Source organism: Pleurodeles waltl, chromosome 1_2 (assembly GCF_031143425.1).
Source record: "Pleurodeles waltl isolate 20211129_DDA chromosome 1_2, aPleWal1.hap1.20221129, whole genome shotgun sequence".
NCBI classification, from domain to species: domain Eukaryota; kingdom Metazoa; phylum Chordata; class Amphibia; order Caudata; family Salamandridae; genus Pleurodeles; species Pleurodeles waltl.
The window spans coordinates 392646747-392935104 of record NC_090437.1 but is presented as its reverse complement, the minus strand read 5'-3'; the positions used below and the strand labels follow the sequence as shown (position 1 = coordinate 392935104).

Genomic DNA, 288358 nt, shown 5'->3' with positions numbered 1-288358 from the left:
TAACAGGAAAAAAAAACACATTAAGTAATATTGCAGAGCCTCCATTGCCCACTTGATGGCCACACCTTCTTTTTCCATCATATGGTAGTGGATTTCTTGGGGAAGCGGTTTCCTCCTGATGAAAACAATGGGCCTCAAACAATCATTCTCATCAGATTGAGATAGAATACCCCCAACACCTGTATCCGAGGCATTGGTCTGAAGTACAAACAGATGTTCAAAGTTGGGACAGATCAAAATGGGATCAGAGCACAAAGAGGACTGACTTCAGGCAATCAAAACTCTGCTGCTGTTCAGAGGTCCACTCAGCAATCTTATTGGGGTGGGATTTGAGCAATAAGTCAGTCAGGGGAGCAGCTTTTTCAGCAAAATGAGGGATAAACCTGCAGTAGTACTCTACCAAACCCAAGAAAGCTTAAATCCCCTTTTTATCCTTTGGTCTGGGTAGATCACGAATTACTTGAACCTTGTCCACCTGGGGGCCGATCTTTCCTTTCTGAATGTGATAACCCAAATACCGAACAGAAGTAGTGGCCAAAGTACATTTTTCGGGATTGACAGTGAGCCCTGCTTCACTGAGGGATGGAAGGTTGCATACAAATGAAGGAGGTGTTCTTCCCAGGTTGGGATGTATACCAAATTGTCAGCCAGGTATGCTGCTGCATATCCTTGATGAGGTTTGAGAATGATATCCATGAGTCTCTGAAAAGTGGCAGGTGCCCCATGTAGCCCGAAAGTCAGGACTTTAAACTGGTAAAGATCAATAGGGGTCGAGAATTATGTTTTTTCTTCGGCTGTTGTTTTTAGAGGTATTTGCCAATAACATTTCGTTAAGTCTAGGGCGGTGGGGTAAGAGGCTGACCCCAGGTTCTCAATCAATTTACTATTTAATTGTTGGAAGCTAGTACAAAACCTCATGGTCCAATTAGGTTTAGGCACCAATTCTACCAGAGAACCCCATGCACTATTGGAGGGTTCTATAATATCCTCCTTTGACATATTATTAATTTCTCTCTCTAGAGCCTCCCTGTGTGCTTCTGGGATTCTGTAGGGTCATAATCATACGACCTGGTTGTCTTCGGTAATGATATCATGACAGATAAGTGGAGTTCTCTCAGGTTTGGTGGAAAAGACATCAGTGTGCTGAAGCATGAGATTCACTATCTGCTCTTTCTGTGTGATATCTAGGGAATCCCCTATACAAACTTTCTTCTTCTCACGCATTGTGGCTTAAATTGGGAAAGCAATCTCTAGGGGTTAAGAATTAGTCACGAACATGGCAGAGGGGTCCTCCCCTCCTGTGTTATCGGTGTCCCACCTCTTAAGGAGATTGATATGGTAGATCGTTTCATTCTTGTGTTTAAGTGGTCTTACCACCTTATAGGTCAACAGGGTGATTTGAGAGATTATTTTATAGGGTCCTTTCCAGCGGGCCAAGAGTTTGTCTGATGAGGGAAGAAGTACCAAAGCTTTTTCTCCCACCTGTAATTCCCTCACTCCATTGGTTTTGTCTTGTACCATTTTCTGTTGGTCCTGTGATTTCTCTAGGTTATTCCATACCTCCTCCCAAAAATGATGTACTTACTATGTAACCCCTCATCATCATCCTCCTCCCAGTGCTCTGCAGATATCCAACAATGTACAGGGATAATTCAAAAGGACTGTACCCAGTGGGTGACTGGACATGAGTAAGGAAAATGTACAAGACCAAGCATAGTTGTCTGTCCCAGTCCCTCCCTGTTTTAGATACCAATTTCTTTGGAATGAACTTTGGGGTTTAGTTATATCTTTTCACCAGACCATCGGTCTGTGGATGGTAAACAGAGGTCCATATTTGGGTTTTTCCTAAGATAATGCAGATTTGTGTCATTAGTTTGGACATAAAAGGAGTTCCCTGGTTGGTGAGTAGTTCCTTGGGGTTATGGTTGACAAGAGGATGGCCCCAGGATGCCGTGTTGCGTAGTTGACAAGAACAAGGATGTACTGGCAACCCCCCCCATACAGAAGACACAAGTGGACCAACCAGATCCATACCTACATCGATAAAATGGATATATATAACCGGCACTGGTTGTAAAGGAGCTCTCTTGGTATGTTGGGGAATGGTGATCTGGTGTATTTTGCATGACGCACAGAACCTCCAGATGTCTGAAAATACTCCTGGCCAGTTAAAGCGAATTAGTAGTTACTCTTCGCTCGTCTCACAGCCATAGTGACCACCCCCGCTTGACTATGAGCCAGATGCAGGACTTTCTGTTTGAAGGGGTGGGGTAGCACCAACTAACTGACTACAATATCTCCTTTTTTTTACCTTTCTGTACTGTAGCCCTTTTGTGATACAAAAGTAGGGGCCTACCTGACCAGTGGGATCCCTAATAGCCTGTCCCCAAGCATGGCTGATGTTTGGATCTCCCTTCTGGGTGGCTCTAAAACTAAGCTCTGGGTCTCTTGTATCTTTTGAGGAGGAAGAAACTGGAGGAAATATTAGAATCATCGCCCACCAAATGTAACTTATTATGCAGCCGCTTCTCCCTGTGTTTGAGTTTCCTGTGGCTCTTACCACCTGTTATTTCTACCTCCCGTAAAGGGGTCTCCCCCAACCACTCAAAACCACCCTCCTGTACTTCAGTGGAGGTTAGTAGTAATGAAAAGTCTACATAGCCTGTCCCAATAATCATTTTCTCCACCATATGTGGTATCGCTCCCACTTTTAGTATTTCAGGTTGCCCTCGCCACTTGATGGTTACTTAAGCTACCGGATATGATTTGCTGTCCCGTGGACACAGGTAATGATTACCTTGCGCCCACTGTTTAGGTTTCACCTTTTTCTTACTTATTACAGAATGTCTACTTTCTGACTCTACAAATACTGGTGTCAACCCGCCATTCACTTCTGGTAGCCTACTGTATCTGCTTGGACTTCTTCCAGCCCAGAGAACTTACCATCTAAATGCCCAATTTCCATGGGCTCTGCCAGGGCCACTTTTTGGGAACCATTACCTGCAATGTGGTCCCATTCAGTGCAATGAAAACATTAGGGACCCTGAGCCACACCTTTCCCTGATGTTTCCTGGGTAGCTGGGGTTCAAGAAGAGGTAGGGGAAGAGGTTTGGGATTGGAGCTTCTCCAAGTGGTATTTGTAGGACAACCTGTTCAAGTTTGGAGACCTGTGAAAAGCGCATGCTAGATCTATGGCCATAGTGGCAGTCACATTGGGAATTTGCTTTATCCAGGCCCTCATCTGCCCCAGAAGAGCCTCCAGAAATTGTTTCAACAATATTTTATTTGTGACATTCTCAACGGTGGCCCCTTGTGGTTTGAGCTACCGGGTTCCCAAGTCCTGAATCTGGTAAGAGAGTGCCCAAGGGTTATCTTGTGGTTTCCATTTTTCCTTTCAAAATTTTGTTCAGTAATACTCAGCATCAAAACCTAGCCACTCAAAGATGGCTCTCTTCACCTCAGGATCAGGTACGGTCCCTGATGGATTAGCCCCTTGGTTAGCTGTCTGTAGCTCCCCCGACAGTAAGGGTGCAACATACCAACTCCACCGTTCTGGTGGCCAATTAGCCGGAGTGGCTACCCTTTCGAAGCTCGTAAGGAAGAAATCTGGATCTTCTCCCGCTGAACCTTTTGCGACACAGAACTGGGGTCATTAGGATGTACTCTGGAATTTGCTATAGTGTGAGCAAGGCATTGTATAGCGGTATTCTGTATCTGTTGATTGCTTGTTATCATGGTGACCTGAGTATTAAGGGCAGTATGCAACTCTACTCTCTCCTGCTGAGCTGCTTGTGTCTGTTGTTCTACCACTAATTGCAGGTATGGCTGTCAATTGTTTAATCATATCCTCCATAGTGATGGGCTGGGTAGCATCCATCTTCCGCTGTTGCTGTTTGGGAATCCCACTTCTGACACCACTGTAACAGGACAATAGACTGGACACCACTACAGAGAGGTTAGAGGTTGTAGGAGTTTGGATCGGAAATAAGGCTTCGTGGCTTTGTTTGGTGAGAAATCTTGACTGCTTTATTAGAGAATTGATAAGAAAAAAAAATAAAGGAAATTATATCCTCTAAATATCCTTCTTCTGTCTGTCATGTTCCTTTCTTTTTCGATGAATGGGTTTTTCCTATTCCCGTTATTTTGAAGGCGTCTTAATTCTTTCCTTCCTTTCTTCCTTTCTTAGGTCTGTGGTTGAGGGGTGTGACTACCAGAGACTCCACACAGGAGAGAAAACCAAGAAAAGAAAAAAAACTGGCTGTGAGTATTTTACTTAATTCTCAAATGTGTTCCTTCACCATAACACCCTATGTGAGATATACCTCTCCTGGCTTCTGTGCACTCCAGGCGGTGTGTAAGGAGAACCAAAGATATATAAATATAGTTGTCGGGGACAAACGAGTAGGGGAAAGAAAAAATAAAGGGGAAAAAGAAAGGAGGAAAAAATAATGACTCAAATATCTACTTGAGGAAGGTCCTCCCTTCCTCATTAGCATGCAGGTTGGGTGGTGGAGAGATACCACTGTGTCAGGATTTGATGCTCAAAAATACAGTGCAGATGAACAAGAAGACACTCCCCGTCTCTCCCCCTTTTCTTTTATATGTCCCGCCCTGATCCCCCGCCGCTGAGACCACGGCTCTCCACAGCCTTGGCGGGATCTTCTGTGTCTCTGGCATAGATCCAGCTCTCTGCCTCAAAAAACTCCTCTTCCCGCTCTCTGTCTGCCTCGACTCTCTAGTCCTCATCTACTTCACCTATTCCGTCTGGGCTGCCGTCCAGATTCTCTGGATTCTTCGTGTTGCCTCTTGTCAGGTTGACATCCTTACTCGTTCTCTCGTCTCCTTCTCCCCCAGCGTTTCTCCTCGCTCCTTGTTTCCCGCTGTCAAACTCCTTTCTCTTTTTCGGTCCCCTTTTTCTTGTGATTTGTGCTCCTCTTCTTAGTAAGGGCCCGGCCCCTCTTCCTCTGGTTGGCCCTGTGGAAAAACATCCGGGGTCATCTCCTACATTTCCATAACCGGTTTCGTTACTGTTTTTTATTTTAGGTCGGTCAATGGAAGACATGTGGAGGGTCTTCGCTTCTTAGCCTCAGGTAAAGAGTGGGATCAGGAAGGCATCTTGTGACAGGTGGAATGTGTTTTATTCAAAATACATTTGGTAACACTCCAGTAAAGTTGAATCACCACTCGCCGGGTCCTTTTGCTAGGTTCACTTCCAGGACTCCTGCTTTACGCCCTCCATGCAATGGTGTGATGTACCCCTGGGGATAAAAGGACATAGGGCCAGATGTAGGAAGCCTTTTGCGCCTCGCAAATGGCGAAAAACGCAGTTTGCGAGGCCCAAAAGGCCTTATGCGATGCAGAGTCACATTTTGCGAGTCGGTACCGACTCGCAAAATGTGATTCCGCCTCGCAAATAGGAAGGGGTGTTCCCTTCCTATTTGCGACCGCATCGCGATGTTGAGTTGCTTTGTGACCGCGAAAGCCGTCGCAAACCAACTCGCAGTTACCATCCACTTGAAGTGGATGGTAACTCATTCGCAAAAGGGAAGGGGTCCCCATGAGACCCCTTCCCCTTTGTGAATGCCACAAAAAAAGGATTTTTCAGAGCAGGCAGTGGTCCTATGGACCACTGCCTACTCTGAAAAAACCAAAACTAAATGGTTTCGGTATTTTTTCTTTTTGCAGCTCGTTTTCCTTTAAGGAAAACGGGCTGCAAAAAGAAAAAAAAACTGCTTTATTTAAAAGCAGTCAGAGACATGGTGGTCTGCTGTCTCCAGCAGGCCACCATCCCTGTGAGTGCCTAGACTCGCTATGGGGTCGCAAACTGCGACCCACCTCATTAATATTCATGAGGTGGGTCTTTGCAACCCTATAGCGAGTCGCAGAAGGTGTCTGAGACACCTTTCTGCATTTCATTTTGCGAGTTGCAAATTGCGAGTCGCTAGTACTCGCAATTTGCAACTCGCAAAATGAAACCTACCTACATCTGGCCCATAGTTCTTATTAATCAGGCTCCTATTACTCCACATAGGATCTAACACCACACTGTATTGTGACCATTTTGAGAGAAACCTTTTCTCTTAGTGGGAAAAAATACTCTTGCCCGTGCTTACCTTTGTGAAACTGTTTGTGGAGAAGGAAAACAACACTCAAGTGAAATTTTGTGCTGTCTCTGACAACAACCGTGACCTTTGTATAACCAAGCACTATCAAAACCCAATTATCATCTCCCATACTGCCGCCCACCACTGTGAGTGCCCCGAAACCCTTTGGGTTACTTGCCTGAGGCCACGGCTCTCAACCAGAGCTGTGGTGTTCACGTATGTATTGCCTCTCCCTGGGGAAATCGCATCGCCCTCCACTGCTGCCACAGCCGGCGTCTCCTCTTCACTCCGTCTGTTCTCCCACTTGTCGCCTCCCCTGCTCCCTCAGATGTTCTTTGCGTCTCTGGTTCCCGACTTTATGCCACTGTCTCGTCCTCATTCCACACTCCTTCCCTTAGCACACCGCCATTGCATCCTTCTCTGCCCCATTTCATATGATTGGCCACAACATCAGCAAACACTAGAAAGCTCATTGGATACTCGTAGGTACCCCCTGGGTCCTGGGGGCTTTGTGTTGCAGTCGGGTGTACAGAAGTTGCTTCACAGTCCCCTTGCACTGAGGAAAATTGTTAGGACTTCTTCTGGGCCATATCTATTCGTAAAACACGCCACACATCCATACTATCAAAAAAATCATTAAAGCAGAGAAAATTTATGTTTGATAAAGAAACAAAGAAATATCCTAATTCACTACATTTGTGGGGGACCTTAGGGCCACATGTAGGTAGCTTTTTGCACGTCGCAAACAGCAAATTTCCTTGTTTGCGACGTGCAAAAAGCACATCGCGATGCATGAACCCAGTTCTGCGATTCGGTAACCTGGTTACCGATTCGCAAAACGGGAGTGCGACTCACAATTAGGAAGGGGTGTTCCCTTCCTAATTGCAATGTACGATTGTTTGGTGACAGTGAACGCGGTCACAAACCAATCGCAGTTTGCACCCATTTCAAATGGGTGCTAACTCATTCGCAAAAGGGAAGGGGTCCCCATGGGACCCCTTCCCCGTTGCGAATGTCACTGTAAACATTTTTTCAGAGCAGGCAGTGGTCCTGTGGACCACTGCCTGCTCTGGAAAAATGAAACTAAAACGTTTAATTTTTTGTTTTTATAATGCATCTCGTTTTCCTTTAAGGAAAACGGGCTGCATTACAAAAAAAAAAACTGCTTTATTGAAAAGCAGTCACAGACATGGTGGTCTGCTGTCCGCACCAGGCCACCATCCCTGTGAGGGCCGCCATTCTCAAGGGGGTCGCACATTGCGACCCACCTCATGATTATTCATGAGGTGGGCATTTGCGACCCCTTGCGAATCGCAGATGGTGTCAGGGACACCGTCCTACATTGGGATTTGCGAGTCGCAAATTGCGAGTCGCTCTGACTCGCAATTTGCGGGTTGCAAATCCGAAATTTCGAACATGTGGCCAAAGTTCCCAAGTCCCAGACAGCTGACTGCATTTCCCACTCAAGTAGCAATAAAACGGAGACTATGGGGCTCATTACAACCCTGGCGGACGGTGTTAAAGCGGCGGTAAGACCGCCAACAGGCCGGCGGAAACTTTTTGGGAATTACGACCGTGGCGGAAACCGCCAACAAAGACAGCCACTTTAACACTCAGACCGCCACGGCAGTACAAACAAACAGCTCGGCGGTCACCGCCAACAGAGAGGCGGAGGACAATGTACCGCCCACACTATTATGACAGGCCAATCCGCCACCTTTTCCGGGGCGGATTCACTGCGGATAAAAATACGGCGGAAACAGGAATTTCGAAGGAAAAACGCTCACCTCTACACACTCCACGAGGAAGGAGGACACCATGGAGCCGGAACTCCATATTCTCCCTGCGATAGTCTTCCTGCTCCTGTACCAGGAGCACCAACGCCGGCGGCGAAGACCACAGTGAGTATTGCACCTACGACACAGGGGAGGGGGGAGGGAAAAAACAGGGACACACACACGCAACACCGCCACCCCCACCCTCACCCACTCCAACACACACACCAATGCATATCTATACATTACAGTTACACCCCCCAACCCCCCCCAAAAGAATGCAAAGACAAACAGAAATGAGTGTAACCATTGTAATATATCAAAATTCAGTAAGCAAAAATATACATATATACACTATTAACAAAATATACACAAAGATTAGTAGTTCAAGTATTGCATCATTTATAGTCCATGGACAACTGGGCCCAAAATGCATGGGTGAGGCCCACACACGATACCAGATCAAAACAGAGAGAACACTGCAGGGGCATCAGATAGAAATACAACAGGCACCTCACGACGCAAGATCCACGGGGGGCCTCCATGCCCATTGATGTATCCTGGGGAGTGCAAAGCCACAGTCTCTCAAGTCTCTACAGTGGGTGGGTTGCCCACTGTCATATCCTGGGGAGTGCAAAGCCTAAGTCTCTAAAGTCTGGTGCCCAGAGTGCTTCAGCCTGCCAAGGACAGACGTAGTGGATGCATGTCTCCACTGGTTCTGGAGGGGGACTGGTGCCCAGAGTGCATCACTCACCCCGTGACGGTCCCTGTTGCGTCAGTGCCCCTGCCGCTCATGGGCTAGCGGTGCTTGAGTTGGCGGTGCCCTGTTCAGCGGTGCTTGACTTGGCGGTCCTTGCCCTGTTCAGCGGTGCTTGACTTGGCGGTTCTTTCCCTGTTCAGCGGTGCTTGACTTGGTGGTCCTTGCCCTGTTCAGCGGTGCTTGCCCTGTTCAGCGGTGCTTGACTTGGCGGTCCTTGCACTGTTCAGCGGTGCTTGCCCTGTTCAGCGGTGCTTGACTTGGTGGTCCTTGCCCTGTTCAGCGGTGCATGCCCTGTTCAGCGGTGCTTGACTTGGCGGTCCTTGCCCTGTTCAGCGGTGCTAGCCCTGTTCAGCGGTGCTTGACTTGGCGGTCCTTGCCCTGTTCAGTGGTGCCTGACTTGGCGGTCCTTCACTGCCCAGCTGCGCTGGGGCTGGCGGTCCTTCATTGGTCAGCTGGGCTGTGGCTGGCGGGGCCCTCCTGGGCAGCTGGGCTGTGGCTGGCGGGGCCCTCCTGGGCAGCTGGGCTGTGGCTGGCGGTGGCTTCCTGGGCAGTGACGATGGGGCTGGCGGTGGCCTCCTGGGCAGCGACGATGGGGCTGGCGGTGGCCTCCTGGGCAGTGACGATGGGGCTGGCGGGGCCCTCCTGGTCTTCTCCGCCGTGCTGCTCCTCCCAGACTTGCCGGGTTTCTTCTGGCCCTTCCCCACCTTGGGAGGAGTCACAGCTGAGTCCATACTCCCACTGGGACCCCTGGGAGCGGCTTGGGTGGCTGGAGTCTTCCCCCTCTCCCTCCGGGCACTGGCCAACTTCTGGTGCTTCACAGAGGGGGGAGTGGCTGTGCTGTGGCTCCGTGACACACTGGCTTTCCTGGTGGCCGGTGCACTCCACATACCTGTGACAACAGGCACCACTGGTCCCGGAGATTTTGTGGCTGAGGTGCTAGTACAGGACCTATGAGTTGGTCGGGTGGGGTGGTGGGAAATAGGTTAAGGGTGGACAGGAAAAGTTGTTGGGATACACTGGGACGGGTAGCTGGAGGGGGTTTGGGAGTGGAGGAAGAGGTGGTGGTTGTAGGAGGTGTAAGTTTTGTGGCTTTGGGTGCAGGTGCATGCGCTGGAGGCTGTTGTGAGGTGGATGTATGTTGGGTGGGTGTGTGCCTGCGTTTGTGTATCTTCGGAGGGGGCGTCACAGACACACTGGGAGAGGACACGGGACGTGTGAATGGTAGTGGGGGTGGTGAGTGCACGTGAGCGGGGTGTGCTGGTGGGTATGCTGGTGCGGGACTTAGTGGCTGTAGAGGTAGTGCATGCAGATGTGAGTGTAGACGAGACTGGGAGGGAGGAGGGAGACGACCAGGAGGGGGACACAGTGGAGGCAGTGGATGTTGGTGTGTCTGTATGTGTGTGATGTTTGCGTGAGTGCCTGTGGGATGAGTGGTGCTTATGTTTGCCTGAGCTTCCCTTGTGTGGTGAGGTGTGTGCAGGCTGGTCTGATGGTGTGCTCGGGATAGGCAGAGGTACAGGGGATTGGGTCTGGGTGGAGGAAGTTGGAGGGGGGAGGCTAGACACAGGGACAATGGCTGCCATCAGTGCTGAGGCCAGAGTTTGAAAGGTTCGGTGAAGGGCAGCCCGACCAGAATGAATGCCCTCCAGGAATGCATTGGTTTGTTGCAACTCCCTTTCTACACCCTGGATGGCATTCAAAATGGTAGACTGCCCAACAGTGAGGGACCTGAGGAGGTCAATGGCCTCCTCACTGAGGGCAGAAGAGGTGACAAGGGCAGGGGCTGAGGTGCCTGGGGCGAAGGTGATGCCCACCCTCCTGGGTGAGCGGGCACGGGGCGAAGGCTGAGGGGCTGCTGGGAGGGCGGTGCTGGTATGGGGGGTGGCGGCTGTACCTGTAGAAGTGGGGGACACAGATGTTGCCGCCACCACAAGGGAGCTCCCATCGGAGGACGAGTCTGTGTCGCTGGTTTTCAGCTCCTGTCACCGCCGTAGTGCTCCTCTCGCCCTCCGTCCCACTTGTGTATTCAGAGTCCGTAGTGTGGCCCTCCATGGCCATGTGGGATGTAGCTGCCTCGTGCTCTGGTGCCACTGCTCCTCCGCCTGATGATGCTAATGCACACAAGAACAGGGAGACCGCAAAAAAGGGGGGGGGGGAACAGAAGAAAGACACAGAAGCCCCCTGCACTACATCGGGCTGTTGGGCTCTACAGTGTAATTCCTGGGAAATGACCTACAAGGCTATGGACGACATCTGCACACATAGATGACACTGGGGCATGAATAGTTGTACTTGGCACTCTACAGAGGTGGGGTGGGGGGCCACAGGGCCATGACTTACGAAGGGGCCTAGCCTACGGAACTCGCCCTGGCCTAGGGAAACCCACAGCCCTCCTCCCCCACCCAGACCCCTCCACTGCGGGCAAAGTCAGCTGAATGAGAGTGTACTCACCCCCTTGTGTCTGCTGTGATGCCCTCAAGCGCCCATCCAACTCCGGGTAGGCCACCGCCAGGATCCTGAACATCAGGGGGGTCATGGTTCGACGGGCACCCCTCCCACGTTGGGAGGTCATCCCCAGCTGAGCCTCTGCCGTCTTCTTGCTCCAGCGGCGAATGTCCTCCCATCTTTTCCGGCAGTGGGTGCTCCGTCTGTGGTGGACCCCCAGGGTCCGGACGTCCTTGGCCCATGGCACGCCAAATATCCTTCTTCTGGTGGGCGCTGACCTACATGAAATGTACAGGGGAAGAAGAGAAGTCAATACCAACTGCGCCGTCAACGTGAGTGGCCCCCATCCCTACCCTTGCCATGTGGCACATGCACCCACCATCTTTCATGCACGCAGAACTCTGCCCCCTTCCTTCTTACAACCAGCTCTCTCCACACAGGCATAGCCCATACAACATGCTCCCTGTGTACCTACCTGTTGGTCTGGAGGACCGTAGAGTAGCGTGTACTGGGGGAGGACCCCATCGACGAGCTTCTCCAACTCCTCCGCAGTGAAGGCAGGGGCCCTTTCCCCAGACGCACGAGCCATTGTCTCTTCCAGACCGAGGTCACAGCAGCACTTGCAGTGTAGGTCCTCTCCTGTCGAAGATCAGGTATCGAATGATTCAACAGATAGAAAATGGCGGTCATGTCCGCGGCGGTCACGTCCGTGGCGGTGCGTACCATCGCCGCCGGCGTACATCGTCATTGGCTCCTGGGACCCATAGGGTCCAATGTTAACCAATGCAGCATTGCGCCGCGGTCTTCGACTGCCTACCGCGACGGTGTACAACACCAGCGCAGTTACCTCACATCCCATTGTCCCACTTTAGAGGTCAGGCAGCCGCCATTTCAGGGGCCCACATGGCTTTATTTTTAACTGCGTTACACATACCTAGGCATTGGCTCAACACACATACAGGCCACATTTTGGGTATGAATGGTATTCTGTGTGGACTGTGGGTAGAGACCTCTGAGTTGTTTGACTGTGTGCTCGCTGTTGTCCTTCATAGGCACCGTCCGCTGGGACATGTGAGGAGATGGCGGAATCCTCCGGTGTACCGACCGCTGGTGGACCTGTCGACAATGGAGGAAAGAAATTTGATTATCACCTACAGGTTTGACCGTGCCACAATCCAGGAACTGTGTACCCAGTTGGAGCCAGACCTGATGTCAGCAATCCACCATCCCACAGGAATTCCCCCTCAAGTGCAGGTGCTATCAGTGCTCCATTTCCTTGCAAGTGGGTCTTTTCAAACAACTGTGGCCATGGCATCAGGGATGTCCCAGCCTATGTTTTCCAACATATTGTCCAGAGTGTTGTCTGCCCTGCTGAAACACATGCAGAGCTACATCGTTTTCCCTCAGGTGGAGGACTTGCCTACAGTGAAAGGTGACTTCTATGCCCTTGGACATATCCCCAACATCATAGGTGCCATTGAAGGGGCCCATGTGGCTTTGACCCCCCCCCCTCACCGGAGTGAACAGCTGTACAGGAACCGGAAGAGTTATCATTCGATGAATGTACAGATGGTATGTTTGGCAGACCAGTACATCTCCCATGTGAATGCCATGTTCCCTGGCTCAGTGCATGACGCCTACATCATGCGGAATAGCAGCATCCCTTATGTGATGGGTCAACTCCAGAGGCACCGTGTGTGGCTATTAGGTGACTCTGGTTACCCCAACCTGCCATGGCTACTGACCCCAGTGAGGAATCCCAGGACAAGGGCAGAGGAACGCTACAATGAGGCCCATGGGCGAACTAGGAGGATGATCGAGCGGACCTTTGGCCTCCTGAAGGCCAGGTTCAGGTGCCTCTATATGACAGGTGGATCCCTATTCTACTCACTAAAGAAGGTGTGCCAGATCATCGTGGCCTGCTGTATGCTTCACAACTTGGCTTTGCGACAACAGGTGCCTTTTCTGCAGGAGGATGGTCCAGATGGCGGTGTTGTGGCAGCTGTGGAGCCTGTGGACAGTGATGAGGAGGAATCAGAGGAAGAAGACGTGCAGAACAGGGACTCAGTCATCCAGCAATATTTCCAGTGAAACACAGGTGAGACTACATTCCTGCCTACTACATGTACTTTTACACTTCTACCTCTATCCTGTCTGTCGATTTCACCCAGTTTATGGTCACTGAGTTGTCACTTTCCCTTACGGTTTCACAGGTGTGGGTCCCAACGTGTATCATCTGATTAGATTCCTCAGGGACTGGAGCTGTGTGACATAGGTATGTTGACATTACTATTTCATGGACATTTTGTCACTGTAATTGCAAATACACTATTTCGAAATCACAGACAGACTCCAGATCTTTTGGTGCTTTAGGTGTGTTTATTTAAATACAAAATATTGGAGGGGGAAGTTAAATGGTGAGGGCTGATGGCGAAGGAGTGTCCAATGCAGAGTCCAGTCTATTAGTCTCACAGGTGCATAGGAAGTGGAGCTGGGGCAGTTTCAATATGGACAGGGTGACAAAGTGGGACAGTGGAATGACAATCAGGGTGGTCTCATTTCTTGGCGGGGTCTTGGCATCGTGCTCTGTCTTGTTCCTGGATCTCAGGGACCGTTTGCGGGGTGGTTCTCCCTCTGCAGGGGGTGGGGTGCTGGTGTGGTGGTCCTGTGGCGGTGCCTCCTGTCCACTAGCGCCGGAGGAAGTGGAGGGCAGTTCATCGTCCATGCTAGTGTCAGGGGCCCCTTGTAGTGCCACAGTGTCCCTCCTGGTGTTGAGTACTTCCTTCAGCACCTCTACGATGGTGCCCAGGGCGGAGCTGATGGTTCTGAGTTCCTCCCTGAACCCCAAATACTGTTCCTCCTGCATGCGCTGGGTCTCCTGAAACTTTGCCAGTACTGTTGCCATCGTCTCCTGGGAGTGGTGGTATGCTCCCATGATGGAGGAGAGGGCCTTGTGGAGAGTGGGTTCCCTTGGCCTGTCCGCCCCCTGTTGCACAGCAGCCCTCCCAGTACCCCTGTGTTCCTGGGCCTCTGTCCCCTGGACCGTGTGCCCACTGCCACTGCCCCCAGGTCCCTGTTGTTGTTGGGGTGGTGGGGTGGTCGGTTATCCTGGGTTCCCTGTAGTGGTGGACACAGCTGATTGACGTGTCCTGGGGACGGAGGTATGGGCCCGCTGGGTGGGTGCTGTGCTGGTGTTTCCAGAGGGGGGAAGGTCTGTGGTGGCCTGTGCCTGTGTGAGGGGAACCGACTGTCCCGAGGCCCACGATGGTCCGGGCTGGTCATCTAGATCCAGGTGGACAGAGGTGCTGTCATCACTGTGGGCCTCTTCTGTGGGTGGAGTGGAGATGTCTGGACCCTCCTGTCTGGTGACGTTGGGTAGTGGTCCTGCAGGGGTGTAAAGGCATGATTATTGCATCTGTGTGTGTCATGGTGTGCAATGGGTGGGTGACCGTGTACCCCAGTGCTGGCATTCCTGTGTGGGGGCTTGTGTGATGATGGTTTAGGGGGGTGTATGGGTATGTGCAGTGGCCATGCTTTAGTGATGGGTGTCCATGTGTTGGTGTTGTATGCAGGGCTTGGTTGTTGGGATGGGTGGTTTGTGATATTGGTACATTTGTGAGGAGTTGGAGTGATAGGGGTGGGGGCGAGGGTGGGTTATGTGATAGCATGCAGGTAGGGTGGGGGATATGGTAGTTAAAGGTTTGACTTAACAGAGTCCACTCCTCCACCGACTCCTGCAAGGCCCTCAGGATGTAGAATCGCCAAGACCTGCTCCTCCCATGTTAGTTGTGGGTGAGGAGGTGGGGGTCCGCCGCCAGTCCGCTGAACCCCCTGGTGGTGTCTTGAGACCACGGAACGCACCTTCCCCCGTAGGTCGTTGCACCTCTTCCTGATGTCCTCCCGATTTCTTGGGTGTTGTCCCACTGCTTTGACCCTGTCGACTATTCTTCGCCATAGCTCCATCTTCCTTGCAATTGAGGTGTGCTGCACCTGATCCAAATAGCAGTGGCTCTACCCGGACAATTTCCTCCACCATGACCCTGAGCTCCTCCTCCGCGAACCTGGGGTGTCTTTGCCGTGCCATGGGGTGGTGTAGGTGATGTGTGGGGTGGTGTGTGTGGTGATATGTAGTGGTGCGTTGTGTTTTGTGCGTGGAAGTTGTGTGGGTGATGGTGTTGTGTGCCTGTGGATGCTAGTTTGTGGATGGTGGTGTCTCTCTCTGGCCTTCTCTCTGTAATAGTGGTCATAGGGGTTTGTGGGTGATGTGGGTGGGTGTTTTATATTGTATTGGGTGTGTGGGAGTGGTGTGTGTATGTGTATCAGGTGTGTGTATTTCGAATTGTCCAATGTGGCTGTGTTTTGTAAGAGTGTGTATTTTGAGCGCAGCGGTGTGTACCGCCAATGGAATACCACAGTTGAAAGACCGACGCATGGATTCGTGTGTCATGATAGTGTGGGCGTATTTCTGTTGGCGTGACGGTGGAGTTTTTTTTTCCCCCAGTTTATCACTGACCTTTGGTGTGGCGGACTTGTGTGGGTGTCTGAATTTTGTCGGATTCCGAGATGTGGGTCATAATAGCTGTGGCGGAATTCCGTGGCCTCGGCGGTGTGTTGGCTATCTTCTGCACGGCGGTAAGCGGCTTTTACCGCCAATGTTGTAATGAGGGCCTATATCTGTCATTACGTATGCCAAAGGATTTGCTCCTTTAGCCCTAGAGTGTACAGTGAATGTTTTATTGAAGGAAACGTCTTCCACTGTCAGCAATGTGATTATTCTAGACTCTGGCGGCCCATTTGTGAACCGGCTAGTACTATCATACTTCTACCTCAGTGTGTGTTATGACACTCCTCTAAATAATTAATACAGGTTATCTCTGGTGTCCCGGGAGGGTGCAGTGAAGCGTGACAATACGCACTTGGTGGCCCATTTATGACCCGTTGTGTACATAGCGGATTAATGTTGCCTGAAACCTCATTCTATATCCTAAGTTTCTTGGGCAGTGCTTTTGTAAAGAAGATAACATTATGATGAGCAGTTTTATCTGATGTTCTTATGGCCTTTAAAGGAAGAAGGATAAAAAGCTTGATTTATGAATTGGACATCCTGTCTTTACAAATAATGTCCCCAGACCTATGGGGGCTCTGGCCATATTCACAACATTATGGGCCCCCTCTGATGGTCAATGTAAGATGTATATGAGGAACTTGCATTTTATTTGGCAAACCACCTTTTTTGCATATCTTTCTTTCTTTCTTTACATTCTATATTCTCATTTTTTCCTTTCGGTTTCCTCTATGAATGTACTATAGGGTGAATGTACCCTGAAGGCTACCTCAGTGTTAGAGTTGGGGCATAACATCCAATGCTAGTGGGTAAGCTGCATTACATATTTTTTCCTCTTTCTTTGGTGATGGTGGCACATTATGTTGGCACATTATGTAGTCCCCTGTTATAGATGCACTTTAAGGTAGTAGAGCGGGTTGGACTTGGGTGTCACTATTTTGACTATGACTCTAAGTTGGGTGTTCTAGTATTATAACCTTAGGTCACTGTAGGTTGTTATGAGTGGTCTTGCTGGTTTTGCTATAGATCTAAGATTTACGTACATTTCTTTCGCAGATGCTCCTGGTGGATCCTCTTACTACTATCTTTTTGAAGTTTCATAAGGACTACTCGACGGTTTTGTGTACTAGAATTTAACCTCACATTCACACATGAGCACTTATAAAAAGCAGAAGTATTATTCGCTTAGGAACTTCAAGAATGCCGCAAACACCTCTGTTGAGGGTTATAGGCAGAAACATGTCAGCCTTCTAGTAGACTCGAGTAGACAGGTCTTATTTTTCCTGTACTGTCCTTAGTTTTTAAACCCGGGACCGGGATGCATTATTAAACTTTTTTGTGTGCCCTAGAGTCAGTTTTAGTTTCACAGTTTTTTTCTGTTTTCTTTATACTCTGCTGCATTCACCACCCTATGCTCATTGTTGGATATTAACTATACCTCTTGAAAACATCCGCAAAGCTCCCCCATCATAGTAAAGGGGGCTGTAGCACACACTGTGACTAGATGTCACAGTGTGACGAGGTTCCTGATGATGAAACATGCCACCTATGGTGGGTGAAGGGATTAATCCTTTATAAGGACTACTTCTATAGCTAGACCCATCATATCTTAATTTCTTCGCTTTCTCTTTTTCTTCTTTTTTCTTAGACCCACTAGTTTTATAGTGTTTAGATGTTAAAAACAAATTAATATTGACCCTGCCATTTGTCATCATCACTTATGGTCTGAGATCTATGATTTGATGAATACACTATTAGACAAGATTAATACTCTCAAAAGAGTTTGTAATAAAATCTCAGACTTATTAGATATAAAAGAACCTTGTGTGACTATAAGCCATCTTTAACATCTGCTCAAGCACCAGTATCTGAGTAGTAGGTAGTAGTGCACTTCCAATGACAATTAACCAAAAGGTACAAATAAAAAAACATATCCTGCGTTGTTCATATTAATTCAACAGATGGTAGGGATACCTAGGCATCTGAGTCAGATTTTCTACAAGTGAGTGAAAACCAATTCCCCCTTTAGGTTCTATGCCCAGAAAACCTAATATTGAACAGCTTTGCCCTCTGGGTCTGTTTGAGCATCCTAGTTCTGATATGTGTGTGTCTCTGTTTCATATTTCCTCTTTAGAACCACATAGACATGTAAATATCATGTTTTCCCCTTCAGCTACCAAAGTGTTTTCTGGTTGGAGTGCCCAAGGAGAAACATAACCAATATGAGAATAAAGAGACATTACTTAACAAATAAACCTCTTAGTTGTGCAATGCTGCTAAATGTCACACAGTCATCACAACAGTTTGGTAGACGCCATCTGAGTTCAAAATACATGACATTCCATACAAACAAGTTTTAGGCGCAAAAGTACTTGCTCCAGGACTGAATACTTGAGCTTGCTTGAATTCAAGGCCATAAGACAAACAAAAAAAAGAGGCGTTCAAGATGACCCTCCTTTTGGAATTGAAGTGAAATAGCACCAAACGTTGATTCGGAGGCATCAGTCTCTACAATAAATTTAGAGGTTGGGTATGGGAGCCTGAAAATGGCATTTGAGTAAGCAATCTCTTTAGATTGAAAAAGGTTTAATTTGCTTCTGTGCTCCAGTGAAACCCCTGTTAAAGAATGTCTTTCTTCAAGGTGCTAGACATATGGCAGGTCATGAAATCAAAGTTCCTATTAAACCGTCTGTAAAAATTGGCCAGACGCAGAAAGCTCTGAGCCCCCTTGGTGGAAGTTGGAACTGGCAAAACCAGCATAGATTAGATCTTTAGTGGATACATAGATGGACGTTGCTCCTACAGGTGATATCCCAAATACGCAACTTCTCGCTTATGGAACTGACACTTTTCTAGTAAGCTAACTGATTTTTAGAAGGCAAAGAAGGACAGAGGTATCATGCTTCTGATGCTCTTACATTGAGGAAGAAAAAATCTGAATGTCTATGTAGACAACCACATACTGATTCAGATTGCCTGATAAGATGCTGTTGGTGCATATTTGGATGACTGCTGGAGTATTTGTGAGGCCAAAGGGCATGACGCAATAAGTGCCCCAACAAAGTTAGGAAGGTAATTTTCCATTCTGGATTTAAAGCAGGTGGCATGGTCCTTGGAAGCTAAGCTTGGCAAAATAAGTAGCCCTAGTCACCAATTCTAAGATGTCCTTAATTGGGGAAGAGGGTAACGATCCTTGATGGTGACCGCATTAAGCCCTTGGTAGTTGATACATGGTCTCAACTCTTCTTTGAACTTCTTTGGCATGAAAAACAAAGCAAGAGAGGATGTCCAGACAATCAGACCATTCTGAACATTTTCTTCCAGGTGTTGTTTCAGAACCTCCTGCTTTTCCTGAGACACATAATAAAGCAATGGAAAGTGAATCACTGCATTAGGCAAGCTAGGAATTAAGCAATCCAAGTTTTTGTCTGGAAAAAGAGTAGCTGCAGCAGATTTTTTGGAGAACATCTAGATAGTCTTGATATGGACTTGGGGACAACAGGCACCTGGACTATGGTGGAGGCGGACTCTATTCCTGCAGATTCCTTCTCATTAGGTAACCAGTAGCTGCCACCCAGAATACAGTTCTCTTTACAAAACTGAGAGAACAGAGAGAAGGCCCCAGTCCCTCAATTGATGTACAGGATATGACATTCCAGCCAAGAAATCTATCATATGCTGGTATAGTTAGCTGAATGTAAGAAATTAGGTTATTAGTTAAGGCGGGTGGTATGCAGCACACAAAAACTAATAAAGTAAAACCACAATACAAGAAAAATCCAAAATCATTTAGAAAGCTAGAGAAAATGTTAATAAATAAAATGGCACCAAAATGAATTGCCTCCAAACAGTCGAAACAGAGTGATTACTTTTTAAAACATTTAATAAGACTGGGTCAAGAGTTAAGACTGGGCCCGGAAAAGTTCCTGAGGTGTTAGAGTTCAGCAGGATATGTCGGAAGAAGTCTTAAACGCTGGGGAGTCACTAGATGAAGTCTCTGTAAAGCCATCAACAATGTTGGCTAAACGCTCAGAGCGAGGAAAGCTGGATTTCCAGTCGTCGAGCCCAAAGAAGATTTCACCTTCAGAATTAGATGTTTTGGAAGTCTAAAATCTCCAGCGGGACAAAGTTGCACACTGTAGCTGAAGAGGGCTCCATCAGGCCAGAAACCACCGCTGGGAGGTTCCTCTCAGCAGAATGTTCTAAGGCGGAGAACAACTTTGGGGGAGCTACCGCAGTCTCAGGCTGACTGGCAATGCACCTTGGAAGATTGGATGCCAGGTAGGTCCCGGTCTTCAGTCGGTTCAGTCAGTTCACCCTGAAGTTTTTAGTGGAACATTTTCTGAATCCTGGCTTTTGGAGAAGTACCACCAACACCACTACCATGGGTCCAAGACCTGGGGGGCACAACTTTGGGGGCTTAGGACTCAAACTAACAAAGACCAGCAGCAGGTGTCAAGGCCCTCAGGCGCTTGGTATGTCCCTTTAGCTCACACAGGAGGCAGTCATCTAGCCCTTAGAGTCACTACTGGTGGTCCTGGGTTCAGGAAGATGGTCCAGTTCTCCTTCAGGCAGCAAGGCATTCAAGCAGCGGGGCAATTATCTTGTGGCAAGGCAGTCCTTCTTAAGTCTTCCACAGGTCCAGGAGTGTACTGAAGAGTTGTTCTGAGGCTCCAAAATTTATACCTCGTGCCAACCTTTTGGGTGCGGGGGAACACCCTCTGGTACCCTTATATCTGGTACTGGAAATGTCTTCCCTTCACCTGTCCAGGCTCCAAGAAGTCTGGACTAGTGTTATGTCTCTTTCTGTGTGCTGGAGGCACGCCCTTTGAAGTATAAGTGGGGCAAGACATAGCCCTTGCCTCAGCCATCCTGCCTACACCCAGTCCCCTTTGTGTCACTGTGTAGGTGGAATACACAAACCCCAACAGCAGACCCATTCACAGTCATGTGGCCCAGGCCTGCAGAAGGCACAAATGGTTAGGCCAAGAAAATGCCAACTTTTTTAAAGTCAGTATACAAAGTGAGACCCTTACAGTGAATTTGTTAAAGAGTTATATAGGCTGTGTGATTATTCCATGCCTGCTCTTGCCAACAAGCATTAGTTATTGTTTAAATAATTATTTTTGTGTCCTCATGTCTATACCTGAAAACTTACACTACATACATTTAAATCAAGACATACTAGTAAACATTGCCCTGACCAACACCCATAAACATTCTAAGCAAGGATTGTTCTTTCTTGTGGAGATGAGGTCAGTCCATAATATGTATTTACATTAATATACAAAACGTAATGATACTAATAGCACTTTGACTAAACAATCAAACTAATGACATGAATGTCAAACATATACAATTACACATTCACATAGTGCTTTTGTATCCATGTCAACAAATATATTTGTCCAACATGCATATTCACATAGTACTTTTCTCAACAGGGATAAGTGTCCAACATAAATATTTTTTAATGCATGGAATACATTATTTTCCTTCTAGTGTGTGGTCGCAAGTATAACATGAGGCCCTTTGTGGTTCGGGCACAATGTTTTACCCTTATTCAGTTGTTTGTGAATTATGAATCTTCTATTTCTGACCTTTGGCTTTTATTGGCCTTGTAGTGGGCGTGTGTACCCTCAGAACATACTTTACTACGCCCATGCTTTCCGACCTTCTCTGTTTGCCTGATAGTTAATAAGTGAAGGTTTTCCTCATGACTTTACATATTCTCGTGCAGGACACATATACAGGTCTAGTTATGGGCCAAGGCTCAACTGGTGTCTTCCCCCTAGGTGACCTAGAGAGCTGTTGTCTGTGAAAAGGCAGGCTGGGTGCTCTACCTGGAGGGGTTGGCTTTTGTATGAAGAAGAAGGTCTGTTCCCCCTTCTTAAGGATGGTTCCTGTTATGGAGACTTTGCAATTAAATTTGTCTTTAGTGAGGTCGCTTATTGAGCTGTGCGTGGCTGCTGCTTTTCAGTATGCAAGCTCACAGTGCTTTGTTTTGAAGGCTTTATTTTGCAGCTTTTTCAGCCATGTATCTTCCTAGTAGCTTTTCTGTAATGCGACCAATTCTCTCAAGGAAGAAACAGACCTTCTTCATGCAAAAGCCACCACTTCAAGAAGAGCACCTCACCCGCCTTTTCACAGACAACTCACCACTAGGATCTCCTTCGGGGAGATACCAATTGAGTGTTGGCTCATAACTACACCTATATATGTGTCCTGCACAAGAATTGGGAAATGCTCTCTGAGGGCACGCACATCCACAAAAGGCCAATAATAGCCAAAGAACAGAATGTAAGAAGGTTCATACTTCTCAGACAACTGAATATGAGTGAAACATTGTGTCCCAACCACGTAGGGCCTAATGTTACACCTGTGACTACACAAAGCAGGACAATAATGTATGTTCTGTGTTAAAAAATATTTATGTTGGACAGTTGGCTCTGTTGAAAAAAGTACTAAGTGAATATGCATGTTGGACACATCTTTGTTGACATAGGTACAAAAGCACTATGTGAACGTGTAATTGTATATTTTGGACAGTCATGTAATTTGTTTTATTGTTTAATCAAAGTGCCAGAAGAAAATTTCTTGTATACAGTGTTTTTGGGTGTTGATCAGGTCAACGTTTACTAGTATGTCTTGATTTAAATGTATGTAGTGTAAGTTTGCAGGCATAGACTTGTGAGGACACATAAAAAGTATTGTTTAAACAATAACTAACGCTTGTTGATAAAAGCAGCAGGTACGGCATAATCATGCAGCCTATATAACTTTTTAACAAATCCATGGTATAAGGGGTTTCACTTTCAATACTGACTGTTTATGGATCCCGCCCCCTACCTCCTTAACAAGATCACCACCCTTAAGATAGAGCTTAATAAAAGTGGCATTTTCAGAACTGAGACTCTAAAGTCTGGCCTTACATTTGAAGAGGATTTTAAATTGCAATTCATTTGAGTGTAAACAACATATATCTATCTGCTCCTAATACAAAGTTAGCACTTATTAAATATAATTTTAACCCTAAAAAGGAAGGTTTAGGCTTGGTAAATGGTCTATTTTGCCAAGTCGAAATGTCAGTGCAGTGGCAGGCCTATACCATGTTTTAAAGGGATATTTGAGTGGGTGGCACAATGAGTGTTGCAGGCCCACTAATAACATTAATGTTATTAGCCCTGGATACAGGCAGTACCAGATAATATGGATTTACAAGTAAATTAAGTGTGCCAATCAGGTGTGGGCCAAATTTAGAGACGCCACAAGTACATTAGCAATGGGTAGCAGTGGTAAAGTACACAGGGTCCCAATGCAAAAAAAATAAAACATTCAGAAGGCAGGAGGGGTGAAGGCAAGAAGTTTCGGGGGGAATACCGCGCCAAATATGTCAGGTCTAATAATGAAGCAGTTAGGTCAAAGGCAACCATGTTGTTATGATTGTCTAAGGAGAGCATTACTGTACCTGTCATAGAAGTCACCGATCCTAATGACAAGGAATATCAATCCACTGCCTGGTCATGCTCTGGAGAGGCCTTCTTCCTGATTGATAATTGCAAATTTGAAGGCCACTTCCTAGCCATATACATTCCTAAAGCCATTGAATCCAACAAACCAGGCAGGGAGACAGTCCTTCCTGGAGCGAACTGAAGAAATAATTGTAAGACAAACAGGCATTTTCCGGATCCTGCAGAAGAATTTAAGGTCTCTGATTTTGGCACAAGAGACTTTCTCCCATATAAAATTTGGGACTTGGCTTTTCTCTCAAACCTGTAAGGCCAGGTGGGTTATTGCAATTCCAGTTGGCCGGAGTCTGAACAGTATAAACATAGGCCAATCTTGCCCCACAGAAAAGAGGTCCCATAGTGGATCCAGTTTGCATGGGTGCCTCCTGTGGTAAAGGTTTGAGGTTGGGGTTTGGGTCTGGCCCTCTGAAACTTCTAGGTCCTAACCAGCCCTTTCATCTCTCCAGTCTTATTGCCTCATCCTTGAGACCAGAGAAAGAGATGGCCAGTAGAGTTATACCTAGTTTGCTTTGAGTTCTTCCTTTATCCCTCACAAAAACAAGGACAACTGATTGCACGTCACCCAAGTGGTTTCAACTGACAACTCTCAAAAACAGGTACTGTGTGAACATCTAAATTTCCTTGGGATATGTCGCTTAATGCATCTTTTGCAGAGGTTTCTAGATTAGGTTTCTCCAACATCTTCTGGAATGTTTCCAAGAAGTTGGAGTAATTATTCAAGGTAGGGTCTCCAGTGGAAACTAGCAGAGTAGCCCAGGCTAAATTGGCACCTGATAAGGATCTAATCATGTAGACAGCCTTTGCTTTGTCAGAATAAAATTGACCATGACAAAAGGCAAAGTGAACCACTAGCCATCCAGGAATTCTTCAGTTCAGTGGGATCACCAAAAGGTTTAGACATTTGAAAGACTAATAAAGTCCACATTTCCAATCCTGGGCAGGACTGCTTGATGAAGAGCTGCATTCTCAATTCTTATTTGCTGCAGCTCCAGCATCCCTCACTGAAGAAGAGTTGCCAGGTCCACACCTGGCACCTCGTCAGAACTTGCAGTCAGCAGCTGTTGGTCTGGCAACCTGTTCAAAGCTGGATGCTGACTGAACTTTCAGAGCCAGAACAAGGACAATCCGAGGTGCGGGCAACTACTTCCTGAAACTACAATGTAATTAGACAAATGGAACTGTGCTAAACAGGTGCCCCCATGAAGTTGTCTCCGGAGGAAAAAGCTGTACGCATAAAAAACCTTCTTGCAGGATAGAGAATTTGAAAGGGCAAATGGAGAATTCCAGAGGGCGGGGATTTCCAGAAGAATCACCTCCAAGCACAAGAAAGAGCAATCAGCAGGTGGTGAGAGCAAAGAACTACCGAAGAAACAGAGCTGCTTTGCAACTCTCTCGAACAAAACTGGAGCCCTTATTCATGGAGAAACAGGATCTGGAAATGATGATACTCCCAGTGGGACAGTCCTCATGATGGATTGGGGAACCCAGCAGTAACTAATGACGAAAACAGCCACATACAAAAGGGAAGTAAAGGAAAAAAGAAAAACAAGAACTGGATTAAAAGAGGAGTCCTTTAAACCCCCCTTGCAAATTTTCAGTCAAGTTATTTTCCTTATCGAGATATGGCCCTGCGAAGACAGCCAGCAGCGCCTAGCAGTAGCAAGGATCTAGGAAATGGCACAGCACCCCCTGAATGCTGGAAAAAACACTTGCTCTCTACATAGAGCTGTTGTTTCATATTTAATTATTGAGGAGCATTATCTGGTTCATATCTAGTGTGCTGATGTGCTAAATTTGATATCTTGAAGTCTTGCTGGACAAAGATAAAAAATAATTGGGTGATGAAGTTTGACATTAGTTTTGTAATTCAACTGATATTCACTAATTTCAAGTGACGTCTGCTATGTCACCTCTATTTAAACAAAAATACCAGATCTTTAGTAAAGAGGTGACCACAGACCTCAAGGGAGGTCCATATCCGGGTATAACTGGGGAAGGCACCTCTTAACTGTACAGTGAATTTTCAAAACGTTAATCATAATGACAAACTACATGACCTTGGGTTTTAATTCTGAAATGTAAATTCATCTGTTTTACGTACATAATTGTTAAGTAAGTAGACACTCGCTTCTACTGCCGTTAAATATCTTAATTTTCGATTGATGCTGGTTTACAGTTTTCAGCAAAGCAGGTGTGGAGGTGAACTTAAGTACTTTATCTCATACTGGGAGTTCAGAGGGACAGAAGCTATGGGAGCCATCTACACCAATTTCATCCATTAATGGGTTTTGCTCTCCAGTGGACTCCTTGGTTGGTAAAGTAGCTCCTGTATGGCAGAGAGGAGATCACCACCATAAACCAGGTAAAAGAACCTGGCACAAATGCCTTCTTTTCCTGAATTTCATTCTTCCACTGGACCCCATAGGAAGAGGGAGTCTCTAGTGTAAGGCATGAAACCTGCCCCATCCTAGTGTGTTCTTTCCAGTGCATTGATTCCCAGATGGTTGATCAGGATTGCAAACACAATATACCCCAAGGACCAGGAACCGAGCATTCTGAGGAAAACTGAACAGAACTCTGGTTCAACACAGGAGTGGCAGAGCTAAAGTTTCTGTGTAGGGGAACACAAGAGAAAATAGAGACAATCTTCTAACAGAGGCAGGAACTGGGCAAGTTATAGCATTGATCTGGCCAATCAGCAAACAGGGAACCAAGGGAAGGTTGACAGGGGAGGTGTCCCCTTGGTGAAGGATGTGACAACTGAATTGAAAGCAGTCATTATCATCTGCAATGAACTCTGGTAATATCACCTCAGTTGTCTCCCAAAGTTAACCTTCTTTTATTAAAGAATTGTAGTACATTACACTGGAACTCAATCAATCTAAATTCCACTTTATCAAAACTCTATCAAAGTTTAGCACTCTTGATATGTATTTTCAGCTTTTCATACTTTTTTCATTGAATAATATTCACACTTTGATAATGGACAACTTTGTTCATTTTTTAGGACTGCTAAACAAGGATCAAATATTCCAACAAACATTTCAACCAGGGGGTGGTATGATGAAGAATGCTGTCTGAAGAAATCAGAACTGATATATTTAGCAAAGAAAGACAAAAGAGACAATTGTTTGGCATTGCATGATACTAGGAAAAAATAAAAAGAATTGACCGATGTAAGAAGTTACAATTGGAAGAAGCAAATTGAACAAACTAGAGCAGTATTATCCAAGTACTCACATAATATTCTGGCAGATTGTGTTTAACTGAGCTAGAGATATACCTAGTATTGCTAGATTTTACATAACTGAGGAAGGGTGGTTCTCTCATGTTTCCATTTTGTATATTCACCCCCTGGGACACTGTTCTGAGTGCTCTTCAACTAACAACTCTAAACAGTAGTGGAGCTCAGAGCAATAATGGTACCTGTAAATGTAAACCTCACTTCACTTTAAATGAAGTATTCAGGGCTATTTCTTCTCAGAAAAATTAGTGGTAAAGCCCCTAGCCCTGATAACGTACCTATAGATTTATATAGGTCTAATGTTGAGGTTTGGATACTTTTAATAATGATGTAGGTCAACTCTTCAGCACCCACTAAGTCACCTCGTCCAACATGAAAGGGTTCTGTGATTATTCCGATCTACTAAAGGATCTCAGAAACCATTCACCAAACTACTGTGCAATATATTTATGGTAAACTGCTACTAAGCCAGACCCCTCCGTTATCCGCCTCAAGCTACGCACATAATCAGCCTCCATCGTCGACAACACCTGCTTCCGGGACTATCATGACTGCCTTAGACTAACCGAGGGAGTCTCAGGGCCCAGCGACTTGGCGGCGCAGCACTGTTTACCTGGGGCGGTCCGCACTCAAAATGGCGGACGTGCGCAACTAGGGGTGGCCGCGATTGGAGAGAGGCCGGTGGCAGAGAGCACCCCATCGTCTAACCAGGTTGGCGGCTGCCCGGAGAGAGGCGGGTGACCGCCGGAGAGACGTGGCGGGGCGGAGGCAGCGGGAGGAACCACCGACCGGCATGGTCGCCGTGGGGGATTGGAGGTCAGACCGGGGCGTTTGGATGCCGGAGACGTGCCTGAAGGCCCGGAAGGCTGTGGGCAGCGGGGCCGCGGCCCAGCCAGCCGGTGAGCTGTGGATGACAGTGCAGTGCAGCGGACTGAGAGACAGCCTATGCGGCGAGGGGGAAAGGCGCCGCTCGCCTCGGCGCCAGGGAGCGCGGTGTCCTGGGCCTCCTCCCTGCCGATCGGAGTGACCAGATTGGAGGGGTCAGAGGTGAGGAGAGGGACCTGCAGCGAGTGGCGGAGGACCTGTGGCAGTTCTCAAATGTTCCTCATGATCCTTGCAATGGCCCTGCTGTCCTGAGGTGAAGACCAAGTTTTGCATATGAGCCGTGGCCTTGGAGGGCAGCTCAGGTGACCTTGTGACCCAGCATGGAGTGCTAGTGGGACTCTCTCTGCGCACTCCGATCAAGGTGTCTTAAACTACAGCTGGGTCTTGGAGGGCCGCAATGGGCCAGGACAAATCGACGCGACCACCCACGGAGCAGACGCGCATAGACCAATTTACCACCGGCTGTTGTGGGACCCGCACTGAAGACCGATTCCTGAGCAGCAGTTATGGTCCATCGACGGCTTCCAGTGACCTGCCAGCAATCCTTCAAGCTATTCAGGCATCTCAGATGGCTGTAGAGGCCAAGATCGGGGAAGTGAGAGTGGATGTAGCCCTGGTATGTCAGGATCTCCGCAACGCAACAGCCTGAATTACGGAAGCGGAATCAAGGATATCCACAGTAGAAAACGACCTGACTGCCCTGCTTTATCGGCCCGCATGTCAGAACTATGCTGGAGAGCCAAAGATGCTGAAAATAGGTCCAGGCGCAACAATCTTCGTATAGTGGCCCTTCCGGAGAACACTGCAAAACCATCCCTGGCCTCCTTCCTGGAGGAATGGTTCCGCTTCTGGATGCTGGAGGACCGCCTCACCCAGTGGTTCACGGTTAAACGGGCCCATAGGGCTCTGCAGTGCAGGCCTTCACTGGGCTCTCCACCCAGACCAGTGATACTCCGTCTCTTTAATTTTAAGGATAGGGATGCTGTGCTGCAGGAGGCGCACTCCAAAGGGGGCTCTACGCTATAGCACGGCAAAGGTCCTCCTTTTTCCAGACTATACAAGGGATGTACAATTGCAACGTCGCTCCTTTATTGAAGTAAAGGAGAAAATGAGATTGATGGTTATATCCTACTGCCTTCTATTCCCAGCGAAACTCAGAGTGGTACACAGAAACAGGACTCACTTCTTTGAGCAACCAGCTGCGGCGTGGACTTGGTTGACAGAAGAGGTACCGCTCAGCCCACCCGGTGAGAGACAACAACAAGCCCAAGACGGAATGGCGACGAACAACCAGCAGAATCGGCCATCGCCAAAGGACGCGCTCGAGGAGGCGTAGGGCATGCCGGGACTCTCGCTCAGGTTCCCCCATGGAAACCCCATCCGAGGAACTATCGGGACAACGGATGAATGCAAGTCAAAGGGGTAACGGGAGACCTGGGGCTGCAGGGATTGGCACATGCTCACTTGGAGACATTGGAGGACTCCAATCTATCCCAATCTATCCCAAAGCCCGGCGCTCTGACTCTGCAAGTAAGGAAGAGATAACGTGACGGGTGACACGCGCGCTGATAGAAACTTTACCACAGTGAGACTGCATGTTATTTAACGCTTTTTGATCCGCTAAGATGGAGGGGTCCACCACTGCTCAACCAATTGGTGTTTCCAACTCATTGTGTTTGGGAGTGAGATGGTATATAAGGGTGACAGATGCTTCTTGGGGTAAGTATGGGGGGGAGGGAGTTGGAGGGTGTGGGAGTTTAGACCTTGCATTAAGGTGTCTGTTATTGTTAATTGATGTAACTGCTTGTGTCCTTCCTCGCAGCTGCACAAGGGCGTGGGGTCCAAGAAGCTAATCAACAGAGTGCCTGCCGCTCACTGGGATGCTGGCCGGGTGGGATAGGAGGGGAGACCCCCGGGGCATCGGGACGGGGTTCAGAAACAATGTCACGGTAGACAGCATTATCCACATCAATGGGCCTGACACAGGTTATCTTGTGGAATGTTAATGGTCTCCTAGACAAAATTAAGTGCACCGCCGTGTTTACCTTCATACATTGACACCGGCCTGATGTCCTTGTGTTGCAGGAGACACACCTCCTGGGGGATCAGTGTCCTTTTCTAGCTCACAAGGGTTTTGACAGAGTATATCACGCAGGGTTCACACGTGGATCGCGGGAGATGGCGATACTGCTGCACTGCTCATTTCCCATTACAGTAATCCAGGTGTGGAGGGACTGACAAGGGTGTTATGTGGCCATTGCTAGGAAGGTCGAGGGCATCATGATCAACATAGTTAGTCTTTACGCCACGCCGACTATGGTGCGTGGGACTCTCAGTGACCTAACTAACTTACTCCTAGACCTTCCCCCGGGACTCACCATACTGCAGTATAATTTTAATGCAGTCCCAGACCCTGCAACAGATGCGACCAGCCAGTCCTCAGCCCACAGACAGGCCATGGCAGCGGGGCTCACTGGGTGGATGACTTCTGCAGGATTATGCGATGCGTGGAGAGTATGGCACCTGCGGCTTCAGCAATTTACGCATATCTCGGCGGCCCATGGCACGAAATATGATTGACCTTGTGCTTCTGCCGAGCATACATTGTAGCCACCTCGCCCATATTGCAATCTTAGCGCGTGGAATCTCCAACCATGCCCCCCTTCGATTCGTAGTGGGATCTCCCCAGTCATCAGTCCGTCCTATGTGGCGACTGAACGCATGGTTCCTGCAGGATGGACTCTATGTTAAGCAGTTGCAGCAGGCACTTCGAGAATACTTCATTCTTAACGAGGCGTCGGTGACGTCCCCTGGAGTCTTATGGGTTGCAAGCAAGGCGGTCTTGCGGGGACCGGCTAGGGGCCTTGTCCGTGCTTGGGAGCGTTCCGGGACACTTCATTTTCAGCAGTTGGAGGCAAGGGCCACATTCTTAGAAGCTAAACAGAGCGCGCAGCCTAGCAAAGGGGTAGCTAGGCAACTCCTACTGATCCGTGATGAAATCCGAGACCAATCTCTGGAAGCGACACAGCACCTCTGGTGAGCAACCAGTGCCAGGGTCTATGGCTGGGGGGGACAAAACAGGGAAGTTGCTATACTGGCTGACATCCCAACAGCAGGCTTCTAGGATTATTCCTGAAATTTATAACGACCAGGAGGTCTGCGTCTCCAGGCACCAAGATATAGCTAACACTTTTGCCCGGTATTATAGGGCGCTCTATCAGACTTTGGCAACGATTGTTCCTGACTGCCTGTCGGCTCTTGGAAGATGCCCCCTACCAAGGCTGCCCTAGATGGAGGTGCAGCAGCTTGACAAACCTCTCAGTGAAAAGGAAATCGGGGAGGCCATCTCTGCGCTGGGGACGGGTAAGACCCCGGGACCCGATGGTTTTCCCTCAGAATATTATAAGGTGTTACGGAATTACCTGGTACCACGCCTTTTGGCGTTATATGCGGAGGTGGATTGCCAGAGCTCCTTCCCAGAAGGGCTGGACATTGCCATTATTGTGGTGCTTCCTAAAACCCAGCCCCGACTCTACACCGATATCTCTGATTAATAGTGAAGTAAAAATTTATAACACGATCATCGCCACCTGTCTTAAAAGGTGCTGTCGCTGCTGATTCATCCTGACCAATGTGGTTTTATGGCCACTCGCGGCAAACAACACTGTATTTGTCGATTGCACGTGGCCTTGGCCGGATGCCGCCGGCTGCCCCGGGACCTCGCCCTCCTATTTATTGACTTTGAGAAGGTCTTGGACACGGTGGACTGGGGGTTTCTCTTTTTACTGCTTCAGAAGGCAGGCTTTGGGCAGAGGTTTTGCCGCCTGATCCGGGCTCTGTACACCAACCCCCACTGCGCACATGCAGGTCAATGGTTCCCTATCTTTGATCCTCACTATCCGTCGGGGCACGCGACAGGGCTGCCCTTTGTCCCCCCTTCTTTTTACTTTGGCTATTGAGCCGTTAGCACAACTGATCAGGACGGATCCACTATACTGCGGCTGGAGATGGGGGCATTCCGCTGAGGACAGGGTGGCTCTGTATGCAGATGACGTCCTGTTATATATGAAAGAACCCAGTGTGACGGGCCCGAGTCCTTCACCTTCTAAGATGTTATGAAGAAGCATCAAGGCTCAAAATGAACCCAGCCAAATCGGTGTTGGTGCCTTTGGCCAGTTCACGAGATTGCTTTGATTGGCAAACTGAGATACCCCTGTGCAGGCTCAGTTTTAAATATCTTGGTGTTTGGATAACCCTTCTTCCTGAACTCACATGAGCCAAGAACTTGTCGGAGGGGGGTGTATGACAGGGAATTGGGCATGGCAGATCCCTATTTATATTATCTGGCGACCCAGCTCCTGGTTGTACATGACTGGTTTATCCGGGGTGGGCAGACCTGGCCTACCAGGTGGAATTGGAGACGTTGGGTTTTCCTTGTATCCTCAATTTGCTTTATGGCGCGCCACTTCCCAGAGACATGGAGTCGGTAACTAAAGTGGTCTTCCTGGCGTGGCGCGCGGTGCTGCGGCATGCCCAATGAAACGCTCTTGTCATCCGACGGACCCCGCTGTGGCATGGGAGGTGGCGGAGTAAAGCGGCGGCGTTGGACGGGTTTGCTGAATGGGACCTGCTGGGTATATCACTAGTGGGTGATGTATGGAAAGGTGATGCAATTAAATCATTTCAGGAGCTACAGGCTGATTTTCAGCTGTCCCAGACTCGGTTTTTCAAGTACCTCCAGCTCTTGCATGCCCTGGGTATCCACTTGACCCCCACTGGCCCGATCCCAGAATTCAATCCACTTGGAGCCAAGTTGCTTATGGGCAACCTAGGGGGAAAGGTGTTTTCCAGCTTTATAAAATGTTAGTAAACAATGCCCCAGGCAGTTTGGAATCAAACAGAAATAAATGGGAGTCATGGGTGGGAGCGTTTGAAGAAACTGACTGGGCGGAGGTGCTGATGGCACCTAGGGTGCTGGCGGTGTTGGCGAGGCTTCGCGCTGTGCAATTTTACTACTTACACAGGGCATATCTGGTGGCTGACAGGCTGCACTAGGCGGGTCTTCGCCCCACGGCTCAGTGCCCTCGATGTGCAGGGGAACCAGCTGATTTTTTTCATATGGTGTGGTCCTGTCCGGTGCTGCAGGCTTATTGGGGTAAGATAACACGCAAATTGAATGCGGTGCTGGGGCAGGAGCAGCATACGTCTGCTAAACTAGTATTATTGGGTGTGATGGAGGAACTGAGGGGCACGTGAGCAAATCGTGCTTTTGTGGGTTCGGCTCTGTTGGTCGCTAAGAGAGACATTGCAGCTGCATGGAACTCATCTATGGGCCCGTCCCATCAAAAATTGAGACATGGGGTGGATTGGTACGCAAACCAAGAAAAACTGGTCTATGAATCAAGGGGCTGTCCCCGGAAGCATGGGAAGGTATGGGGAAGGTGGCTGGGAATGTTCCTGTAGACCACTGGAGGGTTGTGGCTCCTGTTGTTATGCTTAGAAATGGACTGGACGTCTGTCACATGGATTGGTTTAATGTCAAAGTACACTGATCTGGAGCTCACCGTACTCACCTGTGCAAGTTGTTCTGAGTTTTCATTCTCCACTTGTTTTCCCTTTCCCCTTTCTTTTTCAAAACAATAAAAATGTGTTTATTAAAAAAAAAAATGTTGGAACAATGATAGGTCTGACTCAACTTTCCAGCTTTTTGTAACAAAACAGACTTGATGGTTACCTAAAACAAAAATATGGCCCCAAATCTACTGAACTGTTCTTTATTTTAAGAATCTGAAAACTGAATAGAAAGCTGAGTCATGGTGAAGCTATCTTTTGTCACAAAGGTGGTGCCTGAAGAGGCAAGAAGGTAGTGGCATAGCCCCTATAAGTATGGTTTTTGATGCCAAAGCAATTAGTGGCACGATTTATGATGCTGAATTATGGGGGCATATAATTGGGAAAAGTAAGCTATCAAAGATTTTTTTTTTTTAATTACTTAGTTAATCTATAGCTGTCACTCTACACCTATATAAGAATTTTGGATGTTTCAGTTGTATATAAGGCCTGTAGTAAACCACTAGTTTATTGGATGAAATTAGAAACTCTCCTTGACCTAACTGAAGATCCAATTCCAAACTGAGGTGGCAGGGTATGCAAAGTAACGATGAACCGGAATGAAGCCTGAGTAATTATTAATGGCTGAGATTATTTCAAGTATTCCATCCATCACTTTTTTGTGTACTTCGGTAGGGCACCATTTAACACTTCCCAGTCTGATCAATTTGGCTTTGGCAACATGATATTTTGGATCACATTGCTACATTTATGTCCTCAATTGTGGCCGGTTAGGAGGTGAACTGCTCAACTTGAAACGTCTTCATTCCATCCAACACTTTTCTGTGTACTTCTGTGGGACATCATTTAACAGTTCCCAGCCTGATCCTTTTTGCTTTGGCAACATAGTATTTCATATCATATTGCTACATTCAAGTCCTCAATTGTGCCCGGTTAAGAGGTAAACTACACCACTTGGACTGTCTTCATTTCTTTGACTTTGCGCTCTGGTAAGGAGTTGCTGTATTCATTTTGTCTTTTCTCCCTAATAGCTCCATTTTGGAACTCTGAGGCTTAGGAAAGTTTTGGGAAACAAGTTTCTTCTTGCTACTCTTTGATCTGTTCCTCGTCCCTTTCCTATGCCATAAACAAAGCTTGTGGAAACTACATGACTGTATCTCTTCACTTGCTGCAAGGGAATGGTAGTTTTTGCATCTTCTTTGTACCATACAAATAGACCTCTCGTTCTGCACTTGGGGTGCATATGTGTCTAACAAACTATTGTTCTGTTGTACTTGCATTGAAAAATATTGGTTTTGGAGCTTGGTTATAGCTCCTTCAATGGGATAACTTCTCTTCAGGAAATCTACTAGAATCCACGCTTGGCCTGTGTTCTGGTGCTGTCTCATTGGATAATGTTACCTATTAGGTGAAGGACTTTCTTCTCTTATTGTCAGCATCTGGAACCCAGCGCATATCATTTACAGGCACTTCAGAGTTTTAGAGGAACACTTGGGTCTTTGTAAAGATAAAGAAAGCACATATTTGAGTCCTTATTTCCTATTGCTAGTGTGCTCCCATATACCTGACATGCCATACCTATCCTGTGATGGAAAAACCTTGGGGAACATTAGCTACATCTGCAACCTTTCAGAACCTCATTCCACTGCTTAGTATGCTCCAGCCATGGTTACCATGTTTTAGTCCTGCTATTGTCAGAACTGGAGGGAAAGGTTGAGGTAAGCACTCCCTTCGGTTCCTTTGTCACTTCAGAACTGGTAACACAATGACAGCTGGCCCAAATTTCAGGAGGATGGTTCTCTTTCCACACTTCAAGGTCAGATCCTGCGGTATCCGTGTCTGCTGCAGCTGCAACCTCATTTTCCTTCCTAGGCACGGTGCCTTTGTCTAGAAACTATAGGATTGCCAGTCCCCTTCATCTATTCCTGGCAAGCAGATCCTTCAACAGACCTCAGGCCCTCCAGGTCTGGCAGGCTGTCAAAGTGGTCATACAGTCTTCTAGGGTGTGGGCCAACAATCCACAAGGTTCACCCACAGGAGGCACAAACAGTGTGTCTTAAGGCCAACACCATTCTGCTGGAGGGGTCCCCATGTGGTGCATGTGTGCCCTGGCAACCACAGTCACCACCGGGGTTCACTCCTGTTGCCAACCCAGCAGGGTCACAGGGCTTAGGTGTCTTGGCCCCAGTTGCTGCTAAGCTTCCAGGGGTCTGTCAGCCCTCCTCTGGGTCCCGCTTGCCTATGGATCTCTCCTGATAGGAGCCAGTTCTGGGCTTGCTTCACAAAGGCCAGGCCCAAATCCTAGGCCTTAGAAACAGTACATATCCAAGGGGGTCATGCTTGTTAGAAAATGGGGTCTCTAGTTAACTGTGGTTTGCACCCTATCCAAGTAGGGACCTTTGTAGTGTTAGCGCGTCAGACCTTAATAAGTAAACTTACAAGGGGACGCAAATGGGTCGATTAACCTTTTGACTTGTTTAAGGTGTTCTCGCCATAGCTCCAATACATGAACAAATAATCAGTTCACAATAATCAACAATAATTAGTAATCAATAAAATCAGTAATCAATAGGGTCCGTAAATTTCACTCACCATGACCTTACAGTCATGAATAACCACACCTTGGTTAAGCTTAGTACTTTTATTTCCCTTATATTAACAATACTAAAGTCATGTAGATTAATCTCACAATCAAATGGAACACATATAAGAACAATATTGGTTGTTCAAAGCGGTGGAAGAAATGTAATCTAATCAAAGCTTGAATCACTACACATTCTAAGGTTACAGTGGAGATCAATAGCAGAATCAGCTGCAATAAAGATATGATACATAGAACTCAGCAAGATAATTAGTCAGTCATCGTCCCTGTTTTCCGTCAGTTAAATTTGAGTGCCCTCAACTAACATCAGATTAGCATCAGCATGTTGGGCTTCAAGCAAAGCAATTTAGAAAACAAATTTAGAAAACATCTAGCTATGGATCTATCAAACAGCGCAGTTGGTACCTAGAAAGAAAAGGCATAAAATGCATAACAGTCACATTGTCATATCTACCTATCCACGGTGTGGGTCAGCAAGCAGAATCAGTCTTTGTCCTCAGGTCATCAATCGATCAGCAAAACATCAGGCTCTCAGAGTATGAGCCCAATGACAGACTCTCGAATCTCTTCTAAAATCTCTTCTTCTCCCGATGTCACTCTAGATCTCTGGTCTCATTGTCTTCTCTCTATAATTCTCCCCTATCGCTTTGTTATATCAAAGTCACCTAAACTATCCCCTAATTCCCTATTGGTCAGTCAATCATACGTTTATACACTACCCAATAATATTTCTATACCAAATCTATTAATTCTAATATTTCGCTCCTCACACTAAGTTGATTGGTCCACTTTACAATGTCCTCATCATCCGGCCCGTCAGATAACAATTTTGTTGCATCTTCATCTCCAGTCAGTGTCTTCATTGTTCGCGTCCTGGGAAAGTACATCTCGCACACTTTACACACGATTTGTTACACTTCTAGAAACATCATCTCCTGTTAGTTGGTTCTCATGAAAAGCTTCAGTTAAGCACTTTTAACAAGACTATGGACATTTCACAGTTTAATTCACTTTGTCAGCATTTTTATTAACCACTAAGAAATACAGCTTTTGCATAAGGCCTGGCAAAGGTAGGCCAAGGCACTCGCTAAGTTAAGGCCTAAAATTAAGAAGCTAAAGCATACTTCATAATCCTAAATATGACATACTACTACATTAATCTAATACATTTTCAGTATTTCATAGATAGTAATCATTAATTAGTACATATCGTGAACACTGGTGGCCATTCTTCGAGGTGACGTTTTCAAAAGTGTGCATTATTTTTCTGTTATTTCATTTTCTACAAGATTCGTTATTCAAACTACATAAACGCTCATTAATAATTTCTAGTTAAGACACCAGCTTCAGCAATCCCTCCTCTGATGACTAAATGTGTCATCACACCAATTACCATCCACAAACTTTTACAATTCGATTTCTTAAAAATGTTGTCTTCTCTTTGAATTTTCCCTGTAAATTCTTTCCCTTTTCTTTTTTTCCCTCCTCTGATTATTTTTTGACCTTTTCAATTTAATCCTTTTACATAATTTGCATAATCCCCATATCCCTAATAGACAACCCACAACAATTAGAATTCCCTGTAATATTTTCAATAGTACCCCATTCCAAATGATGCTGAGCCAGTTTCCCACTGAAGCAAAGCCCTTGCCAACCTTTTCCCAAACACCTGGTTCTTTCAGATCCTTCAAATCACTACTTGCATTAGTCAGATTAGTAAGTAAGTCTTTTATCTCTTTACTGTTGTCAGGAATGTACGAGCAACAATGCCTAGAATTAATCATTTTATAGACTCCACCATCCTTCGCTAAAAGAATGTCTAAAGCAAGACGATTTTGAAGAGCCATAGCTCTGTCCGCAGCTAATTCAGTATGTATCAGGAGTATAGCCCCTGAAAAAATTGTCAGCATGTTATCCACAATAGTAGACAACTTTTGAATCTTGATTGAATTCAAGATGACGCCCACTGAGGGAATCACTGCACCAAATATATCTCCCACTATCGCATAAGAGGACTCCCTCCTTTGTCTCTTATGATGTAATTCAGTCACTTTCGGAAACTTTTTCAAATCCTCCATTTGGTAAATCTTTGGGAAAATTATCCACAAATGACATGTCCCATTCCATCCTCTTGGAAGACGGTAATAAGCATTTAGCACAAATATAATATATTCCTGGAATTGCAGGGTCCTGCCCATTCAACATAAATGTCCATTTACTCTGAAACAAAAACACATGCCTCCATTCACTCATACCGACAAATAGTGTCAGTGCACGATTTTGGCCTGTATATACAAAGCTTCCCTACGTGTAGTGCATCTAAAGCTAATTTCCCGTGCATTTTAAGTGCAGTATACGCATAATCATTTTTGTAAGTCCTTTTTCTAATTTCTCTTTTAAAGCCTTTCTCCTATCTAAGAAGCTCTTCTCCAAAGGTGTAAGCAAGCATGTTAGGTTGTTTTTATGTACATATGCTGTACCAAACATCAAGGTAGGTTCAAAGAATCCTCTAACTAATACTATGTCATTATGTCATTATGCTTAGCTACTCTACTCAAGTACCTAATGATAGGAACAAATGAAAACACAAGATCATGGTTAGAATAGAATACTGAATATACTCCTGGTTATAGAACCTTGTTATTAGCAGACTAAAACTTATTCCATATGTTTACTGTAAGCTACGATAGGTGACTCCATCCTCGACTGATAAAGGAATCTGCGTACACACAAGACAATTCATCGCTTGCATCGATCTCAACATACTCATTCAATAAGCGATAGAAAACATTATAAGAAAGTTCACCCTGCGCATTAGTATAATCATGCAAATACTTCTCATCTAACTTAAACCTCTCTAAAGCCGTTAGTGCAGTAGTCGTCTGTAAGGAAATGCCTCCTGGGCATGGTTGCCCCCTGACTTTTTGCCTTTGCTGATGCTATGTTTACAATTGAAAGTGTGCTGAGGCCTGCTAACCAGGCCCCAGCACCAGTGTTCTTTCCCTAACCTGTACTTTTGTATCCACAATTGGCAGACCCTGGCATCCAGATAAGTCCCTTGTAACTGGTACTTCTAGTACCAAGGGCCCTGATGCCAAGGAAGGTCTCTAAGGGCTGCAGCATGTCTTATGCCACCCTGGAGACCCCTCACTCAGCACAGACACACTGCTTGCCAGCTTGTGTGTGCTAGTGAGGACAAAACGAGTAAGTCGACATGGCACTCCCCTCAGGGTGCCATGCCAGCCTCTCACTGCCTATGCAGTATAGGTAAGACACCCCTCTAGCAGGCCTTACAGCCCTAAGGCAGGGTGCACTATACCATAGGTGAGGGTACCAGTGCATGAGCATGGTACCCCTACAGTGTCTAAACAAAACCTTAGACATTGTAAGTGCAGGGTAGCCATAAGAGTATATGGTCTGGGAGTCTGTCAAACACGAACTCCACAGCACCATAATGGCTACACTGAAAACTGGGAAGTTTGGTATCAAACTTCTCAGCACAATAAATGCACACTGATGCCAGTGTACATTTTATTGTAAAATACACCACAGAGGGCACCTTAGAGGTGCCCCCTGAAACTTAACCGACTATCTGTGTAGGCTGACTAGTTTTAGCAGCCTGCCACAAACCGAGACATGTTGCTGGCCCCATGGGGAGAGTGCCTTTGTCACTCTGAGGCCAGTAACAAAGCCTGCACTGGGTGGAGATGCTAACACCTCTCCCAGGCAGGAATTGTCACACCTGGCGGTGAGCCTCAAAGGCTCACCTCCTTTGTGCCAACCCAGCAGGACACTCCAGCTAGTGGAGTTGCCCGCCCCCTCCGGCCAGGCCCCACTTTTGGCGGCAAGGCCGGAGAAAATAATGAGAATAACAAGGAGGAGTCACTGGCCAGTCAGGACAGCCCCTAAGGTGTCCTGAGCTGAGGTGACTCTAACTTTTAGAAATCCTCCATCTTGCAGATGGAGGATTCCCCCAATAGGATTAGGGATGTGACCCCCTCCCCTTGGGAGGAGGCACAAAGAGGGTGTACCCACCCTCAGGGCTAGTGGCCATTGGCTACTAACCCCCCAGACCTAAACACGCCCTTAAATTTAGTATTTAAGGGCTACCCTGAACCCTAGAAAATTAGATTCCTGCAACAAGAAGAAGGACTGCCCAGCTGAAAACCCCTGCAGCGGAAGACCAGAAGACGACAACTGCCTTGGCTCCAGAAACTCACCGGCCTGTCTCCTGCCTTCCAAAGATCCTGCTCCAGCGACGCCTTCCGAAGGGACCAGCGACCTCGACATCCTCTGAGGACTGCCCCTGCTTCGAAAAGACAAGAAACTCCCGAGGACAGCGGACCTGCTCCAAGAAAAGCTGCAACTTTGTTTCCAGCAGCTTTAAAGAACCCTGCAAGCTCCCCGCAAGAAGCGTGAGACTTGCAACACTGCACCCGGCGACCCCGACTCGGCTGGTGGAGACCCGACACCTCAGGAGGGACCCCAGGACTACTCGGATACTGTGAGTACCAAAACCTGTCCCCCCTGAGCCCCCACAGCGCCGCCTGCAGAGGGAATCCCGAGGCTTCCCCTGACCGCGACTCTTTGAACCTAAAGTCCCGACGCCTGGGAGAGACCCTGCACCCGCAGCCCCCAGGACCTGAAGGACCGGACTTTCACTGGAGAAGTGACCCCCAGGAGTCCCTCCCCCTTGCCCAAGTGGAGGTTTCCCCGAGGAACCCCCCCCTTGCCTGCCTGCAGCGCTGAAGCGATCCCGAGATCTCTCATAGACTAACATTGCGAACCCGACGCTTGTTTCTACACTGCACCCGGCCGCCCCCGCGCCGCTGAGGGTGAAATTTCTGTGTGGACCTGTGTCCCCCCCGGTGCCCTACAAAACCCCCCTGGTCTGCCCTCCGAAGACGCGGGTACTTACCTGCAAGCAGACCGGAACCGGGGCACCCCCTTCTCTCCATTCTAGCCTATGTGTTTTGGGCACCACTTGGAACTCTGCACCTGACCGGCCCTGAGCTGCTGGTGTGGTGACTTTGGGGTTGCTCTGAACCCCCAACGGTGGGCTACCTTGGACCAAGAACTGAACCCTGTAAGAGTCCTACTTACCTGGTAAAACTAACCAAAAACTTACCTCCCCCAGGAACTGTGAAAATTGCACTGTGTCCACTTTTAAAACAGCTATTTGTCAATAACTTGAAAAGTACACATGCAATTTTGATGATTTGAAGTTCCTAAAGTACTTACCTGCAATACCTTTCGAATGAGCTATTACATGTAGAATTTGAACCTGTGGTTCTTAAAATAAACTAAGAAAAGATATTTTTCTATATAAAAACCTATTGGCTGGATTTGTCTCTGAGTGTGTGTACCTCATTTATTGTCTATGTGTATGTACAACAAATGCTTAACACTACTCCTTGGATAAGCCTACTGCTCGACCACACTACCACAAAATAGAGCATTAGTATTATCTATTTTTACCACTATTTTACCTCTAAGGGGAACCCTTGGACTCTGTGCATGCTATTCCTTACTTTGAAATAGCACATACAGAGCCAACTTCCTACATTGGTGGATCAGCGGTGGGGTACAAGACTTTGCATTTGCTGGACTACTCAGCCAATACCTGATCACACGACAAATTCCAAAATTGTCATTAGAAATTGATTTTTGCAATTTGAAAAGTTTTCTAAATTCTTAAAAGACCTGCTAGGGCCTTGTGTTAGATCCTGTTTAGCATTTCTTTTAGAGTTTAAAAGTTTGTTAAAAGTTTGAATTAGATTCTAGAATCAGTTTTAGTTTCTTAAAAAGTATTCCAACTTTTAGAAGCATAATGTCTAGCACAGATGTGAATGTGGTGGAACTCGACACCACACCTTACCTCCATCTACAGATGAGAGAGCTAAGGTCACTCTGTAAACTAAAGAAAATAACAATGGGCCCCAAACCTACCAAAATACAGCTCCAGGAGCTTTTGGCAGAGTTTGAAAAGGCCAACCCCTCTGAGGGTGGCAACTCAGAGGAAGAGGATAGTGACTTGGAGGACAATTCCCCCCTACCAGTCCTATCTAGGGAGAACAGGGTCCCTCAAACCCTGACTCCTAAAATAATAGTCAGAGATGCTGGTTCCCTCACAGGAGAGACCAACACCTCTGAAATCACTGAGGATAGCCCCAGTGAAGAGGACATCCAGTTAGCCAGGATGGCCAAAAGATTGGCTTTGGAAAGACAGATCCTAGCCATAGAGAGGGAAAGACAAGAGATGGGCCTAGGACCCATCAATGGTGGCAGCAACATAAATAGGGTCAGAGATTCTCCTGACATGTTGAAAATCCCCAAAGGGATTGTAACTAAATATGAAGATGGTGATGACATCACCAAATGGTTCACAGCTTTTGAGAGGGCTTGTGTAACCAGAAAAGTGAACAGATCTCACTGGGGTGCTCTCCTTTGGGAAATGTTCACAGGAAAGTGTAGGGATAGACTCCTCACACTCTCTGGACAAGATGCAGAATCTTATGACCTCATGAAGGGTACCCTGATTGAGGGCTTTGGATTCTCCACTGAGGAGTACAGGATTAGGTTCAGGGGGGCTCAAAAATCCTCGAGCCAGACCTGGGTTGACTTTGTTGACTACTCAGTGAAAACACTAGATGGTTGGATTCAAGGCAGTGGTGTAAGTAATTATGATGGGCTGTACAATTTATTTGTGAAAGAACACCTGTTAAGTAATTGTTTCAATGATAAACTGCATCAGCATCTGGTAGACCTAGGACCAATTTCTCCCCAAGAATTGGGAAAGAAGGCGGACCATTGGGTCAAGACAAGGGTGTCCAAGACTTCAACAGGGAGTGACCAAAAGAAAGGGGTCACAAAGACTCCCCAGCAGAAGGGTGATGAGACAACCAAAACTAAAAATAGTAAAGAGTCTTCTACAGGCCCCCAAAAACCTGCACAGGAGGGTGGGCCCAGAGCCTCTTCACAAAACAATGGGTACAAGGGTAAAAACTTTGATCCCAAAAAGGCCTGGTGTCATAGCTGTAAACAGCATGGACACCAAACTGGAGACAAGGCCTGTCCCAAGAAAGGTTCCACTCCAAACTCCCATCCAGGTAACACTGGTATGGCTAGTCTCCAAGTGGGATCAACAGTGTGCCCAGAGCAAATCAGGGTTCACACTGAAGCTACTCTAGTTTCTGAGGGTGGGGTGGATTTAGCCACACTAGCTGTCTGGCCGCCTAACATGCAAAAATACAGACAACAACTCTTAATTAATGGGACTAGAATAGAGGGCCTGAGGGATACAGGTGCCAGTGTCACCATGGTGACAGAGAAACTGGTTTCCCCTGGCCAATACCTGACTGGAAAAACTTACACAGTCACCAACGCTGACAATCAGAGAAAAGTACATCCCATGGCAATGGTTACTTTAGAATGGGGAGGGGTCAATGGCCTGAAACAGGTGGTGGTCTCCTCAAATATCCCAGTGGACTGTCTGCTTGGAAATGACCTGGAGTCCTCAGCATGGGCTGAGGTAGAGCTAAAAACCCATGCAGCAATGCTGGGTATCCCTGAACTGGTGTGTGTGAAAACAAGAGCACAGTGCAAGGCACAGGGTGAAAAAGTAGAGCTGGAGTCTGGAAAAATGGCCCAGCCTACCAAGAGAACAGGAAAGTCAGTTGGGAAACCAACTGCAACACAGCAAAAGAAAGGGAACCTCTCTTCTCAGGAAGAAGTTCTGCCCTCTGAGGGAACTGAGCCTTTGGAGCTTGAACCTTATCAGGTTGAGCTCTTAGGCCCAGGGGGACCCTCAAGGGAAGAGCTGTGTAAGGGACAAGAAACCTGTCCCTCTCTTGAAGGCCTTAGGCAGCAAGCTGCTGAAGAGTCCAAAGGCAAGAAAAATGGAACACATAGGGTCTATTGGGAAGATGGGCTCCTGTACACTGAGGCCAGAGACCCCAAACCTGGTGCCACTAGGAGAGTGGTAGTGCCTCAACTGTTCAGAGAGTTCATCCTAACATTGGCCCATGACATTCCCCTTGCTGGACATTTGGGACAAACCAAGACGTGGGAGAGGTTAGTCAACCACTTCTACTGGCCCAATATGTCCAACATGGTTAAGGAGTTTTGCCTCTCCTGCCCCACCTGTCAAGCCAGTGGTAAGACAGGTGGGCATCCCAAGGCCCCCCTCATTCCACTTCCAGTGGTGGGGGTGCCCTTTGAAAGAGTGGGTGTGGACATAGTTGGTCCACTGGAACCTCCCACAGCCTCAGGAAATATGTATATCCTGGTAGTAGTGGATCATGCTACCAGGTATCCTGAAGCTATTCCCCTTAGGTCGACTACTGCCCCTGCAGTAGCCAAGGCCCTCATTGGTATCTTTACCAGAGTGGGTTTCCCTAAGGAGGTGGTGTCTGACCGAGGTACCAACTTCATGTCAGCATACCTAAAGCACATGTGGAATGAGTGTGGAGTGACTTATAAATTCACTACACCATACCATCCACAAACTAATGGCTTGGTTGAGAGATTCAACAAGACATTAAAGGGCATGATCATGGGGCTCCCAGAAAAACTCAAAAGGAGATGGGATGTCCTCCTGCCATGTCTGCTTTTCGCTTACAGGGAGGTACCACAGAAGGGAGTAGGGTTCTCACCCTTTGAACTTCTGTTTGGTCATCCTGTAAGGGGACCACTTGCCCTTGTTAAAGAAGGCTGGGAGAGACCTCTCCATGAGCCTAAACAGGACATAGTGGACTATGTACTTGGCCTTCGCTCTAGAATGGCAGAGTACATGGAAAAGGCAACCAAAAACCTTGAGGCCAGCCAACAGCTCCAGAAGTTTTGGTATGACCAAAAGGCTGCACTGGTTGAGTTCCAACCAGGGCAGAAAGTCTGGGTTCTGGAGCCTGTGGCTCCCAGGGCACTCCAGGACAAATGGAGTGGCCCTTACCCAGTACTAGAAAGGAAGAGTCAGGTCACCTACTTGGTGGACCTGGGCACAAGCAGGAGCCCCAAGAGGGTGATCCATGTAAACCGCCTTAAGCTCTTCCACGACAGGGCTGATGTCAATCTGTTGATGGTAACAGATGAGGATCAGGAGGCAGAGAGTGAACCTCTCCCTGATCTTCTGTCATCAGACCCAAAAGATGGTACAGTAGATGGAGTGATCTACTCAGACACCCTCTCGGGCCAACAGCAAGCTGATTGTAGGAGAGTCCTACAACAGTTTCCTGAGCTTTTCTCCCTAACCCCTGGTCAGACACCCCTGTGTACCCATGATGTGGACACAGGAGACAGCATGCCTGTCAAAAACAAAATCTTCAGACAGTCTGACCATGTTAAGGAAAGCATCAAGGTGGAAGTCCACAAGATGCTGGAATTGGGAGTAATTGAGCGCTCTGACAGCCCCTGGGCCAGCCCAGTGGTCTTAGTCCCCAAACCTCACACCAAAGATGGAAAGAAAGAGATGAGGTTTTGTGTGGACTACAGAGGGCTCAATTCTGTCACCAAGACAGATGCCCATCCAATTCCAAGAGCTGATGAGCTCATTGATAAATTAGGTGCTGCCAAATTTCTAAGTACCTTTGACTTGACAGCAGGGTACTGGCAAATAAAAATGGCACCTGGAGCAAAAGAAAAGACAGCATTCTCCACACCTGATGGGCATTATCAGTTTACTGTTATGCCCTTTGGTTTAAAGAATGCCCCTGCCACCTTCCAAAGGTTGGTGAATCAAGTCCTTGCTGGCTTGGAGTCCTTTAGCACAGCTTATCTTGATGATATTGCTGTCTTTAGCTCCACCTGGCAGGATCACCTGGTCCACCTGAGGAAGGTTTTGAAGGCTCTGCAATCTGCAGGCCTCTCTATCAAGGCATCCAAATGCCAGATAGGGCAGGGAACTGTGGTTTACTTGGGCCACCTTGTAGGTGGAGGCCAAGTTCAGCCACTCCAACCCAAGATCCAGACCATTCTGGACTGGGTAGCTCCAAAAACCCAGACTCAAGTCAGGGCATTCCTTGGCTTGACTGGGTACTACAGGAGGTTTGTGAAGGGATATGGATCCATTGTGACAGCCCTCACTGAGCTCACCTCCAAGAAAATGCCCAAGAAAGTGAACTGGACTGTGGACTGCCAACAGGCCTTTGACACCCTGAAACAAGCAATGTGCTCAGCACCAGTTCTCAAAGCTCCAGATTATTCTAAGCAGTTCATTGTGCAGACTGATGCCTCTGAACATGGGATAGGGGCAGTTTTGTCCCAAACAAATGATGATGGCCTTGACCAGCCTGTTGCTTTCATTAGCAGGAGGTTACTCCCCAGGGAGCAGCGTTGGAGTGCCATTGAGAGGGAGGCCTTTGCTGTGGTTTGGTCCCTGAAGAAGCTGAGACCATACCTCTTTGGGACTCACTTCCTAGTTCAAACTGACCACAGACCTCTCAAATGGCTGATGCAAATGAAAGGTGAAAATCCTAAACTGTTGAGGTGGTCCATCTCCCTACAGGGAATGGACTTTATAGTGGAACACAGACCTGGGACTGCCCATGCCAATGCAGATGGCCTTTCCAGGTTCTTCCACTTAGAAAATGAAGACTCTCTTGGGAAAGGTTAGTCTCATCCTCTTTCGTTTGGGGGGGGGTTGTGTAAGGAAATGCCTCCTGGGCATGGTTGCCCCCTGACTTTTTGCCTTTGCTGATGCTATGTTTACAATTGAAAGTGTGCTGAGGCCTGCTAACCAGGCCCCAGCACCAGTGTTCTTTCCCTAACCTGTACTTTTGTATCCACAATTGGCAGACCCTGGCATCCAGATAAGTCCCTTGTAACTGGTACTTCTAGTACCAAGGGCCCTGATGCCAAGGAAGGTCTCTAAGGGCTGCAGCATGTCTTATGCCACCCTGGAGACCCCTCACTCAGCACAGACACACTGCTTGCCAGCTTGTGTGTGCTAGTGAGGACAAAACGAGTAAGTCGACATGGCACTCCCCTCAGGGTGCCATGCCAGCCTCTCACTGCCTATGCAGTATAGGTAAGACACCCCTCTAGCAGGCCTTACAGCCCTAAGGCAGGGTGCACTATACCATAGGTGAGGGTACCAGTGCATGAGCATGGTACCCCTACAGTGTCTAAACAAAACCTTAGACATTGTAAGTGCAGGGTAGCCATAAGAGTATATGGTCTGGGAGTCTGTCAAACACGAACTCCACAGCACCATAATGGCTACACTGAAAACTGGGAAGTTTGGTATCAAACTTCTCAGCACAATAAATGCACACTGATGCCAGTGTACATTTTATTGTAAAATACACCACAGAGGGCACCTTAGAGGTGCCCCCTGAAACTTAACCGACTATCTGTGTAGGCTGACTAGTTTTAGCAGCCTGCCACAAACCGAGACATGTTGCTGGCCCCATGGGGAGAGTGCCTTTGTCACTCTGAGGCCAGTAACAAAGCCTGCACTGGGTGGAGATGCTAACACCTCTCCCAGGCAGGAATTGTCACACCTGGCGGTGAGCCTCAAAGGCTCACCTCCTTTGTGCCAACCCAGCAGGACACTCCAGCTAGTGGAGTTGCCCGCCCCCTCCGGCCAGGCCCCACTTTTGGCGGCAAGGCCGGAGAAAATAATGAGAATAACAAGGAGGAGTCACTGGCCAGTCAGGACAGCCCCTAAGGTGTCCTGAGCTGAGGTGACTCTAACTTTTAGAAATCCTCCATCTTGCAGATGGAGGATTCCCCCAATAGGATTAGGGATGTGACCCCCTCCCCTTGGGAGGAGGCACAAAGAGGGTGTACCCACCCTCAGGGCTAGTGGCCATTGGCTACTAACCCCCCAGACCTAAACACGCCCTTAAATTTAGTATTTAAGGGCTACCCTGAACCCTAGAAAATTAGATTCCTGCAACAAGAAGAAGGACTGCCCAGCTGAAAACCCCTGCAGCGGAAGACCAGAAGACGACAACTGCCTTGGCTCCAGAAACTCACCGGCCTGTCTCCTGCCTTCCAAAGATCCTGCTCCAGCGACGCCTTCCGAAGGGACCAGCGACCTCGACATCCTCTGAGGACTGCCCCTGCTTCGAAAAGACAAGAAACTCCCGAGGACAGCGGACCTGCTCCAAGAAAAGCTGCAACTTTGTTTCCAGCAGCTTTAAAGAACCCTGCAAGCTCCCCGCAAGAAGCGTGAGACTTGCAACACTGCACCCGGCGACCCCGACTCGGCTGGTGGAGACCCGACACCTCAGGAGGGACCCCAGGACTACTCGGATACTGTGAGTACCAAAACCTGTCCCCCCTGAGCCCCCACAGCGCCGCCTGCAGAGGGAATCCCGAGGCTTCCCCTGACCGCGACTCTTTGAACCTAAAGTCCCGACGCCTGGGAGAGACCCTGCACCCGCAGCCCCCAGGACCTGAAGGACCGGACTTTCACTGGAGAAGTGACCCCCAGGAGTCCCTCCCCCTTGCCCAAGTGGAGGTTTCCCCGAGGAACCCCCCCCTTGCCTGCCTGCAGCGCTGAAGCGATCCCGAGATCTCTCATAGACTAACATTGCGAACCCGACGCTTGTTTCTACACTGCACCCGGCCGCCCCCGCGCCGCTGAGGGTGAAATTTCTGTGTGGACCTGTGTCCCCCCCGGTGCCCTACAAAACCCCCCTGGTCTGCCCTCCGAAGACGCGGGTACTTACCTGCAAGCAGACCGGAACCGGGGCACCCCCTTCTCTCCATTCTAGCCTATGTGTTTTGGGCACCACTTGGAACTCTGCACCTGACCGGCCCTGAGCTGCTGGTGTGGTGACTTTGGGGTTGCTCTGAACCCCCAACGGTGGGCTACCTTGGACCAAGAACTGAACCCTGTAAGAGTCCTACTTACCTGGTAAAACTAACCAAAAACTTACCTCCCCCAGGAACTGTGAAAATTGCACTAAGTGTCCACTTTTAAAACAGCTATTTGTCAATAACTTGAAAAGTACACATGCAATTTTGATGATTTGAAGTTCCTAAAGTACTTACCTGCAATACCTTTCGAATGAGCTATTACATGTAGAATTTGAACCTGTGGTTCTTAAAATAAACTAAGAAAAGATATTTTTCTATATAAAAACCTATTGGCTGGATTTGTCTCTGAGTGTGTGTACCTCATTTATTGTCTATGTGTATGTACAACAAATGCTTAACACTACTCCTTGGATAAGCCTACTGCTCGACCACACTACCACAAAATAGAGCATTAGTATTATCTATTTTTACCACTATTTTACCTCTAAGGGGAACCCTTGGACTCTGTGCATGCTATTCCTTACTTTGAAATAGCACATACAGAGCCAACTTCCTACATCGTCTCAAAAGCAGAAGTATGGTTGGCTCCTCTCGCATCAAGAACAGACATATCCACAATCAATAACATAAACAATATCTCACACGTAATTGCCAACCCAATGCTCATATATTTACAGCACCTAGCACCTCTAACTTGCTTATCTAAATCAGTCATGATCTGTAAAGAATCAGAAAGCAGAAGTAATCTTAGAAAAACCTGCAGCAAAGTCAAAACTCAAAAATAAACGACTCTTTCTTCAGCAGTTCAGTTTCGCTCTAGGAACTCTTCTTCCTTGTCAAACTCAGCAGCTTGTCAAAATCAGGCTTTAAAAGTCAAATCAGGTTATCAATGTATTTTCAGGTTACTTTCAACAGCCTCTTTCTCAAAAATGAATTCTCTCATATTGTTTCAATAGTTCAGTTCATCAATCTTCACGTCACCCCAAAATATTGACTTGGAACCTCCCTATCAAAACAAAAAGATATAAATTCTTGTTGCCATTCGTTTGTCGCTGCATACGCCCATTCAGGACCTGCGTATCTTTGACTTGCTATTCTCTTTCTTTTCAACCTTCAATCACCATTCAGTTCTCCTTCACTTAGTTCCTCTTTTCTCGTAGTATCTACTTCTTCCTCTATAGTTGGTTCGACAACCACCTCCTTCCTTTCCTCCACTTGCGATTTCAGCCACTTATCTCCTTTCAGTGAACCTTCTGTCAGTATTCTCTTCAAGATTGAACTCAAGCCCTTTTCTTTCTCTGTGGTGTTTTCTCTTGACGGACCTGCAACCAGTTCAGGAGGAGTCAGATCACTTTCACTTTGATCCACCTCAACTCCCTCTCCTTCTCGGTCTGGCAATTGCTCTCCTTGTCTCTCAGAATGGAGCACCCTGCCTTTCCCTGGCCTGGCCCCAAACACACGCAACGGGGTTGGAGACTGCTTTGTGTGAAACCAGGCACAGGTCTGTTCTGGTGCAGGTGTCAGTTCCTCTCACTGCTCTAGCTCAGGAAGACCCATCAGCCTGGTGATGGGCCATCAGGGTATACAGGACACACCTCAGCTCCCTTTGTGTGACTATCTAGAGTGAATGCACAAACAGCTGAACTGTCATCCTGACCCAGATGTGTATTCCACAGACAGACAGAGGCACAGAATGGTTAAGCAAGAAAATACCCAATTTGTAAAAGTGGCATTTTCAAACCTACAATTCAAAAACCAACTTCACCAAAAGATGTATTTTTAACTTGTGAGTTTAGAGGCCCCAAACTCCACATCTCTAGCTGCTCCCAATGGCAAATCACACTTAAAAGATATTTCAAGACAATTCCCATGTTACTCTATGAGAGAGATAGGCCTTGCAATATTGAAAACAGAATTTAGCAGTATTTCACTGTCAGGACATGTAAAACACACCAGTACATGTCCTACCTTTTAAATACACCACACCCTGTCCAAAGGACTGCCTTGGTCTTACCTTAGGGATGATTTACATTTAGTAAAAGGGAAGGTTTGGATCTGAAAATTAAGTGTGCTTGCCAGGTTGACATGACAGTTTAAAACTGCACATACAGACACTGCAGTGGCAGGTCTGCGACATGATTACAGGGCTATTCTTGTGGATGGAACAATCAGTGCTGCCGGCCCATTACTAGGATTTTATTTACAGGCCCTGGGCACACAGTTTGGTTTACTAGGGTCTTACTAGTAAATCAGATTTGCCAATCATGGAGAAACCAATCCCAATACAATTTACACCGGAAGCTCTTGCTCTTTAGCACATGTCAGCAGGGGTAGAGTGCCCAGAGTCCTAAAACCAGAAAAAAACTAAGTTCAGCACAAGATCAAAACCAAGAGGTCAGAAGCAAAAAGACAGGGAAAACCACTGTAAGAGCTGACAGGTCTAACAACACTGCACGGGCACGTTGTCAGTGAGTTCCCAACTGGCTCTCTTACCACTTCAGCTCACGTACTGTGGTGTTTTTACAGACAGCTTGTCAATGCCCTGCTCCAGACTGCTTTCTTCACCATCGGGGCACCATCAGTCACATCGTGTGTGCTTGGCCCCAGGGCCTAGACGGCAGGGCAGGTCCATCAGGCGGCCAGTACCTGAGCCTCCGATTCCCACCTAAGGTTCCTTCTGTGGCTGTGAGCCTCCCTCTTGTCAGCCCTTCCCTTCAGTATGGCCCAGGTGTTAAGTGCCATGTCATTTTCTTAGATATTTTCATGGCAACTAGGCTCCTTTATGCCATACTCGGGGAATACAGCCACATCCACACCAACTGGTGCCTGCCCTAAAGTGTGATGCATAGGGGACACCCAATAGTTTGCAGGGCCTTGTATGGTGTGGGGAGTTGTGCGTTTAAGGTGAGAAGTTTGGCAGCCAGGATTGACCTCTCCATTATGCTGCCACCATTTTAGCCGCCCGACCTTTCAACATATTACTGAGTAGCTTGTCTCCTGATATGATATAGGGGATCGTTAGGGAGACTATGGACAAGTGCCTCTTCACAGGCAGGACAGTGCTGGGTCACTCCTTATGGCATTTGGCCTCATTACAGAAAAGTCAACATCCATGCAACACCTACCTTTCCACTTCGATGAGGACTGTGGTGGAAATTCTGTATCAGACGGACTAGAGGGAAAGTCTAACATCCTTTCATTCTCATCATACATTATAAAACTCAACCCAGGCTTTGCCATGGCTGTGAAGGGAGACAGCTTTCAATACTGAGAAATGTGCGAGTGTAGAAAAATTACTGGGGCTATATTAAAGCCTTGTTGTAAAGTAGTAACCATGTACCATGGAGCCATCAGGAGTGATTCACTGAATACTACTGACTTCATCAATATGATATGTAAGAAAAACATCAGAAGACAGGATGGGGAATGTGGTATTGGAAAAAACTGAGACAACGGCACCAATCTCTGCCTTGTCACACTGCTTGGCATGGACAGTTGGAGAATGGAATCGAGGTAAATTACGTCTTCAGTAATTGGTCGGATACCTCTAGCATCTAACTTCAACAATAAAATAATGTATCTTTCTCTCTTTGTAGTCAACTCTCTGTTCAATGTAATATGCAGACTGCTCCAACTCTACAGGATATAAATGACCAATGTGATGTTGGTTCAGCTTCCTCCATATCAGTAGAATAACTGCATCTGACTTCATACACATGAACATTCTGGAATCATTAGTTCTGTCCTGATAACCTCAATACAACAGGAAAACAATTGAACATTAGTTAACGCTTTGTAAACTTGTATCCTGGCAATACGTAGATCTCTTACTAAACATCACTGGTGTCTTAGTGCCCAGAACATATACACACTAATGTGAATGATTCCTGATGAAAAATATTCTATTGTTACTTCACAAATGAAATCAAGATCAAAAGACGGAAAATGTTCCAATGGTTTCTGATGATAAGCTCTAACCAAACAGTTTAAGAGTTAAATTATCTAAGCAAGCTTAGTTCAAAGCCCATTTCCCAAACATCTTGTCTTCGAGAATACTTCTCTTTTCTTTGGTCATCTTCATCAACCCACCAAAGTAGTAAGTTCCACAAACATGAATCCATGAACAAGGGTCCTGGCTGCAACAACATAGCAACTGGAGTACCTAGCAAGAACGCTTTGAAACACGAAGCGTTATACCAAGTAATACAAGATCGCTGCAGCCATCTGTAAACAATGTGACAGTTAAGGAATTCTGGAACTTGTAGTTTAAGGGCAAAACACCATCCTACAACGTCCTTGAAATAATCATGTATCCTTAAGCCAGGTGGTGCCTGCACTCTGCACATACTGCCATTCTTTATTTGACTGCGATACCCCCAGTGCTGGCAGATTCTCAGCACCATACCCGCAAGTTTGCTGGAATACAAACCTCGAATTCTGCTTCCCAACAGTCCTTATTCCAGTGCAAACTGACATTGCCATACTAGAGACAGACATGCTCAAATATGGTCAGCTCTGTCACTGGTCTCTTTATCCCATCAATGTTCTACCAGCTTTTGGACCACACACCCATTTTGAAAAGCTGGTCCAGTTTACTCGGACTCTAGAGATAGTCTATCGGACACTGCCACTAGGTCAACAAATAAAGAAGTCGTAGTATCTGATAAGGTGGGAAGGGGATCTAGAACAGGAGACAGCTCACTGACGATGAAGTGCAAAACCCTGGACTGATATACTCAGAACATATAAAAGCAGATCGCAGAGGAAGTTCACATTAAAAACATAGGTTTCAATGGTACATAACCCAGTGTGTCTCCACTGCATCGTCACTGCCACATTGAATACATGTTATCAATGTAAGTAAACCATTGTGCCTTTGATTTACATCTAGCTGTCCTGTTCGGCAGTCTAGGTGTTCCAGAACAAAGTGCTTAGGGCCTTGGTCCTGAATACCTGGCAGTGTTCAATTCAGGTTTAAAATCTGACCTCTTGGACAGAATGATCTTCCAACACAGGGTCTCCCTTTCTCATATGTTGTGGGCGGCTAAGCCACTTATGGCACTCCTTGGGGATAAAAAAATAAAAGGAGCTCCTGTCTATAACACTTCAGCTTAATAAGTTATGACAGGTGTTAGCCCTTGACCTCTTACCAAATATAGCCTTGACCGGCTGTAAATTCACAACTTTGTGAATATCAGTAATACAATACTTCTCCAAGTAAGAAAACCTAAGTGTTTATCCTCCTAGACTGTGGGCTGTCCAATTGCTCTGATTTTGTCAGTTCAATCAACAACACATAGATTTGTTATGAACCACACATCTGTGTCACTTTACTTACACAATGCATTACATAACCTGGGGAATTTTGTCCTCAAAGTTGTCATGAAATGTAACATTGTTGAACACTACATCAGGCTCACAATGCACGTATTAAAGAGACGTGATCCCTTTTTCTCTTGGTTTTGATTGTACTCCTTACTTTGAACTTTATATCTTTTTTTAAGCTTTATTCAACTATAATTTGGAATGACTTTATATTTCTCCTTTGGTTTTTTTAAAACAAAAAGATTTTTGCAAAAGTGGTGGAAAATTGCGTTGTACTGTTACTGTGTAATCTGCTGGGTGTGTTTAGATATGTGTTTTATTGTGTAAACTGGTATAGTACTGAGCTGGGTGTGGTGTTGTATTGGAATGAGGTTGATGCTGTGAAGTTGTGTGGTGCATTATGAAATAGTCTGGGTTGTGTAGGCAGCACTTTGTGTTGTGTGGTTAGATGTATGTGAATGTTGCTACTTATTTAGGTATGATGTGTTAAGATATAAGTGTCACAGTGATGCCTGCTGGGTATATTGGTGTACCACATGATGTTGGCTGGTTATGTTTGTGCTGTGTGTTGGTGAGTTTGGATTTAGTGATCATGGGCAAAATTACAGTGTAGTGTGAGGATGGTGTGGAAGGAGCTGTGTGGATGTAGAAAGCCTTTAGTGTGGGGCACTGCAGGTCCTAGTAAGTTTTGTGTTTCCATAAGTGATGTATTGTTTCACGAGTTCCTGTTTGTTGAGGTGTGACATGGTGTTGATGATGGAGTGTTTGTGTATGGGGTGCTGTACAGTGTTAACTCTAGGATGATGTCACATAGAGTAGTGTCTTTTGATGGTATGCTGATGGTGGTGGTTTGTTTATTGTAGTCAGCATCATGTTCCTTTGCACTAACATGTGAAAACATAGACAAAGGATACAATAACGAGAAATCAATTCAGATGTTTTCCGAAAAGAAAAAAGGGGGGAATACATAACATTGGGTGCAAACTAAGTTAAAGGCGGAATTGCTAGGTGGACTAACATTCTTATGTTTAATGATGGAGGTAGTTTGATGTGTTGTTACATCATCTGGTGTGGAGGGGTGCTGTGTGGGATGTGGTGAGTAACTCTGGAGTACATTGTGGTGCAGTATATCTTTTAGTGTGATTTGAGTGATATTTTTGGTGGGGGTATTTGGAAGTGGAGTTGTACAGTATGGCGTTGGTGTTGCATTGCATGGCGAGTGTGTTGCATGGTCTGCTAGTAATGAGATGGTGCTAAGAGGGGTCTCTTTTAGTGGCTCGTTAAATGGTGAAGTGTTGTGTAAAGTGTTTGGATCGAACAACTGCATGTTGTGATCATTATCAGGAACTAAGGTGGTGCAGTATGTCTTGTTCTGTTGTGGTATGTGGTGAGATCTGATATATTCGGTGGAATGCTTGATTCTGATATTGCGGTACCATGCTGAGTGTCTTGTTGTATGGGGAGATGTATGTTGATGTGATGTCACAGGAATGTGGTTGTATGGTTTTAGTTAAGTATTTCACGTGTGGCTGATTGACCTGGTGTGGTAGTGCAAGACGTTGTGCAGGGTACTGTAGTGTGAAAGGTATTTATGGTATTAGATGTTGCAGGTTATAGCCAGGGCTACTGGAATTATAGGATTTTGTGGCAGTGGCAATTTCTGCACATTTAAGGATTTTCCCTAATTGCCATGTGTTACAGCTCATACTGCATAGTTTTGCAGAAACAAAACAGTAGGTTTCTAGTTGAAACAGATCTGAAGTTGAAAAGAAAAGAAAAAAACATCACAACACCTGTGGCCCAACCCAGTGGCAGACATGTAGCAAACTTTATATGGTCATCTTTCAGATGCTGATTGTTGTGTTTAAGTACTGAACAGCAATGTATGAGGTGAAACCTTTACTCAGTATAATATCTCCAATCATTTGATAACTGGGGAACCTTTACTTACACAGTACATATTTCTCCAATCATTTTGATAACTGAGGAAGAGGTTTTGTCTGCCGTATGATGAAAAACTATATGTATATTGTAATGTAATTCAAATTGGGTGAAAATCCAAGATGTTTTTAATTGTTCACTTAAATGCAGTTTATACCATAGATGCTGCTCTTAATGTGTTTGTTATTTGGAGAAGGATCTTGAAGTACAGAAAAATCGTAAAGATTTTGAAGGTTCAAGGTCTTAAATTTTAAATTACCATCTATTGCAGTATTTACATACAGAGGCTCATGGTATGGGCACAAGTCTTCTGCCCCTTCAGTTGTATCCATATACTAATTTTTGCTGTTTCTCAGATAAGCACCTACAATTTAACTCTGTATTGTATATGTACCTTTATGGAGACCTGGAGGATTTGTAAGACCATCTCTAACTCCAACAAAAACAAGAAAATACATGCCCTCCTGTGCCAAGTGTAACTTCGACAACATGCATTAATCAATAGCTTACTTCAGAACAACAAGAACCCTTCCCTACTATGTTTAGTGAGTCATCGGCTATGATGAGTAAAAGATCTCCTTGCATTTATAAGAAAAGCTGTAGTTCACACTGTTCAAAACGAATTGGTTGTACTTGAAAGTATTTATACATTTAGGTAATCCTGCAGAGGCACCATTTATTCTTCTTGATTCCCAGCTGCATATACTTCTTGACAGCTACAACCCACTTTGAAATATTCTTTTACACACATTGGCTGAGATTGCAAGTTGTCCATCAGTGAAAGAGAGACTTTCATGTAACTTTACTACAGTTGACACACTGTAAAAAAGAAGTAGAGGAACCCAGGACCATGTTCTAGTCTCCCTTGTTTAATTTTCCTCACATGTTTTTATTTCATGGTGAATCACTAAAGAAATTTCCTTGGAGCTCCTACCAGATAACTTATGAAGCTATGCAAAACAACTAACCGGTCCTGCTACTGCTCTCAAACAGCATTAACATGGTTTCAGAATACAATAATGAGTTTCAGCTTTTATAAGGTAAAAACATATTTACACATTTTGTGAGTGTTTTTGGCAAGCTCTTTTTTGCACTTTTTCCATGATAAGAAGTCACCTTTCTCCAGAAACATGACAATTGTGGGTTAGCAAAGGTCCCTGATGATCAGAAATTTGAAACGTTGGAAATTATGGGGATCCGAGATATTGATAACAGCTGCACCTGTCTCACCACGGGTTGGAAGTATTTTGGAATTTGGTAAAGTGGTACTGAGAGGATATATGTCTCTTGAACTATATTGTGAGGATTACATAACAGTCTGATACGTTCCTATGACAAAAAAACAAAACACAGTGGATCTCACAAAACGGGCATCTGATAAACATATGAAAAAGTTACATTATTTCTGGCCTCTTCATTTCACAAACAGACCAATTATACGTGTGGAATTAATTTACAAAAACGTTGCAGAAGACTCCCTTGTCCATAACCTGGAGTCTGTTGAACAAACTGTGGAAACAAATGCAGTTTTGGGGTGGCTGAAGTAAGGTATCTGACAGTATAAGATTGTGGGGTGAATTTGGGGGAGAAAACACATCATGACACTGGTCTGTTTTTCCACAGCCATTATCTCCTTTTTCTAACATAATTTTGCTCGAATGGAAGGCAGCACCAGGCTGCCCGTGAAGAGAAGACTTCAAAATACGTATCAGCTTCTGCCTTGGGCGCCCGCCTGGGACAGAATCCCCTGGAGAAACCCGAGAGCTCCTGGACAACTCGGCACCAGCACTGGTCGCCATGGCGTGGCCGCCTGTGCGTGCAACGTCCGGCCTGAGCAGCTTCCTGCTGACGTGGGGGGAGGAGACGCCCAGCGTGGGCAGCAGCGGATACATTGTGTACGCTTGACCGTTTTTACCAGCATTGTGCAATTGTGTGTGAAGGTGGTAATTTCATTAGTAGGTGTATATTGGCTGTCCTGTTCCAAAGTCACTTTTCTTTAATAAAAAAAAAAAAATCCATCTTGTTTTTGCAAAGATGAATTGAAAAACTCATCTCTGCACATTTCTCAACATTTCCACCAAACCTTTCATTGGACAGAGTTGATGCAATATGTGAATTCATAAGGCTTGAAAAAAAGTTCTCCAGCATGTCCTCCTGGCTTCCCCTCCTCTTCTTCTGCTGCTCTTTGTGTGCTTCATAGAGGCTTTCTTCTTCCCCATGCAGCAGCTGCACCAGGTCTGCCGCCGTTGTGCTGTGATAGAAAGGAGTCTTGCACCCCCTGGTGCTCTGGCTTTCTCTCTGGTGGAAGAGAAGGACTGCGAGGTTGTCTTCCTTGTCTCTCGCTCTGCCCGGCCTCTGGTTGCTCATTATTCAGAGCGAGGAGAGCGACGCGCACAGTGTGAGTGAGACGGATCTCTCTCAGGTCATCTGCTGCAGCAGGAGAGGGAAGCGAGAGGAAGATGGCGATCCAACTCCTCCTCCGCTGGTGAGCAGACCCTGCACGAGGAGCCTCCAGCGCTCAAAACTTCACCGGCGGCTCTTCTCGCCCCAAAACAACAACAAAGCGCCGGAGAGAAGCTGCGTGGAGTCGCTAAAAAAAACCCTACAGAGAAAGCGGTAGGAGAAGCAGCGCCCGCCTAAGAGAAGCGGCAGCAGTGGGCGTCCCGGGCAAGCTCTTGTAAGTTCCTTGCAATTAACCCCCATCTCCGATTGGTAATTGTGTATTTAAATAAATAAATGCAGCCCACGATCGCGGGGGAGAGTGAGCCCGGCAGGAGGAGGGCGTTTTGTTTCTAAACGGGAGATGGTTCATCTGGTTGAGGGGGGTTTTGGTTGCTGGTGTTTCATGAGGTGGTTGTGGGAGGAATTGGTTAACAGAGACTCATGAGCGAGGATAGCGAAAATTCCGCGAACAGCAGAGCTGCAGGCTGGTGTGTAGTGTACAGTGTAGGTTGTCTCCGTGTGGACTGGGATCTCGAAATACATTGAGGGACATAGATAGGAGAGAGAGTGAAAAACACTGCCCTGGGAAGAGCTCGGGCTAAGGGTGACCTCTTTTTTTCACGGCCGATTGCATTGCTTGGTTTGGATTTGTCTATTCTTCAGAGGTCCCCCCTCCTCCTCCTCCTTTCCAGAAGTTGTCCTGCAGGGGGAAGGGCTGGATTCTGGGTCGGATTCGCTCCTAAGAGCAGGGAGGAGGAGGGTGTCGCGTTGCTGCTGCTCCAGGCTCTCTGGTGGTGGTGTGTGCGTGTCTGATGAAGGGGCTGCCTGGAAGAGGAGGAGCAGGAGAAGAGAAGCCATTGCACACGCTGTGCTCTCGTTCAGAAGGTCAGACCAGACGCACACATACATAAAAAGCAAAAGAAGGAAGTGTGGTTGGAGGTGCCCCTATCTCCTCTCTTGTGTTCACTGACACTCTGCTCCAGCCAAGAGGGAGCAAAAGGCAGAGGAACTGGCCTCACCAGCTTCTGTCTCTCCGCCTTCTTTAGCTCTCTGCTGTTGCTGTCCTCCATTTGCAAGCTGCCTGTGTTGGTTGCAGCCCAGACTCTAAAAGCACAAAGCTCTTCCACTTAACTGTCTTCAATGTTTTTGTGTTTCTGTGGGAGACCTTGCTTGAATTTGTTTTCTCAACATCTTTTTAAACCTGCCCACGATGCTTGATTTCTGTGTGAGACAATATTTGCTCATCTGAATGGAACTTTCTGGGTTTTTTTTTGTCTGGATTTGGAAGGACCTTCTTGCTAGCTTTTGTTCCAGTGCCTTTTTTTCTCTGTTGCATGGGACTGCTTGCATACAAGAAGAGGAAGTGACTACCCAGTTAGTGGTGGTGTTTTTTTTCCTTTTGCAGTGCTGTGATCTGAGTCAGGTAAGCAATGTTATAACAGCTTCACCAGAAAATGGAGGAGAGCAGTCTTTTGTAGATTAAAAATGAGATAGGGTTAACAAGGAACAGTGTCTGGTGAACCTCATTATGGAACCTTTTCCTGACCAGAGTTGGTAATTTTTGATCAGTTTTGTATGCCAATTTATGTTCAGCCTTTTGATTGCGCCTCATTGTTCTTGATATTTGATCATTTTTTGTTTACACTGGCATTCTTTGTTGGGGCTAGTATTTGACATGGTCATTTGTTGCTTATTCTTTTTGACATAACTTTTCATGACATTTTTCCATGCACATTTGCCTTTTTGTTTGGAAGCTGCTTGAAGAACAGTTGCCCTGTTGAGTTATGTAATTTGACAAAGATGGCATGGTAATGTTTAAAGAGTAACTGACTTTTTTTTTTTTATATATCTGTGCATTGGTTTGATGCTGGGCCTTCCTCAGTTCATCCACTCTCCTTTAAAAGATGTGGACAGCTAATATCCCCAAAGTCATTGGAATTCATGCATTGATAAACTGTTCATTCTTGTATATGATGCGCTTAGGTTGTGTTCAGCTCGTCTTTGTTGCCATAATACACTGTCTGATGAAATTAGTGGCAACGTCTGAGAATCTTGTGCCAGTATCTTTCATCATTCCCAAGTGGCTTTCACAGTGTCTCTTGATATGGCTGAGACTAAGCTAGGAGGAAGGGAGGGCCATGTTATATGGAGTTAATGATTTGAATGTGAGTGGTTTGATAGCCTTACCATTGCTGCTAGTGGAATTTGATTAAAGTTGATTGGCATGGCGTGTTTTCCACCACACCCAGCATTTTATGAAAGTTGCACAGATTAGGTAGCTGTTGAAATGTTCTGAGAAGAGAAAAAAACAAAACAAAAAGAAGCTCTAACAGTTGTACAGGGATCCATTTTGCAAACCACATGCCTGCAGAACACTAACCTTGCAAACTTCTGGGATAAATAAAGGGTTTTCGAATTTTTAATTCATACTTTGTTGGGACTTTTTACATTTATGGCTAGTAATAATTCTGTAAGAGATTACTTGTTTACATTTATGAATGCTTAGCATGTGCGTGGCCTACTACTTTTATGTAATGTCTCATTGTCGCTTGTAACTTGTTAGTTGAAGTTTCTTCTCAGATGGCTGCTGCCTGCTCCTCCTCTTTTCATTTTTTCAAACTCTAGAAAGGATTCTATGCAGGATCCAAATATCGTTCGATTTCCAGGAAAACATTTACCATTACATTTCTTTTACTAAGTCAATTCTTGAAGCGCATTATTTATGATGTGATTTTCTTTATTTTTCTCCCTGTCTCACAACTCTGTCGTAAAACCGTTCCATTTAATAATCTTGACTTAGGTGAAACATTTGCATCCTTCAGGTATATTTGAATATGTTTCTTTCTCTAACTTCTGTCAGTTTGTGACATTTAGACCTATACATTTCTTTGTAGATGTTAGATTAGAACCTGTTCTGTTTTTTAGGCTTCCACTGAGCTCATTTAACAGAGGTCTGCATTCTGCTTATAGTATTCTTCAACACTTCCTCTTCTCAACCCCAACTCCTGGGTGATCAAAAACCATATGGGCATCCTAATCATTTTAACCTTTATGTTTTTTGTTTAATTTCTTGGCCGCTTAAAGCTATCTGATGTATATCTACTTTGACAGTACCACTTCTGTCTCTCTGCTGCTCTCAAGTTCTGTTGTGCTTGTGCATCCTGTCCTCCATTCACATTGGCACTTTTTTTTTTAATATTGGAGAACATGGACGTTTTGGGGCCTATATCATTTTTCTAGAACTAATTGTGTTGTGTCAGACTTTAGAATGTTTGCTATTTTTACCAACTGCATGCAGATCTAACATTTCTTGAATGACTCCTGTCCAGACATATTCGAAATCTACCACTGGTTTTTATATTGGCTTTTTCCCATTAGTGGGTTATTATTGACATCCATTCATATCCATTATGCTCTTGTGGTATCGTAGGCCCTCTTTTTGTTCTTCTCTCTCTCACTTTCATTACGCTTCATTCAGTTACTGGATGGTTTAAGACTATGTGCTGCCTCCGATACCTGGTAATCAGCTTTTGTTGTTTAAAAAAAAAAAGGTATCATGTTTAGTTCACTCAAGCAATAATCATGGTTGACTTGGCTGTCATTGTGGTTACCACTCAGTGGTGCCACGAGTTGAAAACGTGGCACTTTTAAAAGGTGATTAATATCTCCAACATATGCTTCTCTCAGTCATTGGTCAGTCCCTTTATCAAGACCATTAACCTGATCTTCACACATTTTATGATATGGTGAAACAATTTCCTTTTCAATAATTCATCTTTAGTGAATTTGGGTCAAGGCATGTGTTCGGATAGCTGATTTATTGTGTTATGTTCTGGCCTCCACTAAGTGTGGTTCAGATATGTCTGTCTTGACTAAAGTCAAATTATGTTTATTTGAGTTAGTTAAAACCATAACCTTTTCTACAACACAGCACAAAGATTGGACTGCTAAAATAATTTAAAAAACATGTCAAAAATAGATATAAAACCCCGATAAATACACTGTCCAGGGACATTTGAAGATCAATAGTTTAGCCTAAGGAGCGGGAGAAGTTATAGAAGAGTGCACAGACTAATCCTCCACATGGCTCCCCCTTCTCCACTCCCCCCCCACACCCCAGATTTAGCTCCTGGGGTTCCCATGCAAAAGCAGGGAAATTGGTGCAAGCCAAGCATAGACTGGTTAGGGGTTTCTCACATCACCTTATATTATCTTGTCCATGCTTCAAAGTTAAAGTGTAACAGTGTTTAGTGCACATTTCGCTAAAAAAGTGCAGAAACAGTAAAAGTTGTACTCTAGTACAAGTAGTGTCATCATGTCCAAGCATTCATATTCTCTTTATGACCTGTGGTGTAAAGATGGAAATATTGGTATGAACCACACCCAAGGAAGCATACGTTAAAAGCAATATTACAGACCCATATTGGCAATTCAAATGGTTTATTATACTGACTGCAAAACAGTAATCAACACTTCCACTACCAATAACCCTCTGTTTTATAATAAAATTTACAAAGGCTGCAATTGCTTTGGGGGTTTCCCCCTTCAAACAGAGAAGTAATGCATGTTGGCACGAATTCATGCCATGCTGGTTAAACATTTTCCACTACAAACCCTTGCTTTCAATAACAGCTTAGGACAAATTGGATACTATGTGAGTCAAGCTTTCTTCATTTTGGTTGCAAAGTCTGCACCTAGTAGTTAGAGGTTTCAGTAGTCATTTAGGTAGGCAGTCACTTGTTTGACATAGACCAAAACAAAGATGAAGCACTGCCTTGACTAAATCTCCAGTTGGGTTATGCTGGCAGGCACATGTCTGCTTTGTCACACTTGTAATCTGTACTGTCATGCTCTGGAGATAATAAAATGAGCCCTATGATTGCGTCTTATATAGGTGCTTTTCATCACTGAGATGGTTATCATCTATCAATAACTGTGGTATATCGTTGAGGAAATATACAGTTTGTCAGTAATGTGGCACTGGATATGGCAGACAGCTAAGAACACTTGTTCTTAAGGATCTTCAAGGGACATTCGGCAGAATTTCTTCTGGTGCCCAAAACCTCCACTTGTTTTTCTCCATAAGTACTATTGAATCAGGTTATTTATGAGTTCACAGGACACTATCTGCAAAAAAAGTTAGCTCAACATCAAATGTCTGTCTTATATTCCAAATTCTTTTTACTCATTATAAAATTAATATTGAGCAACACTGTGCGTATCAGTAAAGGAACTGTACTAGGAGGTTACACTCACAGATTCGTAGTGAGTGAGGTTTGTGGATGAATCCTGCCAAAATTCAGGGACATTATGCTTCACCACCTGTGGACATATTCAGTGGAACAATTTTTTTTCCTAATGAGGGTGAAATGCCCCAACTACAACCCATCGTAGGTTTGTGATTGACAGTACACTTGTTACTGTTTATGAAAGATACATTTTAGGTTCAAATTGTTGTGATGAAGTCGATGCATTTAAGAGAAGCTTAGATGGGTGGATACTTAACTGGACCTGACAAGAATACCGTTTGTTAAACAAACTCTTTTGATTACAGATGCTGATGAGATCACTAATGGTTAAAAAAAAAAACAGCTCTCACTAGCACACTTCTGCCATTTCCAAGCTCTGTAATAAAAGGTGTTACTATTACACAATTTTATGGTGTTCTGTTTACTGGCCTCAGAAGAATGGAAAGTTCTGTCTCATGTTTTGAGGATCAGCATGTTTCACCAGCAAGTGTCCAGCTTGCTGAGGTAGCATGCCTGCTCAGATAGATTAAAACGTGGATGCTCATGAACTTAAACTTCACAGGTTTAATTTTATACAAGCTTTCCATCATTCAAATCTGGATAAAAGAAAAGTTAGTCTTCCTTTCTTTTTTATTTTGGTGATTTATTGGACACCACATTACAGCGATTTTGTTACCCAGCTGGCTGAATGTGTGGGTGGTAGTTTAGACAAAAAGGCTACACCTGACAGAAAAAAGTACATTTGTAGGTTCAGGTACCAATGGATCAGCAGATACAGATCCACCAAGAAGGCACTACTCACATGAAGCCTGGGGATATTCCTGCATTCTGAAGTGCACTTGCTCTTGAATATTGAGCTTATGAGCAGGGAAATCCCATGGCTCTGGCACATTTAGACGGTTATATTGCAAGCATGGACATGTAGTTTTGATCTCCTATATGCCCTTTAGAATCTCAGTGCATATTTTGGAGGTATAATGGATGAACAAGGATGGCTGGGTGACCAGTTAGTCATGTATATTATGGAATGGCATTGATGGTATGCTACCAATTTATTATCTTTATTCATTTTTTATTCTATTTTAATATAGATATATACACACACATTTATTTACTGGTTATTGTAAATGTACTATACAGAGTAGCATAATGATTAGCATCTATGCTAGAGTCAGCATAGAGTTGGAAGCACCTAATAAGCATACGTCTTAAGTCATGTGATGAGTTTAGCTGCTCTGTTTTAGAGAACCTGCTAATGTTAAGTCATTTTTGTGACACTCCCACCTAACCGTGTAAGAGCAGCCCAAATCACATTGTGAACTGATTTGATCAAGCAGAGGAGCTTGAACAAGGCCCATTTAATAATCATGTTGATTTGAGAGGGCCAAAGAGAGCATTAATGCGAGTTTACGCAAATTTATTGAAGCTGTGAATTTTTTGCCCTTGAACCAGTTATAAATTGTTTTGTTGTCTTTAGAAAAATATAAGAGAACTTGTTCTTGACTCATTCAAGGACTGAATGTCCTTGTGCATTCATGCCTGAGTATGAGCCCTTCTGAGAAGTGAAGTTGGTGTGGGCTTTCGACAGAGGTGGATCTGTTTGATTGCTTATATCTTGTATTTCAGGTTGTAGCAACTAATTATCTTCAAGTGAGAGCATGTAAGCTTTGAACAAGGAGGGAGCAGACCTTTTGATACTCTAAATGAGATGTTTGTTATAGAAGCCAATCTTTCCAATCTTGATTTGCTATTTTATCCTGTTTTGAGAGACAAACCTCTTTGAACGTGACCTATATCATGCCCATATGAGTATTGGGTCTTCATAGGACAACACTGTTGATGACCACTCTTCAGCATGCTGATTTTTTTTTTTTTTTTTTTTTTCAGTAGCGTAATTGATTCTCTGTCAGTGTCAGTATTCGATTGTGCCAGTATGGTGACTGAAGCAGATAATCATAAGACCCTGGTGCTCTAAGCAGGTTTCAACATCATAGATCACAATAGTCTGATAAGGATCTTCTTATCAGAATTTGTTGAAATAACCACATCTAATTGGTCTCTATGGTATGAATCAATATTCTCTCATTTTTTCAGTTCATATAGAATTGCCAGATCACCTGCGATGTCCTTCCAGATTGTCAATATCACTTTTCATGTTTAGCATCTATATCCAGCCTTTAACTACGTTCATGTACTCATTTGGCTAATAACCAACAGTAGATAGCCAAATCCTTAGCAGCGGTGACCAGGATTTGAATAACCCGGCCTCCAATTTTACAGAATCCTCACTCTCCAGCAATGAGTGGATGACTAAACATTTCTCTTAGCTAAATACAACAAGGTGACTTTTTATAATTGTCGCTGGCACTGAAGACCTCTGGAGTACCATGGTATGGTGTGTGGTTACTTTGGTGAGGAATCGTGACTTTAAACTGTGCAATGCGCTAATATTGGAACACCAAACCTGGCATTTAGGGCTAAATCTAAAGTTTAAATATGGCTCATTGATCTGCTTCTGCAAACTTGTCTACAGCACCTTGAAGCGCTCAGTTACAAGTGCACTAAACAAGCACATATGTATACTGCTGCTCAGCCTTGGTCAAGTGTGGTTAGACCTCTGGAATTGATTGCGTTCTCCTGACTCAGCTGAAGGTTGATTAGAGACTAAAGAGTGTAATATTCTTCTGCAACATTTCTGGCTTGGTTTTTCTTTTTCATTTGAATTTTTTTCTAAAAGTTTTCCCTTTTTGAAAATATTTAATGTCACCAGTGTGAAAGACCCACTACTTGGCAGTACAATATGACATGTCTCAATCAAGGTTTTCCACCAATAGAACTGCCTGTGGTTTATGTGGGTGTAGGATACCCATTATTGAGTGGTTCGTGTCAGCCACTGTTACCTCTCGGAGGAGAAGGTTTGGTGTCCCACAGTCACGTGTGCAAATGATTTTTGTGTTCCATACCCTTCCAGTGTTTACTACCTTACACTTCTGTCTACAATTGTTTTTTTGTCCTTCATCTAAGACTTATAGTGCTTTGTTATTGCTCTTGCTTCTGTTCCTAGCCCCTTAGGTTCTCAACCTGCGCCATTTATTCAGTAAATATGTTGATGGTCCTGGCCCCCTGCAGGCTTTCTCTTTGTGGTGGACTGTTATTTGTACCTTGAGCGGATGTACTTTCATGCCATGAACCCGAAAATCTTTCTCCTCATGGTCAGATTTTCATCATAACTTTGATGAAATCAGGGAAGAGAAATATCAGAAAGCAGATAAATTGGAGTTTCTTTATTCCTCCTTATTTTCTGTAAAATGACCTTTCATGCTCTGAGAATGGATTGCAACCACTGGGCCCTATCCATCAAGGTCGAGTCTATTGCTGGGCATGCGTTAGTAACGTTGAGCTATTTATACAGTAATGTAATCACCAATGACTTTAATTTGAATCCGTATTCCTAAGATCATAAACCTCTGGAAGACTTCTATTTTTTTATCTTTGACTTTGCAGGAATTCTCTAAGCTCTCGAACTTTGTTTCTTGGGTCTTTAATTTCACAGTGACTTCCTACTTTTTCACAACGTTTTTATTGACTGAAGCTCTTCTGGTGCACCACGATTGTATGCTCCATTGTCAATCATAAATTCACAGTTGTTCGTGGCATTGTTCTTTCATTTTCAGGAGCATTTCCATTAACGCCTGGTGAATGAGACACCCAGTTCTCTTTATTCCTCTGGTATAAAATAATTGGTCTTAATTCCCACCGTCTGTTTGTGAGTTCCGCCGATTTCACTTGATGAGAGAAATTTCTAATATGTATGGGAAAGTGTTGTTTTGGCCTTATTAACACCAAATATCTTTTTGTCTGGTAGTCTCTTGTCCCCAAACTAGACTTTCAGGGCCATATTTTCTTGAAGATTTATTATGAGCTCAGCTTTTTCTTCACCAGTTACCCGTCCCATAAAGAATCTTGCACTCCTTCTTTTTTTTTTTTTTTTTTTTTTTCCCCTTTTCAGATTCGTGACATCTTTAATGCCTGGAAATTCCCTGCTTGCACTCCAAGTATCTGCATTTGGAATCACTAATGCAAGACGCCTGAATGGGATCTCTTGCAACCTAATGAGCCCCTACTCTTGTGCCTATTTTTTCTCAAGGAAATACTGTCAGACTGTCATCTGCCACCATGCCGCTCTTGGTCCCTCAGTTTGAATATTTGTGCCATCTTCTGCACTGGCTAACCCTTGCCATTGTCCGCTCTTGCCTCTGCAAGAATCTGTGTCTGTTCCACCCTCAGCAGTCTCCCAATCCGTGCATGTGAATGGAGTTAGCGAATGGTGTCTCACTGCCAAAATCCCTACTTGTGTGCACATTAACAGTTGACCGGAGGTACAAACCACAATAGTCTGAACTCCTCACCAATATAAAGGGTACACATTAGAGTCCTACCACTCAGCTATTCTCTCTTAACAGAGCCACCTTCCTGTTCTCCTTTGAATCTGGCCATAGGCCCCAGAGGAAACCCTTAAATTGATAAGTTAAACATTTCAGTATCTCTGAACTCATTTCAGTAGTGCTATCTTTGGCCTGTTGTCTTTCCAGGCACAAAAGAGGTTTCTTAATAAATCGCCCTAATGTAGTTTGGTCGGTGTTGTGAATGCCTTCAAGGATTTAACTGCTGCTTTTGACTTTGCTTACGGAGATCATGTTGCATTTGTCTTAAGTAACACTTTAAAATGCCCAAACACTCCCCTAAGAGTTTCTTGAAATTATTCTTTTTTTTTTGTCTTTCTTTTTTCAGGCATTTTTAGTCAGATCCGGGTCACCTTCATCTTGGCTGTTACAAAGCAATCAGTTTTGGGAAATCTCCATTTACTCTTGGCTCCTGCTCAAAAACATCCAATGTAGTTTAAGAGATCCTTTTATCAGAAGAGTCTCTACTGTAACAGCCATATATGAACATAGAGTATATGCAGACTGTCTATTCTTTTGTCTTTGCTGTTTAATTAGGAGTTTGCTAAAGCATGAAATAGATCACTTACCTTGCAGCCAGATTAGTGTGCTGGCTGTAGTAGTTGGCACAGACATGAATATCTCCTCTGCCCCTGTTTCTGAAGTTCTTTCTTTTATGTGTGTGAGAAGAGGTTTATCAGAGCTGTTTCAGTTGCAGGGTATCCTTCTGTCAACAAGTACAGTGTACTTTTACATCCAGGGAACTTACTGTAGGGCCAGTATGTTTGAATGTCTTGCCTAGTTTATTGAGTGCTTAGGTGGAGTCATCGAAGCCCTGAATCAAAGGTATTCAAGCCCCAGCTTTAGTTGGTTACTTGTGTTAGAGCTGGGGACATTTTCTTGGAAGATACATTTCCTGTTTCTGTTATGTTGAGCACCTTGGGGCTACTATCCATTTTATTGATAACACAATTCCAAATTCCAATATAATGATCCTCTTAAAACATGACAAGCTTATGAATTCACTGTTCCTATTTCTACCTCCCTCTCCCTAACTTTCTAATAAACAATGGCAATGAGTCATGACTGGAAGCCGGGGGCCTCAGCCTAATCAATTTTGATGATTTGAATCACAAAATATTACCCAAAATTACAGATGCAAGCATTCATTAAACAACTACACAAGTGGTGAGACCTTTAATGAAATTCACAAACATATAAAAAAAACTTTAATTTTGATGGGAAGGGTGGAGCTTTTCTAAATTATACTGATGCAACCCACCATCCATAGTTCACCTTTTGATGCACATACATTGTTCCCGTGAATCTTCTTGGTTGTATAACACAGGTTTGACAAACACATTTTTGGGACCTACAATGTGGAAATAATCATCATCAAAAGAAGTAGGGGTAGGGGAAGGAATTTGCAACATAATAATTGCAACAAATGTACATCTGCGTACTCTTCCTGTGTCGTGGACAGCGTGATGCAGTCACTCTAATATGTGGCTGAAGTGGTCATTCAAAACTAAACAGGTGAATACCAGATTCTTAGCTTATGCATTCGCACCATGGTGTATTTCTTTTTCCTGGAAGTCACATCACTATTGTTAAAAAACATATTTTGTATATTCCTAGGAAATGGAGTGGAACATTCACAAAGGCCAAATGCTGCTCTGAAAACCTCCTTTAACTTGTGAGTTATCATCATTTGGCAAAATTAATAATGCCGCCACAGAAGTCAAAGGTGTGACGTCCAAAGGTGGGATTTGTCAGAAGTATTTCCAGATGGCATACCACAACCTGTTTAAAGGAGTTGCCCACCATGATCTCTGAGTTGGCACATCGTGGTTTCAAAGGCTTAAAGCCTTCTTGTATTGATTACATATACAGGGAGTGCAGAATTATTAGGCAAGTTGTATTTTTGAGGATTAATTTTATTATTGAACAACAACCATGTTCTCAATGAACCCAAAAAACTCATTAATATCAAAGCTGAATATTTTTGGAAGTAGTTTTTAGTTTGTTTTTAGTTTTAGCTATGTTAGGGGGATATCTGTGTGTGCAGGTGACTATTACTGTGCATAATTATTAGGCAACTTAACAAAAAACAAATAAATACCCATTTCAATTATTTATTATTACCAGTGAAACCAATATAACATCTCAACATTCACAAATATACATTTCTGACATTCAAAAACAAAACAAAATCAAATCAGTGACCAATATAGCCACCTTTCTTTGCAAGGACACTCAAAAGCCTGCCATCCATGGATTCTGTCAGTGTTTTGATCTGTTCACCATCAACATTGCGTGCAGCAGCAACCACAGCCTCCCAGACACTGTTCAGAGAGGTGTACTGTTTTCCCTCCTTGTAAATCTCACATTTGATGATGGACCACAGGTTCTCAATGGGGTTCAGATCAGGTGAACAAGGAGGCCATGTCATTAGATTTCCTTCTTTTATACCCTTTCTTGCCAGCCACGCTGTGGAGTACTTGGACGCGTGTGATGGAGCATTGTCCTGCATGAAAATCATGTTTTTCTTGAAGGATGCAGACTTCTTCCTGTACCACTGCTTGAAGAAGGTGTCTACCAGGAACTGGCAGTAGGACTGGGAGTTGAGCTTGACTCCATCCTCAACCCGAAAAGGCCCCACAAGCTCATCTTTGATGATACCAGCCCAAACCAGTACTCCACCTCCACCTTGCTGGCGTCTGAGTCGGACTGGAGCTCTCTGCCCTTTACCAATCCAGCCACGGGCCCATCCATCTGGCCCATCAAGACTCACTCTCATTTCATCAGTCCATAAAACCTTAGAAAATCAGTCTTGAGATATTTCTTGGCCCAGTCTTGACGTTTCAGCTTGTGTGTCTTGTTCAGTGGTGGTCGTCTTTCAGCCTTTCTTACCTTGGCCATATCTCTGAGTATTGCACACCTTGTGCTTTTGGGCACTCCAGTGATGTTGCAGCTCTGAAATATGGCCAAACTGGTGGCAAGTGGCATCGTGGCAGCTGCACGCTTGACTTTTCTCAGTTCATGGGCAGTTATTTTGCGCCTTGGTTTTTCCACACGCTTCTTGCGACCCTGTTGACTATTTTGAATGAAACGCTTGATTGTTCGATGATCACGCTTCAGAAGCTTTGCAATTTTAAGAGTGCTGCATCCCTCTGCAAGATATCTCACTATTTTTTACTTTTCTGAGCCTGTCAAGTCCTTCTTTTGACCCATTTTGCCAAAGGAAAGGAAGTTGCCTAATAATTATGCACACCTGATATAGGGTGTTGATGTCATTAGACCACACCCCTTCTCATTACAGAGATGCACATCACCTAATATGCTTAATTGGTAGTAGGCTTTCGAGCCTATACAGCTTGGAGTAAGACAACATGCATAAAGAGGATGATGTGGTCAAAATACTCATTTGCCTAATAATTCTGCACTCCCTGTATGGTGCTGTCTTACTCCATTGTAGAACCATACATTGACCTTCCACATCTGCAAGAAAAACACCCACAAAATTGTTGAAGAATTATCCTAACACGACATGACTTTAGAAATGAAGATCATGGGTCAATTGAACCTATGAACAGTGTTCCCAACTGTGAGACTCAAATTGCAACAATTATAAGAATCTGATTAATTATTTGATGTGCCTTAATCCTTGGGACAAAGCTGCAGCAAAGAAAGTACAGAGAAATAAGCTTTTTCAGTGAGCTTTGTTTGAACGAGTGTGTTGGGGACTCATTGACTACATCAACATCTTCTTGGGTAAAACTGCCAATGTGTTCATCTCGAAACACAGTTTGAGGCAGATGTCACCATTTGCTTTGCCTTATAAAAGTGCCTTTTCAGTTATTTTGCCGACATTTGGCTTGGGGCGAGATCCATGTTCAGCTGCTCTGGCTGGGCGCAGTCTACCAATATAATACCTACAAACTATTACTGGATATTGTATGAGGGTGGAAAGTGGAGCTGTGTTTTTTGCTTTCTGTGCTGGTCATTAAATCAACCTATATTACTTGAACTGTAATCTAAATAAGTTTGCATTCTGCAGATGACTGAAATAGAATGAGGTTGAATTTGACCAAAATATGAATGAGAAGCTAGACCTGCATAAAAAACATTGATTGCCCTACTTCTTTCAAAAGATGTTGATTATTATTTCATGCTGCACGTAGTCGACTATAGCAGTGCAGTGACCTGGTGGTTCTCCATGTTTTTGTGGCCTTCTTGGAGAGTTGGCTTTTGGAAAAAGTGAGTTGATTATAAACAAACTAGGGGGATAGGCATCTTTTAAAGAATCAGCTGCTCGGCATGTGATATGCCTAGAGACTTAACTGACCATATGCTAGGCACGAAATGTGGGTAGTTTAAATTTAGTCTTTGAAGACAAGGGACACTGCTATAACGTCTCTTGATAGCACAGGCCCATGTAAGAGAAAGATAGGCACCAAGAGTAGAAATAATTTCTTTATATTCATGGATGGGAGAAAGAACTATTGAAAACGTTTTTCAGTTGTGCTGAGAATACTGTTTTTTTATTTTTTATTTACACTTGGTCAGGAAGATATTTCTCTTCATTCAAATGAGTGTTCTGTAATGGGCATCTCTTAAAAGTATAGTTTCATTTACACTTTTAACTGGATCAGCAGTGTAATAGTTAATGTCTGGCTAATGTTTGAAGGAGCACACTACTTAAATCTTAACAACTCTTCAAAGTGCCAGTTCTAACGATTATTTATTTTGTGGGCTGTAGTAAGATAATTACTACAAGCCTACTCAGAATTCTTACCCTGTACTCCCTTCTTTGGCTGCATGTTCAAATATGGCTTTTTCTTTTTTTTTTTTTTTAAATTATTCTTTTTATTTCTGTGTACTTCAAAATGGCTGAAATGTATCAACGTCAAGAAACATTTTCTTTTTTTTTCTTCACTGTTTTGGTGTATAACTCCAGCATTTGGCATTTCTACTCTATTTAAATATTGTCTTAGATTGACTACACGATTTCCAGAATATTTTTTGGGTCTGTTTCAACGTCTGTTTTTTTTGTTTTGGTTAGTGCTTCAGTGGAAGTGAGTAGGAGCTGCCCGGTGTTGCCCTATTTCAAACCAGAAGCAAAAAGATCAGATGATGTACAAAATGCTGAACAATGCAAACATTCACACCCAGTCACAGATCCGGGTTTAATCCATTGTTTTTCTTTTTTTTGTGTGCTCATTATGACATCCCAGTTTGCACCCAGCCATATGCAAATCGGTTTGACCCTTCTCTACATGGGAACAATGCAGCCCGAACTGCCAGGCCAGGCCAGGTCCTCCCTAGACCGAAACAAACAACCAGTGCACAGGCATGTTTGTATTGAATTTTGAATCTTACTACACAGATTTACGACTTTCTGCTTCAATTTTACTATTTAGTGACAATTCAACAGGACTCTGTGGTGCACCAACAGGTAGTAAGTTTTATTTCACAGAAAAAAAGCTGCTGATGCATATCTTGCCTTCAAATCCTGCTTTTATTTTTAAAGAATCATGACACTTTAAAACAAAACTACATTGGAGAACAGAAGTAAAGCTGCAATGTTAGATTATGTTGCTGTATTAAAGGAGTTATGCACATAAGAAAGCTCTTTCAAGAAAGCATTTGACAGCAGCGTTCATGTGACCGCATGCACAGCTGACATTGAACTTGTGGGAAGGTGCCATTTTAGTCTCAGTGACTGAGCACTGGTATGTGAGCGTGTCCGTTTATACCATCTCAGATATTGGCATATGCATAACCTTAGATTTTAAGGTATTTGTCCTCTTGAAAGAGCCTGCCTGAAAAGTTTGAATTAGTTAAATACTACTACTACTCTGTGTGTCTTTGTTCACTGGACACAATTTCTACTCTTCCAGGCAACTTCCTTGGCTAGTTGTTTCCCTGTACTCTTACCCAGTAGATGCTAAGGCTCCTCTTCAGAGCTTTAATACCTCTCAATGTAGTCGCTTGATCACCTCCTGCAAACGTTCTGGTTTTGATGGTATCATGGAATCTTGGTTTCTTAAGCAATTTTTTTTTACAGTTCCATGTGTCTGCCATCACAGTCCTGCTGGACAATTCGGCACATCTATCCAACATGTAATTACCAGTTAATAACCTGCCATTGCGGCCCAGAACGTGGAAAAATGCATGAGAGTCCTTCTGCAAGTTAAATGGTTTTGAGTTCTCACTGTCTGCCTCTACGGGAGAGTGTATAAAACGCCACAAATCGTACCTTCACAACCAAAACTCATCTTACCTCAACTACCGTTTTTTTTTTTTCCTCCCTTACTTTTAACCACAAGTGCCCACCACCACTTTCTTATGTGTGTTGCCCTTTACTTCTCCCTCGCATGAAGAGCTCCCCTTTTGGAGAAGTATACATAATTTAGACCAGACTCTTAGGTGTTCAGTAATTCACTGTGTCTCGTGAAAAGTTAACTAGTATTCTTGGTTTTAGGAGAACCATGAAAAAGTTAGTTTATCACGGGTCTCAGAAACCTTTCACAAAAGAAACATATTGAGTTTAATCAGTTTACGGTGCTGTTCCGTGAGGTTGTACAAGGCCAGTAACCCAAACTGTTGCCTCTTCACTCATTGTGCACAAAGCCGTTTGAACCAAACAGAATTGTTGTTCTCTAAAACAAATAACTCCTGTCCTACCCAGAAAATACCCACTGCACAGCTCCGCTTGCTTTGCACGCCTATGCTCAGGTGGTGATTGCACCCACATGTGCTTTAGGAGTTGTAAATGTGATGTGTGGGTAGGGTGACAATCCGTGGGGATTTGTTGTTCTAATAGACATCACAATACATTTTTTGTCATCTGAGCTAGACAGAGCAGAATTAGGCGTCGAGAGTTATACCGACCGACGCCTGCTTTCATATGTTAATGTGTTGTGAAACGCATGGGGGTGTTGTGATCACCCAGTCAAGAGGGGACAGTCCCACCCTTAGAGCTCCCTCTCCCCTTTAGTAGATTCGCGCCTCTCAGCGAGGACACAGCGCCGGATTGGCACATTCCATGAAGAGCTAGTCATTGATGAGTCACTCAGGTCTTGAAGGAACCGCACCGCTGGAAGAACGAGCAAACAAGGCGAAACATTTAAGTTTGTAAGGTGTTGCTCGCACTGGATTTTTTGATAATCTTATCTGTTTTGTGAACTTAACTGCCTAGACGGACACAAACTATTCAAAGGCAAAATTAAAGGAGGAGATGAGCTTGGAACGTTTTTTTAACTTCACAGACGTGTGTTTTAATTACTTGGACTGTTTTTAAGCTGTTATATATAGCAGGCCGACTTCTATTTTTTTGTCATGTTGATCGAAATAGACTTTGGACAAAACTAGTAGGTTGTACTGACGAGTTTCAGAAGCCTTTTTTACATATCTGATAGCCGTAGAGGCCTTCGCCTCGATATTTTTAGATATGGGCCTTTTTGGGATCGATAGTACTCATAAACCAAAAAAGCTACAACGCCGTTATTGTTCACGATCCGTTAAGAACCGAATACGTGTTTTGGAGGGCAGCAGCACTGTGGAAGAGGCACGTGGACAAGTTCTCTGGAATTGCTTCATGTCTTCCTGGTATGGCGTTTGCTGTGCGAAAAGTGATATAATATAATATATGTTTCTTTGAATACATGCAGATTTACTATACGATGCCACATTTATTTCTTTTCTTCAAACTCTCTCTACAGCAATATATTCAACAGCAGTTTTCCAAGCACTGTTAAGAAGTGTGGAATTGGAAGGTCTTCTGCAACAGGTGCAAAATGGGTCCTAGTGTTTCAATATTGTGAAAATATGGGAGCAAACAGCTGCCTCCTTGTGAGGTGATGGAAGGAATTAAAAGGCTTTAGGGAAAAGTGTGATTAGAGCAAGCACAAAGATCAAGCAATGTTGCTTTCGCACCAGAACATGCAAGCATGTTCAACAACGTGTGGACCAAATATTATATTATTTTTATATATTTGGGTTTATTCGAGGAAAGATAGGCGTGTTAGCTGAACATGCTGACAAAATCTTTGTCTAGGTCACTAAGTCGAATGCAATAAAGGCAGCCCCCTTAGGTTTATAAAATGAGCACCCACGAATTGGATAATAAAAACTGTTAAAGAAAGTGATAGTGCAGCTTGTGGTGTGTTTTTCAGAACAGGTGCTAGAGCATCACCTGGTCTCCCTCCTGCCTGGGTTTATGGTTTTGTGTGGTTGAAAATTGTGATTTTTGGTGTGTGAATGTTTTTCTGTTGTGACTTTTTACAATGTTCAAGAAGAGTAGACTCTAGAAGAGAAAGGAGTGCTTCTGTGATTTAGAACATGGAAAAAAACCTGTCAATAACTCACCCTGCCTAGCTAAATTCCTGACTTCTCACCTCTCCCCAGATTGTTTAGAGCAGTCTAGGTAATTCGGAAAAACTGACTAATAGTTTTTTCCCAGCAAATGTTTTTTTTTTCCTCATTGTTTCCAACTAAGCCGAACTGGCCTTGATCATGTTAGTTGTCATGAGATGTTGCATCAGTACAAACCTTGTATCTCTGATAGGAAACGTTCCTAATGAGTGAGTGGCAAGGTTGAATTTCCATACAGACCACAACCAAGAGCTAGGAAGATTGTAGTAAACGTCTTTTTTTTTTCTGAAGCACAGTTTTCAATAAATCTTTGTCTTTTTTACAGTTCGATCCATAGAAAGTTTAGAAAGTACACAGAACCCAAGCCTTAGGGTGGAATGCGGGCTTGTACCGGCAGTCGATCCCGAGAAATATCTGGTTCAAGGAGTCATTGACATTCCATTGCATGTTGTAACTGGCTGGCTCCTTCATCTGTGTACACCACCAGCAGTATTTGTCCTTGAGGTTTTTCATGTGAAACGGCTTTTCATCAGAGCGTCCAGCTTCTGTCACAAGCAGTTATTGTACAATAGACCCTTTTGCTATACTGACTAGATAGCACTGTTGGCTCATAGGTTGAACCTGCTCTTTATTCAGAAGTGTTAAGCTGCCTTGAGTCACTTTTGCTCCTCACAACAGTCATTAACCCAGCATGATAGACTCTTAAAAGATTTGATTGCTGGTGGCCCATTAGCTAGTTGTCTCTTACTTTGGGCACCAAATATGACAGGACTGTTTTTTTTGTTTGTTTGTAATACACGTTTATTGGTTTCCTCAAAAAAGAAACTCAACATATTCAAATTACTGTGGGAGATCCAGAGATGTCCTCAGATGGTGGTACAGTGACAGCAATATGCCATGCAACATTTTGTACATCTGATACAAACTGGAAGCAATACTTAGCCAGGGAAAGGGTACTGAGGACAAGCTGTGCGACAGCAGTCTTTAGTGGGAATCGGGTATAGATAGTAGCAAGCCCTTTGGACACCTCGGGCCTCTAGGCAGTAATGAGTCGTCGTTATATTGTAAAAACATTTCTAAGCCAGCCTCTGGGAGTTTACATCGCTCTTTTCACGAATAAGCATCAGTCCATGTTGGGGAGCCATGATCCCACTTTATGCATGTCCCAGCTTCCCCAAAGCTTGAAAGTGTCTGTTGTAAAACCGGTTTGGAATTTTTACTGCACTAATATAAACCCAGACTTCATGGCACCTTGTAGGGTTGCTCTAAGCGTCTTCCCAGTCTGGATTGTCTATGGGACCTATATATCCCTCCCAACATACTCCTAAACATTCCAGGCCAAAACAGGTATTATAAACCAGGGACCGATTTATTTGGGACGTTTCCTTGACTTTCAGTGGTGGTTCCAGGATCCCTTATTCAACAATTGAGCCATTATGCATACCTTTGGTTTTATTTTGGTGTCTCCTACGGGTTTAATAGGACTGTAAATAGAGACATTTTTCAGTTTCAAATAAACCAAAGTCTGATTGCGTCTGGTCAAACAACCTCTAGCCAGATGAGCACTATACGTGACTCAGGTTTGTTATGCTAATTCTGTCCAAATAGTTGAAACCTTGCTGTGTCTCAAGGTCAGATAGAAGTTTGGTATGCCACAGAGGAGTCTTCTTTGCATAAACAACCTTCCATTGTAGGCACAAGTGACCATTTTTTCCGATGGGATATACTTTAACATCATTTGCCTCTTGACTAAAATAAATGTTTAAGCAAATGTAGTGAGTTAACTGCAGTTGTATCTGAGCAGGGACACTGCACTTAAAGTAGAGAGTCTTCTGAATGATTTTGATTTTAGCTTTAGTATTACGAGTCCAATTGGAAATATTATTTTTATGCCCTTTTCTTAGTGGTAGCCTATATTAAGTGAGTTCTCTAATGCGTGAGGGTTATACCTTCCCAAAAGGCTAAATAAAAGCTCCATTCATAATCGGTTTACTTGAAGGTTTGTGCTGCTCTAATTGGCCTAGACCAGTGTAACAGAGATGTCTTTCTCTGGTTGACAAAGACACCTTTTATAGAAGCAGTGCCTCAGAGTATGCCATTGTTCCAAGTTTCTTCCTAAAACTATGTAAACAGGCAGCAGCAGTTCCGCAGTAAAAAAACAAGTGTCCACACTTGTTGCTAGGGTCTCTTTTCTGGGTTTAAACTGCACCCTAGTGCAGTACATGAATTAGCACATACTGGTTTGCTTCAATACGTGTCTTCAGAAATGTGTTTTAACTTTTTCTTAAAGGGATACATTTCACCACAGGATGGGAGTTGGTGGGGATAGTGCTGCATTCATTGAAAGACTTCTCAATATTCAGTGACTTGGGGAGCCAAATCAAATTCTTAACTTTACCAGTGTATACAAAGAGCTAACAATAGAGACAAATTCAAATTAGGTTTGGCATGACAAGTACTACCTTGAGTGACACCCAGTCGAGGCTAAACAAAAGTACTGTTAACTGGGCACATACACTTGTCATGTAGTGTTTTGTCTTGGGCTCACAGGCCGAAGTGTAGGGAAGAAAATTTTGTGCAAGAGTTTATTTCTGGAACATATGTAGAGATTTATATACATTTGTGAACCAAATAATAATTCCTTGTGTGTGCTGACTGGCCTTCTGCAAAGGGACTCTGATTTGGTGGTGTTGGATGGAGTTTTCCATCTTGACTATGACTCGCATTTAGTCTTGTTTAGCTCTAATTTTCGGGCCCCCAAACATATGCCAGACTAGTAACTGATAGGAAAGGAAGAACTAAAGACTCTAACATTGAAAAGGCTGGTAAAGAATACTTTTTGCCAAATGAAAAGTAGGTTGACAGAGTTGATCGGAGTATAAATGTAGTTTACTATATTATTATCACAATAAATGCAACACACCATTATAGGGAAACAAATAATTTAGGTGTTATTATCTCTTAAAGATAAGTTGGAACATTTATCAGAACTAATCCTGTTAAAAGCAAGCAGTTTTGTTATCCGTATGGTAAATGACAAACTGATTTTTGGATTATAAAATGGAAGATTGATAACCTTGAGATTTATGTTAAAATTATCTGAGAAATGCAGGGCGGTATCATACAATAACATGTCAAAAATCTTTTGCATTTACTAGATATCATACAGAGCCTTGTGCAGGAGAACAATGATTTCCCCGGATAGTATCTTTTCGATTGAACTCATTACCATATCAGGCAAGACCAAAGACCCTGACAATGTCTCTGGCATCATGACATTTGGCGGCCTCTTGCTCATCTAACGAAAAGCAAATTAGTACATTAACACATTCCTAGAAATCTTGAAAGCTACCACAATCAAACTCTTTAAACTGGTTCAGCAGGCTGGCAGTTGTCCACCAAAACAAGACCAGCCAAAGACCAGATGTTCCACACCTACTTAATTATGATTTGACAATGCCTGCCAGATTGTTGGAAATCATAATAGACAGACTTCATTAGGGGAAATCAAATGTTTGGTATTATCTAGCCATTTCATGATAGATATGTTAAATCTGCACAATTATAGTAAAATTCTAATACGTTTCTGTCTCGTCAGAAAATAATTTGACTGCATCAGTTGCCAGTGTACTAAATTTATTAAATTGGTTCTTCATAAGTTAAACTCTTTAACCTGCTTCAGCAGGCTGGCTGGACAGCCTTCCTCTCATATGAACCAAGACACTTGCAAAAGGCACAAAGGGTCTAGACAAGAAAATGCCAAGTTTCTAAAAGTGGCATTTTCAGAATTGTGACTTAAAATCCAACTGTAGCATTAAAGAGGATTTTAAATTGAAATTCATTTATGACGTAGTTTATGAGGAGACAGCTTGGGGGGCCGTGCTAATTGGACCACAGGCTCCAGAAGCCCTTCCTGCCACAGGCTGCTCTCTGCACTAACACACCCGGAAGTGCTGTATTTAAAACTGACAGCAGTTCCTGCTGCGTGGGAGTTTGAGAAGGAGATAGCTTTGGGGGGTGAGGGCTGCGGGAACCCAGACCACAGGCTCTAAAAGCCTTTGTTGCCACGGACTGCCCTCTGCACTACCGATCCTAGGGGTGCTGTATTTAAATCTGACAGCAGCACCCGCTGTGCAGAACATGCAAGGGACATGTCTGGGCAAAGAGCGGGCCCGTCTCTGCCCAAGACGAGGCTGGGCTCTGTCACTTTTGCCCTTTCTGAAAGAATGAGGGGCAAGTGTCTGCCGATTTTGATATATTTCTGTTATTGCAGCTCTCTTGCTGTTTCTACTGGGGGGGGGGCTTTGAAGCAGTTGGTACTTGATAAATATATTTCAGAGGCATTCCCCTCTGGAGTACAGATTTTACAAATGGGGAAGTGCAAGTGCCCAGTCACCAAACCCTTCCCTCAAACCCACATCGATTGAGATGATGCTAAATAGGGCTATTGAGTTGGTGGCTTCTGAAATTGAGCTAACAGAAAGTCGACTCTCGCTGAACCTTGAAGCGTTTAGCTCTTCATTGAGCACTCAGACTCCTGTACTTGGTAGCCCAGACCTCCTCCCTTCCCCTCTCCCCCCTAGCATGACTGCTCACACTATATAATTCTTTAAGCACATGTAATGGACGTACCAGGTCAGACAGCCAGGGATTACATGCGTTTAATTAAGCAGTGACGGTCATCACTGATAGATTACATCCTTGTTGATGTATGGCCCTCAGTAGTAGACATGGTTGTCCTACCTAGATATGACAGCCACCATAATGTGCTTTCACTCAAGATAGTGCTCCAAATTAATTGGGCCACTGATACACAACCATACGAGTAGGATGGAAGGCTTGGTTTGGGACCCAATAGACGAAGGATAAAATGGAGTGGCCCAGAGCAGACTCCTGATTCAATCAAACCACTATATGGGGCTGGAGGTGCTTCAATTGAAGAACTGAGTAAGGCAATTGGTATAGAGGGTAATCCCAGTCAATGGATAAAAGTGGCTGAGGTACACCAAGCACTGGCTGGCGCATTCAAAGATACATTTTTTGTTCAGGGTTGATTTATGGCCAGCAAGAGAAATACTCCTTCTTGGTTTGGCAAACAGTGTTGAGTAGCTAAGAGAGCCCAATTAATGACTTTAAAAACTAAAGGTGTCATTTTGATTCGTAATGCCAGAAGTGAATACAAAAGTACCACTAAAACAGCTAAAAAGGAGTGGGATTTAGCCAAATGAAAGTCTCTGCAGTGTGCTATCAAGAGTAAGAACTACAAAGCATTCTGGAGCATAGTTGCGATAGGGAATCCCGAGTCCAGTGTTGGCATTGAGAATAACATGTCTGCTGATTGTGGAATGAGGACTTTCGATCCTTGTATGGTGATGAGAAGGAGCCCTGCTTTCATGATCTGAGGCATTACCATGCAATTACGCTTGGGAAAGTGCTCAGAGCTATTAATAAGACTGCTCCTGGTAAAGCACCAGGCATTGATAAAATTCCAGGGGATCTCTATTGCTCAGCACCGGATGCTGGGGTCCATACTTATGGATAGGCTTTAAAGCCATTACGGAAGGGATGCCTATTCCCCATACCTGGGCAGGGGCGGAGATTATTCCCATTTATAAAAAAAATAAAAAGATTCCCCTCTGCTACCTAATAGTTACAGGCCTATAAGCCCGATAGACGAAATGCAGAAATGATTCTCCAGAGCCATTTTAGAAAGACCCCAGGATTGGATGAAGGATAAGAAAGTTCTGAGCCCTTTTCAAGCTGTTTTTTGGCAATGTACCTCCACCATTGACCAAGTCTTTAGGCTTCAGGTTTTATATTGGAAATCAGTGGTATTAGAGGGTGGTAGCATCTACCTGCTTTTTGTTGACCTTCATTCCGCGTTTGATCTGGTTCCTAGAGACAATTTATGGCAGGTTCTGGCGGATATCGGGGTTCCACCATACATATGTTATATCATCAAAAAGGCTCCATGAGGGGAACTTTGCACAGGTACTTTGTGGCAAATAGGGAGAACTTTCTGAGTCCTTCCCTATTGGGGGGGGAAGGTGGGTGTCAGGCAAGGCTGTGTGCTGGCACCAACATTATTCACCTTGTACATCAATGGCCATGTTGACTTGTTGAACAGCATAAATAATTATGCCCCTAGGCTCGCGTTAGTTAAGGTGCCGGCGCTTATGTGTGCTTATGACACCTTACTTCCCTCAAGGGCCCCCATGGGCATTCAAAGGGTTCTGGACAGCATTAATGCCTTTAGCATGGAGAAAGGCTAAGAAATGAATGCAAGTAAAACAACATTTATGATCTGTAACCCTTTGAATTCTACTCGACCCAATCGAAACCTAAATGGGATTCCACTAGAGAGGGTCTCCACTTTTGATTATCTAGGGCTCACGCTTAGTGAACATATGGATTGGTCACCTCACATGGCTAGGCAAAGACTCAAGCTGGCCCAACACACTGGTGGGCTCTCCAAGGTGTATATAGGGTTCATTTTTTTTAAGCCAGTCAGCCCCACTGTTGAGATTTATAAATCCAAGCCCTGGGGGCTGTTATGTATAGGGCTGAGCGTATGGGGCCACAAGTCACTAACTGAGTTTATGCAGATTGAGAATAGTTTTATAAGGCAGTGGTTGATTCTTCCCACTAGTCTTCCTCTTAGACTAGATTTGGGAATTAGGCCCATGTTGGAGGACATTGGCCTTAGGCCTCTTCTCTTTTGGAGAAGAATTTGGGCTATGCCCAAATAAACTCCTATAGATTGGCTTTAGAGGAGATACTAAGGTCATTGGGGGCGGGCAGATTGTGATGACTACATTATATCAAGGAAACCCTGAAAAGTATCTGCAAACCCAACCTGTGGGTTATTCCTGTTAACGCTTGTCAGATTACCACTAAAGTGGAACACCCCCAAATGCTATAGGGCTTATAAATTGTGATCTCTTTTAATGGATTCTTCTCTAGTGCCTTGACTTTAAGATTTTAAGGCCACAAGGGTTTTTATAGCATGGAATGCTTCCTGGACGAAGTCCAACCGGCTTTAGCCAGGAATGCTTTACCTACAGTTTAGGCATGGATTTCCTCCCCCAATCCCCCTCCCGCTCCTTGCGTACATTTACTTTCAGTTGGAGCAACTGGGGTCATCAATCAGACAAGGCCTGCCCTTCTTGTGGCCTAGCAGATGAAGCATAGGCCCATGTTCTCTTTATTTGCCCAGTTTATAAGAAACCTAGACCAAAATGGTTAGATCCAATATGTTGCAACCTAGATTCCTTACATTGTATTTGAAGACAGATACTTGTCAGCCTATTGTTTATGCTGTGTACAGATATTTATTCTTGATTTTGTGCGTACGGAAAAAGATTGTGTGGTTGGTTTTAAATTTTATATATAGGATATTTATCATTTTATTGATGGTTTTATTCTTATTTTTTTTAATTTGAGTAGAATTTATCTGTCTTAAGGAGTTAAATATGTTTTTAGATGAATGTTTTAAAGTAAGGCAATATGTTTGCACATAAATTATATATTATCAATGTACTTTTATGTCTTTTTGTGCCGCAACTAACCAATTACAATTCAAGCCCAAATAACATATGGTTCCCAATCCAAAGTTAGCACCTATTAAATGTAAAAATGAAACCCAGTATTAGCCAATGGGAGAGAGAGACCATATAGTAGTGAAAAACACATTTGGGAGTTTTCACTACATGTACACTAATTCTAAGGTTTAAGGACTATTCAAACATTTCATCAAAAAAACCTGAAACTACAATATATGTAGTTGTAAGAAATCAGGTTAGCGGTTGAGGGGAGTGGAAGTTCTATTGAGGCAAAAACTAAAATCCTTGTCCGGGTGAACCACAACAATTACCAAATTAACCTGTGCTTAACCCTCTGGTAGCAAGTTAGTTGTGCTAAAAAAAAGTTACTTTTTAAGTCTAGCATGAAGAGTTCCATTTGCGGTGAAGGAGGCTGCAAGGAGTGTGTCGCGGATGGTTGTCGTGGTAGCATGATGAGCAGGCCGGGTGGCTTGGGCTGTTGTTGCTGTAGGGGAGGAGCAGGCTGGGTGTCATGGACAATGGTTGCTGGAGCTTCACAGTGGCGGTTACGAAGAGTGGTTGTTGCTGTAGTGCGAAGTGCAGATTTTGCATTGGCGGTTAGCAAGGGCTACAGAGTCTCTAAGTGAGCAGGATTATTTGCGGCTGCAAACTGTCCAAAACATCAGGGTTTCACCTTTCTTGGAAGGAGTACAGACGGATGCCACCCAAGGGTCCAGTACCTTGGGTTGGGGGCTTTTGGGAAGGGGGGGTCCTCTTGGGGATCAGGAACTCACTCCAGCAAAGGCTAGCTGGGCTCAGACACGTGATGTTGCAGCATGTCAGCTTGGCAGTTGCAGGGAGGCCTCTGGAGCTTGTTCTTTCCCTGTAGCTCAAACAGGCCAGTCAACTGACCCTTGGAGTAATTCAGGTTCGCTTGGGATGAAGGGAGCAGGGCAGTCAGATGATAGCAGGGCAGTCCTTCTTCTGTAATGTCCACATGTCCAGAAGAATACTGATGAGTGGTCTGAGAGGTCCAAAATTTATACCTAGTGCATGCCATTGTGTTTCAGGGAACACCCTGTCCAGGCGCCACATCTAGTTCTGGAAAGTTCTTCCTTTACTCTGTCAAGGCTCCAAGAAGTCTGGGTTAACAGTGAGAAAAGGTTGGTGTCTGGGACCTTTTTTGTGCTGGAGGCAGGCCCTTTGAAGTGTATGTGGGGCAGGGTACAGCTCCAGCCCCAGCCATCCTAGCAAGATAGCCCATCCTGTCCCTTCTAGTCCTCCTTGTGTCACTGTCTGAGAGGAATACACAACCCCAACCCCAACACCAGAGCCATTCATTTACTATCCTCTGACCCCAGACACTGGCAGAAGGCACAGATAATCAAGACAAGAAAATGCTGCTTTCTAAAAGTGGTATTTTCACAATTATGACTTAAAATACAAACTGTATCATTAAATAGGATTTTAAATAACAATTATTTTGAGTCCAAATAACATATTTTTTCCCACCCGGAGTTAACACTTATTAAATGTAATAAGGTAATCCAGTTTTAGCCATTGGGAGAGATAGGCATTACAGCAGTGAAAAACGAATTTAGGAGTTTTTCACTACCTGGACATGTAAAACTTAAACCTACACGTCCTACTTTTTAAATACCATGCCCTGGCTTTTAGGGCCTACCTCAGGGATGACTTATAGGTATTAACAAGCATTTACAATGCAACGGGTCTCCCGTTTGCTCATGTTAGAGCTGATCGCGTGGAAACTCCTAACCCGACTTTTCACTTATCGGCCAAAAGTTCATTTATGTACATAACCCGAAAAAGTGAAATTAACTATGTAAAGCGCTCGACTTCTGCCAAGCGAGATCGCGCTCGTAAATTAGAGAAAAAGAAGTCCATGAGCCCGATGGAAAACAGCGAGCCTCGCATGTTTTCTGTACTTGGTCGCTGTGCTCGAGGAGGGCTAGCCACCGGAAAAGGCATGACCTATGCGTGCCTCCAACTAATGAAAGCAAGCAGATTTTATTAGGCAAGCCCACAAACCAATAAACACTGACGTGAAGTTGACAGGGCTCCAAGCCCTTTTCTAAATACTAAAGTGTCTCGCTGCGATACGCATGCGCGAGCGCATGCAACGCAGGCTTGACCCTAAAAAGGACGATTTAGGCCTAGCCAGGTTGAAATGTCAGTTTGAAACAGCACTACGGGCTGCAGTGGCAAGCCTGAGATGTTTTGAAAAGTTACTGTAGTGGGGGGGGGGGGGGGTCATATGGAGGGCCCACAGGGCCACTAGTAGCATTTTAATCACATGGCTCTGGACACATGAAGTACTATTTACTAGGGACTAACAAATAAATTGAATGTACCAATTATGTGTAGGCTAATATTACCATGTTTTATGGAGACAGAAGAAGCACTTAGCACTAGTCAGAAGTTATAAAGTGTCTGGGGTCCTAAGGCCAACAAAAACCAAACTCAGCAAACAGGAGAATACCACGTCAACAATGTCGGGTCTAAACGTAATTTAACCCTTCAACTATGTTTTGTGCATAATGTTATTCTTTCTTATGTTAGCCAGTATGGTAGAACCACTTACCCAGGAAGTCTGGTAAATATTAGAATAGCATATATTAGCAACAACTATGAGCATAACATGCAGTTGTTTGCAGATATCTGTTTAGTGTAATACAAGCAAAATGCTCTGCACAACATAATATTGTAATACTTTCCAGAGGTGCCGACTAAGTCAACAGTGTTAAATGTATGTGAACAAATCTAAGTGGCCGCACAGTTGAAACTTTCCCATGAATTCTGTTGGAGAAAGGATAGGTTTTAAAATAGTTGTACGTCAATATTATAGTCACTTGAAATACTTTCCATCCACGCAATATTTCATCTCCTCGCATAGAGAGCTCTTGCTAGATCAGGAGAAATAGAACAGATTGTAAGGGTGATCTAACTTTTTCCACAGATTAATATATTTTTTTAATAAACCAAATGTTATTATTTTAGTCTAATCTAACATTAAGATTAAAATATGCAGTACAACCACAGTATTTAAATTCATTCAAGAGATCAGGATATTTTATCAGATCACTTTAACCATCTGTTAAAACATAACAGTCCCTCTATCTTTCCCCAAGTTTTGCAGTTTTTATGTGGGCAGCCTCTAGCCGTGTAGATGAATTGCCCTGTTCTTGCACAGTTCTTGCTTTCTGCCATTCAAGATTGTGAGAAGCGTCAGGAGATTTGCAAAAACGGACATCGTCTTTTTTTGTCAGTCATAGTCCAGGTGCCGACCAAGGTAGAATTCCCCCGTCCCCCTGTGTCTTTAAAAATGCCTAATAGAGTAACTCAAGGAGAAAGATCTACGAGCTTACCTAGAATTCTAGATAAATTGATACATATCTTGGACTGGTATTTTGCTATGACAAGGCAGTTCTAAATCACTTTGGGGGAAAAAAGCACTTTCAGTAACTTTACAACACAAGCATAAGGAAAACTTGCCAACCCTTTTAGTGGCGAAGTAAGTTACATACAAATAATTTGATTGGATGAAGCACAGCTATAATGGAATAGTAAACCCCTGTGGGGTTCATTCTTCTTGAAGGTTCTGGAACAATTTCATTTTTGTATCTTGGCAAACATTTCCCACCTTTATAGATCATGATGAGATCCCAGCGAGCAAATCCCTCTAACTGGTTATTGTGAAGAAGCCATCTTCCCCACCAGAAAAGTTCTATTCATGGATTTTTCATCCTGTCCTATCCAGTGTAGGGCAGAGCACCAGCACAAAATTACTACCCTATCTCCGTTACATCTGGGAGTTACTGTCACGACTTACGTGCTGCTTAAACCTGGAGTCCGCAGGTCGAGTGGCGTGGGTCTTGAATGTTCGGCCTTCGCCCAGGTAGGGGCGACTCTTTCTGGTAGCCACGGTGCTGCAGGCAATGGAAACGCCAAGAGCAGACCGTGCCCCTCAGAAGTAGCGCCAGAGGGAAAAAACCCATGAAAAGGGGAAAAAACCTCCAAACAGATAGATTCCTGAAACGGGAAGAAAAGAACAGGAATCGACAGAGGCAAAAATACAGGAAATATACTGGAACCAACGAGAACCAGCACAGGAAGGCAAAGAAACAGGAGCGAAGACACCATCCAAACAGAAAGTGTTGCAGCGCAAGGAGAGAAAGAATCACAGCCCTTAAATACCAACAAACAGGAAGCGACCAACAGGAAGTACAAGGACACCATCTTAGATAGGGACAAGATACATAGAATAGAATGGACTAGGAGCCATAGAGAGCAGGGAACAAGGAATGCTGGGAAATGAAGGGAAATATGGGAAGGGAGAAAAAATATAAAGGAAGGCACAACCAGATAGCCAGAAATAGCAGAAAAGAAAAGAACAGGTGAGTGGGGGGTCAGACCTGCCTGTGAGCGCGGTGTAGGAAAGGAAAACGAGGCCCCATGCCCAATTTGGGGCCTCTGAGAATGCAGATCAGCCTAGGGGCGCGTCGCGTCTTGTGACCGCGTGCTGCGGCCTGAGCCGAATGTTCGGCTCGGGACGCGTGCACGGCACGACAGTTACTGCTGGATAGAAACCCAGTACCTTAGGCCCAGTATGCTGTCTCCCCCAACTAGGGTAAAATGCTGGGTCTTCCCATCCCCCTTGCAACTAATCATTCAGCATCAAGTTTTGAGAGTCTCAGTTATAGTCGGAGGTCAACCATACTCGTGTTGCCATCATACGTAAATTGGGTGCATTTATTGAACTTGGTGCATGGAATCCGGTTCGCTCATATGAAGGACCCGCTCTCAGGTCCATAAACTAGCTTTGGGGAATTGCCACGGGGCAATTTTGTATTATGTGTAAAAACTTGGCAGGGCCAGCATTAAAAAAAAAAAAAAAAAAGGATCACTTGCTTAAGTCTTTAAAAGTCCAAATGAGCAGTGAGGATTTAGGCTCCATGTCCGCCCAGGATCTAACACAGTATGCATACCAAGATATTTGAAATTGAGTTTGGGAGTACGAAGGTAGGATTGTCAATTGACCATCTCTTTGCCTCTTCTAATACGGGCGAGAAATGATATTGACTAGGTACCCTGTGGACTGGAGGCTTCACCATATAACTAACATGTTAAACAATCTAGGTCTTGAGTCTTGGGGACGACGTACAAATAAGAGTACATTGTCTGCATAGAGTGTAATGCAATCCTCCTGTCCCCTTCCCAATGGAAACCTCACACCTGAGCATCTCATTGGACCCACACTGCCAGAGGCTGCACTGCCAGGACGGAAAGGAGCGGAGACGGGTTACAGCCACTCCTGGACACTCAGTGAATTAGATAGGGGGGGTGATATGGTGGAGTTAACTTTTGCTTCAGCTTGAGGTTGAGAATATAGCATTTTAACAAAAGAATAAGAAATGGGGTTCAAATCTCTTCCACACCAGTACTTAAAAAAGGAAGTACCAATCAAGTGAGTCAAATGCTTTTTCAAAATCATTGAGCATAAGCGTGCCCGGGTATGTGCAAAAGAAATATGCACTGTGCGAATGCAGTGTTAGATACTGAAGTCAGGAATGAAGTCATATTGTTCTGGATGAACCAGGGAGGTGCAGTAGTCTGTTGGTCAGGACTCTCTGGTAGATCTTGATCTCCGTACTTATGAGGGAGTTTGGGTGATGGGCGAGACATCACTTTAGCGAGTGTCCCTTTTTGTGAATGACCACAGTTGTTGCCACATGAAGCTCATGTGAGAAGCTGCCTGTCTTTATCGCTTCCTGAAACAGATGGGGTGGGGAGAGAGCAATTTACTGTAATATTCGAGTGGTCCTTGGTGTGGCTGTATATCACTAATGGCCTTCTGAATCTCCTCTACCATGACAGGTTCCTCGAATTTGTCTCTCTCTGGTGTGGTCAGAGTTGCTAAGATGTAGTCATCTATATGTGGTTTACGCTTGGAATGCTCCTGTTGTGCATAATTGTTTTGGTTGCAAAAGACCAAGGAATAGGCAATCTCTGCAGCTCTGTTCACCACTTTCCCATCGGAATCTATTATATTGGGGATGACCCTACATGCAACATCTATGGTTGCCAGACAGTAGTTTCCCATCTTTGGCTCCCATTTCGTAAAGCCACCTATTTAAGACAACCCCTCATTACCTAGCATAATCCAGATAAAAGTGGCACAAGAAGGACCTCTCAGTCGCAGGCTGGAGCTAGGTCCCTTCTTCGTCACTCTTGGTGAGTTAGCAATTTTGAGAAAGCCTGCCTTCAGAGTAGATACAAGTTGTCCTACCTCCCGCTCTTTCCCTCTGAGAAATACTTTGGATGTTGCTACACAGAGTGGCCATCCTTACTCCCTTCCTGGTTCCGGGGGACTCTAGCAAGCCCCTGTGAAGCTCATAGTATACTTTCACTTCTTTGGTTAGGAATTGAACGCAGTATGTCAGTGGTGTACACCAAGTATTCAGATGCCACATCGGGATTTCTCCTGCTCTATGGGCCCACATTCTTATTACTACAGGAGAATGTCAGATATGCTGTACGACAGCATGTTTTCTGCAGTAATACACAACAAGTCAGCAGCTGGCAAAAGGAGATGTTTAATTCTAGGCATAATTCTGTGGGCATGGGAAATGTGGGTGTATTCTTTGGCCCGGTGATACCATGTTCACCATACATTGCATAGTCCCAAGGAGGCTTTCAGGTCTGCCAGTGTAGTGCTTCCTTGAGGCTTTGCGGCTCTTGTTCCTGTTGTTTCAGTAGCTGGCTACATAATTGCATTATAATATGCATTCAGAACAGTTAGGCGTGTGACAGCCCTAACATTAGACCTCTGAGGTCACCCAGGTTGGGCTTGGAAAGCTGAGGGAGATATGCACTCTGAAGTTATATTGCTTCCCTTCCATCCAACCCTCTTATTCCTGCAAATCTACCTTGTGCATCAGTAACAAGCAGTGGGACAGACAGGGGAAAGATTTATGCACTGTTATCGCCCTGCTCTAGACTTCTTAGTAGGGCCAGCGTGGAATAATCTCCTACTCAAACCTAGCCATCAAGCGTGAGCCGAGTAGATGAGCTTCTTGCAGCAAGATTTCAGACAATTTAAGGACTGCTTCCATTTTAAAGCAGTCGTTAATGCTGTTGACATTCCACTACATCCTACCAAAGGAAGTCATGTGGAACATAGTGAAAGGGAATAGGAAGATGCCTTACCAGCAGGTGCGAGGATTAAATACACGTTACATTGAGATAGCCTTACGCTAGAGCACTTGTGAAGCCTGAACTTTGGGTATGAAGAGTACTGCAAATAGAAGGCAAACATGATAACAAACAGGACTGTAAACCTCAACTTCCCTAAAGTTACTCTGACTCCACACTTCCACCGAGGAAGCATCTATCGCCATAACTAGCACCATTTAACACTCGAAAAAGGGTAATAAAGTAAGAGTCAAAGCTCCATTATGCATTATCCTGTTGTTGGCAAAGTGAGAGAAACGGAAAGATGAAACTGAAGCAGTCATTTTGCCAGATATTCAATCTTGCAGTGTTGCGTAAGGCACTTTAATGAGCAACTCGATTACGCTGCGCCAGGAGACAAGCCTCTTTCAGGAGTCAAGGTTTGGTAACTGGAAGGCTCAGGCAGCCCCGCCTTCATCGCTGGTATCTCACAATGTCGTTGATTACTTTGTTTTCAGAGGAGTCTGGTGTCTCTGGAAGGTAGCCCTTTCAACAGTGTCGGTTTCCTCACTTGTTCGGTTTACCCCCGCCTACCCCCCCACCTCCACCTCTTCCTCCTCCTCCGCCTCCGGTGGCAGTCTCTGCTGCAGGGTAAGTGGTATATCATTTTAAATTATTTTCTTTCTACCACCCAGTCCCAGGCTGCTGCTGGTGAGTCAAAGAAGATGTAGCGAGAATCATGGATGACTTTGAGGCTGGCTGAGAATATGAGCATGTACTTTCAAGTTCATCACCCACTAGTTCTGCTTGATGACCTCAAAGGGCTTCCTTTGATGTGGGACTGCGTAAATATAGTTAAGAAATCTAATGGTTGATGTAAGCTGGAATTACAAGTTTCCCATTACTTTGGCACCCGTAAGTATTGAATCCCTTTCTCTGTAGTTTAAAACGTTAGCAATGAAGAAGCAATGGGAGCGTCTGGAAGAGGGTGCACTGTGATAGTGCCCTGAGCGCCCTCTCCAAGATGAAGCAGGGTGAAAGTTTGTCCAGCAATAGCCAGGAGGTAAGCCAGTCTTCCAGAAGTATCTCAGGGATCAGTTCTTCTTCTCCCTTCGGGAAGCCAGTAAATCATACTGTTTATTAATTTACTCTTTTCTACATCTTCAGCTAGTATCACCAGAGTTTTGGACACAATGATGAGGTGGGTCACAGTGAACTTCAGTTCTGTGACAGCATCTTTCAGCTTGGTAATGCAGCTTTAGGTTTCTGAGATTTTGCAACCACGTTGCCTATGTCCTGCTAGAGCAGTCCCGTGTCCACTCCATCTCTTATTCTGGCTTCGAGATTATACCGTAGGTGGTTTACTCAGAGGCACTCCAGTGTTCGGCTTAGGCGTGTCTGATGATCAGGCAGCATACTTGTCCATTTTTTGTCCTCATCTGAAAGGAGTTTGGGAAGTCTCTATCCATGGTGGAAATACCTTCGACCCCTCGCCCAGGTAATGAGTTTGATGTGTGGCTGGGTCGACAGAGCCCACAGATATGAGATGGGGAAGGGCTCCAGACAGCACACCACAGCTGTCCAGGAATGTGTTTTGGGAGTTGCAGCACACGTTTTTTTTACAGTGAACTTTTCACAAGGGCCGTTTGAGACGGTAACCCCACCATAGAGAAAGTCATCTGTGTCAGTCTATGCCACCCAGGACTCACGAGTTGCAAGGTGCCAGTCACTCCATCTCAAGGTACATAGGTCCACATGATCTAAGAGGGGGCGTGAGCCACCCGATCACTTCAGTTTTTTTGCCTTTAGTCGCTATGACCAAATGTTGTGTGGAGAAGGCGTTGATAACACTGCATCGGCCCACTGGCACTACAGAGTTTGGTTCATCTGTGGACATCATGAGAAGCCAGGTTGCCTCACTCCTGTATAGTTAGTTGGTATTGTCAAGCCACAGACCTAGGTGAGGAGGGGGAGGCTTCTTTGGCTAAATAACAATGGTCTGGCTCGTGGGCGAGATAGGGGTCCAAAAGAGCTCTCTCCTTACAGCGCCTAAGAACAAATGTAGGGTCCTTGGATCAAGCGCCAAAGGTGTCCCTAGTCAGTGCAGGACCACGTTGCACTCTACAGATCCAGCACCTCCTGATCTACCTCGGCCCCAGTTTTTGGGCCTTATCACATAGTTCCGTTCAACAGTAGCTGGATTGTTGAATTGTGGCCTCCCCACCTCATAGCAGCCCTCATCTTGGCCTCCCAGTCCATGCTGTTTCCACAGATTTTTTTTAAATTACTTCAAAGTGTACCAACTACCATCACAAAAAAACAATACATTAAAGCCTTTGAAAAAACCATTACATTTTATTTACAAATGTAAAAGCCCTTGTTTTCAAAAAGAGTACTGTTGGGTTATACTTTGATGAGGTGACCGAGAACTGCTGGACATTGAGACCTATGTACATGCTGTAAAGTTAAGTACAATTTTTTTCTGTTGGTCATTTGAGAGCAAATGATGGTTGGATTAAGCAAAGATAACAATTGTACCTTTGTTTTAAGGAAGCTGTAGCTAACAAGGGATTTATATACCACCCACTAAAATGTGCCCTCCTTTAGGAGTGGGCATTCTGAAAGTAGCATTTCTCCTTATAGCGATCTAAGCGAGCCAATATTCTACAATAGAAATTCTCCACCAAGATTGCAGCAGTCCATGTTAATGACGTGGTTTGATGCCTACCTGCTTCCCAGACAAAAAAGAAAGTATTAAAGAATACATGATTAAGCCAATCCTGCATTAAACCGTGTCTTCGGCGACCCCTTTCACTCTTTTTTTTAATTCTTTTTTTTCTTTGAGAATTAAAACCTTTCTCACTTATGAACTATTTATATGATTCTAATTACCCTACGCCACCATTTCACGGTGATTTATTTCTTCCATTGAGAATCTCAAAAACTTTAAACGAGATTTTCAAGCAGAGGGGTACTAGAGAAACACCAGATGCTGCTGACAGGGCATTGGACTATAGGTGTGAACAGCTGTTATTAAAATGAGAATCTCCCATTCAAGCAAGCTGTGAGAAGTATAACCCCATGTAACTGAGACTGTTATTTGCTTGCTATTTTTAAAGTGATATTTTGCATCTTCATAAGGCCTCGTGAGATGGTCTCAGGCTGCCATTAAAGTACAAAGGATTATTCTCACTTGATGATGGTAATACTCGGCCGTTTATCAAATCCGATTGGTAATCATACATGTTTATTACCACCGCTTGTGGGTTATTACACAAGCACAGTCATATGTCCGTTAGTGGGTTTAAACCTGTAGCAATTGTACAACTTATAAATGTGGTATGGGCAAGTAACCGCCTCCATAATTAAACCTTGGAACCAAATAATATATTCACATGTTGACTTTGTCCTCCAGATTGAACAGATCAGACAGACCATCTTGCACACATTTAAAACAACGGAATGCCCTTCTTGCATGCCTTTTTGACTCATGTAGGAGTCCTATAGGACACTGTAAGACATGAAGAAATAAATGCAGCGCTTACTGTAGATGCAACTCCCTTTATTTCTTCCTTATAGTTCTGATTCACCATGCATAACTTTAGATTTATGGTGAAGGCTCAATAAACCAACATCATTTTGTTTTCCTCTGTAATGCACAGTGTAAAAAGTAACCCTCTCTGGTAAAAACTTTGTCTCCGAGATGTCGATGATGTTCATATCAGCCACTCTCATACAAGCTGTAGGACTAAGAGCTATAGCAATCTTGTAGACCTCGACCTCTTTTACACGGAAGTAGAGAAAGTTGAGGATGTATGCTTTATCATACATTTTAGACACCAGCCTGATGCAAAACATAGTTGTGCCTGGGGCCATAAAAGTGTTTGCTTCTTCTAAAAGGTGAAATATTGCAAACTGAACCCTGACATTCTCCCTCCTAGTGTGGCAGAGGTGCGTCCTAAGTGCAGACTGCCTGGCTCGTTTGACAACATATACAGATCTGTTGAGTATGCCCATTCCTTAATGTCAGAGAAGTTTAAAAGCAGTGTTTTGCCTTAGATACTACTTTTGTTTGATTTCATTTTTCCAGAGGCGGAACAAATCTTTTTCATACTATGTTTGTACAGTGCCAAATATAAGCTAAATTGCTATTTGCTGCTGTAGCAGATACAATTGAGCATGGAGGACAGATATGCTCGAGCACCTCAAGAGAATCATCAGTTTAGCAGGTAAAAACAGAACTTAGCTCATTTGAGGCCACAATCGTTATTACCATAACAGTGCTAAAATCTATTTACATTGATAGCACCTGCACCTAGTAGATGGCCAGTAACAATTTAGGGCCATATGTATGAACACATTTTCCCATAGACAGAGAATGGGTAAGATCCTTTGATACATCTGGCCCTTAATGTCATGTTTTGTGCATTGTGTCCTGCAGTGTCAGGGGCCTCCATCTCAACCAAACAACCGACTAACTAGCACCATAGGATCTTCTTTTATGAAACTGTTTAGGACTCCTCACTTCCACTGTCCTAATTGGGATACGGTACCTATTCAGGCTTGACAGCCGCAAAATAACATTCCTTACTTCATCTTCAGTATATGAGATGCTCATCTGGACACCATTGCTAGGTGACCTTCAGCGTAACACAAGGAGAAAATTGACATAGCTGAATCATTTGTCTAAGGACTGCATGCCCAAAGATTCAGACACTTAAACACCATTCTGCCTACCCATTCCAAGTAAAATGGGACCTGGCTGGTTTCTGTTGTACTGGTTATACTGGTAAACATTATTTGCCTTCGTTCTGTGCTTGTTACAAAATGTGATATTTGGCAATTCCTTCAGTTTGGACAAAAAAATTGTTACCTCTTTCTTTCACTGCAAAGTTCGCTCTTGTCCAGCAAGACTCGAATTGGAAAAAACCTAAACTCAGTCTTAATTACTTAGGGAACTGAAGTCAAGCACAGACTTAGTATCATGAAATAAAAAATATAAAAATAAAAAACTTGAATAATCTGAGATGACCTCATCGTGCTTAGTCTGGTTCCGTCCACCTCTCAAACCATGCGGACATAAAGATGATCTAAATCTCAAATTTGATCTCACTTTCCACTTTCCTTGGATTGACAGCCTAATGGCATCTTTACCCACAAATCTGGTTGTTCCTGTTTTATGACAGTACATTGCCCTACCACACCTTCCTCTTTTCTGGACTTCAGTTTGACATGGTGGCACAGCAGATACTCAGTATGAACTAAAAGTTACTACTGGAGAATCCAAATACGCAATTTGATACCCAGACATACCCACAATCGCACCTAGTTCTGCAATCGAAACTGACAGTTAATCTCGGTCAGCGGTACATTTGCTACGCATACTTTTCAGATGACTAGCTCAAACGTCTTTGAAAAGTAATACCTTACTTTATCTCCCCCCCCCCCCCCCCCACACCCCCTCTTCCCACAGTTAATACCTTCAGTGCATCCTGGATAGATAATAGAGAGATGGGCTACTTGGGACTTGATCTAACTAAGTGCAGTTTGCAACAGAAGCTCTAATCGTACTGAATTGAAGAACCATGATGAGATCTTGCTGGAACTGAATTCCTTTCCTGCAATCAAATCAGATTTAACTTGCTATGCATCACACACAGACTCTGACTGTGAGCCACTCTTCCTCAAACAAGAAATCTTGAAATACCTTTCAAATGCAGGCAGCTAATGTCTTTACCCCCTCTTTAGTTCACTTCTTAAACCACCCTTGATCTAGAGGGCAGCCATTCGAAATGAAAGAAAGCCCTGGAGACACAATACATGTGACCTATTTCACCAACAAGTACATGTTTTCTGTTAACTTGCAGTAGCACTTAAAAAGACCACTCTACAGAAAATAGCAAAGTGAACTCCACTAAGTAAAATTCTCTCTTAGTATTCTGAACATGCAGGCAGGACGTTAAGTTCTACATAAACTTGTGGCATGATCCAGTATGGCATTAATGATGGTCCTATCACCACGTTTTGTCTCCCAGAGCAATGCAGGGTTATTTTATTTCCAAGCACATTAAATTTGAAAAGGTACTTGTTTTCATAGCCCAACATCTCCACAAACATCTAGATGCTTGATAGGGTAATCGGTATAGGCACTTCAAAAAAAGGTCCAGTTGGGACTTGGGGACCTAGTAATCTTCAGTGAAAACAACTTTATCATGGAGACTTGTCTTCCCTCTATTAGGCTTAAGGCTATTGATGGTCGCCCAAAACTGTACAGTGGCAAATCCACTGAACTGGTGGTAAGCTAATCTTGTACATTTCAAATGTGGTGAATCTGTTCATCATTGGGATTAGAATGGAACTTGGAACATGTGGGCTCTGAGAAGATATCTGAAAGGCTGCACATAACCATTAAACATGAGAATTGGCAATAGGGAGCCATGCAGAACTCCATAGGTGACCAACATGGAATGGGGAACTAGCCTGCGTAGGTCGTTTCTGAGAAAAGGCCCAGACTAAAACGAGCGGAAGCACCCATTGGTCTGATATGAGATACATTTAATCACATTTGAATTATTCAGTTAAATCTTATACTTTGCCTTATTCAAAGCGTTTAGTGGTGGTGCATGTGCATCCTTCTCATTTTGTAGTTCATAGTAGGATCACTTTGCCTCTAATGTAGGAGAAACTGTTTCCATCAGTGCATGTCTGTGTCATATGAAGGTCGTGTTCCACTGTCTGGAACGTTCCAGTAGATTGTATACAGCACCTCTGATTGTGTTACTGAGTCATTTTTGCTCTGTAGGCAAATGTATGACGTTAATGCACGTCTGTGTTCCCTATTTCTGAGCAGGGTGACTAGAGTAGTTGTAAAGCAGATAGCCTCATTCTCTCACTACAGTAACCAATTACACTGGCTACAGGTGGAAAAGGGATTATTTTTAAAGCCCTGACGGTGGCACATTCCGCATTCTACAAGACTGATCCCAAATACCCGTCCAAAAGGTTTGTGGAATATTGTCCTAAAAGATCTCTGCGCTCTGGAAATTCGCTTCACTAAAAGGAGAAGTGGGGCTGTTCAGCCTGCTCAGTTCTGGCAGTCAGGTACTGCAACACGCTCCCTCTTCCAATTAGATGCATCCCAGAGAAGAACTTATTTTGAAAACAACTGGAAACACATTTGTTCAAACTGTTGGATGGTTGATATTTTCCATTTGACCGTTGGAAAAAGCACTGGGACACAGTTGTAGTTGCTGCAAGCTTTAAAAATCGACTTTCATTTATTCACGTGTCTTGCATCATAGAGGCTTCCCAGTATTACTGTTGTTTTTTTTTTATATGCGATGATTATTAGAAAGACACTTTGAAAATTCAAAGTTTTCTTGGAGAAGCGGATTGTTGGAGACTAACAAATAGATTTTACAAGTGTCTTTAGTAATTGCTTGGTGGTTACATGGATTCAGGTGCAAAACTGTACTTGTTGAAATCCTCACCCCTTAGTAAATTGTTTCTGCTAAAGCATATTTGTTTGAGCTTGGAGCAGTCTGCTCACTGACATTATTTGGAGAAGCTATTGTAGGCTTTGCATGAAGGTTTTCCGCCTTTGTCGTGGACATGTTTATTTTGAGCATCCATTTCAAGCTGAATTTCCTTATCCTGTGTGGTGTAACATTAGAAGGGCTGTTCAAATCTCTGGAATGGCGTTTGTTATTTTTAGCTTGGCTGAGAAATAGATTGTGTTTCTGTTATGAGATGTCCTTCCAGAAGCTGTGCTACCATCAAATAAGTGGAGCATGCCTAAAAAGAGATGCAAGGATTTGGACTCCAAAGAAGAAGCTACACACATCGGCTTTTCAAAACTGCTTTGCCTTTAGGATTTTTTCTAAATTGCTTCACACAAAATTTGCCAGATGATTCCACATGTCAAGTCCTCATAGTGCTTCCATTTAAAGAGCAGTTTGTATACTAGGAGTTGCGGTCCAAGTCTACGTAATTGGACCTGTTGGACTGCACTTATAGGTGACTGTGATAAGATGGAGCCATCTGGCAGTGGTTTTCACACTTTTATTCAACTTAATCATTCGACTTTGGAGACCCTGTAATTAGATCTCTTAAAGGCTGAGTTACTAAGGTCCACTTTTTTACATTGGATGTGATAATGACGTTTACTTTGAGCCGCAATAAGGAAGATAGGGTGATTTTCACAAGATCACACATTTTGTGCAAATGCAGAAGCTGGGATTTAAACCTGCAACTTGGTTGCAGAGCATCCAGTTTTCCTCATCTTCTACCGATTGAGGGCTTCGACCAATGCATAATTGATATTGAACTCTAGTTTAGTATTCCTTCAAAGACTTAGTTAAATTTGGTTTTTTTGTGGGTCACTAAGTTTTTTTCTGAAAAAATAAGAAATGTAATTGATTTCGAAGGTATAGCATGTTTAAAGTAATCTACTGGATTGCCTCCCAGATCGACATCTACTTGGTAAAATACTGTTTCATTGAGCTAATGTTGACTGTAGGTTCCCCTTGTGATGCTCTTCCCTTGAAAAAGCTGCAAAGCCTGTGAATTTAATTCTAGCACATATATTTTAGTTTATCAGACATTGGACGGAAATCGAGCTTGTTCATCCCTCTCAGAAATCCCAACAGGCGCCGATGCACACGTTTCCTGAACTTCTTGAATTGGTTCTGTTGGCTTGTATGCATGCTCCAAGGTCGTCCTCATACTAAGGTTTGTTGATAATCTGTGTTGTAGATAAAGAGATCAAAATGTACATGCTACAGAGCTGAACTGAATTCCATGTTACGTATTGGTGCATGAAGTGTAACCAGGGAAGGAAAAAGGGAGCCAGTGCATGTGCAATGTGTGGCTTACTGTAATTTGGTTAATAAAAGTATTCGATTTGGCATCGGCTGTTATAGGTTGTGTCCTCTTAAAAGAGCCGGGTGTGTCTAAGAATTTCAGATTTTCATGTCATCCATACGAGACTAGTTTTGCGTTTTTTGCGATGTAAACCATTTTTGTATTAAAGAAATATTACCTGTAAATGAATGCCTTGATCTTTAGGTGATTTCTTCTAGCATTTGCGTTCTTAGATGGGACAGAGGTTGTACATTTAATCTAGCAGTGTCCGTGGAGTACCTTGGGTTACTGAGTTTTATGACAGTATGTGCTGTAGAATTTGTTGAGCGCACAGCTTTCGTATGCATGGCTTCTTGGCTCTACAAGGTCAGCTGAATTATAATATATGCAGATCAGAGATGCTCAATATTGCAAAATGTAGGTTATTGCAGATCGGAGGTTCTGTGTGCCTTTCAGTGACATGCAAGTGAGAAGAATGTCTTTTATAAAGGGCGGATGCTTACTTGGTAGGCTTTCCTATCAAGCTGAACCTTTTGTTCAGGCCACATTTCAATCCACTGGCCTATTGTATGACAGAAGCTATTGTCAAGAGAGTTGTAAAATAACTTGGACACCAAACAATGTGTGCAGGGAGCTCTGCCATGTACTACTACATAGAAGACCTTAAATTACAAAAACGTAAACTACCAATAACAAAAGTGAAGAGCTGGTGTAGGGTGTTTTCTTTGGTGTAGATGCAGAAGAAGTCAAATATCAGATTTCAGAAGCCTTTACCTGTGTTTAGCTGGATATAGTAGTAAGCCAAATAGACTGTTGGCTTGTGTTTTTTGTTTTGCATTGAAATGATGAGTGGGCACCTTCGGGCCACCTGGAAGATTACAAGATATCTTGCAACCTTATTTATTAATGCATGCCAAACTGAATCGCTTTCCTTAATAGGTCAATCAGTGGTCAGTAATGGATGGTGCACCTTATCCTTAGGGGTTGAAGGCTAGTGCTACCACCTTTATATTAGAAATGTATGTCACCCACTTATTGGTACAGTATAAAACCAAGCGGAGGATTGTTGGGTAAAAGGAGTGGTTGATAATATTTTAAAAAGCTGTGATGACCAAGCCGATCTCTGCAGCTAAGTGGCTATGGATTCTAGTGCTATGGACATAATGCAGCTAGTTGGGTCTAATTAAAAAAGAAGCATCCAATCCACTGCAAGTCCACATATCAACTTATTATACAATGTAGCTATTCTAGTGCGATCCCATGCTAAGATTGTGTGTCAGAAGTGGCTAAGAAAGTAACAGAATTGGGACTTTACATTTAGCGCAATTTGTCTTCATTTATGGATCCCCTAGAATCATTATTAGCAGAATCTGCATGTTTCTTGCTGATTAAGCCTGTTCCAAGGACCTTCGGTAGGTTATGTACTTCAACAGAGTGCTTTTGTCTTCTGTGGTAATGATGCTAGATAAAAACGAACGTATTGTAGTGGAGGAATTGTGGAATTAAGAGCATGCAGTTTCTAGGAAGGGTTTAGGGAAAGTAAAGCTCTTAAGTTGAGAGCATGGGCTCTATGAAGCAGTTTTTATAACACAGCACACCTGACTAAAGCTCAATAATTCTTCAGTTGCATTGTGTGGATTATTGTTGAGTGCTTAAGTATAGACATGTGTCTGTTTCATTTCAAGTCACACTTTTAATCTTTCTGTGTCCAGTTGTTGGGTAAATCAGTTGTCCGATTGTTGGGTAATTGCACCTCATTGTTGGGTCGTACTACAGTATTGGACACGAGAGGAAATGTGATATTTTGTGGATTGCATTAGTCAGCATTCAACTAGATGAATACTAAGCAGTGTTTTTCTTTTTTTAAAGTGCCATTTGGGCATTAGTAGAGCTGTAATGAACCTGCATTAAATCTATTCTGCATTCTTAGGGAGATACCACAAAGTCTTGATTTGTAAGTAGAGTGACGTGTTATGGACTTCTGTTTTAAAGTTCTTAATGCAAGCATAAACTTTGTTTTTATTTCCATATGACACATGCTTGAAGCATTAATTGAAAATTAATTTATTTCGAAATGTGTTTTGCGAAGCGCTACATTTAGTTGTATGGGTTTATCAAAGCACTAGATGTGCTTTCATACAGGAAGCATGTATATAAAATTGGAGATGTTATAGTCCAATCAAATGAGATACAAGCCACATCCCATGTTATTCATTTGCAACACTTGGGCATCTGGTTTCAGCCATTAAAAGCTTGTAATACTTTGTTTTTCATAAGTTTCTTAAAATGTGCAGAGTTTAGTTCTTATACCATGTGAACTAAGTTGAATTTGAGGGTATTCAGAGGAGATATTAATTTCTTCAGTTATTGTAGGCCTTTAACCAGTATGCTTTGTGGACTGTGCAGAGAACCTTAAATTTTATCCTGGTGTCTGCTGAATGCCAGTGGAATTCTTTAAGGTTTGGCGTCAAGTGGTTGCTTCTACAAAGGTTTAAGATTCTGAAGGCCAAGTTCTAGCATTTGTAGCCTGATCAAGACTTTCTTGGAGAGGCCAGTGTGAAGGATGGTGCAGTAGCCCAGGTGTGCCATGGCCAGTGCTCTTGTTCGCACAACTAGGTGATGGGCTTGAAGTAGTGGTGGTATTGTTTGAAGTAAAAGAGGTGCAGTTTCACGCTTTTGACTACTGTGTTGATGTGTTGGGCAAACAATAGTTAAGAGTCAAAGAATGTTCCCTATGTTTGTTACTTTTGTTGAGGTTGAAAGATGGCTCCAAGACTTAGGCGCAAGTTGAATGTTAAAGACTCATACTTGGTTGCTCCAATGAGTAGGAAGCTTGGGTTTTGATCTGTTCATATACAAAGAGATCTCCATCATCCCGAAAAATGCATATACACGCATGAGGTGATGGAGTGTTGTCTGGTTTGTTTTCTATGTAGAAGTCGATGTGTGTTTCAGCTGTGTACATGTAGAATTTCATGTGCTATTGCTGTGTGAGGCTATAACATAGGACTGAGTTGAATATGAACAGTTGACATGAGAGGTGATGCACGGCCCAGACAAAGGCACATGTGTATGATCCAGTAGCACAAATCGAAATATTTTGACTTATCCAAGCCAAAGCCAAACATTCTAAGCCTCTTGTGCCGGCCTTTCCAACAAATTGTGGAGTCAAGAGTGTCTTGAGCAGCTGCTTGTTCCAGAGACCCTGGAGAGGTTGTATGTAGGTGGAATGAGGTTATCAGGTTTGCTGTGTCTGACTCCATAGAAGGGAGACCTTACTTGAAGCATGAGAATGAGCAGGGGGTCAGTTGGCATGTTGAACTGGTTTATCTTGCCTTCCAAACTCAATAGTTTTATTGTTCTACAGTGATGAGAATGAGGTGAAAGCAAATTGTAGCAGTGGTGGTGGCATGGGATGATGGGGATACCGAATATAGATACAGTTGGGTATGGTATCGCTGATTTTGTTGTAGTTTGAGATTGACAGAGTCACATCATTGTGTGTAGGGACTTGGATTGCTTATTAGAGCATCTGGGATGTAAGAATTCATGATTGATGTTGATGATTTTCCTTTATTTGATTGTGGTGCATTAAGAATATGTTTGGAGTGTTGGGCATTTGAGCTTTATTAATGGCTTTAAGGTACATTTTCCTGTTTTCCTTAAAGCGGGTGTGGTCCCCTGCAGACTGTGATTTGGACGATTGCCGCGACAGATTGAGATCTACACGTTTTCAGTTCTCCTAGATCTCTATTGACCCCTTTCATTATTGCTTAAATGCCTGTCGTATTTTCTAGATGTGCCTGAAGCTGAGATATTGAGAACAGAAGATGTGTTTTGGTAAAGGTTGTCTAGAAAGGTTCCAGGATCTGTTGTTTGGGACGGTTGGTTTTTGACACTGTACATTGAGCCATACTCCTCTGAGCTCAGGATTTTGAATTGCTTAGATGAGGTCTGGTGGATGTTATTGCTGTAATGGGTGATGGGAGTGAATAGCAGGTTGGTAAAGTTGTGGTGGAGTCAAGTAAGTGGTCTGATTATATTTGCATGTGTAGAGGCAGGTTCGGCGTTTTGAGAATTTGGTTAATATAACTCTAGTATGTCACTGGCATAATGAACTGGGCCAACAACTTCCTGACGAAAGTCACTTTTGTCGAGCAGTTCCACTGCATGTTTTGAGCTGGGCTTAAGCACATCAGGGGGAATCCATGAAGAAATCAAGCATACATGTAAGCTGCTGTCAGCAGCAATGGGCGAGGGCTAGCGGAGACTACAGCTGTGGTCATTGGAGCCTATGAATTGGGACTACTAAACTACGGATTTTTTCCTGTTTTTTTTCTGGCAAGGCTGCTGGAATTTGGAGTTTCTTTGTTTTATTTGCTGCTACCAGCTATAAGATACGTTGACAAGCATACTATTAGTGTATGTTTTAAAATCTTTATATCTTTAATGGGAATTTTCCCTTGTGCTCCCAAGTGTCTGCATGCATGCCGTAAATAAATTGTGCAGAAAACGAGGCAGAACAAGCCTTTGTTCAAATTATATGATAGCTTGTCTTGTTTTAGAAGAATAAGGTTCCTAGAATGGAAAACCATAATCAGTGGAAAGGTACTCCTGCCCAGAGCACGAGTTTCTCAGTGTCTATTAATACACATGATTAAGTTTGTCATGGTTGTGCTTGGTGTTGTTTGAGAGGCAGACACTGGTCCACTGGAAGTTTTCATTATGCTTACTGAGCAAGCTATTTTGTCTAATAATGAGAAGAAAGACGGCTAGATTAAGGATTTGTGACTAATTCAGAGTTTACATAATGTGAAAAGTAGATTTGTAAAAATGAAGACTCCTGAATGATCTGAAATCCTCCCTTTTATCAATGTGCATAGTTGTCACTTAGTAATAGATCTGGACAAAAACATTGTTTTCAATGTTTGGGATATGTCAGTGAGGAGAGTTCCTTTATTTTAGTTGTGCCTTTGTTTTCTCTGTAAACAAAATGCATCTGTGATTCTGGGCTTTGTAAAGTGAAACATGTAGAACCTGGTTTTTCAGGTAGGGAACAGCAAATTGCCTCGGGGCCTTTTTCACTTTAGTAGTTCTGTTTGAGAATAAGGTCTGAAATCTTCGTGTGGTTTGATATAGACTGCATTCAAGCTAAGTGTAATGGTTTAATCCCCAGGGGAGATGAGACCATCTGGCGAGCAGAAGGGCAGTTCGAGCAAAGTATTGTTGAGACTGCCACACAACCAAGTCTTATTATCTGGTAACGCAGTCCTTTCAGCTTGTCAGGAGCTCTGAAATGGTGCCTCAGGAACTGAAAGCTGAGCACTTCTTCTGCCACTGATGTGACGCAGGAGATAATTCTGTTGGGCAAGCAGCAGCATGGGGGAGGATCTGCACTGCAGGATGTGTAATGTCAACATGAAGCATTGGAGCTGGCAGGCGGAGAAGGGAGAGAAGGGGAAGCAGCCATTTCATGCCAGAGCAGGAAACCCTAAAGAATTTGCTCTCTCTCTCTCTCTCTCTCTCTCTCTCCTTTTCTGGTTCTCATGTTGCACATTCCTGTGCCTTGGATTTCTTTCTACTGACTTGTGTTTAGCAAGATTAGCTGTTTCTTTTCTTGATCTGAGCTGTTTGAAGTTAGACAATTCATGTCAAAGTGCACAACGGATAAAAATATATCTTGGTGGTGAGTCATCAATTGTTATGCAGGAGTTCATTATTGCTGTGTTTCACGTGGAGGCAGCTTTATATATTGAGTGAACCAGTTGCTTGAAAGAGGTCTGCTTATTAGAAGTTTAGGTGAAGGTTGGTCTTTTACTACATTTAAATGGCAGCAGACGTCTTAGGTATTTTCATCTGAGTCAGGCTTTAAAGGTCATAAGACAGCCCGATTTCCCTTGTGAGAAAATACCCCCTTGTTACCTTAAAACATATCCTTCAAACTCTTACTTGAGCTTCAGAGAATTATATTGTTAGGGACAAGCATGTAGAGAATCCGTGGAAATCTATTTTAAGACATTTTGAATATCCTATGTAGCCCGTTGGCTAAAGAAAGTTCCTCAGTGTACCAAGAGTTTGAAGGAGATATCATATGAATGTTCCAAACTTTCATAGGGAGGACATTTTCAATAGCTTTCTTAATCTAGTTATTGAAGAACTTGGTATTAGTATTTACATCTTTGTGAATAGTCACCCTGGCTCTGTTCAAGACAGGAGGGGTCCTGGTTGGACCAAAGCCGCTACAGTTGTTGAGTGCAAAAAGAACATTGGATTTTATTATGGTTAGGCCTATTAATTGCATTGATCAATCCAGGCAATCTCTAGTTGCACATATTGAGTTGATTAGACTGTCATTCAGAAATTAGGTTGATGGTGCAACTGGCCGTATAGATGGGCCCCTGGAGTAATTGGTAGAGATCAAAAGCTGAGGAAACACTAAAACTCTTTGGCCACTTTGCCTCAAAGCATCATTACTGTGACTGGTAGCGGATGGCATCACTCTGATACACGGCCTCCCAGACTCCACATTGGCCCTTCTCAAAGGCATCCCATGTGCTGCAGGACACTTCAGCCCTAGGCCTAAAGAAATGTTTTAGCATCACCACCATCTTGATGGAACTCCATTGGCTCCCATTGCCAGCCTGCACCTTTGTCAAAACCAGCTACATCATTTACAACTCAATCATATTCAGCACCCCCACTTGTTTTGCAAACTAGCTCACCATCTCAGGTGGCTCTCAGCAGGGCGTCATCATACTAGAGCCAAAAAAGTGAAAAGAACAAGGCAGCAGGCATTTTTTATCTATCTACAGAGGTTCTGGATTAACATCCCTGAATCTGTTAGGACATTTTGGCTGAGTTTAAACTATACAAATAACACCTACATACGTACATACACATATGGTACAAAGATGAGTACTACAACCTTTTGCTATCAGATTATGTCTAGGAGCCGAGAGACCCTTGGTGATATGAGTGTAATATAAAAATCTCCTAACATAAGGCAGCTGAAGTATATGTACTTGCGTAACCTGGGTAAGAAGTGTCTAAGAAGAAACTGCTGATGTCCCAGGACCTTATTGTCACTATTGCAGGGACAGTGAACACTGGCCTTTTCATGCGCTTATACACTTGGAACAACTCTTCAGAATTTGAGTCTGAGGCCCAGGGACAGTTATTGTTCAATTCTTCCACTGTTGAGATCCTCAGGAAGAGCAAGATGGGTGTGGTCATGTCACTGAACGGTATCTGGTGCTGCTGGTCACAGTCTTCCTTCCACGGACATAATTTTCAGACTTTTAAAGTTACAGGTCAGAGCTTCCTTTCACTCTGCGCTTCAGTCAGTTGTATTAACATCCTCATTTACATCCACAGCCTGAGGAGGTGCTATAGGGGAAGGAGCATGCCTATCCCTCAGACTTAAACAGAGGTTGACAAGTCCTATGGTTTTAGGAGATCCTATTTTGAAAAGAGGTGAACAGATTGATTTCCTTAATGAATGCACAGAAGATATTTGAAGATCTTGACTCATTCTCCGCACACTGGAGCTGTGACTTAGGGGTCTGATTATGAATTTGACAGATGGGGACACCCACCGGCCAAGCTCCCGATGGGGTGGTCGCTGCCATTCTGGCGACCTCTTCGCCAGCCCCATTGGGACTTTCACACTGGGCTGACAGGCTGAAACCAAGGTTTCTGCCGGATAGCCCAGTGGGAAAGCGGCAGCAGCATTGTCGCTGGCTCACAATAGAGCTGACGGCAATGCTTCCACACGCAGCGGCACCAGCACTGCTTTGGTGATGTAGTGGAGTTTCAATACACCTTCCATCCCCGTATTATTAAGGACCCCACAATCTTTACTGGTCCAACGCCTATTTCAGGGAAAGGGATCTCATTAAAAAAAAAAAAGACTGATTCTAGCATTACTTTTCCAAGTCCATGAATTTGTCGTTGACAGCCTCACAGTTACACCAAGATTAATTGTAGGTGATAGTTGTTCAAATCACGGAGAAATTCAGACAAATGAATATCACTCCTTTTTTGCTTTCTGATTGCTCTTCAGCGCCACTTTTGTTCCCATGCAGAGACAGTCCTTAAGGTTTATCTTGACCGCAGACCTCTCTGTCTTGTCCTACTCCACATTATCACATTTGCAGGGTTATTGAGATTATAGATTTCTGTTAGTTGATTTTCAGATGCCAGTAACTTTACTGCAGTGAGTATTCCTAGTCACCATCTTGGGGCTCCAAGAGAATCCCTGGGTCATGGGGGAGGGTGCTCGAAGTAGATGGGAGAGGTGGAGCCTTCCTAGGGAGCACTACTGTCTTCATCTTTAAAGGTTTCCATAGAGTTGAATCTGCCCGATTAAAGATCAGTGGTGAACAGGCAGTAGCGGAATGCAGGGTTTTCTTTTCAGAAGAACCGTAAATAAGCAGACCGTAATTAAGATAGCTTGCAACCGTCCGTGCCAGGCCTTGCTCTGAACACTGCCAATTATCAGTAAACAGATAAATATTCTAATCTCTAAGTGTCAAAGGCTTTTTCCATATCTATTGACATAATTTTGCCAGCGACGGCTGTGGTGTAGAGCATTTTGCCATAATGTGGAAAAGCAGTCCGTTTATTGTTTATTGCTGTACACCTAATGGGATTATAACCTGTCTGATCGGGGTGGACCAGTTCTACCATCAAGTGAATTAGCTGTAATCTTGGCCCATATCTCATAATCAGTTTTTGAACCTCTGCATCCGTCACATGCACAACCATAACACTTTTGTCATACTGGTTTGAACTTTGAAAGAAGGCTTGATAATAGGCCAACATCACCATATTAATCTGCTCTTGTGTGGTCACTATGTCCCCTCTTTGATTTCCTAATGCCACTATCCTCCGATTTTCTTCATTTGTTATGAGCCTATCCATCAGGCTACTAGGTTTGTCCCCCCCCTTGACATGCTGCCTGGCGGATGTCACCTTCTTGTTCAATTTACACAAGCTATTTGTCAGCGATGATGTCATACCTTAACTTGTCACTGTTTCAAACCTCTGCACCCACTACAATTTCCCTGTAATGTTGAGCTGTCTCCTTTTCAAGGGCGATAGCATCTCGCCTCAGCACTGACTTTGTCCCTTCCATTTTCTGAAATGCACTTACAAGGCATGCCATCCTTAAAGGTGTCCCACTTGATTCGGGCGTGATCTGCTGAGGCTTTGTTCGGTCCAAAATACTGAATTATAGCATGCTCTAATGCTATAATTTCACTGTACACCCTATACTCTAGGACCTCATCTCTTAATTTCCATTTCAGGATACAGGATCTATCTTGCTCTCATCTTAATTCAGCCAATACTGATGCGTGGTCTGAGAGTGTCCTGGCAGATGTTCTACATGGATAAAAGTTCCCACCGAGAGTTCTGAATATAGTAACAGCTCCAGCATAGAATACAAATTATGTACCTGCGAGTTACGTGTATAACCTCTAAACGTCGAGTAGGCCAACCACCACATCTACTGTGATTGCTCATGTTCCTACCAGACAGCCAGTGCATACGAGGCTCTTGCCATATTCATATTGGGGAGTGGCTGGAAAGATATGTCCAGTGCCTTGACCAGCACACTAATAAAGTCTCCACCCAGATAGACTGTGTAGAAAATCTCAGAAGTATTTGTGATGACAATGTATGCAGAAAGTCCCCTTGATCTGAGGTGGGTGCATATAAATACTAATGTGAAGGCCTTTCCATTCAACTGCCCATCTTCCAACATAAATCTACCCTCAACGTTTTTATTTTACTTTTGTATTGCATATGGTATCACCAGCCACACTCAGACTAACTTCTTTCTTCCATTCGAGTACTCAGTGCAGTACAGCTTGCCCGTCCATTTTCTGCATATTATTTCTCCTTCAGAACTTATCAAATGGATTTCCTGCTGGCCCACTACATCATCTCCTGCGTGCGTACAAAATCATGGATCTTATAGCTTTTGGTTCAGTTTCCCACTACACGCGCATTCTAAGTCTGAAATTTATATCTATTTGATCTTGACATTCAGTCCAGTGGTCGCATGGTATCAGCCAAAGCATGCAAATCTGAAACAGTGCTTAATTTAATTCAATATATGCCTAGATAATATTTACACCATACATCTTTTTGTCAGATCTTCATTGTTGTAGGGGATACCTTCCATTACTTGTCATTGCAGCCATACCAAACAGTTTAAAAATAATTATTAAACACTCATATTTGTATAGCAATCACCAAAAGAAAGAAAAAATAGCCTGGGTCCAGCAAAAGCATAAATGGGAGACTTGGCTTGTTTGTTGTAGGGGCTCCTCACCTTTAGAACTTCTTTTCAACCTATGGTCCCCTATTCCCTTAAATTCCTACATTTTTCCTATAATAGAAAAACATTATCTCAAGCTATCATGTTTATTTGCTCTTGGCCAGTATATTCATGTACATAAAAATGCCAATCACATTTGGTGATTACAACCCCACCTGCCACAAAGCCCATAACCTGTCTCACAACAGGTCTTCAGCTGTTCCAGTATTCACCACTGGTATTCCTTCACTTTTGGAATCAGCATTACTGGACCTGAGCCCAGAGCCACCCCCTGCACTGCCTGAGTTCAAGATCCCATCAGGGGAATTGTGATGTGATTTCTCCACTTAGTTAGCTCTGCAATCATCTTCTGCTGATCAGTCTTGGCTTGTTTTGATGTTGGCTTGTGTTCTGACGTTTTATTTGCCCTGGAGCAAATCCAGTGTGACTTTCTGTTCTGCGGTCAGCCTTTCTAGCATTGCCGCCACATCCACTTCCACTTTGAAAAAGGTGCATGTTCCCACCATTTACAGCTTGAAGTTTAGCTGGGTACATCTAAAGATATTGAGACTATGGGCCTCAAAATGTCTTCAGCGTATGGAAAAGCCCGCCTGCTGAAGTTCTGACGGGGAGGTTGCCGCCAGTGTGACGGCCTCCCCGTGGGGCCCATTATGAGTTTCCCCGCTGGGTCAGCGGGCGTCGCCCACTGGCCCAGCAGGAAACGGCCTACAGCATTGTCTCTGGCTCGTAATAGAGCCGGCAGCAATGCTGTAGTGCATAGGGTGCACTGGCACCCGTTACATTGTTCACTGCTTGAAAAACAGACAGTGAACATTACGCCAGGGCTGGCCAGGGGGGACCCTGCACCACGTGCCAGCCTTTTCATGGCAGTGCTATTGCCATGAAACTGCTGGCAGAGAAGGGGGTTGTTATCCCCAAGACAGCAGTGCTTGCAGCGTGGTGCTGGAGTTCCAACTGCGGTGCTACCGCTGCAGTCGTAATATGGAGCTTGGACCGCCTCATTGGCGGCGGTCTGACCGTTACTGTGACCCTTGCGGTCATTTGGCCACCAGGATCTTAATGAGGCCCTAAGTGTCCCTAGGTTACACTTAACATTGAGGAAGGAGTTTCTATATCGTTGGACTGAGATGGTAGTCAGGGTACAGAAAAGCTTTGCTCCTCTCCACTTCGTAACCACCATACTTCCTTGCCAATTGCAAAACATTGTTTCGTTCTCTGTAGTTTAGTAACCTTGCCACTGCAGGCCTTGGATGAAATCCCAGTATCTCAAGCATGAATAGTTCCATGGAGGGCCTTCTACGTTTCCAGGAAACCCTATGCTCCTAATTATGTTCCTTCTAGAGAGAGGTCCTCTACATCTTCTGATCTTGATTCCAGCACCTCCATTCTGGACTTGAACTCTGCAACCTTCTGCTACATTTCCTGAACACTCTGTCCCATGACCCTTTCTTAGAGGTCAGTTCAGGTCAGTGGCTACCACGTCAGTCTTTGATTCTAATGCCTCACAGAGCACTTCAGTGTCACCCTAAATGGCATCAGGCTTACCTATGCCCTCTAAGGCCTTCATCAGTGTTCCCTCTGTGTGCTGATTGTCAGGAAGACCAGAGTATACTCTGCACCTGTATACATGTGTGGGCTCTTCCTGTCTCCATATTTATCCCCATTGTCTTTAAACAATTGCCTCTGTCGCGCTTCATGTACCTTGCTCAGTCACATTCAGTAACCAATTTAGCCCTTGTCCAGGAGAGAACTGCAGCCAGAAGCAGCAGAAGGTGTCTTATTCTTCTTTACTCAAGAGCTCCGCAGCTCACTGTGCCGTCCCATCCATCCATCACTGCGCCAGGGTAAGGGGTTGGAGGAGGAAACCGCTGTCTCATAATGGACTTTGCAGATCCAATAATGGTGCTAAAGAGAAATAGGTGGCCACAGCATCAGATGGTAGCTGCACTTATTTTTGCTGTCAGCAATCCACAATACAAGCACTTCTCCTATCCCCAGGTGGGAAACAGCACAGTCTTTTAAAAATTGGGAGTCTGTTTCACTACCATCTGCCCGGTGGGGGGTTCATCTGCTCAGACACTGACAAGGGCCAATAGTTACCATCACAGTCCCAGTCTCATTCACTGCTCCATTTGTTCAATAGGCAGCCCTCACCTCATCCAATTTATATTGCTTGCAGGGGATGGGTATGTTTGCAGTGCTAGTCTCCACCATTTCAGAGAAAGAACACCCAAAGGTGATACCTTTGGGTGTTCTTTCTCTGCTCTGGCGGTGGTTTAGTTGGCAGTGATGGACTGGGGATTCTTAAATCTCAAACATCTGATGTAAATATGATACAAACTCCACCTCTGGTCATACGTGGAGAGAAATCTAGGAGCAGTCATTTACATATATTTCCATAACAGTGAAGACCAGTGGGTGCCACCTGAAAAAACCAAGAGAATATGTATAGTAATAAAGATTTATTAACCACTTTAGTTAAACTAAGGTCATTAACTCATTAATTGTCCACATTTAAACATCATTACTTCAGACGTAAATGGTCCTAGAGCTGATATTTAAAGGTAACGAAAAACAGAACATTAACAAGAACTACATAAAGAATACAAAATATCCAAAAAGTATGTTCCATAAAGGAAACCCGTATTCTAAAAAAGTAGTTGTGGTTTAGGAAAGGGCGTTTAGTTAGGCAAATTAGATAAGGTCCTGGCTTCAGAAAACCAAATTAAGGTCTCTGACGAGAGAATGTTAATGCTTAGTTATTCACTAGCTATGAAAAGGCATCTGGGGAAAAAAACTGATTCTTCAGTGGAAAAAAACATAACGTGCAAAACATACAGAAATGAAATGTGAGGGCTTCTCAGCCTTAAAAGAGTAAAATATAACATTCAAAATAACAACAAGATGTGGCTAACTTTGAGTTACACTGCATGCTAACTCTGGTGCTGCTTATGATGGTTAAATGCGGTCATCTACTACAAATTATATGGTTAATATGAACATGTTATTTTTACAGTGCAAATCACATTTTACTAATAAATGCATTAATTATGCAAATACAAAATTGTGCTCCTCCAGCTTCATAATACACCGGTCGCTCTGCTGGGCAGCTCCGCCTCTCCTAAGCCCGAAAGCAAGTGCAGCCGCCTCCAATACCTGAGCTCCTCCAATAGCCGCTGCCTCCAACTCCTTTGATAGAAACGTGCCCTGGCTGTAGCCAGCCTCACCGTTCCCAAAGTGTTTGCTTCCCTGACAGTAGGCCTCACAGCCCAAATGTAGGGCGTAGCCCCCTATCATATCACTGTGAAGTTGTGTACTGCCCCCTCTAGCACCCATGGTTTTGCCTTCCATCCAGGTGTCCCAGAGTGCAGGTTTCAGCAATCCATTGCTACTGAGATGCCCAATATTTTCAGAATTCAGTATTATGGCACAGGGCATGTCTAGTCTGCCATGTTGTTTAGGCCACACCCCAGGTTGGCTTCTTAATTTAACATTTATCTTATTTCATTTTGCAAAGTATTTTAATTTAATTATCTGTTTTGTTTTAGGGGCTTGGTGTACTTGGGTCTAACTCCAAGGAGCAGCAGAGTGCATGACAGATTTTCTTTTATTATGGAAGAGCACCTCATACATGAGGAGTTTCAAATAGAAAAGTCTCTTGTGTTTGCCATCTAGTGACCTCTTGTATCTCTATCTAGATTTTCATATTTGATTGAGCTATTATACTTATTTGTGTTGATAATGTAGCCTGCTTTAAGAGTGATCAATGTATTTTTGCAAGGTTTTCTCTGGTACTTAATGTAAAGTAATGCATCAGTGGAACTGACTCTATTTGGCTTTTGTTAGCTTGGAGTTGATGGATGTATTTCAGGATGGGTGGGCAATTAAAAGTAAATATTTAATTTTTAAAAAAATATTTGCTACTTTTTACACAGTATGAATCTTAGCTTTGCTGAGGATCTCGATAAAGTCTTTGCAGATTTAGGAAAATCCCTTGCTTCAATGTTTTTCCACTGAATTAATGAAGTTCTGAAGTGCCCGTTCCTTATGCAATGCCCTGTAGGGTGTGCTCTCCAGAGCAGTTTCCTGTTGTTTGGTTAGTGGCTGACCTATTTATGTTGCCATATGCTTCCTGGAACGCATTCTGATATGAAGGATGCTACAGTAAGGCTGGAATCATAATTTGTGGGAACTTTATCTCGTTGGAAAGTCAAAAAGCACTTTTTTGTTTCATTACCCAACAATGTTGTACTTGGAATCTGCTTTAAGGGGAAGGCTGGGAATTCGAGTATTGACTTAAGTGATTGTAGTGATTATGTTATGTAAAGTGTCATGCTAAACGTAATTCAGGGCTCCCAGCCTGATTTGAAACGTCTGTCCAGCCTTTGCATAAAGGCATTATTATGGTGCATAACTATAAACCCAGAAGCACAAATGCCTGCTTAAATGAATATTACCTCATAAGTAGTACGCAAATAAAAAAGGTAAAGAAGGCACTTAAACAAACCAGTCCAGAAAAAGCATATTGAAGAAATATGCCTTTTAGGTAACTTTTAATAAGTAGTCAACTGGTACTTTGCTGTGAATGCCATAGACTTTGCCCAGTGTAAAAGTAGCATTAGAAAGCGACCTTTTGGTGGTATCCGATCTGTTAAGTATTTGAAAGCGGAAACTTTGAAGTGACCTGTATTAAGGACATGATGCTGTTTGCACTGGATAAAACACAGGGTTCTCAAACTGTGCCTGGTTGAAGTCCAGTAGTTAATCCATCACTTTTTTTTTTTTATTTTTTTAAAGGTTGAGCGTGCAAGCGCCCTGGCCAGTTGTAATCTATCTGTGGGCTTTTAACCACGCCCACTCCGTGCCCATCACTGTCATTTGTTCATGGTCTTGCCTTTCAAAAATCCTTTGTCGTCATTGGTAAATGCTTTACATTTGTTCCTCCTTAGGGCCGTTTTGTTACCGCCTTGGCCATCGACCCTGTTACATGGATAATTGCACGTTTGCCGACCTTAATGCCTGCCTGATCTAGTCCGAAAACAAAAATATGGCATTCTTTTGTGCAAGAGGATTACAGGAACCTAATGTTTTCAAACTTCATTTTGACAGCACAGCATTACACAGAATACACCAGGGCAGATTTTTGGTCATATTCAGGCAAAGTAACAGATGCTGTCAGAAACTTGAGCAATGTGTGTAGCTATTTTTATTCAGAAGAGATGGACCTACCTCGAAATGAACAACATTGCTTTCTAGTCCAGATAACAATTAGATACTATAGGCTACTCTGGAATTGAACATTGTCAACCTTAAATGTGGATTAATGTTTCAACCGATGCTTTATCTCTTTTTCATAGTAATATTAATTGTATGTCTTATATCTTTTTTTATTAACTCAAATCATATTTATTTTTATTTTTGTGACTTCCTTCCGTTTCAATGTGGGACAGAAAGTTGTTTATGAATGTATTTCGATTCTAAGATCACGATGAATGTTTGTGTTATGTGACTGTATTTTGGTTTGTATTTTGAAAACCCTCACTCGCATGCATACATTGATTTAATGTGTCTTTTCGTTCTTTGATGCAATATGGGAAATATTGACAGATTGTTGTTATACTTGGATGATAGGATTAGTAAATTTAGAACTATTCTGTTTTGTGGCTAGAAAACAGAGTTGAGGAAGCTGGAGCTGTGAAAGTGAACGGCCAATATTTTGTATGGAGGAAATATATTATTACGATGAATTATTATCTGTGCTTCTGTATGCCAATTGCCTCATATTCTCTTACTATATGGAGGACAGCATCTTTAGAAACTACCGAGGGTGAATCTTTTTGGTACTCGGCTAAAGAACGATGCAAAAGGTTGGGACAAGGCCTGCAAAATGTGCTAACTCTGAAGTGCCTTCTGCAAACCTGAGGCTGCTGCTGCCCTTTTCAGATTCTCCAGTGTGCTGTCTGGTAGAATTGAGAGTTATGCAGACCAATTCTTGTCTGAACGTTTCCTTTTCTGAAGGTATTTTTTATGGCCTTGTAATAGGCAATCACTAAGTGCTGTAGATTGAAATAATTGATCTGCTTGGTTGCTGCAACCTTAACATTATCTAGGCTTTTGAGGTTGTACACAATTAATTTTGAGCTGGCTTTTTAGAGACTGTTTAGTAGTAACACATGGCAACTGTACAAATCGACCTTGGACTGGGTGTTTATGTTAAACATTTTTTTATGTGCCACAGAACAATAATCTTTTGGTCTAAGACTATTTCTGGGCTACTTATAGGGTGAGTGTGAGAAAATAGATTTCACCTATTAAGATTTTCTCTTGATAGTCAACCCCCTGGCCCTTATTGAGCCCCTCCCCAGTACCCAAACATTTCTACAGGCTGCATGCACTATTTAAGAACGTTCCAGATGCGTTCTAAAGAAAAGGGTGGTTAACATAACTTATCATGCATGCCACTGGCTATTTATAACTTAATGCAGATTTGGAATTTATGATTGTAGATTTCTTACAGAGGTCTCCCATACATTTGGTTTAAAATGTTTCTGTATTTATACATTGGCAACTCAACTTTTTTCCTGACTATCTGAAAAGGGAAACAGTCGTTACAACACGATTTTTACATTGCAGTGCCTTTACTACGCATTTATTACCATGCAAGTTTTTACTACGTGTAGGCTTTTACCACACATTTATTACCATGCATTTAATGTAAGTATGAGAGTCCACCCCCCAAAAAAAGATACAAATTTAATATATATCAACATTTATATTTGTAAACTTACCTTACCAATGCTTACTTTAGTTAGGTTATTAATGCATGGTAATTGCATGCAAGGTAAAAGCTTGTGTGCTAAAAAAAAAATGAGGAGTAAAAAATGTGTTGTAAAGGCATATAGTGTTTTTACCTGCGTTCTTCCGTCATACAACACTAACCTCAGTAGCATTTGGCCAGTTAAACTAATATTTGTAGAAATTGTCATACTTTAGAATATTGTCAAAAACGATCACTTTTCTGGTTTAGTTTGTTAGATAAATGAACAAAGGAGAAAACTGCTTGAATATCAAAACTCTGAAATTACATCAACCACAAAACTGCTAGCAAAAGATTTCACAATGGATTTTTTCATTAGAAGTAATTCAGATAAAAAAAATGGGTACTGCATGTTCAAGTAGGTTGCTTGTCAGACCATTGTTCACAAAATGTAATTATATATTTTTAGTGTAGCTAAATGTTGCAACACTTTAAGTTCTAATTATTGCAAAAAGATAGCATAGAACTTAAAAAAAAAAAAAAAAATTGCTGTAAGGAAAGCCTCGTGTTTAAAGACTTGCTTGGATTATTTCATGTACTAGGTACAGCATTTGGTGTTGATAATCGAAGATGCTACATAGCAGACGGAAGAATGCCACTGCTAACTGTAGCTAGATTGAAAGGCTCCATTTACAGATAAGAAAATAGCTATTTTGCTGTGGACTGGACAAACAGTACATTGTTGACAAAGTATTTAAACAGCACATCCAGGAAATCGCGTGAATTTAAAGTAAATATTATAATTTTGAGAACTACAGAATTTAATTGTGCAGCCCTAAATAGATATAAACATTGATGTAGCCTGGATAAAGGCTGTGGAGCTTCTGTAGGCTCAGTTCACCTTACAATACAATTTTGAAAGGTATAATGCAAATTACATTTTGTGAACAAGCATTATTTTTAATGTAACTTTTTCACTTTTGGGCTGTAGGTAACATGGCCACTTTAACTTTAACTTTAACTTTAGCTACTGCAACTGGAAAATGTCCTTCTCACCACAGTGCTCTGTTAAATCTTAGGTGGGTCGCGTCCGCTTATTGTGAGAAAGCTTGGAATGACTAGCAGAATGAAGTTTTGGTAAATATTTTCTCTGTCCAGTATCTCAAGCTTCCCTGTGAATTGGCTTTGTATGCTGCTTTAAATAAAGATGGTGGAAGCCTTTAAAGCAGGGGTCTTCAAGCTGGGGGGCTGGCCCCTCTAGGGGAGCCTCAAGTCAGGCTCTGGCCAAAAGAAGCATTATACACATAACAGTGCGTTGTTTTAAGCAGAGACATGTAATTGCATTTAAAAAAAGGTAGCAGTCATTAACTGCAATGTTCAAATAAGTCTTGACATATTTCAACATTGCCATATTTATAAAATACTTGTGAAACATTCTGAGGGAGGGGGGGCTCAGCATTAAAAAGTTTGAAGACCACTGCCTTAAAGGGATCTGAGCTCATGTGAGGATTATCAATTTTCATGATATCCATGTTGAAGTTGATGTGTCCAGAAGTGGCTCATGTAGTATGACGAGAGGCACCTCATGTAGTATGACGAGAGGCACCTTTAAGACAGCAGTGCAGTCAGTGTTGGATGAAGGTGGGGGCCTGGTGTGCTAGACAGACAGGATTTTTCCATTTCCTCCTCTTCTAAATGTCGGTGAACTGATTTGATCAGAAGCAATAAGCACATGTTTATTGTTTGAGTGACTTCTGTACACAGGTCCTTCTTTTGTACATTTTGAAATCCTTGGGTCATGTGAATGAAGCCTCTCTGACCTGTAGTATGGCAGTCTGCTTCCTCAGCATGATCAGTGTTTTATTTGTAAAAGAATGAGTCCCTGTGCCCGAAACTCAACTTAAAAACTATTGGCTGGTGTTTTAAATGTCGGCGCACCTAATACCAAGCCTACCTAGACCTGAATCGACCTTATGACTCTTATATTCACTATCAAATACTTTCAGCCTCTTCATCCCACTCTTGCAAAGTGTTGACTGTTTATGGAATTGCTATGCTTGTCTGGTGAGCTCGGTTTGTGATTGGGATTAACTGCATTGCTTTCAGTGTACTTCTTTGCTTATGCAGTTCGGAAATGAATAATCCAGGGGTTGTAGTGCAAATGTGCGTTTTTTTTTTTTTTTTTTTTTTTTTTTATTTTATATACTTACGTATTTTAATTATTTGTCCAGAAATATAGATTTTATGTTTGATACTTGTTAGTGCTTGTAATTTTATGTACTTATCGTCAGAGTTCCCGCTGGTAGAGTATTTTTGGTGTTTGTGTAAGATGTATGGGGTGACTTAATGATCTCTGTTTGTTCCCTTCCCTTCTGTTTGTATTGGGGACCACAAACAGGGTTGACATGAATCATTCCATATGCCAAAGTGATGTATACATGTTTAGAGTATTCTGATTGCTGTTAGCTAAAGTGAATTGTGCTTGTGCATAGTTAGCAATTCATTTATGTGTGCATAAGTACTGTTGTCCTTTGCAGTGTGACTCAGTATGACATGGATAGTTTGTTGTGTTCATTCGTTCCTGTACATGTTTTCATAGTCTGTTGTGTAGTTCTTGGTGCTTGCATGGAGGCTTGCTTAGCGTTTCACTGTTTTCTGTTATATTTTGTCATTTATATAGCACATTACTACCACTGGTGTGATCACAAAGTACACTGATTGTGTAATATCTGTCTTAATTGTGGGAAACCTACCTGGTATGTCTATCGTCATAGAATGATCTATTTGGAAACTTTGGGGTGTGGTGTGAAAGGCAAGAAGTAGCATTCTGGACTTGGTGCTACCTTTGCAAGAAAACTTCATTTCCCATCACCCATCAGCACATGAAGTGGACATCACTGAATCTCACATCGTCCCCCTATTCAGGAAATGACATCACTGAATTTCCCATCATAAAACTGGACAGAAAGTGACATTATTGGTTTTCACGCCAAAACTCCTTTAAAAGAAGCGAAGCAAAAGGACTTCATTTCAGCACAGGAAATGACATCACAGCACCATGCACTCCTCCATTCATCCAGGACCTACTTAATGGCAGCTGCAACACAGACGTATGCAGGGAATGCACTGCTGGCACAGCAAAGGCAAGGCCTTCTGCTCAGCGGCATCTGGACTGCACCCAGCACAAGGAGCCATGGTTCATTCACCGCCCAGTGATACTCTGCAGATCTTCTTTGGTTGCTGGACCCTGGACGTTGTTCCCTCCTCTGCTGCTGTGCCGCTCCTCACGCCATGTTAGGAGCTTCACCTGCACCCACTACTGGGTCTCTAGCAGCCACACACCTACACCACCACACAAATACTAACAATGCCCTCAACACCCCTTCCCAACACACATGCCACACAAGCACTAACAATGCTAACACCCCCACCCTATACCACAGCAAATCTGCATGTCAACACCCAGTCACATGCATTTCCTTTCAATACATGATCACTCAGCAAAAACATAACCAAAATATGGACCCTGCTGAGTAGCGACACACCTGCCATCCTCTTTATCACAGACCGGGATCAACCCCTCATCACCTCCCGACATCACCACTGCAGTCTCAACAGGCTACAAGCTAGTTCTCAGGACCTCCTTCCCAATCCAGGAAGAGGACTTGCTATCATCTAAAAGGAATCCATCAAATGCACAACATCCACAGAAAACACCACCCCTTTCATGGAACAACTGCATTTCACGCTGCAAATCTCAGAAATCTTCACCTTGATCTAACCCCCGCCTACTGGCCTCCTGGACTACAAGCCACCTTTATCAACCTAATCACCAACTCTGCTCACCATCGACTCCTGAGCCTACATTATCTACAAAGACCTCAATTTCCACCTGGAAGACCAAAACAACCCCTGCTCCACAGCACTCCTTGAAAGCTTGAGCAACAATGGACTCACCCAGCTCTTCCCAGAACACACACCGCAGGACACACACTGGAACCCATCTTCACCACAAACGATGGCATCAAATACAAGTCCACCACACAGCTCACATGGACCGACCACTTCATCATCCACTTTCAAATCACCACACCAGAAGTCAACACCCCTACCAGGTTCAGCATTCAAAGCTGCAGCTTGTGCAAAATCACAGGTGAAGTGGGGCTCAGCATCCTCAGTACGGTTCAACATAACGCCACAGACAATCTTGACCAGAACAACAATAACTGGATCAAGAACTGCGCAGACTCCCTTGGACCCATTGAAACCCAACGAGCATAGTAGATCATACAAGCAGATCAGCTGGTATACAGAAGACCTCCAAGGCACTAAACAACACTGTAAACGGCTAAAAAGTAAATGGTGAGCCAGTCACACCCCCACGAACAGAACTCCCTGCAAGGCTGCACTCAGATTCTATCACCAGCAAATAAGAGACACCAAGAAAAAAGCACTAGTTGACTGTATTGAAGGAAGCTCCAGCAGCTTCAAGATCATCTTCTCGATCGTTAAGGATTTCACCTCCCCCTCAGCCACTATCACCAACATCGCTGCTTCCCAACAACTGTCCGGCAACTTATCCAACTTCTTCCACAGCAAAATCACAACCATCTACAGCAACTTCGCACACCATCACATCCCCAGAGAACTTTTGCAAACCTACCCACCACCAACCAAGACTGCCACCTGACTGAATGGCCACCCACACCAGAAATGACCCAGCGGCAATCATGTGGAACATCTACTCAGGGGCCCCACTACAACTACAACCTGAGAACATCACCAATTAGCACCACCCTAACCCACATCAACACCTATCGCGTCTGCCACTTTCCTGAACGAATGGAAACTTGCAGAAATCACCACCCTCCTCAAGAAAACCAGAGCTTTCCAAAAATCAACCAAGCAGCATCTGACCCATCTCCCTGCTTCCCTATCCAGCCATTGTAATTGGGAAGGCCATCAACAGGCTACTCATAACCCACCTCAAACTTCATAATCCTTTAGACAACACTCAATCAGGATTCACAAAGGATCATGGCACCGAAACAGCACTCATAGCGGCCACCAATGACAATCGAAACATCCTGGACTGAGGAGAAACGGAGGCCCTCATCCTGCTTGACCTCTCTGTGACATTCAACACTCACTCATAAAACATCCTAATCAGAAGACTCTTAAGAGATTGGCATACAATGATCTACTGTCAGGTGGATATGTTCCTGCCTCATGGAAAGAGGAACCCAGAGGGTCTGACTGTTACCCGTGACATCAGAGACCAAGAAAATGATATGTGGAGTACCACAGAGATTGTCCATCAGCCCCACCCTTTTCAACATATAACTGAAACTGCTCACCAGCAACATCTGATCACAAGACCTCATCGTCATTTCCTACACCGATATCACCCAACTCCTCTTCTTCCTGTCTGTTCAAACAATCACTGCCAGAATCAGCTTCACCAACTGCATGACCATTGTAGCAGACAGAATTTCGAACCAACTGCCTGCAGCTCAACTGCGACCAGATGAAAGTACTTGTCTTCGGCAACAAGGCCTTCCTATAGGACTCCACCTGGTGGCCGTTAGGGCTATGACCAACACCGATATCCACAGACCTCGCAAAAAGTGTAGGGATCATCCTAGACAAGTTCAATAGGACAGCTCAAGTCAACACAGTGTGCACCTCCTACTTCCACATCCTATGTATGCTGCGAACAATCTTCAAATGGTTGCCTCAGAACACCAAACAGACTATCACACAAACACTGATTGCAAGCAGGGTGGACTACGGAAACACACTTTACGCTGGAATCTCAAAACAACTCCTACACAGACTCCAAACCATCCAGAACACAGGTGCAAGACTCATACTCGACATCCCAAGCTGCACCCACATCACAACCCACCTCAGGAAGCTTCCCTGCTCCCCATTCCCAATTGCAGCCAATTCAGACTTCTCACACACACATACAAAGCCCTACACAACACAGGACCAGATACCTAAACAACCACATACTCTTTCACCAACACACAAGACACCTATGCTCTGCCTCACTCACTCGCACACATTCCTGCATCTGCAGAAGCAGAAGTGGAGGTCGCTAATTCTCCTACGTCGCACCAAAGACATGGAACGACCGCCCTCAACACATCAGAGCCACCTCCTCACTTCTTGAGTTCTGCAAAAAGCTGAAGACCTGGCTCTTTGTGTAAGCACTTTGGGGACCACAAGCCGGCACACCAGCCCATGCGCCTGGACATACCCTCTTGGGTAATTAGTGCACTATGCAAATCAAGATAACATAACACATATGCATATCAATTGTGCTGAACAATGCAATATCGATATGGTGACAATTACTGATGAGTACTTTTGCCAATTAAAAAGGCTCTGAGTCAGTATATTGCCCAGAGGGCTTTCTTGAATTGTTTTTTTGCAGGAAAGTTGGCCCAGCACCAAGAAGGACTGAATATGAAATTCAGAAGGATTTACCAGGTCATGGGGAGCTGATGAAACGTTTGAAGGTCAGGAATGGTGTGGTCTTGCTTTGAAGATGTAGTACAACTCTTACGGTGGTGTTTAGGATAGAAAGAAGTCTACAGTGTACTGGGCTGCCAAGATATGCTCCTTGTGGACATTATAGGCTTGGGAGAGCTAAAGCAATACTACTGTGAACCCTGTGGATAGGAGAAGGTGTGTTACAAGCTCCTCTTAGTGTTAAGAGAAGTATTGGTAACCTGGTTTTTCTGAGGTATAAGAGAGGTAGGAGCCCATAAACACAACCGGATTCTTATTGCTATCAGTGGTTGGAGGAAGCACTAATTGTTTGGGGTGCTGGGGGCTGAGGTAGTGCAGGGACCATTTTCCACTGGAGGAAATCTTAATTTTTGATGCATTTGGCTTGAGGTGGTTACATAACATCCAGTGGCACTGGTTGAAAGATAGGATACTTAGTGTAACAGGAATATAATGGGTGTAAGCCTTTTATTTTATATTCTGCCATGAACACTTTTCTTGAGGTATTCAGGGCTGCTGAACATTAACATCAGAATTCAGTATCACAAGTGACACTAGCTCTCCTCCCTTGGTCAATTGCAGGACATACCACAAAAACTGCTCTGCTACATTTTGACCACTGTTGCTTCCTCCTCACCCAAACGTCTTCCTGTTCTGGTGACAAGGAACTAGATGTGACTTGGATTGAGCAACATGGTTAGCAGAATAGCCTAGTGTTTTACTATTGCCATTGTATGCTGGACACTAAAGGGAGAAGTTATTGATTTAAACAAAATTGGCATGAAATATGATATTCTGGTATTTAATGAGTTTGGGATATGTGGCACTACTCCTACAAATGTTTTTGTGCACTTAAATTGGCTTTGATCTACCTATGATCACGCAGCTTTGGAACATGGAGGAGGTTAATATTAAAACGTTAACCTTTTAGTTCCATGGATTATGACTTAATCACGTCTTTTAGTATTGAACTTAGTTTCAGTTTTTTTCTATCAGGTAAAGTGATACATTGTAGCTGAGGTTTTTTTAAACTACCATTGTGGTTTGAGAGTCTAACCCTCAAAGAAAACCTGTATTCGTGGCACACAAGCTATTTTATATCTGAAGATAATGCCCAGGTGGGTCAAATCTTTGCTGTAAGTTTCTCCTCTCTCAGCCCCTCTTCTCATTAATCTTTGAGGGTGTTAGCTTTTGAAATCATTTTTTAGATTATTTGTAGCGCTCATGTGCACTTTGTCACCCTCATTTTTACTGTGAATCGATTATAGTCCTAGCAGAAGGCTCTCTGCTTTATTTCAATCACTGCTCTTGAAAGTGGTCTGCATCACAAATGTGAAGGCGTTCTTCACCTCCTTAAAAGAATTCTACATCAACAACTTTCCTTCCTTCAAAATAATAATGCTAACTTGAAGACAGTGTCGGCACAGCTTTCAACCTAGGTGCAGGAGATGGGCAGTGTAGCATCATACTCGGTCAGAGACTCATCCTAAAGGCATCTGAAAATATTGCTAGATTATCGCACATGAGAAGCTAAGGCCTCCCCTAGTAGGAACTTGGGCCTTCAGCATGTACTGTTTCTCTGTAGGGAAGAGGTGTTGTGCAAAGAAAGCAAATCTTCAGAGGAAGTCTGAATTGGACACTTTATACCTTTTCCCTTGTTTGCCTTCCAGTCAGGCAAGAAGAGAGTGAATTTGCAAAAAGCATGTGCATCTTGGTTAATAGAAACATTTTTTGCTAACTTATTGTTGTTTGACGATGGAGTAGAAAGAATGTGAACACAGCCTTCTGGAAACATGATATTGTGAGTTTGGTGAGCCTGTTCTGTATTTGGCTATTGAAAATACAATCTTGACAGGGTATTTCTTTCAAAATAAAACAATGCCCCTCACAATCCTCCTCTTCTTGTTGTGACGTATTTAGTCAGAGCAATCCTCCACCTGAAGATGTACTGCAAGTGGAAGAGCCAGCCCATCGGCTGGAGCAAAGAATTTAGGGCCATATGTACCAACGCATTTTCCCATAGAGACAGAATGGGTAAAACCCTTTTGATACATCTGGCCCTTAATCCCTTGAACATTTTCCACTATACAAAACTCGGTTTAAAAACTCAAAGCAACCACAAATCAGAAATACCCTGCGAGTCGCAGATCTCCTGTGCGTGCAGCATAGGGTTAAAAGTATCTTTCTCACTCCATACTTAATGACTGCCAGGAGGAGGCAGTGCTGCAAAGATTTAGCCCTAATTGGTATTAGACTTGGTTTTTTAAAGTTCACCAATAACCACACATGGGCATTGTTAATATGAGGTGTTTTTGCTTAGCCTTAAGCTGAGGGACTTGCATGGATTTCTATTGGGAGATTTAGCTTTCAAGAGAAGTTTAATTGCTTATTATTGCACGATGACGTTTTATTCATTATGGAAATTATTAAACTGCTTGTTGGCAAACAGAGTACCTAATAACTTGTAATTGTTTTCTTGTGCCAAAACGTTGCAGTTGTACTGTTCAGAGGACTCAGTTTCGATTAAATAAATGGACGATAAAAGGAGCACAAACATGTATTTTGTTAGAAAGTTCTTGGGTAGGGGTTGAGGAACAGGCAGCGCTATTGTCTTTTAAGGTAGCCTCCCTCTCTCTTGGAGGAATTTCTTCCTTGTACACTTAGTTACCCGTACTCAACTCTGGTCTGTTTGCCCCCCTCTCCACCTTTGGAAACAATGGAAGATGCCCTGAGTTGTTTTGCTGGTTTGCTGACCCTCACAACCCTCAAATAAAATACCTTGTTTTAAATTACAATTCTTCAACGTCTCCACCTTGTTGTTTTTGCACACCTTCTTTACAGTAAGTAAATAGCACCATGCTCACAAATAACATTCCTGTTACGTCAGCCCATTTTTTGCATTTCCTGTTTTGGTGTAAAGCATGCACAGACGCTGCTGTCTCACAAGAAAGATTATAGAGTATTCTCCATGGAGGAAATGCTCTCTTCATTTTCTCAATTCATCTTTACTTCAACGTCTCCACTTCCTTAGTTGATCTTCAGAATAGCAGCTGGTATGATAGGCCTTCCTACACAAAGGCAACTTTCGCCATGGGAATCCTGAGCCAAATTTTCCCCACTCTCAGAGTTAGTGATAATGGGCTTACTGTTAATTCTCGGGGTAGGAAACATCTAGCCTCTTTTATTAGTTGGGACCTTTAAGTCCACTAGGAAATGAGCAATTGCCAGGGGGATTGGTGATTTCGGGTCCGTTTCCTCTGGTAATGCTTAATTTTGAGCCAGACTTTCACCCAGAGAAAGTTAGGAGATTCTCACTTTTCCCCCGAATCTCATAATTTCTAATGGAGTGAGTAAAACATGTTATTGGCTCCATCAGGAATAAAAAGGCACTTTTAATGAGGGCCTTAGAAGTTAACTTTGTAAGCCATCACATTAACTCACCTGTTGTTTAGCTTGCAATGGAAGCTTACCAGCTCCTGGAGAGCCTCCACTGTCTTTAACTTTTTGCTTAGCATTTGCTCAATTTAATCATAGCATGATCTCCGAAGCAAGAGATCCTATTGCAAAACAAGTCAAAAAATTATGTTCTGTATTGACTTTTTCATCAGTAAATCCACTGTTCCAAAACTAAAATATGTGAGAGAACTTGTTGGATTTGGGTTTTGAAGTTGTATATTGTCCAGTAACATTTTACAAAAATTGAAGTTACACTTTAATCCATTTAGCAATTCAAAGAGTGCAGTGATCTTCATCTTGTTTTTGAAGGCACATTTGCCAAGTACCGTGTCAAAACCATATTGGTTATCAGAGACTTGTGAAGAGCCTGAGTAAGATTCAAGTCTCCTTGTGGCAGCCTGCCCACAAAGGATTTTTTTGCAGTATGTACTTCTCATCCTGTAATTCTTAGAGTATTACATTTTTGGATCTGAACGTATTTGAAAAAAATAGCATGTTCTCTCTACTGGCATTTTTTGAGATATCGTGAAATGTTCTCTATTAGCATTCAAAATGTTTTCAGGTTTGGATTTCTGTTAATTTCTGGCTCTGTAATGGTGGAGTGTCTTTGTAATTTTAGTATGACGGGATACCGCTTCGGCTGATGGGAGCCTGGAGCGGTAGGTCTGGAAAGGGATGGTGATTTGAAAGTTATGAAGTAGAAAAATCCTGGATTTATTTGCTGTACATGCATAATAAATGTTGAATCAGGCATTGCTGATAATGTTGAGATTGCTACTCGCAACAGCCTTGCTGGTTGTTGTTGTTGTTGTTGGTCGCAGATTAATTCCAATGTTTTTATCGAAAGGCTCGTTTCCACACATAGAAGGACTTTTGATAAATGCCTAAATGAAACAGCTAGCCCCGTGGTAATATTAAGGCATTCTTTGAAATGACATAGGGGGTTAAGGATGGCCTATCTATAAATAGACACAGCACTCTCTATTTGGGACAGACAAGGGTGGTTTGACTCAACCTGCACAAAGGCTAAAAAATTTGTCTAATGGAAGCCCTACAAAAAACCCCTAGCTGTGCACATGAGGTGCAGGTTAGGAGACGTGACTATAGACTTACCTTACAGGGAAGAAAAAAAGCCCTAGAGGACGAAGCATGGGATGCCCTACTCGATGCAAGCTTTAATAAAGATGGCACAGCGTTCTGACAGACAATTAATGGCCCTTATCTTAGAGAAGAGTTTGCACCCAGATTGGAGGTTGCTATCACGGAAGCTGAATGGGTGACTCATTTCAGCAAAATCTGTATAAATCCCAGCAAGTAGCATGTCGAGAAGCGTCCCATGCTACGTTTGCTGCTACTGTAGATCCTCCTATCAGCACTCCTAATCTTATATTTTCCTTGGAGGAGGTGAACAGAGCCCGTCTGGCTAGCAAAGGTGGGAAAGCACCAAACCCTTATGGCATTCCCGTCGACCTTTTTAAGTGCAGTGTCTCTCTCTCTCTCTGGGTCCCCTTATAAGCCATGTGTTGGGAGAGTCCAGTGCCACTGGTAATCTGAGTACATGGTCAGAGTCACTTATTGTCCCAATTTTCAAGAAGGGAGACAGTTCCTCACTGGCTTGCTGCCGCCCAATTTCACTTCTTGCCTTCATGGTGAAAGCAGTGGCACGCTTCATCTTGGATAGACTAGAGGCTTGATCTACAAGCAATGAGATTGCATCCAATTTAAAATATGGTTTCTATATTGTGCACACACATCAAACAGGGCAGCATGTTTTTAGAGTTTGTTCATTTATCCAGCGCATTTGGTTGTGTTGTGCATGACAAACCGTGGATTATCTTGAAAGAGCTGGGTGTGCACCCATCCATCATCCAGTTTCTGAAGGAGATGTATTCTGGGAGTAGGGCCAGGATGCTATACGACCTTAGGGGGGAATGTTCTAACCTATTTATTGTAAAGAGGGGTGTCAGACAGGGGTACGTTCTCGCCCCTTTTCTGTTCACCCTAATCAATAATATAGGCAGAATTCTAACAGATAATTGTACAGATCTCCCCCATTGTCCTGTCCCAACCCTTTAATAAGTGGACGACTCATTTCTTACGGCCCACACACTTTGGGTTTGCAGCGGCTATTCTCTTGCTGTACTGATTACCAGCAAGATTTAGGGCTCATTTTGGAGGAAGCAGCAGAAATGTCATGATTTCATGAGTGGGGACACAAGATTAATTTTACTTCATCTTTTCAATATTTGGGCATTTTGTTTGAGAAACATGGTTCTTGGGGCCAGGGGATTAACACCTGAAAATTATATTTTTTGAAGGCCACAACAGCGCACTCCAATTTCGCAATCAAACTAGGCAGTAAGCCACCTAAGGAAAGGCTACCATTTACAAGGCCAATTGCTTGTCGACTGCCTTGTACAGGCTGAAATCTGAGGGTACAGCAGTTGCCAGTCTCTTCAGATTGTGGAAAATTCCTCTCTCAGGAATCTCTTCAGTGCCTCAGTAATATACCATTCAGAACTGGCAGTCACTTTTTTTAACTGATGCTGCTAGATCTCAGCCACTTCTTGTTTGGCATAAAATTTGGACTTCAGAAGCCACTACTCTTTATTGTGAGATTATTTGGGGTTGTTTTAAATCATCCCAATTCTTACAAATCCCTTGGTTGAATTTTATTAATAATCGTTGCACTGATCTGGGGCACCCAGAATATTTTAATTCTCCGTATACATTGATGCTAACTTGCAGAAAAGTTTTGAAACGGGCTTGTCTTTCCCCTGTACAGAACTTCAACAATCAAAGTATGTCGGTAACCTATGATATACAGCCATATCTTAATTCTGTGCAGAACACTGGACACTGATTTCTTTTATCAAGATTTAGCCTGGATGTATTTAATCGTTTGGCAACTTTTCCCATTGTCAATGATTGGTCCATAACGCTGTCAAATGCCATTGTGACAATGTGTCAGACCAAAGTACTATGAACTTTTTCTGTTTTGTAAATGTTATACAGCTTTGAAGAAGTATATTTTATTACTGTGTCTATGTGAATATAAATTTGTGCAATGTCGTCCTGTATTTGTTTTGATAGGCATTGTTCACGCCCCTGATTTGCTGTATTATGTCTACTTATTTAATGTCTATGATTACTCGGAGGAAACATCAGACCTTGTCACATGTCGATTTTTATACCTTAGCATCATTTGCGTTCATTTAGATTTATTATGTTTTTAACTTTTCACGTTTTGTATTGTGTATATATGCTTTTATCATAAAATCGAAAATAGCTTTCTTTGATTTAATTTGAAATATTGGTTAATCAGAGCTATTATTCCAACATTATTTTGCTAAAAAATATTGACATGTTTGTGAAAGAGTCCAACATTCACTGTAATTGTGACATAACTGTGACAACAGAATGACGTGTTTAACTGGTTATACGATTATGTATTCAGTGCATTTGTGTTTGTTGTCTGAACACTCTTATTTCCATAATCTCATTCTGCTGTACCAAATTTTCCATTCACCTACTGCTCCACCCTTCCCCAATAGCCGGACTTTGCATCCTTTTCAGTCCGGTATAATAAAAGCATAAGCCGTGAGAAATTGAAGGCAACCTAAAATACAACCAAGGTTACCTCCTTAAATGTCTCCAGTCACAAAGCCTTGTTGGAAAATCTCTACCACAATATTTCTTTTATACAGGCCACACTTTCCTTAGTCAGAAGCAGAACATTATAGCCAGGTGTCAACGCCACTAATAAATAGTACAGAGGTAAAATGGCCAAGTTAAAGCATAAAAGTAATCCCCTGGAAAGAAACCAGAAGAAGTGAACGGCATACGAAAAAGAACTCTGTTGCAGGAGGCATAGAAAGAACAACCATAAAGCTGTCTAGAGATTTCAAAATTCCTGTCCCACAAATTCTTTAGTAAAGCCTGAAACCAAGCCAGATAGGTTCTTAACATCTGGCATGAATTTGCAAGTCCAAAGGCTCTGCAAAAAAACTCCCTCTGCAATCTGCTAGCTCCACAATGACCTCCTAGTGTTTTTCAAGTGCAAAGACTATTCAGGAATCCATGTCCAGAAGTCAACTGATTAACACCCCTGTTATCTACTGCTGCTTCAAGCCACCTTCACTAGCTTCCCTTCAAAGACCAAGGATTTTACGAGTCTGACCCAAAAGACAAAAATGTCAATTGTGTGAACCTGGCATAGCTACAACAGAAAACAAATCCTTCATTCATTTTAGGTAGATCTCAAATTTCATCTGACCGGTTATTAAGCCTTTGCTGAAGAATAAGCTGGCCTAAATATTCTCCACAAATGCCAGCAGAACACCAATTTACCCAGCAAGCAAGATTTTGGAAAGCAAGGCCTCAAGACAGTTGCAGGAGTATGTTGAGCTAATCCTCTTAAAGCATGACCTCCGGTCTAGATTCAGTCACCCAGGTGCCACTGATAACTTCAAGGCTAATATAAAAAAAAAACAAAGGTTACATTCTTGGATCAAACGAAAACATCAGTGAGTATCCTCGATGTCTTAGCAGTCTACAACACTGTGCTTTGTGGCATACTTATTTATAGACCCAAGGAATTGGCTATAGTTGCCCATCCAGCTCCAGAATGGACCCAGTGCTTACTTTCCAATGGCAGCGAAAAGGTTTATATTAGAGCAGTACAAAATTCATCCTGTAGTTGTCATATTTTGTGCCTCTGACTTCATCCCTTTCATGTCTTCTTGTTAACCTCTGTTTGTGCCTCTTGACTGAACTTATGTAGCTGATAGTCGAACCCACTTCAAGTTGGAAGGAGGCATTGTATACACACCAGCATTACTGCCTGCCTCTATCATGCAATCAGCTTGTGATTAGTTTGCAACTAACTCCACCCTGACATGGGTGGTGACTCAACAGTATCCCATTGAGGTCCTTCATTCACTGTTTACCTTGATTCCTCCTAACTTCAAATCTTACAGGTTCTGGCAATTAATCTATGTGCACTACAAAGTTATAACTAAATAAAATAATAATGAAAGACAGCAGAACGTAACTCTAATTTAGTAGCATGGTCTCAGGAGTTGTTTTCTTTTAGCTGTACTGATTTAATAACCCAAATCAATAAAGTCTGGCAAAGAAAAAACATTAGAAATAGACTTATCTGTTTCTCATTTTCCTTTTTTATGATTTGAGGCTTGTCTCATCACAGGATAGAAACCATGGACATATTTAGGATGTTTTCTCTTTCTCTGTTCCTTAAACTGAACTAGTACAATTTTGAAACCCTTTTCGTTCAGAAATTCTAGATATTCCTTTCCTAAAGTCAGACTGTACTCTTCACACGCTAAGTAGGTTCAAAGCTAACCAAGAACGGGTTAAGGCAAAAAGCTGGAGGCCGTTCAACTGCCACTGATGCATGCTGGTGTTCTGAGGTGCTGTGAGATTAATCTCTTCTCCTTCATGTGCTGCTGAGTAGAAGATAACACTCAGCCCATGTGACAAGCTGGAACATGCTGAAGAGCATTGTTCAAAAGCCTACTGTAGTTGCACATTTTAGACATTTATGTCCTGATCAGCTTGGAATACCTTGGTACCAAAGTGGTTGTACCTGGGCATTAATTTAACGGTTACATCTGATTTTATCTGAAATTAGTAAAACTAATTGTTGTTTTCACTGCCAGTTAAGGTTCTTTTTTGGTAAGACGTTTTGTTTCCTGTGTTTATCTAGTAGGCTGTCCGAACCAAGGGCTACCTTGTTTAGCCCACTGTTGCCCTGCTGCGTGAACGGTTTACAGTTGAAGAGCCTTTTTCTTCACCGCTGCACAATGAAGCTTTCAGAGAACCTCATTTAAAAGGAATGGCTGCAGCCTTTGTGTTGAAGGGTGTGTCTGTTGGCAGGGCTTTGCTGAGGCAGACAGGCTGGCTGGTGATTAACAAAGGTCATTCGACTTTGGAATCTGGCAAGCCGTGTCAGATGGTATGTCTTCTGCGTGCAGGAGAACGCCTCCCAAGAGAGCGCGGGCATTCAGGACACGTTTTTTCCCTTTCCCTTTCCCCTTCTTCTCTGTTCAAGGCCACACTGTTGTTTTTCTCCATGGGGTCGAGTTGGAATTCGAAACATACTTTTTCTCTTCAAGGTGCCGGATGGGTTCATGAAAACACGTTTACATGGATTAAGGAAGCGAATCACGTTAGGGGGTGGAGAGGACCTCAAATTAGTTATTTAGAAATTGTTTGATTCATGTTTGAGAAATGAAAGCAAATACCCCACTTTCATGGACTACATTAAAACATTTTATCCAGGAATATCCTGTCGCCTACCTGCTGCACCAGATGTGAGAGCGAGGTTTCCATGTTGTGTGCAAGCTGAAAGCTCAGAGCTTCTCAGTGCATGAGCTTGCTGAGCTAAAATGGCTACTGCTCAAAGCTCAGAGGACTAGGGAAGCTTACTGAGTCTTAAAGCCTCAGTGACGCAGGAGCTCTTGTCTCCTGGCAGAGTGATAAACACATTCTGCAGAGCCGTGGCTCGCCTGGCTCGGAGAATGAAAGGACTAAGCTTGGGGGATGGGTAGTGAGAAGTCTGGTTTTCTTTTTTTCTGCGCCTCAGTGCTCTAAATGTAGGAGCTGTCTGCACCATGGAAAAATTTGCTTTCAGGTCTAATGGGCTGTGCTGATGGAAGAGGTGGGTGCGGGTTCAGGCACTGCAGTGATCCGAGACAGAGCAGATAGCATCCCCTGCTGCTCACACAGAAATGTTTGGAGGATCATGGTTCTTTGCTGATTATAATAATCCAGTGGAAATATTGTCTTTGTTCAGGAGAAAAACAAGACACTTAGTTCTGTTCTATTTTTATGTATATGCTAGTCTTCCTTTGTTCTTAGATGCCTCATGTTTTGTTAACAGGCTACAGTGGGAGCATTCCTTCTCATGAAATCCTGATGCAACATTTTCTTGTAAGCGCTGACTGTACATTACGAGACCTTTTGTTGCTGAAGCAATGATTGGAGCTCAAGGAGGCTACATCCATTCACCCATTCCCATTTCTTGTACCACCTAAAATGTGAATATATGGAAAGTACATGTTGTTGCAGCTTTCTTCTGTTGTATAGTATGTTGAGGGACCTTTACCTTTTCCAATTTTATTTTCATTAATTAAATATTCTATATTAACAGTGAAAACTTTCAGACAAGGTTAAAGTGACCGGTCTTCTTCTCTTGTCACATTTTAAGTTAACTTGCTTCCACCATTTATTTTGCAGTGGGTGCTGCCCTAAATATTTTAAGAGATCATTAATTTTAAGAGCTCTTTAATTGTCGGGGGTCTTGGGGAAGCTTTTCAAATTTACAGGACACCAGCAGGAATTCAGTGTCTGTTTGCTTTTTAGTTAAGACTCAGGGAAGGACTGATATTTTATAAAACATGCTATAAATACTCATTAAAGTTGCTGTTGACTACTGTGCCAGTGAGATAAAGACATAATGGAACTATGGCTAACCAGTAATGGAACTTTCATGGACATTGCACAAAATAATAATTTTGCTGGTTCAGCATATAATATGGATATAGTTTCCTCTGAGATGAAGTGATCGCTTTGTGCCATTGTTGCAGCAGTAATAAGGAGTTCCCCTTAAGGCCAACTGCATATTAAGAACTGTTGTATGTGATTACATACAAAGCAAAATTCATAGAACAATAATTCTGGGAAATCATTTCACCTAAACTGGCTAACTGAAATGTTTAAGATAAATGGCACTCACTATTTGGTGGAAACCAATTCATGGAGTTGTCTTTGATGCATGATTTTTAAGTTGTAAATGCCTTAGTCTTAAAAAGGAATTCTCTTTGTTTTGTTTATCTACAAGCTATTTTTAGCTACTTTTCCCTTCACTTCCCAAGCCCTGTCATTGGGTGACCTTTAGCGTTTTTGCTTTTTTTCAAGTTGCTCTTTCAGGGACCCCAGAACTACATCCTTTCTTTCCGCTGCTTTGTTACCTCCCAAGCTAATTCTCTCTCCCTTAGCCTCTCCCTCGGTCTACCGTACATCCATCTTTTATTGCTGGTAGGGGTACACGTTGATTTCCTATCTACTGTCTTTCACCAGTGTATACAAATATTTTTTTCTCCCCTCCTTCTCCTACTTTTTTCATTTTTATTTTACAGTCTCTTCCTTCTGTACCTTCATTCCTCATCTTCACACTTTCTCTACCCTTGCACTCTTTACCATTGTCTACTTTTGTCTCTTTGGTCGCTGCTTTAATATTAAAAACATGGACCTGATTTACAAAGAACATTTTCTGACTTAGGATTGTTTGACATCTGTAAATAGGTCTAATTTACCCTTGCATAAGTTACATCATATTCACAAATTAATGTAAGTCAGTGAATTAGGAGTGCATAACATACCTAAATCAGGGTAAACTAGGTGTCCTCAGCTTTCCTCTTAAGATGGGATTTGTTGGGGAAATCCCATGCAAATGTGGTCCACACCCACTGAGTTGTAACATTTTGATATTAACAAACATCTTAAGCGCAATTCCCACACTCGTTAAAAGAAGATCCAGGTGCATCTGTTACCGTTTTGTGGGAAGGAGCTCCATTCACTCCAATTTTCACAGGAGGGGTAGAGGCTGAAATTGAATGTTAGGAAAATATTTTAAATATGACAAGAGGTATTAGAATATTTTAAATTGTGTGCATTTCCAAAGAAGCTGTCATATTTTACCCTTATTTATGGATTAAGACATGATGCACATGAAAATAGCCTTAGGTGATTTCTTTAATGGATTCCAGTTATACCTATTTGGGGGAATGTTAGTGATTATCCTGAACTGGTGTCACTGGAAAAAAAAGACTTAGTTGTACCTTATGAGAGTCGTACGTTACACTTGTATTTGTAAATCGTGGCCTACATTGCCTAAACAGGATTCACAGGTGTTTTTTCTTGTATTTTGTTTTTTACTTTTCTTTAAACATAATTTTGAACAGAATTAAATTTGCTTTTTTCCCGTTATTTCTGACCCAACTGTATAAATAATAGGAGGTAGATTACTTGACTGCCTAAAAATAGGTTTCAGTTATTCTCATTTTCTTTGAATTTACACAGTATAATTAAGAACATGTTACAGTCCTCAATTCAGTCAGGCTCTGAGTTGCATATCATTTTTTTTTTTTTAGATGTTCGTTTCAACTCGAGGCCACATTTAGGATGTAGCACTGGCCAAATATTTCTTCTTGCAGTAGTGTGTGACCCTCCCATTCTCTGATAGGTCACCCATGGCCAACAGCATTATTTTATAAATTGGTTTTATCTTTGCATTTTGCAGTGACTTTGATGCTCTTTGATTTCAGCGTGTCAAATCGTTTAGACTTGGTAAAAACAAAAACAAAAAAATCAGATTAACAACAGAAGATTTTGAAGATAGTAGTAGGAACTCCCTGATTTGAGCAGTTTATTTTGTTATACAAAGTGAGGATCCAGATTTCTAAGACTCTGGCCTGAACAGTGCTAATTAATCCTGATGGATTTGGGGCGACTTTGACAGCATTGAACATTTAAGGTTGCTAACATTGGAGAAAACTTGTTTAGGTTAAGCCTGTAGAATATAAGTGATAAGGAAGGATTTCCTTAGATCCATTGGACTGCAGACTTTATGTAGTTCAGCCCGAGTTCCTTGGTCTTGTTGGCTGGAGGGCCAGCTGAAGTATTCAGACGTGAAGGATGGGCAAAATACAGTGGAAGAGTATCAGTGGAGTTGCATCTCACCTCCTTTCTTCTGTCTCATGCCTTTCTTTTCTATAACACAGTCTGATTCTTTGTTGCCTCTTATCAAATCCGGCAATTTCGGACACTTATCTTTTTATTCTTCTGCCTTTGCCCTGGTCTGTTCAGTTTGCCAGTGTGTTATGAAGACTTTGATGTTACAATGCTTCACTACATTTTATACATCTGGGATGTTTATGGTTTCCCCTCCTTTCCTCTTTTGGTGCATGGGAGATAATTTCTTCTGAGCTATGCTTCGATGCTTCTGGCACTGTTGAAGCTGCTGCAGCTTTCCAATGGATAATTCTAACTGCACGTTCCTCACCTTTTGAATTTACTCTAGTTTCCAGATTTAGTTTGGAGGTTTTTTAGCAATTGCTTCTGTGCGCCAACAGATAGCTCCATCTGATTCTGAAGCACCATCGCAGTGCCCCCAGAACTGACCCATACATGGCCCTGTGTGCCCTTTCCCAATCCTGCTTGTGGGTCCAGAGCTCTGTTTCTACATTTTTTTCTTGATGTTTTACTAGTCCCCATATTCTCTTTTTTGATGGCAATCTGCTAGGGAAATTTCTTCCCTGAAGACAATACACCTCAAACAGTGCAGTAACTAGAGGAAACCGATGCAAGCCATAGATAGCCACTGTTTTTGTTTGTGGTGTCTAGGGTCCGCTATGACTCATAGTAGTGTGTCCCTGATGCAAACAAAGGACGTCAATGATTATGAGGTAAAGCTTACAAGAAGCGAGGCAAATTGTTCTCCGTGTCTTGGGCTTGCTCCTGCTCCAAATCCCCTGGGCGTGTTTCTGCTGCTGGTCCTGGTCCCTATCCCACTCCAGATTACCATCCTTGGGTATGTGCAAGGCAAAATTGATAGACAGATCTTATTATAAATATAAGAACAAGTGGAAATCATCTCCTCCCTGTCACTCCCACTCTGGGAATAAGTCACACAGTCTGCACTCGAAGGAACCCTCTCTGACACATTTCTCTGTCTCAGAGCCCATTCTTAAACTGATGTCGATGTTCTTATAGTTTTCCAGGCCAACATCGACCCTGCAGCATGAGGAGTCATTTAAAGACACCATGCTGCAACTCTTTCATATAATTCTGACACCCTTTTCGGTACCTTTGGGCCTCATGCACCCTGGTGACCCCTACCTATCCAGCGCTGGCCAATATCTACACACCTTCACTGAAGGGACCATTGGAATCCAGCCTCTCCTGTGATGCAGATTAACAATTTGACTCTAACACCAGTTTTGGATCAGGAACAATCTTTGGACTGATCCTAGATGATGTCTTCAAAGCTTTATTTGGATCAGATTCAGACACTGTCCAGGCCCTTCAAAGCATTCCACATGATTATGATAATGAAGACAATTCACCACCCCGTTTATTAAAGTGATGTCTGGGTGTATGTAGATTCCTACCAAGTCTACATCTTGGGTTCTTGCGTTCTTTCCTTCAAAAGTGCAGGTTCTCTCTGTCCTGAGCAAGAGGACTTGATGGTGTCCTTGGACTTGCAGGACATATACTTTTATGTGCCTGTCCTGCAGTCCCACAGACGCTTTCTTCGGTTTGCAGTGGGATTGGCACATTTTCAGTTTGCCACCCTGCCCTTTGATATCACCTTGGTCTCTTGGGTATTTAAGAAAGTGATGGTGGTTGTGCTCCATCTTCGCAGGTAGACGGTTCGCATATTGCCATACCTTGACAATTGACAGCTGAAAGTAATATTGTATTAGTAAGTTGCAGACCACCGGCAGACAGCAGTCTCTGCTGTCCACCCCGGGGTTCTCCATTAACAGGCTAAAAGTCCCGTCTGGTGTCAACACAGAGGATTCCATTCCTTGGGTCATCCTAGCCATAGTGATTATCAAGGTTTTTATGCCCTTTCAGCAAATCCGGGACTTTCAGGGTATGATACTGGTCTTTTAACCTGAGACCTGTGTTCTGCCTCACTGGTTCTGAGACTTCTTGGTCTCCAAGCATATTGTGCTGGTTCCCATGCCCGTTGGCGCATGCAAGTTCTGCAGTGGAACCTTTGTCTGTAGTGGGCTCTGCTCTAGAGATGCATTTCAGAAACCATCTGTTTCTTGGACGAGGCAGCCAAGGACCTTCAGTGGTGACTGGTAGATGATAACCAGATCTGCAGCAAGACATTCTCCCTGCCTCACCCAGAGCTCCCAGTAGTGACAGATGCATCATCTCTGGGCTGGGGAGGTCAAGTGGACAAGGTGGAATCCGGGACCTTTGGTCTCCAGTGTAGCAGAGGCACTATATCACTCTTCTGGAGCTGCGTGCCATCTGATGGGCCATGAAGGCCTCTCTTTCTCCCATAGAAGGAAAGCTGGTCTATGTCCTAGCAGAAAACCTTTAAATTATGTGTGGTAAATATTTAAAACAAACTGTAAAATCATACAAATCACAAATTATCAACAACTGAACACCTGTGTTAAAACTTACTGTAAGCATTCATGTTAATGATGCAGTCACTGTAATGTTCATAACTGTTGCTTACAAAACAATATGGATCGCAATTGAATTATAGGAAAAAATATACGAATGTTATTCTTCATTCATGTCTACCAGTCTTCCTGACAAAATTGGTAACTAGCACTCATGTTTGTGATCATTAGGATTATTGTAAACAATTCCTAGTAGGTAAAGATTACAATCCTGCTTCATTGAAAAATACTAACATGTATTGTGCTATGAGAAAATATCAGATTCCCAATATGCCGACCAACGCGAATTGCCTTTGCAACACTCTTCATGATCATTAATTGATTTGTGGACTTCATCAAAAAACAACAATAATAAAACATTGATAATCATTTTTTAAAACATGTTTATGTTGGTTCCTGGAGTTCACCCTTGATTTTACAACAATATTTTGATGAGAGAGACTTATTCAGTCTCCCAGATTTGGATTAGTGTTCCCTAAGAACTTAAAAGGTGGATAACAGTTGACTTCCAAGATGGCAGTGGCACCAGATCAACCCTTTCCAGTCTAGGGTTTGAGATAGTGTAAGGCTTGGCTAAGACCCTTGAAGAGATTCAGTGAGAGCCCACAAAGACAAATGGGCACAGAAGCAGTTAAATATATTTAATGCTGTTCGCTATAGATGAAGGCATGTCCAGGAGACCCCCGGCCCACCTCCCAAGAGTGGTTCAGAACACTTCCCCTTTGTCGTGTCCAAGATGCTGGTGGCTCAATAGTAAACATGCAATGTCAGGTGGAGATGAGTGAGAACAAAGGATGGGAAGTTTGGGAGGGGTTGGGTGCTACAAAGTAAATAAACTGTTTGGTGATGCAAAGGAGCCTGTTAGAATCACTGCTACATGATACTTGTATACTTGAAGAACTGATGCCCTGGGCAGTCCTCTTCTGAATTCTGATGATGAATGGCGAGGCCCTATAGGTGGTCAGCTTCTTTTGACTCCTAGAGCAGTCTGTAGCATATGTGAGGGCCTAACAGCATCGGTTTAGCAGCAGAACATTACAGCACTCTTGGAGGCTTTGTAACTAGCACTAAGGGAAAGGGGTAACCTAACGCTTCAACATCCAGGAATTAATTCAAGTGGGTCACCACTGGTTTGATGATGGTGCAGCTCTCAGGTAACTTACTGGGTAGCTGAGGTACATACTTGCTTTCAGGGGCTGTTCTGCAGCTGGCCACTGCAACCCATAATCCATACTATACGTGTGACATTCTATACTGCATAGCTAAAGCAGGGTTTTGCACTTCTGAGTATCTGCAGCTGTTGCTGGGCAGAGTAAGCATGTACTTCTCCCAGCATGTGTTGGAGGTCCTAGTGATTTTCTTTTTCACTGTATTAAGGTAACTCCAGGAACACCTTTCTAGCAGGAAGATAAGGGAATTCTATTCACACTACAATAGAAGGAAAAATACAAAAGAAGAGGGTGATGGGCTTACCCTTTTTTTCTGAGACCATAATCCCCCCTCCATATTACATTCAATTTGTAACAACAAGTAAAAAAGTGATCACAATCATTCTTGCTCCAAACTTCTTCCAAAGATAGTTATTCCATGACCGTCATTGTAATGATTGCAAAAAAGAAATTTAGTCATATAGAGAAAACAGAGATGCCGGGAGAGTAGTTCTAATTAATTTAGATTGGTGATGGAGGTCTGTAGGCCTCTTTCTTAGTCTGCAGCTACTGTACCCCAAAAACTGCTGATAGACTGTTACTAGTTAAGATCTCCTCAGCAAATGAGGTGGAAAAAACAGTGTTGTCTACTCTATCTCGGGTATTACAAAGGTTGTTCGTTTGGAGCACTCAGATAAACTGCAGTTGTGCATGTCACTTTTAACAAGCACCTCAAACAGGGATGACTTTCTCTGGAATTTCACCCTTGCACTTCTCCTTTGATATCCTGTTAAGGATATCTCTTTCTTTTGACCAGTCTAACTGAGTTTGTCAGTCTTTTGTGTGATTTGACTGCCATTATGCAACTGTGGGATTTTTATGTCTGCTCAGGTTTGCTGTGTTGCTTCACTCTGTGGAACTGTGTTATGGCTTGCAGCTTACCTTTGTTGTTCTTGTCACTGACTTTTTCAGCAACATTTTCATACCCAGATTACCATAGGGTTATTAATGATGCAGTAAATGAAGAACATTCTGTGTTAGAAAGGGAGCACAGAAAGCATTGAATGTTAAGGTGAGATGAAGGTTACTTCGCAGCCTTAATTATTTATAGATGGCATAACTGGCAATTGAACGAATCAGCTAATTCTGTGTTGAAAAAAGTAAATCACCTTTTTTAAGATACATTTCCTGTTTTGTACCAGTGGATTCTTCCCTGCTACATCAGATGGATGAGGCCTCCATGTTGTATGCAAGCTGGAAGCTCTGAGCTTCTCAGTGCATGGACTGGCTGAGCTAAAATGGCTGCTCTTCAAAGCTCAGATGTCTAGGGAGGGTTTTGGAGGCTTGAAGCTTCAGTGACGCACGAGCTCCTGCCTCTTCTGTGATAAACACATTCTGCAGAGCCGTGGCTCGCCGGACTGGGAGAAAGGACTAAGCTTGGGGGATGGGTAGTGAGAAGTGGCTGGTCTGCTTTTTTTTTTTCCCTGCGAGTCAGCGCTCTAAATGCAGGAGCTGTCTGCACCATGGAAAAATGTGCTTTCAGATCCAGTGGACTGTGCTGAAGGAAGAGGTGGAGTGGTGTTTCAGGCACTGGTGTAATCTGATCCATAGCAGTGAGCAACCACTGATCCTCACACAGAAATGCTTGAAAGATCTTTGCTGTTAGCTTGACCTGAATCCACAGGAAAGATTACCTTACTTTAAGGAGAAAACAGGACGTCGTTCATTTATATTTTTCAAAGCACATGCTAGTCTTCCAGGTTCTTCCATGACACAATACCTGTTTTTGACAGGCTATCTCTGGGAGCATTCCTTCTCTGGAGATCTTTATGCAGCTCTTCCTTTTAATAGAGCTGACTGAACATTACTAGACATTCTGTTGCAGAACCACTGCTCGCTCTTAACCATTTCCGTCGACTATTTCCTTTACCTCCTGACCTAAGGGAAGAGCAAGTATTTATCACCTTCTTTCACTGTGGATAAGGCAGTAAGGCATTTTAAACCAGTGAAAGATATACTCACAGGGTGAAAAGTGGCGTTCATGTTCTGACACGTTTTGAGGTAATTTCTTACGGAATTTTCTTGAGCAGTTGCTGCCCTTATGTGGAGGGAGAGAGAGATGAAGGGAGCGAACGCTGTAACAGGGCTTGCAGCTGCCTAATTGTACTAGCTGTCAATGAATATTTTCAAGGTCCAAAGTGTCAGGTTCTCAGCAAGAGGAGGTAGTTTGAAAAACGCCCAAAGGTTTTAAAGGTAACTCTAGAAAATACTGATCGAGGAACACACATTATCCAACGTGAAATAAACAGTTCATTTGATAAAGACTACAAGCAAAAAGTCAACTAATGGTAACAGCGATGTAGGATAAATATATACAGGTTTGTTTGGTGAGGGTATTTCTGAAGGTTTGGAAAGGGCATTTTCTGAATGAAATTATGAGATACTCCATATGTAGTTGTAGTGATTAGGTTACTTTTCTTCAATTGTGTGGCAACAACAGGATGAAAGCATTGAATCAGTGTGGGCCACGGTAATGTTTTGTACGAGCGTTCCCTGGAAAGCAACTTTCGGGAGAACTGGGCAAAGAGGTTTGACTCAAAGATGCGATTCCCCCTTTTTGTCTGATATGTTACACTGTGTAACTTGGGAGCAAGATAGTTTGAGAGCCCTTCTGGATTTCTGAAGTTTATTTCCAACTGTTTATTTCCAACAATTAGGCAAATACTCAAAAGAAAATCATCCTGTGATAGTGATTACTACTGTTTATGAACAGAAATACTGTGTGCAGTTGTTTATTTTGTACTGTCCTTACCAGCTTGATAAAGCCTTCTTTGTGCTTAATTCCAGAGAACTGATAGGTGAACCTTTAGCATGATATTGCCCTCGAGATAAACAAGGCATATGATGCACCCATGGCAGCAAGCTAGACCGGGCATAGTGTGCATGTGATCCACAGTGATTCGTCAAATTTGTTGCAATATGATTTCAACAGGTAGTAACTGTGGGCCTGGGTGTTATAAATACATTTGTATGCATTTTTACTTTTATTCCTCAGTTATGGCCATTTCTTTAATTCTTCACATCCATTGAACAATTAGGTTTTCCTTCTTAGCTTTCCGGATAATTACCTGTTTCTTCTGTGTTTGAACTGCGAAACCTATCAGCTCTTCAACCCTTTCCATGATTATCCTCACATTAGAACTTGGCATCATTCCAATATTTGTTTTTCTATTCCTCTGTTTATTTTGGAAGCCTATGTCATCAATGGGTGGAAACGTCTAACAGTACTATAGCCCTTCTGCTTCAGGATATACCAGTTGGTAAAGGTCCTCTGCTTGGTATAGGCCCTCGCTTGAAGCTGGCACAGCCCTCATCTGCAGACTATTAAGCTAAAGCAATTTCTGGTAGGAGGGGAGACTTTTGGATTTAGGTGACGCCACAATGCAATCCTCCCAAACATTCACTTACTTGTTCCCAATTTTGATTAAAGACCTTGAATTTAATTGGCCTGAACCACCCCTTAATATTTTAAACTCATCACACCTAGTTATAGAGTTTTGCCCACCAGCAGGATAACGCTGTGATACTGCTGGTCACTTATTTGAAATACCAGAAGTGAATTCAAGTTATTGAGAAAAGTAACACAGATAAAGAACTAGAATTAAACTGTACTGCCACCTTATTTATCCCTCTTTCTATCAAGTATAACTCTAAGTTTGTTTCTGATTAGGAATCTGTGTATTCAACCATGTATATTTTACATTTTAAATATAAAGCTTTGACTGTAAAGCTAAGAATTAAGCTCTTAGTTTTCTTATCTGTGTAAATGATGTCAGCCTATCCAAAATGTATTGAAAAGTGTTTTTTGTTCTATTAGATAATAGAGATAAATAAGCGCGTATCAGTGTTGACATAGATACGTTGTTACTTAGGTATCTAAAGTATATAACTTTTAGTCCAACTAATGACCCAATAAAAAAAAAATAATTATAATTTTTAAGTTAAAATGCATAAAATTTAAAAGCTTGATTTATCCCTTGGGTGCAGTTAGAAAGCCCTATTGTGTAGAAGTGATATTAGATGATTATAGGATCCCTCAGGAATATGCCTATTTTATTGCTAGCAGTACTTAGTGTTTGACATGTTAGTATTGTTTTAATGATAACAAGTGATTTACACGATAATGACTGGGGCAAAATGTATTGCACCTACCACACGAGAGAAGACAAGATTAAGTTGGTGATAGACTTTGGGGCATGAGTCTGGGAGACCAGCCACCATGTACTCCCATACGGAACAGACTCATCAACATTGACACAAGTGACTTAGCACCCAACTTGTTACAATTATAATCTGCTCAGTAGCACCCCTTATCATTTCAATAAAACATTAATTTAGACACCTTCACATAATTTCATGACTCTTTCAAGTGGTGGTTAAACCATCTGTCTCTTTATTCATCTCCTTCATTAAAACAACTACCTTTGACTGTACCCAACTGTATCATCCCTAGTATAGGAATTATCTGGCGATAGGTTACCATTTTGAATAGCACATCACAACCATCAATTATTATTTGTTTACTATGTGTTTCTGCAGGCAGGATTGCTCAGTTGTTAAAGGGCCACTAATTTTATATGCAGAGGATTATATTCTACATAGAATTGATGAGAATAGGTTGGTTTATTTTTTCCTTCATTTTTAACAGTTGGACGGGGACTATCTTTATCAATATTGGAAACTCACATATGCATCCCTTTTGATATTTCGATCATTTCTGGAAATTGACCTTCTGACAGGCTTTACTTATTGTTGAACCAATTCTCTGTAGCTTATTCTCCCATAAGAATATTGTATATTGATTTATTTCACAAATAAATTTAAATAGTTTGATCAATTTTAGACATTATGGTTATTTGATGGTAGTAAACCCTATTGTTGAAACCAGTGCAAAGCTTTGTTATGTCAGAGTATTATAGATCTAGGTATTATGTTTCCAGATATTTTTCCACAGTCTATAGCAAGTTTATAGAGCTCATATTTCATATTTTGATATTGTGACACACCTTCCTTGCACCATATTTTTTTAAGCAGCACACTTGGTTTGGATAGACAGTATTTTTAATTTTACCTATAAGTCTATTGGCTAAAATACTTGCAGTCTGCATCAAAAAAGAATATTGATAAATAATTGTTAGTAAGAGTTATTTATTTTTTCCCAGTTTAAATAATATCATGGATATTGCATTTCCAAGAAAGATTTGAATATGATCTGAAGGTGTAAGACTAAGGGTGGTGCAAAATATATTTAAATCTCTAGAATGATCAATATCTAAAAACAACTACTTTCTCAAAAAAACATTTCTTAACTTTACCAAAAACGGTATGAAAAATGATGTCCTTCAATGTTGATTTTGTTCTATGGGCAGAGCAACCTTTTCGTCTTGTGTATATAGTGTATTTCCAAATCTATACCACGGTTATAATTTTGACATACAGTAAATAGCACACGTTTGCTATAAAATCAGGGACTACAATAGTTCCACAATTCGAAATATTTTATTTTGTTACAAAATTCATCATTTTAGTTTATCAACACATTTGTGATAGGGATATTTCTTAGTTTTAACAAACATTAGAATTTTCTTATCAAGTTGCAAAGCACATTTTTGCCAAGTCAAGCGATGTTTTCAAATAATACAAAGGAAAAAATATGTGCCATAATGGTCTGAGGCTTTGTATTTTTGAACCATTGCTTTTTCATCAGAAATCTAGAACTCACATGCATCTAATAGGTTTCTACACTTTAAGTTTTTTCGATTAGTCACAAGTGTTCATTATGTCTTTGGTAAGCCAAATAAGGCAAAGTGTGATGCTTCATAGAAGGATTTAACTTTTCTTGTGATACTTGGTATACTTATCGGCTCACCGCTATGCCAGCATTGCTAGCATTGTACCTACTATGCTCTTCGTTGAATTCTCAAATACAGTTAGATGTAATATGCCTATAAATAAATGTGTGTGGGAATTGAAAGTACATGGATGTGTTCCAATAAAGCAGGGTCTAGTAGCTTTTCCCAAAGGTGAGTTTGCTAGATATTTGGTATTTGCTTCTTTATGGAGATTGTTGTGATGCACCACATTTGTTTGTTGTAGTATGCTATTGCCTTTTTTTCTAAATGGTTGGACAAAAATGTTTGTTCTGCAGTCTGCCTATTTTCCCCGACCATTTCCCCCTAAGGTATTGAGAAGCAGCTGTCCACCACCTATTTTTTATGTGGAGACTAGGGGTTGTATATATTAACGCAATTGTTCTGCTCTAGCACTGTTAAGACAAATGACCTGAATTTTATTTGGGTGGCACCAGTAAAGTGCGGAAGAATGTACTATAAAGTGCAGGAAAATCCACTTCTGGATTGCCGCCTTGACGTAGCAGCTACTCCAGAAACCTGAGTATAACCACCAGACTCAAAATCAGACCCTAACCAATTTGGATATTATCTTGGATCTGAACATAGATTTCATGGAGATGAGGAACAGCAGACAATCACATATGTCTCACCCTGCAAAATGTGATCTAGTTAATCACCATGGTTAATAGTGTCCAAGGAAGAGGAGAGATTTATTACACATAGAATGACTGCATTGCTCGAGTTAAGTGACTCATAAAAGCCACTTTAAATGTTCAACAATCTGTTTTTGTTGCCTTTCCAGGATACGAACCTGAATGTGCTCACAAAAAGATTATTATGTAAGATTACATTTTATCTCTTATTTTATGAGAGTCTCCTGAATCTTGAGTTAGTATAGTCGAATTGAGATAGACCTAAACAGGAGAATGGTAGAGAGTAGTCTTTAGTTTTTTAGTAACAAAACAATTCAAGAGTTTCACCCAAGAAAAGTAAAAAAGAATTCACAAGAGTGACCAGTTTAATGCGATTCTGAGGATCAAATGTTAAAACACAAATTTAGGATGGGATTAGAAGGGCAGTAAGTTGATTTTGTGCTTCTCAAGATATTTTCCCGTGTTGCTGTTCTTTCCAAGCTTCTTGAGAAGAGAATTCTTAGAATGTTTGCCCTTTTCTTTTGACCAGGTAACTCCAGGTGTATTTTTTTATTCTTCATAGGAGATACTGTTTGTCTTGGTTGTGTTAATAACTGCGTCTAGTTGTCTTAAATGCCCTAAGAGTATTATGTTCAGAAATAGTGTAATGTATGCATGTTAGGTAAAAACATCCTCTGTTAGGACAGCTCTCAAAAGATTACTATCAGTGAGGTCTTTAGGAGGTCTATAAACGAAAGCTGTAAGACAAGAGATGCCAGTGAACAACCCATACTGAGAGTATTGCCCACATTGAAGGATTCGGTAAGGCTGATTGTAGCAGTCAACACGCCCTATATCCAAGTGAATTTAACATGTAGGCCACTCACTCCTGTCTATATTGGTAGACCATTTATTGTGTGGGCAAAATGGGCACAATCATTTAGGATTTGTATTATTGTCTGTGCCATGTACCTGTGTGAGATAAGCCTATAGATTGCAGTGTTGTCGCTTTTTCTCATTTTTTGAAGTGGTGTGTTGTAACTATCATACAATGACTGCGGGATCTATCTTCTTTGTCCCTGTGCCATGAGGTTGCCCTACAGCCTGTCCAGTTTTGCAGCCAGCTACACTAAGCATGCTGACTCATGTTGGCCCATTCTTACAGTGGGAATCATGAATCAACCAATGACACTGTGCAGTGTTGTAAGATTTTAAAAAAACAAAGCTGGCTGAAAACTCACCCTTGTTCCATGGAGCAAGTTGACAGCTTTGTTTCATTTTCCTGATGATGTAGTCTAGCCTAGAAATGTCACTAAATTTAATTTGTTCCGCAAAAGAAATGTGAGCAGAGGGCAGACTAATACTTCTATCTATGGCACCGAGTTGGGATATGTAATACTCTGCTTCTCTTCATGTTGCTGACTATCCTCAGCACGGCACTCTTTGTCCTCACCTGTCCAACGAAGAGAATGGATTAGATCTGTATCTCCTAAATGTTTGGTGTTGTATGTTTGCTAATTAACGATCACCTAGTACAGTTTTCAAAAGGGGAGAAGGGAAACATTCAATTTTAAGCAATAAAAGAGGGGACATTGATTTGGAGGGGACATCACATTGTTGAATATAAGTATTCAAGTATGTGTAGCAACATGAAGCAAAGATGCAGCTAACCCCAAAATGAGTGGTAGCAAAGGTACATCTTTTTATTAATTAAATGCGGTCTCCTGATTTAGTGTGTCCTACCAATGGCATATATCCTGCTAAATCAAATGTATGAGAGCAGGATCTCCATGTTGTGTGCAAGCAGAAAGCTCAAAGCTTCTCTTTGATTGGGCTTGCTGAGCTAAAATGGCTACTGCTCAAAAATCACAGGACAAGGGAAGCTTGCTGAGTCTTAAAGCTTCAATGACGCAGGAGCTCCTGTCTCCTGGCAGTGTGCTAAACACATTCTGCAGAGCTGCGGCTCGCCTGGCTCAGAAAATGAAAGGACTATGCTTGGGGGATGGGTAGTCAGAAGTGTCTGGTATAATTTTTTTTCTGCATCTCAGTGAATGAGCTGTCTGCACCATGGAAAAATTGCTTTCAGGTTTAATAGACTGCGGTGAAGAAGTGGGTGGGGTGGGGGATTAGGCCACTGCAGTAATCTGGTCAAGAACAGATAGCAATACCTAGTGCTCACTTAAAAATACTTGAGGGATCTTGATTTCAGGCTGATCAAGATAGAGGACAAAGCATCTTAGTTCTTACGAATACCCCACAAATTGTTCCATTGTAGTGTAGCAAATATTGCTAGCCTGTCTAGATTTTCTAATTGTAAATGTCTTTTAACCAACTATGTTGGTTATTGTGACTACCTGGTGCAGCACTTACGTGTGATACCAATGACTGAAAATTCCTGGAACTCAACGTGGAGGCTGTAGTAGCACTCTTCAGTGTAAACTATGCAAACCTCTTGGGGCTTGTGCTAATTAGAAGTACATGTGTTTTACAATCTGCTTTCGTTACTAAAGAGTTGAAAATTAAATTGCCTTTTGTATAATTTTCATGTACATTAAGTGAGTATTTTTTCACAAATGTGAAGTCTTACTGATGAGGAGAAGATCAGTACTCTTACTGTTACAGATTGAGGTAATTTGTTACACTGGTGTTCAGACAACTCACTGCCCTAAAAGTGTTTGTATGCATCGGGGGAAGATCCAAGCAGCATTTGTCTTAGCTTGCAGGAGTTTACCTTTTCACGCTGTCACAAGGTACCAACTTGTAGGAATTCACTTTGAGGAGTTTTCGTGATGTTCACAATTTGGCTGTATTCCTCTACCCAAAAACAGTTTTAAAGATGAGTCTTCAGGTACACGTGTCCATGACTATACTGAATTCCTCCAGTATGTAATCCGTTTAAGGCAAGGTGGTTGACTTTCCTATATTTCTATGTTTTCTTTTCACTGTGCTGCAGACAGCCATACAAGGATTTCACAGAAACAAGCCAGAATGGAGCAATGTGTCCGAGCAAAAGAAAGATATAACATTATAACGTAAAAGTGCTCTTGCAGCTCATTGGGTGAAGAGGACTACAGGGCCCTGATTACGACTCTAGGTGCTATGTAGGGCACCTGACAAATAACGATACCACAGGGTACGCTATTTATCGAGCGGTAAATAGCTCCTATTACACGCTTGTGGGGGAATAACAGGCCGATTTCGGTGTTTAACACACCAAAATCCGCATGGTACGGTGAGTACCGTACACATTTCCCCTGTTAAACTTCGGTAGGTTTGACCTGCCGAAATTTAACAAAGTTTGAGATACTTAAAGCATCCGATAATTATTGGATGCGTTAAATACGTTTTACCTTGTAATTTCAATCCGTGCGTACACGTGGGTTTGCAAACGATCGAATTTAACTGACCCGCTCGTAAAGGGGTAGTCTCATTTATTGCCCACTTAGTATCACAGTGCCTGTGTTCGATGTGTAGGCGCTATCTGTTTGTTGAATATCTTGTTACCTTTCCTTTGTAAGTGTTTATACGAGCTCTCGATGTGTCCCATGCCAGATGTGAGTAATTCACCAACTTCTGCTTTATTCTTTTTAATCTGGAAATTGTAGGTGTGCCTTTCTCATTGCAAGTGCAGCGCTATACGTGTAGGCTACAAGGAAAAACATTGCACTGAGTGAAGCTGTTCATGTCTTACCCTTGGCGGTCTGGAAACTGGTGAACGTAAATGCTAATTTTGGAGTAAGGTCTATAATAAGAGCATTTTCTCTTTTACGTATTTCAGACCCTTCTAATGTGAAAACATCATTGGCAATCATGGAGGTCCTGCAGTGCGATGGTTGTGATTTTCGAGCTCATTCCCATGAGGAACTGAAAGTCCATATTCAGGATGTTCACACTATCTTTCTGCAGCCCACTGATGTTGTTGAAGAGAATGTCAACCTCTCTGGACCTGGTGGTGATCTCAACACTGACAACCGGATGGAAGAGGCCTATTCGCATGTTAAGAACGAGTTTGTTGCCGCTGAGGAAACAGCTGGTAAATCTACATATACTGCATACAAACTGTCCTCTTTGTTGCATAGGTTTGTGGGTGACCGGATCAGTAACACAGTCATTAGTTTTATATTGTGTGCCGGATTCTTTATTTTCCCAAGAAAATGTTTGATTCTTTTACTTGAGCAGGTTTTGTGGGATTGGACTTGTTTGAGGTAAGTAGTCAAAGTTACGGAGTCACGCTCTCTGGAATGCACTGCCTCCCGATCTTCACAGAAGTTCCTCTTCCACTTGTTCTTGACTGTGTGACTGATCTTGTTTGCTTTACAACTCTAAAAGGATCACACTCCCTTTTTCCATCCGGTCCCTCTGCTACCTTTCCGTTCCCTCCCACGCTTTTCCCCTTCTACCTGTCCCCACTGTCTGTACTTCTATTATTCATTGCAAGGGGATGCCCTCTCTGATATAAAGCTCTTGATTGGGAAGTCAAGAGGGATGGCCACCCATATAATGAGCCTTTCCCCACTTCCTCCGACTAATACCAGGGAAAAACAATGTGGCATGAGCAAGCATCGCTAAATTGCTGCCCGCCAACATGTTGTCTTGTGTGTGTGATGTGGTCAGCTCCATAAACTAAATAGGATATTCATTCTACTCCTTGCTTTAAGTTTATTTTAGGTCTGTATAATTCCATTTAGCCAAAATCTTAATGTTATGATCACAGAAGCAAACCTCCACCAAAACGTTAGATTGTTTACCAACTTAGTCTACTATAGTTCTCGATGGGTTGAGGATTAGGCACAAATTTGCTGCCTCTGTGTCAGATAATCCACATATGTTTTCCAGACTTTGAAATATCATTGAAACGAAAAGATGCGTATTCTTATGAATGTTCTTTTCTTCTAAAATTGTGAGAAATATGTATGTTTGGCACTGTTACAATATATATTTTTTTTTTTATCTTGTAGGACACAATACAGCTCAGATTGGAAACGATACCTACTATGCGCACAGCTCTGGATACTATGGGCAAACTGCTTCTGCTCATACAAAACCAACAAACAAATTCTTCCAGTGCAAATATTGTGTTCGATACTTCAGATCCAAAACCCTACTTATAGAACACACAAGAAAGGTTCACAGTCATGCTACCGGAGCAGTTTCTGTTAATTCCCCAAATTATAACATTATGATGCATGAAGGGTTTGGGAAGGTATTTTCATGCCAGTTTTGCACCTACAAATCACCAAGACGTGCTAGAATCATCAAGCACCAAAAAATGTACCACAAAAGCAGCCTGAAAGAATCTACAGTATCTGCTGCTGTTTCTGAGACTGTGTCCATGTCTGTGCAAGAAGCTGTTAAGGAGCTGCCAGCTGAAGTAGTGGAACGGAGTATCTTAGAATCCATGGTGAAACCTTTAACAAAATCAAGGGGCAACTTCTGTTGTGAATGGTGTAGCTATCAAACTCCAAGAAGGGAACGTTGGTGTGACCATATGATGAAGAAGCATCGTGGCATGGTTAAGATACTGTCAAGTCTAAGGCAGCAGGAAGGCACCAATGTGCATGACCTGGCATCAAAGGGTGTTGAGAGCCCAAACTCAAATGCTAACTATATGCCCCAAAATGCTGTTGGACACGAGATGTCCAATGCTCAGACTGCACATTTCAGAAGCTCTATGGGGAATACAGCTCCCAGAGTCAGTACTTCTAAGTTTTCTCCATACACATCAATGAAAACCAAGCCCCATTACAACGATGGCATGATGACTATGGAAGAGCAACACGCATATGGGATGACAGACATGATGGACCCTAGTTGTGACATGGATCCAAGCAGCATGTTGAATGATTCCAGTTCAGATGATGAGCTTAATGAGATGGATGGTGAAAATGGTTTCAGTTCCATGGATCATGATATGTCAGGGTTGCCTGATGAGCCTCTCTTAGGATCTGAAAACAACAAACTCCTGGAAACCAAAGGAATTCCTTTCCGAAGGTACATGAACAGGTTTCAGTGTCCCTTTTGCCCATTCCTCACCATGCATAGGCGTAGCATCTCTCGTCATATTGAGAACATCCACCTGTCTGGTAAGGCCCCAGTGTACAAATGTGAAGAATGCCCCTTCACCTGCAAAAGCCCAATAAAGCTTGGAGCCCATAAACAGTGCCACACAGGTGGAACGGTAGACTGGGATGCCCTCAGTTCCCATACGGATAGCATGCCTCCTTCTTTGAGTGATAGCTCGGCAAGCTATGAAGTTGGAAATGTAAATGGCAAAAAGTCTGGACTAGTATACGACTCTCTTACAGATAATCCCTACAAATGTTCTATGTGTAGCTATTCTACCACCACTTTGAAAGGTCTACGAGTTCACCAGCAACATAAGCATTCATTTTGCGACAACTTGACAAAAATAAATGACCAAGCAAGTGTGTCACAAGACAGTGAAGCAGAAATGAATGCACCGTTCAACACTGTAAAGAAAAGCCAGACTTCAATTCTAGGGTTATCCTCTAAAAATAATTTTGTTGCTAAAACGTCTAGAAAGTTGTCAGGTGACTTCCCTCTGGATTTATCACCAGTGAAGAAGAGAACTAGAATTGATGAAATAGCAAGTAACCTTCAAAGTAAGATTAGCCAAAACAAGCAGCACGAAGATTCAATTATTAATGTAGAGGATGATGAAGAAGAGGAGGAAGAGAATGAGGTGGAGATAGAAGTAGAATTGGAAAGAGAGGAAGAGCCGGCAGAACAGCCTTTGAACACCCCAGAGTCATATGCACTTCAGCCAATGTGGGCCAGAGGTCACAATGAATCTAGCAAAGAGGCCAATTTCAGAAATAACCAACAGGACTACACTTCTACCAATGGGGCTGAAATCGAGCTGACAATATCTGAGGATGAAGAGGAAGAAGTGGAGGAGGAGGACGAATACTTTTACCGGGATCTTAAGAATAAACATGGAGACAGTTTGTCAGGCAACCAGTCTGGACTCTATGGCGGACTTGAACATAACAGCGAAAATGCAGAGTATAGTGAGGAGTCTGGTCATCTCTATTATTGCAAACACTGTGATTTTAGCAACAAGTCAGCTAGGAGCGTGAGCACTCATTACCAGCGAATGCATCCATACATTAAATTTAGTTTTAGGTACATATTGGATCCCAACGATCACAGTGCCGTCTATCGCTGTTTAGAATGTTATATTGACTATACCAGTTTTGATGATCTGCATCAGCACTATGTTGAGCATCACCCTGAAGCTATGAATGTGCTTAACTTTGATCAGTCAGACTTGATATATAGATGCCGTTTTTGTTCATACACTAGTCCGAATGTTAGGAGTCTGATGCCCCATTACCAAAGAATGCACCCTACAGTTAAAATAAACAATGCAATGATATTTTCCAGCTATGTTTCAGAGCAGCAAGAGGATCTAAATTCTGAATCTCAGACACTAAGAGAAATCCTGAATTCTGCTCCTAAAAATATGGCCACATCTACACCTGTTGCCCAAGGTGCAAATGACACACCTCCGTCATTTAGTAAAACCTCTTCTAAAGACCCAGAGCCCAACATTGAGCCCCAAAAGGAATCCCCACTTAATACAGTTGTAGTTTATGACTGTGATGTATGCTCATTTGCAAGCCCGAACATGCATTCAGTGTTGGTGCATTATCAGAAAAAACACCCAGAAGAAAAGGCTTCCTATTTCCGTATCCAGAAAACTATGCGGATGGTGTCTGCAGAGAAGGCTGCTGCGATTTCACAAATGGCTTTGGAGTCTAGCCCGGCTCCCTCCCCCAAACCTGCAGCAATACCCTCTTCACAACCTGACTATAGCTATGAGCTCTTCTATTGCAAACATTGTTCATACAGCAATCGTTCAGTTGTGGGTGTGCTTGTCCATTATCAGAAAAGACATCCGGAAATCAAGGTGACTGCAAAATACATCAAGCAGGCACCTCCCACAGCAGCCATGATGCGGGGTGAAGGGGCCCCACCTAAGCCTCCACCAAAGAAACCAGGGCCTAAGCCAAAGCCGAAGCCTCCAGTGTCTCAGGAAAATTTGATGTACTTTTGTCAGCATTGTGATTATGGAAACCAGACAGTCAAAGGAGTACTCATCCACTATCAAAAGAAGCACCACGATTACTCGATGAATGCAGATTTGGTGAGAGCGCATGCAGGTGAAATGAGAAATCTCTGTGACCAGGGACAGAAGAAAAATGCTAGCAACACTCAACCAGCTGCTTCTAGTACTGGGCGAGAAAAACTTAGACTTAGGAGTCTAAAGTGCAGGCAGTGTGCCTATTCTTCACCGTATTTCTATGCGCTTAAAAAGCACATGAAGAAAGATCACCCTAATTTGAAGGCCACGGTTACCACCATTATGCGTTGGGCATTTTTGGATGGATTAGTAGAGGCTGGATATCACTGTGAGTGGTGTATTTATTCACATCCAGAGCCTAATGGTTTGCTTATACATTACCAAAGAAGGCATCCTGAGCATTATGTGGACTACACATATATGGCTACTAAGCTCTGGGCGGGTCCAGACCAATCCCCTCCATCCCAGGCAGCCCCAGCAGAGTCAAAAACGTATAAATGCAAAGAATGTACTTTTGAAGCCTCTACAATTTGGGATATTACAAATCACTACCAGTCTTTTCATCCCTGGGCTGTAAATGGTGATGAATCCGTGTTACTTGATATCATCAAAGACAATAAGGATTCTGCCTCTAAAGCCAGTGTTCAGACAGAGGAAGCTATACAAGCTCAGGATGCTTCTGCACAGAAACACGCACCAGCAGAAGATCCATTAGAGGATTTAAACGCTCCTCGAGAAACATCACTCCATTTGTCCTCTATGAATCCTGCATTGTCCTCCTCCCCCTACCAATGCACTGTATGCCACTCCGAATACAATAACCTGCATGGCCTTCTAACCCACTATGGCAAAAAGCACCCAGGCATGAAAGTGAAGGCTGCAGATTTTGCACAAGACATAGATATAAACCCAACATCTGTGTATAAGTGTCGTCACTGCCCATACATTAACACTCGCATCCATGGCGTTCTCACACACTACCAAAAACGCCATCCGGCTATCAAGGTCACTGCTGAGGATTTTGTACATGATGTGGAACAACCACATGACACATCGCAAAATGACGGGGACGACACAAATCGGGTTTTTAAACAGGGTTTTGGCGCATACAGGTGCAAAATATGCCCCTACACTCACGGCACTCTAGAAAAACTCAAAATTCATTATGAAAAATATCATAATCAGCCAGAGTTTGACTTGTACTCAAAGTCGTCCCCCAAAATTGCACCGGTGGAGCTGGAACCGGTCAACGAAGAGGCTAGTCCGGAACCTGAGGCAGAAGAGGAGGACATAGAGATTGACATACACGACCCCCCCTATTCCACTTCACCTCTGACCTCCCACACTGTGTTCAAATGCCAGCTGTGCAAGTACTTCTGCTCCACTAGGAAGGGGATTGCTAGACACTACCGTATCAAACACAACAATGTGCGAGCGCAGCCGGCGGGGGAGAACAACCTTTTCTCTTGCGCGTTATGCACATACACCAACCCTATCCGAAAAGGCCTCGCGGCACACTATCAGAAGCGGCACGACATCGATGCTTACTATACCCACTGCCTAGCAGCTTCGAGAACCGTGAGCGACAAGCCGCACAAGGTGATCATTCCATCCCCTCCGAAGGACGACTCCCCGGAACTAAGCGAAGAGCTGAAGAGTGCAGTAGAAAGGAAGAAATGCTCCCTGTGCTCATTCCAGTCTTACAGTAAGAAGGGTATTGTGTCCCATTACATGAAGCGCCATCCCGGGGTCTTCCCCAAGAAGCAGCACGCCAGCAAGTTGGAGGGGTACTTCACGGCGGTCTACGCGAGTGAAAACGAAACCCCGAGCCTTCCCGACGAAAGCAACGACGTGGACGTTGAAACGGTGGAGGAACCCGAACCCGAGCCCAAGGAGACCGAACTTCTCCCCTTCCGGTGTGTGAAGTGCTTCAAGCTGTCCTTCAGCACAGCCGAGCTCCTCTGCATGCACTACACTGACCACCACAGCAAAGATCTGAAAAAGGACTTCATCATACTGGACAACAGCACGCGCTCCCACAACAGCGCATTCCAGTGCAAGCACTGCGACAGCAAACTCAGCAGCCTAGAAGACCTGACTCTGCACTTGAACGGTCACAACGAAGAGTTCCAAAAACGAGCAAAACGACAGGAGAGGCGGAAACAACTTCTGATCAAGCAAAAATACACAGATGGTGCTTTTGCTGACTTCAAAATGGGGAAGGTAAGTGGGCCTCGTTTTTGAGCCTGAACTGTCACTAACACTAAGTTTATCACTGAGAGCAGTGCAATGTGAAAATGCAAGTTAAAATGAAATGTGTTAACAGCCCAGGTGTTCAGCAGGTAAGTCCGAAAGAATCCAGGTATACAAAGTGTTGGTAGTTTCTTGTTACTTTCTCCAACCAGAGGAGCAGTCTTCCAGTGTAGTACTGACCGTATATTTGATTCCAGACTAATCACCAATAAAATGGAACACCCAAACTTTGCTTTTATTGTTCATTATTATATTTAATCTTAAGAAACAGAATAAACATCTTTCTTTCTGACTCTTTGATCCATTGTGCTCCCCGATACCATATTTGATGGGCTAGAAGCTAGTTTGACCAGACAATTCCTGGATAAGCTTTGGGATCTTATGTAGCTATTCCTCAATGTTCTTTTTCTCTCCCTACCGACTCAAACCTTGACTGTTGCACCGCGTTATATCTTCCTTCCATTCTGGCGCATTTCTTAATTTTTTAAGGTGGTCTCTGAGATGCTCAATAGCAGCCTCACTTTTGTAATGCAGAGATGGTCGTAATTTGTTTTCTCTTAGCTTGTCTTCTGACTACACTTTCTGGACCATAGGAAACCTAACCTTCGTTTCAGAAGTTAACACCACCTACCAGTCAGTCACTTCTGGAATGTCACGTGAAGCTAACCAGTGTATAAGCACAAGGTATTTTGCTTGTATTACCAGATCCATTACTTATTCATATTATTCAGTTTCTAGTGCCCAGTGTGACTGGAGGAATTCTTGGTGCACCAGCAGGTGCCGATGGAAAGTATGTCAGCGAGCACACAGCTACCACCGTTGTTGGCTTATCCTACCTCCTCTCCTCCCAACTGCAGAAGGAAGAGAGAGGCCCTGAACACGGACAGAAAGGACATATGTGCAGCAGTTGTCTGTGGTCACATAGGCAAGCAAACTGGGAAAGCAAAAGCACTTGGGTAATAGAGGAGGGGGCTGAGCGAGAGAAACCAGAGGGTGCTGATGGCACCTCAAACAGTGTGGCGACAGACCAGTGCATGGAGGAAGGAGAAAGCGATTGTATCGAGGCTCAGTAGTCTTTCAGCCTTCAAAATACCAGTGCATAGAGGAAGGAGTAAGTGATTGCATTGAGGCTCAATAGTCTTTCAGCTTTTAAATTAGGAGTCCCTTAAGTGGTGAATTCCCAGTGGGCGCCACAGAGAAACTGTGGCCTCTGGTCACATATGTTCTCAGTGTGGTTTGATTAGTGGGGCAGTAACTGTTGGGGTGAGCCCATGAGTCGCTACCCAGAAAAGGGAATGAAACCAGGATCTGGGAACTTCATAGGCAGTAAGGGCACAATCCGAATATGCAGCGATGGGGGAAATGAAAAATGTAAGGCAGAAAAAACACATTGTACCACCATTCTAATGGCAGTCTTCATTGCATACAACTTTCAGATCTTAGACAACCCCTTTAAGCACTTCAGAGCTCCTCAGAATCCTAGCAGAGGTTTTTGTTTTACTTGAAAAGGGTGGACAAATTACTTTGCATCACATTCTTCAATTTTTTGGCCACTGCAATTACATTTTTACTTTCCATCTAAGAGGATCTTAACATTGATAAGGCCTTGTGAATAATCTTTGTAACTGCTATTCTTTAAATATGTTGAGTATCCTAAACGTGTTTTTTTACACAATCCGTAGTAATATTATGGTAAAATCTAGCTTTTTTCCATGAATAGGGTCATCTATGCCTTTCACATGAGCCGGCGAATATGTTCCTTGAAGTTTTACCCTCATCCTATCCCAGTGTTGAGAAGCTGAAGCATAGCCATCAGGACCCATATCACAGATCGGAAACACTGCCATTCTCTGAGCCACGTCTCACGTTTATTTGGTTGTACAAGGTGCAGATGGGGGTCTGTGCACCTAGCACAGTGAATGCATTGCACCCTGCGCAGCCGCCCTGCTGTTAGTGCATTAATAAAGGGCACACCAGCTGTTTGAAGCTACTGTTCCGCTTTTTACTTTGCAGGCATCAACCTGTCCTGCTTTTGAAAGGGGATGGGGAAACAATCCACCTGTCCCGTGTGGTCTACAGTCCATAGGGTTCTCTTCATTCAGGAGTAGCACATAGATTGTGCACTGGATCCACATCGTGCAGTCTTTGTGCCTCCTGTCTGTCTCTCTGCCTCTTCACTCACGCCTGTAATACAGTGTGGACGCAGAGGCAAAGATGGACCAATTACTCGGTGCCACCACCCCTTGAGCTCAGGCGCCGGCATGATCTGTATTACAGAAGGTGGCCACACAGTCTTCTGTGACCCCTTCTGTAATACTAAAATTCCTTAGAGGCGCTATAAAGTGGAGGTACAGTCCTACTGCACCCTTGGGGCACTATTGATAATACGACCTCGGTAATAGATTACCTATATTTTACATCACGGTACCAAGGACATCCTGGGTTTGTAAAGATTTCCACTATAGATTGAATGTATTGAGCAAGAAAGTGTTTAACCCCTCCATTATTCCTTGTCTGCCCATTGGGGAAAAAATGACAAGTGCTCCAAATTTAAGACCGTCTCTACACCTTTCCAGAGTTAAGACCATCAGTAAAACTCTATGGCACGATCCTTTTGCAAGCACAATGCACATTCTTTCATGTAGTATTTAGCAATAATTTCAGCTTAGCATTGACTTTCCTCCTCTCTCTGACTTCTCCCTCTGTGGGGGATGCCGTATCGAAGAGTGAATCAAATTTCCCACAAAGCTGAAGCAAAAATGTGCATACTTTGAATATTCAAATAACTCTCATTTCTGATTTGCGATACAATAATTTCCACACTGGATGCAGTAGAGAATTGGGATCTTTGACAGTCTGGACTGTTTTTCTGGCTGTTGCTTTAGCATCATCAAAAGGGTTTAATGAAGTACTTCAATCACTATTACTTCCTTTACAGAAACATGGTTTAGTGGCTAAATTAGCTTGTAAGGTACGGCGTGGTAGGAGAAGCTGATAGCAAGGGTCTTATAAAATAAAAATAGCTTATCTCATGTTAGTGGAGCACTAAATTTGTAGACATAGAAAAGGAAACGTCTCTTACTCTGGAGAAAATGTCTCTCTCCTGTCATACACTCAAACGGGGATTTGTACTTCTCCTTACATAATACTTTCTACTTTTTTTAAAAGTTTCCTGAAGATGACATTTTCTCACTTGTATTATTTCATTGGTTGTGAATTGTGCTCCATTTGCAAGTCAAATTTTTCTACATTATATTGGACTTAAATGGCACTATAAAGTAATGCTTGTAGTGCACAAAAATCTGATGCGTTGTTTATCCCAAAACAGATTACTTTTACGATGGTATGATGCAAGGGACATGACATGCAACCCAGTTTAAATGGGGCCTAGTAAATAGTTGTATTGTCAACAGCTTTTCTGTCAATTTAAATGAGTTAGGGAATTCTTACAGACCATAATTTATTTTAATGATACAAAAGTGATATTCACTTTGTGTTCCTTATCAGCGAAAGTGGTATTACATATGAGTAACGTGGTCTGTTTTGCAAGTCTTAATACGTTGACTAGATTACCCACTGTTCTAGATAAAACCGATAGTGGTGTTGAGTAATGCAGATATTAATTTGTCTAAAAAAAGATGAGGTCCAAATTGGTATGAGTATTAAGGGGCTGATGATGTGATAACTTACTGTGCTAATTTGTATCATTTGAATTTTAAGGAATAAATTATTAGACCTGATTAAAGTACTCAATCCGGGTGTTGGCCAGTTATGATGTCAGACTATTGCTCATGATTCCTATGCATGCAACATTTCTAGTTTTGCCAGAAAGTGGTGGTTTCAAAGGCATTACAGTATGTTTGTTTCAACAGAATTTGGATGATACACTGAAGCCTGCTAAAGAAAGGACTGTTGTAGGCTACAAATGTAAATTTTGTGTTGAGGTACATCCTACTCTTCGAGCTATCTGTAACCATCTCCGCAAGCATGTTCAGTATGGAAATGGTCCATCAACAGCTGCTGAAATTAAGGTGAGATGTTGTTAGAAATGATATTAACCTAGAATGGAAGATCATATACCAGCCAAGTTCATTCTTTTATCTTTTTCTGCCATCACATGACTGGACTATTGTCTTTTATATGAGTCACAAAAAGGGTAATTGTTTTATTGTTTTTGAAGCCTACGCTTTGCTGCAAAGTTCTTCCTGAAAGTGCTTTTGATAGAAGATCTTCAGTAGTAATTACAGATGCATGAGTAAGTGTTGGCCGGAATTTGAGCAACCTACACCTTCCATGATGGCACTGTTATTTATGTGGCCTTGTGGCTCGATTGGACATGACAGGAAAACTTTATTTAGCCTTAGAAAACAACTAAGCAGATGTAGTTCCTGTGAGCTCTTGACAGGTAGAGAACACCTTTGACCTCTCCCGATTTGTGGAAAAAACTGATCCTTCCTCCCATGTGCACCCATTTAAGGAGAAGCAGTTGGCCTCGCTTGTCCAGCCCTTCCCCAACATTTCATAGTGGGATCATGTAAGAAGGTGGCTGAGTGCATTCTTTGAAACTAGAAGCAGTAGGACTCACTCAACTAGACACACATACAAGGAGTGCACTTCTGACATGGACAAGGGCCCAAAGGATAGTGAAATCAGAAAAAGTGATTCTTGCACTGAAGCAGAAGGCTAATGGGACCTGGCAAAGGATTCGCAGATGAGGCTTGCCACACATGCAGGTAGAGTAGTAAAGTGGAGCTGCCATTAAGGAACCCAGGACAACATAGCATAGGTGCCAGGAAGAGAGCCGTGAAGGAAGCAGGAAAAGCCCATTTGATACCTGTGGCTAAAGTGATGGAATGCTGTGTTAATGGTTTTGGACCATACAAGAAATAACTAAACACAAGAGGAGTGAGTGCTCAATGTGGATCCTGCAAGTGTGTTAAGAGGCGATGCAGGAGTGGAGAAGCTTAAGAGAAGCATCACCCAGTAAAAGGGGAGACAGTAAGAAAGTGGAGAACTGTCACAAAATCCATACACGCAGGGGAAAAATAACATTAACGGAGGAAAACAAAGGTGAAAGAGGAAGGTCCCAGAAAAGCAGTATATAAGGAGTGCAGTGAGAGACAATTCGAGGTCTGTAGAGATAGCAGAAGATGCTAGGAGTCCTAGGGCAACATCCTGGTGATCGTTCGAGACAAGGGCAGCAAGGCCAACACAGCAGTTGCCAACATTCTAAGATGAACAGGACAACCAAGGAGAGATTGGAACACACCTTAATGAAGCTGCGTAGAAAAGGTGCTTAGAGAGCCAGGAAAAGAGCTAGTGGTTAGGATTGATATTTGGAGCCCATTGGGAGAAAGTCATGAGGAGATGATCAGCTCACACTGCGTGAGGCAGGATCAGAATTTATACTTTCAAAGGCATTGCATAACAGATGACAAACAAAAGCAAATTTATCTCATTAAAAGTCTTCAACCCTGACGTAATAAAGACCAAACAATGGTCTCAGAAAAGAGGCACATTAGGAACTCTAGAAAGCCCTTACAAAAAAAAAAGAAAGACAAACTTTATAGAGCACCTAGGGGAGCTCAATCTAACCTTAAAACATTATAAGAGGCTTGTAGACAGGATTTAAAGCAAGCAATAACAGAAACAAAATATCCTCTATTAATTGGGAAGCACACAGCAAAAAAAAAAAAGTAATAGAGGATCAAATTCAAAGGGCACCATTGAAGTACTACAAATTCAAATCCCCAGAGCTCTGAGCACAACAAATGGAAAACAGGAGTAACAGTAACTGGGTTAGGTAGATTTAGGACGGAGCAAAAGGAGATGACTCAAAAGTTTATCTGACAGAGGTATTCAGGTTGATTATTCGTAAAGTGGATTTAAAGGAAATAACCTGGAACAAGTGCACATGTTTGAATCCATGTGTATTTGTTCCATTTCTAGGGAATGTCCTTGTCATGATGCATTCCTTATTCATTACAGAAACACAGCAATTCATTATCCAAGGTCCATTAACCATTTTCCTGCAAGGAGTATCACATATACAATAAATAAATAAAGGAAGGAAAAGATGCCAGTGATTTAACACTTGATCCAAAATAGACTATTGCTGATGGACCTATTCATTGGCGCTCACATTTGAACTGGGAGTCCAGACACAACTTATTTCATCACTCAAAGAAGGGCTTACATTCTTCAGGTCGTTTTGGAAGATAACGTTGACTTATATAGCAGATCAATAACAAAACCAAGAACGTGGCCCTGGGCTCAGCTCGTGGAGAAAGAGAGGGTGTGGGGAGAAGGGGTCTGGAGGACACCAAGACCAAAAGAACAGAAGGAAGACACTGGTCCATTAACAAAATGTAAGTACTCATTTATGAACACAAGAATATTCACACCTTCCATGGTAAACATTACTATTTTGATCGCACCAATAGCAGCTAATGATTCCTACAACGCCCCTTTTATCACTAGATAGCCCCAACGAACACTCAAAAAAACTTTGCTAACATTCTGGCTACATACCTTTTAAAAATTATTTCCAACACTGATGGAATCCATTGTGTGCACAGTAGATAAGTTGCAGACCTCACTAAAAGAGCACTTCACCTAAGCTATGGAGGAATGGTCATACGTTTGTGTTGTTGCTGCAGAAAAAGCTCTAGACGAAGTAGGCAGGTCTCATCTGAAGTCCTAATTGCAGTAGGATTTAAGAAAAAAACTTGCAAGCCATTAGAAGTTAACCAATATATTTTCCAAAGCACTTTGACAATGAAGCCCACTGCTACTCTTTGAACATAAGCACAAGTTTGAGTGAAAAGCGGTGGCAAATGATCAATACACAGTCATCTTATTTGCGGAGGACCTACTTCAGCAGTAGATGATCCAAATACATAACTCACAGAAATTCAAAAAAGATCAAAAACATCCTATGAACTTCCAGTATTCAATGAGTCCTGAAGATGCTCAACCTGGGCATATGCATATTATTCAGCCTCTACCTGCATTCTCTTACTCTGGCTGGGGCAGGTAATTTATTTAGCATTGTGTTACAACTAGCTACTTGTAAACTAGCAGTCTGGATTCAGAGCTGGCTGCAGCACTGAAACTTCAAGCTTAAAAGTGCTAGATGATAGTCATTGTATCCTGGATGATAATAGGCATACAGTTAGTCGCCTTAATAGATTATCGGCCCTTGAAACTGTTGATCATCAGAAGCTGCTAAACACGTTTGTAACACAAATGGACTTCAGGAATTTTACTCTAACAAGTTTTTCCTCTTACTTTTTAAGTGTCATGAAATGATGACAATTGGGATGCACAGCTCAAAAAATATCACCTGGGCAGTAACATGTTCAACAAAGACTCCTAGTTTCTCTGGTACTGTTCAACTTAATCATAGAGCCATTCAGTATGTGCCTGATACAGTCAGGAATTCTCATTCATCAATACACAGATGACACTGAAGTATGCCGAAATATGTTGTCCATCTACAACCTCCTTATTCTTTCAGTAGATTTCATAAAATGTCCGTATTGAAGGTATGGAAACTTCTCATATAAAATCCTCAAAAACAAAAATGTATTTTTTTAAATTTTTTTAATCCTCACTCAGATTTCATCTAGCATTGGTGAATGAGATGAGCCTATAGTTTTCCACATCACTGATTCTGGAAGTAAATTCTTTGATTTCACAATAGATAATACCCAGGCACTATGCTTAACCGTCAACAAACTTAAATATTTATTTTTTATTTTCATTAAAGGACATCAAGAACCTTCTTTACAGCTTGTGTAGAGAAAATTAAGCAAAGTTGCCCCACTCTTGTGAAAGGTAACAGTGGTTCTCCCTAGAAGCAAGGTCAAACCTAAAACATGCTGCCTTGTGTACAAGGCCCCTTATATGAAAGTTATATAGGGCACCTTACATTGGCAACCCATTGACTATATCCTGAGGACAACAGGGTTTGTGAAGCAAGTGCTCACTATACCTGGAGACACTGGAATTCAAGCAAAATCAAACTATAAAGCAATCCTTCTCTAGAACAGTTACCAGCCTATTGAATTGTTTTCCCACCCAGTTGAGAACGCACCACAACCTTGTTCTTTTCAGAACTACTGAAAACATTTATTTTCTCCATTGACCTAATCTAATACTTCCCTGTAAGTTCTCTCGAGCAAGAACCCTATCCCTTCCATATAACAAGGTAATTATTGATCTATACTCCTAATTCTGTGCTTTTTCTATTTCTAGGTAAACGTATTGAAACGTCAGCCTTCTCTCAGATATCCAGCTTCATTGAACCAACCAATCTTCTTTTAGACAGAAAGTCATGGGTTCAGACCTTGAATGAGTACTGAATCAGCTTTCATCTCAAGAATACTTTAGATTTGAATGTAGTTGCAGTTGTTACTACTGCTTGAACTGTCCTCAGTATTCACCACTGTAGAGTACTAACTCCGGTTTCAAAGACAAGACCAAATGATGTAGGACTCCAGGGCACCACCTCCAGTTGGATAAAATGCACCTCACTGACTTGGCCCACAGTGCCAATTTTACCCAGTTATACTAAATGCGAGTCATCTCATGGGTAGGTGTTCCCTAAGTGTCATCAATTGCCATTCTCCTCTTCAGTGTATATGTGCCACCACTTTCTAGCCTAGCCAGCTCTTTTAAGCTTATATGGTATAGCTATGCTGCTGATGTCCTCACCATCTTAAAATGAGAAAACATTAAGATTTCTGGCTTTGGTGAATGGCTGTTGGGGAAGAAAACATTGGATGCTCAAGAACAGTCTTTAAGTCAACTCATTCAAAATGGAAATGCTCCTTTGTGGAATATGGAAAACGTATGACCCCAATATCCCTTTTTCTCCAGGGTCTAGGACCACCAGTCACCACATCATAGGAGGTGAAGCGACAGAGAGACCGCATGATTCATCTATCAGTATCCCTAGTGTAATCACTTCTTGATTATGCGAATGCTGAACTTTCAAAAAACCCAATAAGCATGCTTCAACAAATCTAAAACGTCACGGCTATACAATTAATAAACCTGAGCAGACAAGACCACATTACTGCAGACTTCGATGCTTTACACTGGTTATTAGTGCCAAAAGAATGTGCTTCATACACTTGGTCATCCTTGGGACAAGATTCACCTTCTTTCTGTTGTAACTCAAAACTGTGCAGTTAAAGAAAAAACCACAGATCCAAAATGGCTCCACTCCTGATGCTATTCTGTTTTTGAAAAAAAGAAAAAAAAATTGGCACGCTTGTTATCTGTTCAGGCACACATGCGCAGGAACACGCTCCTAAAAAGAATAAGGATCATCAACAGCAGTATAAAATTTAGAAAGAAAAGTACCTAGCTCTTTCAAAAATCATGATTAAAATATGTTTCAGGCTGCAAATAACTCTGTTTTGTATACAGAGAACACAAAATTATCCCTCCCTCTTCTAGTCACCTAATGCTGCATGTGTAAAACGCTGCTGCATGCCATTTTATTAAGACTGGAGCACATCTCTGGGCATCATGTACAACACCAAACCATACCACTTAAAGTTTACTCCCCAAACAACATCCTCTTCCAACCATACACAACAAATTAAATAGATGCATTCTCAACCAACCATAAGTGATTTTGGGCCTAGTCAGTGAGGTATAAAAAGCACGGTGGAAGTGCTACAACACAATGCAGTAGAAGAGAAATGAGAGAGACCTACAAATGAGAAATATTAGAAACACTTTAGACATAGTTCTCTGCAGCTGGGGCAGGCCAGCACAGATACCATAGCGACTAACAAAAATGCTAAATGTATGGTTTTGTGTGCCAATAGAAAGGGTTACTAGTCAGTTTAAGTTGGTACAAGATATTTGTGCATGGTGTGTATCGATCCCCCTCCTACATCGTCAGTGAGAGAATAATACAAAAGCACAATGTCGTTTTCTCTATTTGTGACATTCGCAAAAGTAAAGCCTAAGTACGGGTTGGATTGCTCTGTCCTTCACCAGATCGGAGCCTGATCATACTAGTTTTGTCCAAATGGAGACAAAATTAATGTTTTATCATTTGCAACATTTTTGTAAGAATCTATGGGAAAAACGCTCCCTTAAAACTCAATCCTATAATAATTGGTGCTGCTTTGACATTCACTTCATGGCACCTGCATGCCCTGCTGTGGCCTTTCTAAAATTAATTAAAGAGGAAATTACTTTTAATTATTTTGCCTGTTAGAGATGTGCTTGGTGGATTTTCCTTTAACATGATAAAACATATGTTATGATGATGAAACTTGTGTACTTTTTATTTTCCTCCACTTATGTCCCCCCATTTGATAATGCATGAATAAAAGTCTCACCCACACCAATGCTATCCTGTGCTTTCAAGAGTAAGAATTGAGCACTGTGATTAGTTCTATTCTTACAAAAAAGGTACCCATTAAATACAGTTTTAGTCCAATGGATACCCTTTACAGCGCATTGTTGTTGTTTTTGTAGCAAAGGCACTGCTGCTTGTGTTTTGCTCCTTTCAAACCACGTTTTAGCCACCTACCTGATTGCTGCAGTTGCATTCATTGTCCAAGTTCTGGAGCACTCACTCTCAAGTTGTAAATCAATTTCTAAAGCTCAGCTTGTGAGTTAAACTGGAAATGAAATTGGGAATATTGTTGAAGTGTTTATTTTTTCTCGGCAGGATTTTGATGCCTCTGATTTTGTGGATAGTGATCTTGTAAAAGAACTCGAGGCCTCGGTGGAAGGAAAATCAGATGCTGATAGCGGCAGCTTGGAAGAAATGCGCCAAGATGGCTACCATTGTTCCCAGTGCGACAGAGTGCTAATGTCCATGCAGGGACTACGCTCTCATGAGAGAAGTCATTTGGCCTTAGCCATGTTTACCCGTGAAGACAAATATAGCTGTCAGTACTGCTCCTTTGTTTCCGCCTTCAGACACAAGTAGGTGTTGTCATTGCATAATGTACTTTCTTTTCTTCCTTTGTTGTTGTATGTGGTAAAGGTGTAGCTGTCCTTTTCTGTATCTGCTGTCACAATTGTCATGGAAATGTTTCACTAGATGGGACATACACGGATAGCTCTAAATAAATGTGAGTGCAAGTCATCATTGCAAACGCAAGTAGATTGTCCATTTGTAGCCTTTTCACTTACTAAAAGTACACATTGCCATAGATCCTTGGTTAAAGCAACCCTTTTACACAGACTATGAGTGCTCGTAGTATGTTGAATAGAACTGAACAATGAAGTGAGCTCTGCATAATTGGAAACTTCATGCAGTATCTGTCATATAGGGAATTCTCTGCTCATCGTCCCCTTTCAAAACTTCTTTTATCCTTTTTTTAATCAAATGTATTTCATTCATACTGTGAAACTTTATTTTGTAGTTGAAGTTGCCTCTGCATTTAAACATCCTTTCAGCATCAGGCCTTGCCAACCTGCGCTCTCATTCTGATCCCGCCTCGCCCACTGAGTTTAGTACTTTAGAACTAAATTTGTGACCTAAAAACAAAAACTCCAGTTCGGCATTCCTCTTAACTGATTCACTTTATGCTACTTTGCACTTTGACCTCCTTAAGCAATAGACTATTTTTTTTTTAACTGGATGCATTGTTTGAACTGGAGCTCTGACTTCGAAAAAGCATATTTGATAGTGCAGAGGCTTTAAAGACAATGAAAACATTGGATGCCATAGAAAAACAACAAATGTTCTAGTTTAGGCCTCAAGTATTCCGTTCTCTGACACTAACCTATCTTTGTCTGCCACAATTGCAGTTTGGAACGTCACATGCAGACTCATCATGGCCATCACAAGCCATTCCGCTGCAAACTCTGCCCATTTAAGTCATCCTACAATAGTCGTCTGAAGACTCATGTCCTGAAAGCACATCCTGGTAAGTACCTTTGAATAAAATTACACTTCTTGATCCTGCTTTGTGTTTCTTTGTGGTTAGCCAGTCATACTTTTGTGTTTGTGCCACTTCCTGCATTTGAATGTCCTCTGAATTGCTGGAGCCAGTTTGGAAATGAAACCATCTAATGATGGCGTTAGACTTAGCAGTGGCTTTCTGGTGAGACTGAGAAATCTTGTGGAGGAAGTATAGGCAAACCTAGTAAACCTTTTTTTTCCCTTATATGTATGTTCCATAATCTTACTTTTCAATGTGTTTTATTTTTTTTTATTTTTTATTTTTAGAATTTAGATCATACGAATGTATGTCCAGTGGCTTTTATTTACACCATCTTTTGGAATTGCAAGCATAATTGCCAAAATACTTGCAAATTCTGTACCAGCAAATACGCATCAAGGAACTAACTGTAAGTTGCATAGTGCTGGCGTGGCAGAATTGTCAGGCCTGGAGTTAATGATTCCGGCTCATAATTCCACCCCTGTAACTGTGCAGTTTTAAATTATTCTTCCCAGAATGGGAACTAACATGTGGACCTGAGTATAGTGTTGGGAACTTAACATATGGATCTGAGTATAGTGGGTGAAGAGCATCATATAGATTCCCTGTCCAGGCCAAATAATGGGCCTTCTTCCACTTCCATTAGCCATCTGCTTTCAGCAGGTGGTAAATGGGAATGGGCAGATTCCTGTGGGTGAGTCGGAGGGTGTCTGGAGCAGGGGAGACTACCGGGCTACCCTGATGCTGTTGAGGGGGGGGGGGTCAAGTGGGGCTGGCCAGCACTTGAGCTTGCAGCTTGGACCTGAACCCACACTCAGTTTTACTGCCAACATTATATCAAAATCAGGCTCAGCGTTCCCACAGCGTCCTAAGTAGAGAACAGAGGGGCAGTTGTAATCAGGTACAGCTATATCCCTACAAAGGAATACCGCTCTGTCCAACCTGTAACTGGGCCATTAAAAGAAGGAATTAAGGCAGTTATTACACATTTAATATAGCTATTTTCTCACATTAAGTTCATGTATGTGCTTTTGAAGAACAAAGTAACTGAAATGCTGCAAAGCTAAAATGTAAAAGTTATTGTTTCATTGTGGTTTATTATTGTTTCACGAAGCAGCCTGTGCAGTCTAAATACGTATAGGATATAACTGTATGTTCGATGGCATCTGTCGCTGTAGATACGCATGTTTTGCAATAGCTCGCCATCTGGTGTTGGGCCGGAGTGTTACAAGTTGTTTTTCTTCGAAGAAGTCTTTCGAGTCACGGGACCGAGTGACTCCTCCTTTTGTCTCCATTGCGCATGGGCGTCGACTCCATCTTCGATTGTTTTTTTTCCGCCATCGGGTTCGGACGTGTTCCTGTCGCTCCGAGTTTCGGAACGGAAAATTAGCTAATTTCGGAAGATTTTCGTCGGTATTGTTGCGTTCGGGATCGGCGTACTTAGATTCAACACCGCATCGAAGAGCTCTGGTGCCCTTCAGGGTAGTTTTTCGATCCCCCGTCGGGGCCTGGTCGGCCCGACCGCGTGCTGAAGAACGCCGATGGAACGGACCCCGTTCCGTTTCTGCCCCAAATGCCACAATAAATACCCCTATACAGACCAACACTTGGTCTGTAACCTGTGCCTGTCACCTGAGCACAGTGAAGACACCTGTGAGGCCTGTCGTGCGTTCCGGTCCCGAAAGACACTCCGAGACCGTCGAGCCAGAAGACTTCAGATGGCGTCCGCGCCGACAGCCCACCGAGAGTTCAAGGAGCAGGAAGAGGAAGGTACCTTCTCGATCCAAGAATCGGACTCCGAAGGATTCGACGATACACAAACCGTGAGTAAGACGTCTAAAACTACACAGAGGAAAATTTACAAGGCCCAGGGGACGCCACTGCCATCAGGCCATGGCTCCACCCATAAATTCGGTGACCGACCGTCGGCACCGAAAAAGGCCCAAACAGTGCCGAGATCGTCCGACTCCGGTCGAGACACCGGCACGCAGCCTTCTCGGGACCGAGAAAGTGCTGGAGACAAGCCTCGACACCGAGATGCCGGTGTGGACACGGCTCGACGCCGAGACAGCGGCACCGAAGAAGATCGACGCCGAGAGGTTTCGGCCCCGAAAAAGAAAAAAGTCACCTCAGAGCCGAAAAAACACGCAGACAGGGTTTCGGTGCCGAAACAAACTGCAAGCGACCCAGCTTCAGGCTCTTATACAGAAGAGCACTCGCTAACCTCCCAAATGCAAAAGCATAGGTTTGAGGAAGAGCTACAATCAACTGATGTGGACCATACGCAAAAGCGTATCTTCATACAGCAGGGGACAGGAAAAATAAGCACCCTTCCCCCCATTAGAAGAAAGAGAAGGTTGGAGTTCCAAACTGAACAGACACCACAACCAAAAGTGGTGAAAAGAGTTACCCCACCACCCTCTCCTCCGCCCGTGATTAACGTCTCACCAGCACGAACTCCATCACACTCCCCAGCTCACACCACCATAAGCCAGGGTGACCAAGATCAAGACGCATGGGACCTATACGACGCCCCAGTGTCAGATAACAGTCCGGAGGCATACCCTACGAAGCCATCTCCACCAGAAGACAGCACCGCGTATTCTCAAGTGGTGGCTAGAGCAGCACAATTTCACAACGTAAGCCTCCACTCAGAACAGGTCGAGGATGATTTTTTATTCAACACACTCTCCTCCACCCACAGCTCATACCAAAGCCTGCCTATGCTCCCTGGTATGCTCCGGCACGCAAAAGAAATCTTTAAGGAGCCGGTCAAAAGTAGGGCAATCACACCAAGGGTGGAAAAAAAGTATAAGGCGCCTCCTACAGACCCGGTTTTCATCACTACACAGCTGCCACCAGACTCTGTCGTTGTAGGAGCAGCTAGGAAAAGGGCCAACTCTCACACATCTGGAGATGCACCACCCCCAGATAAAGAAAGCCGCAAGTTCGATGCAGCTGGTAAAAGAGTCGCAGCACAAGCTGCAAACCAGTGGCGGATCGCGAACTCCCAGGCACTACTTGCGCGCTATGACAGAGCCCACTGGGACGAGATGCAACATCTCATTGAACATCTGCCCAAGGACTTACAAAATAGGGCAAAACAAGTGGTTGAGGAGGGACAGACCATTTCCAACAACCAGATCCGCTCCTCCATGGACGCTGCAGATACAGCTGCACGGACAATTAATACATCTGTAACTATCAGAAGGCATGCATGGCTCCGAACGTCTGGATTTAAACCAGAGATTCAACAAGCAGTTCTCAATATGCCTTTTAATGAAAAAGAACTGTTCGGTCCAGAAGTGGACACAGCGATTAAAAAACTCAAAAAAGATACGGACACTGCCAAAGCCATGGGCGCACTCTACTCCCCGCAGAGCAGAGGGAATTACAGCACATTCCGTAAAACACCCTTTCGAGGGGGGTTTCGGGGTCAGAGCACACAAGCCAGCACCTCACAAGCAACACCGTCCAGTTACCAGGGACAGTATAGAGGAGGTTTTAGGGGACAATATAGAGGAGGGCAATTCCCTAGAAATAGAGGAAGATTTCAGAGCCCCAAAACCCCTACTACTAAACAGTGACTCACATGTCACTCACCCCCTCCACACAACACCAGTGGGGGGAAGAATAAGTCATTATTACAAAGCATGGGAGGAAATCACTACAGACACTTGGGTTCTAGCAATTATCCAACATGGTTATTGCATAGAATTTCTACAATTCCCTCCAAACATACCACCAAAAGCACAATATTTGACAACACACCATTCCAATCTCCTGGAGATAGAAGTGCAGGCACTATTGCAAAAGAATGCAATCGAATTAGTGCCAAACACACAAATAAACACAGGAGTTTACTCACTGTACTTTCTGATACCAAAGAAGGACAAAACGCTGAGACCAATCCTAGACCTCAGAGTAGTGAACACTTTCATCAAATCAGACCACTTTCACATGGTCACACTACAAGAAGTATTGCCATTGCTAAAACTACACGACTACATGGCAACTTTACACCTCAAGGATGCTTATTTCCATATACCAATACACCCATCGCACAGGAAATACCTAAGGTTTGTATTCAAGGGAATACATTACCAATTCAAGGTACTGCCTTTCGGATTAACAACCGCACCAAGAGTCTTTACCAAATGTCTAGCGGTAGTCGCTGCACACATAAGAAGGCAGCAAATACATGTGTTCCCATATCTAGACGACTGGCTAATCAAGGCCCATTCGTTAATACAGTGCTCAAATCACACAAATCATATCATACAAACCCTCTTCAAACTAGGGTTCACCGTCAATTTCACAAAATCCAAAATTCTGCCGCGCAAGGTACAACAATACCTGGGAGCCATAATAGACACATCAAAAGGAGTAGCCACTCCAAGTCCACAAAGAATTCGAAATTTCAACACCATCATACAACGCATGTATCCAACACAAAGGATACACGCAAAGATGGTACTACAACTCCTAGGCATGATGTCTTCATGCATAGCCATTGTCCCAAACGCAAGACTGCACATGAGGCCCTTACAACAGTGCCTAGCATCACAATGGTCGCAAGCACAGGGTCACCTTCTAGATCTGGTGTTAATAGACCGCCAAACTTACCTCTCACTTCTGTGGTGGAACAACATAAATTTAAACAAAGGGCGGCCTTTCCAAGACCCAGTGCCACAATACGTAATAACAACAGATGCTTCCATGACAGGGTGGGGAGCACACCTCGATCAACACAGCATACAAGGACAATGGAACATACATCAAACAAAACTGCATATAAATCACCTAGAACTTCTAGCAGTTTTTCAAGCACTAAAAGCTTTCCAACCAATAATAGTTCACAAATACATCCTCGTCAAAACAGACAACATGACAACAATGTATTATCTAAACAAGCAAGGGGGGACGCACTCCACGCAGTTAAGCCTGCTAGCACAAAAGATTTGGCGTTGGGCAATTCACAACCAAATTCGCCTAATAGCACAATTTATACCAGGGATCCAAAATCAACTCGCAGACAATCTCTCTCGAGATCACCAACAGGTCCACGAATGGGAAATTCACCCCCAAATTCTGAACACTTATTTCAAACTCTGGGGAACACCTCAGATAGACTTGTTTGCGACAAGGGAGAACGCAAAATGCCAAAACTTCGCATCCAGATACCCACACAAACAGTCCCAAGGCAATGCCCTATGGATGAACTGGTCAGGGATATTTGCTTACGCTTTTCCTCCTCTCCCTCTCCTTCCTTACCTGGTAAACAAACTCAGTCAAAACAAACTCAAACTCATATTGATAGCACCAACTTGGGCAAGGCAACCCTGGTACACAACGCTGCTAGACCTATCAGTAGTACCCTGCATCAAATTGCCCAACAGGCCAGATCTGTTGACACAGCACAACCAAAAGATCAGACACCCAGATCCAGCATCGCTGAATCTAGCAATCTGGCTCCTGAAATCCTAGAATTCGGGCACTTACAACTTACCCAAGAATGTATGGAAGTCATAAAACAAGCCAGAAGGCCATCCACCAGGCACTGCTATGCAAGTAAATGGAAGAGGTTTGTTTGCTACTGCCATATTAATCAAATACAACCATTACACACAACTCCAGAACATGTAGTGGGTTACTTGCTTCACTTACAAAAATCTAACCTGGCCTTCTCTTCCATTAAAATACACCTTGCAGCAATATCTGCATACCTGCAGACTACCTATTCAACTTCCCTATATAAGATACCAGTCATTAAAGCATTCATGGAGGGCCTTAGGAGAATTATACCACCAAGAACACCACCTGTTCCTTCATGGAACCTAAATGTTGTCCTAACTAGACTTATGGGTCCACCTTTTGAACCCATGCACTCCTGCGACATACAGTTCCTAACCTGGAAGGTGGCATTTCTCATCGCCATTACTTCCCTAAGAAGAGTAAGCGAGATTCAGGCGTTTACAATACAGGAACCTTTTATACAACTACACAAGAATAAGGTCGTCCTAAGGACCAATCCTAAATTTTTGCCAAAGGTTATTTCACCGTTCCATCTAAATCAAACGGTGGAACTTCCAGTGTTCTTTCCACAGCCAGATACCGTAGCTGAAAGGGCACTACATACATTAGATGTCAAAAGAGCATTGATGTATTACATTGACAGAACAAAAAACATCAGAAAGACTAAACAACTATTTATTGCATTTCAAAAACCTCATGCAGGAAACCCAATATCAAAACAAGGTATAGCCAGATGGATAGTTAAATGCATCCAAATCTGCTACCTTAAAGCTAAACGACAGCTGCCCATTACACCAAGGGCACACTCAACCAGAAAGAAGGGTGCTACCATGGCCTTTCTAGGAAACATCCCAATGCAAGAAATATGTAAGGCAGCCACATGGTCTACGCCTCACACATTCACCAAGCACTACTGTGTAGACGTGTTATCCGCACAACAAGCCACAGTAGGTCAAGCCGTATTAAGAACATTATTTCAGACTACTTCCACTCCTACAGGCTGATCCACCGCTTTTGGGGAGATAACTGCTTACTAGTCTATGCAAAACATGCGTATCTACAGCGACAGATGCCATCGAACTGAAAATGTCACTTACCCAGTGTACATCTGTTCGTGGCATCAGTCGCAGTAGATTCGCATGTGCCCACCCGCCTCCCCGGGAGCCTGTAGCAGTTTGGAAGTTACCTTCAATTATTTATATATGTATCATCTCAACCTTAAATAGGTGTATACTTAGTCACTCCATTGCATGGGCACTATTACTACAATTCAACTCCTACCTCACCCTCTGCGGGGAAAAACAATCGAAGATGGAGTCGACGCCCATGCGCAATGGAGACAAAAGGAGGAGTCACTCGGTCCCGTGACTCGAAAGACTTCTTCGAAGAAAAACAACTTGTAACACTCCGGCCCAACACCAGATGGCGAGCTATTGCAAAACATGCGAATCTACTGCGACTGATGCCACGAACAGATGTACACTGGGTAAGTGACATTTTCATTTTTGGGCAAATGAATTGTACAGTCCTATACTAAATATCATACATTTTTTTGGGCCACTGTGATCAGTGTTTTTTCTTCCATTAAGGTGAACATGCCTACAAATGCTCCTTGTGCTCCTTCTCCACTATGACAATAAGCCAACTGAAGGAACATTCCCTGAAAATACATGGGAAAGCACTGACGCTTCCCAGGCTACGTTCTTTTCATCAGACGTCCTCCAGCAGCCACCAGTCCCCATTCCATGATGAAGCAGATGATGAGAAATGTGAAGGTACAGCGCAATTAAAAGCCTAATATTCTGTCTGAATTGTTGTGTAGTTATTGACATTTGTATTGTCACAGTAATAATTAATGCCCTTTTATTAGTAGTTGGTTAATTTGGGAACATGTATTTACATTATATGGGAACAAAATAAGCGTATATAAAGTCCCCACAATGCTGCCCTTGCCAGAACTATTTAATTCTTATTTTAAAGTACACCTTGAAAGCCCTTCAGTGAGGAGGGTGTAGGACTTTCCATCTTCCTTCTTATTTGTTTAATCTTTCTTTATTAGGCCTTTAATGCAGAACAGAGGGTAAGGGGTACAGGGAGAGAGAGCATGATATCTGCAATAAACACTGCAAAACAGGTACATCATGTGGGGTTCAGTACGCGCAGGGGCTTGGCGGAGACAACATCAGGACTTAATCACGCTGTTGCAGTGCTGCCCATGGTGGCCAGCAGTGAGGGGGCTAGTCGGAGTGGGGAAACATGAGGAAGGGAAAGCAGGGGGGATAGTGAGGAGTGGTGAGGGGATGCACAAGCCCACAGGCCTGTGGGAGGAGGACTGGATAGAGAAGAGAAGGAGGAGGCAGAGCAAGAGGGCTAGTGGTGAAAGAGGAAGGGGGCGGAGAACAGGACTTGGAGGAAGGTGAGTGCCCATGAGGGCCAGGGTGAGGCCACTGGGTCAAGGATAGCAGGCAATGAAGTATCTAGTCCTCCCACCATGGGCTGGTAATACCTATCGCCCACCATCCCGGAGAAAAGGTGCCCAAGTGAGGAGAAAGGTCTTGGCTTTGTCCTGTGGGCTATAGCTGACCCGCTCATATGAGGCTGTCTGGTACATGGCCGGGATCCATTTGTCGTGGGAGCAGGATATTGGTGAGTGCCAGTGGTGGAGGGCGGAGGACCCAGTTCTTTGCTGTGGCAAGTGCCATATGAAGTAGGCGGCTCTCAAAATGTGGGATGATCAGAAAGTCCAAGTGTCATGCAGTAGAATTAAAGTACGGGGCAGGGGTGTTGACTGGGATGGTCTCACTGAGGGGTGGACCGTGGGGCATTCATAGAGTATATGAACCAGGTCACAGCAATCACTAACACAGCGCCAACAGTCCGCATGCGGCAGCAGGCCTGCTGCCTGCAATTTCGCCGTTGTCCAGTGCAAGTCATGCAGGGACTTAAAGAGGCAGAACTTCAGCCATGATCCAGTGCCTCAATGAGTTCCACTCAGTCCTCCAGCTCATATTCTGTTTCATGTCAGGTTTGCCACCTGATGCAGAGACTGTTCAGTAGGGGTAAGGAGAATGGATAGTGACCCAAAAGGCTGAAGAAGCCAGACACCCACTGGCCCCCCCCACCCGGGAAACACCCACACTCTGAGGAAAGAAACCACATGCGAAGGCTGGAGTTAGCCCATATAGACGCATGTTTATGGAGGTGAGTGTCCAACTTTAAGAGGCAGTGAGCCCTCTGCCATGATTTGGACATCGTCTGGAGCATCGAGTTCTTGGAGCCCAAGGCAGGTACAGTACTTTTGTATAGGGAGTATAGCTTCCGCAGGCATTCCAGCAGTGTTCGTTCCATCGTCTCCCACAGCGGTGGAATGGCATCCTGGGGAACATGTAGGTGAGCTGTGCCAAGTGAAGGGCAGAGGCATAATTTTAGACCTGGTGGAGACCCAGGTCTCCACATGAACGATGATCCATGAGTTAGCCACTGGCCACCATCCTGACTGCCTGCACCCTGCCCCAAAGCGATAGGCTGAAGTGGGCCCACTTTTCAAAGTCAAGTTTCATGCACGCCTTCAGGGGATAGATTTTGTCTGCCCTTAGTTGATGCAGACCCCAAGTATTTTAGGTGCAAGGACTTCCACTGGAAAGAGTAATCAGAGACAGCGGCTCGGATGGCCACCCAAGTCATTGGCAGTGCCTCTCTTTTGTCCCAGTGGATCTGGAATCCTGAGAGTGCCGCAAAGTCAGAGATTACTTTAAAGAGGGCCAGGAGGGATCAGGATAGGTCCAAGAGTGTAAGTGGGACGTCGTTAGCATAGAGATGGATGGTGAACGTCCCCCCCCCAGGGATTGAGATGCTGGTCAGTTGTGTAGATTGGTGAAGAAAGGCCGCAAGAGGCTTCATGGCGAGAAGGAACATGAGGGGTTACAGTGGACAACCTTGCCGGGTCCCCCGACAAACTGGGAACAGATCCAAGAGGAAGCCCCTACAGTTGACCTGGGCAAAGGGTGAGTCATATAGCCACCAGACCTTAGTTATGAAGTCCTCTCCCAGGCCAAATTTCTGGAGCATCGTAAACAGGTATTCCCACTTGACAGCCAGGGAGAGGGCAAGCACATCTTCATGCATGTCCTTGGCTGACCACAAGCTGCGAGCAAGAATGTGGAGGTGGTTCCTGGAGGAGCGCCCGGGGATGAACCCCACCTGTGTGTGATGGATCAGAGAGGGGATCACGGTCCAAAGGTGGGCTGCTAATACCCTAGCAAGGATCTTAATGTCCCTATTGAGCAGGGAAATGGCCCTGTAGCTCCTACAAAGTAGGGGGCCTTTTCCGGATTTGGGGAGAACCTCAATGACAGCTATTTTTTAGATGGAAACGAGAGAGCCCCTCCATCCGGCCTCTCTGAAGGCCTCAAAGAGGCAGTCTACCACTATCTCACCATCCATTTATAAAACTCTGCAGGGAAGCTGTCTTCCCCGGGGGCTTTGTTATATGGGAGCCTAGACATGGCCTGCGCTATTTCTGTTTTAGTGATTTCCACCTGGAGCAGGTTTCTGCCTGACTTGTTGAGGAAAGGGAGGCACACTTTGCCACAGAAGGCCTCCAGGCTGGCAGGGTCATCCTCAACCTCTACCTCTGGGGTACACAGGGCCCAGTGGAAGGCCGCAAATTTGTTCACAACATCCTTTGGCCAGTTGAGGATAGTGCCATCTGCAGATTTGATGGCGAGCATCGCCTCTTGCTCATGCAGTTGAGCTGCCAGTAGCCTCCCTGCCTTCTCGTCTTTTTATAATGTTGTCCCTTCAACTGCTGTAGCGCGTTTTTGGCCATAAAGGTTTATAGTGCATTAACGTCCATGTGAGCTGTCTCCAGACGGCGCCGGAGTCTGGTCAAGGAGTTGGCAGTGTAGAGGCATGTGAGAGGGACACAACGTCATCTTCAGGGACTTTGTTGTGTCGCTTTCTGGGAGTTGACGAGGGCAGCATTTATCATCAGCTGACCTCAGATGGTTGCTTTGACGGCTGCCCGCAGGGACCGAGAGGAGATGATAGATCCCTTATGTGCTAGGTACTTGGAGCTGTGGGACCGCAATTGAGATGTACCCTGGTGGGGTATGATAGCATGAGATGTTGCGGTGCCAGGGTTTTTTGTCTGGAGAAGATAACCCCAGGTCTAGGGAGAGGGTTGTTGCAGTGTGGTCCGAAATTGCGCATCCAATGAACCATGTCTCCTGGTAGAGGTCGACTACTGGCTGGGAGACCAGGAAATAATCTAAACAGGAGTGGGTGCTGTGCACCGCTGCTAAAAAAAAGATGTACTTTTGGTCCCCAGGGTGCCACAGGCGCCAAAGATCCACAAGGCCATGCTCTGGTATGGTATCCCCCGGGGGGGGGCCTGATTCGCATTGTTGCCTATGTCCAGTGGACCGGTGTGATCGAGGACTGCATCTCAGGCTAGGTTCCAGTCCCCCACCCTAATGAGCCAGTGAGTGGACCTGAGTTCCGTGAGGAGGTGGTTGACTCTTAGGAAAAGCTGGTGCTTGGGTCCAGATGGTGTGTACAGCAACCCAACGCAGAGTGTCCTCTCGCCGATACGGAGTTTGACAAAAGCATAGCGGCCATCTGGATCAGTCCAGGTCTTGAGGATAGTAAAGAGCAAAGACTTGTGTAAGAGAATCTCTATGCCACATTTTCTAGGCTGCCCAAGTCCTTGTCTCTCGGCTTTCATGTCTGGGCAGCTACTATGGACTAACTTCCCCACCCAGTCACGTCACACATGAAGTTAAATCTCATGCTAATCAGTTGAAATATTTCAACACAGCTACTCAACATTTCAGATGATCAGCATGAGATTTAACTTGTATCTAAATGCAGTGATCGAAATTAAATATTTATTTTAGCTGTGCTCTTCTAATGTTGCCAGTGCACACATGACCCCTGTCCAGATATGTGAAAGACATATGTACATGTGTGTCCATGTCTATCCCGCTAGGGTATTTTTAAGTTTAAGGCTGATGGCCATCATGTTTGTAAATCCATCATCATTCAGATGAAGTAAATCTTGATCAAGACTGACAGCAACAAAGTGCTGAGTGATGCACATAGGTGCACTATCTAATTTCTTGGTATAAGTTTCCAAAGGCATCGGCATTGTGCAATATTAAAATGATATGACTCAAAGTACCAGTATGTTGAAGGTCCCTTGCTGCTGTCATCCATGCTGCCCACATATGTTTTGTCAACACCACTTGCATCTCCAGAATCACGATGGATTGGATACTCTGTTGAATGAGCCCTATAAGACCACGGTCTACTACCTGAGACATTGTTCCTATGCTTCGTACCTGCCTATGTTTTCTCATTCACCTATCAGCATAAATGTAGTTATTCCTGAATGTCTTGCTCAAAGCAGTTGGCTAGACTCCAAAGAATACAATACTTTGTTAAATATCATCAGCCCAACCCCTTAAATCAGTCTAAGGCCCTAGCTCTCAACACTTCTCTCTTGCTCGGCTATGTTTGCTTGAATGGCAGCTGTAGGTAGGTACTGATTCTTAACTGCTCTTCTCACATACACTTCACTAATGCTGGCCAATCCTATATTCTCATGACAACCTCATAGACCAATCCTTTGTTCTCTAGATCATCCAGTTATTGACCCCTCAACTCAAACTTAATTATGTCATTTCAAATGTTGAAATGATGTTATCAATGGTATTATATAACATGTTGTTAGAAATGGGGTTTCTGGTTGGCTAGGGTATGCACCTAAGCCAGGCAGACCCCACCCACCCACTCTAGTCAGGGCGAGGGAGTTACACACCGAAGGTAACCCCTGCTCAACCCCTTGGTAGCTTGGCACGAGCAGTCAGGATTATCCCAGAGGCAATGTGTAAAGTGATTACGCAACACATGTGATGCAATAAATGCACGACAAAGGAAACCCAACATTCAGTTATATAGAAATAAACTGTATTGCATAAAACATCATTAGACCAAAAACAGCATGTATCAATAATACCCTGCTAGACCAGTAATTGTCATAACATCATACAGGTAACTCGTACTCTGCAAAAGTCAGCAATAGTCAGATAAACACAGAAGTTACTGGTATTCTGCAACACAAGCAGTAGTCAGGTTGTCATTACCACCAAAAATGCACATGTCAAAGTGAACACAAGACAAAAACATTCCCCACGTAGTAAGTCCTCAGCATCACCAACATGGATGCACATAGCATGAAAACATTCCAAATAGCAGATGTTTATCCCCCCAAAAAAGGCACGTATTATGAAAGCATGCCAGGATCACAGCATTACTGCGTAAAGGTAGCAATACCTGTGCTACTACCTGAAGCAGCACAACATGTAGGATGATGTCAGGGCAGAGAACAACATGTAGAAATCATGGGGGCAAAAATGCTGTGGGGAAATGTCACACAAACATTGCCAACAATCACCTTCCATCCTAAGTTCGCAGCACCTTGTCGCACCACTTATCCGGTCTAAGGTAGCAAACTCATCCAGCGAGGGAGCTCCGGCACTCCTATTCTCATGAGGGCGGTTCCTCCTTTGTAACCAAGATTGTGACCTCGCTGTCCACGCGGTTGGTCGCAGTACAGAGAATAACCCTGCCTTGCCCAGGGCCCCTGCACCAAATGAACCTCCACTGAACGAGGAAGAATGCAAGATCTCCATTGACCAGACCAGGGTCCTCCGCTGAGATTCCCCTCCCGATCTGCCAACATGCAGAAACAATGGAAAGGAGCCTCTTGGACCGACGCCGGCTTTCGCGGGGAGACCCTACTTGGTCCTCCTCACTGTCAGGAAAATGCCTCTCTGCAGCCGCACCGAAAGAGCATCTGTCCGCGCTAGCTCCTCCCCTCCTAGTCACCTCTCCCACGTAAGAATGTTGGACGGGGGTCCACACCGGGTGACACGGGTGCTTTTTTGCGCCGAAGTGTGACAAAGAAAAGCACTCTTCACAAGCTTAGGAAATACAGAATGCAGCGCTATTCACATGCTCTGAAACCAGTAAAATGCAGCACTCTCCAGGCGCTTTTAGAAAAGCAATAGGTAGCGCTCCTGATTGGCCAGCACCCTTCACATGCTGGGGTCGATAGAACGCTCTTCAAGCACATAACAGGGGACAAGAGGCACTCCACTGGTGTCCATCAAAGGAGGATGCATCCAAAATTCCCAGGAATTCAGGAGAGACCTGGGGGCACACCATCCAGCCCCTGGAGACAACAAAGGGGGCACAAGGCTGCAGGGCCGAAGCAAACAGGCCAGCTTAAGGGTTCACAGGCAGTGGCAGTCCCTCTCAGTGACCTAGCAGGTCACAGGCAGCACAACAGCAGGGCAGTCACAAGGCGGTTCCTGGTGAGTCCTTCCAGCAGCATCCAGTGTCCAGTTCAGCCCATTAGTGTCTAAAAATGCAGCCCCAACAAAAGAGGGAGAAGGGGATCCAACAGGTACTAACTGGTTCCAAGAGGGTCCCCTTTCTCCTACAGCACTGGCTTCTAGCATCAGTAGGGCGCTAAATAAGCCCTTTTTTTGAGGCCAGGGCACAGCCTTAATGAATGCAAGTGTGCCTGCCTCTCCAAGCCCAGGAAGACTCTTCAGTATGCAGATGCACTCTTTTGACACCTCCATTCTCTCTGTGTACAGACTGTCTGAAAGGTATGGACAAAGGCCAGCTGTCACTCTGCTCCAGAAGTGGCTTGGAGATAAGCTGCAAAATACCAGAGTCGTAAGCACAGAGAAATGCCCACTTTCTGAAAGTGGCATTTCTATAATGGTAATACAAACTCCACCTTCACCAGTAAGCAGCATTTCTCATTACCATTACAACCATACCAAACATGCCTATGCTACCCCTCAAAAATTAGACAATGCCACCTACAGATATGTTGGGGCACTTCCAATGCAATCCTATGAGAGAGGCGGCACTCACAGTAGTGAGGAACCAAATAGGCGGTTTCTCATTACCAGGACATGCCACACAACCAGGCACATGTCATGCCTTTTACCTACAGAGCACCCTACCCTATGGTTAACTAGGGCCTACCTTAGGGGTGACTTGTATGTAGTAAAAAGGAGCTCCGGGCCCGACAAGTAAATTTAGATGCCAGGTCCCCGTGGCAGTAAACTGCACACGTAGGCCCTGCAGTGGCAGGCCTGAGACCAGTTTGAAAGGCTACTTCAGTGGGTGGCGCAAGGTGCACTGCAGGCCCACTAGTAGCATTTAATTTACAGGCCCTGGGTATAGGGATACCATTGTACAAGGGACTTACAGGTTCATTGAATGTGCCAATTAGGTGTACACCAATCATACCAAATTTAGAAGGGAGAGCACATGCACTTTAGCACTGATTGGCAGTGATAAAGTGCTCAGAGTCCTAGAGCCAACAAAAAAGAGGTCAGACAGAATACGAGGAGGAAGGGAAAAAGTTTGGGGGTGACCCTGTAAAAAAGATCATGTCCAACACATGTCATGCGTGATTTAATATGTGGGGTAATTAGCTCTGCCTGGTGAGGGCCCGAGTTATAGTTACCTTAGGGCACCGGTTATTATTACTTGAAATAACTATAACTGATAAATTTAATTTCTTTTTAGTTCAAAACATTAACACTGAAATTTTCACCTCACTATACCGTTACTTTAACCTTTGTTTTTTGAGTGAATTTCTAAGTTTTTTTTAATGTAAAGTAAGATATAATTACAATTCCTAGCTAAATGTCACTGTAACTGTTGTGTTTTCCAGTAAATGTTCTTTTTTTTTTTTTACCGTAAAGCAATATTTCCATGAAGTTTTGTGAAGATTAATCAAACGGTGCCAAAGTTGTTAGCTGACAAAAACAAAAGAAATAAACATTCCTAGAGAACCACAGACATAACTATAACAACCCAGTAGGATATATATATATATATGTGTGTGTATATATATATATATATATATATATTTTGCATGTAATATGGCCCTCCAACATTGCCATCAGTTGTTGACATCTAGTCACATTAACCACCAGACGGAAAGCCAAGTCGTTTGTCAATGTCTTGACAATCCTGACTTGGCATTATAAGACCCTGTTACACATGTTGCCCATTATGTATTTTTAATATTACATATTTATTTTGGGGTAGCTAGTGCAAATAAGCTATTCCCTTGAAAGTCTAAGAATGGGCTGTGATTAGAATTAAAATGTTTGATCAAACAACAGACAATGGTGCAGGGCAGTGGATTTGTAGAGCGTTTATCACATATCTTGAATTTATGACATTTGCAAGATAATTTCACCATTAATGTTGTTTTCAGCTTAAATGAATAAAAATAAAACTGGTAGACAATGTGTTGAAAAATATAAGTAACTTTGCTGTGTAATACTAGAGGCCCTGACAATGGTAAATGCTCTGTAGAGTGATGTTGGAACTATCATCTTGATGATGAAACTTCTATACCTGTATTTCACCGGTAAATGTGAAGTATTTCCTATCTATAGGGTATAATATGCTATTTATTACAGTTACTGAGTGTGGGTAAGGGCTGTGTCTTATGAGAGGCGAAACTTTAGAGGGTTGTGATGCCCCTCCCTCAACAGTGGTAAGAAACACCATATTCAGGGTCGTAACACAAGCCCCTACAGCTCTTATGGCACAGGGGACCCTCCCCTTCAAAGGATCCCTCAACCTTTAAGAGGGGGCCCATTCAGGCCAAAGTTAATGATTATCTAAGAGATATGGGAGACAGAGGGACCCCTACTTACATTCTGCTGGTGGGCTCCATCCTTTTGTGCTATACCACTGCCCATATTACATTTCCAGCATCTGCATACATAGTTTATGCCATTGCATTTATTTCAGAGTTGCTAGTTTTAAATAAGATATTCCACCAAAAACCAGGATGCAAGTGGTTAAAAACAGGCAGTAAGAAAAAATCACATTGGAAAGGCTCTGTGAGTATTTGGAGAATTATTTAGTGTATTAATTAATTGTAATATGCAGTAATTGAGGCTGTAAACCGTGTTCGCTCTACTGTGGTAATAAACTGCAGGTTGACCGTTGCACTAATAAATATGTGTATGTACAGTTGCAATAAATAATGTGGTATTGAGTCTTATTTACTTTTGCTGACTTTTTGTATCTATGCAAGTGTACAGCGGGGGTTGCCTGCAAGGCAATCCCCCAACCCCTAACCACCCGCCCTACTCTGCACACAGTCCTTTGGCCGTGCACGGCGGGAGTTGGCTGAAGCCTGCCTCTTTGTCAGTGAGAATATGTGCAAGAGGGTGTATCTGGAGGTGAGAGTGGCTGTGAGAGTCTCTGTGGGGGTGTGACAGTGCGTGCATCAGTGTTTTAGTGGGTGCGTCAGTGTATGCGTAGGTCTGTGATTGGGTAGATGAGGATGTCAGTGGGTCTATGAGTGAGTGTGTGAGTCTGAGTGGGACACTTAGTGCGTGCACGAGTATCTGAGTGGGTCTGTGAGTGGGTGCGAGAGCGTCTGACTGGGCCTGAGTGGGTGCACAAGGATCTGTGATTGGGTGCGAGAGGGTCTGAGTGGGTGTGTGAGTGGGAGAAAGTGAGTGAGGGGGGAGAGAGAGAGTTTTTTAGGCTTTGATGGATTACATACTTAGAATGAGATATTTCTGGACAAATTGAAAAGAAAAATGTATTTGTCAATTAAAAAGAGTGAGATCACCTTTCAGTATAAGCCTTAAACATTTGAATAAAAAAAAATTAAAGAAGGGAAGTGATTTATGAAGGAAAAGTGCCATCTTTCTAACATAGTTACCCCCACTTACTACCTGATGACTGTGTTTAGACTGTAGTTCACCGGGATCCTGCTAATCAGGTACCCAGTGTCTGTGTTCTCTCCTCTAATTTGGTTGCTGGTGAACGTTTTACACCTGCAATGGGTATACTGGTGCACCTATGTAAGTCCATAGTATATGGTACTTAAGTACGCAGGGCATTGGTACAACAGGTGTCACCCATGGGCTGCAGCATGTATTGTGCCACCCACCCATGGTAGCCAATGCAAACTGTCTGCAGGCCTGCCATTGCAGCCTGCGTGAAATGGTGCAAGAACCCTTTCACCACAGATGTAAGGCTTGCTTTATATCCTGGTCACTTACACACTGTAACTCAACTCTCTGGTAGGCCCTTCAGCCTAAGGGCAGGGTGCAAGTGTGAGGGTACCTCTGCATGAGCAGGGTGCCCCTACATACACCAGACCCCATTTCCTGGACTCTGTAAGAGTGGGGAAGCCATAATAAGGTATGTAGTGGACACTGGTCAACACAAGTGGTCCAGCTACATATGGCTTCTCCGAACCTAGGCATGTATACAGATTCCAGTGTTAGTTGCATGATATCATATATTCTCGGGGTTCCTTAGAGGATCTCCTAGTTCTGCCAGTGCAGCCTTACAAGGTCTAGCTGCCAGCCCATGCTGCTGCTGACCCTAGACATTGTTCTGCTGTCCTGCTGGTGAGCCTGGCTGAGGCAGGAGAGGCAGGCCAAAGGATTTTCTACAAGGGAGAGGTGTACTTCCTACCCCTGTGTATTAGGTGTCTAAGGGCTGGGGTGGGTTGGCCTCTGAGTGCCACCAGACTGCTTTGAAAGGCACCCTCAGTTCCTGCTCTGGCGTGAAACTGCACAAAGCACAGGGGAATGACCATCCCCCCCTCCAGCTTCTACCTTAGGGAGCTGCACAGAGCTCTGTCAGGTGGCCACTTGACTCTGCCATCTTGGAAACAAGATGAGCAGAGGCCCCTGGGAGCATCTGAGTGGTTAGGCCAGATGGATGACTTCCTTGAATACCTCGATAGATGGATTGCTTAAGTGAGTGACCAACCGCCTTTTAGGGTAACTTTGGGCTCCCCGTGGGTGGGTCCGCAGATTAATCGAGCAAGTTTCTCCAAGGAACTGTCTGCAAGACATCTTCTACTCCTGCCATTTGGAACCGCTGCTGGTCTGCTTTGGAACCGAAACACTTCTGCTTCTGGTGGGAAGGCTCCCATTGTAACATTGTTTCTCCAGATCTTGCAAGAATTCTGCAACATCCAAGGGTGTGCATCCTCCAGGGTCATAAGTAATCTGTTTGCATTTGAAGCACGAAGGAATCTCCCTTGGAGTGAAAGAGTCAGTCCCCTGCACCCACAGGCACCTCAAGACAATGTCGACCTGCTGGTGGGGTCTGCTGTTCCACAAACATCAAAAGGCTCTGCTTCACAGGTGGTGAGTCTGTGGCTTCCTCTGGGTCCTACTTGCCTTCTGACCAACGTGGGAGACTGTGGGTCCCTGCTACTGTCACTGGACTGGAACCCCTGTTCACCACTACTGTTGCACTTGCCAAGGCCTGTTGACTCTTCCTCCAGGAGATCTTTAGGCGCCAAGACTCCCCAGCCTCCAGCACTCTGCAACTCGAAGATCAGCCCCTGTCCTGCAAGTCATGTGAACTGGTACATCTGTTTTGTTGTGCTGGTGAGGCCTCATTGCGACTCCCTGTGTCCATCGCCTGCGGGGCACCCAGGGGGCTTCAACGACTTTTGCTGGCCTTCCCTCATGCTGACAGCCAGCCCTGACTCCCCCCTCAATGGTAGAGTCTCCTGGAGCCTGGTGGTCCCCAAAAACCTCAAATACCTTTTCAGCTCCTGCTTGTATTTGCCGGTGCTTGTTGGTGATATGGCTGATCACTGACCCTCCTACCATCTGGTGACTGTTGAGGGACAGCTTGTAGATGACTCCTGCGATCTTCTGCAGCTCCTGGTCCCTGCAGCTGGAATTTCTCCTCCACTGACTTGCAAGAACGTCACCTCTAGGAGGGTATGCATTGCTTCCTGCACCACATGGGCACCTGCAAGGGACTCTGTCCTCTTCCTTTTCAGGGCTCCCCCTTCTGAAATCAGTCCTTGGGTTCCACCGGCCGTGTCCATGGGTCATGACAGCAGCTGGACAATCTGAGGCTTCCACTGACTTCAGAAAAAGTCCCTTCTAACCCTCTGCACCAGGTCCCCTGGTGTAGGTACTCCTGTCTTCTGGGTATCCTCTGATGGGGGCGCTCTCCAACCTTTCTCTTGTCTGTTGGTTTCCTCGGGGTCCACTATGAAGGGTCCTGAATTACACAAACTCCAACCATTACTCCCTGTGTTAGCCTATGGGATGACTAGGTGGGTAACTACCTTGCACCTGGACCTGGTCACTGGAGACAGTTACTGTACTTACCTCTGGTGTTTCTGTCTACCCATAGCAAACTACCACAATTGCCTTGGATGGGCTCACTTTTTTGCATTCTACTTTCTTATAAATATATCGTCTATGGCTTGGCCCCCCTTAGGGTCCTGTATATTTTATGCTATTTCTGTTGGTTATTTTGTATGTATATATTGTTTGTAAATATCTCCAAAGATGGGTATACCAATGCTAGTCTAGTAGTAGTGCTGTAATTAAGAATCCTTTATTTTTGCAACACTTGTGTGGTTCTTTCTTGTGAGTGAGTTACTGCCTTACTACTGTGCTATTGCAAGTGCTTTACGTTCCTCCTGGATAAGCTTCAGCTGCTTGCCTCAGCTTCCCCTAGAGGGCTTTTGCTATCTGGACACCTATTCACTATCAGGGTTGCCTGGACTCAGTATAGAGTAATACAACATAGGTGTGCACCATAAACTGAGCCTGCCTCCTACAATGATCACAGCCATGCGTGGAGTAGAACCCTCAACCATCAGTGTGAGGGTCTGAAACCTTGACCATTAGATCAATGTTATATAAATATATATATATATATGTGTGTTCGATGGCATGTGTAGCTGCAGATACACATGCTGTGCATTATCCTGCCATCTAGTGTAGGGCTCGGAGTGTTACAAGTTGTTTTTCTTTGAAGAAGTCTTTTCGAGTCACAGGACCGAGTGACTCCTCCCTTTCGGCTCCATTGCGCATGGGCGTCAACTCCATCTTAGATTGTTTTCTTTCCGCCATCGGGTTCGGACGTGTTCCTCTTCGCTCTGTAATTCGAATCGGGGAAACTTAGAAAATCATCTAAATTCGTCAGCATTGTTTGCATTCGGGACCGGTTTAGTATCATCACATCGGCACCGACAACAAGACCGCTTCGGCGGCCCTTCGGGTCTTCGGCACTTAATCAAGGCCTGGTCGGCCCGACCACACCCGTCGACAATGAACTAATGGACTGGACCCCTTTCCGTTTCTGTCCGAAGTGCCACGCCAAGTATCCTTACACAGACCAGCATCGGGTCTGTAACCTGTGTTTATCGCCCGAACACAGAGAGGATACTTGTGAGGCCTGCAGAACGTTTCGATCCAAGAAGACCTTAAGAGATCGTCGCGCAAGGCTGTTACAGATGGCGTCGAAACAGTCACAACATCTCGACGCCGAGGAAGAAGAGATGCGGATATCCATCCAGGGTTCGGACTCGGATGAATCCGACGGGGATCGACCACCGACGGCGGCACAAAAAGTGAGTACACCTGCCCCGTCCCACACCCAAGGTCAGGTCAAGAAACAAAATTCCTCGGGGACGCCACTGCCGGAAGGCCATGGCTCAACCCACAGAAAAGACGGTGACCAAGTAACATCGGCACCGGAAAAGAGCCGAAACCGACAATCTCCATCGGGGTTTCGATACCGAAAAAAACGTCTTCGGAGCCGAAAAAGGCGTCCTACACGGAAGAGCAGGGGCTCTCTCTATTGCTCAAAGAAAAGCACAGATTTGAGCAGGAACTGGATTTCGAAGAGTATGATCAAACTCAGCAAAGGCTAGAAATCCAGAAACATACAGGGAAGATACAAACTATCCCTCGGCTCAAGTCCAAAAGAAAACTGACTTTTCACGAGACTGAGATGCAACCAAAGGCCAAAGTGGTTAGAGAAAGGTCACCAACCCCACAATTCTCACCACAAACGTCCCCACTTCAATCACCACAGTTGTCACCAGTGGGTACACCAATGGCACAGTCACCCACACATACTGGGATGACTCAAGACGATGCGGAACCCTGGGATCTATACGACCCACCAGTTTCGGACAATAGTCCAGAGTGTTATCCGACAAAACCTTCGCCGCCAGAGGACAGTACGTCCTACATGCAGGTACTGGCCAGAGCAGCAACATTTCACAATATAACAATGCACTCAGAACCAGTGGAAGACGACTTCCTGTTTAACACTCTGGCATCCACGCATGCATTGTATCAAAGCCTGCCAATGTTACCGGGCATGCTTAAACATGCACAGCAGATTTTCCAAGAACCAGTGAAAGGGAGAGCAATCACGCAAAGGGTCGAGAAGAAATATAAACCACCCCGTCAGACCCTGTGTTTATTACACAACAGCTCCCTCCGGACTAAGTGGTTGTGGGGGCTGCAAGAAAACGGGCTAATTCGCAGTCATCAGGGGATGCGCCACCCCCTGATAAGGAAAGTCATAAATTTGACGCAGCTGGGAAAAGAGTGGCATCGCAAGCAGCCAATCAGTGGCGAATTGCCAACTCACAAGCCCTCCTTGCCCGCTACGACCGAGCACACTGGGACGAGATGCAAGACATCATCCAGCACCTCCCCAAAGAGCATCAAAAACGTGCCCAACAAGTGGTTGAAGAGGGACAGGCCATATCGAACAACCAGATCCGCTCTGCAATAGTCTCTGCTGATACAGCGGCACGAACTGTAAATACAGCAGTAACAATTAGAAGGCATGCATGGCTGCTAAGTTCTGGGTTTAAACCAGAGATACAGTAAGCGGTATTGAATATGCCGTTTAATCAACATCAACTATTCGGCCCGGAAGTGGATACCGCAATAGAAAAAATTAAAAAGGACACGGACACGGCCAAAGCCAGGGGCGCGCTCTACTCCTCTCAATACAGGGGAACATTTAGGAAACCACAGTTTAGGGGAGGGTTTAGACAGCAACCCTCAGAACCATCCACCTCCCAAACAAAACCCCCTTACCAATCTCAGTACCAGAGAGGGGGGGTTTCGTGGTTACTACAGAGGACAGTTCCCAAGAGGAAGAGGGAAATTCCAACCTGCCAAGCAGTGACTTCAATGTCACACTTCCCCGACACATATCACCAGTGGGCGGGGAGATTAACAAAATACCACCACAATTGGACACACATTACCACAGACACGTGGGATCTATCAATTATCCAGCATGGTTACTGCATAGAGTTCACAAGATTCCCTCCAGATGTTCCCCCAAGAACGCACAGAATGTCAATACAACACTTAGACCTATTACAAATAGAAGTCCAAGCACTACTAGCAAAAGAAGCCATAGAACTGGTACCTTATCACCAGAGAGGAACAGGGGTTTACTCCCTGTATTTCCTCATCCCAAAGCAAGACAAAACGTTAAGGCCTATTTTAGATCTCAGAACACTGAATCTCTTCATCAAATCAGATCATTTCCACATGGTAACACTACAGGATGTAGTCCCTTTACTAAAACAAGGGGAATACATGACAACACTGGATCTAAAGGATGCGTATTTTCACATACCCATCCATCCATCTCACAGGAAATACCTCAGGTTTGTAATACAAGGCAAACATTACAAATTCAAAGTGTTGCCATTCGGAATAACAATGGCCCCCAGGGTATTTACAAAATGCCTAGCTGTAGTAGCAGCTCAGATAAGGAGAAATCACATGCACGTATTCCCGTATCTAGACGATTGGCTAATAAAAGCCAACACTCAACAACGTCAAAATCACACGCAATATGTAATAGATACTCTGCACAAACTAGGGTTTTCTATAAATTACCAAAAATCACATTTACAACCATCCCAAATACAACAATACTTGGGAGCAACACTCAACACACAAAGAGCAATTGCCACTCCAAGTCCACAAAGAGTCCAGTCGTTTCAAAATATAAAATCAAGCATGCAATCAAACCAACAATACACAGTCAGGTTTGTGATGAAACTACTAGGCATGATGTCCTCATGCATAGCTATTGTCCCAAACGCAACACTACACATGCGGCCCTTACAACAGTGCCTAGCAAAACAATGGACGCAGGCACAGGGTCAGCTCCAAGATCTAGTGTTGATAGACCACCAAACACACTCTTCGCTTCAGTGGTGGAACCCTGTAAATTTAAACAAAGGGTGGCCTTTTCAAGACCCAGTACCTCACGCCATTATCACAACAGACGCCTCCATGATTGGGTGGGGAGCACACCTCAACAATCACAGCATACAAGGTCAATGGGACAGTCACCAAAAACAACTTCACATAAATCATTTAGAACTGCTAGCAGTCTTTCTAGCACTAAAAGCCTTTCAGCCACTTCTAGCCCACAAACATATCCTTGTCAAGACAGACAACATGACAACATTGTATTATTTAAACAAACAGGGGGGGACGCACTCGTCACAACTGTGTATCCTAGCGCAAAAAAATTGGCACTGGGCAATTCACAACAACATTCGCTGATAGCACAATATATACCAGGCATTCACAATCAGCTAGCCGACAATCTCAGTCGAGATCACCAAAAGTCTCACGAATGGGAAATACATCCCCAAATTCTAAAAGATCACTTCTACCGCTGGGGGACACCAAACATAGATCTGTTTGCAACAAAAGAAAACGCAAAATGCCAAAACTTCGCGTCCAGATACCCACACCCTCAGTCCAAGGGCAATGCTCTATGGGTCAGCTGGTCAGGGATATTTGCTTACGCTTTTCCCCCTCTCCCGCTCATTCCTTTTCTGGTCAACAAACTGAGTCAAAACAAACTCAAACTAATACTCATAGCACCAACGTGGGCTTGCCAACCGTGGTACACCACACTGTTGGACTTCTCGGTAGTACCGCACATCAAACTACCAAACAGACCAGATCTGTTAACACAACACAAACAACAGATCAGGCACCCGAATCCAGCATCGCTCAACCTAGCAATCTGGCTCCTGAAATCTTAGAATTCGGATATCTAAACCTCTCAAAAGAGTGTATGGAGGTCATTAAACAAGCAAGAAAACCCACAACAAGGCATTGTTATGCTAATAAATGGAAAAGGTTTGCTTTCTACTGCCAGGCTAATCAAATTACGCTGCTAAACGCCTCCATACAAAACATTGTAAGTTATTTACTACACTTACAAAAAGCAAATCTTGCTTTTTCTTCCATTAAAATCCATCTCACTGCAATATCTGCTTATTTGCAGATTACACATACAAAATACCGGGCATAAAAGCCTTTATGGAGGGACTACCCCCAAGGACACCACCAGTACCTTTGTGGAATCTTAATATTGTACTAACACGACTCATGGGTCCACCATTTGAACCCATGCATTCTTGTCAAATCCAATTCTTGACTTGGAAAGTAGCCTTTCTAATAGCCATCACTTCTCTACGAAGAGTTAGCGAAATACAGGCATTTACTATCCAAGAACCCTTTATACAGATACATAAACATAAAGTGGTTCTCCGTACAAATCACAATTTTTACCAAAAGTCACCGTTTCATCTAAACCAAATTGTGGAACTCCCAGTCTTCTTTCCACAACCAGAATCAGTAGCAGAAAGGGCATTGCATACATTAGACATTAAAAGAGCGCTAATGTATTACATTGACAGAACAAAACCATTTTGAAAAACAAAACAATTATTCGTAGCTTTCCAAAAACCTCATGCAGGTAACCCTATATTCAAACAAGGCATTGCCAGATGGATAGTCAAATGTATTCAGACCTGTTACCTTAAAGCTAAAAGAGAATTACCCATTACTCCAAGGGCACATTCCACTAGGAAAAAAGGCGCCACAATGGCTTTTCTTGGTAATATACCAATGACAGAGATTTGTAAGGCAGCCACCTGGTCTACGCCCCATACATTCACTAAGCATTACTGTGTAGATGTGTTAGCAACACAACAAGCCACAGTAGGACAGGCTGTACTGAGAACATTATTTCAGACAACTTCAACTCCTACAGGCTGACCACCGCTTTTGGGGAGATTACTGCTTTGTAGTCTATGCACAGCATGTGTATCTGCAGCTACACATGCCATCGAACGGAAAATGTCACTTACCCAGTGTACATCTGTTCGTGGCATGTTGCGCTGCAGATTCACATGCGCCCTCCCCGGGAGCCTGTAGCCGTTTTAGTTGCATGTAAATTGTAAATATGTAAATAAATATTCCTTTAATACACAGTATGTACATACATTTCTTCTCCATTGCATGGGCACCTCTAGTATCCTTACTTTACCAACTCTTACCTCACCCTTTGCGGGGAAAACAATCTAAGATGGAGTCGACGCCCATGCGCAATGGAGCTGAAAGGGAGGAGTCACTCGGTCCCGTGACTCGAAAAGACTTCTTCGAAGAAAAACAACTTGTAACACTCCGAGCCCAACACTAGATGGCAGGATAATGCACAGCATGTGAATCTGCAGCGCAACATGCCACGAACAGATGTACACTGGGTAAGTGACATTTTCCATATATATATATTTATATTAATTGAGTGCCTATACTGGCTATCTGGGACCGCTGGGGAGGCCTTGAGGCTACCCCCACGGTCCCTGTCGATATGTTTTTTTTTTCCAAATTTATTTTTTAAAATTTGTATTTCTTTCATTTTTATTTCGATGCCCTTTGCGGGCTATCTTGCATCAGACCTTCTCATCATGTTTTTGAGGACACTGAGATCCAACCTATCCTTGTGGTCATGGATGAGAAAGAATCAAGAATTTAGTCATAAAGAGACTGGCAGAATAATTACTGCACCTTCTCTACAGACCAAGAGAAAGTTGGCCTTTCAAGAACATTTAGACACTGATCCACCACCATCAAAGATTTATAAACGGAAGGAGAAGCCATTACCTATCCATACTTCTCCCCCTCATTCGCCACAACTTTCTATTTCGCCACCACCCACTAGCCCACCACCTTTGCCTTCACCAACTCATTCACAATATTCTCATGGTGATAGGTTGATCCTTGGGATCTCTACAATCCAGATCCCATTCCTGACAATGTCCCAGACTTATACCTTTCTAAGCCTTCTCCACCAAAAGACACTACTGCATACACACAGGTTATTTCCAGGGTAGCAGCCCTTGGGTGCTTATGTACACTGAACCCCTAGAAGAGGATTTTCTCTTTAACACATTATCCTCCACGCACTCAAAATATCAATGCCTTCCAATGCTACCTGGCATGATTAAACATGCAGATCAAATATTCAGTGAGCCAGTCAAAGCTAGGTTTATAACACCATGCATTGATAAAACATATAAACCTGCCCCTACAGACCCTGATTATATTACCCACCAGGTTCCTCCAGACTGAGTGGTAGTGAGTGCTGCTAGAAAGAGGGCTAATAGTCAGTCGTCAGGGGATGCTCCTCCCCTGACAAGTCGAGTAGAAAATGTGATGCTGCTGGCAAGAGGGTAGCTACACAGGCTGCCAACCAATGGCAAATTGCAAACTCGCAAGCCTTACTAGCAAGGTATGATAGGGCCCACTGGAATGAGATGCAGGAACTCCTACAACACCTCCCAAAGGAACACCAAAAAAGGGCACAACAGATTGTGGAAGAGGGTTAGGCCATAAGCAACAATCAAATACGGTCTGCCCTTGATGCTGCAGATACAGCAGCTAGAAGCGTGAATACTGCCATCACTATATGCAGACACGCATGGCTACGTTCCTCTGGTTTCAAACCAGAAATACAGCAGGCAGTGCTGAATATGCCTTTTAATAAAAAGCACCTGTTTGGCCCTGAAGTCAACACGGCCATAGAAAAGCTGAGAAAAGACTCAGACACTGCCAAAGCAATGGGAGCCTTATACACAACACCCTATAGAGGCTCCTTTCACAGACAACAATTCAGAGGAGGATTCAAGCCACAATCCATAGAGGCTTCTACCTCCCAAGCAAAACAAGGGCAACAGCAGTACCAGAGAGGGGGATTTAGAGGGTCTTATAGCAGCCAATACTTTAGAACTAAAGGCAAGTTCCAGACTTCAAAAGAATCCACCACCCCATCTTAACAGTGACTTATTTACCATCCCTCAACCCCACACATATCCAGTGGGGGGCAGACTGCAGCAATTCCACTCCCAATGGCAAAATATCACCACAGATCAATGGGTATTGTCAATTATCCGCAATGGCTATTGCCTAGAATTGATTCTACCCCCAAATATTCCTCCATGTTATCACAAACTGTCCCCAGAACACAATGTTCTGCTACAGCAAGAAGTACAATCGCTACTACTAAAACCGGCAATAGAATTGGTCCCACATTCTCAACAAGGAACAGGAGTATACTCACTATACTTCCTCATTCCCAAAAAGGGTGGCACTCTCAGGCCCATCCTAGATCTCAGATCACTAAATCTGTATATCCTGTCAGAACACTTTCACATGGTAACTCTGCAGGATGTCATTCCACTACTTCAAAAACAAGATTACATGACTGCATTAGACCTCAAAGCTGCGTATTTCAATATACCCATCCATCCAGCTCACAGAAAATACCTAAGGTTTGTGATAGCAGGAAACCATTATCAATTCAAAGTTCTACCATTAAGCATAACAACAGCTTCAATGGTATTCATAAGATGTCTAGTGGTAATAGCAGCCTACCTAAGAAGACAACACATACATGTCTTTCCATAACTAGACGATTGGCTAATAAAATCAAGCAATTTTGTACAATGTCAAAAACACACTCAGTACACAATAGAGACCTTACATACACTAGGGTTCACTGTCAACTACCAAACATCCCATCTTGTGCAGCCTTACCTAGGTGCTGTTCTCAATACACAAAAAGCCTTAGCCTATCCAGCTGCACAAAGGATACAAGCTTTTCAAAATCTCATACCACAAATACAGCCAAATCAACAATACACTGTAAGATTTATCATGAAACTATTAGGAATTATGGCATCCTGCATAGCAATAGTACTGCATGCAAAACTAAACATGAGGACACTGCAGCAGTGCCTCTCACAGCAATGGTCTCAAGCACAGGGTCCGTTTCAAGATCTAGTGTTGTTAGACCACCAAACGCACAAGTACTTTAAATGGTGGAATCTCAGCAATTTAATGAAGGGGCCGTCATTTCAAGACCCTGTGCCTCGGACCACAATAAAAACAGATGCACCAATGGCAGGTTGTGGAGCTCATCTCAACAACCTTACCATTCAAGGGGAATGGGATTAAAAACAGCTAAATTATCACATAAACCATTTAGAATTATTAGCTGTGTTCCTTGCCCTAAAAGCGTTCCAGCCGCTTCTCAAACACAAGACTGTCTTGATGAAAACAGACGATATGACGACCATGTATTACCTAAAGAAACAAGGCGGGATACATTCATCTCAACTGTCCCTTCTAGCCCAATTACTATGGAAATGGGCAATTCACAATCAAATTAATCTACTAGCAGAATACATCCCTGGAATACACAATCAGCTAGCGGATCTCCTAAGCAGAACTCATCAACTGATTCACAAATGGGAAATTCACTCAAGTACTTTCAAAAGTGGAGGACACCAGAAATAGATCTATTCGCAACAAGTGAAAACGCGAAATGCCAAAACTTCGCATCCAGACACCCACACCCTCTGTCCAAGGGCAATGCTCTGTGGATCAACTGGTCAGGGATATTTGCTTATGCTTCTCCCCTTTCCCACTACTTCCATTTCTGGTCAGCGAACTGTGTCAGACCTCTCACCATGATACTCATAGCCCCAACGTGGGCACGACAATATTGGTACACAACACTTCTAGACCTGTCAGTAGTACTTCACTACAAACTTCCAAACAGACCGGGTTTGTTAACACTAAACAAAGGACAAATCAGACATCCAAATCCCAGTGCTCTCAACTTAGTGATTTGGCTCCTTAAGTCATAGAATTTGGATACCTACAACTTCCATTAGAATGCATGGAAGTTCTCAAACAAGCATGCAAGCCTACAACTAGGCAATGCTATGCTAACAAATGGAAAAGATTTGTTTATTACCGTAGATCTAAAAATACTGACCCACTTACCTCATCAATACATGATATTGGGTGCTACCTACTTAATTTACAGAAATCAAATTTTGCTTTCTCATCTATTAAAATTCATCCTACTGCCATATCAGCATATTTGCAGACTGTACAACATACCTCACTCTTTAGAGTCCCAGTTATAAAAGCCTTCATGGAAGGACTAAAACAAATTATTCCACCCAGAACACCACCTGTTCCTACTTGGAATCTCAGTATTGTACTCACGAGATTAATGGGCCCACCTTTTGAACCCATGCATTCCTGTGAGATTCAATTCTTAACCTGGAAAGTTGCTTTCCTAGTAGCTATTACTTAATTAAGAAGAGTTAGTGAAATACAAGTATTCACTTTTGAAGAACCTTTTTTCCAAGTACACAAACATAAAGTTGTACTTAAAACCAATCCAAAATTTCTGCCAAAGGTGTTATCACCTTTTCACATAAACCAAACAGTGGAATTTCCAGTCTTCTTCCCACAGTCAGATTAAATTGCAGAAAGAGCCCTTCACACTCTTGACCTTAAAAGAGCTATTATGTACTAGGTGGATAGAACAAAAAAATTCAGAAAAATAAAGCAGCTTTTCGTTGCTTTTCAACAACCACAATCCTATCTCTAAACAAGGATTAGCAAGATGGATTGTTAAATGTATACAGACATGTTACATCAAGGCAAAAAGACAACATTTATTCACACCTAAAGCACATTCCACTTGGGAAAAAGATGCATCCAAGGCATTTTTAGGAAACATACCAATGGCAGACATATGTAAAGCTGCCACATGGCCTACACCACATGCATTTACAAAGCATTACTGTGTAGATGTATTTTCAAAGCAAAGGGCCAATGTTGGTCAAGCTGTCTTAAGAACATTATTTCAAACAACTCCAACTCCTACAGGCTAGCCACCGCATTTCTTGGGGAGAGAAACTGCTTTGTAGTCTATGCATAGCATTTGTATCTTCAGCTACACATTCCATCGAACGGAAAATGTCACTTACCCAGTGTATATCTGTTCGTGGCATGTAGTGCTGCAGATTCACATGCACCCTCCCTCCTCCCCGGAAGCCTGTAGTTGTTGCAGTTTATATATTTTGTACATATGTATATACATTTATATTTGCATGAACATCTAATTTTACTTACTATTTATATACAACATTTATATTACTACACCCAATCACTCCTTCCTACACCCTTTTGCGGGAAAACAATCTAACAACGGAGTCGATGTCCACGCACAGTATGACTGAGAGGAGGAGTCACTCGATCCGTGACTCCGAAAAGATTTATTCAAAGAAAAACAACTTGTAACACTCCGAGCCCAACACTAGATGGCGGAATAATGCATAGCATGTGAATCTGTAGCACTACATGCCACGAACAGATGTACACTGGGTAAGTGACATTTTCCATATATATATTTTATTTATATATATATATATATATATATAGTAGGTAGTTCTAGTTAGGAACTACTTTTTGTAGAAAAAATGTTTTTTGACTTGCCTATATCTTTGATGCTATTTGAATCTTCACGAAGTTTTAAAAAAAAAAAGTGTTCTCTAGGATTATGTTGTGCATGGAAAGTTTCAGGATGATCTGTCAAGCGGGGCCTAAGAAAAAAAAATCCTTAATTCCCATAGACACTTTAGACATGCCCGCAACCCAAACCGCTGGGCAGAATTGCACCAGATTTGGCAGAAAGGCATCTTTTGGTCCAAAGATGAGCCTTTTTTTATTTGGTGTAAATCTGTTCAGTAGTTTAGGAGAAATTCAAGAAAATCCAAATTTGTATAATTAGGGTTGCAACAAATACTGCAGATCTCGCGCAGAGATCTGATTGGCTGTCAACACTTCAACCAGAAAGTATGAACAGCTGTTTTAGGACTGATCTTCAGCCGAGTTTCCCCCCCCCCCCCCCCCCCCCCCCAAAAAAAAGGAAAGGTGGCAGGGTACTGTTAACCTAAACCCCCTAGCCTTGGTCCAGCAATCCACCAGGCCTAAAAAAACATTTTAATTCAAATTCACTGTAAAAATCGCTAATAATTGCAAATTTTCACTGTGATTAAGAAAAAAAAGCAAGTAAGATCTCCCATACATACTTTAATTATTGCCTCCTGGTGGGCCAGGTCCTGGGGGCATATTATTTTAAGGAGGGGGGGAGCATGAACCTCACCTACTAGGGCTTACTAAAGCCCCAGGGACTGCCTCTTCCCCAATGCTAAGTAGATAAACATTGCAGGCTCCCCTGCACCCCAAGAACCACCACCTCTATGGGGCAAATTAGTAAGTGCAAATAAGGGGGTGGTCCTGCAGACCCACGCCCTAGGGACTACCACCTCCCTGGGACAAACTAGTAAATACATATGAGGAAGGGGTCTGGCCAATCCCCTCCAGGCCCCGGGGACTGCCACTCCCCGGGGCTATGAATATAAAGTATGTGGGGGGCACCGGGCAAGATCTTAGTCAGAAATAGCATAGAAAGATTTAGCCAGCCAGGGGGACCACCACCTCTCCAGGGCAAAACTAAAAACATGTAGGGTGGCCGTGCGGCACCCCTCTTGGACCCATTGAAAGCCCTGGGAATATCCACCTCCCCAGGGCTGGCTGGCTCCTGCCACCTCCTGAGGTGCCCACCCTCGGGAGATAGCTGTTTGCTTTTGCTTGGCGGAAGCTGTCAAACAGCACCCGCTGCTGAAAGCGCACTTTTCGTCTTTTTCCCTGCACGCAAATTAGCGTGCAGGGAAAGAGATGAAAACATTGCTCATGCAAGTAGGGAGCTGCTATTTAAAGCATCTTTCTGCTTGCAGGGGGCTGGAGCCAGCTTTACTGCGAGAGCCTTTAGGCCTCCGCCACAGACCCCATATGATGAAGACACTCGAGGAACAATCATATTGGCAAAGTTAGAGACGCAAGGTCACTGAAGAGATTGCCTTAGTGTCCTTTAAGCAGTTGTAGTGTAGGAGATCCACTATAAATTTACCCAACAAGGCAGCACTTAGTAATTAGCCAGTAGAAATTATCCTAGTTGTGTAGACATTTTGCACAAAATGGTGGCCTCTTCCTCTGTAAATGCACAGCAAGATTCATTCAGGCTCAATGCTCATTACACAGTAACTAAACCTCAACAGGAAGTATTTACAGGTATAAACAAAGAAGGTGCTCATGTTGAGACTTCACTTGTGTAAACTACTATTCATCCAGATTTTTAGCCCATGGTCAAGGCAAAACAATTGTTTTGTTCTCTGCTTACTCACCTTGAAAGGTTATCTGTAAAACTTGATGGAAGTGTTTGCATTCTTGCTTTGTTTAGCGCAATATCTCACGTAGTGACTGTGACAAGTGGGTTCTTTCTTGTGAACTGCTGCTGAGAGCCAACCCCTGCTGTGCCCTTATGCGGTGTTGGATTGTTATAGGGTTTGGCCAAAAGTGCGGCCAACCAACACTGCAGTGGTTGGAATAACGTAAAGTAATTACTTTACATTAAAAAAAAACATAGAAATGTATTGCAAAAAACAACAGGGATGTTATAGTTGGGAAATAGAATTTAAAAAATATATAAATTCACTTAAAAAAAAAAAAAAAAGTTACAGGGGCATTATAGTTAGGCTCACATTTTAATCGTACAAAACCATATAAATTCAGCAGTTATAGTTAGTTTACCTATAACTCGTGCCCTAAGGTAACTATAACTTGTACCCTCGCCATGCTCTGCTAATTACCCCAGATATTACAGCACTCATGACATCTTTTATAATATCATTGATAATCACTGTAAAATTTGTTGTAAAATCATTCATAAAAATACTGTGCATGGAGGCGTGCGAGTTATAGTTACCTTAGGGCACGAGTTATAGTTACTTGAATAGCTCTAGCTATAACTGCTGATTTTCTATGGTTTTTTATGTTCACAATGTGAGCCTAACTATAACGCTCCTGTAACCTTTGTTTTTTTGAGTGACTATATATGTGGGTGTTATTGGGCAAGCATAGATTCTGAGTGTCTACTTAACATAGAGGCCTTCAAACTGTTGGGTGCACCCACCGTGGGGGCCATGGCTTCATCCTTTAGAGGGTGTGGTGCATTTCTCCATTTGATACACTTGATATCTTCCATCACTCAATGAATTGAGGGTTCAAAAATGTAAACAAGTACAACTGCCTACAGAAAGAAGCCCAAAATAAGCACAACCCACGCAATGGTGGTGAAAAGTCTGTCAGCCTCATTGTGAGAGTTAAATTTGTTTTGGAGGTCTTTGTTTCCACGTGTATTTGAGTGAGTGAGTAATCAATGGAGCAATGTAGGGGCTTGAAGACAGATGCAGGGGTCCAGGAAGAGGAGACGCTGCAAGAAGAGGATAGGGCAGCCAGCTGACTAGTATTTTACCTGCCTGGCCAGCATTAGCATTCAGACAGGTAGAGATATCTGTGCCAACACTTTCAAATTATATTTGTTCCTTCTTGAAATGTGAGGTGAAAACAGCAATTAATGGATGAAAAAACAAATCAAAATGCTGCCTAGAGAATTGCTAAATGTGGAGACAAAAATTCTGTCTTACAAAAATAGCAGCAAAGCCTACCCGTTTTTGCATGAATTTATATGCCATTATCAGTCACAGACCTCCCAGCAACAGTCCTTTCAGGCAGACACTTCAGCCTGAATACTCAGTTGCCAGCTTTTTAGTCCGAGGCAAACATTTTCTTCTGCTGTAGTGATTGAGCATGTTCTTTTTTTTACTTTTCTTTTGATTTTAAGCTGAAACTTAGGTGTACAATACACTATTTTGTACACACAATCCGATCAAGACATTTGTACATAGCTATTGGTGTAGATTGCAAGCAGTGTAACTCTCAGTATTATGTTTCGTTTAGATAGGTAGCAACACAAGCATCACATTGCAAATATCAGAGATATATTCAACTTCACTAGGCTGAGGGGATGGCAATTCTAAACTTGTGATTGATTCCACTGGCCCCGTGGTTTTTGGACTCTTTAAAGAAATTAAAAATAGCATGTAGAAAATTGGAGCTCAAATGGAGGATCTAAAAAAACTCTGAATATAGATAAATTTAGAAAAGGGTGCTAAGAATCTATCATAAAAACATTAAAGTAGCAAGGAAACCCCATGTTGTTGGTAGAATCAACAATGCCAGAAACTCCTCAAAAGAATTGTACTAGATTTTCAAGGAATTTACAAATCCTGCAGCCTGTGCTACATCTGTAATAGTGTCTCAGGCTTTTGCAAACAATATTGCCACACACTTTGAGGAAAAAATAGCTAGGATCTATAACACTTTGGTCAAAGTGGTGGCAGAGGAAATTAGGGATGGATCCATCTCTTCGGAAACCATTTGCCTTGTTCTTTTGAAGGAGTTCAACCGGGTGACCATGGACGGAGTGAATGTATTGATTAATTGGATCAAGTCTGGCTCACCAGAGGACCCTGCACTTCCTCACATTTTGGCAGCCCTGGCCCCAGTACTCCTCCCTTCAACCTTTCTTTGAGTTTGGAAATCTTCCTTTTAAAGTGGAAAACATCTAGGGTTAAACCCATTAGCAAAAATTAGGCCACATCAGATCCTAAAGAATTTGCAAATTTGAGGCCCATCTCTTTGCTCCTTTTCCTCTGTAAAGTTATGGAGGGCTCTGTAAGCACCCAACTTGCAGCTTTTTTGGAAAGCCATTCTCTGCTTGATCCCTCCCAGTCCATGTTTTCGAGCTTCGTTCAGCATCGAAACTGCACTGGTAGGAGTCTCAGATAATATAAGACTTTCTTTGGATAACCGGCACTCAACAATGCTAGTATTGTTAGATCTGTCCGCAGCATTCAACACCATCTCACATTCAGTCTTAATCCAAAGACTGAAGGAGATAGTTGTCGGTGGAAAATCCCTGGCTGGTTGAAAAATGTCTTGAGTGAGCGCGCCCATATGGTACAGCTCGAGCCCTTCTGCTCTCCATCCATAGCCCTTGACAGCGGGGTGCCACAGGGATCTTCCTTGAGCCCCACCCTTTTTAATATTTATATGGCCCCACTGGCACAAGTGATAAAAACCTTTGGTTTCAATGTTCTCATATGCTGATGACACACAACTGGTACTCATTATTATAGGGCCCAATCAGGACTTTACTAAAGAAAGATTATTTGACTGCATGAAAAAGATTGCCTTGTGGATGCAGCTCAACTGTCTTCATCTAAACATGGGTAAAAGAGAGGTGGTGCTTTTTGGGAAGGCTTATTCTGTATGGTCTGGTGACCAGTGTTTGGGCTCAGCTCCTACCCTGAAAGATGTAGTCAGAAACCAGGGAATCATGGTAGATGAAAGCTCCTCCATGAGGGAACATGTAAATGCAATTGCAGGCACCTGTTTTGGTATCATGCGCCTCCTTAGGAAATCATTCCAGTGGCTACCCCTTCAGTCAAGAAAGTCATTAAGGCTTTCATCATTAGTTGCTTGGACTACAGTAATGCATTAATGGTAGCCATGAAGGAAGTCCTTTCTTTCAAACTTCAGGTTATTCAAAATACTATGGCACATATGATTTTGTAATCTTCCACCTCTCACTCTCTGAACTCACTCTTAAAACTCTTCATTTGCTGCGCTCTTTGTTCAAACTCCTTGGCTGATACATACATCTTTGCATGGTAGTGAGCCTCTCTCTGCAGGACAAATTACATCTGTAAGCCCCCACTTGGAGTCCCAGATACAGTGGGAAACTTCTGCTGCAACCACAGCGCATCTGTACCACCAGGTATGGGGGCCGTTCATTTTCATTTCCGGCCCCTCAGCATTGGAATAAGCTTCAGTTACAGTTACCTGCATGCACCAATTTCAGATGGTTTGAAAATACTGCTTAAAACATGGCTTTTTAATCTCGTTTAAATGTGCTCATCTAGTTTAATTTTCCTTTGTTGGAACCTATAGAAATGTAACGTCGCCAAGATAACTTATTCACCGTGATTAGTTTGTGCTTAATAAGCAACCTTAACATAACATAACACTGGAGGTCTGCCAGGTAAGTGCAGAGTGGTTCCCATATATCTCTGGTGTGGAATGTAAGTGTTAACAGAGATCCATACGTCTTGAAGTGGAAGGAGCAGGTTATCAGGTCTCTTAATCAGTGAGCATATCTAGGGACAGAGTTCTTCCACCATGCCATAGTGACTGTCCTCTTCTTTAGCATGAGTGCCATGGTTGTAAATTTATGAAATGGCTTAGCAAAGTCTTTGACATATTCCAGGAGAGCCATTACAGGCATGAGCGGTAGATCTATAGGTGCCATCTACCTCCGATCTTGGGTGAGCTTTAGTCAATATGCATTTATTAGGGGGCAGAACTGGCCATATATAAAAACAATTTGATTAGGGGCATTACATCTCCAACAATTTGACTCAGCGGCTAGCCCATATCAAACCATACACTTCAGAGTATAGTAAGCCCTGTGAAGATACTTGGGCTAGATAACTCAACATGGCAGTAGATGAGACCTCTTTGGTTTATTCATAGCAATAAGCCCATTGTGAATCTGGTAGTTCTTAACCAAGTTCCTCATCCCACCCAGCCTTAGAGTTAAGGTTTGTGTATGCCATTGAATTAATCGTACTTTTGTACATTCATGTAACCATGTCAGGCGGACTGGGATTTGTAAGCACCATTGATTGGAGTGGAAATTCAGGTGGTTCTGCAGGGAAGGGTGCATACAAGTCTTCGAGGGCACTGCAGGGTCTATTGTACGTCAGCATATGCGTATAGTTAGCGCTTTCCAGCTCCACAAACTCTTGGAATGAAAGAAACCAGCCATTTTCAAAAAAGGGCATCGTGCGGAACCTGTGAGCTTGTCAATGCTTAATTACTCATGTTTCAGTGGTCACTAGTTGTGGATAATGTAGCAGTGGGAGATGTGGGTTGTGCATTTCTATGTGATTTGACAAATTGGTGAGGCCTGTCAACAGCCAATTTTTTTTCTGTTGTGTATCTCAGTATCTGATAGAGACTTCTAGTTGCAGATTCCTTTCCTTAGAATTTCACTAGGCGTCGATCTTGAGGGTTTTCTCGAGTAGTCCCCTTGTGCACTATTTGGTGGTGTTGGTCGACTATGCATCCATCGTAGGCATTGTGCACACCGAATATGATCTTGCCTATATAGGTGCCAACATGGCACACTGACATCATTTCTTTTCTTCTTGCGCCATCCAAGCGCAGATTCAAAGAAGAGCTACCCGCAATCACTTTTTTACTGATCTTTTTCAGCGTTTTGTCAAAGACTTTTCACGCCTAGTGCATCAAGTTGGTGTCATGCAAAACCGGGTTCAAGCCTTGCGGATCCGGTCATCGGTCGATGTCCGTGACGGATCCCCACCTCATGTGGTTGTGGTGTTTGGAGCACGACCATGACCCTAAGTCATGCTCCAAGTGCCAGATCTTGAATCCAAAAGCTTTGGGGAAGTGATCCGTAAAGCTACTTGCACACCGGCACTCTGTGTCACTCCTGATCTCAGTCAAGAGGAAGGTCCCGAGAACGGTTGTGGAGCCCCCATTCTTTGTCATCCTACTCCAAATCCTCGGTATGATAGGATAAGTTGAGGCACAAAAAGAAGTTGAAGAAGAACAAAAGTTCGTTGACTTCACCCCGTTCGTAGGGCCAGTGCGAGAAGGCAAAAGGAAAGTTGTTGTTCCAGGCCTCCGTCCTCAAAGCTTGTGTCTAGGTCGGCTCCGCCTCCCCGAGTTTCCAGGAGCCGAAGCGACCCCTGCCCAACTCCCTGAGTTCAATGAGGCCCTGCGCCTCATATTTGGGTAGTCCCACTCCAACTCCACAGGTGTACCTTCGGGCCCCATGGAGTCGGCAGGGCCCGCCTCTGGTTCCATGCCGGCAGCTTTGGCCTCTGCTCCAGCTCACAGTCTGCATAGACCCCATCCTCATTGCAGATTCTAACACGGAGTCGACTGGTGTCGCATGATGCTGATTCGGACTTCAACAAGGGCCTTGCTCCCTAGGTAGGATCCTGAATCTTATTCCCCTGGGTTGGGCTATAGTAAGGATTAGGACCCTTTGGAATACCATCTTGAAAATCACATGGACTGCGGGGGGACCTGGGTGAGGCTAGTGGTCTGGACACTTCCCCTGACTCTGGCATGCTTTGTCCCCCCTACTGTGGCTATGGAGGAGGGGAAGCATCCTACTCATGGTGGTAAGAAGAGCAGCCGAGGTCGTGGGCCTCGAGCTGCCTTCAGTGGCAGGCAGGACTAACCTCCTGGTAGGGGTGCTTCAGTCTCTGGCTGCTTCTTCTGAACACCTTTTACCCTTTAATTGATGTCCTGCTGGGTCCTTGGTCAAAACCCAGCACAAGAACTCCTGTGAACAGGAAAATTACTCGTCACCAAAGACCAGCTCCAAATGACCCAGTGTAATTCAACACCCGACCCCTGAGAGCATGGTTATCTAAGCTACCAGTCCCCAGGTGCATTTCCTCCTGCACCCCCCAGTTGGGGAATCCAAGAGTCTGGATCATCTTGGGAAGAAGATGTTTTCTTCCTCCAGCCTGGCTTTGCAGTCAGTGAACACAACATGCCTTTTGGCCCGTTACACCCGTACCTTATGAGACACGGTTGTGGAAGTGCTGCGAAAGGTCCTGGAGGAGGCCTGGGCTATTCACTCCCAAGTTGTTGCTGACGGGAGGGACGCAGCTAAGTTCGCAATACGATGTGGGCTGGGTACGACCGACTCATTAGGTAGATCGGTTGGATCGACGGCCTCAGTGCGCCACACGTGATTGAGGACGTCTGGCTTTTCGGGGGATGTCCAATCCACTCTTACAGACCTGCCCTTTGATTGCACCCGTCTCTTCGGAGACAAAGCAGACTCTGCACTTGAGCGCTTTAAGGAGTCCCATGCTACTGCCAGGTCCTTGGGCCTTGCTGCTGCCCCTCACCCGCCCCCCCCACTCTACTTTTCGTGGCTATGGAAGGGGTGTCCCACAAGATTCGTTCCCTCCAGCCACCATGCTGCACATGCAGCTCAACCTCTCCATGGCCAGGGAAATGGGAGCCAACGTCCTTGAGGATCATGACTCTGAGGCTGCTGGGCCTCATGGCGTCCTGCATCCTGCTGGTGACACATGCTAGATGACATATGCGGGCTCTGCAGTGAGACCTGAGCTGCCAGTGGGTGCAGCATCAGGGGAATCTCTCCGACATGGTCCAGATCTCAGAGGGAACTGTGCAAGATCTGCAGTGATGGCTTTTGAACTGCGATCCAGTCACAGGCATATCCCTCTCCCTTCTTCAACCCAGATCTGACAGTAGTGACAGATCCGTCACTTATGGTATGGGGCGGCCACATGGGAGAGGCAGAGATCAGATGCGTCTGGTCTCTGGCGGAGTCCAGGCTCCACATCACTCTTTTGGAGCTCAGGGCAGTCAGACTGGCATTGAAAGCATCTCTTCTCTCTCTCAAAGGTAAAGTAGTGCAGGTGTTTACAGACATGTGGTATTGCAGCAAGCAGGGCGGGGTGGGGTTGTGGACTCTGTCAGGAGGCTCTCCTCCTCTGGACATGGCTGGAACATCAAGGCATTTCCTTGGTGATTCAGCACCTGGCGAGCCCTCTGAATACCAGAGAGGACAAACTCGACCATCAATGCCTGGTCGATCACAAATGGCGTCTCCATCCGGAAGTGGCCCAAAGTCTCTTTCAACAGCGGTAAAGCCTTGGTTAGCTTTGTTTGCCTCTGCGGAGAACACACAATGTCAGCAGTTTTGCGTATTGGAGTTTCCGGGGTGGCACTCGCTCTGCAACACTTTTCGTCTTGAGTGGAACTCAGGCCTCCTGTAGCCTTTTCCGCCCATACTACTTCTACCCAGAGTTCTCAAGAAGATCAAGAATGACCGGGCGCCAGTGATCCTTGTGGTGCCGGACTGGGCACGAAGAGTCTGGTATCCTGAGCTTTTGAGCATGGCCATCGATCCTCTGATCAGACTGCTCCTTCGAGAGCATCTTCTGTCACAGCAGCAGTGGAGGGTTCTCCGCTCGAACTTGTCCAGTTTACACCTTCTTGTGTGGAGATTGACTAGCGGCAGTTGACAACTTTTGACCTTCCACCTAAGGCCTGTGATATTATCTTGGTAGCCAGGTGTCCCTCCATCAAAATGGTATACGCCTGTTGATGGAACAAATTTATGGCCTGCTGCACATACAAGTCTGTTGACCCCCTCTTTCCGAGATCCTTTTGCTTATACTTTCTTTGGCCCAGCAGGGCTCTAACTTGGGCACCCTCAAACGTTATTTGTCTACGTTCTCTGCTTTTCTGAGATTACCTGACCAACCCTGTTTGTTTAAATGTTCTATTGTTAGTAGATTCCTGAAGGGTCTTACCTATATGTTTCCTCCATCACCATTCACAATTCCCCTAATGGGATTTGATTCTGGTCCTCACTTTCTTAATGTGCACTCCCCCTCGAGCTGCTTCATAATTGTCCTCTTAGGCCAGAGGTCTTCAAACTGGGGGGCGGGCCCCCTTAGGGGGGCCTCAAGTGATCCCAGGGGGGGCCCCAGACTCTGGCCAAAATAAATATTATACAGATAACTGGCCTTTGTTTTAAGCAGAAGCATGTTATTGCAGTTTTAAAAAGGTAACAGTACTTTACTGCAATGTTTAAATAGGTTTAGACATATTTAAACATTGCCATGTTTATAAAATAATTGTGGAAAATTCTGAGGGGGGCCCAAATGATTTTTTTTTTCAACTGGGGGGGCGCGGCATTAAAAAGTTTGGAGACCTCTGTCTTAGGCTGTTAAAAACAGGCTTCCTTGTGGTCATCACATCTGCCATCACATCTGCCCGTAGGGTGATTGAGCCGCATGAATTGTCATCTAAGCCACCCTACCTTTTCATCTATCCTTACAAAGTGGTGCTTAGCACCAGGGCTTCCTTTTTACCTCTTTCATGTAGGCTAATCTATCACCTTGCCTACCTTTTAGGCATCCCCTCATCCTTCTAAGAAAGAGCAGAGACTCCACCGCCTGGACCCAGAAAGAGCATTGGTGTTCGACCTTAATCGTACCAAAGAGTTCCTGGTGGATGATCAACTCTTTGTTGGCTATGTGGGTGCGAAGGAAGGTCGGACAGTGCAGAAGAGAACCATCTCTAGATGGGTTGTTCTCTGCATTAAAATGTGCTATGCTAAGAAGCAACCCCAGGAGGGCTTGCGCTCTCATTCTACCAGAGCGACAACTGCAACCACTGCGTTAGCACACAGAGTTCCAGTCCTGGACATCTGTCAGACAGCAACGTTGGCATCCTTGCATGCGTTTACCAAACTCTCCTGCCTGGACAGTCAGGTCCGTAGGGACAAGTACTTTGCCTGTTTGGTCCTGTAGGATTTGGTAGTATGATCTTGGTCGCAGACCTCTGGGAATGGTATTTCTTGGATATCTGTTTTAAGGTAAGGAATCTGCAATTTGAAGTCTCTAGCAGATGAACAAGTTAATTACCTTTGGTAATACCTTATCCGGTAGAGACATATTCTAGTTGCAGATTCCTTACCGACCGACCGACCCACCCATCCTCCCTGCTCTGCAAATTGATTTCAAGGACTTCCCTTTCAGGGCCCCAGTTCTGATGCACCAGTGGTCAGTGTTCTTCATGGCTCCACACTTCTGGTTGTGGAGAGTTGTGCAAAGAAACTGACGTCAACATGCCGGTGTTGTCATATCTGGGGCACACAACGCCAACGACGGGCACGGAGCCAACTGAAAGGCACCTAACGACACCCACAGGTACTGCTCAAGAAAAATCTCCAGAGCCAGACTGATGCCTGGGGAAATTATATGGTACGGAATCTGCAACTAGAGTATGTCTCTACCAGATAAGGTGTTACCGAAGGTAAGTAACTTGTTCATTTGGGTGCGTGCTCCCTTGCGTGACAGCAGTACAAGTGGAATTGGGCCTATCAGTCCAACCTCTAAATTGTGGTATGGAGATTGTTGACTGTGATGTAGCAAGTAATGAGCAAATTGCTCTTGTGCCACCAGATAAAATGCCTGATAACTGGGTGCAGCAAAACCCCCAAAGCTATAGGTAGCTGCAGCGTGGACAATGCAGTCCTAGGCTGACTTTCAAACCATGCCAGTCTGACCATGAGAGATTGGAGGTGGGTAAAGAAAGGCCTTGATAATAAGACGGGAATATTTTGGACAATAGTTTTAGAAGGATCAGCATCTTCATGAGAATTATCGTGCCAGCCAGAGTCATTGTGAGTTAATCCAGCCCTCAATCTGCTGTTCTTTGCTCCCTATGAATTTCCTGTAGTTTTCATGAAGTAGGTCTTTCCGATCACTGTGAAATCAGGTGCCCAGGTAACGGTTAGACCGTCTGCCACTGCAAAGGGACAGTCAGATGTGGATGAGTGGTAGAAGCAGTTAAGGGCATCAAGAGAGATCCCAAACTCAATTATTTAATTTATTACTTGGGATAAGGTATTACCATGGTTCTTTATTATCAGCAGAATGCCATCTGCGTATAATTAAATAACAAGTCTACATATATGGAACTGGATTCCTTGCATGTGGGAGATATTGCCTAATAATGCAGGCTGAGGGTTATATTGCCAGAGCAAAAATGCTCTGCAAAAGGGCACACTCCTGCCTAGTGCTCCTGCCTGTGGGGATCGGGAGCGCTGTCTGGCCACTAACTTGCATTCTGGCCCACTGGCTTGCATAACATAGGGAAGGGATTGCGCATGTTCAACAGAAACTAAATATGGCTCTGCCATTTTGTTGTCTTACACGAGTCTATATTTGTTACTACCAGTTGGTGGCCAGTGCACTGTGCATGTATGCAACTTCAAAGCCCACAGCTTGTGCTTGGGATCTCTATTTCTTGGCCATCGCTTGGGGGAACTGACCCTGGAATTGGGCACTAGAAGTTTGTGGTCTGACGTTAACGTGAAAATACTGCCTTTAGAAGACCCTGCATCAGCATAGTATTGTATAAATCACCTGCTTTTCACTCTAAAAGGATTTTACACAAACGGTTGCTCCAGAGCCAGTACCTGGCTCTTCCAGAACCCCAAAAGCTGTGCGAATGACAAGTGTTTTCTCTGAGAAAAATGGCCACCTTAAAAGGAGGTGCTGCAGATGCCCGGAGTGATGAAGCCCTGCAGGAAATTGAAGCGAGGGGGGCTTTGCAGGAGCCAGTAGTGGTGGAGTGCTCCTGAATTAAGTGCATGAGCCAGGATCAGGTGGAGTCTGGAGGGAGAGGGTAGTGCAGGAGAATAGGATGAGAGGTGCTAAATGATCTGTGGTAATCTGCCCTTCCAAGTTTCTGATTAATGTATGATTAGCTGTTCTTACTTTGCATTCTCGGACTTGTAATCTTCCACATTACATTATAAAACCTAGACCACAAGTCCCAGAACGCAAAGAAACTTGGCAGATGTGGGTAAGGAATCGTTGAAGTGGACTGGACGGAACAAATGCTGTAGAACCCTAATGATATGTGCTACAAGAGCCCAGATTGATGAAACAATGGCAAGAAGAAAGAAGAAATGATTATGAACTAAGAAGGGAGGGACTGCTGCAGGAGTAATTGGGGGACTAAGAAATTCAGGAAGTATGGTGTTTTGCAAGTTTGGACGAAACAATGCAGGAGTCAGCAGGAGCTAGGAGAGGAGTGACCAGAAGAATGGCCCATTCCCTTACCTCACATACCCCAGTATAATTCCCACTGTGCATTACATTTATGTAAATGTCCTCACCCTATACATCAAATGCACTCTGCAAAACGTAATCTGAACACACGGGTATTGAGGGAGCCCCAATCCATAAATATTTTGCTCAAGGAGGCTTGGAATTACCAAGTTAGAGGGTCACTGACTTTGACTGCACATCATAGTATGAGGAAACTGGGTGAAAAAGAGTAGTAAGTGGATACTGGCAATGAACACAGCTATATAGTTGTTTAAATCACTACTCAGGGTTCATCTAGGCAGTAGATGAGCTTTATTTGTAGAACTCGCTTGCAAGTAGGGTAAGCACATTTTTGATGGTTTTGGATAATGACAGTGAATTTACAAATAATGCATTTCGAAATTGCTCCATAAGATGTGTTGGACACTTCTGTATGAATGTATCGAGTTTAGGTCTTTGAAGTAAAATGCTTGGACCTTGACCACTGTGAGGAGGTTTTGTGCACTTCTTTATGTATGTTGTGCGAGCAAAGAAACCTTATCAACATGTTGAATCCCCCCACCCCATTTTAGGCAATTTCCCTACTTCATGTCCCATAGGCCATTTGTTGAACAGTGATTACTATAATATGAATATGACGTGAAAATACATGATCAGGCAGTTAAGACCAAAAGATAACTACTGTTTCTTTACAGTTCTTATACTTTTCTGAGGAAAAGCTTTTTCCTGGAATCATAATGTTATTTTTATAGTTTAGAAATGTTGCGTGTGATCTCTTTCTCCTGCCGAAATATTTTAGCAATTGTAGTGCTATAGTAATATACCTTGCATCTGCATTGGCAACAACTTTGCTGCATTTTCTCAATCTCTTGCAAGATTTCTACTATTCTGCGCAGAGGAAGCGCAGAGCCCGAGAGTCCTGGAAGGCGACGCACAACACTGTCGCAGGTTGGTACACTGATGGTGTGTTTGCACGGTACAAACTGAGTGTCTTTTCAATTTTTTTAGATAATGGTGATCACAAATCATGGGAGGTTACCTTGTGCACTTTTAGAGCTTTATAGTCAAATACATTAGCCTGTATCCCGCGCTCTTTTAACATTTTATGCAGATTAAGTCTCATTTGCATTTAAATTTAATACTCCCTTAAAAAGTTTTCATGTAGTGAAAACATTTTGTGGTGGCAAAGTGCCTATTAATTACAGCATTTCAGCTTGTCACTATGTGAATGTCTTTGTCAAACCCCTTAGAATTTCCTTTCTAGTTTACAAGTATTGAGAGATTTGCTTTATCGTGATTATGAAGACGCTGGCCTACTCTTGGAAATATCTACTTGTCCACTAATTCAAAGCTAGTAAAGTTTCACCCTGATTTGTGTATTAGGTAGAGTCAACTAACTTGAAGGACGTCACTGGTAAATCATTTTAATGGGCTGGTTAAAAAAATGACTGGGCTACTAAAACAAAATGGCGTGATCCATTTGAAAATTGCACGAGTCCCTGTAGTTGAACACATTGTTAATGGGGCAATGTGGAACCGAGCCATTTTCCTTCATCGTGCAAACCAATATGCTCCCTTCACGTTTAGCCTGGTAGCCACGTGTGCATCAGTTAAACTCTAAAAACTGGGCAAGTGTAACCGACTTTCTTTGTTGCTGTTCGTTTCAAACCAGGGGAGCACTGCTGCATTGTTAGCTGAATGTTTTAAGGGAAAGGAACTTTGCAGTCACTTGGTGAAAAACAGCTGATTTTTTCTAGACCTGTCATTTCCATCAGCTTGATTGCATTACAGTACTTGGGATTTATGATATCTGTGCATTAAATTTGCTCCCTTCATTGTTGACTCAATGGCTTTCATGTCCTCTGGACTTGTATTAATTCCTTTGCTTACACTGAGCTGTCATTTTTAGAGCTGTCTTCCTTTCGTTATCCTTGTACCTCCTACGCCTGCTCCACAGAAAGCTTCTCCTTCATTCATTGATATCACAGCTAGACTGTCTGGCTTTCCTCCTAATGCTTTCGCTGGCTTATCCCATCAGTCTTTTCTGGGCATGCATTGTCTACTGCTTTGATTGTTATCTGTTTGTTATTGCTGATTTGCAAAGCTTATTGTATGTTTTTGATGGAAGACTGCAGGACTTCATCCGAGCTATTTGACACGACATGGCATTGAAATCCAAAGAACTGTCATTGGTTTCTACTGCAGAGAGGACAAATTATGTTTCCGGACTGCTGTTAAAAAATCAGATTCTTCGTTTTGTTGATTTATTCTGATGTTTGGGGTGGAGAAATTAATTGAATCTGAGCCAAGTCAAAGATCACATGAGCTGCAGTTTGTTTTAGAGTTGTAGTGATATAGGAGATTTTCAAAAGGAAGCTACACTGTGTATAAGTAGCCTCATAATTACCTCTCTTCAAAACACCATAATGTAAATGTCTTAACCAATTTCATTGCTACTGTTCTGTTGAATACTAGGGTGAAATATCTCAAGCTAATGTAAAGCGATGTAGTAAACCAACATGGAGGTATCCATAATTATGACAAACATTGTGGATTAATGCAAGCATGAATGAAAATTTGAATGAAGGCTTTTTCGTAATTACAAGTGGAATTACATTTGGTTATCTATCGACCACCTGCATTTCCAGTGCAATGAGAAAACAAGTTAAAAGTATAAAAACGTCCCGATGCCTTTATAAGAAGGTGCATTGGACGAGTGGTCTAATACCGTAAAATGAAAATCCACTTTTTTACTAGATTATATTGATGACCAGGTTCCAGCAGTATAATCAACGTTCAGCTCCTCTGTTACAAACCCTTATGGTTTCTGTAACTGAAATATCATTCCCCACAGGGAGCCGCTTTAAATAGGGCAAAATGATCCCTCATTATTTACTTACAACACAACAAAAGACATTGGTGATGTAAGATAAGATTTTGGACCAGGAGGATAGGGGTACACCAGGAAAATAGCATGATCCAAGTCAGGCAAGAACGGTTTCTCTTTTTGGGACTGCCCCCAAGTACAGGATTACCACGTAAGACAGGCAATGTATGGCCATTCAGCTTTTGTGAGAATTAAGTGGGGGGAGGGGTTACAAACTCGTTCCCAGTACAGTCTTCTCCCTGGGCACCTCCCATATTACTGTACCAATTGCCATTCCCACTCTGTGTGTGTAATTGTGCAGCGTAAGCTTTATATTTGTCTTAAAACGATTGTTTGATTCTGCTACTGTCACCATCTGGGTTACTCTTTGAGTGTAAACCTAGAGCTCTCAGTTGGTCCTTTGACCACATTTGCCTTATATACGCGCCTTTAGGCAAGTGAGCAATCCAGACACTAGTCACCAAAATGTAGTTCTAATAGGAAACAGACAGAGGGAGTACATCGAAGAACTGCAGTACAAAGTTCCTCACAACCAACATAATAATAAAACCATGCACATGGCAGTTGATCATCACTTCTCAGCACTGAATCACATTGATAAGGAACAGGTTACATCCAAGGGATGGGTTAGTGGGAAAACCATCCTCATTTATACACTGAAAAATAGTGTCTTGTCCTCGGGTGCTACACATAAAACTCAAAATACATTAATCATATTCTGGCTTTTTGTAAGCCCGGTCCAGGTCGCCAAGCATGGTCGAACCAGTCTAAAACATCCGGAGACTATAGCAATGTGCTGTGTGTAGGATCCTATTTACTTAACAAAGTAAATCATTTGTTTTCCAAGTGTCACATTTGAGTGATGTTTGAGCAAATGTGAGCAGAATATCTGTTCATCGAAAAATGGTACAATTATACTATCATTGGGCTTTACTATGTCCATTGTATTTGTTTAGGGAAAGACCGTCTGGTACTGCATTTTGAATGTTACAAAAATTAAAAAGAAAACGCAGTTGGCTCTACACATCCATGTACATGTTGCATCTACAAAATGACCAGCTCTGTGAGGTACCCATGGGCAGTTATGTGGTCCTTCAGAGACCTGCAAGAAGTGCAATAGGGTGATGCAAGTCAAAAACTTCAAATGTTTTTCAGAGGCGAAAGAAAGGAACATTGTTTGTGGCCAGTGGATTTGAAAGTCTCAAGGTAATACTTTGTGGCGATGTTTTAATCCAGAGCATATCTATCTGATGTCCTCTACTGGATAAGAGTCAATCAGAGTACTGCCCCGAAGAATCATATAAATTATTAAGGCTCCTAACGCACATCCTCCTCCCTTTCATGCTAAGACTTCTCACCTCGAAATTGTACTTTTTTTTTCCCCCTCACTAGAAAAGAGTTGAATTCCTCCCCTCTAAAAAGTCTTCTTTTGAAACGTGACAACATATCTGCCTATTGTACATCACATACATACGCTTCTTAGGAATCGGTCTAGAAAGAGTAATGGCACTTTAATTACATTCAGGCATCAGCTATGTGTGCAATACCTACTTTAGGTGTGCTGCCTAAAGCACAACTCCAAATCAATCACAATTCATGTCACTAAAGATGTCCTTTCATCAATTCATCTGCAGAAGTTGACACTAAACCACTGTGACATCTCTACCACTATCATTTCAGCAGATCGTCAACAGGACAGCCTTAAAATCGTCTCGTTTACTTTTAGGAGTTCACAATGTGTGCAAATGGCAACCTCTCATCCACCTATTCCAGCTTCCCTGTGACATGCAGCATCCCATGAGACACATATAGGAACATGATTTACCAGGGATCCTCTACTTATTGCTGAATCCCTGGTATGTATACGTGCCGCCTTGGCATCACCTGTCTGCAGCTAACTATCTCCAACTGTACCTCAGAGTCACTTGTCAACTAAACGCATCAGTTACGCTCTTAAAAAAAAAAAGCATGGCAGTGAGAATCATTTTCCATAGTCCCCTTCCGCTACCGTAATCTTTAAGAAATTCAGTGGAATACAGACATTAGTGGTAAAGCCCTTTCCCCCAACCAACTGGGTAGTAGTAACCCAGCAATATGACAAGAAAGGGCAGTCAGTCAGTCGGGTAACCTATAATATTCTAGCAACACAATGACATGAAATTAGCAATAAATATAACACACAACTTAAGTGCTGAAGCGGTGGCAGATATATTAAGACCTGCAGTATCATTGAGTGAGCAAAATATTAGGGACGTAAAAGGGAGAGCGGGTGAGAATTCCAGTAGGAGGGGGTAGTGTCTGTGAAAACCCCAGGGTGGGTGTGATAGAGGCTAGACTCAACCTGGGGTGAGGTCACATCTCGTCATTACTTTCAACATCGCTTTCCAGTGGAGATAGAATCCTGCCCATACCATCCATCAGAGGCACTCCTGCGCTATTGTTCACCAGGCCTGGGCCTGATCCTCACCCATGAGGCCATATCACACCTCCCTCTGAAGAGCTATCGCTTCACATTGTGCCCACCTTAATAATTCAGCACGCCCTCGCTGCAGACTGGGTCCCTGGGAGTCCTTCCGGGTGATGGCAACCTAGCAGTGAGCCGATATCAAAGCCGTATCGAAGAGTGTGGATGTCATGGCTCTCATCTTGGATCTGGGGAAGCGTCCCAGTTGGCAATAGGGAGGTGTTAGTAGGATGTGACGATCTGTGGCGAGGCTATGTATCTTACGACTTTCCCAGTACTGTGAAAGCACGGGACTGGCCTATATCATTTGATCGAAGTCAGCAGTCATCAGGCTGCATCGTGGGCACAGCGCCTGAGCCACCAGTAACATGAGGTTGATGCGTTTTGGTGTGAGGTACACTCTATGCAAAAAGAAAATACTGAATAAGTTTAAATTGTGCGTTTCTTGATGTGCGTGGGATGTGCACTAAAATTGCGATCCAATCCTTTTCAGTGATTCAGAGCCCTGTATCTGTTGCCCATTGTTCCCACAAATCCATCGGTGTGCATCAACTACGCTTTTCTCGTGCTTATACCACTTTAAATGCCTTCTAATTCTCTGCAGCTAAATTCCAGCTAATCGGTTTTCCTTCTGCACAGTATAGCGTTAAAACCCATATGCAGTCATGACTAGATGACATGGCTCTCGGTGGCCTGACCATGTCTCTTTCATGCTAGACTAGTAGCTCTTCTCTAAAGACCACGAGAGCAACATGTCACAGCTGTGCTACATTATCAAAAATAAGCCACTCGTCCTTGGTGCAGACTTTCTAAGGAATCATCCAGGCTGTGGAGCAAACCTACATTGACTGGGGCAACAATTTACTCACTAGCCTGGCTGGTGCCACACTGGCGCTCTTCAACAGCCTGATCGCCGGCTGAAGGAAATTTGCCCACATTTCTCCTAAACGGAAGTAATTATTCTGACTCAAGCTACCCCCATTCCTACAGTCTGGTGTCTCTCAAAGAAAAAATCCTGAAGACACGCTTTTTCTTTTTATGCACCTAGACTTTACAACAAACTTCTTTTTGATCATTTTCTTAAAACCAGTTCAGGCAGAAGCTTAACACTAACTTTTTTCCCACAATAAGTGCACTAGCCAACCTAGTTCAGTACACCTAGAACTGTGATATGTTGACCATTAGACTTTGGTACTACGAAACAGCCGTGAAAAAGTTGAAGTCCAAAAAACAAGTGTCGCCTGTGAGAAGGTAATTTAAATGTTGTGACTATAAGAAGATTCATTGGTTTTGATAAACGAGAAATTAAGATGGAAGTTAGAATGAGAAAAACACGGCCCATCTGGGTTGTAGCAATTACGTTCCCCATGCCACCAGGTGATCCGCAGCGCTGGCTCTGCATGACATACTATAGATGCCCAGCTACCACAGTGAAGACATGGATTAAAGACATGATAGGGCTGAAACTATGCCATCTTGTCCCTGTCACCTTCAGACCCAGCATCATTTGAAGCCCATTACGATTCTATCATGCAACGCAAAAGGATAGGTCCTGGGCATCCTGAGACGTCTCCTATTGGCCTCTGGCACGGGGTGGCCCCAGTGTACCCAGTAGTAGAAGGGTCCCGTGGGCCACTACCCATTGTCAAATGACTGGGGATGAGTGTCCCCCAGTCAGGAATGGATGCATCATCATTCTCTGTGATCTTGTGCGCAAGAGGATGGGAATAAATGGGTGACTAATTTGTGCAGTATAGTCCTATGACTTCCATCCCACGCTAGAGAACATTGCATATATCAAGATCTTTTCTCCCTTTGATTCGATTATTGGGCTACATGTAGAGATGTTCAGGCTGATGGGGATGTTTAACTTCTTTTCTTCCTTTTCTATTGTTTTCCCTTTGTCTATTGGCCCTTTAATCTGTACTGCAAGTTGAATACACGGCCATATATACACATCAACCTTTGAAAAATCAGGGCTCTGTGAAATCTCATCATGTTTACCTAATGGTTCAATTGAGTCTTTTGTTTGATACGAAGTAAAAATTTCATTAAAACAGAAAAATGCAAAAAGGCACCTAACAGGACTTGTAATTTGGAACTATGTCTTCTTGTCGAAGGTGACTGGCAAGGACTGTTTACTCCTGTGTATAATTATGAGTAATTGCAGTTGCATTGTGCTAGTTATTTTCAGGCATTCCTCTTCCTGCCACAAAATCGTAATCAGTACAGGTCTGGAACATTGTGGTTGCCTGTTATGGTACTAACGCATTGGATGAAAATGACTATGAGTACTAGGAGTTGGAACACGACAAGCTAAAAAAAACTTTGGTCAATTCGTCCATTATAGTCCTTCACCCTAAAGCGTATCACTTTTCGAATTTAGGAAACTGTGGAAGGGAAATAGTGCATTCCCCTATTTCCAGATACAGTTAACCTCTTGGGTAACGCTATGCGTTGAGAATCAGTAGGCTGTGTCTGCTATTGGGCTATTGGGCTATGAGCTACGAAGCCAGTCCATGATTGAGATTTTTAGGATAATTGCCTACTTGACCCATATCTCAAGGATCTGCTTTAGTCGGGCCTTGCTTCTTGGCCCTATATTTAAAAAAATTCCAGTGGGGGATGGAGAGCCTTATGCTAGAAGATAGTAGAAGTCAACCTTAACGTGGGAAGTTCACACCGCATGTACCCTGGTCACCTACATTGAAATGTATAGAGCAATTTCATCTTTTCCCCTTAGGTTCTGCCTAATGCATCAATCATTGGTGCTAATTTCCCTTTCACTGTGGTGCACCTTTGTGGTGTCTAATTATTTGATATGTTTGTGCTTTCACATTGTTTTCTTTTGCACTACTTATTACCACCTTCTGAACTTCTTCCTTAATGTCGTATACATTTTCTTTGAGCTGTCCATAGGCACTGAGAAAAATACATTGTCATTGTGGTTAACTGATCATCCTGACTTACCTGGGAATGTCTTCCCTCGGTCATGGTTCTTTTGAATGTCTCTTTGAATATACAAGCGTTACACAGACTGGTCCTTCTCTTCGCAAATTGGGCTATTTCCAGAAATACTTAAATTTTATGGGTGACGTTGCTTTTTCCTCATCACTGTATCACCAAGAACAATGTTTTGTTTTTAAATAATTTTTGGTAGTTTTATGCGGTGTGGAATTACATAGCAGTTACTGTCAGTCAGCATTTGAAAATTAGGAAGTATTAAAAATGTAGTTATTTGTCTCAGAATAATGATCAGTACAAAAGGTATAAATAACTTTGTCATATAAATAAATTGGTCATTAACAGCATAATGCAATTCAAGAGCTTACGTCTCATTTGATGCTGTGTCAGAAATATATAGAAGTTGGCACAACTCCAGGCATCTACACTGGACAAGAACCAGGGTTAGTGATTTTTCACAATTTCTGCACCCATTCAAGGACCCATGCCTCTTTGTGAATTTTCCTCCCTGCACAGATGCTGCCTCCTGTTCACAGGCAGGTGTAACTGTACTTCCTTTTTTGCCCTTCAGCAGCTGCCATTCCTGTTTAAATCTGCAACTTAAATTTTCAATTTATCGTGAAAAGTCATATTTATTGGTATATGCTTATGGGGACATATTGTCAGATCACGCCGTCAGAATCAGCAAGACTACGTCCCAAGAACCAAAAGCTGTAGGCTTCCTCTATCAACAATTCTTCCTGGTCATAGCCTCATTCTTGCATTCAGCTCTTTTTAATAGATCCACCAGCCATACACACGGACGGACAGGCCTTTTATTCCAACGGGCTTTTCCCGGTACACTGCTGTCATTTGAGGCTGGTTTTGAAAACCCAGGGCCTCCCCTGGTGCTTCTGCCACTTTCCTCCTCAGCTCCCTGAGGTTTATAGCAGCAGGCAGGGAAGACATCGACAAAGAGCAAGAGAGGAGGGAGGGAGGGAGAAGGTAGAGAGACGGGAGAAATGCAGATGGATGGATGGATGGATGGATGGATGAATGGAAAGTGAGAGATTGCACAAGGAGCCTCTGAAAGGGCCTGTTTTGAGCATTTTTGCCAGGACTTTTTGGTTCCGCAGTCTGGCTCTTGCCATACATCTAATTTGGTTGTGTGAGTCGACTTATAGGACTTAGCATTCCTCCATATGGCTACAACGAAGGCCATGTCTCAAAACTTACTGTAGGTCATATTTTTCTGTCACCCGGAGAGCTTGCCTAGCATACATCGACGGGTTTACTTGACAGTACTGCTGCCCTAGTTAGATCTGCTACACTGGCAGCTTCAGCTTGCCAGCTAAGAAGGATGCTTGCAGTCCACTTCAGTCAACCTCTTCATACCCTTCTCAGGTGCTCCAGCTAATCGATACTGTACCTGCACTGAAAAGCATTTTCTCTGTGCGAGCATTGCATGTTAATGGTGATTGTATACTGCAAGTCATGTTGCATATAGGACCTTCACATGCACAGAAAATAGTAAAGGGGCTGTTATCAGTTAAGGCAAGGTGTTAAGTACTTTTTGGGGCAACATGGATGTTTCAGGGCGCTGTCTGCTCACCCAGACAAGGCTCGTGACAAATTAGAGTGTCTGGAATATCTCAACCAGAAGGTGAATGTTTTGTGGAAATAGGGTACCAAAGAGCAAAGTGTTTCTGAAGCACGTCCTCTTTCAAGGCCTTTTGGAAGCAAGATGGAAATTCACCTTTGTGATGCACACTGGTAGTGTTTTTCCCCAAGAGATCATTGTGTACCACAATGCATGTACATCTGCATCTATTTATTACTTGCCTTTTCTGAACTCTGTACTCGACTTTGGTTTGTTTTCTTTCCCTTGAACTCTACACTCGTTCATGCTGTCTGCATCAATTCTGCAGATTGGTAGATGTATTATGGTAGATTTCTTTAAATCTTGTTCTGTGTACTCTACGAAACGCTTATGACATTTTGGTCTCTGCTCTGTTATAGCTACCTCTGAAACCATTGTGTTTTTACTAATTTCTCTTACTTCACTGACTTAATGTAGTACTTGCTTATTCTCACCTACGGTTTTTATTTGCAGGGATTCAGTGACTATTTAAAAAACTATAAATATGGTAACACCTAAAAGCATCCCTATTTTTTTTGTTTTTTTGTTTTTTAAAGAAATTTTTGAGATTTCATATTCCATCTTTTCAGTCTCCTGTCCTTTTCTAAAATGTCTTCTGCGGAGAATCCAAAAGCTTGAAAAACCCAAGCATTTTAAAGTAATTGTATGTACACAATGAAATAACAGTAAATGAACAATGTCCTCGGTAGCCAGAGCCAAACCCAGTCAGGTGATGCATAGGGCAAAGCCAGCTCACACATTAAAAAACGGCAGGAAAGAAACTTGGTCCAGAACTTCATGAATAAACATAGCTGCCTCCTAGCCAGCCAGCAGAGAGAAAAGAAAATTGATTTTCTGAGTCTTTGTGCTCATACCGGGTTATGAGGAGGCTTGCATCTTCACCTAGAATTACTGCTCGGCACAAGTTAATAACTGTGCAAATAATGAAGGTACACAAATCGTTGGACAATCATCTTGCATCACTTTGTGTTAGGAAGCCAGTGTTCACAGAACCAAGAAGTAATTCTTTGCAAAGACTACTCAAAAAGAGGTGTGAATCTGCAGAACCTTGTTTTTCTAGTTTCACCATGACTTGTCTCATTTGGCCCTGCCCCGCTGAAGAATCTTATTTAGAAACTGTAATTGCAGCGGGCTCGTTGTATTTGCTTTTGTTTTCTGGGAGGCATGGTTTTTGTGCCTCTTTCGTCGTGCAGTACAGAATCTAAATAGTAAGTAAAATATGCTATTATTTGTATGAAAACTAATTTACAACAATAATTAATAACCACTGGGTTGCAGAGTAGCATGCTACTCGCCATAAAGCTCTTCAGCACACCTCGGGGGTAGACTTGAATCTACTCAAAGGCCCAACAGTTTCTTTGGCACAAGAATACACAAACAGGATTGAATGCCTTAGCTGTTCAAGGGTGTCCTTTCTCACATCTTCAGTTATTATAGACCATGAACCGTAACCCAGTTGAGGAAATTACCTTAATTAACCTAGTGAAACCATGCACTATCACCGCCGTTAAAACCAGATAGAATATTTTGAGGGGGGAAAAATCTAAATTGTTTTATCAGAGATATATTTTCCTCAGCTTTACCATTTTCATCCTCCTAATCCCACCCAAATATGCTAGTTGGAGGTTTCACTGTGGTTTTCCTTACTTTGGTCAAAGAGGAGAGTCCAAACTGTTTAATTTTTTCAGAACTAGCCTACAAAACGGACGTGGTAGTTTTCCCACCCAAATAATTCTGATTCATCCTACTTGAGAAATAATTGAGTACTGAAGAAATTCTGGAAACCTTTATATGGCAGTAAAATATAAAGATCACATTTCTGCCCCTATGCTGCCATTTTGCAGGCCAACACCCTTTGCTTTCCTTGCCAGCATTCCTTTTTTATTATTGACTGAGAAGAAAAGGAACCTCTGTAGCACGCGTTTTTTACACCAGGGTGGCTTCTGGTATTTGCTGCTGGGGGTTTCAATCTGAAAAGGGGTTTTCCATTCTGCTTAGTTTCGCTTATTGTCTTGAGCCTTGTGGAACAAATAGTTCTGCACTGCTAACCGTCATACTACATGCATATGTTGTATGGAAGCTTTCAGTGTCATCTTCACGCTGCTGTTTGTTCGGATTTCTCATTGATCTGTTTCAGAACAGGTAAGAGGAGGGACTTTTACCGGAGGATGTGATGTAACACGTTTTAAGTGGAACATAGTCCCAGCTGCATTGCAGAAAACACCACTGGGTAGTAATTGTGACATATATGTAGACGTGAAGTACATAAGTCTATGTACAGAAGGCCACGTGAGTCTTGCCTTTCTCTGCAACTACTCTCTGATGGTAGGAACTGCAGAGTGAAGGAACTGGCATTTCACACCAAATAACGTGTTTACTTTTCAGTACATACCGAGTTTTCATATCCAAAGGAGCTCTGGGTACACATCAGCTGTCGTCTATTGCCTCAGTACCTTCTGTATTATCTGTAATCTTTTTTTCTCAATGCGCCATATTGATCTAAGTCGAGCCATGCTCTTTCGGCCCCGGTCCATACATGCTTATCCACATATTTTATGACCCGCAGATTTAGAACTCCATCTCTTCAGTGCTTGAACAACATGCACCTACACCTTGTCACAAACCTTTTACTAAGAGGATTGGTCTAATATTTACATATTAACACATTGATTTGAATTTACAAAATACTTTTCTCTTTCAAAGAAAACAAGAAGTTTTTATCTGTATTACGCACCACGTGATATTTTGAGTAGAATAGCAGAATGACTTAAATTTACACATTCTTGACCAGAAATTGTAACCTCATATTTAGGCTTTTGATCTGAATGAGCTATCTATGCAGGACTGTCTCGTTGATGGACTTCTAACACAAATAAACATTATCTGACGAAAATGTGGAAAAATAGGAAGAGGTCAAATGCAAATGACCAAGAATTGTTTTTATCAGCCGTTTTAATGTATCACAATCAGGTTGTTAGTTTAATCTGTAATTCCCACTTTAAACCAGACTGTGCTTTACACCTTACTTCCATATTCCAATTGTTAGTTGAGCCCTAATTATTTCATCACTATGACATTATAGTGGGCAGAGGATATTTGTTAACCCTCAACGACCCAAATTCCATAGGAAACCTTGTGTTCATAAATATTTTACAGAGAGTCTGTTTGCTTTGTTGCTGTCTCTGACTACCTGTCCTCGTTTCAGACATCTTAGCCCTACACGGATTAAGGCCCTCACTCTTTAAGGCGTGGCAGCTAACAGTGAACTGAGTCTGCTCGAGATAACGCAATATTACATTAGAAAAGTATCATGTTAGCATATAAGTGTTCAGACTACCATTTTGTTTTTTAAGTAGCTTGGACTGGGCATTTTACGAACATACAAGCTAAATTGTCTCTATGTAAAATTTGTTCTTGCTTGATCTCAAATTCAGGTTCTAGGGATGGCATTCTCTCATTTCGTAGCTGAAAAAGTCTTGATTCTGTTTCACTTTCCCTTTGGATTTGATTGTGGACCAGCTGAATCTGTTGGCCTCGACCATTCTTTATTCTGTGCAGACATAATTTATTTAATAGTAAAGATGTTGCTCCATGCTACATACCAGAGATGGTTCAGGGGGTCAGAGCTTAGTAAATAATTATTAATACATTTTCATAGTTGTATTTAATGGTGTCAGCTACTAATTGTGCACAGAAAGAAACTGAAATCGAGACATTTGTTTCTGCAAAAGTGTTGAGGTTATATGAAAGGGACTGATCAAAATCTTGTAGACATTGTTTACTGTTTTTCTTTTGTAATTGTTAGTTTAAATGTCATTTGTGCTTAGTGTCTTTCAGAGTCCAGAAAGGCAAAGCATTCTAACTTAAATTGTTTGGCATCTTTCTTCTCAAGGGACTCCGCGTCAATACAGGCATTACTACTAGTGGTACTGGCTCCGTTGGATGCACTACCTTTAGTGTACATGATTGACAGAACTAAATTGCCCTACAATCCGCTCCTTCAGCTGGTATCAAAAGGGACAATGAAAGCAGACAGAACAGGGCATGGAAGGATAAAAGGCAGAAAAGTGAGTGGCAGGCTATTAAGAGCACAGAAGATAAGGCAGGAGGTATAGGTGGGAAGTTAAGAGGATTTGGCAGCAGAGTCAACAAGAGCAGGAGAATACATTGGATTTGGTAAATCAGAACTAGTCTGGCAGCACGTGCAATATTGAAGAAAGGGGTGATATATTAAAACAGCCACAGATCATGGAAGCAGGGTGTTGTTGAAGAGAGGTCAGGCTGGACATAGCTATGGGGTGCTGTAGGAGGTCAGGGAAGTGAGGATATGGAGGGTCACCCCATGCCTTCCTTGTTATGAACCCCTTAATCCAGATAAGTTAGTACCAGAGATCATTTGGAAGGGTGATGGGCGAGCTCACTGTAATGCAGCAAATTGCGAGAGGTCTTTCCCCACAAGGCATAGCAAATGCAACCGAACAACAAAGTAAACATTTCTATTTTACTTTAAAGGACAGGTTTTGGCCTTCCGTGAGGCAAATACATTTGGACTACAAAATGATGAACATGTTAAAAAAAACTATACAGGATCAGACAAAAAAAGACTGAAGATGATGTGATGATCTACATGTGAAATAGATGAAAGTTTTAAAATATCATTTAAAGGTGGCTGAAAGATGGTAAAATTGGGAGGAATTCTTGTTCAGAAATTTGTGCCCATAACCTCACACCTACGAATGTTGGGTAAAATTCAGATTTTCATTAAATTTGCAAAGAATTCCTGGAATATGTGGACCCAGACTTTAAGAAGTACACGCGTGCATAACAGAAGGCATGTTAAAGTGCACGTTCTCTTTATTTATTCTTATTTTTCTAGAGAAGAAATGTATTACTGTGGTAAGTGCTTCTCACTCATCCCCGTCCATATAGGGGTTTTGCAACATTAATCTTTTCTGGATTCACATGATGGGCATTATTCCGCCATCTAGTAGTTGTATCTGGAATTCTCCCTGCCCTGGAGTAGTAGTAGTCCTTTTCTCACCCTTTGGACACCCCATGTAACCCTGAAAAATCATACGATGGGGAGACTAAGACCACATAGACTAAAACAACATAAGCTGCCTTAGCGCCAGAAAAATTGCTGATTAAAGGCAAGGTGACTCAAACAGCCCCTCGGGTCTCATTACAAGGATAACATAGGCAGTTGAGTACTAGAAAAGACGAGGAGTTCGAGAGACGATCAGAGTCAAGATGTTTCGAGGTCGAAAGAGACTAAGGGAGGGGAGATGCCAAAAAAAATTGCTGACCGAGGGACACTTCGACATCGAAGAGGAAATCGATAAGAAAAGCTGCGTTTCAGGGCAGAAATGGCAGCACTTCTGCAAAAGAAGAAAGATTTTGATGCCTCAGTTCGGGAGTTCAGAATCCCGCGAAAGCCTTTGAACCAAAAGGAGCACCAAGAAAAGGAGGTCGAAGAGTTAGAGCCCTCTTTAACTGTAGAGCCTCACGAGGAACAACAGTACTTCTTCTAGGAAGAAGAGGCTGATAGAATGGAATTGTCCATGTTCCAGGACAAAGAAGGCTCAGAATACGCTGAGACACAGTGGCAGGACATGAGACAGACTCTCCTGAAGAGGCAGCAGAGACATACCCCTCAAGACCACCGCCTCCGGATGATATCACCATGTATGGCCAACTTATTAAAAGGGCAACAGACAAATATGGTTTGCAGCTGAAGGAATTAAAATCTCAATAATGCTTCCTCTTGGAATCTCTTCTGCCTTCCCAGACCAAGAACCAGTTCTTGCCGTTGTTGAAAAGCATACTGGATCAGGGAAGGGGAAGCCTTCAGTGTGCCTGCAACATGCAAAGCAGCCACACCAAGGGCAGAGAAGGAGTACAAGCACTCCTCCAAAGACCCTTTGTACATTAAGAGAAAAGTGCCAACCACTTCCGTTAGTGCCGCTGCAGCAAGGAAAAGAGCAAATATCCCAGAACATCGCAACCTCCCTCAGATAAGGAGAGCAAGAAGATGGACTTGGTAGGCATAAAATGTGAGAGAGGGGCGGCTATGCAGTGGAGAATAGCCAATTCAAATGCTCTAGGTACGCTAGGAATAGGTATGCTTACCAACACTGGGAAGAGAAGGAGAGCAAATGAAACACCCGCCCGAACAGTACCATAAAAAAGCAGCCTCTTTGGCAAAGAGGGAAAAAATATAGCAAATATATGCTTAAAAATGGCACTAGACGCTGCTGACACGGCAAGTCACCAGATGTTGGCTTGAACAACTCTTAGGTGCCGTGCTTGGTTAAGAGTTTCAGGATTCAAGCCAGAAGTCACAGTTAACATCATTAGTGTCTCTTGCAGTGAGGAGTAGTTATTTGGCAGTGCAGTGGATGAGAATCTTCAACAGCTGAAAAAGACTACAAAGGTGCAAAATCCATGGGAGCATTACAATTCTGAGGGAAGTTAAGTAGAGGAACACTGATGAGCAGAAACCTTCGGGAAGAGGAACTTTGGCATCGGGGTTCCAAAACACAGTCCAAATCCAGTAACCTGCTCAGCAGTAGCAATATCAAGCACAGTCATACCAGCCATTTTGAGGATGAGCATGGGGAAAAGCACAGCTCCACAGAGGAGGAACAACTTCCTCAGTAAAATGACTCCACAAAACCTCAACACCTCTCATACAAGACCAGTGGGAGGGAGAATAAAAAAAGCCCTTCATGAGTGGAGGAAGACAATGTCATAAAATTTGGATATTGCATAGAATTGGTAAAAACATCGCCAGTAAGGGGACCAAAGAAAAGAGTGCACTCGGTGGAAGAAACACCTCACCTACTCAAAGATGTAGAGGAAATATTGAAAAAGGGAGCAGTAGAAAAAGTTACCAAGAAAGAGATCATCCAGGGAAATTACTCAACATATTTTTTATTCCAAAAGCAGACAGAACCCTATAGCCAATACTAGACCTATAGTTCATAAACAAATTCATACAAGACACAAAAATTAAAAATGACAACTCTACAAACAGTCATTCCACAATTAGAAATAGGAGACTACATGGCAACAGTAGACCTAAAAATTGCATACTTGGACATCCCAGTGAACCACAGACACAATAAATACCTGTGTTTTGTGGTGAACAAAACACATTACCAATTCTAGATACTGGCCTTCAGCATAAAATCTGCACCAAGAGTTTTCACAAAATGGCTAGCTGTTGTAGCAGCACATTTGAAAAAAAATGGGATACATGTGTACAACTGGCTAATAAGAATCAACTCTGCAAACAAATGCAAAACAGATATACAGAAGGTGGTAGCAACACTATTCAAACTAGGGTTTTCAATCACTACAGAAAAATCCCCCACAAAGCAAGAACAGCAAAAGATCTTTCTAGGAGCAAGACTCAACTCAATACAAGTGAAGGCATATCCCTGCGAGAAAAGGATCACATCAGTACTTAAAGAAGTTCTTCCGAAACCAGAAGGGGGGCAATCTCTTAGACTGACGAATGTCAGGAACATTTTGGGGAAAGTGGCATCATGAATGCCTCTCATCCCACATGCAAAACTACATATGAGACTAATCCAGAAATGGTTACAAACACAATGATCACAAACTACAGGGAATTGGCAGGATCTACTGGTTGTGACGCACAAAATGCAGGAAGAGATAACGTGGTGGAACAGAGTGCATTTAATAATGGGAAGATCTTTTATGCAGCCAATTCCAACAGTGACCATTGCTACAGATGTCTCCCAAATTGTTTGGGGAGCACACATGGACTTATTCAAGGTCTGAGGTGCTTGGAAAGATCACAAAGCAGTCCAGCATATCAGTGATTTGGAACTGAAAAGAGTATTCCTAGCCTTTAGAAGCCTTTCAGAAGCAGTTGTGGGGAAAACCAGATAGATCCAAGCAGAGAATATCACAACAATGTTTTACATCACCAAACATGCAGGAACGCAGTCTTTTGTTCTATCAAGGCTAGCGCAGGAAATCTGGAAGTGGGCACAACAGGAGAATATAAACCTAACAGCAATTAATCTTCCAGGAAGAGACAATGTCCAAGCGGACAAATTAAGCAGGCAAGCTTCATCCTCCCACGAGCAGGAACTCAATCAAGCAGTACGCAAACAGATCTTAGAAAGGTGGGGAACACCAGACGTAGTCTTACTTCCAACACAAGCAAACGCAAAATGCCAGTGCTTCACGTCCAGACACCCACATCACTAATCCCAGAGGAATGCTCTGTTGATAAACTGGTCAGGGGGATTTGCTTACTCTTACGTGTTTCCCTAGATACCTCTGTTACACAGGGTAATCAACAAATGCAAACAGAACAAGGTGAAGCTAATACGTATTGCCACTCAGTGGGCAAGGCAGACTTGGTACTCAAAACTAATACAAATGGCGCAGGGCAAAATAAAAAAATTTCCAAATGGCAGGACTTACTGTCGGTGAAAGTGTGGGGAGTGCCCCACCCGGGCCCAGAGTCTCTAAAGTTGGGAGCATGGCTTCTGAAGACAGAGTTTGGACATCTAGATTTACCAGAAAGAACAATGGTAGCTCTGAGAGGCGAGAATGCCAACAACTAGAAAATGTTATAGGGCAAAATTTGAAAGATGCAGTGGTTCCAAAATTAGACCTGTTGCATTAAAACACTAAGGACACTAAAGTCCTAAAATACCTTACACATTGCCTAGACTGAGAACTCACGTATGCATCGTTAAAGGTTCAACTAACAACAATTGTGGCATACACAAAAGGACTTCAGGAAAAAGTTCTTCAGCTCAGCACTCATAAATGCTTCTAAGAGGGAGCAAAGCGAATAGCACCACCCAGACACAAACCAGCACCTACTTGAACTTTAATCTTGTATTACAACAATGAGGCAAGGACTGAATAGTCATGAGAACAGATCCTCATTTCCTACCCAGGGTAATTTCACAATTTCATATCAATCAGACTATTCAATTTCCAAGTTTTTTCCAACAACCAAAAAATTAAGCAGAAAGAGCGTTGCACCTGTTAGATGTAAGAAGAGCAATCATCTACTACATGGAAACAACAAAAACAAACAGGAGAACAAATGTATTTCCTTTGCTAACAACAATCTGGGCAAACCAGTGACAAAGGGTACAATTGCCAAATGGATTTCATGAACAATTCAAACATGACATGCAATGCAGGACTGTAGTTAAGCACCAAATCAAAAGCGCATTCAACAACAACAAGCATTTAGAATGCAATAGGTCTTGTATTTGCTCAAGTTAGAGATATTGGTGTTGTAAATGCATAACTGGAATTTTCCTGCCCCATAAATTGGCCAACTCTGCAGCATAATTTGGTCCTCTCTGCCACATAATTCCAGTGGCCCTGCATATAACTAAAGCACTTCATTTACTGCAGAGTCTTGCCCTGATAACCTTGAACTTTTCTTAGATTGTTTTCAGTACCGTTTTCTTGTAATTTAGTTTTAATGTGGGTGATGTGTGAGGGACTGTTACTCGAACTAACGAGACAATGGTCCCTTTTCATACCGTTTTGTCGAAAACCTCACCTCCTGGATGATGAGGCTTAATTCGAACCTATGCCACAACCACAGATCTCCTAAAATGACTCTACCTGGAAAGTCGTGTGATTCACCATCCCCGAGGACAATGCAAATGCCTATGGGGGTTAGTGTTAACACAAGGGCAGAAGTGCTAACGTCACCTGCAAGCTGCAGTATGAACTTATTGCACAAGGCCCGGTGCATCACCACACTAGGATAATGCTTGAAGCAATGCATCAGGTTTCTACAAAAAGTAGACCGTGTCTTGACATTCTAACTCAGTTGTGCTTTTCATTGTTGTAATCAACAAATCATATTTGAATAAATTATAGTTTACTGACCTCTAGGTAAACCTGATGTAGTTTTGCTTCCTGCCAATGTGTACACAAATAATGTCCGAGTATTACATAAAGACAGACAGAAAAATAATTGTATACTAGAAATATCTCAGAATGTAGGAGGAACTAAAATAGCCTGGATTCAACAATGCGTGCATTATTAGGAAACATGCATTTGTCAAATAGTACAAAAGCACAATGACTGCATCTCTCAGATAGCATTCCATATCTCCAAAAATAAGAAAAAGTTAGTATAGACTCCTGCATAATAAACCTTCCTCATGTCCAAGCAGTGGAAAACTATCCTTCTTTCAGATCACAGGAAAAGCAAACAGTCTTCGTAGTCAGTTCCAAGAGAGTGATAGTTACAAATAAATACAGCATTCAAGAAAACAGCATAAAAAGTACTGATGATAAAATTTAGGGAGGCTAAATACAATGGAGCATGAAGGGGAGAGACAAGACCGCAATGGAGTGCGAAGGGAAGAGACAAAAGAAAAAACTTTAAAGCGCCATGTCTGCCATAGAGCACGAAGGGCAGAGTGAAAACAAAAAATGTGATATAACTGGTAGCCATGCAAAGCGCTCTAGTACTGCTGATCGAGTTCATGATATATGAAATGTCAAAGCACCATGGCCTTCATGCAGCGTGAAGCAGTGAGACAAAATAAAAAAGTAGTTAGCCCACACTGAAGTATATTGGCAGTTGTGCAATAATCCATGTAACAGGGTCAGTCTGCAAGGCATAACTAAACAGCCTCACGGCTGGACAAACATAAAGCATTTACCAATGGCATCAGAGATTTTTGAAAGGCAAGCTCAGGAAGGAATGAAAGTGATGGGCATGGTTAAATCCCACCGAATAGATTACAACTTGTTGAAAAAAAAGCAGTGCATGCGCGCTGCTATTTTCACCCTAATAAAAGGAGTAACCATTGCCTTTCTAACAAATATATCCTTACAGTACATTTTCATGGCGGCTACTTGGTCATCAGTCCTTACTTTTACAAAACATTTTTGCATTGACATTCAAATTAATAATGAAGCTCAAGTAGGACAAAAAGTGCTTAAACATCGGTTTACTAATTTAAATCCATCAGCCCAACCTCCACAAGTTTAAAAAAAAAACAAAAAAACACAAAAACAATGTTCCTCATGGGAATCCAGAAAAGCTTCACGGGGGAAAACTAAATGATTTCTTACCTGTAGGAGTAGTTGTGAAGCTTGAAGTATTTTCTGTGTTACTTGTACATCTGATCAAGTGGGTTAATGCCGTTACTGGCCCCATATAAATTAATGGAGCGCTTGTAATCGTCCATTACATTGTGCTAATGAGAAACTTTGAGGAGGATCTTACCACTATCAAACCTAGCATTTGTGAATGTTTTTTGTAAAATGTTATCTGTGATTTGGTGCTGCCATATTTTTAAGGTGGGATCCAAAGCTAGTCTTCATCTTAGGATGCATCAGCGTTACTTTGTACCAAATCAGTCCACTTATTTCACCTTATGAGCGCATTATGTAATACGTGCGACCAACATTTCATTAAAAAAATAACCACCACTTAACGATAAATCCCATGACATTCTGAGTTCTGGATTGAGTTTTATCTAGGGTGAATATTTTCACATTAAATCTTACAATAAGCACCTTGTGTTGATGGCCATTTGCAACTCCAATAAAATGTGTGTGCCAAAATAACCTAACGTAATATAATATCCAAAACGAGAACACGGAAAGATTGTAGACGTCTTAATGGAGCTCTGCCCAAGTTAAAAGTTCGGTGAAAGGGTGCTCAAGGAATAAGTGACAATAAGGACATCCATTTAGGCCACCAAGGGCGCACGGTTTGGAAGACACTCAGCTCGAAAAATCAGCCGATAGTCATTGGTGAACATTAATCAACAAAAAAACCCTAGAGATTGCAAAAGACTGTCTTCGGGTTTCTTTTGATGACTGTCCTGTCAAAAGCGCTCTTGGAGGTGGGTGGTGGTGGGGGATACACATAGAACAGTTATCAGTAAAGTTTTGGAGTTGATTCAAAAAATGGAGCTGAAAAATAGCCTTGCTCTGGCCTTGATCAAGTCGGCTTTGGGGTCAAAATGGCCGAATGGGATCACACAAAGATCAAGGATGAGCCAGTTTCCTGTCTTGGAGGCGGACTACTGAAAATATAGCAAAAGATGTTTCCACTGTCGGAATGCAGCGAGGCAACTATATGATCCCTCCCAAGAGTATGAAATTCCGGTCGCCGACTTTTACTTTAACCAAGCATCATGTTGCAGTATTACATGCATCTCATTTACGTACCTTAATTAGTAGGCTGACTGAAGACATCAATTTCGCTGCATTTCTCTAGAAATGAAAGAGTGACGTGTTTGTCAAACATTTGCTTGTCCTTGGCGTGTACTCTTATGTGGCACAGACTGTAGGCACCTCAAAGGGGACATTAATCCTTTTCCCCTACATTCACTGGTGGCTTGCACCTGGCATGCCGCTGAACAATGAATAAGCCACTCAGAGTCACGGGAAGATATGAGTAGTTACAGCCCTTTCATCAGGGAAGGCCAAGCAAAAGCCCTTTGTCTGCTTATCTGTGAGGCTGCACCGCATTCACCCGCAGTGCCGATCTATCCACCATTCTAGGACAGATGCTAGACAAGATGCTGCATGAATTCCTTAACCTCCCGTTCGGGGGCTGGAAGAGGTCAAGCGGGTCTTCTCTTTTTTGTTGTTCGGTTCTTTTGTTTTGTCAGAGGATATTCTGAATTAACCCTGCTGGAGGTGTGCTGGCTGAAATGGTGCTGGATGAAAACCTTGCATCGCTATGTCAAGCATGACATGGGATTTTGTTTAAGGCCTTGATTGTGGGCTTTTTTCTGTATTGCTCGATTAGACGTGGTATCTTCTGTGTGTCTATACACAGTTTCATGTCATGTGTAACATGTTCATCCCGGACGGACTTTTTAGCGAACTGCACTTTCTGTGCTGAGATTGTTGAGCTAATAATTAAGATTAAGCAAAGATACAAGCCCCAGAATACAGCGTTCAGTTGGGTGAAAAGCCAGGAGTGTCTGAAGATGTCACACGTGACACCAGTGTTACATGACATCGATGGAGGACTCCAGAACAGTCCAAAATTGAACCATAGAATCTTTTGAATCATACTTAAGGTTTAAACTTTTAATTTCCAAAGAACTCTGTTATTAATTTGTGTTCTCTTCCTGGCGGTTTAATCGACCCTTTAAAATTAACATTACCACTTTGTTAAATGTTAGCACTTGATACTGGGCAGACATTTCAAAGTAGTCTTCTCCAACTGCAAGTTTTTTATTAGGCTTTACATTTACCCTTCAGGCAGTCTGCAACCGGATTTCTGTTTGTGGCTGTGTGTGACTCGTGGGTGACTTTTCATGTGGTTCTCAGGTTTCCATCACAAACCAGGACGATTTTGGACTTGATGAGGTGATGTAGGTCTTGTGTTGTGACTCTAAATTTCGGAAATTTTTCTGTCACCCAAGTCGTGTTTGTTCAGTTTTCTTTCCATGAAACCTATGGAACAAATCAGTTTGACAAAAGCAGGAATAAGACGCTGTAGCTCCAAATGTTCTCTATAATCCTCTCATGCTTGTGGGGAAAAAACAGAAGCAGAAATATTGCAGCCCTCTTCTTGTGTATGGATTTAGAAGATATTTCATAATAAACAGTATAAACCCCGGGAGATTACTGCGGGAGTAACTTTATGTTTTAGAGTGAATCGCACTTCTGGTTTCTGTGTTCATGTCTGGAAGTTTAGTTTCTTGACTAGTAGAAGTTTTTAAAGGTAGAACATCCCTGTAGCATTATAGCCCGCTGTTGAGAGCTACAGAGGTTGCTAAAGGCAATCTCCCGGGTTTTAGGCCTAAGCGCCAGGCAAGGGCCTTTAACGTGGGGCTTGGACTTTTAACGACCGAGATAGCCTTGAGGACAAGAGATATAATGCTTTCAGAGCTTTCGACCCACAGAGGGAAGAATGTTCTAACTTAAACGGAGGAAATTGAAGGACAATCATTGGAATGTCGGTGCAGAAGTTCTGTTGCAGCCATTATTGACCTTCAGCCTTTGTATTGTCTTTAGTGCGGCTTTAACATTCCAAAGTGCTAATCATTCAGTTGAACTATTCAAACCACCTGATTAGGTCTTTTGGTGTGTGCCACGGTGCTGTTTTATTCGTCAAAACCTGCACTGCCTTCAGCTGTTACAAGGAGATTTAGGGAACAGTTCTTCTTGTTGTTTCATTCCACTAGAGTGCGTTGTTTCAGCTCTTTCCCTCTTGTGCTCATATCCCCGCCAGCCACCTGTTCTCTGTGTTTCTCTCTACCCCATGTGGTGCTCCCTCTCTCTCTTGTGGCTCCCTCAACCAAATTCCCCTCCTGCGTTCTTTGTCGCTCTCTCGCTCCTGTGCCTCCATTATCCTTTGTCCCCACCGTCCGGCCTCTTTCTTAATTTTATTTTACACCCTCTCACCCATGCCTCTATTTTTACCCACCTGCTTTTCCATTGTTTGCGATCCTCTCAATTTGTTTTCATTTTTAAAAATGTTTTCGGGGGGCCTGGAGCTGCCATTTACAGCAAGATGCTCTGCTTACTGAAATGGGCTTTAGGGCAGTAGAAAGTGTATAGTTTTTAGGGTTGAGCCTGCAAGTGCATCCGCAAGCGCATGCGTCTTGCTTATGAGACTCTGTTGTGTTTAGTAAACGGCTTGGAGTCCCCGTGTCGCTCACCATTTGTTGGTTTGTGTGGCACTCTATTTTACAGCCTCGTAATTCGTCAAGGCACTCCTGGCATCATTTCCGTTTCTCTGTGTGGAGCAAGGATCAAGCATTAATTGATTCAGCTTAATTAGTGCCTGTCCGCTGCTCCCGACGTGATCGAGGTACTATTTGTTCTTTTTAACTTCTAGTGCCCCACAAACAGAAGACCTGTGATTGGCAAAAACATGCCCAGCAAGGCAAACAAAATTGCAGAGTTTTATTTTTTGAAGCTAACTTTATTTTATTTTGCCAAGTCGTCTTTTCTCAGTTTCCACTCATGTTTTCTTTTATTTTTGCTTCTGGGTGCTGTTGTCAAAAGATGACAATTAACTTGTTTTAAGTATGCAAGACCTATTGCATTGCAAATGCTTGTTTTATTTACCCCATCTGCCATCTTGGATTGGTCAATAAACAAAATGATGCCTGCGTCATTCAGAAGGCATGCACGCGTGCTTGGTGATCATTTCACATGCAGACATCATTAAGCCTCCTTATGCCTTCTGTATGATACAGCCACCAGTAGTGTTACGATGGGTGGTGCATACGCATGAGTTGCATCATTATGCTTTTTTTTCTTGTCTCTTTTTTTTTGTGGGGCGGTGCTCCACTGCAAAAAGCATTGACAAATCCACAAGATCCCAAAGACCAGACCTATTGGCTTTGAAGATGCTTGCTTATAAATGGCAGGGAGCTGGAGATGATGCAGATTCTTCTTCTCCTGGCGCATTTTGCTTTGACATCTATCTGTGAGCATGCGCCTCATGGACCTTCACTCTCTTGAAGTTGAGGAGTTGTCTGGCCAAATAAGTGTTGCCCGAAAGTTACAATTTGTTGCCTGATTTTAAGGGAATACCATCCCCCAGACACATTCCACTTAAGTTTGTTAATAAATCTGATCAGCAATTAGTAAGAGATCTTCCATACTGTTATGTCACAGATTTAAATGATATTTCTAAGCATTTAATAAGCAGCAACTGCTATATGTTATCCTATGAGTATTCAAACTTTCGCCCCCATGTTATGAGAGACTGGTCACAAATTGCGCACCAACTTTTTGCGACTTGTTTCTGATTTTGCGATCTGACCTGTGCACTAATTAGTCTCTTCGCACAATGTCCACTTTCAGAGGGTCGCAGAACACCCTGCATAGTGAATATAATTACCCCTTATGATTGCCTACAAACTTGGGAGTTGTGGTCTCCAAGGACAACAGGCCACCCTCCCTGTGTTTGCACCCCGGGATAGAAAGCAGTCGTTTTTTCTTGGAACTACAGCTGCTTAAAAAAATTTAAGTAAGTATTTCTTTTGGTAGGACTGTGGAGAGCCCAGGTAGTGGCCTGAGGTTTCCCAGCACCATTCACAAAGGTGAAGGCGTCCCCAAGAGGAGAACTTCCCCTTCGCTAATCATTTACCACCTCCATGGAGGTGTCAAAAACTAATCAGTTTCAGACATGCCGCACTGAATCACAGTTGGGACAGAGCGCACCTTTCACCACTCTCCCACCCCCAATTGCGAGTTGGCATGGGCCTCTAGACCTATTTTGTAAGCCAAAGTCGTTTCCGAATCGCAAAATGGGTTGATACAGACTTAAAAGCTATTCTGTGGTCTAAAACCCTGTAATGTTGCTCATTGCAGAATTTGCGATAGCAAAATGTGTGTACGTCTAGGCGCTTGTCTCTCGTGCACGGGCAGATCCGTTCACGACACGGACATGCTGATGTCCACAGATGTGGCACTTTGCTCTTTGCGCTTGGGAGTAGATTTGCGCACAAATAAAACATTGTTACATTATGATATCAATGTCACATGCTATTGGTTCCATAAAACGACGTACTCTCTTTGCCATTAGACGCCCTACTTATTGTATCCTGCCGATATTTTTTTGCTTTTGAGGGGATGATTTTTTTTATCGGTACTATAAGTTTGCTCGCATACCTTGTTCTGTGACCATTTTCTCCACGCATCAAGGTAATGGTCTCACTGACGGAACATTGTTGGAAAATGTGCAAAATGTTTCGGTAAGTTTACCTTTTGTGTAATTTTTCTGTACACAACGGCCTTGCACAAGAGGTGAACACTGTTTCATGCAGAGCCATTCAGTCACTGTTAATGTGTGATAAGGACGTTCGCACATAAATCGTAGCAAAAGTCACGATTTTTCCATGGATGTTGCAAAGTTTTCCTTCGGCCTTCGATGAGGTAGCAAAACATCTTTGTCCACCCCTAGCTCTGATATGCGGCTTGTCACTCAGTGGTCCAAAGAAGGGCTCAGTTCCAGTGCTTCGAAGCCAAATACTGCCAATTAGATGATTTTTAGCCATCAGAAATAAGGGAAAATGTGATCTGAACATAAGCAGATCATTTTGTAATCCATCTGTCTTCTGCTGTCAAGTAATATACATTACAGGCCCTGCTCATTCTTGTAGTAGCCTCCCAAAATAGCATAGTTTCTTGTTTTTATGCTTCAGGACAACCCCCATCAATTTCCTGTATATAAGCTTTGGTTGGCAAGTGATTCTTTACAGAGAGGCTAGTTTAAAAAAAAAAAAATGTACAGTAATTTTTATGGTGAATACGAATGGCTTGTTTTTGGCTTTGTTTCTTTTGCCTCTAGTTTTGCTGCAAGTAAATGCAAATGGAGTACTGTGCAATCCACGGAACAACCCATATATGGCTGCACTCAAATTTATGTTAACTTCTGATCAGGATTGCTAGTTTTATTTGAATATAGTAGGCAAGCAGGGTGTCCAGAGGTACTTTGCAACTGTGTCTGAAGTTCTCATGCTCAACATAGGCATCACCAAATTTGTGACCTGTTAAGTCTGGGTCTAGTCTATAGAATCTGCTGGAGTCAGCTAACTGGGTGTCACCTCCTGCAGTCCCCCATCGAGCCATGACACTTTTGGTTGTAAGTGTGCTTTGTTTGGGAAAAAAAGTTACAATTAAAAAAAAAACAAGAAAAGTATTTATGGAAAAAAATGTTCAGTGCCTTGTATACACCTAAGCGGTGTTAACCTCATATGAATTAATCTAGTTTACTGATGCAGTGACTTTGGAATTATGATAACTAAACTCAGTTTTCCTCTGTCTTTCTACAGACAACTCTTATTCTGAACCTCCTGATGTTCAGCAGCAGTTGAATCATTACCAGTCAGCCGTGTTGGCCAAAAACAACAGTCATGCTGGGCCTGGGAGCAAAGGGGACCAGAAACCAGAAGCTGTCCATAACTGTGAATTCTGTGACTTCTCCTCCGGTTACATCCAGAGCATTAGGCGTCACTACCGAGATAAACATGGAGGAAAGAAGCTTTTCAAGTGCAAAGATTGCCCTTTTTATACAGCGTTTAAGTAAGTTGGTGGGTAAATATATTTCTTGGATGCTGTGCTGAAGTGTGCGCCCTGTGCGGTGGCTTAACGAAACTTACGGGGCCCCCCTCCAAAGTACCTGTAGGGCCCACCCCTCCCCACTAGACCCAGTAAGGGGCCTGCCGCTGTACTGTGCTGAGGGCCCCCCTCGAGCTCGCCCCCCACCCCCATCGGCGCCGCGGGTGCTGCAGGGGCCTTTGTTACTCCACTGGCCCTGTGTGTTCATTGGGCAGCATTGAGTGGTGACATTGAATGTGCCATTGTTTGAGTCTGGCCGTGATGGACCTTCTGCGCACAAGTCGTCGCTGTCTAAAGTCAAATATTTAGAAAACTTGCTGCTAGTTGTGTTCTCTGCCCCAAGTTTCTTTCTAGTCTCCAGATTTCAATCAAGTGCTTCTCCTTGTGTGGTTTTATTATTATTTTATTTAGTAGTATGAGCGCATGGTAGTGATGGTGTAGCAAGTGTCCGTATAAAATGTTCCATTTTTATTGGACAGTCTAGCGATTGGAAGCCTTGTCATTGTCGTGCTAATTCACACCCCAGTCAGTTCCCCCCAGTATCTTGGCTATCAATAACCGGAAATGCCAGCCAGTGTATATTTTACTGTAGCGTTTACTCTGGTTCAACTAAGGAGACTTCGTGCAAACGCTAAGAGAGCGCCAGTTTCTTCTTCTGCCACGTGAAGGAGATGCCACCCCTTCAACTCCCTTCAATTTTTTTTTTTTTTTAATATTGCCTGTGTTTTCTTCTGTTTAAGTTCTGTCGGTCAGTGCCCTGTAGCCACCGGTGTACATGTGTATTTCGTGTGTTTGTACCGACGTGCATGTATTTTTCATCATAGTTGCCGAAAGTACGTCAGTGCTCATAAACACCTTCCCTAGCTATTGGAGGATTTGAGTTTAAAAAAAAAAGCAAATCATTCTCTCCTCGAACATTTGGGGATATTTCTATACCTCTTCTCAGAGTGTCGGGGAAGAGCATAATATGTTAGCACTTCAGAGAAACGACGATAGACTGTGAGCTTCGATGATTAAAACACAGCAGACCTGGAAATTATACACATTCAGCGCATAAGGAGTTTCCGCACCATAATCTTTTTTTCAGAACTCGAGAGTTGCATCATTGCCGCCCTGCGGCTCCAGCCACCAGGTGTCTTTGCATGGAATTCACCAGTTGTATTTATTTTTTAAGGGGTGGTGTAGAAAATGACAGAAATATCCCGAAGTAAATGGAAAAAAAAAAACGCAGCATGTAATGCCTGTTATCTTTTGTTTGGTTCCACAGTCTCACACATTGAACTGCTATTCATCTTATGTTCAGCCAAAGAATATTCACTTGCCTCGCTGTAGGTTCTTATTTCAGTTAAGAGGCTTAATTCTGTTTGTGTTTTTAGGCCCATATGTATGAACACAATTTCCCATAGACACAGAATGGGTAAAACCCTTTGATACACATGGCCCTTAGTCTTTTTAAGCTTCATCTCAGTGTTTTACTGTTTCAGTCCCTTGCCAAACATACTCAAGATTGACATTTCATTTCTACAGATTGCGGATATCTCTTGCCACATTTGAAAGCAGGATTAGGAATTAGTCAGCCTAACCCAAAACAAACGTCTCTCTCAATGTCTATCTACCTTCAGTATTTGCACTTTTGTGGAAATTTCCGAATGACGTTATATGTGCCTACTTAGCCTTGTAGACATCCTTGTGTATTCTGTGTGAAATAGATGGGTTTAACGGTGTGCCCTCTTAAACTTTCTCTTCATTAAATGTGTTTCTAGATCTGCTTTTACTATGCATGTCGATGCTGGTCATTCGTCGACTCCTGAAGAGGGACCCAAAGATTTACGCTGCCCCCTCTGCCTCTACCACACCAAATATAAGCGCAACATGATAGACCACATAGTCTTACACAGAGGTAAGAGAATGTGTTTTTGTATATTATTCACAAATGACCACTGTATGACAAGCCTTTCCTTTTTCAATATTGTAATGTTGTATTGTTCAGCTTCTTGAGCGACTGACCCTCTATTAACAGCTCAGTCTTGTAATGAAAGTGGTCATATAAGGATGCTTACTTAATCTTAGAATAGACATATAAACAATTATTTTTCGAATGTGTATGGGATAGGGATAAAAGTATTGTTCTTCAGTTTCTAGCTTTCACTGGTAAACCTTTGTGTGTGTGTGTGTGTGTGTGTGTGTGTGTGTGTCAGTAAGCAAGTCTCCTTATTGATAACTCCAATCGCCCTCTGCAGGACGCCATCAAGGTACGCACCAAGAGCAGTTTTGGGTGGAATCTCCGAGGACTTGTGCCTCCGCATTGGGAGGGCTCAGGAGGAATGCCACAGAAGATGAATGAAAATAGATCAAATAATCAACCAATAGTAGCTTATAAACGAAAGAGGAGTGGCCCTGCTCAGCCAGATCTAGGCAATCACGGGCCTGATTTTGGCATGGTCATCGTGTAGGCATGCACCTGTGCTCGTCCTGCACGTGTTCCCCGCCGGTGGGAACACAATGCACTTAAGAGTGTTTTTCAGTGTTCAGATCCCCCTCCTGTGCTTGCTCGTAATGATTGCCAGGGACTGTAGTCCCCCATCAGCAGCCCCAAATTGCAGCAGAGCATGACTCGCACACGCGGGAACACAACACACTTAAGAGCGTTCTTCGGTGTTCAGGGCCCTCTTTCCGAGCTCGCATGATTGCTGGGGGCTTTAGTCCCCCTTCAGCAGACCAAATTTACAGCACAGCTAGCCTTTCAACATTCAAATTAATTCACACTTACAGTTGGTAACATAGATTTTGCAACTTGATTCTTCTACAGATTCTCATGCCACTAAAGGTTGGATCTAAAATTATTTTTATAATTGATTCATTTTGTAAAATAAAGGTTGCCCACCATGGGTGTAAACGCTTTGCCACCCAACCACTCTATGGCAAGAATATACCTATTCTGTGCCACATATCAAACTGCAAACCTATTTCAGCAGATAGATTCTATTCTCATTTTGGAGCATCAACGTTGTTTATGAAGAATTTTCCTGAAGAGATTGCGTGTTTCTCCATTTTTGTGAAAACAGACTTGGCAGAGCCCTGGCATACATTAGTGCCACTTAGTAGAGTTCCTGAGATGGTTCTAATTCTACTAAACATACTCCAGTGCCCCTCCACCCCATAACATATTTGTATGCAGGAATGCATAGGCCTGATTAGAATGCACATTATTAATGGGGAGCAGGTAGCGCTGTACTACCATGTTTATGAGCAATTGTTCTGGTCTTTATGTGTTCTCCTGTGCCTCAGTGCTGCTGGAACCGAAGTCCTTGGAAGGACTCTCTGAGTAGTGCAGATATTAGGTACAAAAATGGATATTCTAAATTCCCCCATTTAATGAAACGTTCATGAAATTAAACATGCAAAAAGTATGTCGAAATAATGTATGGTGAACTCGAAGCTAAGAAATAGGAGTTATAAAATTGATCATCAGATTTCCTTATAGCGTTCGTCATTATTCAAACTCGACTATCACACACACTTTTAAAGTAGCAAGATAAGGCTGTTCTTTATTCTAGATCAGTGACATTATGTGATGTCAGCAACAGGACCTAGAAGAACAGCTTAAATTAAACGTATTTTGTAAATGGCGAGTTTCAAAAGTGGTCTTCCTTGTTTATGGACCCCTTTAATGTGGCAGTCCTTCTATGACTTTGAGTAAAAGAGCACATCAGAATTGAGGTCATCACTAAATTTGAGCCCCTCCCCCCTTTTTGTTTTTTTGCTTTTCTAATACGTGTCCTTTTTAGGTTTCACCTACTAACAATGTAAGCTGTCTATTGGCAAACGACCAGTTGTAACCAATGTAGACTTAGAGAGGTCTTTGTGTCCACTGTTTGCTCACGATTCAATGGGCTCTCTTGTATTGTATTGCAGCATTTCTATAGTGCTTAATATCTCTGGAAAATAACACAATCAATCAATTTATTCGATGCTTCTGGCAAACCTTATTTTTGGTGAAGTGCAAAGTGTTGCTGTGAAGTTGAATAAGTAAATCATCTAAAATCTGTGACCAAGAATTAGGCGGATTATAGTTGAAAGACGCAAAGATGATGGTGTCTCCAATATCAGCAGTACAGGATAATGTGTAAGGCATTGTTTATCAAGAGCTGAATGTCCGTCACCAGCATTGTGCAGCCAAAAAAACAGCCATCACCAAAGGAAAAGGCATGGAATAACTGAAGAGATCTTTTCCACATTACTGGGCAGTTTAGAGGATTGTAATATAGCCCACAACTGCAGGTCCCAAATATCTATACAATCTGACTGCCGTGTCCACTTTCCTGCTTCTTACTCTATGGCTTTCTTCCCTATTGTTGTGTTGGTCCTGGCCAAGAAGTATTTTGGTCTCGTGTTTTGATTTGAGGGGTGTATTCATCCACAAGTGACCTCTGGCCTTAAATTGTTAATCTGCTTCCCTGCTTCTTTCTACCACACTCTGTTTAATAAAAAAAAAAAAAATGCTTCGTCCTCTGTTAAACACAGTGGCTACTTGCTCCCTCCTCCCACCTGCTGCCTTATCGACAGGTTGACATATTAAACATGTTTTTTTTAACCATTCCAAGATAATCATACGTATGTGTGAATGCCTGCAGTGTCCATTTTGTAATGATTTTTGTTTAAGTAAAATAAAAACCCTAGAAGAAAAACCCTTGGAAGGTGGCTTCCATCTTGTAATTGCTTTCCTATTTTTTTTTTTTAAAGAAAAATCTCTCTTGGGCAGCCACGGTGCATGCATAGTTACACACGGATGCCATTTTGTAATCATTTGTCTAACATTAAAACGAAACCTTTATACAATAGCTGACGAGCATGCCTTTGCATGCGTGGCGGCTACCCGGGGGAAAAAGAAGTATTAGCAAAGTTAATAGGTGTCACGTGTGAGACATATTTGTGTTGCCAAAGTTTTTTTCCTTTAACTTTTAACATTTATACCCATCACACCGCCATTACTCATATTTTTTCAGGGCTCTGTTGTTGGCAGCTTTGTTATTTTCGTTATATTAACACATTTGCTACACACGGGTCACATATTAAAAAAAGATTTGTGTGTGACTAGGATGGTGTTTACTTTTATTTTTTCACTATATGATCACATCAGTGTATATGTCTCTAGCTCACTGCTGGGGGTAGGTACTAGATTGAGATGCAACTTATTATCATTACAATGGCTGAAACGTTAAATGTGGTGATCTGGGAAAATTAAAAGTAGTGAGGAATTCTTTTTTTCAGAGTTGTGTATAATATACCCACTCTCTAAAAGCTCCTTAGACGTTCAGACTCTTTCATTTGCAACATATTTTTAATTGTGCATTTGTGAGAACAAAGCAAGCCGTGTTTTCCTTGTTTAAAGAGTTCTTACTCTGCATTTATTGTTTTGTGAAAAAATGAAAATCACAATTGAGTCACAGTTTTGCCAACATATTTTTTTAGGAAACGCCCTCACGCCCCAACTGCAATAGACTAACTTGTTCTCAGATTTTAACTTAATTGTGAGAATACATTAGGTCGTTTTCGTATGGTAGGAAGCCAAGTGGAACTATTCGACACTTGACATGAAACTTTATAGGCTACTCAAAAAGATGTAGTTCATGGTTACAGTTTTGACTTGTAGGTGTCAGCGATGGTTATGCTTTACTTGGTTGCTGCATCTTAAGCCTAGAGCCTGAAAAGGTGCTCTAGTGTCAAATACTTAGTTAAATTGGCGGCCGACACCTGTTTGTACGTGTTTGACAAGAACATACTTTTCCTCCTGAAATATAAGACCTTGTTTAAAAATGCACCGGTGCCTCTAAAATGGAGTGCAATTCACTGAGGAACGGGGATTCTAAACATGCAAGTTCTGTAAAATCTGTACTGTAGCGAGTAGCTCTGCATGATGCAATGAGCCACACACAGGTCTGTTTGCCTAATGGAAAGCCCAGGTCATTTAGAAGTCTTCCGGTTGGTTAGGCGGTAGGATTAGGCTGCACCTTAATCCCACTAAACTCGCTTAACTAACCAGACATTAATTTCCTGGAAAGAGAGATACAGGTTGTCCTCTGATGAGCAGCATATTTCTTGCTTGCCTTCTTTGGAGCCAAACTCGATGCTCGATGACCTGAAAGTATTGTGTTTTAGTGTTAAATGACCAACTATTGTTCCGTATTCCAGTTTTACTGCTTCAAGATTTTATTTGAAGGTGTGAGATGGAGTACTGCACGTTTCTTCATCACTAGACCTGTATTTTAATGTAAGAGTTCAATCAATTCGAATGTTTCCTGTTTTTTAGACAGTCACTTCAGAACTCACTTAAATGCTACCTATATTAAATGTTAATGGTGTTATTTTAACTTGAGAATAATATAGTTTTTTTATGCACACGGCATAGAGTTTCATCTTCACGCCAAATATGTATTCCTGCACATTTGGTTTTCCAAGCACCAGTAGCTACGGTTTCTGCGAGTTTTGTTGCTGCAGTAAATCCAAAAAGGCGATTTTCGCTGTATATGCAGTTGGTGGTAATGTCTTCCTCTGAGACCTAAATACGCTGATTATTGCATTCATGCTGATTGTTGAGTTTGTTGCGGGGTATTATTCCCACTTAGGGGATTTCTCTGCCACATCTTACCATCAGCAGAAGAACAAACACAAATTCTGGTTTACAATGATTCAGAGAGCACTAAGTCTACAGAAGCGCTTCTTGTCTAATTTACAAGGTGCAGTTGGTTTGTGTAAAGAGTTACTTCAATCTCATTGGTGCACAGTGTTAATCCTTCTCGAGAAAGGGATTGTCTTTTGTGTAAGCAGTAAACACATTCCCTTGCAGTTCTTTATCCAAGCCCTAGTCTGGTTTGAGTGTAGCTGACTATTGAGGAATGTGATTTACCCATGCCCTGATCTCTAATCCAAACTGAACATGCTTGCATACTTCCAGATTATCAAACATGAATCCATTAATTAATTAAGTGAATCCTATTTACACCACACTTAACTACACTGTGCTAATTCATGTTTATTGTTCTGATTTAACTGTTCTGTGTGGCACACACACTGCTCTCATAGCTAGGCATGTGCATGTGCTCTAAAAAAAAAAAAGGGATGTATTCTGCAAAATATTGCCCTCCGTTGCGCCTCTTGCATGAAGATATCTTTGTTCATCCTGTTTACCTGGTTAGAAGGAGTATAACAGTCCTGAATTGTACGCAGATTTGTATTATGGGTTTGGGATTGTGTGGGTACCATCTGGTTGTATATTTGTCAAATAATACTTACAATTTACACGTTACTTGTCCCCTTCACAGAAGAGAGAGTGGTTCCCATTGAGGTGTGTCGCTCTAAACTGTCGAAGCACTTGCAGGGAGTCGTTTTCCGCTGTGACAAATGCACCTTCACCTGCTCCAGTGACGAGAACTTGCAGCAGCACATAGAGAAGCACAACGAGCTCAGGCCCTACAAGTGCCAGCTCTGTTACTATGACTCCAAAGAGAGCGAGGAGCTGGACGACCACCTGAGGGACGAGCACAAGGTGAGCCTTCCCTTCTTCTCCGACTTGTGAATGGAACTCTGCCACACTTAAGGCTCTCTAGTAATAGCTGGTCCAGAACACATGAATGTTAAGAAGTGTGGGATTGTTGACTGGGGAAAATACTCGTATGCACTCTCAGCTGCCCCGTGAAATAGTAACTGTTTGCATGTTCCACTCTACACTGGTTACCAATCATGCGGCACACTTTTAAAAACATTTATTATGTCTTCTAAACAAATGTTTCTATGGCAATCGTTCAATTTCCTAAACTAATAAACTGTGAGGGTTAATTCTGTCGGCCCCTCTAATAAGCTCCCTATGGTTACATCTCGCTTTAAAAGAGCCTGCTTCTACATATTAACCTCTCCCTTGTGGAGCACACTCTCTTATCTTTTTGTAAAAACATATCTTTCATTTCAAAAACTGATTTCTGTCTTTGCTTTGGATCCTAGTGCAGGAGACCTGATTGAGGCGACAGTGCATGCTATAAGATCACTTTAACTTAGCATAACCATAACCATTAGCCTATGTATTTAAAGATGATACTTAAACCTATTAAAGGTAAATGGGTAAACATGAGTTTCTGTGAATTTACTTTGTGGTTTTGACGGGTGACAAACTCCCATAATGCCTTGAATATAAATATCTACACAGTGTGCTAAGAATGAAACCTGTCCTCATCCTCCCCTGGATCTTTACCTCTTGCCATACCTTACTTCGCTCTGTAGATATTGTATTATTTGGCTACCTACTGGTATGCTTATGCGTTTGTATTTTATGTTGTTCACCGTAAATGCTCTTTGTTTTTTTTTTAAAGCATTGTAATGCCCCTTGCATGTCCATGCTGTACCAAGAAATTGATTTCCTTTGCCTACTATTTGCATTACTGTTAAGTCGTAGTGCATTGTGTTCAATGTGTTGGTTTTGTGTTTACACATGTACAAGCCTTATGGGTGTGCAAAAAAAAAATCTTCTCTCGCACAATAAGCCATGTTTTGGCTCCTCTGTTCTATTGCTTCCCTCCCTGATTACTAGTTTTGTAGGCTTCTGAAAATGTATCTTTAGTCAGTGAGCAACAAAATACACATTGGCCCAAGTTCCTTACTGCTAGTACTATTAGACCACTAGGTGCTACCATACACTGTATGAAACAGCCATACCATAACTGAGAAATAATGAAACAAGGGAAAAGGGAATCTTTTCAGTGGCCAATAACTTTTGATTAGTGGGTTGTAGATTATCCCTTCCACTCAAAGAAATACAAAGCCTCCTGCAAGAATGGAAGCAGATATTTACACAAGAAAAGGAGCATCCCTCCCTGTTAAGATATGGCTGTGTGAGAGCTATCAAACTGTCTTAATGGCCTCCGAAAATTCTGAACAAGGCTTTTCCTTCTTCTAAATATGGCATACTTGCAAGAAAGTGAAATTGCCTCATTTCCTCTCCCCGTTTCCAGTTAACTACTCTCCTGGAAGTGGACCACGACTTAACAGATTTTTATACTCCGAGTAATCAGATGGTTCAATTCAACATTTCTTTTTAAAGGAACATTAAAAATCCTAACACCACTCTACTGAGTTATATCACCACGCCAGTGAAACATTGTGCCCGTATATTGACATTAAAGTGCCATTGCTTCATATTGGTTGATCACCTCCTACATATTGTTGCTTTAATTATTTTAGTATGGTGAACTGTAACGCCACTGTCCAATACTAAAGTGGAAATGTTTTGCTTGGAGAACATGGAGGGGATGATTGGTGTGGTCAGTTGCAAGAATAATTTTGCAAAGTGGGCATGGGGCTGGCAGGAATGAATATGCTGATAGATATCTCACGAAAAGAGACACGCATACACATTTCTATCTTTAAAATATGCTGCTGTTTTTAGGTTAGTCGGAACTTTGAGCTGGTTGGAAAAGTTAACTTGGATCAGCTGGAGCAATTGAAGGGAAAACCAGAGGCTTTCAGCAGTGATGAAGGAGAGAAGGATGATGAGGAGGAAGAAAAAGATGAGGAAGAAAAGGAGGAAGAAAAGAAAGTTGAAGAAAAAGAAGAAACTATCAAGACTGAGGAGAGTGGTAAGTCTGAAAGAGATGTGCAGAAATTAAAGGTTCGATGGCATCTGTCGCTGTAGATACACATGTTCTGCATAGCTCGCCATCTGGTGTTGGGTCGGAGTGATACAAGTTGTTTTTCTTCGAAGAAGTCTTTCGAGTCACGGGACCGAGTGACTCCTCCTTCTGTCTCCATTGCGCATGGGCGTCGACTCCATCTTCGATTGTTTTCTTTCCGCCATCGGGTTCGGACGTGTTCCTGTCGCTCCGAGTTTCGGAACGGAAAGTTAGTTAATATCGGAAGATTTTTGTCGGTATTGTTGCGCTCGGGATCGGCGTAGTTAGAGTCAACACCGCATCGAAGATCGACGCGCTCCGGTGCCCTTCGGGGTAGTTTTCGATCCCCCGTCGGGGCCTGGTCGGCCCGACCGCGTGTCGAACAACGTCGATGGAACGGACCCCGTTCCGTTTTTGTCCCAAATGCCACAACAAATACCCGTATACAGACCAACATTTGGTCTGTAACCTGTGCCTGTCACCTGAGCACAGTGAAGAGACTTGCGAGGCCTGTCGTGCGTTCCGGTCCCGAAAGACACTCCGTGACCGTCGAGCCAGGAGACTTCAGATGGCGTCCACGCCGACAGCGCACCGAGAGTTCGAGGAACAAGAGGAAGAAGAAACCTTTTCGATCCACGAATCGGACTCCGAGGAATTCGACGATCAAAGAACCGTGAGTAAGACGTCGAAAACAACACAGAAGAAAAGTGACAAGGCCCAGGGGACGCCACTGCCACCAGGCCATGGCTCCACCCATAAATTCGGTGACCGACCATCGGCACCGAAAAAGGCCAAAACAGTGCCGAGATCGTCCGACTCCGGTCGAGACACCGGCACGCAGCCTTCTCGGGATCGAGAAAGTGCTGGAGAAAAGCAACGACACCGAGATAGCGGTGTAGAAGCGGCTCGACGCCGAGACAGCGGCACCGACGAAGATCGACGCCGAGAGGTTTCGACTCCAAAAAAGAAAAAAGCCACCTCGGAGCCGAAAAGAGATACAGGCAGGGTTTTGGTGCCGAAACAACCCGTAACCGACCCAGGTCCAGGCTCTTATACAGAGGAACAATCACTGTCCTCTCAGATGCGAAAGCATAGGTTTGAGGAAGAGCTGCAATCCACCGAAGTGGACCATGCGCAAAAACGTATTTTCATACAGCAGGGAACGGGAAGAATAAGCACCCTTCCCCCTATTAGGAGAAAAAGGAGACTGGAGTTTCAAACAGACCAGGCGCCACAAACAAAAATGGTGAAAAAGGTGACTCCGCCACCCTCTCCTCCACCTGTAATTAACGTCTCACCAGCGCAAACTCAGTCACATTCCCCGGCTCACACCACCATGAGCCAAGGTGACCAGGATCAAGACGCTTGGGACTTATATGACGCCCCAGTGTCGGACAACAGTCCGGAGGCATATCCAACAAAGCCCTCACCACCAGAAGACAGCTCAGCATACTCTCAAGTGGTGGCTAGAACAGCACAATTCCACAACGTAAACCTCCACTCAGAACAAGTCGAGGATGACTTTTTATTCAACACCCTCTCCTCCACCCACAGCTCCTACCAAAGCCTGCCTATGCTGCCAGGTATGCTTCGGCACGCAAAGGAAATATTCAAGGAGCCGGTCAAAAGTAGGGCAATAACGCCAAGGGTGGAAAAGAAGTATAAGGCACCTCCTACAGACCCTGTTTTCATCACCACACAGCTGCCACCAGATTCCGTCGTTGTAGGAGCAGCTCGGAAAAGAGCCAACTCCCACACATCTGGGGATTCACCACCCCCAGATAAAGAGAGCCGCAAGTTCGATGCAGCTGGGAAAAGAGTCGCAGTACAAGCTGCAAACCAGTGGCGCATCGCTAACTCTCAAGCACTACTTGCGCGCTATGACAGAGCCCATTGGGATGAGATGCAACACCTCATCGAGCATCTTCCCAAGGAACTACAAAAGAGGGCAAAGCAGGTGGTTGAGGAAGGACAGAACATATCAAATAACCAGATACGATCTTCTATGGACGCAGCAGACACAGCTGCAAGAACAATTAATACATCTGTGACCATTAGAAGGCACGCATGGCTAAGAACGTCTGGGTTAAAACCAGAGATACAGCAGGCAGTGCTCAATATGCCATTCAACGAAAAACAACTGTTCGGACCAGAAGTGGACACGGCAATCGAAAAACTTAAAAAAGACACTGACACTGCTAAAGCCATGGGCGCACTCTACTCCCCGCAGAGCAGAGGAACCTACAGCACCTTCCGCAAGACACCCTTTAGAGGGGGTTTCGGGGTCAGGCCACACAAGCCAGCACCTCGCAGGCAACACCGTCCAGCTACCAGGGACAGTACAGGGGAGGCTTTCGGGGCCAATACAGAGGAGGGCAATTCCCTAGGAATAGAGGAAAATTTCAAAGCCCCAAAACACCTACAACCAAGCAGTGACTCAGATGTCACTCACCCCCTCCACACAACACCAGTGGGGGGAAGAATAGGTCATTATTACAAAGCATGGGAGGAAATAACTACAGACACTTGGGTCTTAGCAATTATCCAACATGGTTATTGCATAGAATTCCTACAATTCCCTCCAAACATACCACCAAAAGCACAGAATTTATCAAAACAACATTCCGAACTTCTGGAAATAGAAGTTCAAGCACTATTGCAAAAGAATGCAATCGAATTAGTACCAAACACACAAACAAACACAGGAGTCTATTCACTGTACTTCTTAATACCAAAAAAGGACAAAACACTGAGACCAATCCTAGACCTCAGAATACTAAACACCTACATCAAATCAGACCACTTTCACATGGTCACGCTACAAGAAGTGTTACCATTGCTAAAACTACAGGTCTACATGACAACCTTAGACCTCAAAGATGCGTATTTCCACATACCAATACATCCGTTGCACAGGAAATACCTACGGTTCGTATTCAAAGGAATACATTACCAATTCAAAGTATTGCCTTTTGGTTTAACAACCGCACCAAGAGTCTTTACAAAATGTCTAGCAGTAGTGGCTGCACACATCAGAAGGCAGCAAATACATGTATTCCCGTATCTAGACGACTGGCTAATCAAAACCAATTCACTAACAAAGTGCTTACACCACACAAATCAAATCATACAAACCCTCTACAAACTAGGTTTCACCGTCAACTTTGCAAAATCCAACATTTTGCCGTGCAAAGTACAACAATACCTGGGAGCCATAATAGACACAACAAAAGGAGTAGCCACTCCAAGTCCACAAAGAATTCAAAATTTCAACAAGATCATACAACGCATGTATCCAACACAAACAATACAAGCAAAGATGATATTACAACTCCTAGGCATGATGTCTTCATGCATAGCCATTGTCCCGAACGCAAGACTACACATGAGGCCCTTACAACAGTGCCTAGCATCACAATGGTCACAAGCACAGGGTCACCTTCTAGATCTGGTGTTAATAGACAGCCAAACTTACCTCTCGCTTCTATGGTGGAACAGTATAAATTTAAACAAAGGGCGGCCATTCCAAGACCCAGTGCCACAATGCGTAATAACAACAGATGCTTCCATGACAGGGTGGGGAGCACACCTCGATCAACACAGCATACAAGGACAATGGAACGTACATCAAACAAAACTGCATATAAATCACCTAGAAATGCTAGCAGTTTTTCAAGCATTAAGGGCTTTCCAACCAATTATAACTCACAAATACATTCTTGTCAAAACAGACAACATGACAACAATGTATTATCTAAACAAACGGGGGGACACACTCAACGCAGTTGAGCCTTCTAGCACAGAAGATATGGCGATGGGCAATTCACAACCACATTCGCCTAATAGCGCAGTTTATTCCAGGGATCCAGAAACAACTTGCAGACAATCTCTCTCGAGATCACCAACAGGTCCACGAATGGGAAATTCACCCCCAAATTCTAAACACTTACTTCAGACTCTGGGGAACACCTCAAATAGACTTGTTTGCAACAAGAGAGAACGCAAAATGCCAAAACTTCGCATCCAGATACCCACACAGGCAGTCCCAAGGCAATGCCCTATGGATGAACTGGTCAGGGATATTTGCCTACGCTTTTCCTCCTCTCCCTCTCCTTCCTTATCTGGTAAACAAATTGAGTCAAAACAAACTCAAACTCATCTTAATAGCACCAACTTGGGCAAGGCAACCCTGGTACACAACACTGCTAGACCTATCAGTAGTACCCCACATCAAATTGCCCAACAGGCCGGATCTGTTAACACAACACAACCAACAGATCAGACATCCAGATCCAGCATCGCTGAATCTAGCAATCTGGCTCCTGAAATCCTAGAATTCGGACACTTACAACTTACCCAAGAATGTATGGACGTCATAAAGCAAGCCAGAAGGCCGTCCACTAGGCACTGCTATGCAAGTAAATGGAAGAGGTTTGTCTGCTACTGCCATCATAATCAGATCCAACCTTTACACGCAACTCCAAAGGACGTAGTGGGTTACTTGCTTCACTTACAAAAATCTAACCTAGCCTTCTCTTCCATTAAAATACACCTTGCGGCAATATCTGCATACCTGCAGACTACCTATTCAACTTCCCTATATAGGATACCAGTCATTAAAGCATTCATGGAAGGCCTTAAAAGAATTATACCACCAAGAACACCACCTGTTCCTTCATGGAACTTAAATGTTGTCTTAACAAGACTCATGGGTCCACCTTTTGAACCCATGCACTCTTGTGAAATACAGTTCCTAACCTGGAAGGTTGCATTTCTCATCGCCATTACATCTCTAAGAAGAGTAAGCGAAATTCAGGCGTTTACAATACAAGAACCTTTTATACAACTACTCAAAAATAAAGTCGTCCTAAGGACTAATCCTAAATTTTTACCAAAGGTTATTTCACCGTTCCACCTAAATCAAACAGTGGAACTACCAGTGTTCTTCCCACAGCCAGATTCCGTAGCTGAGAGGGCACTACATACATTAGATGTCAAAAGAGCATTAATGTACTACATTGACAGAACGAAAAACATCAGAAAGACTAAACAACTATTTATTGCATTCCAAAAACCTCATGCAGGAAACCCAATATCAAAACAAGGTATAGCCAGATGGATAGTTAAATGCATCCAAATCTGCTACCTTAAAGCAAAACGACAACTGCCCATTACACCAAGGGCACACTCAACCAGCAAAAAAGGTGCTACCATGGCCTTTCTAGGAAACATCCCAATGCAAGAAATATGTAAGGCAGCCACATGGTCTACGCCACACACGTTCACCAAGCACTACTGTGTAGACGTGTTATCCGCACAGCAAGCCACAGTAGGTCAAGCCGTGTTAAGAACATTATTTCAAACCACTTCCATTCCTACAGGCTGAGCCACCGCTTTTGGGGAGATAACTGCTTACTAGTCTATGCAGAACATGTGTATCTACAGCGACTGATGCCATCGAACTGAAAATGTCACTTACCCAGTGTACATCTGTTCGTGGCATCAGTCCCTGGAGATTCACATGTGCCCACCCACCTCCCCGGGAGCCTGTAGCAGTTTGGAAGTTAGCTTCAACTTTGTACATTTGTATATACATTATTTTAACCTTAAATAGGTACATACTTAGTCACTCCATTGCATGGGCACTATTACTACAACACAACTCCTACCTCACCCTCTGCGGGGAAAACAATCGAAGATGGAGTCGACGCCCATGCGCAATGGAGACAGAAGGAGGAGTCACTCGGTCCTGTGACTCGAAAGACTTCTTCGAAGAAAAACAACTTGTAACACTCCGACCCAACACCAGATGGCGAGCTATGCAGAACATGTGAATCTCCAGCGACTGATGCCACGAACAGATGTACACTGGGTAACTGACATTTTCATTACCTATCTTTTTAAGGAATCTGGGATCATTTTCCAGCTAAAGTGCACATGGTAAAACATACATTTGCTAAATAAATGACTGAAAAGAACAACACCGTCTTGTTCTCTTCCTACAACCATACATTTAGGATGACTCCACACACTCTTGCCCTCAATATAACTGCACTCCCATATATAAAGTGAATTAGATGAGACCCATTTCTGTTTTGTGCATGCGTAGAGTGTGAATGCACTCAAGTTGTGCTGCATTGCACATGCAGCATAAATGTTGCGTGCATTGTTCAACATGTTTGTCCTGCAAGTCTGACTGCAGTATTGAGGCTCACTTGAGTATTGGCGCATGATGTGAAGTGCAGCTATGTGGTTTGAAGGTGTAGTTGTAAAAAAAAAAAAAGTTGGCCTCGCTGCTGGGCGATTCAGAATTTATGGGGAAATAGGCACAGAATGGGGAAGGATAATTCTTTTTCCTTGGCAGTCAATTTGGGTCATACCACCACTTTGATACTTTTACTCTGACATACTATTACTGCAGAACTCTATCTCTAAAATTGAAATTACTGTTACTTAAGACAACATTATTTAGGCCTACCCTTACATTGACTTCGTAACCATTAGCTTAATGCTAACGATAACCCTAAATCATTTTCTAACTCTAATTATAACTCTACCCATAACCTTAAATCAAATTGTTTAATTGAATTTCTGTTAACAAAAATCCTTACCATAGGTTAATCCTAAATCACGTTAGCAGGGGTGTGGAATTTATTAAAATATCTACTTGTCCAGGGGACAAGTTGCTTCTCAAATCTACTTGTCCTGTAAAAAGATCTACTTGTCCCTTTGGTGCCATGTAGTGTGGCGACAAATTATGGCAGCAATCTCATTATGGAAGAGCTCTGATAATAGCCTCTCTGATTATGCCAGAGCTACTACCATAGTAGGACTTGAATACTTGCAGTTTCAATCCCTACTGTAGCAATTTCCTTATTTTGCCACCTTTCTGCAGATCTGCATACTGGGGCTGGAGGACGCAGTAAGCAATAGTTCCAGGGCTGGAATGCCTTTGAGTCTGCAAACCTACTAACCTGCATGTTTTAAAGATTTTCACCAGCTTCTCTCTAATATTTTCCCATAATAAGAAAGGTTGGACATTTACTCCTGACAATGGCAGAATTAGAACTTCTTCCAGGGTTGGGAAGAAAGTGGCTGGAGGGAAAATGAACTTGCAAATGCTCAATAGATTTTCACATGAGCAAATCTACACATCGTATTTACCCATGCTAAAATACAGTTCACAAATATTTTATAGGGGTACGACATATACCATGGGTGCACTTTTGTGACTTTAAGAATTTGGGGCCACATGTAGGTAGGTTCAGATTTGCGACCCGCAAATTGCGAGTCAGAGCGACTTGCAATTTCGCAAATCCGAATGTAGGATGGTGTCCCTGACACCATCTGTGATTCGCAAGGGCTTCGCAAATGCCCACCTCATGAATAATCATGAGGTGGGTCGCAATTTGCGACCCCCCCCTTGCGAATGGCGGCCCTCAGAGGGATGGTGGCCTGCTGGAGACAGCAGACCACCATGTCTGTGACTGCTTTTCAATAAAGCAGTTTTTTTTTTTTTTGTAATGCAGCCCGTTTTCCTTAAAGGAAAACAAGATGCATTACAAAAACGAAAAATGAAACGTTTTAGTTTCATTTTTTCAGAGCAGGCAGTGGTCCACAGGACCACTGCCTGCTCTGAATTTTTTTTTACAGTGACATTCACAATGGGGAAGGGGTCCCATGGGGACCCCTTCCCTTTTGCGAAAGTGTTAGCACCCATTTGAAATGGGTGCAAACTGCGATTGGTTTGCGCCCTTGTTCGTGGTCACAAAACAATCCTTCATTGCACTGCGAGTCGCAATTAGGAAGGGAACACCCGATTGCGAGTCGCAAACCCGTTTTGCGATTCGGTAACCAGGTTACCGAATCGCAAAACTGGGTTTGTGCATCTCAATGTGCTTTTTGCACATCGCAAACAGCGAAAGTCGCTGTTTGCGACATGCAAAAAGCTACCTACATGTGGGTCTTGGTCCCTAATTAGGTCTGGTGTTAACAAAGACATTTTTTTTTTATTAAACTTCTATTTCTCTCTCTTTCGGCTGGCTTTACTGTGAGTGATCGCATTCTGCTCTTCCACAAGGAGCATATTGGCACACAAAGTAGTTTTGTTCAGTGTCAGGAACTACAGTGGCAATCAGTGACGTAACGAAACTGGAGTGTGCCCCTTTGCAAAGAACATGGAGGAGACCCCTCTCCAGACTCACTCAGGGCAGGTGCTGTGCTGAAGGGGCCCCCTGGAGGGCGGCTGCGGGGCCTTTGTTATGCCACTGGTGGCAACGTGTGCTTTTAGAGTTCAAAAACTTTTTGGGTGGTTTTTGCCAGTGTTTGTTACAATGTTGAGGGCCTGGTAGCTCCCACAACAATAAAGTGTTACAAAAGCCATGTCAAAACAAGACACGCATTGATGAAACTAAAAGACTTATAAAAATAAGTCGGATCAGTTGGCTTTGTCAGTGTTTGTTTATTTTTATGCTTCCCATAATCGTGTTGAAAATGGTTACACTGATTTTCCATTAGAAATATTTTTGGGAAATACTAGCATGCATCAACACATTTTACTAAATGACACTTCATTTGCATCTAATCAGAGAGCATTCTGGGAGCATTATATTTAGCCTCATAGCCTAAACGTTTCAAATATGTGTATACACTTTTTTTTTTTTTTTTACTGGAACCAACGTCAGTAGTGAAGTGTGACCTTAAAACATTTATTTACAACACTCACCCTAATAATGAAGACTTTCAAATAATGAACCATAAATACAAGTTCGAACAGCATTATCTTTTGGAAACACATTACCTCAACTGCAGAGAGTTCCACTCTTTGTAAACAGGCAGCCAAAGGGTTTGTGCTGCAGAGGGTTAAGCCCACTTGTCCCAAGGACAAAGTAAACATAAAAACTTGTTGCCCTTGACCCCAAACAAGATGTCCCAGGCGTCGGGCGATAGGAATTCCACATCCCTGCGTTAGTTAATGTAATTTAGGTTGACGTTAAAACGTATCTTACCATAATACTGATGCTATCATTGATCCTAAATTGAATTTAAATTTAAATTGGCATTTTACTCGAATATTAACCCTGAACTAAATTAAATTTGTTGTAATTACATTTAGAAAAGCTTACTTGCAGTGGTAATGTAGGTATTATGGACTGTAGAACAAGTGGTAATGTTTAATTAATGCTTCAATTACATTAGATAAATTATTCCAATTCCTCCTTCTTTGCTCCAGTCCTTACAAACATGAGGTGTGTGTGTGTATCTCTGTGAGAGGCGAACTGCAAACCACCTAACCAAAAGCACCTGATTCCTCAAAAAAGAGGCTTTGCCCCAAAGACATCCTATAAATCAGCTCTCTACTAACACCTACTCCTACGCAGACTACCTAAGCGTCAAACCTTCATAAGGAGTAGGATGAGGTAGATGGAATTGGAGTAATGAAATTACCTGTAAATAATGGAAGCACCACCTTCTCATCTACTTTGTTATCCCAGTCTTAACTAACATAAGGATAAGACCAAAAATACACATGCACTTTCAAGGAACACTAGGCAGCTGAGGTCAGAGCAAACCATTTGTTAGTACAAATAAACCAGAAAACCAAAACATGCTTACTGCCTCCTACTGATATTACAGAAAATAACACACAGCAAGATTACTTCTCGTTGGGCCCAACTCTAGGTGGTAGTGAGCCAAGAATCTGGGCAGAGAAGATCAGGCTGCTGCAGCACAGACATCCTACAAGGTTGCACCCATAGACTGTGCCTAAGATGAAATAATTCTTCTATTGGAGCTACAAAACACATTTAGGGGGGGAGGAAAGACCTGCTTGAATGTGAGCTCACAAATGGTAAATCTTAACCATCTTTTGAGACTTGCTATTGAATTAGCCCATGTCGGGCTGAGTCGAATATCTTAAACTGTGTTTCACGTAATTTGAAACTGCCCGATGAACCTCATGCTTACAAAGCAAACCCTGTTCAGAGAAGAGATTAGTATAAAACCACACAAAATCCCGCTTAACCTATAAACATCTTACAATGGAAACAAATCCCAAGTGGTTAGACACATAAAACAAACTTACTTTTCTTTTAACAAAAAACATAAAAAAATAATCTTTTTTCTCAACATAAACATAACTTGGAATTGCATCCTATTTTTATTTCATTTTTTCATTTCTTTTCTTTGAGATGTTGTTCTGTATATTAGTTATTGTTGGACTGGAGCTCTGAAGTGTGAGTGAGAATAGTATGAATGGGTTTGGATGTAGGATTGTGAGACAATAGTGATGAGGGGTGAGATATATTAGCGGAGTTTATTACATTGCACAGCTTTATGTGGTTTGTTTAGTATCTCCATATTTAGGTAATAACATATTCTCAACATGTCTTGAAGAAAATAAATGAAAAAATGAGATAAAAATAAGATGACATTTTAAGTTCTGTCTAAGTTAAAAAAAAAATGAAGATTTTTTTGTTAAAAGAAATGTAAGTTTGTTTTATAGGACTGTCCGCTTGGGGTTTGTTTGCATTGTAAGATGTAAATAGATTAAGCGTGATTTCTTGTGGTTTTGAATTTTTTGCCGACCCCGAACCCAAAATACTTTATTTGCAAGTACCCCTTTCCTTTTTTGCAAGAAGGAGGATTAGGGCAGAACCTCGAACAAATGATTTCTCCTGAGAACAATGGAAAATCATTTCCTGCGAACAGTGGAAACTGAAGTGATCTTGAGACTAAAATCTAGACCGTGGCGGACACACCTGTGATCAGGAAAAATCCTGAGGTAAATGGTTTCGGTAACGAGATCTCAGATCATTTAACCTTTATGCAGAGGTAATTGCTACATGGAGTAATACCTAGAAGGAGAGAAGTTACAGAGGGCAGCATTTTACAGCCTAAAAGTTGCTCTCTGCAAAAATACATAGAGCAAAAGGCAGGTCCCTGGTATGAGGAAAATTTACAATTGGGATGCAAACAAAAAATTCCACTTAGTAACCTGCTCGCCAATTAATTATCTCCTTATATCTCCTGCCCTCTCAAAGTTTTCTAAAGTGCTGAAGGGTGGCCCATTTCATTACATTTTAGAATCAAGGTTTGAAGGTTTTGTAACAATTACAAATTCTAATCCCCTTGGATTAGCTCCAAGAATGAAAAATGTCCTAGCTATTGTAACAGAAAGTTTAAATTCCATTAAGGACACAGAGGAAAGGATTAGGCTGTTCTTACTTCACTTTATTTCCTCCAGAATCATAAAATCAAATATAACAACTATGTTTCCCATAAACCATTGGGAAGAGGAGTCAACAATTCTTCCAATCTTCCTCTACAAATGCCAGGCTAAAGTCCCCTGCAGACACTCCCTCTAGCTCTTTCTTTCTGAGGACACAGCCGTTGAGTCTGTAGGTTAGTCTTTGTTTGTTGCACTCCGTTCCCATGAAAAAATAATCTTGTAAGAATCTTTAGCCCAAAATATATTATACACAATTGCCAAGCAAAAAAATAGCAATGTTATGGAATTCACCTCAGTGAATACAGATCAATCCCAACAATTTGTCATCGTAAACCAAAAGTCGAGTACTTACACACCTATATGAAGGAGTGGAATTCTTTCAAGGTGAGTTAAGACAGTCAAACGTAGGGTGGAAAGGAGAGTGAAACTGAAACAGCTGAGGCAGAGTTAATCCACGCCTCCATGTCCTTAACAGAATTGAAACTTTGAAATGATATCTAGGGCCCTGACATCCAAAACTTTACGGCAAGCGACCCAACAGTGTTGCCACTTTAGCTGACATCTGTTTCCAAGAAAGACATTTATTGGAAGGCCAGAATTTCAACAGGAGAAGAATTGTATTCACATCCTGCAAAGCAGAATACCTCTGTTCCGGTGGAAGTAAGAGGCGAGTACCCCCAAGCAGCTTACTGACCAGGGGGATTTCTCCAATGTGGTGGCCATACACAGGAAAGTGGGCAGCTGAGATAGCGGAGCGGAAGGTATTGATACATCTATAAGCCCTACTTTCCGAAGCCAAAGAGGCAAGAAAGTTCAGAATATTCACAACGTCTGACCCTACGGGATCCATGTGTCATTGAGCACACGTACCCAGCCATCTAAACTAAGTGGAGCGGTATCGTTTGTGTGCTGTCCCCCAGGCTTTGGAGAATAACCAGGCAGTGTCTTGCAATAGGCCTGGGCCTTGCCATTGTTGCCGGTAATCCTCCAGGGCATGAGGTGTAGAGAACCCTCTACAACCAGGTGATGAGGGTTAACCATGGGATCCTTGAGAATATCCTGAAACTGGGGAAGATAGTTTGGGGAAACCCAGGAAAGCTACATCAGTACTGGAATTCAGGCTTCAGATCACCAAATCAAGGTGATGAGCACCAGGTGTGCTTGCTGCCTCTGGACCTGAGTGGATACCCTAATGATCAACGCAAAAGGGGCAAATGCATACTAGCTGTTTGACTTCCAGTCCTGCAGGAATGCGTCCGCTGCCATTGTATTGTGATCTGGCCAACTATAATACCTGTGCAGCTGATGGTTCAGACAGGACGCAAAGAGATTGATCGAGAAGGGACCCCACCTGGACTGCAGAGTCTGAAACACTGAAAGGTCCAGCTTCCAAAGACTCATCGTATTGATGGTGTGACTTCCAGTCGGCCTCCTGTTTGGACTTTCCCAGCAGATGTTGCACCGTTACAGAGATCTGATATTCCAGGCATTATGTCCAGAATCTCTTGGCCAGGTCAGACAAGGTTTTCCAGTGAGTTCCCTCCAAGTAATTGATGTGGCGGACCACTGCCAAGTTGCCCATTTTGAGGAGGACACTGGGCTTTGTACTTGGTCCAGCACCGGCCTGCAAACGACCCCGCCATCAGTTCCAGGCAATTGATGTGAAGGGATTGCTCTGCGGAGGAGCATTTTCCACCTGTGGAGAAATCCCCACAATATGCCCCCGCCTGGAACCGCTGGTGTCGGACTTGATTACCAGGTTCGGCTGAGAACCAAAAAATGACTCCGCCGTTCCAGGCCTCTATGTGGGCTATCCATCATCTGAGCTCCTCTTGTCCCTCCCCGATAGGGGAACAGACTGAGAATAGGTCAGGCCTCTGTGGAGATGAGAAATTTTGAGTCACTAAAGGGCTCGGTAATTCATCGGGCCCGGAAAGATAACCTGGATGGAGGAGGATAAGAGGCCCACCACCTAGGCTATCTGCGTCCGAGACGTGGTAGGTTTGGAGAGTGTCTGTTTAAGCTTCTGTCTGATTTTAGAGAGCTTGTGGAATGGGTGGTTCAGGGAGGCTTGCCCTGAGTCCACTACACACCCTAGGAACTGTTGGGACAGTGACAGAGAAAGAGCTGATTTCTGCTCGTTGATGACGAAGCTGAGAGACTCATTTAGAGTTGAGAGATCAGGATTCTGCAAGAGTTCTCTGAGGAAATGTATGCCTTCCATTCTGAAGTGGCAGAAGAGCGGCCACTTGTTGAATTCCTTGTGATTTATGACTGGGTGCTTCCTGCCGTACCACTTGTTGATCAAGAAAAGGTAGCTGAGGAACCTGGGTGGCCATGACTGTACAATCAGGCCTTTGGCAAGAAGCAGTTCGACTTCTGCATCCACTAGAGAGGATTGGGAGGGGGAAAAGGAGAGGGTCTTAGGACGGTGCGGTTGGAAGGGGACACTGTAGAATTCTATATGAAAGCTCTTGACCATTTCCAGGACCCAAGCATCTGAGGTGAGCAGAACCCAGTTGTTAAAAGCGGTTTAAGGGCTGGCTCCTCTGGAAGGGCCCTAAAACCTCGCCCGCGTGGGTAGCTTCTTGTGGAGTAGAAGGTGCCAAATATTGAGGATCCCGCCACACTCCTTATCTATCCCCTGATCCTCTAGGAGGGGCTTAGTTAGGGGTTGTGGCTGGTTGAGTGCCACCTGCCATGACTGACCCCAGCAAAAACCAGAGGGGAGTCGATCCGCTTAATCGAGGATTGAGCCTTATCAAGAGTTGAATGTGACTACGAATTTCCTTAGTTCGTGGCTAAATGGGTCCCGGAGAGACCCTCTTGAGCTATCGGCTCTGTCTCCGAGGTTGTCATTTCCCCCAATTTAGGGTCTATTTTTATAAGGCGGTAGCAGCAAGGCTTAGTGGAGAGGGCACAATTGGCATTGCCTAGAAACGTCACGGCCTGTTGGACCCAACCGGAGAGGGCTTGAGGGTAGATGATGGAGCCTGAGGCCATGGCATCTTCCACCATATCGAGGATCTTGGAAAGAGTTCCCACTGTGTTTAAGAGTTTATCCTGACATGATCGCCAGGATCGATCAGGCCCCCTCTTAGGGTTGTTGATCTATTTCGCCAGAAAGGTAGCTATTCTGGCGTCCGTCTCCGGCGTGAGGGCTCCCACCTTGCCCTCCAACGAGGGATGGGGACATTACGCCCTGAGGCGGTTGGCTATTTATGAGGCAACCTTGGGGGCTGCAGATAGCGGATGAAGGAGTTCATCAGGAACCAGCATGTTTGAAGGACTGTTATGTAGGAGGTCCTGGGAAGTCACCTTGCCACCAGGGGTGGCGGAGAAATTAGTAGGGCGCCAAGGGCGATGTTGTTCCACATCGCCATCTGAGGCACCTGGCGAGTCATTCCCTGTCAGGGGTTTGAGGGATGGAATCAGGGATGGGGAGGGTTGAGGTCTCCCCCCAGAGGGACCCGGGGATGAGGATTGAACAGGCTGGTGTTGGGCTTCAAGGAAGGCCTTTTTATGGCACTCAAAGGCGTTCAGATCCACCCTGGGGTCTCCAGCGCATTTGCACTTACCTTCCGTCGCAAGTGGTGGGCCTGAAGGTAGAGGGATTTGAGGTTCAGGGGTGTCTTCCTTCTGAGGGAGGTGTTGTGTGCCATGGGATACCAGGTGCAAAAGTTTCTTCTCCAGAGGCGCCGTTGCTTGGGAAACACCATGTGTATGGCGGCGCATCCATGATAATGCAAAAATGCTCATTAGTGGGGGAGGTGGGTGATTTATTCCTCCTCCAGGTATTCAGATGCAGAGTCCTGCATTGTAGGTATAGGGGAAACTCTAGCGAACACAGCCAAGTCGAGCAGGGCATGCCCTCAGTAATAGGAATCGCCCGGTACTTTTGTCATACTAGCACCTGCAGGGACACCACGCACCCCTTAATTTGAGAGGGGAAGGGAAGAGGCAGCCCAATGAAAACAGGCCGGTGGCAACACGATACTGTCCCCAGCGGGATGTCAGACTCTGGGCTCGATTTGCCCTGCCGAGCGTGTGCCTTGTACATTAATTTGTAGTGCCCCCTAGCGGGCGGATGACCGCTCCATGTAACGAGCAAGAATGAAAGTGTGCAGCGTCCTCGAAGGAGCGAACAAGCGCTCCCGCAGCCACGCTAGGTAGAAAGGCAAAGTTCATGCAATCGACACTAAGTAAACAGAAACAATCATTCTGAAACACTGAATACGGCAAGACATGAGAGACTGAAATAGTTATCCGTAGGCTGTTGGAGCAGTGAAGAAAGAGGTGGAGGGAGTGTCTTATCCTGGCATTTGTAGAGACTTATTGGATGAACTATTAACTTCCATTTTCCCAATGTTTTATGGGAAAAGTAGTTGTTCTATTTGGTTTTATAGTGGCTGCTGGAGGAAATAGAGTGAAGAGAGAACAGCCTAATCCTCGCCTTCGGTCCTGACATAGAATTGAAGGAAGACCAATCATGGCTATAAGCTTTCAAAGTAGCAGAATGTCAAGTGGTTTGAACTGCTACTTATAGACCTTGGCTCACACCTAAACGCTAGAGTGCCCAACTTTAAATTCCATACTGAAAGTTGGAATTTCTGGAAATAAACCACCTGGGTAAAGATTGAAAAGCAGAGAGTACAAGTAACCAGAGGACACATCCATTCCTTGGTTACTGCAATCTGAATAGAGGGAACAAACCCATCCTTTTCTGAAAATAGATTATTGGATGACTTCCCTGTTCTCTCTCCGAATTCTGGCTAACACTCTGGGAATCAGTGGAAAGGGAGGAAATATACAAAACGGAGAGTTGTGGCTTAGAAGTATAAGATAATCTGCTTCCCCTGCTTCCTGATCATGGAACAATGTGCAAAACAGAGGAAGCAATACATTTGCTCTTAAAGCAAATAGGTCTAGAGAGGGAGTTCAAAGTGATTCCATATTACAACTAATGTCCCTTCCAAGAGACAGAAACTCTGTGAGCACTGGAATACTTAGCTCAGTGCACCTGCTCTTCCACTGTCCACTCCCCTAATGTGAACCTCATTTAGAGACGGGTGTCTTTCTTCCCATAAACAAGTATGAACTGCAGTTTTGTCGAGAGGGAGATTGACATGTAACTTTACTGACGACTTGCATATTCTTTGAATGCGGAGTATGCTTTATATGCTATGTTGTCAGTTGTACTCTTTATTAGGGTTAATTAAAACCATATCAATTAAACAACACCAAAAGTAACGGCAAAGGCATGAAGCCTAATAAGACACATTTAAAAATTCACATTATCAGTTCAGTGGGTAGTCCTTGTCTCTCTCTTTCTTCTGATCCAATTTCAAAAATATATTATACTCCGCTTTAATAAAACCCTTAATACACATCAGTTGTTACTTAAAAAAGATCTTTTCTAGACTATCACACACTGCAGACTGTCATTCGAGAGATGCCACACAAGTCTTAATGGCCTGGATGGCTCCTTCCTCGACCAATGGCCATGAGTTGAGAGCTTTTCCAAAGTAGCTCCCCAGCCAAGACCATATTCATCTCTTCTAAGAATAAAAGGACCTGGAAGAAACTCGCTGGAACTTGTATACTAGAGCAATATTCTCTCCTATGTATGTTCACTGTTTTGGATGGGCGAGTTTGCTTCCTTGGTTGGCTGTACATTTTCACAGTGAAATAATAGAACTCCTCCGATTTTAATAGGATTCAGAATTTTTGGGAATTCACAAAAATCAGCCACAGTATGCATGGAAATCTTGAGTGCTCCTTCAACCGCTGCTTACTTATGAGAATTGTCAACAAGCCAAATAATCTGCATGAGTAAACGTGACATTAGCACACTTAGGGCCTTATTTATACTTTTTGGTGCAAAACTGCACTAAGGAAGTTTTGCCCAAAAAAGTTTTGCACCGGCTTGCACCATTTTTTAGCACCAGCTGGGCACCATATTTATAGAATGGTGCAAGCCGGTGCAAAGGGTAGGCTAGCTTAAAAAAAAATGACGTTAGGCAGTTTTGAGTCAAAATAAATGATTCCGACCAGATTAGCATCATTTTTTGACGCTAAGTGGCATATTTATACCCTTTTTGCACTGAATTAGTGTCATTTTTTTTTACTCTAATTCAGTGCAAAACTAACTCCATATTTATACTTTGGTGCTAGACCCGTCTAGCACCAAATTTATGGAGTTAAAGTCATTTTTTGGAAGTGGAAACCTACCTTGCCTTAATGAGATGCAAGGTAGGCGTTCCCGTGCAAAAAAATGACTCTATGGCCTTAACACCATATTTATACTCCCATGTAAAAATGGTGCAAGGGAGGGAGGAGGGGTCAACAAATGGGGCAAAGCTTGCTTTGCCCCATTTTTTAAGACCTGGGTCAGGGCAGGGGTTAGGGGACCTGTGGCCCTATTTCCATGGTGGAACACCATGGAATAAGCCCAGAGGTGCCCGCCCTAGGGGCAACCCCACCCACACTAGAGGGACTGCGAGGATGGGGTACCCCATCCCAGGTAAGTACAGGTAAGTGCATTTTATTTTTGAAAGTGCCATAGGGGGCCCTGAAAAGGGCCCCCATACATGGCACAGGGTGCAATGGCCATGCCCAAGGGACCCCTGTCCTCTGTGCTGGCCATTGGGGTGGTGGGCATGACTCCTGCCTTTTCTAAGGCAGGAGTCATGTGGCATGGTAGGTTTAGCACCATAAAATGACACTAATCTGGTTAGAGTCTTTTTTTTTTTTTACTCTAACCTGCCTAAAGCCATTTTTTGGTGCTAAACCCTCTTCTTCTATACTGCCAGCCCCACCCGACTAAAGTAATTTTTTAAAACTCTAGCCTACCCTTTGCACCGGCTTGCACCATTCCATAAATATGGTGCCCGGCTGGTGCACAGAAATGGTGCAAGCCAGTGCTAAATTTTTTGGTGCAAAACTGAGTTAGTGCAGTTTTGCAGCAAAAAGTATAAATAAGGGCCAATATTTTGTAAGTTTGCGCCACTTTTGCGTCATAAAATGACGTTAATTCAGTGCATAAAAAGTTTAAATCAGGGCCTTGGTGCTAGATGGGTCTAGCACCAAAGTATAAATATGGAGTTAGATTTGCACCGAATTAGAGTAAAAAAAAATGACGCTAATTCGGTGCAGAGTATAAATATGCTGCAGAGTATAAATATGCCCCTAAATATGGCGTTAAGGCCATAGAGTAATTATTTGCACGGGAACGCCTACCTTGCATCTCATTAAGGCAAAGTAAGTCTCCACTTTCAAAAAATTACTTTAACTCCATAAATTTGGTGCTAGAGGGGTCTAGCACCAAAGTATAAATATGGAGTTAGTTTTGCACCGAATTAGAGTTTAAAAAAATGACACTAATTCGGTGCAAACAGAGTATAAATATGCCCCTTAGTTCCTCATTACAGTTTAGGCATAATAAGGTGAGGTATTTACTACAGGTGGTAAATACCGTTACCCCAGGATGTGGTGTTTCCTACATGCGTTAAATACCTCCTATTCTGAGTTTGTATCGTGCAAAAGAGGCATAACATGCAGAATCTGTATTTAATACACTGAATTCCACATGGTTTGCTTTTTATGGGCCTTTTCCCCCAAAATATTTCAAGAGGTTTGACCTACTGTAATTTGTTAGGGGAAAACTGCTAGGGTAAATCATCACGCAACAGAGATTTGCACAGGGATCTGAATTTATCTCTCAACTGTTAATCAGGCTCTTAATCTTTTTTTTACTACCTGAGAATTGTGTCCAGGTTTGGAAATCCCATTTCCCATTGCAAACATGCCGGCATTGCTTACTTTTTCTACCCAATTGTACGCAATTTTTTTTGTTGTCTTTTTTGTCTCTAAAACTTATATTTGCAAAGTAGTTGTTCAAACTCATTAGCAAAGTTTGCTAATACCTACTGAAGCATGATTTTGTTGGGTGTTCCCCCCACATTGCTTAGGGCCACCTTTCCCTGAGGAATGCCCATGTTCCCACTCTTAATGCTACATTTTCTGTTTAACAAGTAGGATTTATTTAGGTTTAAAAAAATCCAGCGTCTCTACATTAAAATGTGTAGCTTATTTAAAGTTTTTGCAACTGAAAATGCCATTTATGACTGCAAAAACATTTCAGAATAAGCTCTCATTTGTTTTTAGGTGAAATGGAGATGGAATAATGTAGACCTCACTATTTAAGGTCATGTGCATAATTCAAACTCAGTTCTCCTGCTCTCTTTTAGCCCCAGTGGAGTTTCCTCATACTGAAGAGCCTCCTCAGGCTAAGCGCTTTCCATGCGAGTTCTGTGGAAGAACCTTTGCTCTTGGATCCGAATGGGAACGTCACGTGCTAAGACATGGCATGTAAGTGTATTGTTTAAATAAATATTTGTGAGAAGGGCAAACATTGCTGCGGGTACTTACAGAAGTTCTTCAGTCAAATTGCTTTACAGAATTTTTACGTAGGTTTTAATTTTGGGCATACGGTGAATAACTAAATACATTTTATTAGAAAATTAGACACAGCAACAGCAAAACAGCTGAAACGAATTAGGACAAATTTAGCAGACAGCTAGATCTTAGGGCCAGATGTATGACTATTTCCTTTTACGACTCACAAATTGTGAAATTTCGCAATTTGCAAATCCCAAAAGGAAATGTACTTACGTGTTACAGATACATTTAGCCATTCCCAATGGGGTCACAATTGTCCTGCCTCATCAATATTCATGAGGCAGGTCGCAGTTTGTGAGCTCTTGGGAATGAGCAGTAACACAGGGATGGAGGCCTGCTGGGGACAACAAACCACTATGTCTGTGTTTGCTTTTAAATAAAGAATCTTTTTTTCTCAAATGTAGCCTGTTATCTTAAAGGAAAATGGGAAGCGTTTCAAAACGAAAAATGAAACTTTTCCGTTTTATTTTTAAAGGGTAGACCACTACCTGCTCTTAAAAAAAAAAAAAAATGTTCACTGCCTTTTTAGCGTCACAAATGGGCCAAATCTAATTTTTGTGACTGCTAAAAACTGTCGTACATCTGCCCTTAGTTCCAAAAGTGTGCTTTGTTTGATTTGGTGTAAATCTTTTCAGTATTTTTTGAGAAACTAAGGATAAAATAATATAGATATTCAACACTGTGAACAATTCGTGGATCGATCGCGGAGGATCTGTGAATTCAGCTGCGCTGTGTTTTGTTGACCGTCACTATGCGTGTAAGATTCATAAGACCAAGCGCAAGATTCCATTGGATGGTCACTACCTGGAGAAAATGTTGCACCTCCATCTTAGGACTCAGGGACTCCGTCCCCAAGTCCTAGAAAAAAATGCAGAAATAAATAAAAGGGGGCAGGGTAGAACAATGCACAGTGCATGGCAAGGGTACGAGTTATAGTTACTTAAATGTATGCGCAAGTGTGGTGTCACAAGTCAGGTGGCAACTGTGTACGGAGGTGCGCGACTTAAATTATTTTTTTAAGTTGGTGTGTAAAGCCTAAATGTAAAGTTAAAACTATAAGTTTAGAATTTCTAATATTTCTATAGCTTACATTGGATGTATAGGGAGAATTGGTAACGTTTTCATAACTGTAACTTAGCTTTCACCATTGTTTTTACATTGAATATATATATATATATTCCATGAAAAAAACGTTTGTTGTTATAACTTAAGTGTAGAATTTCTAAAGTTTGTATAGTTTGTTGGGTTTGTATAGAAAGAAGTTTTCCTAACTAACTTAGCTTTAACTTTTTTTTCATTGAACATAAATATATATTCATATATATAATATAATATATAATTTCAATGAAAAAAAACATTTAGAATTTACATACCACCTTCAGATTACTTTAGGCAGCACCCCCCCCCCATACAGTCTTGACACCTGACTCGTGACACTGTGATCATTATAACTTCCACATACATTAAAGTAACTAACTTGTTCCCTCGCCATGCACTGGGCACTGTCCTACCCTGCACCCTTATATCCTTTTCCAATAGGAATATTCACTGCTTGGCATGAATAAAGAATGGTGTGTGTACACACACACACACCTCACCCACACACACCCTCACCCACACACACACACCATCACCCACACACACACACACACACACACACACACCCCCTCACCCACACACACACCCCCTCACCCACACACACCCTCACACACACACCCTCTTTACTCATGCCAAGCAGTGGATAACACTGCGCAATCCAAGGAAGGCACACCCATCCATACACACTGGAATCTTATCTAGAACCCATTTCACATAAGCTGCAAAACCCACTTCTGAACGAAACAATGAAAAAACTGGCTACAGACCATACACAACTAAACACGAAAAGCCACGCTTGTCTGATGGGACTCTCGGGTAAGGTACAAAGGGCTCACAGATAGAGGAGATTATCTAGCGCTTTAATAGTGGTGGTGGGCATTGTAAAAATGCCAGTAACCCCCCATATGCCTCTCTCTGCTGTGCTCCATTAATGCCATGGCAAGCACATGCAGGCCCAGCTATATTTATCTGTGGTGTATTGGTATTCACATTGTGTACAAGTGCTCTCAGTCGAACCTTTTAAAACATTTAGCTTTTAGTGCTTTAATTCTTTGCTCCTTCTTTTTTAAACAAACTTTCTGCAGGATTGTGAATGACAGCAAACGACGAGGGCACACTGAAGATCTACAGCTAAAAGAAAAACACGTGGCAGTTGTCAAGGAACCTGTGGTCTATAAAAGACAGGAGAGGCAAGCCATCGAGGTGGCCTACACCAAGCAGAATGACATGTCTTGGGCTGCAAATGCTTCTCACAGAGATCTGACAGTCACAGCGATTGAAACCGAATGAGCTCATCTGAATAATTGATTGGGGCATGCACAAACTCAAAGGAAACAAGGCTGCTTTTAGGACAAAAGATCTATTTTCAAAGCACTGGTACTCTTAGGAGTATGTATATTAAAGTTATTTAACAGTCAAAATAATTTGACTCCCCGGTTTTTGCCATATCGGCTTATTATTTTATACTTGATGACACTTGGAACAGGACCTTAATTCATGTGGACCTTATAAGGCAACTCCGTTAAACATTGTGCTTTGCAAGAGGATTTCGGATCATTTTCCAAACGGGAAGATCTGTCTGTCTGAGGAGCTAGTGACTCAAAAAAGGACATCTTGCCTTGAGACCGTTAAAAGGTGTTTTTTTTTTTTTTCTTTTCTCTTTTTAAAGTAATTTTAATAATGGTGTGCTTTTTCCAGACTGTTGTATGAAGAAGCAAACACAACAGAACGACAACATGAACTAAAACTCAAAACTGTTCTAGTACCTCAAAATGAACCAAGGGAAAACTACATTTCTCAGTACTACCTGTTGTCGCTGTGGGGAAAATGTAGATCCTCCTTGGCATGGTAACTTCTACCCACATTGGCGTGAAAGAAACGGATCCACAATGTGGGTTTTATTTCTTAAAATACTGTGATTTTTTTGTTTTTTTAAATTATTTTAGTAAAAAAATGAAAAGCAAAAAATAAGCGGACTTCAACTTACTAAATAATTTTTTGGGGAAAATTTCCTTCTTTCCATCCATTAGTTTTTGTTTCCACTTTCAATTTAGGATTTAACAATTTCAGATTGGCGACTACCAAGGGGCTATTACAAGGGACAGGGCCCTGTCTTGTTTCAGGTTTCAAATCTCTTATATTCTGACTAGCCTGAAAAGTCGCCAGTGGAGCACAATTGACGTTTTTGGTATGGAAGTAAAAAGTTGCTGTTTGAGAGCCTAGCGTTCATATTGGATTTTTTTGTTTTCTCACAGTAGTCTTTTGCTTTGATGTGAGTAGTGACCGCGGAGGAACACTTCTAAAATTGATGAAATTAAACTATTTAATGAGCAAACTAATTTGTGTGGCAGAGCTATGCAGCGCGTAGGTGGGAGCAGCAGAGGCCTCATAACCGCTTTGTGACTTATGCCCATATGGAAAGCAGGTAGGGTACAGTCTGTGAAAATAATTCTTCTATGAAATGGGAGGGCATGGTCATATTACCTAGAAATTAAGCTAAAATTTCTTCTCACCACAAAGACTGCTGTTAGGGCTTTGGCTCGCTCTAACTTGCTCTAACAGTTAGTGATGTTTAACAATTAAAAAGTATGTTGAAAAATCTGTATTTTTCTGATCAAGAACAAAAATTCAGGGTAAGCTTTATCAGTGCATATTGATTGGATTGGTGTCCGTTGAATGAAGAAGTATACTGGATTGTTGCTCCCAACAGAGAAGATACATGAAATCAGGGAACGTACGCCTGTGAGTGCTGACTGAAAAAGCATGTTTATTTACATGGTTTTGCTTTTCACAAGTTTGTTTTATTGATCTTGTTTTAGGGTCAGCAAATGAGCATGTGCTTGATGAAACGACACTTGGTTGTAAGGCACATTTTAGATTAACAGTGGGTACTCCTTTCTTCAGTTGACTTAATCTTCATATGCATACACTGTTTCCTGGCTAAGAGTCGGTGTTCGCAAAAGTTTACCAAAAAAACAATACAAATGATTGTGACAGTCTTTCATCACTACTTTATTTTTAAACAACTTGTAAATATTGCAATCCATTGAACTTTGTTTTGCTAACCTGTTAATAAAAAATATGGGACCATTATCATTTTAACAATGCACCACGTTTTTTTATTTACAAATCTGTCCTCCTTTCCTCATTAGGTTTTTGCCAAGACCCTTATGCCAAGAATTCTTGCCAAACATTAGTTTGTGTTGCTATAGTACTTCTTTTGTTATTGCTTCAGAAAGTTGTGCTCTCTTGTTACCACCTGCACCTCACTTGCACATATATTCGGAAGTAAAGCCCAGCTCTTTATTCTTATTCTTTTTTTGCCAAAGTACAGACCGAGTCAGGACCTTATCCTTTCCTTATGTGTTTTAAAATCTTTTGATGTTTCCACCAGCCTCCCCACAATAGCTGTGTAATTTCCTGTGTCTTACATAACACATAGACCCTGATTAGGAGTTGGGTGAAGTGGTATCCCTGGATAGGATACCACTGTGCTCAATCATAACTAGCGCAGTGTTCCAGCATGTGTGTTAGTCAGGCTCAAGAACACTGGGCCTGATTAGATCAGATGGAAAATCCGGATGGTAAAAACATGTGGATTGGACAGGGTCTGCAACCAAAAGAGCATTCTGGTCCCTGCCTAACCCCCTCCTACGGCACAGGGAGCATGGAGTTCTCCCTGCTGCCAGCCTACAGCATGGCATGCTCACTGACGCCCAGCCTCTCCACCCCACTTGTCCCGTACAGACCTTCCCCATATATGCACCCTTTTAACACTTGCTGAGAGCAGATGGTAAATGAGAAAAGATGGTGCCTAGGATGGGGACTCTGCATGTGGAAGAGGACCGGGTAAATCCAGGTCCACATGTTATTCCCTAATCCAGGAACAATAATTCGGAATATCTTGACCTAAGGGCAGGAATACCACCTGAAAATGATTATTCTGGCCACCCGGTATCCTTGCAACTAAATCAGTTTATCTCGTAGTTAGGCCCCTTATCTGAAGAAATAAGGCAAGCAGGATGCAACCAACATGTTCTTTTAGTCAAGTCTCCCGAACCGAGCACTGAAGATGATGTATTTTCTAGCAGGAGAGCTTACATAAATTCACAGGCTTGTTGAGTTGGGAGTGCCACAGAACTTTACAGTAGAATTGGGCAGGATTGGCATGCCTGAAAGGATGTTGAATACTGTTTCTTTAATAGGCATTAATCTGATTGAAATACACAGAAACTCTTACTAATAGGGCTATGGCCTGGCCCCAGGAGCCACCATAGCTCAGATTTCAAGTGCACGCCTTCTGTAAACGGAGTTCCCTAAGACCTCTACTCCACTTTCAAGAGAAAACTTGAATGGTCAATCTACCTTAAACTGTGGCAAAGGAGCTTTTGCCTTGGTAGAAGACTCGAAACTGCACTCACTCTTAACAAACTTAGTCTCACTAAAGGTAACTCAGCCACCCTAATCCTTCGTGACCTCTCAGTGGCCTTCGACACAGTGGAACATGCTACCTTATTGATGCCTTTCCCTGCGATTGGATTTTGTGGTGTAGTCACTTACAGCCTGTTTCTCTTCTGTCCTTAATACGTAGTCTCAGTCAGTGGCCCTTCCACATTATAGTTTCACTTACTCTGCCATGAAACATGGAGCCCCATAGGACTCATCCCTCTTTCTATTATTATTTGAGTTCGTATGGTAGTGCAGTTGATTCAATCCTAGTGGTGCTTGGCTGTTTCATATACGGATAACACACAGCTTGTTGTTGAACTTTACCATTAGGCACATAACGCAACAACCAATCTGACCAACTGATTACCTGAAGTTCGAAAGTGGATGTCACAAAACTTTTATACGTTTATTAGCACCAAAACAGAGGTCCTTCTGGCAGGCAACAATCCTGATAGATTTTATCACAGCCTTTTGACAACATACCTCTAAGAAGCCCCCTTCACACATCTAAAGTCAAGTGTCTAGGGGTCTTACTGAATTAAAACCTCTCTTATTGCCCTGACTAGTGCTATTTCCTCATATTGTTTCTGCTCACTAAGACTTCTGGGAAGCATTCTCCTCTTTCTTCATCGTCATCCTGTGCTCAGGTTTTCTGGGCATGCATTTTATCTAGTATAGATAGCCTATTAAATTACTGTTTACCTTGGCCTGTTCGATATTGCTCTAGCTAATTTGCAGAGAGTTAGCGGTCTAATAAAATTCGACCATGTCTTGCTGTCCAGATGGCAACTCCATTGGTTCCTGGTCAATCACAGAGTTCTCTTAAAAGTACTCTGACATATGCAGAAGCTCTATTACTAAATTAAATGATCATTTGAGTGTTTCAGTTGGTACTTTTGATAAGAACCCAGTCCTCCAACTTGCAGCTTCTCTACTTGGCACTCTGTTTCAAATGTTGTCATCAGGTGGCCAGTCCCTTAGTCTTCTTGATCTTCCGATCTGGAACGTTCCCCCCTTCTTCATCGGTAGGATTTAATCACACTTTGCATTCAGAAAGAATCCAAAAACCCACCTATTTAGTTTTCCTCTCATTTTTTTTCAATGTTCGTTAGATTTATTGCCTTTGATTCCTCGATGTTAAGATGCAAATTTGGCGAATCCATACTCTAAAATAAACCAAATGAACTAAAGGATTTAATACTTCTATGTTTTTCTTTGTTTTTTTTGTTTACTTTTCTCTAATTCTAGCTCGTCGAATCTTCCAGAAGCCTCCGAAGAGATGGATATTATTTTTGGAGTTTTTGACCCGGGACAAAATGATGGCTAAATCTTAAAAGGAGAATAAATCCTTGTTTAGGCCTTGTGTCTCACGTGGGCTGAAGGAGATATTTGCAGACAACCCACATAAGGAATGTATACAGTGCCTTAGTCCTACTCTTTTATTGTTTTTATAATGTTTGTCAGTGGTCTAAAAACAAATGAGTTCGAACTATGAAAACATCATAAAACTAATAACTCATAGTTAGAAAAATAACTCTATTTACAGTTTGACCAAGGCAACATTTCAGCTGTTTTTTTTCACTTAAAATTGTAATACAATAGACAAAAGACCAACTTGCTTGTTACATAAGAGTAAGACTCTTAGTTAAATAAAATGATGGCGAAAGTATGATAAGATCATTTCATACCCCAAAAAAGTACAGCAGTTCATAATTCTATGCTGCAGTGTCTCTATCTCATAGCCAGAAAGCTTTGGGAGTCAAACCCAATATAAGCTTATGGCTCTATAACTACTGAATTGTACTACACCCTAGTACATAGCTAAAGTGGTCTTGCTTTGTAGAGAGGACAAGTCAGCATACCGTATTAGTTTGTTGATACTGTCAAGCACAAGGGCTTTCATTTGTCATGTAGATATGCTCTGGCCGCAGAAAATTTATTTTAAATCAAGTATCTCCCAAAGTAAATCACAGCCCAGATGCCTTATTGAACTCCGCAGGATTGCTTGAGTTCATTTGCGCTTCTTTAATGAAATATAAAAGCATGTCAGGAGCAGCCTTTGTCACACAATACTGTCAGCAAGAGAGCTTCCCCATTCAGATCTCAAAGACAATTGAAATCTAATTGTCTCAAATGGAACCAAGATACTTAGTAAATGCACTTGCCTACAAATCATTATCTCAAGTACCTCAAGATCTGTTATGAAAGGGAACCATGTTGCCATCCCATACTCTGAGTTAGCCAGTATCAAAGCCATGTTATGTTATGCAAATTTGTTGGGCACACTATGACCCGGGACAGTATCCTGGCACTGAGCAGGTGTGAGTCTAGCCAAACCTAGGGCCTAGTGGGACTACTCGAAAAGCCAGGTCCTCAGCTTTTTGTGGAATTCAAGAAGTAAGTAGGAAGCTTTTATGAGTAATAGCAGGTCTTTTCACACTTCAATAGATATGAAGGAGAAGGCTCACCCCCCAGGTTCTGATTTTCCCTATGCTTGGGATGTGTGCAAGTAGGAGCTCGGGCTAGTGGAAGTGTCCGGAAGGTTTGGGAAAGCAGATGTGATTATTGAGGGATGATGGGCCAGTGTTGTGTAGTGCTTGAAAGTGTAAGTGAGGAGTTTGAATTATGCTTGCTTGTGTATGGGCAGACAATGATTTTGCAGTTGAATCTTTGCTGGATTCACATGCTTTGCGTTAATCTGCCATCTAGTGGTTGCGTCCAGAACTCTCCTTTGTATTACCAATCCTTTGTCATTTGTTTTATGTTGGGTGTAGGCTGTCCCACCATTTGGTGCCTAATTCAGCCACTCCTAATGTCATAGGCCCTCCCAGGAAGCTCCCACTTGTGGTAGCTATTTTAGATTCTATTTTTCCCCCTTTGGGTCTGAAAGCATTGCTGAAGGCGGCTCTCCAATCTCCAAAAAGAAGAAAGATTTATTCGAAAGTTTGTCGAGGAAGAACCTGAAATACGTAAGAAAACAAAGGATTAAAGGTATCAAGAGTCCATATCGAGGGAAGACCGGAAAATGTCTGGGCAGGGGGAGGCCCTGTTCTGTGTGACATGAAAAACACACTGGTTCATTTCTGCCTGAAGTGCCACCACAAGTATGCAGAGAAGTTTAATCACCAAGTGTGCAACCTTTGCCTCCCATTAGACCACATAGCGATATCTGTGAGGCCTGTGCAGACTTGAAGGCCTTAAAGGTGAGAGACAAACCGACGTGAGCATACTACGCCATGCATGGACAGAAAGAGACTGTTATTGAGAGGTGTTGTCAAGTGAGGAGTAAGACAATATCGCAGAAGCAGCCAAAGGAGAGGGCTCAGGCGCAGAGATGAGAAATCGATTTCGGAAAAAAGACAGAGAAAAATGAAGGAGAAATGTTCGCAAGCAACGTCAAAAAAAGAAATTAGGGCGAGTATCAAACACACAAAAAGCTGCCTTGGCGTTGAAAACCTCATGACCAAAGGCAGCAGGAACTGATAGAGCCCCATACAAAGGACACTATAGGTGGAAGAGCTTCAGAAAAGACTATGGAATTGATGGACAACTGAAGTCGAGAGAGGGCGAGAAACAGGTTGAGTGACCTCGACAATAGAAGCCTCAATGTCAATAAGAAAGTCAACACCCATGCTCGAAGCGAATGGTCACATTGCTGGAATCAAGCGTAAGAGGCATTTCGAAGCTGAAATGGCCATGATCTCAGAGAGTTCAGGATTCCGCCAAAGACTGCGACAGAACAGACAATATGGTCAAGAATGTGAAGAATTAGTGTACCCTAAGACCTCAGAAGCACAGGAGGAAGAGAAAAAGCAACTTTCTTTGAGGAGAATGAGGACCTAGAGTTACGGGGCACGTTCCAGGATATAGTGGGTCAAAATACCTCAAGACTGATTCCCCAGAAAAGGGGATAGACACTTATCTGTCAGGGCTGTACCCTCCAGACAACATCACCATGTACAGCCAATTAATAACAAGGGCTGCAGATAAGTACAACGTACAGCTGGAGGAAGGAAAAGCTGAATCATGCTTTCTATTACAGACACTTCTACAATCCCGAAGCAGGAGTCGGGTACCTCCCCATGCTTCGTAACGTACTGGACCAGGGAAGAGGCCTTCAAGGAGACTACAGCATGCAGGTCAGTAACACCAAGGGCGGAAAAGAAAGGACCCTACTTATTTTAGAGGGACAGTAACAGCAGACTCTATTATTGCTCCTGCAGCAAGAAAGAAAGCACCCTCCCCACCGTATCAGGACCACCTCCCTACAAAGAAAGTAAAAAGATGGACACGGTGGGAAGAAAATTTGAAAGAGACGCTGCAACTCAATGGTGCATAGCCTGTCCTAATGCCCTGTTCAACGGGTGTGCATATCAGCACTGAGAAATGGCAAAGCTGATGAAACATCTACCTGAACAATACCCGAGAAGAGCAGCGTCCCTCACACAGGAGGGAAAAATATTGCCAGCAAGTAGACAGATGATGGAGGGAACTACCTTAATTAGACATGCCTAGCTAAGGGTGTCTGGCTTTAGGAGTAGGTGCAAGCTAACACAGTTAACGCCCAGTTCAATGGGAAACAAATCTTTGGCAGTGCCGTTGATGAAACCCTGCAGCAAATAAAAAAGGACAATGAAACAGCCAATTCAATGGGAGCCCTACAATTCAGGACAATCACAAGGAGAAGATCCACACCTACAAAAAGACCTGTAGGTAGAGGAAGTTTTCAAACTGCTACCCCACGTCAAGGGTTTCAAGGTACAAGCCCAAACGCAAACCCCAACGCAGCAATGCAGAACCAAACGACACAGCGTCAACACTTTGGGGAGCAGCCAAGACGAAGACGGCAGCCACAAAGGGGGGCGCTGCACCAACCAGCAAGTGACTTCATACACCAGAATCCCCTTGCACGCATCAACTTTGTGTGTGGGGAGGGGAGAATAAAGGTTTTTCAGGAGTAGAAGAAGTTGACTTCAGACAAATAGATACTCAAAATCATACGTTTTGGATATTGCATAGAACTGATCAAGCAACCATCAGTAAAAGGACCAAAAACAGACTATTAGAAGAAGTACAAGAATTGCTACAAAAGATGGCCCAAAGACAAGATCAACCAGGGAATACACTCAACATTCCTAATAACAAAGTAAGACGGAGCTCTTTGCCCAATACTTCACCTCCATTTATTAACAGGTTCATAAAAACACAAACATTCAAAATGACAACACTGCAACATGTCATACAGCAGCTACAACAAGGAGACTATTTGGCAACAATAGATCTAAAGGCGGCATATGTACACATCCAGTTGAATCGCAAGTGCAAAAATTACTTGTGTTTTGTAGTGGGCAATTCAAAGTGCTGGCTTTTGAAATTAAGTCAGCGCTCGGAGTGATTACAAACTGCCAGGCAGCAGTGGCGTTTAAGAAGGCAAGGGATACATGTATATCCTTACCTAGACAAACTGGCTAGTGAAAGCAGAATCCTTACACAAGTGCAAAGACCACATAAACACCTTCATTTTAACACTCCACAATCGGGGGTTTTCAATAAACAGAGAAAAATCGCCTCCCAACCCAGCACAAGAAAAAAGGTTTCTGGGAGTGAAAATCAACTCAGAGGTAAAAGCTTACCTTTGTGAGAAAAATATACTATTAATACTGCAAGAAATGCATCAATACCAGAAAGGTCAGTCTCTGACGGTGAGGACTGTGGGGAAAATGCTGGGGGAAATGCCTCCTGCATGCCACTCAAACCATATGCAAGGCTACATATGAGACCAGTTCAGGAAGGAGCACAAACTCAATGGTCACAAGCCACAGGGAATTGGGAAGATCTAGTGGTTGTCGTGCAAAAAATACAGAAGAAGATGGTGTGGGGGAACAGAACAAATATAGCAACTGTGAGACCGTTCTTCGCTCCAGCTCCCACTGTAGCCATTAACACAGACGCCTTGCAAATGGTTTGTGGAGCTCACATGGGGAAACTCAAAATCTGAGCAATATGGAAAGAATAGGAAGCTGTACAACATATCGGTGAGCGTTCGAGAAACAGCTGTGGGGAAAGTCATTACTAATTCAAATGGACAATACAACAGCAATGTTCTATCTCAACAAACGGGGAGGTACGAAATCTTTTGTACTGTCAACACTAGCACAAGAGATCTGGACAAATAAACATATCAACAAAACATCTTTCAGGGAAGGACAATGCAGGAACGGACAATCTGAGCAGACAAGCATTTTCCTTACACAAGGGGGAATTCAGTCAAACAGTACTCAAACAGATATTCAGGCAATGGGGAACACCAGAAATAGACCTGTTTGCAACACCAGAGAATGCAAAATTCCAATCCTTTGTGTCCAGACACCTAAACCACCACGTAATGGGAATGCTCGGTTGATAGACTGGCCAGGGAGCTTTTCCCCCGATCCCACTGTTACTCAAGTTAATCAGCAAAAACAAACAGTCTCAAATTACGCTCATTATTTACTGTTCCATGGTGGGCGAGACACACTTGGTTCTCAGACCTCATAGAAATAGCCCAAAACAATATACTGATTCTTTCCGGGCCTACAAGATCTACTCTCCATGCAAGGGGGTTGGGGGGGAGTTCTCTATCCATAGTCGAAAACCCTGAGTTTAGCAGCTTGGTTCCTGAGGACACATAGTTTGGAAGCCTAGGCCTGCCAAAGAACACAATGGTGATTCTTAAGGAAACATGAAGACCAACAACTAGAAGGTGCTACACATCCAAATGAGAAACCTATACAAGGTGGTGCCATGGATTTGGCTTCTTATGAGACTGTACAAATGACACTGCAGTGCTATGATATCTCACACACCTACAATACATCATTATGTTTCATTGAAGGCACATTTGGCAGTGATAGTGGCCTACACAAGGGGTCACACAGGAAGGAGTTTCTTTATTCAAAACCCCTGTAATCAAGAGTCCTGGAGGGAGCCAAACGAATAGCTCCACCAAGAAGGGTGCCAGCACCAACATGGAGCTTAAACTCAGAGCTAACACTACTAATGAGGAAACTCTTTGAATCACTTTACAAAGGCATCTGTAAAACTGATCTCATTAAAATTGCCCTTCCTTAACTCAATTACATATTTTCAAAGGGGTGAGTTACAAGCTCTCACAATCCAAGAACCATATATGCAAATACACAAAGACAGGGTAGTCATGAGAACAGACCTACACTTCCTTCCCAAAGAAATATCACATTTCCACATAAACCTTTCAATCCAAATACAAACTCTTTCTGGAACTAAAAACGGAAGCAGAAGAGTGATAATGTACTATATGGAGAAGACTAGACCAATTAGGAGGGGAAACAAGTCTCTCATTCGCAGACGATAATAAGGGAAAACGAGTTACAAAAATACCATCTCAAAATAGATCACGCAAACAATCCAAAGGTGATACACAACAGTGGGAATACAACTACAACTCAAAAGCACACACTACCCATATAAAAAGGAGCAACCATTCCTTTGCTCTCATATATACCATTGCAGGATATTTCCATGGCAACTACTTGGTCATCAGTGCACACGTTCACAAAGCAATATTGCATTGACATTCAAACGAACAAGGAATCTCAGGTGGGACAAAGAGTATTAAAACATTTATTTACAAGCTCAATCTCCTCTTTAACCCAACCAGCACAAGGATAAAAAAATGACAATCCAGAAAAGGTTCATGCTGCATAACAAAATGTTTATTTTACCTGCAGTTCTTCAGCTTGAAGAATTTTCTCGATTCACATGAGACTCACCCACATCTCCAGAAAATGAAAGAAAGAATAAAAATAGGAGGATTGTACGCTTCCTGGTAGGGCATATAACGTTAGGAGAGGCTGAACCGTCTACACCTTAAAAAAAACAAAAGGAGAAGACTATGAATACTAAGAGGAATTCTGGACCCAACCACTAGATGGGGGAATAATGCACAGTATGTGAATCCAGAAAATTCTTCAAGCTCAAAACTACTCCTACAGTTAAAAAACTATTTTGTTTGATGTGAGTGTGGCGTAGGAAGTTGAGTGATTCTGGCTGCTGAGTTCTGAATGACCTGCAGCCTTCTGGTGAGTGCTTTGTTGATCCTGGCATAGAGGGTGGTCCCTTAATCCAGCTTGATTGTGATGTGGTTGTGATTGACGGTTTTCGGGATGCTGATTGAGAGCCATTTGAAAATCAGCATCTTTCGGGTATGAAAACTTGAGACAGTGATGACGTTGAGTTGGCCGGTGATGTTATGTTTGCTGTGGAACATGATCCCAAGGTTCCTGGCATGAGAGGCGAAGGTGGGTGTCAGTCCTAGTTCTGTTGGCCAGCACGTGAAGTCCCACTGGGAAATGCTCTTTCCGAAAATCACAGGTTTGGTCTTATCGGTGTTCAGCTTCAGTCAGTTGGTCATCATCCAGTGGGTGATATCAGTCATGCAGACATTGAGCCTGAGCCGGGTACTGGGCGTTTCGTCTGTGAGGGAGTGAAAGTGTTGCGTGTCGTCAATGTAGTAGAGAACATTGATGTTGTGAGAGGGATAATGCTGGCTGGAAAGATCATGTATACGTTGTATAGGGTCGGTCTCGGAGGATCCTTGTGCAATCCCGCAGATGAGGTTGCAGGCATCTGAGATGTATGGTGCCAGGCTGAATGATCAGGTCCTTCCATTCAGGAAGGAGCAGATTTATCAGAGTGCATGTCCTTGGATTCCGATGTTGTGTATGCATTGTATGAAGATAGGGTAGGAGATTGTGCCAAATGCTGTAGAGAGGCCCAGGAGAATGAGGGCTGGGCATATCTCTTTTGCCCAAAGTCATGCTGATGTCATCCATGGCAGTTTTGAGGGCGGTTTCCATTCTGTGATTGGGTCTGAAGCCAGAATGAGTGGTGTCAAGGAACTGGTGGACATTGAGGTATTTGGTGAGGCGTTTAAATGTTTTCCTAAGACCTTAGCCAGAAATGGTAGCAGGGAGATGGGTCTGTAATTGGCAAGCGTTGAACTGTTTCAATGGGAGCACACGTGCGTGTTTGGGGAGTTCCCGGAAGAGGAGGCATTCAAAATGGATGTGAGAATGGTGCAGATGGGTTCCACTTCTTTGGAGTAGGTGTGATAGGGGTAAGATGGGACTTCTGAGCGGATCGAATACATTGTGACAGTGTGTTTTTCTGGGGGGATTTAAGGCTACATGGTTAGCACTGGTACATTGGATGAGACTGGGAAGCATTTGGCGAGTTCTTTCTAGTCCGGTTACAGGTGGAAGTTGCTGTAAATGGCGGTGATTTTGTTGCTGAAGATTTGAGAAAGATAGTTGTAGTGGTCCTCCAAGGGGGTTATCGAGTTGGAGGAAGCAGCTACTGAGGTGAAATTCTTCGCAATGGCACAAATTTCGTTGCTTCTCTTGGTGCTGACTGATGCAGACCACTAGAGCTGCACATGTGGTGGTCCAGATGATTTGATGTTGGCATCTAAGGACAGGTTTGAATTTGCTCCTATCTGCTGTCTGTTGAAATTCTTAATAGCTTTGGGGAGACTGTTGCTTTGTTGGGGTCAATGGGTGTTGCGAGTGGTGCTCCAGTCCTCCTAAATGAAGCTGTTCTAGTTTCAGTTTTCAGTGTGCCTTCCCATATGCTAAAAAAAGAATAACAACTATAGTTCGGATTCAACGCAGTGGCAACCACAGATCATCTCTTGTTATCAAACATTGAGGTCCAGCTCAATCCTTGGTCTGACTGCATACTAAGACATTTATGTGCTGTTACAACCTCTAGTTTTATGGTACCCAATTACCCTTTATATATAATTGGTTTGCATCCAAAACAGAGGAGCTTTGTCTTTCCCAATTTAACTCTGAGATTATTATAGGTGGAAAAGCATTTAATAAAGCTCTGGCCCCCCTGCGGACTAATCGGGGCCTGTCTATCAATATCATGCTGTTGCATATAACTGCAAACCTACATGTTTGCTGCCCAACATCTGAGAAATTTTGCACATCCATCTTTATTTACAAGAATCCTTAAATGGTAAATAGCAGTCAGGCAAACACGCACCTTTATCGAATACCTTGATGACTTTCGGTGCATTCTGAACTCATACTCTTTTTGTTTTACCTATAAATCGTATTGTAAATGATGCCTAACTATATGGCTCTCTATTAATGTGGTCAAACCAACCAGGAACTCCCTAGGCTATCATTTTCTCCCACAGTTCATTTCTGCCCACAGTGCCAGGTATTGTAGAGGCTCAAATACACAGTGCTGCAATCCAGCCTTGTCACGAGCTGCTTGGAGGTCACCATTGTAAGAGCCGCTGTACTCTGCAACAGTGACACACCTGCTAGAACCCAGTTTACACATTTGGGAACATGTTGCATTGGTTCACCCATTCTAATAGATAACACATAAGGACTTTTGTGGGTATTTTAGCAGATGGCCACAGCATTGCTAAAAGACAGATTACTTCTCCCATCTGTACTGAAATGCTGCACCTTTCCATATTTCGGGGACCTTACTGTTTTTAAAGTAAGCCTGGATTAAAGCTATCAGCAACGGCACCCAGTAATACACTTGCTGCTTACTTAATGAAGTGCATGATCCATCCGGACCTCAAGCCTTTGAATTCTTAAGGTCCAGGAAAATCTCTCTGATGGAGCCCTCCTCCACGGTAACAGATGGGGCTGAAGAGGGAGCAGCTTCCAGGTGGTGGTACACAATGTTGATATGGAGCAAGGGTGCTTATAAAAATGAAACCCATTCGTTGTGCAGGATCCCTGCATTCGAATGGTCCACTTGCCAAACATCAAAAACGTCTGTGACCTCCTGCCAAAACAGCTTATTCGGTTCCCTGTTAATGATGGTTAACATCTTACTCCTAATTTGATTTTTTTAATTTATGTTTACTATACTTGAAAACTATTTTGAATTTCTCCTTTAGCCCCTTTACCTTTACTTTTAAACTCTTCTTCAAGTACTGAAAATTCATAGATTTTGCACTGCACCCTCCAACCTTACCAACACTGGACACCATTTGAATTTCAGCCTCGGACACTAATGACAGATAGGTTGATTCCTACTTTTCATACTACTGGGAAGAGACATTTTGTTATTGCCTTTTTCAAAATTCCCAGCTAAGAGATTAGTCCCCTTTCCAATCTAACATTTTTCACTTCATCAGCAACATACGTAGGAAGGATATCAAGTCCGAGTATATGTGAGGCCTCGATACACTCCTCAATGAGACTTATTGCATCCCCGATGCTAGTTTAACCATAGTAAGTATTGCAAAAGGACAGGAAACAAAGCTGACCTGATCGTTACTCTCAGATATGGTACGATTTTAAATCTGCACTAATCATGATCGGTTACTCGGGATTGACTCTTCTGGAAATTGTCATATAGGGTGTATTAGCGAGGAGCAAGGATCTGCTTTGTTACTCTCGGAGGAGGTCCCAACGTAAACAGAAGTCATTTTCCCTAGGTGCACATCTTCTGTAGTACGAGGTCGGATCCCACAATTTATGTTGCAAGAAACATTTGAAGCTTGAATGTTTGTTCAGTGACAGTGAAGTAGAACTGTCTAGAACCAACACATCCATATCTGGATCTGCTGCACCCACATTATATTACAGGACGTGTACCAGTGCTGCTCGTGACCAATTGGAAACTTACTTGGGCCAATATACAGACGGGCAAGCACCAGCGCTAGGTCTCTTAGATGTCCATGCTGATTACATTTTGGGACGTTATTAGCCAACTCATCATTCTGAGCAGCAGTCTTAATAATGCTCACATCTATTTACTAGGCATAGTTTACAGAGTTGTAAGTAAGCCTCTAGCTAGTGGAATATGTGAAAAAAACAGCCTGCCTGAGGTAGTTTTTCCTAAAAGGGTGAGTGTTGAGTTTCTTCTAATATTGTAGAAGGGATAATGGTGTTCTGATGCCGGGGGCGTAAGATATGAGTGCTTGTTTCTTGCCTTCTCCTTCCTACAGGGTTTAGTCTCTAATCTGGTGATGTTGGAGTTCCTCGCCTTACATTGATGTAACTGGTGCTCAGCAGGAGCTTCATGATCTTTATAAGCATTGTGAGTCTCTTTTGTGATCAGTGAGCCATTGTTCGAATTTCTAGCTCTTTTTTGTTGAATTTCTCATCAGTCCCAGGTTTGTATGCGTTCCTTGGGTAGTACATGGGTATTCACACTCTACCACCCAATGTTTTTGACCAACGCACTA

General features: G+C 43.2%; 1 protein-coding gene across 5 annotated transcripts; it reads left to right on the top strand.

Moving 5' to 3' along the window:
* The first annotated feature begins 57306 nt into the window (after window positions 1-57306).
* ZNF462 (zinc finger protein 462) lies at window positions 57307-274767 on the top strand. Of its 5 annotated transcripts, none has more exons than XM_069239957.1 (14): window positions 57307-58187; window positions 150397-150651; window positions 151577-156948; window positions 160851-161009; window positions 167681-167940; window positions 168772-168890; window positions 176030-176215; window positions 214057-214128; window positions 240930-241179; window positions 242979-243115; window positions 248538-248761; window positions 250652-250841; window positions 270354-270474; window positions 272748-274767. In XM_069239957.1, the coding sequence occupies exons 2-14, from the start codon at window positions 150429-150431 to the stop codon at window positions 272950-272952; spliced, it is 7518 nt and encodes a 2505-aa protein (XP_069096058.1). In that variant the 5' UTR covers window positions 57307-58187; window positions 150397-150428; the 3' UTR covers window positions 272953-274767. The 5 variants fall into 5 exon arrangements, with proteins under 5 accessions (XP_069096058.1, XP_069096040.1, XP_069096065.1 ...); XM_069239939.1 differs by lacking the exon at window positions 57307-58187 and adding an exon at window positions 58288-58837; XM_069239964.1 differs by lacking the exon at window positions 57307-58187 and adding an exon at window positions 58288-59375.
* Window positions 274768-288358: the final 13591 nt, after the last annotated feature.

Bases quoted from the DNA above. Each gene is read 5' to 3' on its own strand.
- ZNF462 (XM_069239939.1), top strand. From the start codon at position 58,765: ATGAAGGGGCTGCCTGGAAGAGGAGGAGCAGGAGAAGAGAAGCCATTG. The intron at 58,838-150,396 runs GTCAGACCAGAC...TACGTATTTCAG, and splicing joins GCTGTGCTCTCGTTCAGAAG to ACCCTTCTAATGTGAAAACA. The intron at 176,216-214,056 runs GTACAGCGCAAT...ATCTCTTGCAAG, and splicing joins AGATGATGAGAAATGTGAAG to ATTTCTACTATTCTGCGCAG.